Raw genomic sequence first — 288,358 nt, 5'->3', positions numbered from 1 at the left:
ATCTTGCCTCCAACCCAACAACTGGAGCCCTTTGCCCTGCTCCTGGCATGGCAGCAAATTCTCCCACACTGCCTCCCATCCTTCCAGTTCCACCATCTGCCCCCTCCCATTCCAAGTGCCTGACTCTTCTGGCATTTCTACTTACCACCCACATTACAGACAACTTGGGTCTTTCTACACTGTCCTCTGCTGCTGGGAGAAAGGCTAGCCTCTCCTTTCCGCTTCAGAAAGCACAGTCTCCATCTCCAGTCTCAAAGCCTTGTGAATGTCTGAGATGTGGAGCTCCACAGCACATGTAGCACTGCTCAGTTGAAAGCCTGTTGTCCCCACGCTCAGTATTCTGAGCAGCCAGAACATACGGAGCCTTGATGAGCTCCTGGAGTTGAAGAGCATTTGTCTCCTACTTTTCCCCTCCTCTGACCATTGGAAGATTCCCACAAAAATCTTCCCAGACTAATCATGGGTACTAATCTAGAGATTATCCTTGTAAAGCAGAGGTGAGACATCAACCCAGGAATCTCTGCCATCTTTTATCCAGCTATCTGAGGAAGCAGCTACTGGATCACACACTTCACCTGACGGTCTTCAGAACTCACTTGACCACTGCTTGATAATAAAAGCTGGCCAACATAGATGGGCACATTTGCACACTGCTGTACTGGCTCTCCAAAGGACTAAGGCAGTCTCCTTGCTGAAGAAAGGCTCCAGATCTCTTGCTTGAGAAGGGCATCAGGTCATGCCTCCTGTGAACTGCAAATCTGCCAGCTGCAAAGGGCTTCTCTGCATTCACCATGTAGAGGTTTGTACACAGAGCATCTTCACAAACCTTCAGAACAAAAGCCATCATCACCTGCCTAGTAAGCTTTGTGTGGTTATTCAGGAAATATCAGTTATTTCCAGCCAGAAGCTGAAGCCAACTATCACTGTCATGCTTTTTATCATACTCCTTCAGTTCAGAGACTGGAGTCATTACATATTCCTAACAACCTTCTTTTTGATGAGGTAAAAGAAAACTGATCCTTTTCTCCTTTCTCTCAGGCCCACAGGAAGCTGCGATCAGAGCAGGAGCAGCTTTTACTTCTTATGAGTAATGCAAGTTTGGACTCAGTTCTCAAAATACATGTCTCACCACCTATGAGCTGCTAGACTTCAGTTATTCTTAGCCCCCAAGTCACTGCAATAAGGATCTAAATTAGAGTGATTCCCAACAGAAAACTTATTGAAATGAAAATATTTACCATACTGCTTCTAGAAATAAGAAAAGGCTTTTCATTTTCAGGTCAAACACCATGCTGTTTCCATAAGAAACCAATTCAATCTGATGTTTAATTGTCTGGACTTTCTGAAATGAAAACAAGTGCAAAGTGTTTGTAAAGGACTCTGTCTCCATCCTCTCATCTGGGCTCTCATCTGCATATTTAATGGGGAATTCACAGATCAAGCAGAGCAGCTGCATAAGATACAAAGGCATAACAACACAGAGGAGCTATCGTGTACAACACTGCCCATGAACCTGTTGCCTGTACAGGAAGGGAATGGAAAGAAAAAGTCCTATGAATGAATCCCATGCTCAGTATGTCAGACAGGACAGATCTGCTGTTCTGACTTGCTGTCTTTTCTGGCAGAGCTGTTGATGTCAGTAGAAGCTGTGAGCTATCCATTCCCATTCATTTACAGTTCCATTCATGGATTTGGAAAACAGGACTCAGCACCCACGCAGCTCCCCAGCTTTTTTCTTACAAATCTGTCAGGTAATGCAAAGCTTAAGTTTTGGGGCTTGTCTATTTAAAAGCTGGTGACAGATTTGAAAACTAGTTTTCCTAAACCTTCCACAGATTTCTTAATAAATAAAAGAAAACTGAAGTGAGTATAACAAAAGATCTCTCTCCTTACATGTCTCACGCTGTTTAAATCCATAGAGCATCACAGATACCACAATACTTGGCTACATGAATGTTCAGGGAGTCCACAGGAGCTTTCAGCAGCACCAGCAGGATCTCATCGGATTTCCTACAGGGTGATCTTTGGGATTCAAGTCTTCCTGTGCCCTGGGAAGGGTTATGTATGGCTCTGCAGGCAAGAACAGCCAGCACTGCTGTGGTCTGTAGGATCTGCATTATGCAGCTGAGAGCTATGGCATGGACTGCTCAACCTAAAGATTTGGCAGCCTGAAATGAGCCATCTTTAGCATTTTTTCCAGAAAGCAGGCCCCGGTGCTGCCAGCCCACCTGCGACACTTCAGCAGGCATGATTCCTCTGAAACTGGTGTGAGACCAAAATGCAGAAAGGAGATGCCAGAAATGCTTTCCTTCTCCAACCAGCTTCTGCTGGCAGTGAGGCAAGGGACAAAGATTGCACAACCTCTGCAGCTACATTTCTTCCTATTGTTTGCAGAGAGAGGTCTGGAGGGTCAGACCCCCAGATCTTCATTGCATCTGTGCAGAGCTTCTCTGAACAAACAAGAGCCAGCACTGCTTTGTCTTTGCAGCTGTTGACAAAATCCTCCTGCACAGACTCATCCTTCATTCTGAGCCTGGCCTTGCAGGGAAAGGAACTGATTTGTCCAGCCTGAAAGAATTCACTGAACAACAGCAAGGACATGAACATGATTTTCACTCTTTATCAAAACATTCTGGTGAAGGGCAAGGCAATATAGTAAAAATGAAATAAGCACAAGGCAGTACAGACAGCTAATAGCAGGGAAATGAGAACTAGGCTGTGACATGAAGGCTTGTCATCAAATAAGGGAGGTAGGGTAAATCCTGCCCTACCCTAATGTGTTAATATAAACCTTGCAAGCTTTATGACTCAGAGGTTCACCATGAATCACCACTCCCTTTCTGGTTTCCTCCTGCAACCAAAAGAAGCATTCACTGCTGGCCCATTGCAATTTTAAATAGTAGCCTTTCTCATGCTAGCTCAGCCACCTGGTGCCAAAAATAAGGTGAAGACATAGCATTCCCCATGCAGCCCACCCAGCTGCAGGAGAGGATGTGTCAGTCTATACATGGCCAAGAACCTGGTCAGGTAGATCCCTTGAGATGGCTCCAGGGCTAAATATGCTGCTTTCTGAGAATAACACAGATGCCTGGAGCTCAGTGCAGCTGTTGCATGATTGGAAGAAGGAAAGGGGTTGTTATGAAAGCAGAAGCTTGCACCAGTGAGATGTGGAAAGCTGTCCATCCTTCTTACTCTGTCCTACCACTAATCTCAGCTTTGAGCTTCTGCCCCAGCTCCACTGTTTAGATCTTAATCAAATTCAACTCAAAACCAGTCTCTTCTTTAAGAATTTTCCTAATGAGTAACCAAGTCCTGACAGTGGCTGAGTCATAAGAAGAAAACCTTTGTGCAGCAAGAACTATGGAAATTCCCTATCATATCTGCTTTTTGACTGCCATCTTCAGATGTTTTCTAAAAGACAGCTCTTTTGTACCACAATTAGCTTAAAACCCATCAGTGACATGGACAAATGCTTTGAAAATGTTAGCAAATTATTAAATGGTACTTTAATTGCAAAGAACAGAAGCAGAATTGAACATGAGGAAGCAGACAAGTTTGCCTTATCCCGTGGTATGTAATCTCATGGGAACACAGGAGATCTGAGTGCTCTTGCAGACTGTGGCCATCTTCCTCTGTACCCTTGGAGAAGTCAGTTTCCAGGTCTATCACCAATCTGAAGGTGGGTTTTTATAAGAAGCTTAGCACCCAGTGTACTGAACTCTTTATGGCTCAGGGGTGAAAGGCTATGGGACCATGCATGCCTCATGTAAGGTACAGGACCAGGGCCTGACTTTGATAGGCATGCAAATCAAAATATTTTTCTAATCCATATGCACTTTATGGTTTTCAATCCACAGTTTGTATTGGATTTGTATGACTAATATCTTCAGTGGACTTTTTCCACTGAATTTCCCTAACCACTTTTTTAAGTCCTTTAATTCTTCAACATCTACAGTGGAACAGCTTAATGTCAGAATGGGTAAAGAAGTGCTTTCTTTTGGTTCTTTAAAAACTGTGTTACTAAAAAAAAAAAAAATCTGATTTGGGGAAGAAAAGAAAAAGTGAATAATGTTGTTCTCTATTAACTTTCTCTGTTGCACATTGCAGCCTCAACCACCAACCCCAACCCCTGCAATCATCCCTCTTCCTAGTCAGTAAAGTCTTCTTATGAAAAGTGGTCCTATTCCTTTCATCATTCCTGTTGTCTTTCTACATATCCCCCCTAACTTAGCTTTCTTTGGGTTTTTTTCCCCCAGCAAGGGAGTTAAGACCCTATGCACTGCTCTGAATGTGCAGGATGTCAGCTGTGAGTGCAAAACTTTTCTAGAAAAGCATCTTATTTTTTCTCTTCTGTGCCCTTTTCCTGTTTGAAGAGCACCTAACATCTGATTTGCCATTTTCTCTGTGCTGAGCACTGAGTTGACATTTTCATAGGGTTATATATGATGAGTCTAAGCTCTCTTTTCTGAAAGGCAATACCTAATTTTAGACCTCACCTCTGTGTTTGGTTAGGATTGCTTTGTTTTCCGGCAGCGTATGAATTGCATTGGCTGCTCTACTGTTCAGACAATAACCATTATGAGACCTTCCTTAATCTTTAGTGTCAGTTTCAATTTTTATTATGCACAGTAAACTCTGTATCATCAAGAACTGCTGTCCCTTCCTTAGTCCCTTCTCTTCCAGATCACTTACAAATATGCAGAAAAGCAACTCAAGACAAATCACTATAACAGTCTATTAGTCCATTTCTTCTCAGTTGTGAAAGCTTTCTGCTTAATGTTCTTTAACCAGTGATCAATCCATGGAAGCATCTTCCTTTTATATGTTGATTGATTGTTCCTTTTATATATACTACTTTGATCATTCCTGTTCTATTCTTTTCTACCAGTTTTCCAAGGACAGTTTGAAGTTTTGCATATAGTTTTCCTACACTTTTCTAGATCCTCATCCTAAGGATGAGGTGCCTCAAGTTGCACCAGGGGAGGTTTAGATTGGATATTAGGAAAACTTTCCTCATCAAATGGATCAGTGGGCACTGGAACAGGCTATCCAGAGAAGTGGCAGAGTCACCATCCCTGCTGGTGCTTAAAAGATGTTCAGGTGAGTAGCTTAGGTACACAGTATAAAAGTTGTGTACAGAGAGATGTTTGATTATGGTTGGACTCAATGATCTTAAGGTCTTTTCCAACCAGGAGATTTATGATTCCATGATTTTAAGGCACCTGGCTGTTGAGTTCTCCAGAAAATCTGCCCCTCTGTCTCCATGTGTCTTCAGAATATTTGAAGCTTGTAAATAGTAAATACAAAACCACCACCAACAAAAGGTCAATGTATAGGACTATCACTCAGAGTAAATGATAACAGTCAAGTGCATAGTAAAGTACTTAGAGGCAATGCCATGTACTGAGTCATAGATGTCATTGGCTCTTCTGCTGGAATAGATTTCTGCGTTTTTACCCTGAACACTGAAACACACACAAAAATTTTGATGTTATTAGAAAACTGTTTACATGTTGATAGGCCACGGGACCTTATGCCACAGGAAACAAGTTATTCGTACCAAGCTCTAACAACTGCCGCTACAAAAACTCTGCCTAGCATTAACCAATGAACTGAATGTGATGGCCAAGTAAAAATTGTTTCAACCAGTAAAACAACTGATGATTTTGTAAAAATGTCACTCCAGATAGTTTGTTCTCCAGTTACAATTACATTAAGAAAGGCTCAAACACATACTTTGTAAACACAGTGTCATAAGCCACTGATTTTCTAGATTTCCAGTACAGCAATTCAAATTTTCCTTGCATTATGAACATAACACAAAATTAACTGAGCAAATATATTACATTCCCTCAGAACTTTTCACATAACTTAGAAAACACATCACCTATCTGTGTAATATCACTGCTTTATGTACTTCAGAAAGTGTTACTATTCTATTGTCGGAGCATCTCAGACATCTAAGGACAAGCTCTATAAGTTGTATCTTCCTCCTTTTAGACATGATGAATGCAAGTGAAGAGGGTTAATCTATGCATTACCATAGCATGGTCCTCAAGTTATCTGTAAGGCCCAAGTTCTTGTCAGGCTACTTGTTTGTTGGGTGATGACTTCAGCTAATAAAAGGTCCTTAGGAGAAACAGAAGTTACAGGGATAAGAGAGAGAAGTAATGAACCACTTTAGCATCAATAAAGACTTTTTCTCTAAAATGGTGACAAAATGTTTTGTGTCTTTGTTATTGGGCTTGAAATTGAGACCCTTTGGTCTCAGTGGCAAGATGGGCTTAGCTTGGCCAGAGGAAGGCAGAGACACAAAATAAGCATTTCCTTGAAAGTAGAATGATAACGGGAAACAGGCCACTATATCCTCAGTGTGGATCCAACCATGGCTCTATTTATTTAAGGCCAAGCATGATGTATGCATGTACAACAGCCAAAATATCAAATATTCCAAGCTATTGTTGAGTACAGATTATGGGGTCAGCCTTTGTTCTGTTGCATGCACCAGCTTTGAAAGAAAGCCTTTGTATAGGAAAATGGCCTGCTGTTTGTACAAGTTCCCCTCCCCAAAATGAATTCTGCATTTCTCCCAAGCACACACACTAGGTCTAAGTCCCACTCTCACAAAAGGGCTCTGTCTGGCTTCCTTTGCTTCAAACACAGATTTTATTTATCAAAACCGTGTATGAAATTTGGTGCCATGACAATACTTAACATGCAAAGCATGCTGCTTCTTAGCAAGTTAGGACAGCAGAAATAGTGATCCTAAGAGAGAAGAAACCATGCCTTGACCTGTCATAGTTCCACCCTTCTATCAGCTCAGGCAACCTGGCAGAGTCAGTGCCAGCTTAGCATCAAGCTGTCTCTATAAATAAAAAATCCCCTGCCTTGCTCAAAACCATAGCAAAGACCTTTTAGGGAAGAAGTGAGACAGCCTCTTGAAGATATCATTTATTTTCAATCAGTCTTTTGCTAAGTCACTTAGCTAAGAATTTTGCAGACATTATTTCAAAGTATGGGTCGTGAACCAGGCTGTGCAGATGGTGAAGGGCTACCTCCACCTATGAGGAGCAGGATGAAAGAAAGCCCAAAAAAATAAGATTAACTTCACTGGGCCACACCAAAGCCTCCATCCAGCTAGCCCTACATTTAGTCTCTGTAGGCAGTCAAAGGAGATGCCTCACAGTTGCTAGTCCTGTATAAGTACAACACATAATGACATCCACCCGTAACACCTCCTCAGCCTCCAGCATTTTGCAGCTTAGAGACTTCCAGAGCCAGAAGTATTATCTTAATAGCCCTCCATCTATTTTCTTCCTTGAATTGATCTTTAATGATTTTAATGCCCACAACATCCTGCAGCAGGGAGTTTCACAACTTATATCATTTTGTGTGAGGAATTATCTCTTGTTATTTGCCTTGAACCTTTCTTCTACTATTTTTTTCCGAGGTTCTAATTTTTTTTTTCTGGATCCATCCACAGTACTCAACATCTTGTAGGGCTCAAGCAGTTGTAAAGGTCCTTTCCCAGGAATATACATTGATTTTGGCATATATGCACCCCCAGTATTCTGGGGAAGGTAAAGAGGTAGGATTTTTGTCAATAATGTACTAAACTGGTTATAACTAATCCCTGTAACACAGGTCTTAAGCTGGTTGGTCTTTCTTCCTGTGGCCATGGATTGGTCATCCAAATGTTGGTGATCAATTTCCATTACAGGAGACAGTCCAACCTACATAGCCCATGAACCTTCATTTTCTATCTCCAAGAGTATGAAACACAGTAGGCATACAGGAGGTGAGGAGAGAAAAGAAGGTAACAGCAAAGTACAATGAAGGCATAATATGACATCTGACCCTGACATTAGCATGTGAGGAACAAGGGGGGAACTAAAGGAAGGGTGGTCTCTCAGAAAGCAAGCCACACCACATTATAAGAGCTGCCGTTCATGATTACTACCCCATAACTGGAGGCAAAAACTGTATGCCAACCTTTCTTCATTCTTCAGGCTATATAAATATGTTAAAGAAGAACAGAATTCAGCCCTAAACCCCTTGCCATTTCAGGCAAACTCTTTTCAATCGCTTTTCATAAAGCAATGAAGCTCCCTTTTAACTCAGTCTAGAATTTTTGGCCTTTCATCTCCTGACAAAGATATCACTTTTCTGACCATTAAAAAATCTGTTCCCTTCTCCAGTGTAAATTTGTTAATTTCTCATTAACACTCATTTGTTCTTATGCCAGTGTAGTTTACATGCATGAATAGCTGGGGGTGTTTTGCTCCTGCATGGCACTGACACCTTTCCTGAAGTACTCAGAGATGATCTCATGCCCTCTCAGCCCTCATTTTGTTATCCCATACCAGCCAAAGTCTTTTAATCTCATGCTGTAAACCACCACTCGCATTCTCCTTCTCAGCATCACTTCCACTTTAAATTCCCCATTCAGGGAATTATCAAGAATTACACACAGCATTTCAAAGGATGCTTCTAGCTGAGTTATTAGCAGTGGGGACCTGAACTTCAGCAAGCTGGACATAAAAGCAGGCAGCTTCCTGCCATAGCTGAAAACATTTCCAAGCTCTGGCAGACCTAAAAACCATTATGCTGTAAGAGATACAGGTAGGGAGCCAAGCATCACCTATACCCCCAGTTTGGCTAACAGAGGTGTATTTCACCAGCGCACAGGATACCTGGACGAATACTGTCTCCTGAGTTTGTAACCCATTCTCATACCTATGGCAAGTGACAGCAAGTGCAGCTTTGCCATGTACCTGGAAAGATACCAGACAGAGCAAGGAGTAAGCGATTCATAGGAAAGCCAGAGTACTGAATCACTACAAAATTATGTCCTGTTAGTCCATACTTTGAGTGTGCCTAAATACATCAGCAACAGAACTATAGTGCTTTAAAAATCCATTACACAGGAAACATAGCCATTAATCCTAAACTGTGATTAGGTAGAAATCTGGGGGTAGAAGGAAAGAGACTTTAGCCTCTGGACATTTGTTCTGGAAGCTTTTAACCTCTCTGAAATAATATTTGAGGTGCAATTGCTGTTGCTGGGGAAATAAACATGATGGCAAATGAAGGAAAAATAAACCACTCTCAAGTAGGGACTAGGCAAAAGGAGCAGATGAGCCCTTATGAAACAAAATACTCACTCTCCAAGAGGCATCTCTAACAAAACAAAGTATGAAGTAGAGTGACTGAAAACATCTTTTAAAAATTGGCTGTGCTTAGCTACATTATATAATAGGATATCAGTGAGTCTTTATCTAAATTACACAGACTGAGGCATTTCACCCATTCTGTGTCTCTAGGCTTCATAAATTATTTGGTTTTTTTCTTCTCCCTCACATTACAACAGAAAATGTGTGTCAAAATCCTCATGTAAGTATGCACCATTATTGACTTACAGATACTAGATTGCTTCCCAGTGTTCTTACTTAATCTCCCATGGTTCAGGGAGCACTAAACCAGAAAGATTATTGTGCACTTGATATTACAGATAATATCTTTGTCTTTGAGGCTCTTAACTTGGGCCTCCTCCCTCAGGAAAATTCAACCACTTCCAACACTTTGCAACTCAAAACCAAAAAGCACTTTTCCTTTGTGTTCTGACATTTTCTGCAAGCATTGCAAAGGGCTGATGCAAAGAAACAAAAGATCAGGAATCCTTCTGTGCAGTAATTGCTCTAAACCTACACCACTGCTGGAAGTGAGTCCTGCTTTAATCCAAGCAGGGACACACACAAAAACCAGCTCTCATCATCAGACCTTGGGACAACAATTCCTGCAGCGGTGTGGTAATGACATTCTCAGCATGGCAGATCTCTATCTAAAAGTCAGCTAACCAGTAGGAAGAGGAATGTCTGCATAAACATTTGTGTCTCCCAGACAGTCCTGAGCTCTGCTGCAGCACTGTCTTTATGTTATAAGCCCCAAATAACTGTTTCAGTTCTCCCGAAGGACAGGAGGAAAATATGAGGAACCTGATATGGATCCCAGGAGAGCAAGAAAAAGAGATCAGAAGGAAGGAAAAAAAAAAAAAATACAAATATTTAGCATTCAAAATAATCATTGTAGGTCTTTTCCAAGTGAAATATTCTTTCTAGACTATTCTAATTAGTGTAGATACAGCAGTACAAGCTAAGAGTATTTTGGAAGTAGCCTGTTCAACTGAAAAAGTTGCTTTTTCATAGCTCTATCCAACCAGGGCATCTTCCAGCTGCAGTGATGGGGTTTTTCCATCCTTTTTGCTGTGGAACTGAGCAATCAAGGGCCAGCATGAGGGTGGAATTGAACAAATATAGATTATCTATCAGCTCTTTTGTCCAAAGCAAATAAGTGGCCAGCTGTTGATTAGAAGAGTGTAACCAAAGAATTTGGCCCATGCAGTGGACTTCTAGTTAGATTTTTCCAATGTGATTGGCAGTAATAGCACCAAACAGAAATGGCAATTGAGATAGACAAATCACTAGTACCTTCAGTGATCATACCCGCTTTAGACAGTTAAATGAAGAGCCCAGGAAGAGTTCAGCCAGCTTTTGAGGGTGAAAGGTTTCAAGGTGCAACGCACACTACAGATACAGTTCTGTGGGAGCAAATCTGCATCCCTGAGCTGCATCACGTGTTCATCCAGCTCTGGACACACATGCACAATGTAGCTTTATCCCAACAAAGGAGCATTTGTGTGTTCACGATTCACACCCACATTCATATTTGCTTCGGTCAAAAGGGAATTGGTGAAAACAAGGGGCATTTACGCATTATTTCATGTTTTTTCCTTGCCTTGTCTGCTGAGTTTTGCTCCTCACTATTACATAGTGAGCCTTTATAACCCAGCAGTTCCAATTTATCATCCATCAGCAATTTTTAGGGACGTGACTACTGTTCCACTCATGTCCAGGTCAGAAAGCATGACCAGCAAGTGTCAAGCATTATGAATGATGAGTAAACCAGCATTACACAGAAAAAGGGGAAGAGCTCCCTCACTGCCTTTTACCTGCCTCAAGGGCAAGGTCATGGTGAGCTGCATGTTGCCTGTGTGACACAGCTCCTCAGCCTCCCTGCTTCTCTGTGGCCCTACAGATATCACTGGTAAGTCGTTTAAAGTATCCACTGCCCCAGAAGACACACTTACCATGGGGGACAGAGGCCACAAACCTGATACTGAAAATGCCTGAAATGGGCTTATGCATGAGGCAGCATGAGAGGAAGCTCCACAGGTTCCACCACAGCCAGGAGCAAGGCATCCTGCCTGCCTTCCACATGGCCAAGCCCATTCTTGTGCCAGAGCTGTCCCAGGATAAAAAGGGAGCAGACAAGGGCAAAGGAGAAGAAGAATGGACTAGAGTAAGAAAGATCTGGTTTCCCTATTCCTCTTCACACACCAAAGCAGAAGAACAAATGCAGAAAAGGGGAAAAGGCTAAAGCTAAACTGCAGCAACAAAAGACAGGTTTGTACTCTCACAGAAGGATCCCAGGGCACACAAACATTTTTCTTGATGTGTAAATTTGTAAAACAAACTATATCCCCAAGCATTGCATAAGATAACAATTAGAAACATTTATTCTGAGTAAAAGAAAAACTGATGAGCCACACTGGTTAACTAACTGCTAACCCTGAGAGACATCATCTTCCATTTCTCTTCTCTTTCACTAAAAGCAGAGGAGTGTTTTATGAGCAAATGCTAAAAACTGAGGTCTCATTTTCCAATTTGAAGTCTCAGAGATTCTCCACACTGTGTTCTTACTCTGTAACTATTCTCCAGTCGACCATAATCACACTCAGTGGTCTAAGCTCGGCTCTCACCAGCTTGCAACAAGACTTTGCATAACACTTTATCATGATTTTTACGTCAGCTGTGCCTCTCTCCCTCACCCGTTGTTTTTCCTGACGGTTTTTTTCTCTATATGGCAAAGCCAAGGGGCTATGCCTGCAGCAGGAACCCCGTTTGGCCCGTAATACCTACAGGAGGCAGCATTCCTGACCCAAAGAGAAACCAGCTTTCCCACCAAACTCTCTCCACTCGATCGACATTTAGCTTAACTCCACTGCTTCACTGCTCGATTTAGAGCTGACACACATTACTACGTGTGAAGGAGTCCCTCCCGTCTTTTGACAGACGTTGAAAGTGAAGTGCTTAAATCGCAGAGACCAGGGCGCAGAGCTCCTGAAGGAGGACACAGCGTCCCTTAGGTCTTCAGCCACTTGGGAGACCCCAGCGTTCGAGATTCCTTGCTCCTCTCCCAGCCCCGGGAGCCCTCGTGGCTGGACAGAGGGACCCCACGCCGGGACGCTGAGCAGCCAGGCAGTTAGACGCGAGGCAGGGGGCAGCCCCAGCCTCCAGGATGCCCAAGGGTGACAGCAGGATCCCTCCCAGGGGAATGATCAGAATCCCGCTGCGGCGAAGGGGACGCTCCACCTTAGCTCCGGAGAGGCTCTGCCGCCGGCGTTCGTCCTCGATAGGACGCAGGGCCGGCTCGCAACGACCCTTCGCCGGGCGAGGAGAAACTTCCCCAGCACGGCCGGCTCAGACCCCCCACCCTACCGCCCCGCCCGCGCTCCGCCCCGGAACCGGGCGCGGCTCCCGCGGGCGGGCAGGCAGAGCCCGGCGGCTGCGGGCACCGGTGGAGGGTCGCTGGCCGCCGCGCCGCTCCTCGCCTCGCATCTCCCTGCCTGCGGGAGGCCCCCGTGGTAAGACCGGGCCCCTGTCGGGGTGATCGCGGGAACGGGGACCTCACGGTCGGGAGAAGTTGGAATTCTACCCCTCTCCCGAGAATGCAGCTCGGCTGGGCATCCTCCCCCAGGTTGTTCCCTGGTCCCAGCTGGTGACGCGGGGCTGGTGACCGGGGAGGAAGGACCCCGGCAGCTCCGCAGGCTTCTCGGAGTTGGTGCTGGGTGCTGCTGGCCGAGGGGCAGGGGAGATTGCAGGTGCGACGGTGGGGAAGCGTAAGTGGGACTTGAGCTGGGCTGCAGGTGTGACAGTCCAGCTCATTGCGGGGACATGGGCTCGGCTCCCGGCTTGACGGCGCTTCGGATGGGCAGGAGTCGGTCCGTATTGCAAGTGCAACAGTGCAATATACAGGCAGGACGAATCTAAACTGCTGGGGCAATGGTGGAACATACAGGTGGGAGCCGGGCCGGGTTCCAGCTAAGAAGATACTGTGTGTGCGGGCTGGATGTGCTTGGACTGCAGGTGCCACTGTGCAATGTGCCAGTGTGATGTGGTTCAGATCGCCAGTGCAACAGTATAACGTGTAGGTGCAACGTGGTCCCGATTGCAGGTATGATGAGATGTGCTGGCAGGATGTGGTCCTGCTGTGCCTGGGTGTGACAGTGCATGTACTGAAGGGCATAGAGTGTACAGTTGCTGTGTCTGTTTCTGCAGCTGGGCCAGTTTCAGGCTTTTATTTTGAAAGATTCTACTATCCAGTGGTTTTGGACAAGGTCTCCCAAGCCCTGCCAGGATTCACTCAAATACTTCTCTCATGCCTCATCCTCCCCTTTTGCTCAATAGCTCTGCAACGATGAAGTGGCTTCTTGCAACATCAGCACCCAAATTCCAGAGCTTGGGGGTGGGGAAGGTGAGCTCAGATATACAGGAGAAGTACCCCAAACCAGTGGTCATACTCCTCCCTCCCTGTACCAGATCAGCATTGTGAACCATATGTTATTTTTCTTGGATTCCTGAGACTGAGGAATTTCTCTGAGTAAACACAGTGGGCTGTGAAACACATCAGGCTCCCTCACTGACTGCAAGGAAACTTATGGCTAAAATCAATTAAAAAGAAAAGTTGGAGTCAACAGAGTTACAGTAAGATTGAAATCATCCTACTTGCTCAGAATTTAGGCTATCTGGCCATTAATACCATTTCTCTTCCATCCACTTAAGCTTGTTTGTCCACAACACAGAGGAGCAGTGGCAGCCAAAACTTGAGGGCAGGGAGGGATTGCAGGAACTTGTGAGGTTGGTTTTTTTTCAGTCCTGTTATAAGTTCATAATCCTATTCTAGGCTTTCATCCAAGAATTTTTGCTTTGAAAATGCAAGCAGTGTTCAAGACCCATTGTGTAAAAGATAATATAAATGTAGGCCAGGAAGGGACCCAGCAGGTCAGCAAATTTAAGCAACTGAATGATATTATGCCTTATTGCACAGCACTGTAATTCATTCATTCCCAGTATCCTAGGAGGGAAAACTTTCAGAACTTTACCAACCTAGCATTATAATTTTTTTTCCCCAATGTAAGGCTTTATCTTACTTTGTATTTGCACTGTGATTGCATAATTCTCTCAGTCTGAAGTTTTTCCCTCTTATCAGTATAGCAATAGGAGTGACATGCTTTTATCTCAGCTGTGCAATGCTAAACAAGCTAGAACTTGGCATCCGCTATCGTGAAGAGTGTTCTGGCTTCTGTTGATCCCTAGCAATCCTATGCTGGGCTTCTCACTCTCTGACTTCCTGGTGGATGAGCAGAGTAGCAGGGCTCAGACATCCATTCAGTGCCTCTCATGCTTGGACACCTCATCTAGAAACAAATATCTCACCTGGCAGGTACTGTAATTAACCTCCTCCTCAGTCTCCTCTCATCCTGCAATGAGGATGAGGAATTGGGATTTTCTGCTGTCAGCTCAAATCTTATTCCATTTCTCTTATTAATGTTACTTTCACTACATATTCCCACACTGTGCTGCTCCAGTATTCTTCCAGCTTTCTCCCATTAGCTCTGTCATAAAGGGAGATGTTAAGTAGAATAAAGTCTCCCTCACTTTCATTAGTTACCCTTCCATATTACTGGCTCCCTGAGCCCTTTAGATCCGGACCCTATGTTTTACAATTTTTCATCTTCTGTGTCTTAAGTCCTGGTTCCTTGAGCTGCACAGAAAGTGGCTCCACTTCAGATGTGTTGGAATCTGAACTCTACCCCTTTCTTGTGTGCCAGGTATGCTGGATAAGTTTCCCAGAGCAACTGTGTAGAAAATTGTTCTTATCCAAGCAATCTAAGTTGCATTTTGCCCTTCTTTTCCCCATTTACTTCCATGCTGCCTTTTTTTTTTCCCCCTGCAACAATCATTCTGTTGATGAGGGATTTTTAATCCCACCATTTTATCCTAACCAGCCATGAGTAGAAGATGGGTGTAATTTGTCAGTGGGTAGCAACACAATGCCTAGATTAGGGAGTAAACAAAATTCATAGAGCTAGAACAGTTGGAGGAACTTCAGGCAAACTCCTATCTGAGCTCAGATTCAACTCCTGTTTGAATATCCTTGTAATATTTGCAATAAGGTCTATCAATTTATTTCAGAGGAAATACCACCCACTGAATCAACAAACTCATAGGATCCCACAGTGACAGGAAACTCTGTTCAGTGTAAAATACTGCAGTTGCTAGCTGCAAACAAACATATCACAAGGAGTTATCCTTGTTCTATTTGTTAATGCTGTACATTGCTTTTTATCTAACTAGGTGAGAAATAGCTAAATATTTTGTAGAAGCTAGGTATAGCCCTGCAGCATGATAACCCAGTGCAGGAGGGAGGCTCAAGAATAACTACGTGCTTCTGACCTAATGTATTATAACCCCTTTGGTATTATGCACCAAACTCGAGTTTATTCCAGTGTTTCTCAGCATTGCATGTACAGCAGTTTATCATACAGTGCTCGTGAGTATTGTGCTGCAGAGCCTGCTTCATCTCTCTGTGGCCACAAAAAGCACTCTGTATTATAATTACACAGAGAGCTCTGAAGTCCTGTGCCTTCATCCAAGATGCTAAAACCAAACTGTGAGCAGGAAAGAAGTTATGTCAACTTTCAAGCCTTGGCTTTCTCCTCTTAACGGAGGGTGGAATGGTGCTGATAGGCCTGACATGGGCTTGTAACAGCGTTCCTGTTGCTCCAGTTCTGCAGGCATGCTCCATAAACTGGAGCAAAGCACAAGGCAGGAATGCGTCAAAAAAAGGGTTCAAGGCATTTTGTGTGATTTCCCAGTGCCACTCAGGATCCTTGGCAGGGCAAGTATCATCTGGCTCTTTTCTCCTAGGGAAAAATAAGTAGTGAACAACAGCCAAGCTTTATGATTGCTACCAGATGTCATCAGTGATAGACAAGGAGCTAACTCTAAATGTGGAAACAAATGGAAACGGGTGCGTAGAGCTCATGAGCCCCTGAGTCACAACCTAACATCTGCAAGAGTGGCTGCAGTTGAAAGTAAGGGGTTGTACGATGTGGCAGGTGAATGTTTGTTACTGTGTTGTCTGCATTGGCAGAAATCACCAGGAGAGGGTCTAAAAGCATGATGACTTTTCTATTTGATGTAATTAACAGGTACCATTCATAGATTCAGTTGTTTCTACTAGTTTGATACCTGAACTGACATTTTGAGGTGCTGGGAATGCTGAAGCCACAGTCCAATGTGTTTGCAAAACTCTGCAGCAATTGAAGGTGTATTTCAAAGTGCTGTGAGAAACTTACTGAGCTGACAATGGAGATTGGGCTAAGCCAGAAGGACTGAGAGCCAGTGGATAAAGTCCTCATCCCAGCATTGGAGTTACTCATCTGATTCCAAAATGTTTCAGTAAGCTAAAAATAACATTTCAGAAGGGACTTTACTTCCATACTCTGTCCAGTAAAAAAAAAAAAAAAAAAAGAAAGACAAATAGAGCTGCCAAGTCTAGTGGTTTGTAGGTCACGATGTTGAACTTGGCGTGGTTATAGTAAATGCCACCAGGTGGTGCTATTTTTCATTGACTTCCCGTTTGTTATTCTTGCCATGACCATCATTTTGCCTCAGCTGACGTATTAATTACGGCATTAATTTGGAAAGATGTTTAAAGGTAAAGGAAGGATTTGGTATTTGCATTGCTGCTCTTTTGTAGTCTGTTCAGATTTCCTCAATTAATCTTTTGTGCTGGGAGACCTTCACTAAAAAGGAAGTGGGAGAAACTCCCATTGATAGGTCACATCACAGCTCACAGAGTATCCACAGGTTCAGTAACATTGAATTCTCCCCAGATCCGATTTGCAAAACCTTGCGTTGCCTCTGCTTGTCCCATGCTGATGGTTGATGCTGAGGTATCACTGGTGGCAGCAGGCCACCTCAGGGTTGTGTGGGTCTCCACTTTTCCAGCTAGGAGAGTGGAGTCATGTTTTAACAAGTGAGGACAACAAAAGAATTCAGAGTTCACTCCAGGAAAGTGTGGGAAAAGAGACACTCTGCAACCATAAAACCTCTAAATTTAGTTGTAGTTCAAAAAGGAAAATGTTGGTGATTTTACCCTTGCAGAGGTCAGATGGATTCGGAGACCCACAAGTCTGCTCTGCTCCCATCTGCTCTGCAGCAAGCTTCTCCATGGGGAGTCAGGGCTGTCTGTCCTTCTCAATCCCTGGCAAGACCAGTGCCAAGCAGGGGAACACACCAGTCCCTTCCCCATCCATATCCCACGGGCTGCAGGGCTGTATAGTGAGCTCATCTTTTACTGGAGACACAGCCTTTCCAGTCTGCCTTGTCAGGTGGAAGTGATGAAGGGAGGAAAGCAGCAGCAGAGCCTCTTTCCTCTCTCCAGATCAATGAATGAAGATGGCATTGTTTTCATGTATTTATTTATAGCTTTGGTGAGCAGCTCTGTTTGTGTCAGCCTGGCTGAAGAATAACTTTGTTAACCTCCACATTGTCAGTTCAATTGCATTATCTTTAATGAGGCAGCTCGCTCTCTCTGTGTAGCTTCTATTGTGCTGGCTTCCCCTGTGTGGGAACTGTCTGCTCCTCGGCTCTTCCTGCTTTTCTGTTAAATCATTGTATGATATTCACTGAAAGCAGTGAGCTAAGCCTCAGCATGATCTTCTAACAGAGGCCCCAGGTGGAAACAGAAGTTCTCCATACTACGAGGTAGCAGCTTTGTAGGTGTTGGTTTTCTTCCTGCAGCCTGCCATGAAAGCAAGGGGTGGCAAATCATCTCTTTCCATCAGCTTTAGGATTTTGACCCCTTTGCTGCCCACAGCTGAGGACCGTGGGTGGCAGCCTCTGCTGCTGTGGTTGTGTGAGTAAGCCTCCTGCCTGCCCAGAAACAGCCACAATCTCCTCCTTTGTGTGTTTCTAGCTCGGAAAAGACTGATTCAGTCTCTGAAGCAGATTAATTACTTCTGCTATTAAGGGGAGAAAGAAAAAAAAAAAAAAAAAGGAAAGAAGAAATGCTTTAGAATTGGTTGGCATAACTTTCAGTTGTGTATGCAATGCAGTAAAGCAAATGTGCTTTGAGCCAGAGCAAAAAAAGTTTGTGTGGAAAAAGAAATCTGGCTGTGATATTACCTGGCACTTCAGCCGTGGGCTATGCAATTTAGGGATTTTTCATGAACATGTCTTGTTCTTGACTTCTATGACAAGCAGTGCAAATTTGAGCCCACCATGAAGGTGAAATGGGCAGCAAATATTTTTATTTCCCTGACACATTTTATGTGTTGTTTCCCTTCTGTTTTACATCATGCTGATGTGGAGCCCAGATCCCCAAGTAGCTTACATCTGAAGCCTGGCTGAATTGCTCCATTTCTTCTTCAGAAGGCTGCTTTCCAGCCTGCTGGGCTCTGCTCACTTGTTTATGCACTGATGGGCTGTAGTTCCACATTTCAGAACAAGCTGTCCAATATTCATGAGTTATTTAGTATTTACCCAGTCCTGAGGCATCTTTTATAAGCCTGGGGATAAATTCTGGGTTTTGTTATTTCCATTACTGGAAATTGACTGAACCTCCACAACCATTACCAAGCCTTAAGTATGCCTCTACTTAGCTAGATGAGAAGTCAGGGAAAGGTCTATCACAAAGCTAAACTGATTTACAAGTCTAATTCCCAAACCCCTGGTCTGATAATGCTTGTAAGCAAGTATTGGAGCAAGCCATATGTGTAGAGATTAATCACTTATAAAATTATATCCAAATATTAGTTGTATTTTTTTTTAGTTAAATATAGTGATTTTCCTCTCAAAGATCAATGGCAGCCACATGCTCAGTTGGCATAAAGCACTACAGCTCTTTGGACTGACTTTGCAAACCTGAGAATGTGGCTGAACAACTGATTTCTTTGCAAAGGAAAAAAACAATACCAACTATGTGTTTCTGAAGAGATTTAAATTCATATCAAAACATAAAAGAGATCAAAGTGTGGGTCTAAGATATCTTGCATGTGAGTTAGTCCTATGTATAGTAAGGTCATTTTGCCCAAGCATGAGAATTTTCCATCATAAACCTCCAGCTGGTTGAGTTATATTAAAATCCTTTCACATCAATTCCAAGACCAAGTTAGAAAGGGAAAGATAACCTAGGAGGACAACTTTAGGTCCTTATGAAACAACTGGACCACAAACTGTAGCAAAGTGAAGGAGTTAAGCCAGGCAATTTTCTAGGATTACTGCATTATAAAATAGGGACTTCAAACTTCTTCCAGTAGTAGAGAAAACAGTCTGAAAGCATGTTTGGAGTGGATTAGTTTTGAAATCATGCTAAGCCACCCTTCTGCAAGAATTTATTTTAAATGGCACAAATGCTTTACTTCTTGGATTAGCAACTGAGCATGTTTTACTGTTACTCTCATTAGTGTTCATATTCAGACAAGCTCACAGGAAAGCACCTGGCAGTATCTGGGTTTGCTCTCCTTGACAAGTGTGATATATGCCATTAAGAATCCTGGCTGTGGTCAGCCTTATCTGAACAAAAATGTTCAGGATGTTTACTCTCAGGCTGTTCACCAGGTGAGATACCAGTCACTGTGATTCAGCAGCAGCTCTTGGAAAGGTGACGGAGCAACTTATCCTTGGCACTGTCCATAGGCACATCAAGGACAAGAGGGTCATCAGGAGCAGTCAACGTGGCTTTACCAAAGGGAAGTCATGTTTGACCACATGATAGCTTTTTAGGAGATGATAAACAAGTGGATAGATGATGGTAAAGCAGTGGATGTGGTCTATCTTGATTTCAGTAAGGCATTTGACACCATCTCCCACAGCATCCTTGCAGCTAAACTGAGGCAGTGTGGTCTCAATGATTAGATAGTGAAGTGGATTGTGAACAGGTTGAAGGAAAGGACTCAAAGAGGTGTGGTCAATGGGATGGGGTCTAGTTGGAGGCCTGTGTCTAGTGGAGACCCTCAGGGGTAAATACTGGGACCAGTGCTGTTCAACATATTAATTGATGACCTGGATGAGGGCACAGAGTGTTTCCTGACAACACCAAGGTGGGTGAAGTGGCTGACACACCAGAAGGTTGTGCTGCCATTCAGCAAGACTTGGACAGGCTGGAGAGCTGGGCAGGGAGAAATCTGATGAAATTCAACAAGGGCAAGTGTAGAGTCTTGCACCCAGGAAGGAACAACTCCATCCACCAGTATAGGTTGGGGACAGACCTGCCGGACAGCAGTGAAGGCAAAAGGGAGCTGGGTGTCCTGGTGGGTGGAAGGATGACCATGAGCCAGCAATGGGCTCTTGTGGCTAGGAAGGCCAGTACCACTCTAGGATGTATTAGAAGGGGGTGTGACCAGTAGGTTGAGAGAGGGTCTTCTCCCTTTCTACTCTGCACTGGTGAGGCTACATCTAGAATAATATGTCCAGTTTTGAGCCCTTCAGTCCAAGAAAAACAGTGAGCTGCTTGAAAGAGTCCAGAACAGAGGCAGAGGATGATTAAGGGAGTGGAACATCTTCCATATCAGGAGAGACTGAGGGAGCTGAGGGCTCTTTAGCTTAGAGAAGAGAAGACTAAGAGGTGACCTCATTAACATTTATAAATGTGTAAAGGGTGAGTTCCAAGAGGATGGAGCCAGGCTCTTCTTGTTGGGGCCCAAAGACTGGACAAGGGGCAATGGGTGGAAGTTGAGGCATAGGAAGTTTCACACAAATATGAGGAAAAATTTTCTCACTGTGAGGGTGACAGAGCACTGGAACAGGCTGCCCAGGGAGGTCATGGAGTCTCCCTCTCTGGAGATACTCAAAACTCTCCTGGATGTGTTCTTATGTAACCTGGTGTAGGTGATCCTGCTCTGGCAGGGGGGTTGGGCTAGATGATCTTTTGAAGTCCCTTCCAGCCCCTGAAATTCTGGGATTCTGTGATTACAGGTCCTTTCCAACCCCTAACATCCTATGGTCCTAGAGCACAACCCTCCTTGGATGCCTGAAGGTTCACCTGCCAAGTAGTTTCATGTCCTACCCCAAGGGTCACAGAAACACAGAATTGTTTTGGTTTGAAGAGACCTCTAAGAGCATCAGGTCCAAGCCAGTACTGCCAGGTCCCCACTAAACCCTTATCCCTCAGCACCATATCCCCATGGCTTTTCAGTCCCTCCAGGGAAGGGCGACTCCACCACTGCTTTGGACTGCCCTATCCCAGGGTGCAGGGAAACAAGGAGAAGCAACAACAAAACCTGCTCCTCCACCACCACCCTGCTTCATCTTCCCAAAGCAGCTCCTGCTCCCTTTACACCATTCTCCCCCCTGCCTAAGCAGCTTCTGCTCCACCACCACCATTTTTGCACCCAACCCAGAGCCAGGAGCAAGACCCTCAACCAGCCAAGATACCACACAGAGGAGCTCAGCCCCAGCCAGCACCCGTGGATGATATTGGAGTAGTCATCAAATCTCTTCCTAGCTAGCCGGGGGGCCACCAGGCCCCCCGGCCTTTGTTGTCACCACCACCATCACCCAGTGCGCACCATGAGGACTCACCAGTGATGAGAGGAGGATCCCTCTGCCCAGATGGGCTCAGCTTAGGGCTTCTGCCCTTCCTGGCATGGATTAAAAAGGGGAGTGGGTGGGGAGGGCCAAGTGGCCACACCTGGGGTGGGAGGAGACTCCAACAGAGCCCAGGTGCTCTGGGATTTGAGGGGAAAAAGGGGGAAAATGGGGCAGGTGGGGTGGAAAAGGGGCAGATATGGTGGGAAAGGGAAGGTGGTAGTGAAAGAAGGGGATTTTAAATAACTTTATTTTCCATAAATCCTTCATAATGTACAACTGCAGTCCATGGTTTGCTTTGCCTCCATGCAAAAAGAACAAACCCAGCAATACTTCATAAAATAAAGCACAATGGTGGCTATTACAATGAACTCTTTCCATAATTATCATTTTGCTTGGTGGGAAAATCTGTGCTTTTCAGATCAAGATAACAAATTTTAACAACAACAACAAAGTTCTGCAAGAGTGAATTTTTTCCCTGGATACCAGTAGACAACACCAGGATGATTGAGGGACTGGAGTACATGCCCTATGTGGGGGGGCTGAGAGCCCTGGGGCTTTTTATTCTGAGAGGAGAAGACTGTGAGGGGATTTAATAAATGTTTATAAATAGCTGAGGGCTGGATGTCAAGAGGCAGGGGACAGGCTCTGCTCAATTGCACCCTGTGACAGGACAAAGGGCAATGGATATAAACTCCAGCATAGGGGGTTGCACCTCAACATGAGGAGGAACTTCTTCACTGTGAGGGTCACAGAATACTGGAGCAGGCTGCCTAGAGAGATTGTGGAGTCTCCTCCTCTGGAGGCTTTTAAGACCCATCTGGATGTGTTCCTGTGAAACCTGAGCTAGATTCTATGGCAGGGTTGTTGGACTTGATGATCTTCAAAGGTCCCTTCCAACCCCTAACATCCTATGATCCATCTGCCAGCTGAAATGATCCCTCACTGTTTCAAGCCTCCTGGACTCTCACCACAAGCCAGGACCAGCATGAGACAATGATCTCATCTGCAGCACTGCCCTGTCATTTCAGCCGAGATGCCCAGGGCACTTGGACTGCAACATCATCACTGGCAGGAAAGGTTTGAGATGTCCTTCACAGGACAGCATGGTGGCATAGGGATAGTGTGGTCCTGACACTGCCATCATGCTGAAATCCTCTAGGGCTTCTGCAGGTCCCACACCAGGCCCAGGGCAGGGGGTTTCTGTGTTTCCAGAAGGTTTAAGTATGTGTGCCCTTTCAAAGGCAGGGGTGTGCATCCAAACCTCTTCGTGAAGAGCTAAAGGCTTTGCTTGTGCATCCTTTTTAAGGAGAGCTCTTTTGAGAGGGCAAAGGGAACCTGGGGAGAAATAACGATTAGAGGCTGATCTGCTGGAAAGCAGCTTTCAAGAGAAAGATCTTGGAGTGCTGGTGGACATGTTCACCGTTAAGCAGCAATGTGTCCTAATGGGCAAAAAGGCCAACAGAATTGTGGGCTGCATTAAGAAAGGTGTGGCCAGCAGGCTGAAGGAGGTTCTCCTGCCCTGGTGAGGCTGCAACTGAGTTTGTGTACTGGGGTCTCCAGTTCAAGAGGGACAGGAGACTACTGGAGACACAACAGAAAGCCATGAGGACCATTAAAGGACTGGAGCATCTTATGAGGAAAAGCTGAGAGACCTAGGGCTCTTTAGCCTGGAAAGGAGAAGCATGAGAGGGGTGTGTGTCTTATAAATGCATATAAGTAAAGGGTGGAGGTCATGAGGATGGGCCTGGGCTCTTTTCAGTGGTGGCCAGTGATAAGACAGCAACAGGTACAAAGCAGAACACAGGAGGTATCACTTGAAATTAAGGAGAAACTACATTGAGGGTGGCAGAGCACTGGAACAGGCTGCCCAGAGAGACTGTTGAGCCTCCTTCTCTGGAGACTCAAAACCCACCTGGAAGTGTTCCTGTGCAACTTGAACTTGCATTTAGCAGGGGTAGACTAGATGATCTTCAGACATCCCTTACAACCCCTACCATTTATGCTTGATTGTATAAACATGCTCTCAGAGTGTTTCCTATAGCAGGATGTGGAACTGTGCAGTCATTTCCCTGCACATTGAATTGTTATGATGAAGCTGCCTTAAATAGAAAGCACGTGACCATATTGGTCTCTTAAAGGCTGGTTGAATTTGGACTGATGTGTATTTTTGACATTGGTAGAGCTGTGCTCACGTATGCAAGAGCTGAGTTTTCCCACTAGGGCTTCAACTTTTGATCTGGGTATTCAGTTCGGGGTAGAGGCCTCACAGAGTAAGAAAAAACAGTATTTGTAGCCTAACAGCTACCCTGAGCCAGGCAGAAGGTCTCTGCTAAAATGAGCCATCTTGAAATATTCACAGTTTAATAATAACTGGCTTCCAGTTAACACCTCCCAAGAGGCTGAATGGATGTCTTTTGCAGCTGTGGCTTACAAACTAATTTCCACTTGGAATCTTGACCAGAAAGGCACACAGACTTTTTCTCTTAAAAAGACTTTTTAAAGTCTCTGCTCTCCTAGTTGCCTATCCTGGGGTGGGAGGCATTAGGTAGGGCATCCTTGTTATTTTAAGCTGTTCTGGCTCTCCCAGCATTTCAAAGACTCTGAGATCTTGCAGAGTTTAAAGCCCCAGAGCCACAAAACCAGAAAATGCCATGCAGCTGACTGAAGGTGCAAGGGGCTGTCCTCACTGCTTGCCACCCCCACATTCTTCATCCCACCCACCCCAGCCTTCCTTCTTGCTCTTTTTTTTCTTTGTCTTTTTTTTTTTTTTTCTTCAAGTATGCTTCTGTGTTGCGGGTTTTTTGGTTTGGGTTTTGTCTTTCCTTTGCTGCATCATTTTCCTGCTTTCATAATTTCCCTGCTCTGAGTCACTCCATGCTGGGACTGCTGGTGGGTGGATGTGCAGTGCAAGCTTCCCCTGTCCCAGGCCATGGGGAAGTGTCAGCCTCCCAGCACAGAGTGAATGAAGGGGGTGACAAATGACATGCAAATGCTTTCCCTGGAGGCTACAGAAAAGTCACTTTTTTGCACCTCTCTGATGCGGACATCCTGTTGAACTTTCTTAGAGCTGTGATTTGTAGACACTCATTTGGGGATATAGACTTCATTGTCTGAAGGTTGCTTGTCAGAGGAGAAAATGAAGTGGTTGGGGAAGTGAAGGCTCACACAGCCAGCTGAGAAGGATCCTTCCGTGTGAGAGAGACAAGGGAATTATTTGGCTTCAGTTCCAAGGTAGGAATTCTTTCCTCTGCCTGTTTTCTCTGTCCTGTTGCCATCCCGTGGAGGTGTTTAAAAACAAAACAAAGTAGTAAAAGGTTTTTGGCTCTCGTAATATCTCTCTGTGTGACAGCTTCCCATTAAGCAGGAGCAAGGAGAATCTTATAAAGTTACCACCATGCTGTCCATGTTGCTGGGTAACAATTCCTGCTTTTCACGTCACCCCAAATCATAATAATAAATTACATCCCCAAATGCTGAATTGATGCTGGACTTGGTGCTAGATGTACGTGATGCCTTTGCACAAGCATGTGGGTACTGGAGCAGGGAGTGGAAGGGACCTCCAAATCCACATTATGCCTCATCAGGATTTTTGTAGGATCCAGACCTCAGTTCCTCTCCTTTCCAGTTAGGGTCAGGATGCCTCGTTGGCTTCTGTGGATCTGCTAAAAACTTGATAAGACAGGGATGAAATGTTTGCAGCCCTGTTCGTTGCAGCACAGCTGGGAGCCAGCACCCTCTTCATTGGGTGATTGCTGCTGCCACCTGGCATCCCTCCAACTCAAAACCTGCCATACCTCCAAAGGCCTGTGGTATCATGTAAGGATACTGGAGGGCTCATAGTCACCATGGAAGGCATTTTAAATTAGTTCAGCCAATTTGGTGCTCAAACAGATGGGGAAGGCTGGCACCCTGCTTCTGTTCAGGTCTCCCTGGTGGCAGTGGCCATTTCTGAAGCAAAGATCTGACAGCTGCACCAACCTCATTTAAACCTGTCTTACCAGGTTAAAGTAAATTGGTTATTGACTGTCTTCAGACAGATTACCATTGTAACAATCCATTTAAAGCTAAGTACTAGTGCAGTCTTTAAATATAAATAAGGCTTTAGATGCCACTAAAGATCCTAACATGAATATATCCGAGTGTCTCACTTAAGCTTGATTTGTATGTGGTAGCTGCAGCAGCTGGATGATTATTTACTTGTTTATTCACTCATGAGGAAGAAGGTGCTGGTGTAACCACACCACTACCAACACATATTGAATTGACACCATTTACATCTTGTCCAAGACCTCACATGATACCATTTGCTGGGCTGGCACTCAGCATCCTAATAGTGATGGATGGGACTGAATCAGATCAACATAGTTTTCCTTTCTTTGTGAAAGCATAAGCTATGCTGGCAAAATACATATGCATTTATACCAGTACAGCCACAGTCCTTTTTGTCTATGCACAGAAGTCCTTTTCCTGGGGGTTTGCTGCCAGAAGCAGCATGTGGGTGGCACAGTTCCTGCCTGCTGTCTGCAGCAGGCTGTGTGTTCCTGCTCCCTTCTTCGCTCAAGACAAAATGCTCCCCAAATGCAGTGCCTCGGAGGATACAGCCAACCTGTGCTGCTTTGTGACACCTACTATTTGCTTATGCCTGGGATGTGCCAAGGCAGCACAGTGTGCTGGAGGCTTCATGAACTTCTTCAGTAATGCAGAGCAAGATTGGGCACTCATTCCAATACTTAACATTTTAAACATAAATCAGTCATCTGGCCTCTGATACAGGTGAGGATCAGGAATACCTAGATCTGAATGTGACCAAGGCCTCTGGTTATGGTAGAAAAAGTATGGAGCAGCAGTTGGTTTGTGTGCTGAGGTAAAGTCTGTTGGGCAAACCATGCCATTTGTGTGCATGTTTCAACTTCCCACCATACCTTTATCAGCTCCCCTGGGTAAGACAGTGACTGTGCTGTTGGTTCCTAACAACATTAACAGGCCCACACCAAGGGGTGAGGTTATTTTCTGAAATAGAGACTTCTGCTCACACCCACCATATCCTTCAGCACACAGGAGGATGATTTCATTAGCTTGTATGCACACAAGCTGTTCATATGCTGCACAGGAAAACACAATAGTACAAATGAAAGCAAAAGGAGAGGAGGAACAAACCCATCATGCTCCTTGAAGTGGTTTTAGAAAGTACAAAGCTAGGATGTTGTTTCTTTATAGTGACTGAGAAGTCTGACATGTTTCGAATTACAAAGGCTCTGCATATTCCCACCAGCAGAGTGAAAACTGGAACTATCCAGAAGAAAAAACTATCATTAGCAGTCAGCCAGGCAGAAGGGTCTCCCGAGTGCCAGGAACAGGCAAAGAAGAAAGAAGGGTCTGAGCAACAAAAAAGAGCTTTCCTTAAGGGCCAGCAGTGTGTCCCAGCAGTGTTCCCTTGGGAAGGGAAGCCTTAGAGGGCTGTGAGGGAAGCATGTGGGGTCTGGATGCTCTCAGACTTCTTCAAAGTACCTCCTCATACCCTCTCAAACACCATCCTGCATCATGAGCAACAGGTCTGTGCCCCAAAAATTCTAATGGTTTTGACCTGTGATTTTTATCACTTTTTTTTTCATTCAATTATACTTAGCTGCCCTAACAAATCTCCTTTTACATGTCCTCCCAGGTCCTTGCTTTGATCCATGACATCCTGGAGGCATGCAATAATTTAGACTGAAAGCTGTGCTGTGCAGTTCTGTTCTCCACAGCTTGGGGAAGAGATTGACATGCCCTGATTTATCTCCCACAGATGCCATCTCCCTAGGAGCTGATATGAAGGACAGAGTGGTACAGAAAACAGAATCTGGGAAGCACCTGATTCAAAAAGAATGAAGAAGGAAATTTTATGAACTAGGTTGGATGGATACAGGGATCACAACCCTGAAAGCAAATGATACAAAAAGTTAGCACCCTGGATCACAATGTTACTGTGGCTGGTTGTAAGAGGACAAGCCTTCATGATGATGCCTTTATGCTTCCCAAAGGAATCTCTTCAAATTAAGCCTATTTTTGCATGGACACTTCTTTACTTGCCATTCCCCAGCAGGCCTAACAAACCTCTAAGGGGAAGAAGCTAGGTGAAGAGAGGGTTGCAGTTATCACAGTGATTGTTGTGGTCTGTGAATGTCCCAACAGCAGCAAGCACTGTCAGGATGGGCCCTAGAGAGCAGCAGCCAGCACTAATGCTGAGCATGTGGCTGGGGAGGGCAGACCATGGGTGCTGAAGGCATGACTGGACAGAGGCTGTGGACATTGCTTCCACCATCACATCCTCCTCTGTGGCCTGGACAGCAAAAAGGAAGGGTCTCCATGCCCTTCTACTGGCAAGCAGCAGAAGGTATTCAGCCTTTTAAACCTAGCACATGGTCTCTTTTTATCAGGAGACTTTCTTTCCCTCAGTCAGTGTAGTCTAAACGGCCTCTCTGAGACAGCCAGATAGATGCGTTCCATTTTAATCCCTAATCTGTCTTGCTCTGTTGAGATCATTTACCTGCTAATGAGCTCCTGTGGTCAGAAATAAAAGGTGATACTAGCAGCCCTTTAAGGATGTGTCTGAGGCTTTGCAACTGTGCTTCACGGAAAACATGGAAAAATGTTTCATAGGCAATCATAATATATCACTCATATCTGTGTTTGTAAACACATTTATCACACCATCTGCAGAATCATACTGCAGTCTCCTCCGTATTTGTTTCCTTTCCATTTATATGGTACAGATCTTATTTATTTTATTCCCTTTTTATGACTAAATACATTAGCCATCCTTTTTCCTTCTCTACAGAAAGAATGCATTCTCTATGAGAAAGAATATTTAATCAATCCAATTTCTTCAATTTAGTGCATAAAAACACAAGCCAGTACTGTTTGGAGAGGTACCTTGCTTGGCTTTGTTTCTCATCGCTTCACATCTGTGCAGAGCAGGTGGGGAGGAAAGGATAATTCAGAACAAATCCGCTGGTAAACAGGATGCTCTGTTGCTATTTCCTGACTCCTGTTGCACTCACTGAGCTTCATTTTCAGAAATGAGCTAAGCATAAGGTCAGTAATGCTATCACAATCTCTCTGACTTTCTGTAGCTGATACAATATATAAAGGAAGTATTTGTACAACTAGGAGCAAAAGGCAAGCCCACTTTGATGCTGGGTTTGATAAGACAGATTTTGTCCTGTGCAAATTAAAAACCAATTTGTTGCATATAAAAAGAAGTTAGACTGAGGAAGAGTGATCTTGTAGTCAGCAGCCACTCCTGCAGTCCCTTGCCTGAACAGCATGAGCTCCATTGCAGCTCAGAGCAGGGCAGAGCCTGGGCATGAGCCAGACCATCCTTCTTCAACAGCTACTCTTGCAGGCTTTGCACCAGGCAGGATGACAGGGCTGTCCCATGCACACACAGGGCTCAAAACTAGCTTCTCTGCTCAGTGCACACTTTCACTTTGGGGAGAGGAAGAATCTGGGTTACGGCAGAGCCAAGAGGAGGTAAAAGTCCCACCCAGTGAGCCAGGACTTGGCCCTGGCTGCCAGCACTTGGGCATGTACCCATCCCCTGTGCAGAAGTAAAAAATCCAGGATAGTCAATTCTGCCTTCCAGGCAGGAGGCCAAGGATCTTTGCAGAAGCCACTGAAGAATGAGGCTGAGCAGGATGAGTTGTGCTCCACCCTGCCCCGTGTTGAAGACCTGGCCTTGATCCCAGGCAATTGAAGAGGACTGCTGGGCTGCATGCACAGCACAGGGCAGGATTTGACCACAGTTCCTTAGGAGCTTCTCTCCAGCCCCTCTCACTGTGGTGAGAGGTGTAGGACGTTGTGACTCTGTGGTAGGACACTTTTGCTTCTCTCCCTCCAGAAAGAGTGTTGCATTTGAGCCAACCCAAGTTCCTGGGCTTGTGTACAGTGGAACTACTGGGGATGACTAACTCCAGGAAGAATTTTACCCAGATTGAGTAAGGGCTCTGGGCTGCAGACAGCGATGACAAATCTTAGAAACTCAAGTCTGTACTTTGGCACAAGGGTTTGTTGTTTGGGTTTTCAGGTTTTTTTATATGGTCCTTTTTATTACTTTTCAGCTGTACAGTGTGTTCTTAGATGGTATACTCACAATGTTGTGTTTTCAATCATGATTATAATTTTTCAGAACAGTGAACAACCAGGCACTTGGCCAGCTCTTTCCCCATTGAAACAAAGGGAAACTCTGCAAGAGGGTTTCTCTAGAGCTCTCTGAAAGGATTTTCCATGGATGTATTGCACTAACTCCACTGTCCCTCTGACCCATATTCCTAATATCAGGTTTTCCTAAGGGGATTGGTCAAGCTCTCTCAAATATCACATCCCATTCCACTTTGCATCTTTCCAAGACGCATGTTTAAACCTATGATATCAAATTTGTGAATAAACTTTTAGGCTATATATTTGCCATTTGTCAAAATGAGACTTTCAGGTAAACCAGAAGCCATGGGGCTCTGTTGCAGCAAAGCAGGCAGGAACCCTCCTCAACAGTGCAGTCCCCAAGGAAAATCACAAGACAGGCTTTACAATAACAGACATTTCCAGGCATTAGAAACTGTCCATCCTTTATCCTCTATATTAGCTTTGTGGCAAATAAAACCTCACTGAGATTTCTCAGTTTAGATTTTTCAAGCCTTTTTTCCTGCATGTTGCAGGTCTGGAAACCCTTGTGCTGGAGCTGGCAAGAGAAAGCAAGACTCTCCTATAATCCCTTCAGGCTCCCCAGGTGCCGGGTTTTGGGGATATCTGGCCCCCAGGTTATTTTGAGCCCCGTGCTGGCTCATCAGCTCAGGCTAATAGGTGTCCTGACGATGTGGCAGGGAGGTGAGGTAGTGTGAGTGGCTAGTTTTAGGTTGAGCAGTTTTAGAATACATAGAATACATAGAATAAACCAGGTTGGAAGAGACCTTTTGTCCCCTTTTGTGGGACAAACTATCCTCTCTGGGAGAAATTCAGTTATAAAATTATTGCATTCAGCTTTGAAAAGGACTTGCATTGTGTAACTTAATTGCTGTAAGTCTGAATAGTAATAGTCCTGCCTAAAACAAACAAACAAACAAACAAAAACAACATAAAATTTGCTACCAATAGTTAATTAGACTTTTCTCTATCTCTGTGCTGAACCACATCCTCACCCTCCTTGCTGCTAACAGCATGGCTGGAATAGGCCATGTCCTTCAGGCAGATGGTCCAGGAGGGGATGATCCATGTCTCAGAGAAGATGTGCTGCTGTTTTACTAGCCTCCTGTTGCCATCCCTTTGCTTGCAACCTGTTGGGGTCTCACATTATCACACACAAGTGCCACATTTTGCAAACCTTCTTGCTGTTACATCAAGCAGGAGGAGAAGAATTGAGTGCTGCTGTAAAACTAACCCCTGCAGCAGCCAAAAGAAACAAAGGCAAAAAACAACAGGGTTACAGGATGCTCTTGTGAGCACAATATGCCAAAATTATTTCTTCATCCTGTAACAAATGCTTAGAACTTCACATCTTTTCCAATACAGTGAGATTTTAAAGTGGTTTAATGGACATAAGGAGTTCAGAGCTGATGATACCACTTTCAACCTTATACTTTCACTGCATGAAAATAGGTAATGGCTATTGACTGGTGTAAATTGGCTACTTTTAAAGCCATATTTGCTGGCTTAGATGTGCTAAGAGTCTCTCTACAGAGTTTTCAGGGCCTGAATGTAATGTCTGTGATTAAGGAGGGAATAAATTGCGTTTCTTCAGCAGAGAACTGGTTCCATAGTGTGTCCTACATGTGGGAGAGTTGGGGACCTACTATGGTTGAACTTTACATCCTAGGCATTAGGAGAAAAAACAGGACTGCCAGTGGATTGTTAGCTGACCCAGAAAAGTTCTCATTTTGTCTTCTCTTTTTCTATCAGGACAAACTGTTCACCATGTCAATCAAAAAGGAAAGTGCCCACAAGAAATGGGCTGCCCTGAAGGAGAAGCTTGGACCCCAGGAGACTGATCAGTCAGAGGCCAACCTGGAAAACGCAGAGCCAGAGCTCTGCATCCGTCTCCTGCAAATGCCATCAGTGGTGAACTACTCCGGGCTGAAGAAGCGACTGGAGAACAGTGATGATGCCTGGATGGTCCAGTTCCTGGAGCTGTGTGGGCTGGACCTCCTCCTGGAGGCTCTGGACAGGCTCTCTGGTCGAGGAGTGGCCAGGATTTCTGATGCCTTGCTTCAACTCACCTGCATTAACTGTGTGCGGGCAGTCATGAACTCTCACAAAGGTATCGAATACATTGTGAGCAACGAGGGCTACGTAAGAAAACTCTTCCAAGGTGAGAAGACATGTTCCTGCCTCACCCATCACATGTGGCCTGCTGTTTATCCTCCTGCAGGCAGAGGGCTTCTTGAAAGTTGTTGATAGCAACTGATTAGTGAATGGTATAATTTTCTTCTTTAAAATAATATTGCTTGAAAATGGCATTGCCTTTGACACTTAGTGCTAATCAGATGGACTCTTTTCCACCCAAATGTCTTCAGAGTTTACTGAGAAGTCAGGGATGAAGCCAGGATGTGGGTATGAGAAGTCCTTCAGCTGTCAACAGGCATTTGCTGTTTAGTCTTTGCAAGCCCCAAGGACAGTAGAAGAGGAATTGAAAGGGTTTGGAGACTTGTAGCCTGTAAAAGAGGGGGGAAGGTGACTCAGTTTACACTTAAGAAAGCACATTCTTTGCACTGCTCTATTACATCTACAGGATGATAGGTTATACCACTTAACTTTCTCCCACTATTCACTTGGCTTGCTGTTAGGTATGAAACCTGTGGGGCATCTCCTAGGGTTTATTGTACAGCACTTGGTGATGCTGGGAAGATAAGTTCTCTGCTGCTTCACAGAGCTGAGCTCACAGTAATGCCCAGAAACTTTTATCAACAGCTCTTTAAAATGTCTTTCATGTGAAAGGTATCCTGCCCCCTTCTTCAGTTTTGAAGTCCTCTTCCTTCCTCTTCACCCTGTGTTTCGTAGCCAGCGTGAAATACAGAGCTGGTGGGTTTGTGCTATAAAAACATAGGTTCCATGAGCTTTTCAGAAGTCAAGCTTCTTTGCACATTAATAAAGAAAAAATAAGATGGTCTAATCCACTCTTCCCAAGTCCCAGGGCTCACAGAGAAAGAACAGTGGAAAAAAAGAGAATACATGAGGACTGATTAGAACAATTGGCCTGCTTGATATGCACATTGGATGTTTCTGTACTAAAAATAAGACACACTAATTGAGGAAAATGGTTCATCTGCTGTTCTAGAGAATACCCACATGTGAAAATGGGAAGTAAAATGTGTGATTGTAAGTGCTGAGGTCTTGGCTGCTGATGCATCGCACCACTAGTACGTGGAGGAAATTAACATCTACAAGCAACACCAAAATGCTGATAGGGTACCTGAACTAGTATTTACTGTTCCCACTAGAGGTTACTATCAAATATTGCTATTGGGATGGAATATCTCTAAATTGAGATATTTTTTCTTCCCATCTTCCACATATTGGCTCCACTCCTTCAGGTTTTTTTCTACCACTGATTGTAAGCCATGTAGCAGAAGACACTGAGATGCAAAGTATTAATGTAATTATAAATTCTTTTCTGTTTTGTTTTTCTTTAGCACTTGACACAACTAATGTCATGGTCAAAAAGCAAGTATTTGAGCTCCTGGCTGCACTGTGTATTTACTCATCAGATGGCCACTCCTTGGCTTTGGATGCCCTGGACCATTACAAGGCAAGTGCTGCAGCAGGAGGTGTGGCTTTGCTCTGATCCATGCAGGTAGATCAAGAGAAAGATCACTTTGGCAAGAGGGGCAGGAATTTACTAGATGAAAGCCATAGGAAATTTGCCCTAGTCCACAGTGCTCTGTGACTTGTCTGGACAAATGACTTCCAGCCAGAAGGTCTTTCCTTGTCAGGAAAAGCACTGCAAGATTAGCATAATACATAGTGCCACCTCCATGGGTTTCACTGGCCATAAGCCCAGGCAGGTACATCAATTACCAGTGTAAACAGATCCAAGAGGTGTTTCATTGACTTTCTTTTCTGACCAGACCTTGCTCCACAATGGAGGAGTGAGTGCTACCTGGGTCTTCCTGTCTTGCACACAGTGGGATAAACAGGTTTTAAGATGCTAATTCTGAGGGCCTGCACCAAAGCTGCAGATGCCTGTGTCTTCTGTGAACAGAAATATCACTTGTGTTATTAACAGAGTGTGAAGAACCAGCAGTACCGATTCAGCGTCATCATGAACGAGCTCTCCAACACAGATAATGTGCCATACATGGTGACATTGCTGAGTGCTATCAATGCCATCATACTCGGGAAAGAAGAGCTAAGAACAAGGACACAAATAAGAAACGAGTTCATAGGTAAGGATATTTGTTGCACCTAACTTTCTCAGAACTGGAGAAAACCAGTTGCCAAGCAGTTTTATTTTCAGATGCATCCATAAAGTGACTGAAGAGGACTAGGGAGCAAAACTGCAAATATTAAAGAAAAATAATCCTTTCTGGGTTTTGTTTTTTTGGTGAGTTTGTTTTGGTTGGCTGGTTGGTTGGATTTTTCTTTATTTGGTTAGGGTATTTTGGTGGTGTTGGTCTTTGTTCTGTTCAACAACCTATCTGTAATTTTTTTAAATTTTTTTTTTACATTGCTGCTGTCCCATAGGTTTGATCCTTTCTGGAATCACAGCAGATTCTTTAATACATTTCTGTAACCAACTGTCTTAGGTAGCCACTTTTCCATATGTTGCAGCTCTTTGTAAGAGTAGGTAAGGCTTCTTCACCCTGTGTCTACTCACACAGAAGCTGCCCTACGGAAGATTCACCTCACATAAATGCACACATCTGAGGTAGTGAGCATAGTCTCCATTTTCCTCTGTGAAGAGCAAGAGACACTTGACTGCCTTGTTCATCTGACTGATTTTAGATGTCTAATGTGGAACGAGCCATCTCGTGCCCCAGAAGTGCCTGTGTCCCTCAGTAACTCCAGTTCACACAGCTGCAGACCTGTACTGTGGGTCTCTTCATTTACCAGATGACCCTACCCACTTTGACAGATCCTTGTGAAGATGTTTCCACATGTAGTCTCTGCAGAAAGTGTTTGTGAGCATAACATTATATAAAAATCATAACAGATCAGTATCGAGTCGGTCATCATGACAATGTTTTATTTTGTTCTCCCAGGGCTTCAGCTGTTGGATATTTTAGACAAACTAAGGTAAGAATCGTTGTTTAAATTTTCTTTTATCAATGAGGTTCGCAATAATGTAGCTATGGAAACTTAATGCTGACCAGCCTTCAGCTGTGTGAAGCATACCTGGGTGAAGCAGACCATGCTTTTGTGTACCGGTTACATGGGAACTAGGCCCCTCTTAAGCTGTCCTTGTCAAGCACAGTGTCATGGGGACAGTTGTTGGTGCAGATGGCATTGACGGAGGCTCTGGGCACAGATGGAGCAAGGAATGAACCTGAAGTGATGCTGTGAGCTCACTGAGCAACTTGTATTCAAAACCCCTTCACTGCTGGTGTTGGTCCCAGAATCATTCAGCTAAAGCACTTCACTAATACATATCTGGGCATACCTGTCTTAATAGTTTCTTAATTTAAAAATGAAGGGCTGTCAGAAATACCCTTGATAAATTCTAGATTGTATTAGATGTGAGTTGCAGTTATCCACGTAACTGGATTTGCTCCACCAAACACCATAAAAATTAGAAAAGAGAAGCTCTTTCGGTAGTGCTAACTAGTAAGGATAGAGCTCCTGCACTGGATGGTCTCAAGAGTGCAGAAAACTTTGTTTTAGAGTGTTTGAAGAGTTTTTAATCTATTTTTGAGTTATAAAGAAGGAAAATTTTCTAAGAAATGTCACTGGAATAATTTTCACTTGTCTTGACATAAAGAAAAGAAACCCAAACATAAAAAGCAGATACTCTAGTTTCAAGAAGGTAGAAATGCCAGTCTTGTTCCAGCTCAAAGAAGTCCATATAAATCATGCACTGGGCCAGGTTATGCCAAGAACAGTCCCATTCATTGTATGTGTTGACTGTAGAAAGAGTTACATTCAGTTCAAGAAAGGATGGCATTTGATCCTTTATACAGAGTTGAGTACTTTCAACACTGATGGGCTAAGTCTGAGAGACAAAGACATAAAAGTCATTTTAAAAAAGGAATCACCTGAAAATCAGTGAAGGGCTCCCCCATGAAAATCGATGTTGTAATATTGTAGAGACATAGAGGAGGAGGATCTGATTATCCAGTGTGATACATTTGAGGAGTTCAAGACAGAAGATGATGAGGAATTGTTAAAGATATGTGATGGGATCAACATGAATGATCATCATGAGGTTTTTTCATCTCTCTTCAATAAAGTAAGTAGACTCTTATTCAGGTCATGAAGTTAACATACTTTGCTTGGAAGCATCCTTGTTCTGATGGAAAGATGCTCTGTCTTCCAGGTGAGCCGCTCTCCAGTCTCCATCCAGCTGCTGTCCATCCTCCAGAGCCTCTTGCACTTGGAACCATCTCATCACTCCAGCCTTCTGCTGTGGGAATCCTTGGATGCAGTAGTGAACAGAGCCCTTTTGCTTGCTAATGACAGTAAGAATGGCATATCCATCCAGCCTTGCACTCTCCTCCTCTTGTTTTTCCATCTACTGCCCACAGAAGTTGTTCCCAGATGTGCAGGAAATAATGTATGGAACTTGCTAAAGCTGAATGGGGACAAAGCTATGCCTCCTGTACAAGGTCAAGTCTTGATGCCAAGCCCTAGCCATGCAGATGCCAGTGAGAGCTGGCCACATTTAGCAGTGGGCTCAGGATTCATGGTTTTGTGTTGATGATTAAGACTTGAGCTTTGGGTCATGGGAGTAAGTGGGAATCAGTCTTTGATCCTGTGGCTGGTGCTGGTTAGTCTTGCTGGCAGGTACGCTCAAAACAATTTTTGTAAGCCAGGGTCATAGGAAGGGAATTGTTGGAAGCTAGAAGTGCAGTTATGTAAAAGGACACCAGGATGGGCTCTGTGGCTCCAGATCTGCTTGCTTAAGGTTGAATAGCGTGAACCAACTTCTGGCTCTCATCCCTTTTTCTGACCCCCAACTCATTTCTCTAGTCCAAGAGAACACAGTTGAAGAAGTCATCGAGAGGCTGCTATCTATCAAGAAACATCCAAACAAGCAAAAGCAAGCTGAAAATCAGCTGACTGAGAGTGCAAATGGAAGCATTCATACTGAGCTAGAACCATGTGCACGTGCAGCTCGGAGCCCCATGGGATCATCAAACCCCTCCAAGGCACCAACAGCTCCCTCAGGGGCACCCACTAATGAAAAGAAAATCACATCTTCTCATCTCACAGCCTGCTGTCCTTTGCCAGAGACATCTAACCCTCCACACAACACTGCTCCTGTCCCACAGCCTCCACCCCCACCACCCCCACCACCTCCACCCCCACCATCTGGCATGGCAGCTTTGACCCCCACATCCCCCATGATGAATGCACCCCCAGAGTCTCTACTCCCTGGCATCCCACCCCCTCCCCCCCCCACTACCTGGCATGGGCGGCATCCCACCCCCTCCACCCCCACTGCCTGGCATGGGGGGCATCCCACCCCCTCCACCCCCACTGCCTGGCATGGGTGGCATCCCACCCCCTCCACCCCCACTGCCTGGCATGGGAGGCATCCCACCCCCTCCACCCCCACTGCCTGGCATGGTGGGTATCCCCCCTCCTCCACCCCCATTGCCTGGCATGGGTGGCATACCCCCACCTCCACCCCCTTTGCCTGGCATGGGTGGCATACCCGCACCTCCACCCCTTCTGCCTGGCATGGCAGGAGATCATATAGAAACCATAGTGGCCTCCCAGTTCAGCTGCCCTCTTGGACTGGGGAGACCTCCCCACAAGCCAGTGAAGACACCAACATTAAGAATGAAGAAACTGAACTGGCAGAAGCTGCCCTCCAATGTGGTGAGAGGTGGGTACTTCTGTCATAAAGTCACTGCTGTTTTAGGGGTGACCCAGGGGAGAGAGCACTATCTTTGAGTTTGTCAAATGTGGTTGACTCCATTTAGATGCAGAACTCCCCTGCTTCGCATTACATGTGACTGGCAGAGCTCAAATAAATGCTACTAATACAATATAATATCCATGACAATTAAATCAGTAGTTTGGAATACTTTGTTTATAACTAAAATAATTTGAAATTAAAAGAAGTGGGATTAATGGGAAGATTTTCCTGATCCACCATGACATGCCTTGGGCTCAAGTTCTCAACAGGCTCTGATTTCAGTTCCCCAGAATTCTGTTCTACAGTTCATTTATACTTGCATCTGGGTATATTAAAGTCAAGAGTAAGAGTGCAGGTAAGGATCATGTCACACTTTGAGAAGGACATTGAAGGAATTGGAGAGCTGTGATATTGACTGATTTGTCTCTTGATTTTGGAGTTACATTTCCCTGTCCTAGTGGATCCAAAGAGAAGCATGAAATGTGAGAAGCCAGGACAGGCAATGTCAGCTTTGTCCTACACAAGCAAGACAGCCACTGCAAAGAAGTTGTCTTAGGTGAATTCTAAATAGGGAATATTTTCAATCACAGGAGCAGTTAATTGTTGGGATTATTTCAGTAGAGATGTCAAGAATGTTTGAGTGATTTTTAATTCTTTTTTTTCTAAAATGTTTAAGAAAATGCAGTGGGAATTAATTCAAGTAGTCCTATAGGCAGTATGACAAGAAGGGTCAATTATAAAATGGAGGAAGGCTGCAGCCAGAAAGTATACAGGTTGTGGCCAGTGTCTCAGCTAGCATGCAAGGAAGCAAAACTAGCATCAACTATGGGACTAGAAAACATATGACTTACGTGCTTCCCATGCTGATCTAGTTTTGCGTACCATGGAGGAGTGCACAGTTGTTGTATAGGGAGGGGTGGGGTTGTCTGGCCTCTGTGTGCCCAGTGCTGCATCCAGCACATCCTGGAGTAAAGCACCAGGTTTAATTACCCTTTAAGCCCTTTGGATCCTGCCTATGGGATTTAGTATCCTCAATAATTAACATTTTTCCAAGACTAATATGTCTCTTCTTAATTCGTTCATCTTCTGAGAAGTGTTCCTTCTAGCAACTCATATTGCCCAAGAAGCCAGAAGCTTTCAACTGTCCCTGTAGCCAGTCTAAAGTCCTTGGTTGGTTTTTTTTTTCAGAAAGCCATTCAATGTGGGCTTCAGTGAGCAGCAGCAGTGAGGAAACTATAGAGCCCAACTACACCAGCATAGAGCAGCTGTTCTGCTTTCCACAACCAACCCCTAAGGAGAAAACGGCAGCACCACTGAAGGCAGAACCAAAGGAGGTGAGGAGGTCCCCCTCATTCTTGCAAATAAAGATCACTGCAGACAGCTCATCTAATGTGAGATATCTTTTTTTTCTTTAATGAAGATCACATTTTTGGACTCCAAGAAAAGTCTCAATTTGAACATATTTTTGAAGCAATTTAAATGGTAAGATATGGCCATTTTTTGTGACAGTTGACAAAACTTTAAGCAGGTTTTGCAAAGTATCTGGAAGGTTGTCATGAAATCTGTTCTAGCCAGTGTGCTTTGGTGGTCTGTGTTACTGAAACATCTGAATATTTTCTGTTTGTCCTACACTGTCTTTAAAAAACCGAGTTTAGGAGTTTAATTATGTTTTTACATACGACATCTCTGTATGTCTGCAAAGCATTACATCTCCATGTTACAAGTAAAGTTACAGCACAGAATCTTACAGTTACTTATGCTGTGAGATACATCTAGAGGTCAAATTTCTCCTCAAAACAGGGCCAATGAAGAAGTTAAGAATTAAATTTTCTTTTGAGGTTGTCAGATGCCCAAAGACAAAGATCTGAGCTGCAGGATGGATCTCTGGCCTTGAGTCATTTGTCCAGGGCCAGAAACAAAATCTGGGGCAGATCCTGGTTTTCAGTTAATCACATGGACATATGTTTCCACTTGAGTTATCATGCCTCTCACTAGGGAAGGCATGGTGCACTTGCACAGATACATGTCTCAGTAGCACATGATTGTGGAAGAAGAGTCTTTGGATAACAGCTGCCTCTGTTCTTCCTCCCTGCAGCTCCAATGAAGAGGTGGCTGCCATGGTCCAGAATGGGGACCGAACGAAGTTTGATGTTGAAGTTCTGAAGCAGTTGCTGAAGCTGCTGCCTGAAAAGCATGAGGTCAGGAGGAAAAATGATACCCTTAGTTTGCAGTGCTGAGCTTGGGGTGCAGTCCTGCAGTCTTGATTCTTTATTTCTCATTAGATAGAAAACCTGAAGGCCTTCAAAGAAGAGAAATCAAAGCTAGCAAATGCAGATCAATTTTATCTTCTGCTTCTTCAGATTCCCAGGTAAGGGTATTAGTCATGAACTTCAGCCCAATTCTTTACTTAGTTTACCTCTGAGAAGTTTAAGCTTTTTTTTAGAGGCCTCACAGACAGACACTGATGCATATAACTTGTGGATTCTCCTTTCCACCTTGGAGCCCTTAGATGAATCACAGAATGTTAGGGGTTGGAAGGGACTTCTAGAGATCAATGGGTCCAACCCCCCACCTGCCAAAGCAGGATCACCTAGGACAGGCCACACAGGAATGTATCCAGGTGGGTTTTGAAAGTTTCCAGAGAAGGAGACCTCAGAACCTCTCTGGGCAGCCTGTTCCAGTGCTCTGTCACTGTTACTGTTCCAGCACCTTCCTTCCCTCTAGTAGCAGAAGCTGACCCAGGGTCAGATCTGCCCAAGGAAGCCTCATAATGTAAGGCTGAAAGGCAGTGCCAAATTCAGTGCCAGGAAGGGGAAATGCATTCCTCACTTAGTGGTCAGTTTTCTCTTTGCTGATCATAATGCATTGGGTGCCCCCCAAGGCAAGCAGCAGCCCCTTGCCAGCCTCCATAAGCCACAGACACATGTGGATGTGGTCAACAGCAATACTGTGGGGTTGACAGACTTAACAGTGATGTGGGAAGAGGACCACTGTGCTGGCCACAATCACAATGCCTTTAAGCTTTGAATCAGTCTCTGTCCTTAGCTACCAGCTGCGCATTGAGTGTATGCTGATCTGTGAAGAGACCACTGTTGTGCTGGACATGATTCAGCCAAAAGCTGAAGCCATCCGGAGAGCCTGTGAAGGTAAATGACCTGACCTTGTTTATGACATGGAGCTTTAAACCCTGCAAGGCTCCCCTGGAGCTATGCAGTAATACTACCCAAACCCCAGAGAATTCTCCTATGGTTCACTGCAGAATACAGAATGCAGCTTTAGGTATCTCTACCGGTGGTCAAAGCCCTTAATAGGACCAAAGATCATTTTCACTCCCTGTCAGCCCTCTTTTTATACAGCAGATGCATTCATCCATCCTTTCAACAGTGGAGTGCTGGAAGGTTGTCAGCTTTTTTTAAACAGTGGAGCTGGCCTCATTACAGCTAATTCATCCAGCATTGTTTGCCACATTAAGACCTTCACATAGCAATTTTTTCTGCTGCAAGAAAAACACACCCCAAACTTCCCCCAGAAAGTAACAATGCTTTAGTTTTTCCCTGCCTACAAATGGAACCAGAAGGAAAAGTTTATTATTTTAGGATGTGAATTGCTGATGCTCCTGTTTAGCGAATGATTTGAGCTCTCTTATTATGCAAGAGATTTTGCCTTCCTGTGGCAGAAACCTCAGGCCCCACTCCACTGAGAGGAGGATGCTTTTCTTGGTACTGTCAAATGCCTCCTGCTCTACAAAGCTGGTTCCCCCAACTCCTGCCAGGGGTTTCTCCAGCTGGCATTACAGCTTCCTACTGGGATAAATTGAAACTTTCAAAAAAAAAGTGTCTTTCCAGCAGCCCAGCTGTCGTTTTCGAGCTATTTCTGCTTCAAAGCTGAGTGCTTCAAAAAGCACAGTCCTGCAGTGCCCTGTCGTAAGAGCAAGGACAGGCACTGTGCTCTTCATGTTCTGATGATCGCCTCCACCCTGCAAGACCAAGAACAGAGCAAGCATGTTTGGTTGTAGCAGCTTGTGGATAATCACAGGGCTGGCAGAACTGGCTTCACTGCGCAGCTGAACAGAGTCTGAAAGATTAATATTGCAGCTCAGTTCTTCTTGTCCACACCAGGGTAAACTGGGGTACTTTTAAAGAAAGCAATGAGTTGATGGCTGTTGGTGAGGAGAGGCCAACCCCAGGTTATTTTCCAGTAGGAATAAGACACAAAGAAAGAAATGCAGGTAAACAAAAACTTTTGCAACCTACAACATTTGATCTATATAGAATCAGTTTCTCTGCAGGTTGGGCCACTGGGTTGCAAAGTTGAAACACCAGATTCGATCTGGTGAAATTCAGAACGCCAGTTTCAGTGCAGTTTAGGAAATGTGGTATAACAGATGCTTTTGTTTAAAACTGCTTTATGTTTTTCAGATCTTCTGAGCAGTCATCGCCTGCCACTCTTCTGTCAACTGATTCTCAAAGTTGGAAACTTTCTGAACTATGTAAGGACTTCTTTTGTCTTGTTCTTCGCCTGTTACAGTTTGTTGATAATCTTCTTTACTGATGATCTGGATGAGGAGATAGAGTCCACCATTAGTAAGTTTGCAGATGACACCAAGTTTGGGGCAGGTGTTGATCTGTTAGAGGGTAGGAGGGCTCTGCAGAGGGACCTGGACAGATGGGCAGAATACAACAGGATGGCATTTAACAAGTCCAAGCACTGGGTGCTGCACTTTGGCCACAACAACCCCATGCAGTGCTACAGGCTGGGGTCAGAGTGGCTGGAGAGCTGCCAGGCAGAAAGGGACCTGGGGGTAGTGGTTCACAGCCAGCTGAACATGAGCCAGCAGTGTACCCAGGTGGCCATGAAGGCAAATGGCATCCTGACCTGCATCAGAAATAGTGTGGCCAGCAGGAACAGGGAAGTCATTCTTCCCCTGTACTCAGCACTGTTTAGGCCATACCTTGAGTACTGTGTCCAGTTCTGGGCCCCTGAATTTCAGAAGGACATTGAGATACTTGAACGTGTCCAGAGAAGGTCAATGAGGCTGTTGAGAGGTCTCGAACACAAGGCCTGTGGAGAGAGGCTGAGGGAGGTGGGATTGTTTAGCCTGGAGAAGAGGAGATGCAGGGGAGAACTTATTGCTGTCTACAACTATCGGAAAGGAGGTTGTAGCCAGGCGGGGGCTGGTCTCCTCCCAGGCAGCCGGTGCCAGAACAAAAGGACACAGTCTCAAGCTGCACCAGGGGAGGTTTAGGCTGGAGGTGAGGAGAAAGTTCTTCACAGAAAGAGTGATTTGCCAGTGGAATGGGCTGCCTAGGGAGGTGGTGGAGTTACCATCCACCACCTTTTTTTGGAGGTGTTAAAAAAAAGATTGGATGTGGCACTTGGAGCCATGGTGTAGGTGGTGTTGGGTAATAGGTTGATGATCTCTGAGGTCTTTTACAGCCTGGTTGATTCTGTGATTCTTTGGGGGTGTAATTTGGTTGGACACAGGAGTTACACTTACTTGCTTTCTGTCTTGCAGGGAAGTCACACGGGTGATGCTGATGGGTTTAAAATCAGCACTTTACTCAAACTAACAGAAACCAAAGCAAACCAAACCCGCATTACACTACTTCACCATATTCTGGAGGTACCACTGCCAAGTCTTGGGAAATAAGGGGGGAGGACTTTTTTCCAGATGAAACATTTCTCCTACTTTGCCTTCAGTTAATGCCACATGCTCATATTCATATCCTTTTTCATATTTGTTCAATCTGTACCTCATCAGCTGTAAACCACAAATCACATGGCTACTAAAACAATCCTGGCTGGTCTGTACCTATTCAGCCTTTCTATCATTTCATGACTTCTCTCTTTTCCACTAGATGTGAAAAGCTCAAGCTTTTCATGCTCCTGTCCAAGCCGTGGTTTTTTCTATACCCTCTAATGTTTTTTTTCTTTTTTCTCCATGTTCTGCTCTGCCACCTTCATTCATCAAGGTCACACACTCCATTGTAGTTATATATGTTCAAGCTCCGCTTTAGCTGGCAGTACCTTCAGCAAGCACAGCCACAAAAATAAATTATGCAAATAGGATTCAAGCCCCACCCTCCTGGGACTGTAGGAAGTGTCAGACTGCATCAAACCACACTCCTGAGCCTCCCACAGCCAAATAGTAGGTGGTTCAGAAGAGGGTAGCAGAAGAGCTCAGCAGCAAGTTAGCTTTGCTTTGGACTTTGAATATCTCTCAAAATTCATCCCCATTGTACATGTTTTAATAGCCCTGGAGCAATGCCTTTCTGCTCTGAACATGCCATCCTGTTTTGAATGCCTCTGAGAGGCAAAGCAAACTGCAGAGATGGGGCAGCATGAGGATGTGGTGAAGCTGACCTTCCCCTCAGCTTCCTCTCTTGGCTCCTGCTACACAGTAAATAACACTTCTTTCTCTCTTCTGCTTCAGGAAGTAGAAAACAGCCACATGGACCTACTGGAACTGCCAAAGGATCTTGAATATGTTTCAAAAGCATCAGGGTAAATTGTGTGTCACTTTCTTCAAATTAGAAACAAAAATAAATCCCATACACAACAACAGTGTACCAGAAATTGGGACACATGCAGCTGGTATAGTACATTAACAAGATGGCATCTTATTTAGCTTTCACTGAAAGATTTGGTTGATGAATGGTGAAAGCCCGTTAATATGTAATAGTTCTACTACAGCTGGCAACACTTAGGGCTGAAATTTGCAGAGCATTCAGTTAATGCTGCTTCCCAGGCCCTTCCAAAATCTTCACTGCCTTTGTGGTAGTGGGAGCTTGAGAAGACCAGCTACCCAGGAGCATTTTCAAAGTGCCTTTAACCAGAGAAAGTGAGCAAATGCTGAACTCTGAGATTAGAGAACAACCCTTTGAATAGGTGGACTCTTTTTGGCATTCATACATACTCAGGTTGTAGGTGAACCTGGCAGCCTTTTCATAAGTATGTGGAAGGGGCCTGCTGTCCATGAGTTTGGACTGTACAGAGAATTCAGAGCTCAGGTTTCAGTTCAGTGAAGTGGTGAAAAGAAGAGGGACAGCCAAACCACCATCTCAGACTCCTTGGTCAGTGCAAGACGCTGGAGTGTCCACTAACTGTGGGGTGTTCTGTGTGATTTCAGAATTAACCTTGAGATCATACGCATGGAGTCCAGTACCAATTTAAAGAAGTTGCTGGAGCTTCAGCGAAAAGTTTTATCATCAAATGATGACGTGAAACAACAGTATGAGAAACCTATCCAGGTCAGTAATGGAGCTCCCTCACATCTTCCCCATTGCAGAAAGAGGCAGCGCACAGTACATGTGCAGCTGGGACAGCTCATGAGAGGGTGGAAAGTACTACGACAAGACATGCTGTCAGATTTGGAAAATAGCCTGCAGTGACACACAATCCATGGATGTTTATTTGCTAGGTCCAGCCCAAACATGAATATTTCTGGTAAGACCATTTTTTAAGGTCCTGGCCCCAGCTGTTCTCTCTGTTCTGTTGTGACTCTTCACTTTGAGTGAAAATGTTCTCTCCTTGTGTGGATCTGTCCCGTGGCTTAACCCCAGACACACTGTTGAACCCATTCACTCACTCTTCCTCTCTCCCAGTGGGGCACGAAGGAGAATTGGAAAAACAGTTTAAACTTGTGGGTTGAGAGAATAATAATAATATAAATAATAGTTAATAATAATAGTAATAGTAGTAATGAAAATCAACATAACAAAAAGAGAGATAAATAAACCCCAAGCCCTCTCCTCTACTGACTGACCAATGCCCAAGGAATGATCCTCCCTGCCCAGACAACTCCCTGCAGTTTATATACTGAGCATGACATTCTATAGTATGGAATATTCCTTTATCTGGTTTGGGTCAGTTGTCCTGGCTGCGCCTCCTCCCAGCTTCTTGTGCACCCATCCACTGGCAGATCATGGGAAAGTGAAAAATTCTTAGCTTAGGATAAGCACTACTCAACAACAACTGAAACATCAGAGTGATGTCAACATGGTTCTCACACTAAATCCAAAACACAGCACTGTACCTGCTACAAGGAAGAAAATTAACTCTATCCCAGCTAAAACCAGGACAGGATGACCATAGTAAAGCCCTTCTCTTGGGATTAAGTTTTGCATTGAGGTTTCCATGTCTTGCTCAAATCACCTCTGTAACCTGGCTCAGCACAGCCACCAGGAGCAAAGACTATCTGCAAGTCTTAATTTCTTCCCACCTTACAAACTGCTGCAATTACAAGACAGGATTCAGATGTCCTTGACATCTTTTTTGCCTTAAGTGCACTTCATTCATTGTCCTCTGGTGGATGTTTTACTGTGGGTATTAAACATGTTTCAGGATAGCATTGATGCCTCCAGGAAGCTGGAAGAAGAATTTGAAACAATTGAAAGGAAGAGAGAAGAACTTGCAAATTACCTCTGTGAAGACCCAAGCAAGTTATCCCTAGAGGACATATTTAGTACCATGAAGACTTTCAGAGATCTCTTCATCCGAGCCTTGAAGGTTGGTCTGCACACCATGATGCTGAGCAGTCCTAGTATAGATGCATGCTCTGTTTCAACAGATGAATGGGCACCTGAATCCACTGGGGGAAGATGGTGGTTACCTCCTCCTCCTTCAGCACTTGGCATAAGGTCACTTGGTGAAGAGGTGTCTTATCTCTGCTCTACTCCATCCTCATGCAGTGGTAATGATCCTGGCTTGGCGTAGAGCATGGTGATTTGTGATTTTGTTGCAACTTTAGCTAGAGAGTCACGAAGATGCTCCGGAGTTAAGTGTGTAAGTTTTAGAGGAAGTGGCTTATAAAACTTAGCCCCTTGCTCCAACCTGAGCAAATAGACTCAGAGAGGAGCAGATATAGTAAAAAAGCCACCATTTTTAAGGAAATCATGGCCTTAGTACTTTCCCATTTTGCCTCAACTAAATATCAGGCAGGCACAGGGTATGGCCAGAACTTTTCATCCTTCTTTACAAACATCTGCAGACCTTTCATTTCACTGGCTTTTCTAGCAGACATTTAGCCAAACTTCTCATGCCCCTGTTACCTCACTCCAGGAAAACAAGGACAGGAAGGAACAAGCTGCCAAAGCAGAGAAGAGGAAGAAACAGCTGGAAGAGGAAGAGGGGAAGAGACAGAAGGGAGAAAATGGAAAAGTCAGTGAGTATCTGAAAGGGCTCCGTAAAAGAGAGATGGAGCTGACAGGAGTTCTTTGCTGGTCCTGCTTTAATGGATCAGTAGTGGTAATTGATTTTGTGGGTTTCCAAGTGACAGATGACTTAAAACTTTTAGTTGCCTTAAAGCCTCAGCTAAGAGCTGATTTTTCACAGTTGCAGCTGGGCAGAGAAGTTAATTTTAGGTTCACTGACTAAACAGCAGAGGGAAAAAATAAAATGTAAACATTTCAGTTAACTTTTTTAATTTCTAAACATAACTTTTGAATCCCAGATGTAAGAAGAAACATTTGCCTTCTCCCTCCTCCAAAACCCCCAGAGACTTATATAGTCTTTCATTACCACAGACTGACTTCCCAAAAATCTTGCAGATAACTTAAATCTGCCTTTCTGTGGATGAAAACAAAAGGCACAATGGAAAAATATAGTTGGCAAAAATGAGAGAAAACCGCAGATTATTTGCCCTCTATCCCCACTCCCCCCAAAAAAGGCCCCCACTCACACGGATAGCAAACAGGAGGACAGGAGGTATTTCAAGGTCATGGTACAACCAGGCACAAGTCCAGGCAGAGACACTGACACTGGTGTAAACCTGTAGCACCCAGTCTTTGGGCTAAACCTTTTGACTTCAGCCAGGACACACTGCTGCAGGGGCACGGAGTATGGGCTACTCCCATGCCTGGCATCAGGGCCTTGGTTTTTCCCAGTGGTTGCTTGTACTGGGACAGCAATATCCTCTCCAAGCAACAACATCTCTTCAGAGTCTTCTACTGCCTCATCTCATGGCCAGATGTAACACCCATCTCTCTTTCTATCCCAGTTAAGAAGGGGATGGTGAAGCAGGAGGAGGTGTGCGTCATCGATGCGCTGCTAGCTGACATAAGGAAAGGGTTCACGCTGAGAAAGACAAAGAACAGATATGAGACGGATGCAGTTCCTAAAAGCTTGCCAGAGGAGAGCCCAGAGGAGAGCCATTCTGGTAAGGACAGAGACCCCACTGAACCTGCAGCTATTCATTCTCATCTGCCTCTGAGCCTGAGCCAAGCACACAAGAAGCTTTCGCATTTGCATTTGGGGCATTTTATTTAAGGAGGCTTTGCAGCCAGTGCTACAGAGAGCCCTGACCTGTTGCCAACCAGGTCTGTCCCTGAATTAGCAGCAATTTGGAGCAGTATGGCTTTGCACCCATGCCAATAAACCCTCTGAGAGGCACAGCTCACAGGTCAACCACAGAACCCTGCTGCTGGGGCCCACCAATAGTCCAGGGGCTTCTCTGTGCTGGAGCCTTGGTGTCCAACTGATATGACTACAAAGGGTATAAAGAGGGGAGGTATAGAATCATAGAATAGAATCATAGAATCAACAAGGTTGGAAAAGGCCTCAAAGATCATCAAGTCCAACCTGTCACCCAAGACCTTATGACTTCTAGACCATGGCACCATGTGCCACATCCAATCCCCTCTTGAACACCTCCAGGGACAGTGACTCCACCACCTCCCTGGGCAGCCCATTCCAATAGCTAACAGCTCTCTCTGTGAAGAACTTACTCCTCACCTCAAGCCTAAACTTCCCCTGGTGCAGCTTGAGACTGTGTCCTCTAGGGAAGAAGGTGCTACCTCTGCATACGTGCTTTAGGGTCAGTGCACCCTCCATAGGCAGCTGCTGGTTTGTAACTTCTCCCAGTGGCAGAATCACACTGGTTGATCCCTTGTGCAACTCTGTAGCAGTGGCTGATAGCATATTTTTTGTTTAAAGGGAAGAACATTAAGGATCCACAAGCAGCTGGAAAGCAGACTGAAGATAAAACCAAGCAAAACAATGATGGTCATCCATCAGAAAGAATTCATCAGTCAACCACTGCCCTGATGGAGATGGCTGGAGATGTTACAGATGCCTCAGCTTCAAACCAGGTGCTGTCTAAAGACAGTGCTCGAGAAAATTTGACACCAGGGTCCTGGACAGAAAGCTCCTCAGTAAGCTTGGCAGAAGTTGACAGGGCCAGCAGCTCCATTGCCTTCTCTGCTGCTAACATAGACACAGGGATAAAGTTTGTGAGCAGCGGTTTGGACTCTTCTCTAAGAGAACAATTCAATGGGGCCATTTCAGAAGGCCAGGACAAGTTGTGGCCAGAAAGTTACAGGCTGGCACAGGAGCCAGAATTGCGGCTGAGTGAGACAGGGATTGACTCTGGCAGAGATCAGTTTGCTGCCTGTGATGAGGCTCATCAGGCAGAGTCAAAAGAGATGACAAAGGAAAATGAAGACCCTGCTACAGACTCACTCTTGGACACCTCTCAAGAGAAGTCCTTCTCAGAGGAGCCAGCAACCGACTCCTCTTGTTCGGCAACTCTCTCCCCAGGACAAGCTCACGCTGACAGGGAAAAGCAGAGGCCATCTGGGAAACGGAGGAAGAAGAAGAGGCACAGCAAAAGCTGTTCAGGTAGCCTATTTCATACATAGTCCTCAGGAATGACTCAAACTGGGAAGGCTTCATATATATATGTTCCTCCCCACTTCAAGGTCCAGTATTGCCACGCTATTTCACAGGAGCAGTTATCTTTTTAAATCTGAAAGAGATTTAAAAAGAAAAGCATGAGCATAGTTCATTCCCTTGACATTTATAAGTAGTTTATGAAGGAGTCTGGATGAATCAATAATTACAAAGCCCATTACACATATGCAGTAAAGATGGCAATAAGCACATCTGTCAAGTGTGCTAAAGACAGCTACAAGGCACGGTTATGTGTAAACAAGAGTTCCATTAAACTCCACAGCAGTGATTAAGAGCAGTTAATACTGGGTACTTAATCAGTGATCACCCCCTCTCAACCACTTATAAACACATAAAGGCAGCAACATCAGCATTGCCAAAGGGTCATTTGGTTTTTCCTTTCCTAAGCCTTGTTGCAAAAGCAGTTTGCCTGCAGTGACGTGACAGCCTGTACCAAATGGATCCTAAATATCAGGCCTTCAAGACATCACTGCAGGGTGAGGGAAGAAAGGCAACAATTATGGTGCTTCTGCTAAAGATTGTATCTAGCCAGCCAAATTGGTCCCTCATGCTAGGCTGCCCCACTGCAGAAATCTTGGCCACTTGAGGCATGGAGCCACCCAGGTCTCTGCCTCACAGTGCATGCCCACAGTTGGCCCCAAACCTGGGAAGTGCATCCAAGTCCCTCAGACTCTACTGAGCTGAAGCCACCCTTGTATGGGTACTTTAATCCTAAATTAGAGGTGCCTCATAGGGAAGACATGTGGGTCTGTCAGCATTCAGAGACATGCAATAGACTGTCCAATGCCTGTTTTTTGCAAGAGTCTGGGGTCAAGACAGGAAAGGGCAAGGTCTCTTTTTATCAATGTTTAATTTTTTTGCATCCAAGGAAGAAGGGTTTGAAAACCCACTGCTGAAACAAATGATACAGGTTGAGCATCTACCACACAGGGACTTACCCTTATAATGCTAGCATGCTCTGGGACTACAGTCATTTATGTTTCTAAATGTGCCACTTTTGCCTAGTTATAAAATAAGCCACACACCAGAAGAGTTTTCCTGGAGCAGTGGTTGCCAAACTTGCCTTCTAGGAGGCAGCAGGAGGAGCGTGCAGCAACAGGAGCACTCCACACTTCAAACTGTGGTTGTGCTTTCCTGATACATGAAATTAATATTTCTGGCTTAAGGAACCGACTCTCCACAAAAGCCTCCCTAGGCACCCAGGGATGACATCTTAGGAACTTCTCTGCTACTAGACAATGTTTTCATCATAAAAAGTCCCCTGATGTTACATTTGCTTTGTCATGATCAGTTATATTTAGTGTCTCTCTTTTGTTTAAAAGCAGAGGTTGAGGCTGATACTGGAGATAATAAAACAAAAAAAGGTTGTGTGGTACAATGAGGTATGTAAACTCACGAAGGTGTTTCTATGTGAACTAACCCCAGCAATGGGACTCTACAGACCTAATCAGTATTCAGCATACCAGCTAAGCTTCTTGTCTTTATGTCTAATCACAAATATATGTAAAGTAAAATTTTTCCTCTGATTTTTGCTCTCCAGGTTGTTGATCTTGCGTTGAGTGGAGTCAGTGCTGATCTCCCCTCAACACAGGGTCACAGCCCACATGTCCGTCCTGTGTCAGCAGCAGCAAAACTTCCTTTCCCTGCAGATAATTAAAAGTCATTACTCTAACCAAGTGACTCCAGCTTCATGTGATAAACAAAGTCTTTGCTTTGATCCCATTATTTTCTTGAAAACTGTAAAAATGCAATTTCAGTACCTACCTCCTGTGAAGAACATTTTTTTCTTTGCTTGCAGGTAGCCACTTCCTATGGCACTATTTAAATATAACTGTCTGGAACAAGGAATAAAACAATGGGCCTCAGGAGAAGTACTAGCTAGGGCAAGATACCAGCTCCACCTCAAAGCCAAATTCAATTCCATACAAACTAGGCTGTTGGAGCAAACAGACCATGCATACTTCATACATGCATTCATGCAGCTTTTGGGGCAGAGGATGAGTGGTAGGTTATGTAGCTTTTGTCATCAATATAAATAATCCAGATAAACCAAATTTCTAGTGAAAGTCTGTACCAAGTTCCCTGAAGTCTTTGCTGGTGCTGGCAACATACCCCTCAAGAGAAAACTTATGGAGTTGCCCTTCAAGAGAAAACTTATGGAGTTTTAGGATGAGACTTTCACTTGCAAAACTTTGTCTGTTTTTATAGTAAGTAGAAAGAAAAGCAAGAAAAAGAAAGAATCAAAACACCCACTGTACTGAAATTGCATAGTTACACGTTGTCCTTTCCATGCTGATAGGCATCTCTTATGAGCTGAATCAATAATGTCAAATCTCTTTCCATCTCATTTCCTGAAAGGAATGTATTTATTCTCCAGCATCCCCAGTGCCCGAGGCTGGGAGCTCTGCTCCTGCACAGCCTGACAGCCCTGGCCCCTAGGGTTGCCGAATGGGGAAATCTCGGCAGGATTTCCACACATGGTTGCTTTGGTTCCTGCAAATGGACCATCATGAGAAAATGAGATATAAATTGGGTAGTTAGAGTCCTGACTACTTCTGCCCTTCTCCAGGCCCTTTCCATGCTGAACTGCTGAATTATATCAAGTGGAAAAGTGGAGTAGCTCAGTTGGTTTAAAATCCTAAGAAAAATTTGCAGCAAGAGCAGAAAATAGTAGCAGCAAGGCGGAGGTAAGAAGTAAGTCAGGACCAGTGCTTGTGTTGCACTGAGAGAGCATTGGAAACCATGAGTTAAGCGTAACTCGGGTTATGTATGTTTTAAGCACAGGGATTCCAGCCTGAAGGCTTAAACCAGGTATTTGGGATTAAAAAAACCCAGAGACAGACAATCTCTGTGGGAAAGCAACATAGAGAATGCATGGATGCATGAAGGCAAGTTAGGCAGCACAACCTTGAAATGCAGCACCTAGCACAGTCACATTGCATCAGCAGTACCCACCTGTGCTTTATGGATCCCATCTTTATGTACTTTAAAATGTTAGAGGAAACAAAAATCCATTTGCTCCACTTAGTTTCCTGACACAGTGTTCCTCACCCAAATGCAGCTCAAGTCCATCCCTCTTGATATGTCAGACTTAGCAAGCTCCCCATCAGTATTTGTTTCCTATAACATTCCATCTTTTGTTTTGTTCCAGTCCTAGAACCAGTTCTCTTTTGGTACAGGGTCTTTCTCTCTCTGACAGATTTGTTGGATGTGGAGGTCACTGCATCTCAGCGACACCACAGGAATCTTCTTCCTTCTTGTGCAGATTCAGCTGTAGGAATCAAGACTCAGTCCTTAGGAATCAAGACTCAGTCCTCTTGTCAGTTTTTAGAGCTTCTGAAACACCAGCAGACTCTGTAGTAGATTTCAGAGCAGTAAAAGACTGTTGTCGTCAGCTACTAAGATCTTGCCTCCCCTTGACTACATCACAGTATCACAGTATCACTAAGGTTGGAAGAGACCTCGAGGATCATCGAGTCCAACCTGTCTCCACAGACCTCATGATTAGACCATGGCACCAAGTGCCACGTCCAATCTCCTCTTGAACACCTCCAGGGACAGTGACTCCACCACCTCCCTGGGCAGCCCATTCCAATGACAAATGACTCGCTCAGTGAAGAACTTTCTCCTCACCTTGAGTCTAAACCTCCCCTGGTGCAGCTTGAGACTGTGTCCTCTTGTTCTGGTCCTCACCATAAAGAAGTGTCTCCTCACATTGAGGTGGAACATCCTGTGTTCTAGCTTGTACCCATTGTTCCTTTTCCGATCACTGTGCACTATTACCTGCATCTTGACACTCACCCCTCAGATATTTATAGACATTGATCCCCAACGTCTATAAATATCAGCTTAAGCGCAAAGTTGCACCAAGTCTTGAACATCACGATCAGTACTGAAAACATAAGGGTTTTATTAAGTACATAAAGATTTAACTCTTCCTATGTTTAGGTTACCTGAACCTGGTTTCCCTAGTAGCACCCCAACCGTTAGATACTCACACATGCAGAAACACATTGCTTTTGTTTTATAGTTGCAAATAATTTGCATTTCACCTTCCTCCTGCAGGTGTCATGGCAAGACAGAAGAAATAGCAGAGACTCACATGTCTCTGAAGTGCTGCCAGCTTCTCAGAAGTCGGGTTCTGCATCACCAAACCACCACCATGGACACCTCTGCCCAGCCAGGACACACTGCTTCTCCTCACACAACCTTTCAATCCCTTCCCCAAGGCCCAGAGAGCCTCCCCAGAGACTTCAGCCCCCTGTGCCTGGGCCTTATGCTGGGGCTGGTTCTGTGCATTGCAGTGTGAAAGGGTCAGCCCTCTTTTCTGCTATCCTGGAAGCCAAGTCTTTAAACCTGCTCTTAGGCCAAGTTCTTCTTAAAACAACACCTGAGTGTGGCCTAAGAAAGGACTGCAGTGTTTAATCCTCAGAGAATTTTTTTTCAATAGCAGTGCCTCAACCAAATTAAGGGTACAAATTAAGCAGTGGCTATACCATCACCGGTGGAAGCATATGAACTCCCTCTTCTCATCGCCCACTGACAATTTATATTGGACCATGTCCAAGACCCACATCAAACAAATGTATTTTTACTCTAAATCATTTAAAGCAAAGGAAATGAGTTACAGGGGGGGGAAATGTTGTGGTTTTTTTTTTAAAGTATGTATTTTAGTATGCATATGGCCATATAAATAGCATCTGGTTCCTACATGATCATCAGTAGTCTTGCAGTAGTCTTGTCATGTGCACAGATGCATCCATCAATTTTTGGAGGACCAGAGCCCCAGTCTCTCTTGTTAAACCAACAGAAAGAGCTTATCCAGAGTTCTCTATTGGACACATTTTCCACTCATCTTTTAGTGAATTTCTGGGTTGGAATGCCATTGTCTACTGCTTGCACTCAAAAGTCTTCATGTTCATGCTGCAGAATACGTAGATTCATGTTACTGTTGCTCTAAAACTGGGACTGTGCAGTATTGCATTTCCAAAATGCAAAGCTTTATTTCTCAAGTTTTGTAATAACATTGTACCATAATTTTATGTATAGCTGTCCATTTAAAGTGATCTGTGTTTATTGAATCTGTGGTATGGTACTGTGCTGAAACATGAATCAAGTGGAAGAGCTGAGTACATTTAAGAATTATGCCTTTATATGGTAACTCACTGTGGCTAGACTAACATTCAGGCTGAAGCTTATTTTGCTTTGCTTAATAGGACTTGTAATGTCCTTGCAATATTGAAAACTTCGCTGGGCTAAGTTAGAAGCTAAACCAAGAATTAAAGCCCTGGTTTATTTTAACCAAAGCGTTGCTATAAGCATATTGAGAATTGTTTAACAAAGCAAAGATCAGCTGAGAGCAGATGCATAGGCAGCTTCTGTTCAGGAGACCCTGCAAGAGCAGCCCCTTTTCAGGAAAAATCCAGTTCCTGGCTGGCAGAAGCAGGCAAAGCCTCACCGTTTCCTGCAGAGCCACATAACTCATGTCAGGCTTGCAGGACTGTCACTATCACATTTACATGTTTCCCCTTTATTTCCTCTTTTCCTGTCACAGAGTACATCACCCAAACATCAGTCTTTTTTCTCTTTAGTTCAGCTTAGACCACAGGCTAAAGAAAGCTGAGTGTCAAACATATTTTCCCAGCAGCTTTGCAACCTCCATGTTTCCAGCAAGAGCCTGCAGCCCAAGTTAGCAAGGAGCAGCCTGCTGTTTTAGCCATAGAAACATCATCATTTGGACACTCATGACTCACAAACAGGCTTTCTAAGTATTATCTGGGGAATCTTGCCTGCTGATGCCCTGCAGGTTCCTCTCTTCAGGTGCTGCAGCAAGAGTCCACTTTCCCACCAGTGTCTTTCATCTACCCCCATTTCCACCTAGAGTGAACAGCTCTTTTTGTATAGCCAGAAGTTTTATCGCTCTGCATTCTTACCATGACTTCAAAGAGAGGATGTTTGGCATTACCTTTCCACTGCCCTCAAGAATTTATGGAGAAATGGGTTATTTTGAGCTGCTGCCAGTTCTTTCTTCCATACTCATCTGTGAAAACTCTAGTAAATTACCTATTTAATCATATCCCAATAAACAGGCTAAAGCACAGCATTTATAATTTATTACTCCAGGGCAGCTCTGCTACCATTACAGCAATTGTTTAAGAACAGGGGCACACAATCAGAGCACATAAAGAAAGATGTTCAACAGTGATATGCAGGTATGCTCCATTTGTGACCTTGAAATAAAGTTCATGATCCTGAAGATTTTTCAGTGGTTGCAAGGCCTAATTAATTTCTGGTAGAAACAATGTCACATCAACAGGTTTGTGATCACTTATGCCAACAATGAATTTGGATCTCAAAAAATAATTCTTGTGGTATACACAGTGACTGGACATGGAGTTGAGCAGATAAACCGGGCTGTGAACACCACACAAGTTTCTAGCCACCAGATATGCCTTAGCTGCATATTCTGTAATTAAACACTGGTTATATGATAAAATGAAGCTATGGAAGAAATCAGCAGAAGTCACATTCCAAGTATTTCACATCAGAATTCAGATATGTTTAATGGGATGGATTTTCAGGATTAGGTTTTGGGTTTGTTTGGGTTTTGTGGGTTTTGTTTCTTTTTATTTTTAATACTAAAAATATTTCAAAGTTTAGAATAAAATAAGTATTTAACAAGTTCCCTTTCTTTTGTGGGAATGGGAAGGGCAGAATTTGTCCATCAAAGCCTTGTATTTTCCTTATAGTTTATAAAGCACATAAGTATATCATTGTTTTATATGCTTACTAATAATTACCCATTGTTTTCTCTCAAAGAAACAGAGATGTATAAATGGAGCCATATATACACGATGACCACCAGAGCATTGCAATGTACTGTCTGAAGTTATGCCACTATCTTTCAGTTTGAGAATACCATTTGGTCCTCTCCTACATTCAGTAGAGCAAAGCAAGCTAAGAAATAAAACAGGCACAAGCCTATATCAGCAATATTAACCAGTTTTCATTCTGCCTAAACAGAGAGCCTGAACCTACAGCTTCATATTTCTGGTTTTCTGTACACAGAGGTCAGGGAAGTAAAACATATATGTTGGCCAATACTAAAAGTTAGCACTGTACCTGCCCTAAATTAGTTTATCTATACGTTAATAGTGACAGCCATGAAATATGGGTGAACATGTTAGTCATAGGTTATGTTCACCTCATGTATCTGAAAGCAAATACAGTCATAAACCAACTCCCTCAAGAACCACGTTTTGTTTGGTCACCTCACAATCATGCTTCAGGCAGAACATGAAAAATATCTTTGTCACTTCTAGAAGCATGACCACAGAGGGTTAAAAATGGGGCATTGAAGTGATAGGACATGACAATTACTACACAGTGACAGTCTGGAGAAAACTGCATTGTTTGCATGATTGGCAATGTCAGTGCAGGTCCATAGTACAGAAAAAGATTTCCAACTCCTTAGTGTAGAGCAGGTACCAGACCTTAAATACCGGTGGAGAACTTGACCACCACAAGGTAATCAGCATATTCAGCACTGAGAGTGTAACTCCCTCACCTGAGCTGTGCTAGCACATTAGGCAGTCTCTCTACTGTGGCATGAACAAGCCTTGCAAGAGCTCTTTGACAATTTACACAGAGCAAGGTATCAGTAGGAATTAGCAGGAACCCTGCTCTTCCCAAATGGCAATTTTAAGCAGACTCAGCTTACATCAGTCAAAGTCAGAAAACAAGAATCACCCTGTGACAGTCAGATTCTATCAAGTCATTTTAGGTACATTCCCAGCCTGTCAAAGTAGGTTTTCCCTAGGATCAGCAGTCTTTGCTGATGACACCTGCATTATGGTTATGGTTGGTTTGCCCTGCTCTGGGCATGCAGAACCTGATGTGCTTGTTTAGTACTTATGCAGCTTCATACAACATAATCTTCAGTGAGTTTAGTCATGAATTTGTGACAATTAATTACCAAATCCATCAGTCAGAATAGATGGAGAAAGTCAGAGCTACCACAGAGAGAAAAGTTTTGCCCAAAGAAGAAAAGGTAGCACAGACAAAAACAGTAACAAGAGAGGTGATTGTCCCCCTCTTACTCTGCTCTCATGAGACCCCCACCTGGAGTACTGTGTCTCATTCTGGTGCCCCCAGCATAAGAAGAACATGGAACTGCTGGAGCAGGTCCGGAGGAGTGCCACAAAGATGATCAGAGGACTGGAGCACAGCCCTTATGGAGCCAGTCAGGGCTGTGCATCCTGGAGTAAAGAAGGCTCTTGGGAAACCTTATAGCAGACTTCCAGTACCTGAAGGGGGCCTATAAGAAATCTGAAAAGGGACTTTTTACAAGGGCTTGTAGTGATAAGAGAGAATGGATTGAAGCATGAGGAGGGTAGATTTAGACTAGATATTAGGAAGAAATTCTTTCTAGTGAGGGTGATGAGACACTGGTACAGGTTGCCCAGGGAGGTCATGGATCCTCCCCTCCCAGAGATGTTCAAGGCCAGGTTGGATGAGACCTTGAGCAACCTGGTCTAGGGGAAGGTATCCCTGCCCATGGCACAAGGGTTGGAACTACATGATCTTTAGGGTATCTTCCAACCTAAATCATTCTATGAATCTACAATGTCTGCTGCTGTAGTCCTTCAAACCCACAACTCCATTTTGTAATCTGAATGAAACTCCAATAGCACACAATTTCCAGGAGTGAAATTGTTGGCCTCCCTTTGAGACCAACACTTTGCCATGTTTTGTAATCTCTTTGTAATCTCTTTCTTTTTAAGGTTTTCACAGCTCAACTGCACAGAACCACGGCTGACCTCATCTATGCCGTGGTGATAGTCCTCTGAAGGGGAGCTTGGACAAGACCATTGCTGGGGTCTCTCCCAATGAACATTTCTATGATTCTCTGTTCATCAAGAACCAAATATAAGAGAAGCAGAGGAGTTCAGGAGAGATAGGATTGGCAGAAGTCCAGAGACCTTTTCAGGTCTATACATTTGTCCTCTTTGGTGAACCAGTGTCACACACAGAAAAATATTCCCTTAGAGTAGTGCTCACATGCACCACATCAGTCTACAAACCCGTGCTGTATCGCAGACAAACGGTTTGCTTTTGTAAAATACTTCCTCGGTTGGAAAGAACCCAGGGACAACAGGAGGAGAGAAGGGCTTTTTCTCCTTCCAGGTACTTTCAACTGCTGTAATCTGCTTGTAGAGGTCTAGAGGACAGAGGAGAGATTCTGAGCTCTACAGGGCATGTTCTGTGGCACATACACTGCTTGCAGAGGTCTGGGTGCAAACCAGAGCATAACTGCCTGCAGCTCAGATGGCAGCTAATATGGCAATCTCTTCCAAACCATGACCCATCTCTAACCTAGCAAAAATCCAGGGATTAAATCCATTATATCCTGCCACTAATCCCTTCATTTATAAAAGTCCATTTAAAGTAACTGCAGAAACTCCTTTTCATTTTGAAGTGTTCATCCCTACACTCAGTCCTATAACCAACATTCTCCTAGCCTCCTACTTTTCACATCTCATCCCCATACTCTACATATTCCTTTGCATCATTCCCTGATTGAACTGCCTCACTAATCTGCCATAGTGCACAAAGGAACACCAAAAGGGTCTTAGCAGCAGTCTTCCCCAATGTCTGCCACACACAGCTGCTGCAAATCCCTTCCCACCAGCTGCCAGAAAGTGCAGCCAGTTAGAGGACTTTTTTGGCTTTTCCATTAACTCCATCACCAGGACTGAGCCCACAGGCATTAAGCACATAAGTTTCGTAGCCATATTCCAGACAGCAGCAGAGGCAGTTGCAAGGTGAAAAGTGAGCACTTGGTTTCCACCTGCATCCAGCTTTTTGACAAGCGAAAATGAAGGCATAGCAGTAGCTGGGTCATAAAAAGGGAGAGACACATTGCAAAGGCTAAACAGGTTTTTGACAGTGGGAGCACTGGAATATAATACTGGTGATTTGGGCTACTGGGATCACTCATTTTCTGCTACTGGCTTTCTGAGTGGCATTTCTCTGTGTCTCAGTTTCCATCTGTAAAATGGGGGCAATGGTATCCTTTGAAAAACTGACAACTGTTGATGAAAAAATACCACAAAAGAAATACTGTTAGTAATAAGCAAAAATAAATAAAATCATTCCCTTTTTCCCCCATTCTCTGATATCATAACATATTTGTAGCCCTATTACAATCAAAACAAAGGGAAGAGAGCAGCTTAAAAAGAACTATTGTACCCCCAAAACCTCTGTGAACCTAGATTTCAGAAAAACCCTGGGAAACTCCTAGAAATCTATCTGAAAGGAAGAGGGTGACCCTTATAGCAACAAGATTGCTCGTGCAAGAAAGGATTATTTTCTCCTACTTCTTATGTTTATCCTTGCAAGGCACCATGAACCCCAAGAATAAATTACATCTGTTGAAATGTCAGTGTTGAAGACTGTCACACTGGCAAAAACAGAACTCGGAAACCAAATCATAGCAAGTATGAGTAGCTCATTGAGAGATAAACAATACCTTTGTACTAGTTAGGGACCATCTATCTGCATTGCCAGGTGACTAACCCTCCTCCTGGTTGAGTTGTATATACTATAGCTCAATTCTAGCCATTTGGTAAGCAGTACATTTTCTTACCCTCAAAAATATCTTTCACAGCAGACATTGACTCTTGTGCTTACACTTTTGATGATTACCTTGAAAGCATATGGGGGAATGGTTTTTAAACAATGTCTCCCTCCACAAAAAAAAACTTTAGGAATAGCATACACAGGAATATACCAGGTTTTCTGAAGCAGTCATTGAAATCCCCATTTCCAGCGTACTAATGACCAATAAACCTCCAGCTACAAAGTCAAGTTTTACATAATAACTTAAGCCCCATATCAGCCCATCAGCAACACTAGAAATGAAAAAATGAGAGTGCTTATGTAGCACAGAGGTAATATTTTTTTTATCTAACTTAAAAAACGAAACCTTATGCCACCAAAATACAACTTTCCTTTCTAGGTTAAGAAGCGTAGAAGTGCACCTATTTTTAGCATGTCAGTAAGCAGATGGAAAAGAAAGCCTGTATTGTGGCAGTCTGCAAACCTCAGCCACTTTCCCAATAAAACAAAAGGTAGTGAAGTAGTGAAATAACTTCACAGTGCATTGCAACTTAATTGATTTCAACTGGATCACCAGAGTTGGGCTGGTGTATTGAGTCAATCTCTGTTACCTGCCCTGCCTAAAAGTGTCAGCCAATTACCCAGCTTTTTGAGCTCACTGCAGTTTGCTTGTCCTTGTCTAGTTGCACTGAGATGTGTGTGTTTATATGTATATATTTATTTTTGCACTTTCTAAGGAGACATTTCATGTAGAGATTTTTTTTTTTAAATATACCCACAAGCTCATTTGAACAGTACCAGCAATGTAAGTTACAGCTGCCTTGAAGTTATACCAAAGCTTTAATCTTCCTAACAGCATGGATTTCTCCACACAGTCTCAAAAGTATAATCTTCAGAGGTACATTATTACAAGCTTATTTATCATCCTAAGCATATTAGCTGTTTCATGTGTAGTATTCCTTATTAGGATTTCCAAAAACAATACTTTCCTTTACATAAACCCTGTAGCTATTTAGATCAGCACTGATTAAAAAGAAATGAGCTTTCTAATTAATAGTCTTTTACTGATTCTTCCAATAGCTTAATTAAAATAAACAAGTAGCAGAATTTTAACATGATTATTTCTAATGAGATTTTTTTTTTTTTTAATCAGCTTGTTTTACTCCTAATGTTTCTAGCAGAAAGTGGCTTATTTCTCATTAGGGTCTTTCCTAGTGCTGAGTCCCTCACTTGTCCTGCTAGGGAAATTACAGACATCTGTACAAGTTTAGCTGTGAAGTCCTAAAGGGGATACATTAAGTTTTTTACATAAATTAAATATAAGCCCACTTTACCTTTGGGAAAATGTTAGTGCTTATGGGGGGGAAGTATTTATGAAAAACAGCGGCAAATCAATTCAAGTAAACAGCAAATACAGTTAATATTTTCTATTATAAGGCTCTGGCTTAGCCATTTAAACCATTTCCATTTCATATGTACATCAAATACTATTTTCTGGTTGAATTTAACATTTAATGGGTTTAATGTAAGTCATTCTTACTGAATTAAGAATTAAAAAAAAAAAACAACCACACAAATTAAAAGTTTTATTGCTTTCTTTTCCCTCAAGTCCACTGGTTCACACTTTTACTGGGCTATTTTAAGAGCTGGACACTATCATTAGTATGAACTGCTCAGTTTCTAAGACAAACTGCTCTCATCCTGCACTAAACACAAAAATGAAAGTACCCCTCTGGTTATATTCCATTAAAGCTGCTGATGTGTGTTTTGTTAAAGACTTGTGCAAGGGCTGAGATGGCAGAGGTCTTTTTTTCTGTCTGCATACTGTCCCTAAAGGCTACACCCACTGTGTCATTTCTGGAGCACTGTTTGCTCAGTTCTTCCCATTTAACCCGTGGTGGTTTTACTGTTGTTGATAGCCACTGCTATAGAAGTTAGCTAAAGAGAAAAATCAAAATGTAACTACAGGTAATGAGCTTCAATGTTCCAGGTAACTGTTAATTGTATTCAGAGATACAAGAGTTTGCAAAAGAAAGTTTCACTCAGTCGACAAACAAAAACCAACTCTTGAGCCTGCAAGTGCTCTATTAATTTTGGCAGGTCTACTCACATGTTTAAAACTAAGCATACACACAACATGACAAATTGAAGGGTAAAGTAAGACAAGTCTTCTTCATTTTAGTACCTACTAGTCACAGATCCCTAAGCAGCTGAGGCCGAGTCCTCCTCAGCTGTAACTTGCTTAATTTATGAGGCTATACTCTCAAAATCCCCACCCTTTGGCCCCCAAGGTAAGTTGTGTTAACACGGTTTCCCAGGAATAACTGGTTGCGACCCTGCTGTTTGAGAAGCCTCTTCTGTAGAGTGCCTGTGGCAACTTCTGTAGCAGGCAATCATTTGCTCCTTCAAGAGAAAAGTCCACCCGAATGACTGAGCAATGAGGTAGAGATTTACTATGCTAATAGTAAATCTCCTGTCTATGCCTCACGGCCAGAAGAATCAAAAGAAGCCAAAAGGAAGCCTCAGGCCAGTAGCATTGTTTTGCTCCTGACTCACGAAGCTGAAACCATCATGAAAGGTTACTTATAAAGCTGGTAGAAATACTTCTGCTGTTTACCTCAAGAGGATTTTTTTTTTATATATAATCCTCCCTGGGAGCTAGCAGTAGCCAGCAGTTGTGAGGAATGTTGTTAATTCATGCTCCTCCTCGTTGTCTTGTAGAGGAGGAAAGTGGTTCCAGGGCAATCCATTGAGAATGTGCCGTGTAGCATGAGGAGCCCAGCTCACCACGAAACAGTGTCCAGAAGATCTGTTCAAAAGCTGAGCAAAAGAGAATCCCAGTGCAGAGCTGAGCATTTCTCCAACAACTGACCTTTACAGGAAGCTGCAACAATCTTCAGGGAACATGTCACCTTCCCAGGAGGATGTATCCTCACCCTCTCAAGGACAGTCCGTCATGTGCACTCCACCGCAACTGATTCCAGCCCCTCCACCTTTACCCCCTAGGTGTCAGATCCCTCCACCCCTTCCCATGCCTGGTATAAATACCTTGTCACTCCCATCTCCCCAGCCATGCAGTAAGCCTGAGTGCAATTGTCTAACTTGTGGACAGGGGGAGCAGCCCCACCCTAAGAAAACACCAACGTTGAGGATGAAGATGTTTCACTGGCAGAAGCTCCCCTCTGATGTGGTGAGAGGTACGTGCTTGTTTGTAACACTAGGCTGTTTGGTTCATTTACTTTGTTTGCATCCAAATAAAAATTCTAATGGGGGGGGGGGAGGTGGTTAGGCCTTGACTCAATAAATCAGGTCACAGGTGGTCTCCTTGCTTGTTCTCAGTCCTACAAAAAAATAGTAATCACAAACAGACATGGAAAGCCAAGCCTTCACTGATAATGGAGAGAACAGTAGTTGAGGAAAAAGCACTGAACTGAGGCTCTGCGGCTGCTAAAATTATCTTAGCCTCTCAGTCTCTATTTTTCACTTGTTAAAGTGATGTTTTGAGTCTGCACTAATTAAGGTTTTCAAAATGCTCTGAGTGTGTTGAGTGGAAAGGTCTGCTGAACAGTTGTACTCTGTGGTTCCTCCTAAGGAGCTCCTTGTATGTTACTGTCAAGTGTCTCCTCAGCTGAAGTTTTGGGTTGGGTTTTTTTGTTGGTTTGGTTTAGTTTGGGTTTTTTTTATTGTATGACCGGAAGATGCATTAGCCAAGATCTGAGGCTGAAAATTCATGTCAATAGGGTTGGGCAACATGTACCTCCAGGGCTGGCAACTTAATTTCATACTGACCACAGTGGGTTTTTTCGTCACACACAAAATAACACTAAGGTGTGTGGCTAACACGTGGCCTGCCAAAGGGGCTTGCAAGGCCTGCTCAACCTTCAGGAATAAGACCATGAACATATTTTCATTTTTGCTGTCGCCTTTAATTCTCATTTCATCTAAAGCAGACCTTGTAGTTCTCCTTTTTGTTTATTGCCAAGGAGGAGGACATCAGGGAATAAGAACTTGCTGCTATGATAAAATACATAAACACATATGTAAAAACTCAGCCTGACCCACATCCTGCTTTCTTGGGCAGAGATACAAATTTGGTTTCACCTCCAGTATCTTCTGTGCCACCGTTGCAATCTGTCCTAAGGGTTAAAGAGGCAAGATTATTTGCTAGAAATTTCAGTGTTTGTGTTTTCAGAGTTTGTTTCGAAGGGCCATGTGCTGTTCAGATGGTGCCTGATGATTCTGGTAAAAATGCTAGGCATGATAGTCCGTATCTTTTGCAAGGAGAGATGTTTGCCTAATTGGTCACAACATCCCCTGTTTGGGTACCAAAATTCTGTGATGTTTAGCTGCTTTGCAGTAGCAAAAAAAAAAATTTGGAGCAGCCTATTAAGTTCATCTGCTGCTTTCAGCTCTGTCAGTCAAATGCATCATCAGTTTTACAGGTTTAATTTGCCTTAAAACCTTTGGGATGCTGCCTGTGGGAGCTGCCACTCTTAAACAATTAGCATTTGTCCAGGACTAATGAGCATTTTATTTCATCCACCCTTCAATGTGTTTTCCTTTCCACATATCATACTGCCTTGAAAGTGCTCCACTATCTCTGTGATCCATCTTTTCCCTTTCAGAAAGCCTCTCCATATGGACCATGGTGCCAAGCGGCAGTGAGGAGCTTGTAGAGCCTGACTACACAAGCCTGGAGCTGCTTTTCTCTGTTCCACCAACAGTACAAAAGGAGCAAAAAAGGCCAAAAATAAAGCAAGCAAGAGAGGTACTTGGACTGCTTGCTTTTTGTAGAGTCTGACAAAATTCTTGGAAGTGAAAAGCTCGTTCACTCTTTATCATTGTCAATCATTTAGAAAAACAAAGTTTGAAATATTTTTATATCCAGGACAGGAAAGGATTAGAATTATACTTTGCTGAGGGACAGCTCCTCATCTGAGACAGGGAGGATGTGGAATTTCAATAATTAAGTCTTATAAATTGGAATATTTTACATGTTTCAATTCTCTTTGGCATGCCTTTGATGCCTTTGCCTCTTTCTCTTTCTAAAATAGACCTAATGGTCTCTACCGTTATAAATTGCTCTGATATGATCGATGAAGATTGTTGATAATATTATTACCAAAAAACAGTGAACATCACCCAACAAACAAAGCTTTAAAACTTCTGTTAAAATCAAGGTAAATGTATTTCTAGCTGACTGTTTTTTCTCTTTTCGCAGATCACATTCATAGGTCTAAAGAAAAGCTTCCTTCTGAGTATATTTCTGAAGCAGTTTAAGTGGTAAGATTTCGATAGTACCATCTGAATGGTATGCTTTTTCTTTGGTAGCATTGACATAAATATCAACTGCTGGCAGGAATCACTAGTGGAGATTCTCAAATGGAAGCTTCAAGTTACTGAATAGATTTTTGAGAGACATCTCCAGGTAATCAGAGCTAAAATCATGCATTTTTTATTGCAGTTTTTCTATAAATGGGAAATAGTTTCTACACTTAAGAAAGTGAAAATTTACCAAGTCACAGTCCTTATGGGGTAATGAAATAAAATAAAACAAATCCAAAAGAAATGAATCTGTATTCACTTTTGGTAAAATAGCTTTACTCAAAGGCAATAAAACTACTGGAGGATGAAAATGGATGTTCTGCTCTCTCCCTGCCCTTTGCATGGCTTACATTAAGAAAGCTTCAAAAAGAAACTCAGCCTACAAATTCCTCTGTGTTAAGAATAAATCAGAAACAGTCAGAAAGATATTTTTAATGTGTGTGTATATATATATAAAAAATAATATTTTTTTTTAACCATTGCAAACTGCTTCAAATTGGGAAGATCTATGCATAGCCTAACCCAGTTGCTGTTTCCTTTCTCTGCGTGATTCCCTGGGCAGTGGTTGAGCTCTCCTGAGAGCAGCTACTGGCTGTGGGATCAGAGAATTGAGCTTGCACTGGTGAGGGACAAGGCTGCTCTGCAGCTGGGTGCTGCTTCTAATAGTGCTGATGGCTGCAAGGACCCAAGCTCTCCAGAGCCCAAAGCAGAACATTCTGGACTAATTTCAAAGACATGTCATTTGCCAAAGTTTCAGGGAAGGATTTTGGGTAAAACCTTCTGGGATTTTTATAAATCCTGCATCTCAGCAGGAGGAGAGAGTTGGTTCTCAGAGGTTTTAGCCTTGGCTTTGCTGCAAGCAGTGGAGAAATTCAAAGTAAATCTCAGTGATGCTGGACACCCACAGTAAAAGGAGAACCTTCAGGATTTGTTGCATAAAGATGAACAAAACCCAGAAAGCACATCATCTACATTATGAGGAATAGTGCTTTAGGCTTAAAAAATTCTTTGTTTTCATATCTCTGCTGTACTTCTGAGGATTAAGATCCAAAATGTAATGAGAGGCAAGTATAGTAAGAATTATGTCATGTGCTACTGCAGTGCTAGCTGAAAGATTGAGGTCCCTTTTGTTTGTTGTGTTACTCCTTATGCTGTTGCTTCACAGCACCTATCTCTTTCCTACAGCTCCAATGAAGAGATTGCTGTCATGATTCAGGAAGGGGATAGCTCCAAGCTGGATGCTGAGATATTGAAGCAGCTACTTAAACTACTGCCTGAAGACCATGAGGTATGTGTGAAGTGTGCTATACTGATGGACTTCAATGTGTTTTGTGCTTGAAACTCTTGCATTGCTAAAGTAAAAAGCTATAATCCTATCCCACATCATCCTGAACTATCTCAGTCAAGGACCTATTAAGTTAGAGTGGTGGGAAGTCTACCCCAGCAATGGTCTGGACTCTTCACACAGAGATTAGGCAACATCATGTTAGGAGGCTCAACAGAGTTGCAGACCAACTGTTGTTTTCTATTCCCATTGTATTCATCCTACAAGATGAATACAAATGCTGATGACCCTCCCATCTAAACAAAACCTAAATATTTGTCTTTGCAAACTAGTTCATGTATGGAATTTATTATTCATCTGCTTCATTCCCATTGCCTGTGCACACCACAAGTTCAGCAAGGCCAGGAACATGCTGTAGGAAGCAATGGGCACCAGAAATAAGTGTGTTTTATTCTCTATTAGATAAAGAGCCTGAAATCTTACAAACAAGACAAATCAGAACTAGCAAATGCAGACCAGTTTTATCTCCATCTCTTAGAAATTCCCAGGTAAGCAAAATTTTTCTTGTCTTCAACTTAAGAGTGGTTCTTGTAAGAATGATACATAAGAATTAGGGCCACTCTTTCCTGTGCTGAAGGGATGTTCCATATATTCAGTCTTCAGGATAAATCATCTGACTGTTACTTGTAGAGATGGTTTGAGAAACTTTTCCTTCTCAAAGGCCAAAGATCCTTTCAGACACCTTTGGCAAGCTACAGTTAATTTCACCTTGGTATTAATAAGTTAGTAAGAAAACTCTTAACTGTTGTTCACCACAGAGTGAGGTTGCAGACTGAATCCTGCCACCAGGCTGCTGATTCATTCCAACCTGGTTCATAGATTCCAGTTTACCAAAGAGCCAACAAACCCATGATTGAATCACAGCAGTGCTTTCGCCACCACCCTAATTTTTACTGCTTTCACCACCACCCTAATTTTTACTGCTTTCACCACCACCCTAATTTTTACCAAGTCAGATGCAGACACACAGAGAGAAATCTTTATGCTGTTCATAAAAATATGGTGATATGTCATAATTCATAGAAATAGTCCTTCAAAAATCTGATATGTTGCCTTGCCACAACCAAAGACACTTCTTTTTTAAACTGACCTAGGTGAAAATGTAGGTTTTCATTTTCTCACTCTTACAGCTAGTTTTAAAAGTACTTTAGAAAATATTTTCCTGGCTCTTCCACAACATTAATCCATGGTGAAGCATAAATATCATTAAAGAACATCTCTGGAAAAATCTTTTTAATTTCTCTTTCAGAAGTTAAATGGAAAAATTAAAACCCTGGCTAGTGCTGCCCAGGAATTGTCAAAAATTATGGCCTCATTATGCTAAGAAGCAACTGCCAGATGTCAGTGCAATGTTGCTTTGTGAAAGAGGAGACAATAATTGTTTCTAGGACATCTTTGGAAATATCTAAGTGATTTGTTTACAATCCTGTTCTTGTGTCAAAGCATTAAAGAGAACACAACAATGCTGGTACTGAGCTTTGACTAAAATGGGTGATTTGCTTGCTGAACACAGGACAGTTAATCAGGGCTGTGGGACTTGTTTTTGTGGTGTCTGGGGTTTTTCCACTGATGTCTTTTAGCTACCAGTTGCGGATTGAATGTATGCTGATTTGTGAAGAAACAAAAATTCTCCTGGAGTGTCTGGGGCCAAAAGTACAAGCCATCAGGACAGCCTGTGAAAGTAAGTCCACCAGTGCTGTGCCTCTGGCCAGGTTCCTTTAAAGGAAGCCTCTCTTCTACTTGAATAGCATCTGTGCTAGCATATGCCATAATCTAATAAAAAATAAAATATTTTTTTAAACCCACAAAAAACACAAACAAAAACTTTTAATTGCTGAGTATGTAACAACTGTCAAAATTATTCTGCAGATGGCTGCTTCTAGAATTCTTTCTGCAGTTTGCAGAATTGCAATTTGTGTTGTGCTGCTTGGAATTGGAGCCTCTGCTGACGTGGATAACACAAACCTCTCTCCTATCAGTAGTTCTGCAGGGGGGGAAAAAAAAAAAAAAAAAGAAAATTCCTTTATGTCAGTGCCAGATTCTGTTTGAATATAGGTTGAATTTTTGTTATTCCCATCTCCCCTCCATCCCCTTTCTGTTCTAGTTCTGCCCAAAACTTTATTCTTACCCCAGATTCTCCTGCTAAGATGCACACCTTCTGCTTATCACTCTTACTAAGGATGATAGTGAGGCAGAAAGCCCTTTGCTTTTCTTAACCTAGAATAGTATACTGGGGGGACTAGAGAAATTGGCAAGTTTATACACTTTCCTACATGCAATTCTTCCTCAGAAGCAGCTGCAGAAATGATACATCTGTACTCCAACCTTGATGGGAAAGCTAGTTTTGTATCTATTTGTAAAGAGACCGCAGAAGAAACTTTTCATTCTACTTTCAATCAGATTGTTTATTTTTGTACTGGTATATTTCCAAATCTGCAACAATAGCTTCATATAATCTTGGATGAGAATTTTGTTCCACTCACTGTCAAACATAAGTAAAATTCTTTTTCACCTGAATTTGTGTATTGAAAATGCTCTCCCTCTTTCTTCTTCAGCACTTCTCACCAGTCACCGACTGCCAGTTTTCTGCCTATTGATTCTTAAAGTTGGGAACTTTCTTAACTATGTAAGTAAACTGATTACTTTTATTGCTGTATTTCTAAAGAGAACAGAAAGTACAAATGAGAGACTTGGAAACTGAAGGCAGGAACTTTTTCCTCTGTCTTCTAGGGGCATCACAATGGAGATGCTGAAGGTTTTAAAATTAGCACCTTGCTCAGGCTAACAGACACAAAAGCAAACCAAAGCCACATTACTCTCCTTCACCATATTTTGGAGGTACAATAGAACTGTGGAATTATTTCTGCATGCATTATTCTCAGCAGGTATTGTTTTGTCAGAAACTAAGGGGCTTTGACCTCAATAGCATCCCACCATAGATATCTGGAGGGTAAGCCTCTGTGCCTGAAATAAGATGAAAACTTTCCCATTCCTCTCTGATGGGATCAGATCCATATGCAGTAATGTTTAGAGAGCTAACACTCTGTTTCTTTTCTCCACTTTGCTTAATATGTCTGCTGGCTGTTTTCTTCCTCTTCTCTAACTGCTCTCTTGTGATGATGTCTCTCAAATGCATCTGTCAAATGAAATTAATTTTCACGATATGAAGATAAAATCTAGGGTCAGCTTGCACGCTATGGCATCACATGGGATGCAAGCCTGAACAGTTAAAAGAGCTTTTGTTTTCTTTTTAACTCCCTGTGGGTGCCAACCTGAGGAAAAAAAATTGAATGAGACTAAATTTACCCCTATGTTTGTAAGAATGAACACTGAAGTGTTATTTTTTCACTCTTGCTGTGGTCCAAATGAAAGACATTCCTACTCTTTGACTGACTCTGCAAGGTAACTATTTTTCACTTCAATTTTAGGAGGTTGAAAAAACCCACACGGATCTGCTGCAGCTTCCCAGAGATCTTGACTTTGTCTCCAAGGCAGCAGGGTAGGACATTATTGCTTGTTTTCTGTCATGTATGAATTATCAAACTCTTTGAAGACAATGAGCTGAGTCATTTTATGGTAGTGTAATAAGGTCACAGGACTTCTATGTTGTGAAAGAGGTTCCTATCTAACACAAAACAGTGGTGAGATTTATAAATCAACCAGGTTAAGACTTTTTATGTGGAGCTCAGTGTGATTTTTTCGGTTTGGACAACCCAGCACTATCTTAGAAGTACAACTATGTAAATGGAGAGCTTCCTCATTTTCAAGGACTGAATTCTATACTGAAATAGAAATGTATCTTCCCTGAAGTTTCTCAGTCATACTCATGTGCAAGCCCATCAGGAGATACATGCAACAGGTTGGTCTAAGGAGAGAATGACTGAAGCAACTTACTGGCAATTAGGTGTCCTCAGGAGGACTGATACTCAGCTTGGGGACAAGTCTCTAATGCATGTGCATACAAAGATTTTGTATGCGAGTACTGCAGGCTTTCCTCCGTGTGTCTGAAAGCCATGTAAGTCTAATGACAGCTTGCTCCATTTAGCTGAGGACCACATCATGGAGATACAGTAAATTGCGCTAATTTGGAATCCACATTTACAGCCCCAAGATTAATGTTTTTCAATCCTGTTATGAACCTTGCAGTAGTGTGCATTTCCTTGTAACTAGAAACTTTTCAATCTCGAGATGGATTAACATTTGTTAAGTAGCTGCTAAATAATTTTGTAAAGCATTTCAATTTAGTAACACAACAGAAAATATTGTGGCTTTTGTGAATTATCTGTGCAGAATTTAAGTGGGATGATATTTTAAAACATTAATTTCTTTTTGGATTGTGTCATAATAGAAATACTTTTGTTGTCTGAACTCACTGGTGAATAATAAAAATGTGTTATTTTTTATGAAGTAATTGCCTTCCAGTTTAGTCAAACTCTTAAACTTACTAAACTGATTCACTAATCAACCTGTAAAGGACTGTTTACAATGCATATCCTGCAAGGAACTCTCTATGGCTGCTCACATCTGGATGCACCATGAAACACCAATTCAGGTTTTGCTGATTTAGTATTTCTTGTCTGGCACATGGAGTAAGTCAGAATAATAGAAGATGCATTGTAGCATGATTGGGGCTCCACATGAGCTAAACGAACTCTGAGAATAGATAGAATTTCGGACTATAAATAGATTAGAGACCAAAGACAAGGAGGAAAGAGAACCAGCTAAGTAAGGACAGTATTGGCACAAGGAACACGAGTGTACAATGCCTATGGATAAAAACAGGTTGGAAATTTTGAAGAAATTTTTTATGAAATTAGAATGTTGAGGTTCTTCCACAATCTGTCCAGGGAGGCAGTGATGGCAAAAGCACAGATTCTGTCTTAGATGAGGGTTTAAACACATAGAGAAGGATTTATATAGGGGAGAACTACCCACCAGGGTAGACTTGAGTTGGATGATTAATTCTACATTTGTTTGCATAGACAACACCATTTATAATAATCTTTTAACTTAATGAAAACAAAACACTCAGTCCTTCAATGTGTTGTCCCTTTTGTGGCCTTTTCAGAATCCACTTGGATGTCATGCAGGCTGAAGCAGATGCCAATTTGAAGAAACTGTTGGAAATAGAGAAGCGTTTATTTTTGTCAACAGACGATGTGAAAATACAGCATACAAAATCTGTTCAAGTAGGTGATGTGAGTGTGACACACTTCCCATCCTTCTTCCTAAACCTTTTATATCCCTTCTCAAAGGCACTGTTTCAGGCTGCCAATGGACATAGAGCTCCAGGGGGAAAAGGCATCATGGCTACACATCCCCTGGGCCCTATAGAAAGGAGAATCACAGATTTTCCTCCTCTTCTATAATGTGGTATCATGACAAGGAAGCAACTAAGAACCAGTCAGTTGTCAGCTTGTGTGCAAAGGAAAGGAAGGCTTTAAATACTATATGTAGGCTGCAACTATAAATATGTACAGTACAGAAATATGTTTGGTGTTGATGTTTTGGGGTAAGAAAAAAAAGAGAACAGATTTGCAATATGCTTTTTGCACCCCCCTTTTCTCGCTCTTCCCCCTCCCCCATATTTCCAAATAGCCTAGCTTTTCAAAACAGGGTCACTGAATTAAAGCTAAAAGACAGAAATCCTGATGCCCTGTTTCTTGACCAGTCATCCCAGATTGTGCTAAATTTCCATGTGGTTGTTGATGAAAGTGGCACCACTCAATGAGCTGCTTTAGGCCAGATGAAACCAGGGGAAATGCAGATGGTTCAATTAGAAAGAAAGTATCACACATTGGTTCACACATTGTGAACCAATCTTAATTGTCAGATTTTTACAAACTGACTGTTCTGTGTTAACTGGCTCGAGTCCCCTGGGCAGCTCAGAATATGCTACTTCTTAATATGCATAAATTCTGTTGCAAACTGTGTCTCAGGGTAGTCTTGATGCTTCAAAGGACCTGCAGAAGGAGTTTGCCACCATTGAAAAGAAGAAGAAAGAACTGGCTGATTACCTTTGTGAAGACCAAAAAACCTTTTCTTTGGAAGATATATTTAGCACAATGAAAACCTTCAGAGAGCTCTTCCTCAAGGCATTACAGGTGGTTTGGTTTGCTTTTGTGACTGTTTAGAAATAGATTGAGTTCTCCCTTTCTCCCTTTCTCCCTTTCTCCCTTTCTCCCTTTCTCCCTTTCTCCCTTTCTCCCTTTCTCCCTTTCTCCCTTTCTCCCTTTCTCCCTTTCTCCCTTTCTCCCTTTCTCCCTTTCTCCCTTTCTCCCTTTCTCCCTTTCTCCCTTTCTCCCTTTCCCCCTTTCTCCCTTTCTCCCTTTCTCCCTTTCTCCCTTTCTCCCTTTCTCCCTTTCTCCCTTTCTCCCTTTCTCCCTTTCTCCCTTTCTCCCTTTCTCCCTTTCTCCCTTTCTCCCTTTCTCCCTTTCTCCCTTTCTCCCTTTCTCCCTTTCTCCCTTTCTCCCTTTCTCCCTTTCTCCCTTTCTCCCTTTCTCCCTTTCTCCCTAGCAAGGATTTCTTCTTTCCTTCTCCAAGATGGGTTTCCTAAACCCTGGCTGCAAATGTAAATGAAAGCAATTATTGATTTGCTTTCAACCTGCAGCATGAAACAAATATGTGGGCAAATATAAAAACTGTTGGGGTTTTTTAATTTATTTATTTTGCCTATGGAGAATTAAGAAGTCTCCAAGCTGTTCTTCCCCCTGTAAAATTATTAATCAGGCCTCAATGAAATAGGAACTTTGTGGCATGGGAAAGAATGAGAAACCTGACATGCTTTATAGATTTGCCAACAGACAAAAGACAAATTTACCAATAGGCAAAGCCTAACTGGAAGGTTCGTTTACATGTGATGACAGGTTACCATAAAAGTTCTATAGAGAACTTTCCAATTAGTAGGCCTCCATTAAACCTGCATTTTCTTACTACATACTTCACACCTGAAGTAATGTACTTCCTCCAGTGTTTTCTTAATGCCAGGAGATAGTGGCTTCACATTTATATGCTTTAACAGCAGCAATAATCCACTCCTGTGCTTGACCCTAGGAGAGCCCCAGGTTGCATTTGCCTTCCATAGAGAGAATCATCCACATTATAAGTACTGCAAGAATACAACTATGCTGGGCAATGTTAAGGCAAGAGAGCCTCGAGGAGTGCTTTAGGGCAGATGATAGTTTCAGATGAAAACAAAGGAGCTTCTGAGGAAGTGCTGGAAGATAAAAGATAGCAACTATATCCTGTGGTGTTCCCACTACCTACTTCAGCGAGGCACTGGGCTTCAATTTTGCAAGCAATAGTTACCCAGGCTCCACTATAATACACCAGCATTACAGATAGTCTGGAAAACAAACCTGACAAACCGGATCCCTCAGCAATACACTAGATCCTTAGACTTCCTAAAACTAGGCATGAAATAAAGGCTTAAGAGAGCCAAAAACATAATGGCTCGGCATCCATGGAGAAATTGCTGTAAATCCAGCCACTGCAGTTATTTTAAGAAATGCTCCAAATAAAGATTATGTAGTGTCCTATAAGGTACAGCTGTAGATGACTAAAACTACTTTTTTTGGGTGCTGCTTGTTCACAGTCAGGTTGGAGCAACTAGAAAGAAGCTTCTTTTTTTATCTACCCAACATGTAAACTCTCTTTCACCCTTTTTTTGCCTCTCTCTCCTAGCAGCACCTCACCTCAAAGGTACCACAGCTGTTAGCCACATTGTATGCATCTCTGTTACCTCCACTGCAGATTTATAATGTATTCTCCTCTCCTTTCTTGCCTTGCTTTCTCCCTATCACTGTGGTAAAGTTCCTGTATGTTCTTGAAACAGCAATTTGCTGAAAAGTTAAAGGTTTTAATTTTTAAAACACATTTTTTTGCTCTGTGATTTAAATTTATTTTTTTTTAACATTATAATTTGCCATATGTGTTAACTTCTTTGCAGTACTATCTGACTTCAGCTTTAAGGCTAAGGTATAAATTTTGTTTTGAGATGAGCTTTCTGGGTAAGGCAGGTCTCAGCACTACCACAATGGCTAATGCTATCTTTCCATTCTCACATCAAATAAGAAAGGATATAATTTTGATAAATAATGATCCTCCAGAGCTCCTAGAGGGATTTTGGGGTTGTTACTTCTTTGGTTAAAAAAACATTGTTATCCATTCTGAGTTTTTTTTCTGGTATCTTATCCTTTAGGTAACAAAAACTGAGCTACACAAATTAAATTTCTATAATTAGAATCTGCCTTCATCTTCTCCAGATACTTTCAAAGGTGAAAAGAAAGCATTTCGACCACTTAAATGATCACTAAAACTGCCACAGTGAAAAGGAGCTGGTTTGTCACCCAGGACTGATAACTATTTCACCAGCTCTCAAAAATTAAGAGGAGCAGATGGCAGGAGGAAGGAGATGGGGAGAAAATAGCTTTCCAGTGCAAAGATTAAAAAAAAAACCAAACAAAAAAACCCACCCAAACAAAACCCAACACCCAGAACTGAGCTGTAAAATTGCAGGAAAAGAAACACTGCGTGATTATAGGGGGACCGAGAGAAACATTTGATTTTCCTTTTCCAGGTGTTCAAAGAAGAGAGCTCCCAAGAAAGAGGCTGTTTAATCTCAGGAAAAGGGGGGGGGGGGGCGGGAAATGGTAAAACAGAATCTGCTCTAGGAAGTATTCAGCTGATGACAGAGGTTATACAGACAGCTCTGCACAGGGATAGTTCCTCTGAGTCTTCCCCTAGGATAACTGAGCTGGAGCAGCTGTTCCTCAGTAGGGGGCATATGGTGTTGGAACACGATGTGCTTTAGATAGTGTGGGGATAAACAGTTGTCATGGAGTATCTTTTAATTCAGAGATCAAGCAAGTATCTAACATCCTACAAAGTGCAAAACCAAAGTGATGGCCCTCTTTCCTTTAATCTCAGTCATACAGCTGCCTTCCATAAAGCAGGAGATTGAGGAAAAGATTGTGACTATTTGGTTTTAGACCTTGGTTTTATACTTTACCTTGTTGAGCTTTCTTGTGTGGAAGAAACTCTGTTAATGGTGTTTGTGTTGAATTGTTATGCATATTTATTTTTTTTTCTCTGAACAAATCAGTGCAAGCTTGTTCAATCCATAAATTTATCTCTAATGTGGTTTGGCCTTTTTTCCCAATACCGTGTGTACGCTGCTTAAACAGCAAGACAATATATCCCTGAGGTCACCTCCTTTACTTCTTGTGGCATGTTATAAAAAAATGTTCTCCCAGGACCCACAGATCTTGCAAGCCTTTCAACAGCCATATCTCAAAGACATTATCCTAAGACACAGAAGGAATTTATTAGGCAAGCACGTAGGAGGCAGACAGGGATGAAAGGCTTTTAGCCTCTCCACAAGACTTCACCACTTGTACCTCACTCTTTCAGAAGCAAATTCAGAGCAAACACGTTCTTTCCTTTCTTTGCTGAGAGTACACTATTTTTCTCTCCTTTTCTAAGCGCTGAGTGATGGTCCGCATAATCTTCAGTCTATACTTTCTATTTGTGTTCTCAAGAGTTTTTTTTCATCTAGAAATGCCTTTGAACCAAAGAATCCTAGGTTTTTACTTTCTGTAAAGACCCTAAGAAACTAGTACATGTTTCCTAGGACTTCTTCAGCCTATCTTATATAAATAGTGGTAGATGATCCATAGCACTCAATAATATCTGTCACTATAATGGGAAAATGTCCTTGCTGCTGCCAAACTCTCTGCTAAGGAGACCAGAAGAATCCTATCTACACTAAATCAACATCTTCCTGGATATCATTACATTTGGTAATATGATGCAACAGCACGCTCATCTTAACATCAATATCATATATATGTTAGTCACATTGTCTCAGTATCAGCAGGTCTGTGGAAATCAGAGTCCTGACTGTCTCAGTAAATCCTAACAGGATTCATGCCATCCTGGCAGTTATATGACTGATGCCAACAGTCATCCAGGTTGGACTCTGCCACTGAACACCAGTGTAGAAATACAATTGGCAAATTTAATGGGTGCCTGAAGAGAAATTGTAAATTGCTCTTTAACACTGTTGAAAAGTTTCTGAAATTCCTGGTATAAAACCCTGAATGCAAACAATGTAAAATCAAGGTTGCTATGTGATAAATGTCTAGAATGCTAATGAAGTTAAACCAATGTTCGGTTTTGTGGACAAAAGGACCAATTAAGAATGCATTTCAATCCATAGTTTAGCACTGCAGCTAAAGCTAATGAAATAGTTTGTTGGCAACCTCATCATACAGAGAAGGTCAGAAAGACCGACTAGAAAGCTCTGTTCTACTATTTACCCTCAAATCTCAGCAGCTGAGTGTGCATGGGGCATATTTACAATTGCTATTCATTGCAAATTGTGAGTTTCTTAAACAGCTTTCCCTTAAGTAACTCATTTTTAAAATTTGTCATTCTGTCTGAATGCAGGAAAATAAAGAAAGGAAGAAGCAAGCTGCAAAATCTGAGAAAAGGAAGAAACAGCTTAAAGGACAATATGTGAAGAGGCTAAAGGGAGAGTGTGGAAAAAGTATTGCATTCAACTAAAACTAGTTCTGGTTTTATTAGCCAGTCTTTTGATAATTAGGGGTAATTATCTGTTCAGTTATGGCTTATCTAATACAAAGAAATTGATTTAGCCATGGATGATAGAGGCGTCAAGCAGATAGCACATTAACATGATTTTTTTTTTAGTGCATGTGAACTCTTGGAAGAAGTCACTATGTGAATGTTAGAAAAAATACTACCCCCAATGAGCAAGTTGCTGTGGAGAAGTGGATGATATCCTGATATTGTTCTGTTGGAGTTTTGTTAGGAGACTTTTGGGGCTATAGAAAGTTATATATACTTGAACTTCAAGCTGCACTTTGTCATTGTGGTAGATGAGTTGTGTCGCATGCTACTGTTGCCACAACGTTGGCTGTTTTCTCATTAGAGGTCTGATTCCCTAAAGCAGCTATGTGTGTGCTTAAAGGGGTGTCTGTGCTTTGCTGAAGAAGGGATGAGTGACATAAATGCAAAAAAAGGGCCAACCTGGATGTTAAGCATTCCTAGTGTTAAGCTTGGCACACATACATTTTGAAGTTTTATTTTGGCAAATATTTGACATCCACTTTTCTTAAAGATTTCTATCAATAACATTTGATTATGATCCCTGCTTATTCAGAGATCACTGCAAATATGCATTAGTGAATCTGTGTGGAGTTCATGTCAATACACACTAGAAGCTCACTCCTTGGAAGGCCCCATTTTTCCTTGCATTTCCTGCCTGAATAAATGGCCTTTTTTTAGCTCCTCTTTCACAGTTACTTATCTCTAAAATTACATAAAATTCATTGAAAGCTTATCAAAACAAAGTTTTCAATATTGTCTTAACAAGCTACACAGCAAATATGTTTTACATACTTTCTAGTCATAACATGCATAATCCAAAACTGGAGATTAAAATTAACCTGTTTGCTGTAAATACAGAAAAGTAACAGGATATGGTAAAGTAAAATAATAAATTGATATTCAGCAGCTCTAAGGATTAAATGTGTGCTTCAACCCTGTGAAAAGAAGGAGCAGCAGATCAGAAGAACCTTCTGTGCTTCTGACACACAGTTTAGATAAAACTGTTGTTATTTTTGGTCCTTTGTGAGAAGGTGGATTTAATTCTTGGTGTATAAACTTAATTTAGAGTGTAAATGCTCTCTCGTGTTTATTTTTTTAGTACATATTTTAGGAAACTCTGTATAGCACTGGTGACAATGAGAATCAGGCATGTAATCTCCATCAGAATATAGTGACAAATTGCAGAGGATATTAGATCTGACATAGCAGGATGTTTGAGCTCCTTTTTTTTTTTTTTTTTTAATCATATACTTAGTAAGTGAAGTAATTATTTTCTATAATTATTGTCTGAAGGGGCAAATGAAAAGACAGTAAATCTGGAGAAACCCTATTAGCATGTGCTTATAGGATTATCAAGGCCTGGTTCCACACAGAATTAAGTACACCTTTAACTTAGCAGGTATCTCACTTGAAGCCAGTGATACACAGCACACAGGGTAATCCTGTGCATAAATCTGTAAGGCCTCAATCCTACAGTCATTGAATCTCTGACCTTAACTGCAGTCACATGCTCTGTCAGTGTCAATATCTGGTTTATCCAGTTGTCTCAGAATCATTTCTCTGCAGTTGACAGGTCTGCCATGGACAGCATACAGCAGCAAGGTCTCTTAGGGCTGGCAATAATCTTGTTCTCCTGAGTTCAAAGAGAAAATGTGAAGGCAGAAGCAGCCATTGCTGATATGTTATTAACAGATTTCAAGGGACGGCTTTTAACTACTGAAAATTGCTGACAACCAAACGGAGTCATTAATTATTACCAAAATACAACTATATGGCACAATTAAGAGAACAAAGCAATATCCTACTTAATTTCATGTATTAAAACCAGCTTTTCTTTGAATAAAATGTAAGGTACAATTTCTTAGAAAAAAGTTTGTCAACAGGCTTCTGCTGAATCCAGATGTTTAGACACACAGGGTTTTAACTTATTTGAACACTTTTACATGTGCATTTACATTAAGATTTATTTTCCATGCTTGATAATGCATTAAGCATCTACTCTGCTTTTATTTTCTTAAGCTTGTTCTACATCAGCATCCATTACAGAACATTTAAATTTTTCAGGGGAGTTGTATCAGATACTTGCAAAGACCAATTCTGTATGTTACTTTGAGGGATATATATGTGTGTGTATATCTGTGTGTGTGTATATAGGTGTGTGTTATTTCAAGAGAAGTAATAGGTAGATGTTTCTTTAGCTAACCAAGTAGAAAAATTACCTGCTTCTAATGCAGTTTTGGGGAACACTACTGTTGACCAGAGTAAGAAACAGAACAAAACCACTTAAGACCGAAAAGTGAAAACAGGCAGTTAAATACATGATGCGAATTTGTGTATATAGTTCTAATACTGTAACTGCAGCAGAAAATTAAATGCTGTTAAAAGATGAAGAGCAAATAAACTTTCAGGAACAGTACAGTAGTCCTAAAGCTTAACTACCATCACTACATATAGAAACCATCTGCAAAAGTAGAGTCCCTAGCTCAGTTTTTATCTTAATATATTCAGTGTCAAATACAGCTTTTTCTCTGGCAAAATCCTTATTATCTTTACTTACACATGACTTATGCTATTGTAAGTAACTTACTGGTATATGATAAAATGTCATCAGCATAAATTGATCTTGCAATAGTAAAATATCAGGTCTTCAAGAGTTGGGGAAATAAGCAAGTGTTCTACTGCTAAAAGCTTACTGTTACTGTTGTTTTTCTTAGATTTACTTTTTTGAAGCATGTAATAGTGATTTAAAAACTGTATTATGTGCAAGTCCAACTTTAAATGCAGAGTTTACTTATGACTTCATTGTACTCCAGTAGGTATTTGTAAACAAGGATATATTTCACTCTTGTATATGTTTATTTAGTAAACAGAGTTTAACAAATATACCTGAATATGTGAGGCTTATTAGCAAATAAGATCCTGAGCAACTGCTGTGCTCTTTGCAAATACTGTCATGGTATTTTAATTTTATTTATTTATAAGTACAACCACAAGGATAGACTATCTGGATCTTAATCTCCTAAATAATATGGGGAATAGGTGAGAAAAAGTTTTTTAATTGCATCTGGCACTATAAAACTGTTAAGCAGTTAAACTAATTCCACATAAATTCTAGAAACCTTGCAAAAATGCTTTATTTCAAAAAGCCTGACCCTGCACCCTGGAGTTCAATGCTTTGCCACAGATCTTTTACTGGGAACTTGGCAGGATTCAGGACATATTCTCACAGGCATAAAGGAGCATAACCATACTGTAGTGCTCCTTTAATATATATATTTCCCCCACCTCATCCCACACCCCCCAGTATAAATCACCTTGCAGAATCTCTACTGCATATTGGCTGGAGAAGTGACTCGTATTGAGCTAATTTCATTAAAATGTGTTTTTAAATCTTCCCATAAATTTTATGCAACCTTATTTCTGTGAATATTAGTTACTCAACCAGCTGAAATAATGTGAAGAAGCCTGCAGTTTTGGTTATCAGCTTGATTATTTGTTAGGTAGAGAAGGATGCTACAGAATTCAGCTACTAGACAGCTCACCCTAGAATGCCAGAGGTTAAGGTTCCTGTTCATGTCTCTAGTTAGAGAAGAACACAGACTCAAACCAGGCAGTGTCAGCTGTATCACAGCTGAGACCCTTAACTCTTCAACCAGTCTGTGGTGATTGTCCAAACACAAATTGCAGGGGGCAGCATTTGCTCTGGTTTATACATTTGCTGTTTGCAAGGGAGGGACCTGGTAGCAAAGAATACAGGATGTGAGGCCCCTCTCATAAGTTGACACAACAAGCTGAACTGTGGGATAAATTGGCTGTGCCCACCTACAAACCTGTAGATGATTAGAACTTGGCAGCTTTTTAATTGTTGCTTAAATTTTTGACCTGAGCATCTAAACCAATGAATATGTACTTTTGAGGATTTGTGCCAAAGTCTTTAGAAAAAGACCTACAGGAGTGAGACTTAGACAGTTAGTAAAGTTGGTCTAACTCAAAGCAGTTAATGCTGAATCATTTTTCCTAATCTCAAAAAATGCCAAAGGACAAAGGAATTCAGCAGCCTGGACAAGCTGCTGCTGTGGTAAGATGGTGTTAAAATGACACTCTGCTAAAATGTCATCCTTAGGAGCAGTGTTGGAACAAAGCTGGTCTTCACAGCTTCTGTTTCAAGCTTAATAAAGCTTTATATGCCCTTGGTTTTGTCCATGTTTATCAGATCAGTTGCTTTAGCTTAATAAATATGCAAGATTTTCATTTTCATGCTACTCACCACAGAAAAGACATAACAGATACCACTCTGCTAAATTTGATGCAGACTTTTACGTATTTGGAGGCTGTTATTTTTGCCTCTGGTCTTTTTCTTCTTAGACTAAACAACCGCAGCGCTTTCAGGTTTTCATTCTGGGGCTTGTCTAGTGTTTTCATCCTAGGGTTTTCCAAATGTCTGTTCATGTACTTGGGGCACTATTCTAGGTTTTCTTTAACTGGATCTCACCTTCCTTGCAGCACAGTGCTGGATCTCCAGCTGGGTGGTTCAACAGGGCTGAGGATAGCAAAAGGACATCTTCCTGCATTTTACAGGTTGTTCTTCCATCTCAGCATGATGTTTGACTTCTTTTACAACCATGCAACATTTTGACTCCTATTCAGAAAAAAACATCCTGGTTTGGAGGTGTTTCTCATTGCTTTCAGCATCCTGCCATCTTCATATTCAATAAATGCACTCTATTGCATGCTCCAAGTCTCTCATGGACACAAAAAATTCTGAACCACAGACAGAGCCTTAATAATTCAATGTACACTTTGTCCATATAAATCGTTTACTACCATCTAAGCATAGGTCTTCATGTCCTTTTGTACTGGTTTACTATTTTTATCAGAGTTGTGAACAAAGAAGCGTGTGGCAAAATGTAGTTCTTAGAAGAAACAGTGTAGTTTGGATTAATTTATTCTGCAGTAAATCTAAAGTGCACTGCTTTAATCATGTGGACAAAGTAAAAAGCACTGCAATTTTTTTTTTCATCTTAGAAGTCAAATGCTTGAAAGTTTTTCTGTGAAATTGCAAATGTCAAGCATTGTCAGGGCTTAATGGAAGAGCTCCATGGAATGGAGAGCTCCTCTGAGATGCTGATATTAATAATTGAGCTAATGGTTCATTCCTTTCTTTTACACTACCCAGCACCCAGTCACTCGAAGGGAAAGGGGCCATGGCACACCTTCAGTCCCTAGAGCTGCATGTCATTCTGCATGACCTCACTGTTCATTACTGTTAATTTCATGTGTTTTAATTTAAAAGTCAAATATTTGCTTTTAAGTGAGCCAAACCTATCTTGTTTGATTTTATTTTCCTTCTTACTGTCCTTGTTTGAGTTAGAACAGAGCTAACCCAGTTCAGTGATTTTACTTTTCAGCTCAGCCTTTTCTAAATGACCACACTTTCTGAAATGAACAGCATGTTTTTGCAGACAGTGTCTGCTTCTAGCAGTGATAACACTCAAAGTTTCTAGTCAGCACCAAGAACTGGTATGCAGAACAAGGTCACTCAAATCTTGCGTGCCACATTGGCAGTGCAGAATAAAAGGTCGCACCTGCAGGGGGAGCAGACAGTTCAGGTGACTCTAAACTGACCAAGGTAGTATTCTATTACACATACCTCATATTCATTATAAAGCTGAGGAGTCAAGAGGGTCAAGCTCTCTTTCTTCATTGGCCAGCATCTGAGGAGTACTCTGTCCATTCACGATCCTGATCCAAATCCATGAGTTCCTGAATCCAGTTCCAGAACCCAGCTCCTGAATGAGTTCCTATGTGACCTGGTATAGGTGATCCTGCTTTGGCAGGGGGGGTGGACTGGATGATCTCTTGAGGTCCCTTCCAGCCTCATACATTCTGTAATCCAGTTTCCACTGAATCCAGAAGTCTAGAATCTGGGACTTCTGCCACAGCATCAGTGGTGACAGTAGTTAACTGACACCAGGCAAGCTGGGCTTGTGTATATTCCATTTTATTGTTGTTTTCATTAAAGTAGTTTTAGTTTTCTTTTTCAATTCTTAACTCTCTCTCTCTCTTATTCCCTTCTTCCCCTTTGGGAAGGGAGTGGGGTTAACAGAGAGTGTCTTTCACTTGTTTAGTGGCCAGCCTAGTTCTAACACTTGATAATCACACACTAAAATGGATTTAAATCCATTGATTTCACCAGCTTTGAGTTTGTTCTTAAACCGCTGTTAGAAGATTAATAAATCACTTTAGGTAATTAACTGCTTCATATTATTTCTGCACTGTGTTACAGTGTTTAAACTTTTATGATGAGATGTGTTCCCTTGGCAACTTAATTTGCTTGAAAAGTGTTCAGTGATTTTTTTCATGTAAAACAATTTCCAGGAATGGAAGACTTGACATTGTTTGCACTGGAAAGAAAATGCAACTGGAGTTTCTGACCATCTCAGAATGACAATGAATCTGGTTACAGAAATGCTGAATTAAAAAAAAAAAAAAAAAGGTAGTTTGCTACATCTGAAATAGTATAAAAAGAAAACTCCAGAATACTTCAGAATACTTTCTGGATATTTAGAGGAGAGAAACTGCATCTTTCTTTGCACACACAAAAAGTGCAGAAACATCCACCAAGCCAGTCATTTTGAAGCTGTATGAAAGACTTTGTCCTTAAGCAGGGCAATTTACATATGGTCATGCTAGGATGATTTGTTTTTAAAAAAAACAGAGGGAACATAACTGAAATCCAACCAACCAAAGAAAAGAACAATAACATTATCCTGGCAAAAGATTTTAGTTCCTACAGGTGTAAAGTATTGTTAAGAGTGTCAGAAAGAAAAAAAAAAAAAAAGTAATAATGGCAATGCTAAATGACATGAAAATTATAATAAACATAACTCTGGGATCCTCTCTTTGAAATGTAGGTGTATACCACTTCTCCTGCAGAGGAACAGCACCAGGAATATGCATTTCTTGTGGCAAAATGGTTTTATACTCTAGATGTGTGGAGCTGACTTGTAAGCTATCATATTTTTCTCCTGCGCATGTCTCTGTGTGTGTGCGTGCAGGTGCATACATGTATACATACTAACACAAGCGCCTCAGAGTGGTCTGTTAGCTCACCCTGTTCAAGTTCCCCCTTTTAAGGACATGATGCCCCACATGTCTGGAGCAAGAGCTTATGTGTTATTCAAGTCAAGCCTAGTGCACAGCTCATGCATGGGGATGGGGTCATGGTGCCAGGCACTGTCTGTCTACCTGTCACACCAAAGAAGTGGGCATGTAAATGTTCCTGTGACACAATTTCATGTGCCTCACTTGTTTATTTCTCTCACAGTGACAGTCCTCTGGTTTTTCAGGTCAGTGTGTGTGTATGTGTGGGTGTGCATGTGTGCCTCCACAGAATGTCTCGGGTGTCTTAGGCCACCAGGACAGGGTATGTATGTGCCTATCAACAGGATTTGTACCAGTTCAGTAATAAGTCCCATGTATTTTAGGCTAGCACATGTGTCTGTCAAACTTCAAGCGTGCCTGCCTGTGTTCCTCTGACCAGAGGGTGGATGTTTGTGTCTTGTGACCTGTCTTGGACAGCCTGTGTGCCTGCCCTTCTCTGTCTGTTACATATCATAGGGTATTCTGAGTGTCCCTGTGCACATCAAACTACTCCATGTGTGCAGTATCTGTGTGTCTGATGGTATCAGTCCTAAAGGCCTCAGAACAATGCCTGTACTTTGCGTCTCAGTGTTGTGAAGCTCAGCCTCGAAATGCTTCAGGACTCTCTGCCTGAGTGATGCAGGCACTGTGCCCATCACCACCAGTGCATGGGTCTGCCTCAATGTGTCACTGTCACACACACCTCAGCACTGCTCGTGTCTCACAGTGAGAGTCATGTACCTCACGACTGCAAGTGTAGATCCCCGACACAGCCCCACGGGCCTCAGACCACCTTGATAATCACACACCTTGGGCCTGTGTGTTGTGTGTCCCCATCCCACAGCTGTGCACCTCAGACCCGTGTCAGCAGCATAGCCACACGCCTCAGACCCATGCCAGTGACACCACTACACGCTTCAGATCCTTGTGTGTGTGACCCAGCCCCGCGTGACCCAGCCCAACATGTCTGTTCGTCTGTGCCACAGACTTGGCTGCCTCAGACAAGCGTGTAACACAGGCCCAAGTGCCTCCGAAGTACCCAACAGTGCCAGACCACCAATGCCGCGCAGGCAGCTGTATGGGTAGGGCGGAAGCTGTCTATGCGAGCACGACCAGGCGGGGCGCCCGAAGCCGGCGGGGCAGCCGGGTCCGCACGTCAGCGCGCCGCGCGGGGCGGGCGGTGGCGGCGGCGCCGTTAAAGGCCAGCGGCGGCGCGGGCAGCGCTAAACGGCCTGGGCTCGGCGTCGGAGGGGGAGTGAGGCACAGCGAGGCAGCAGCGACGGCTCCAGTCATCCACTTTCCCAGTCACCATGTCGGGCACCCGGGCGTCTAACGACCGCAGCAGCCATCCTGGCGGCGGGCTCAAGCGGGCGCGCAGCGAGCCGGGCGGTAACAAAGTGACGGTGGTGCTGGGGGCACAGTGGGGCGACGAGGGCAAGGGCAAGGTGGTCGACCTGCTGGCCACCGAGTCGGACATTGTGTGCCGGTGCCAGGTGGGTGCCGGGTCGAGCCGGCTCTGGCTGCCGCTCTCCCTTGGCCCTTCCCCGCCCTGTTTCGCGCTCCTCTCGGGCCCTGCTTCACCCCCTGCTGCCCTCAGCCCGGTGCCCGCCGCTTCAATCTCCTCTCCCCTCAATCCAGCGCCGCTTTCCCCTACGGATCTCTTCTCTGCCGTGCTGCTCTGCCAAGCCCCGTTTCCTTCCGCCTGCCTTTATCTTTTCGCGCTCTTTGCTCCTTGTTCCTCCTCCCCGTTCTCTCGCAGAGCGCGAGTGTACCCCGTTGGGCAGCCATGTGCTTCCCACACGCCTCCCCCCAGCCCTCCCCGCCTGCGCCTCGAAATGCCACTCGGAAAGAAAAAGCCTTGTGCTATAAATATAAATAGCTGACCCTTCACAATAAGTGACACAAGATCCCGAGGTGCTGGCTGGCGGGGGGGCTGCTGCCTTGGGCGGGGCGGGCGACGCTGGCGGGGCCGTTGCCTGGGGAGGGTGACCCGGCCGGCCGAGGCCATGCTCCGGGCGTTTCCCGGCGCTGGGTTGTCATGGAAAGCGAAGCCCCATCGCCTGGGGTGGGGTCAGTTGCTTGCAAGGCTATAACGCTGCCTGTCAGGGGCTTGTTGCTTTTCCGGGGGGGAAAAAAAAAAACCGACTTTAAGAAGACCTGCTGCTGATAAACATCCAGAGTTTTCCAAAGTTTTACTGCAGGGTTTGGCTTTGATAGATAGGTTGTGCTCCATGTAAAACGCCTGGAAGTGTATCTTAACTTGCTTTTTCCACGTTACTCATGTACCTTTGAAAAATATTTTATGTGGAAGTACATGATTTAAGCAGTTTGGAAAACCCTTTGCTTTTATATATATCTTAAAGTGATATATTTGCCTAGTATAAAAGAACTGTTCAAACATTAATTGTGAACATATTCGACTAATATACAACTAATTATCCTTTTATTTGTCCCTGTAAACTGACCACGCTGATTAGTAGTCAGCTTGTTGATAGTCAGCTCAGTTGGTACATACCATGGAATATAGACTATAAAAGCATGACAGCTACTGAAAAGCTACAGAACTCTTTGAGGTGATAAATCCAAGAACAGTATGTAATTAAGTATATTATGTAAATAAATGTCATGCAAGCTAAATATTTAGAATGTAGAGGAAGTGTTTTCAATTGGGATGTTAAACTCCCAGGATCTTTATTCACCTTGGGAAGAAGTTTCCCTGCAAAAGTTAGCTAATGAATATGTATTATCAGGATTGTGGCTGCTTTTCCATCTTTACTTCCCCTATCCCTTCAGTAATTTGTTACTAGGAATTTAAACAACTCTTATAATTGCTTTGAGAAAACCTAAGAGTTTTAGCTGAGGAGTGGTATTTCATATAGGCCCCAGTCAAATCATGCTCCTCATGGGTTTACTGTTATTATTCCAAGAAGTCAGATTGATTCATTTTAGACCAGATTTGAGAGATGCCCTAAGGCTGCTTTCCAGAGGGATTTGCCGTCCATCCAGAGAACTAATTTGCAAGCATGACCCCCAGGTGCAGCCTCAGAATACCCTTTGACGGATACAGGACTCTGCATGCATGAGCATGCCAGAAGGGTTAGTGTGCTAACAACAGGCTAGGCAGCTTAGATGGTTTATTATGCTGCTGGGCACATCTAGATCATCTTTCTGTAGCCTGATGATGAGATTGGGATGGATGGAAGGCAGGTGGACCTGGGAGAGTTCTGGACTAATGTCAGAATAGTGTTCTCCGATAGACATGCACATACATCCTATGTATGAGGCTACAATACACTGACTTAATGGAATTGTCTTCAGGATTAGAGTTTAGGGAAGAATATAAAACATTGGAAAGAAAAATTAGAGTAATTATTTTTTAGTAGCAAAAATTATCCAACTTTAGTGAGAAGTGAAGGGTTTTTAATACTCTTAAGCAGGGGGTTGTGTATTTGGTGATTTTGAGAATGCTTTCTGAAAATGTCACTGTAATGTCATTTCATACTTCCAGTGACAATCATGCAAGAAGACAACAGTGCATGATTTTTGCCTCGGTTAGAATTCAGATGAGTCTGTTAAGGGTTAGTAAACATATGCACATATCTAAGCATGTGAACAGTATCGATGGGGTCTCTCAGTGTGATAATGGTAGGCCACTAACTTACGGGTGTAATAATTTTGAGAGAGACTTCATTAATTCTGTGTACTGTCATGGAAAAGTCAGCATTTGGACCAGAATGTTGTTGGTTTTTGCGTTCCTTCTGGAAACTAAGAAAATATTTCTTAGCACAACAGCAGTTGTGTCCTATAAGATTGCTTAAACAAGAAATGCTCAAGGTCTCCCTAATTGGAGACTTTAGAGAAAGTCCCATCAGGAATTTTATGTTTTGGAATGTGATTGACAAGGTTATTTCTGGTCCACTCCATTTTCTGAGACATTGATAGAAATGATGTTTTAACAGCTTGTTTTAATTCTCAATGAAATGAAAACTAGGAAAGGAATGTCTGAAAGGGAGATGTTTATATCTTTTAAAAAAATGTCTCAGATTAATTCTTCATCAAAGTAGGGTATTCTTTAAGATAACTTCTTTTTTTTAAAGTATTTTTTCCTCTCCTGAATGAGAATTTAAATTCAGGGCCAAATTTGTGTTGAAGAGCTTTCTCAAAATAGTAGTTCTCTAATATTTCTGTGAAAGGAAATTATTTGCATTGAACACTTCTCAAGTATTTTTAGTGTGTGGATTTAATGAGATGCCTGTGACAGCATAATTGCTACAGAGGAAATAAAATGCTGTTTCCCTGAATATGGAACAAAAGTCAAGAAGGCAGATGGGAACAAGAAATTCTTCACAGGCACAAATCCTTCGTACCTCTTTTGAAGCTTCAAATAGGTTAAATAAAATTCTGCATTAATACCCCAGCCTCTTTAATTTTCCTGAGCCTTCAGAATTTAATTTCACATGAACTGAAGAGTTTCAATTTGTTGGTCATGTTTTTGCAGTCTTTCTCAATACTTACCACTATACTCTATAATTAATTTTTCATGTTAGTTGCACTCTCATATTTAAATTATGTCACATATTTCATCTTGGTGCACCTGAGGTAGTTGATTTCATTTCACCTATGTACTTGACACATTCTTTGTGAAAGAGGATGTTTCAATAAGGGTGAAAAATCTCTGGATATTATCATAGATTATGCTGACCAAAACTTGGCACAGGCTGCTTTCATTAAAATACCAGATACACAGGCACACATACTCATGTAAACAAGCAGAAAAAGTATTTCTAAATAAATGAGTAACAACAGGTAGTTTAGGGCTGTTAAAGGACTGAGTAGGTTTGTCTGAGCTTGGGTTGTTAATAGATAACATCAAGAATGTTTTTCCTCTAAATTACTCTTTCAGCAGGCAAAGGTATGCATAGGCAGAACAAAAAAGGCTAATATTTCTTGTGGCCTTCTGAGGCATAGAACCATCCCATTATACTGTTCAACACATTCAATCCTTGGTGTATTTTCAGGGTGGGGTACTATCAGAGATCAGCTGCCAGCATTTAATTTTGTTGCTTCAGGTTTTGTGTGTTTGTTTAAAGCTTTTAATTGGTAGAGTATCAGGCATAAACAGGGAACTTTGTTTTTTGCCTAGCTGCTTAGCATGTTGTCATAGAACAGGAAGTCTTAATGTAATCTCAAGTAATTTGGACAGGTGTAACATACCAGTGTTGACATTGTTCAAAACACAGCTGAAGATCACGATTTTTTCAGTGCCATCTCTTGTTCCAGTTGTATGTTTCTTGCATCACCTCATATGTTGTGTGACTACCTTCAAAACTAAAGCTTGTGGATAGTTTATCTGGGGTTTAATTAGAAAATTTCTCATATCTGGTTTGGAGCATGATCAAACAAATAGTGAGCTGTCACAATTGCTGAGGTGATGTGCTTCCAGAGGCAGCATTTCAAGTTGATCTGTTCCTGAAAAGTCATGTATAGAGCTACTGTAGTAAGTTTGCAGTTAGCCGAGAACAGCTGGTGGTCATACAGTTCTAGCTGTTTCCTTAAGTGAAGACTATGTAAGATACACTTGTAATAATAAATATTCACTGAACATACTTACTGTGCAGGTCTGAGTGTGAATGGAAAAGGAAATAGTGTGAGTTGTCATATGTTCAGTAGACTAGTCATGAGGCACTTTCTCTTTTCTAAATTAGGTGTGTACCAAGAATGTCTAGGAATTCCTGTTGTAATGGGGGGTAAACAATTTTTTCCTTTCCTGATGAAGTTTTCTTGTGCAATAAATATTTTTGCAATAAAGTAACCAAAAGCACTGTAGGAAATTGCCCCAGAGACAAATCAGTAAAAAAATTGAAGGGTAGAAAAGAGGAAAAAATTTTCTAAAACCACAGTGTGAAAGATGGAAAAAATTCAACTAGTAAATTAGCAGAGCCCCTGTGATAATAATCATTGCCTGCAGTGGGGTTGATCTTGATTACTGGCACAAATGCATTCTGAAACCAATGACAATGATTCAGCAGCAGGGGCTATTCCAAGACAGTTTAAGATTTTTCAAGCCTTCATTTGGCACTGCTGTTCCAGTGCTGCCAATGCTGGATGTGTCAGATCTGTGACACTTGTAGCGTCTGGAAGTCTGGAAAGAATCTGCCTGATGTTATCAGCATTCCCTTAAGAACTGGCATTGAAGAAACAACACCAAATTGTAGGAGTGTTACTGCAAAAAGAAGAGCTGTTACTAGATTTGTTAAGCTTCTCATATTAATGTGCTTTTATTTTTCACTGAATATGTGATTACTTCTTAAAACACTTTCTCTGTCCAAGTCAGTATGCTTTCAAGTTAACAATTGCTTTCATTTTAGAAAGAGATCGTCATCTGATCTCTTTAGATAGATGCAAAAATACTATAGTTAATACTGAAGAAAAGCCAAAGAGGTTGAAAAGGTAACAGGAAAAAAAACTTGCTGCTAAAGGTCTTTTCTGGTTGGGTAATTTGCAGTTATTTGCCCAAAGAGATTTAATCAAGTCATACACCAAGGACGTTGCATGGCCAGTTTTCTAGATGTAGTGAGTGTTAATAAATGCAATTGAGAGGGGATGACCAATAAGAAAAGACAGCCAGATTTTTGGTTTGAGATACCATTACAACATTAGAGAAGGGGTAAGGGGACATCGCAAACATGATACGAATCACTGTTGTGTATTACTGCCAGTTTCCTTTTTTCTTGTTCTAGTGTTTTAATGAATGCAAAGTAAATTACATACATACTAGAAGTGGTACTGTGAGGAATGCCATGTACTGTGGGCACTGATGTAATAATGAAAACCAAATATGGCAGAAATGCCAGACAAGAAGTTTTTCTCAGTGGTTTCGTGCAAGACTGGATGACTTCTTTGTGCCTCTGTTGAAACTGACATGGCAGGGATAAGCAGCCACCCATTGTTGTGACAGTCCCTCCTGCTCATGGGTTGCTGGAACTGTTTGCAATAGGGATTAAATTAGTGCAGCTTTATGTGATGATTACGTGGAGCTACAGGGGCTTGTTGGCTGGTGTTTTTCTGTCTGTATCATATGTTGGTATCTTTCAGGGAGATACTACCCAGATAGTATAATTTCTGCCTATAGTATGTGAAGACTTTAATCTCCTTCTGGAGACTGACCTTGGCATCATGAGTGTGCAATGACTGTAGGACTGTAATTTTTTTATTTCTCTAATATTTGAGAATGAATCCCATTTCCATGTAAATTCATAAAAGCTTTTTTCCCTGAGTAATTTTTTTTTCAAGATTTCCTCCAGAAAAAGCAGGTAGGCTTTATTTCACTATTTGGCACAAGAGAATGTTCATTAAGTACAAGTTGTTTCTTTAGTTAGAATAAAGTTCACCTGTTCAAAACTGAAAGTTTTTTTTGTAGCAACTTACCACTTGAAAAATGATTTGGATAAAATATTTTATATTTTGCTTATACATGCTACACAATCGTTTTAGGCTTTAGAACAACATAGTGACATTGCTATTTTAAACTAGCCTCTCCTTTGGGCATCAGTGAGATCATCTCAGGACCACCAGGATTATAAATACTGTGTGAGAAGGTCAGGTTTAAAGTTTCCAAATCTCTGTAAGAAAGCAAGCTTAATTTTCAATCCCCCTTATAAAGCCTGATGAATGTATTATCCTCTACAAGTATCAAAAGAAAGCAGCTGGAAATTAAATTGAAATGACATCTGCTCCATTTCATGCCTGTTGTAACTTGCTAGCTGTTGTTGTTTACAGATATAAGAAAAGTTATGTTCATATCCTGGGATCCTATTACTTCCAATAGGAGTATACCTACACGTCTTCATCTTTAATCCTCTTTTCTGAGCAGACATGTCTCAGTTTCTAGATTTGATTTCCTTTTATTTAGTATTCTGCTAACATTAGTCAGTATTGCATTTGCTACTATATCATTTTCTACCAACATACCTTGGATTTTTTTTTCCATAGTCTTCTGGAGTCAAGTCTGTTTTGTTGTAGTGATCTGTCATAGCAGATTGGTTCTGCATGGTTTGACAAGACTTTAAACTCAGTTTGTTAGAATTACTAGAGTTTGATTGTTTAAGACCTGAGCTGAATTAGGTCTTTTCCAGGTACATTTTTCAGATACTTGTGAAGAAGCATAACAGCAGTACAGAGAGTATTCATATAAGTTAGTCACCTTTCATTTAAGTAAAGGAAAAATACCACAGTATTTGTGCAAAATGATGTAAGCATCAGGGGTTTTATTATCATGTTAACTATTTGAGGTGGTGGAGTCACCGTCCCTGGGGGTGTTCAAGAGGGGACATGGCACTTCGTGCCATGGTTTAGTAGTCATGAGGTCTTGGGTGACAGATCGGACTTGATGATCCTTGAGGTCTCTTCCAACCTTATTGATTCTATGATTTCTTGGCTTTCATGGGAATTCAGGATTTTAAGAGATCACTATTTTAATTAGGAAGTTTGGATCCTGTGGATTTAGTTCTATGAGAATGTGAGAAGGGACACAGCAGGAACACTCTAGAACAGATGCAGGAAATGGACATAGCAGTTCTGTGCAGCTTTTCTGAAACTTGCTGCAAACATTCTTTGGGAAGAACAACAAGGCAAACTACATTTGGCTGATAATGATTGGTATCAGAAAACAAATACTTGAAATTCACTCCAGCTCTTTTTCACCACCATAGCTTTAAAAATTATTGCCTCCTCAGTTGTTCTGGTCTAAGTATGTTTCTGATTATTTCCTAATCCATCCCTCTCCATTGACTGGGATTAAAAAAAGTGTGATCCATTTCTTGGAACTGAGTTGTGGTGAGTTCAGTGCAATTGGGCAGTAATTTTACTAAAATTATCAAGACAAAACTTCCAGTAAAGGAAATTATTACAGGTAGTTATGGCAGAAGTCTCCCAGCTGGTGTGTACAGCAGTTCCAGTCCTCTGACTAAAGCTTTCACACACAGGTGATTCTGTGACATTGTGTCTAAGGGTCTGAGTGTTCAAAGCACTTAATGTCCTGCCATAATTTGTGTGTTGGATTAATTTTTTTAAAAACAATCCAGCAATGTTCTAAACTTATTTGCATAGTGTAAATCAAGGCAAATATCAGGAAAGGCAATGGATTTGTGTTTGTTATTGTAAAGTACATGTCAAAGGCTGTCGTGCTGGTAACACATTTATTTAATACCTTTATTCAAGTTAGCTTGTGGCAGTACTAATGTAAGTTAGAAATGGCCACCATTAGTTAAATTGTAGAGACAATTTCTCTAACAGTGTTCTTTCTTGTTTGCTCAGAGTCACTTAAATGCTATAAAGGAAAGAAAATCTTTCAGTCTAGATAAGAAAACTGAAGTATTTTGTAGTGTCTTTTTCATAATACAATGAAAGGCTTGCAGATGGAGTTGAATTTCACAAAATGTTTTATTGATGGAATTAGTAGAGCAGGGACACCTGGAATGAAAAGAGATAGTCGGGGATCATAGCATTTGTTTTCAGATGCAGAGTTCCTAAACTGCTGGTTTGTATTGGTGTCCCAATTCATAGGTTATAAATTCATAAATCAATGTCAGAGGGATTCGTCTTGTAATCTTGTCTGAGTACCAAGGACACAGTATTCTAGTAGCAGTAAGGCCACTGCCAAAAGAAGAGGTAATACAATCTCTCTACTCCTACTTCATATTCCTGTTTATACACGTGAGGTTCCTTAGGCCTATCGGCCAGTACAGATACCATGTTCAGACACCTCTGCACGTTTCCTTGCATAAATGTTTTCTATCTAAATTCTGGCCTACCTTTTTTATTCTAATTCATTGTTTCTAAACCTAGTCATGGTATTTTGTACATTTACTGCATATACCAGTTGGCAGAGGAGCTCCGAGTGCCATGCGCTGATGGTAGACCACTCAATGCTTGTGTTTGCTGCAGATCTTCAGTAACTAGTATCTCCTTTTTTCCCCATTGTATTGATTAACATTGTTAACAGGAAAGGAGTGAGAAGTGATCAGAAACATACCTGTTTCATGTTCAAGGTGGAGTTTGAAACTATCATTGGATTTTAAGGCATTTTATACGTTGTGGGAAACATTGAGAAAATGAGATGCCCTTAGCAGTGGAAATCAGCAGAGCATCTGGAAATGCTCCTCTCTCATGTACAGAATGCAGCCTGCTGTATACTACTCAGCTGACAAGACCAGGCAGAAGCATACCTGAACATCAGGACACATTTCGTTCCCATTCAAATACCTATCACAGGCTTAGCTGAGAGGACAGAGTCCATGCTGTAGGTACTGAACACAGGATGGTCCTGTGCAGGAATGCATCCAGATGGGTCTTAAAAATCTCCAGAGAAGGAGGCTCCAGAACCTCTCTAGCGAGCCTCACTGCTGCCTTGAATAGAAATTCTGTTTCTATCTTGGGATGTTTTAACTGCATTGTTTAAAAACAATGTGGAACAAAACACCAGCCTTTAAATGGCTGAGCATTTTGGAAGGTGATTTTTTTTTTTTTCTTTTTCATAAGTTCTACCAAAAATATAGCAGCTATATGTTCTCTGCCAGCCACTCATTAACTCCCTGAAAGACAGTGTTTAGATCAGTCTACAGTTGTTAATGCAGGCAAGATGTAATAGCTTCTCAGTTTACTGTATTGATGCAGTTCTTGTTTTCTTGTAATCAAATTATGTTACCTCAGTGCAAGAATCCAATATCACAAATAAATCACATAAAAAGGCTGGAAATGCATTTTCTTTTTAAATTAACTTAGTGTACTGACAAAATACTATGGTTTATGAAGTAGCTTAATTCCTCTAACTCTTTCCAGTACTGGGACAATATGTAACTTTAGAATAGAATTAACCAGGTTGGAAAAGACCTTTGAGATCAAGTCCAACCGATCATCCAACACTACCTAATCAACTCAACCATGGCACCAAGCGCCCCATCCAGTCTCTTCCTAAACACCCCCAGTAATGGTGACTCCACCACCTCCCTGGGCAACCCATTCCAATGGCTAATCACTCTGAAGAACTTCCTAAACCTCCCCTGGCACAGCTTGAGACTGTGTCCTCTTGTTCTGTCACAGGTTGCCTGGGAGAAGAGACAAACCCCCACCTGGCTACAACCTCCCTTCAGGTATTTGTAGACATCAATAGGTCTCCCTTGAGTCTCCTCTTCTCCAGGCTAAGCAACCCCAGCTCCCTCAGCCTTAAAATCTTCCAGTTTTTATCTGAGTCCAACGGAAACATGCTTTCAAAATAAATTGCAAATAAACCAAAACCCAACAAAACCAAACCTCAGCACGTAGGATTACTGTGCTCTGACAGGCTTCTTAGATTGTTGAATATAAACTGTGTTGCTGGTGGTCTGTCGGCTTCTAGAAGAAAGGAGGCATAGCTTGCAGCACCACACGGTAATAGAGCTTTTCTTAAGTATGCATAATTTCAATGTATTTTGCCTAATGCTGTTAATAGAGCTTTTCAAAGTTGATAACTGATTTTTAAATTTTATTTGGCACTGCAGATCCTTCCAAAAGGCTGAATACTTATTTTCCACTGCAGGCTATGAGTGATTTCAGTGAAAATTATTTTTCCTCAGCTGCCTGATTTAAGTGGAAAGAACTTCAGCACCTAGCAAATTTTGTTAGAAATAGGCATTTATCTGCTCTGAAACTTTAATATAGTTGATACGAAGGACCACAGTGGTGCACAGCAGATTTTGTGAAATGGGTCTGAATATTAAATGGAAGCTCAGTATGCAGAGCTGCATTTGAAGTGAGGGCCCAACAGACACCAAAGGCCTCTTGGTCCAAGTGGAAGAATCCTGAGGGTCCAGAGAATGCTGTCACCAGCTGTGTTAGTGTTGACACCATTTTAATGGAATAATATTTGATGAAAAGAGGGGAACTTCCATGGTTGCAGTGTACCATGGTAGTTGACTGCATTTTCAGCCATGTATTCTTCAGATTAAGTCCATGCAACCTTTTAGGTTCCCCTCATACTTCATTAGCCAAAGAAATGGCTCATACAGATCCTTTCAGAATTCAAAATTAGAAAAGAAACAGATATCTTTAATATCTGATTAGGCTACCAATGTGCTGCTAGCTCATCTGTGAAACTGTACATGAGAAATTACTGAGATGACCAGACAGTAAACAAAGTATCTCATCAGACCAGTGATGTGTTTTGCAAACTTGGCCATGTCTATTGGGCAATTCTTACTTGTAAAAATTGAAATAATTGAGCTGTAAAAATATACTTGGAAGACACTTCTTTAGGAAACGCAGACCCAACGTGAGCAGTGCACAAAACCAGTTCCAGAGTTGTCAGTGCTACCTTTAAATTGAGAAATGCTCTCTTTTAAGGTGTGTCACTGAATTCTTGAACTATATTACCATCAAGAGTGGATTCAGTGATTTTTTTTTATCCTATGTTTCTGTGCATCAGCATTTTTTTATGCCAGCTTTCACAGCTAATTGATTAGTGTTTCTTTTTAAGCATTTGCTAAAGAAAGAGACAGCATTTGGGTTTCCAAAAGCATAAATCATATTTCATAAATATTCTGGTACTGCTGTATCCCACCTCCTAAGATTTTAGGGTGCAAGAAACCATTTTTGATTGTAATTTAGTAGTGCCATTATCTCAGATTGTGGTTTAATTAGTTCATGTTGATTAAGAAGAGCAGATCATAACTACAGTATTAGTTACAATAAATACTTTTGAAGGAGCCTGGTTCCCCATTTTGTCAGGAAATGTGAAAGCTGTTGTTTGTAGTAGAGATTAAGTCAATGTTAAATTACTGAGTTAATTCTTAGTTTCCATTGTGTTCTTGCCTGTAGGCAAGTGGAAATGGAAAGTTGATTGTCTCAGAAGTTACTAGCTTCTTTCTCAAGAGTGATATCACTGTAACAACTAGTGGTTCAACCAGTTCTATCCATCCAGTCTCAGACCTCTGCTAGGTAGTTCAGTAACTTCAACTAGATTCAGGTTGCTACAACTGGCTTCTTAAATCTGGGAGGCAAGCTAAATACCCAAGATGGTTCTGCTTTCTTTGGGATTCTCCAGGCAAGTTATAACTCTCCATTAACAAGGCACTCAGTAGCCCTCAGCCCAAGTATGAGCAGCTACCCATCAGTTTGCTGAATCAAGTGAAATTTGTGTGTACCAGTTTTCCATTACAGCTTCTCCTGAGCTTTCCCTCAGTGGGTTATCTTTTTAAACTTCATTACTGAGGTCACGTCTTCCAAAACATGAGAATTAGTCATGTTACATTTAAAGACATAATTCTTATGTTTTCCTCCATCCCCCTCCTTAAAAAAAACTTGATTTTTTTTTTAATAACCAGTAGCTTTTATTTTCCTAATGTTGTGTATCATGTTTTTAAAAGGAATGTCAGTTTCCATTTCCCTGTATATTAAATGCAAACAGATGGGCAAATGAGTAAATGAAGAGTAAGTAAGGAAGAGTAAGAAAGGAAACTCTGGAAGAGCATGTCTTATGTTACTGATTTTTATCAGTGGCTATCCTTTCTCAGAGTTTTCATATACCAGCTCCACTGATTCAACCAGTACTCTTCATTATTTGCAAATTGCCAGTGACAGTCCCAGCTCCTCCTAGGAGACACTCTCATTCCAGACACTTCTACATCATTCAGACCATGTATCAATTCCACAAAGTCGTGATCCTCCCCTGACTCAGTGACATCATTCTGCTTCATAATTCTACACCGTCCTGATGATACCCTTCAGCACCCTAATTGTCAGGGCTGTTTTTACAATTCTACAGCATCTCAAACTGTAAGGTGGAAGAGAGCAATTACCTAAAACTTTAATGCATAAATAAAAAAAGTGCTCTTAGCAAATCCTCTGCTGAAAGTTTCAAGTGTTCAAATAAGATCATCAATCTTCATGTGTTTCTTTCTGTTGCAGGGTGGGAATAACGCAGGCCACACTGTCGTTGTTGATGGGAAAGAATATGATTTTCACCTATTTCCTAGTGGCATCATCAATCCAAAGGCAATTTCTTTTATTGGTAAGACAGTTTTGGAACTTAATAAAATAACATTACAGTGGTGGGTAGCTGCAGCCATATTTTGTAGTAGCAAGTGAAGAAAAACATATCGGTGACTGGCAGTCAGATTTGCTTTATTGTCAGTTTAGTTTCTGCTACTAGAAAATTGAAAATAGGAACCTTCTCTTTCTATCTTACTGCTCTTTCTTGCACTTCCTAGTAAAAGTTTGAATCCCACCCTCTACTTGCACACTCCTTTTATACTTTCAGAAATATATATGCTACTTTGAGGACACAACCTAGCACTTCAGCTAAATAAATAATAGAATTTAGTCTCGCATCTCTTTACTAGCTTTCAGAAAGAGGTTCCAAGATACGGGGCTCTGCTTGGAAAGCTATCATCCAGTGATAACCTTCACATTGACAGCTGTCTAAGGTGATGTAAAGATAGTTGATGAAGGTGACATCATAAAGTTTGCATTGCTTACTTGACATTAATCTTGGAAGTGATGGGTAAATTCAAGCCTTTTACTTGTGCAAAATCATGATTCTTTCTGACAGGAAACAATTTATATAGCATGTGCAAGAAATGAGTGTAAGTTCTAGTGAATCATGAAGTTTCAACTGTATTCCAATGGATGATTGAGATGTATGAAACATTTTGCTGCTAAATATGGGGCATTGCTTTCCAATGTAATCCTTTGCTAGTAAATACTATAAATTAAGTTATCCTAAATTTAGTCTGGGGTGTACTCTTAAATGTATTTCTACTATTCCCAAGGAACAAACAAGCAAATATTGAAGAAAATTCAAATATTGTCACGCAGGCTTGTCAGTGTTTTAAGGACACGAACTTCTTTAAGCATTTACCCGTGACCAATTGCAGCTGAAGTTATGGTGCAAAGTCCACCACCACACAGGCGAGAATCAGCTTACCTCAGCTGAGCAGGCCCAGCATTCACATCTAAGACAAGCAAGCTCTGTTTTTTCTGATTTTATTTTTTTTTTTGCAGGCTTGTAGCTGCTTACCCCAAATGAGAATTTATCAAAAGGTTCTCAAGATCACTTTGTTGGAAGTGCAAGAAACATAGCCTTATTTTTTAAATAAAATTTGAGACACCAAGTGGTTACATACATACTGGCTATTTTATTTCTTGCTTTAAAACAAATAATTTTATTTTCCCAAAGGTAATGGAGTGGTTGTACATTTACCAGGCCTGTTTGAAGAAGCTGAAAAGAATGAAAAGGAAGGTTTGTATCAAGCAATTTCTAACTTTTCTTTTTATCAGCAGCCACATTGAGGGTGTTTTTGAGCCTTTGTTTTTGATCCTAAATAGTCAGTGCAATAACATTCTGGATTTTAAACAATGAGAAAACCAGTATTTAAAATGCTGGATTGTGCTGTGGTCTTCAGACATTTTCAAAAGCAACCTTTTCATGGGTTTTCAGGGAGTTTTATGGCATTTGATACCACATTAGAAAAAGTATAATCCTTAAGAGCATGTTAAAGCTTCTGCTGACTCAAACTGAGATGGTTTAACCCAGAGTTTGTGTTCCTGTTTCTGTGCCCAAGTAATAAACCTTGTTGGTTGTGCTTTGAGCAAGGCTTTGAACCAGACGACCTTTTAAGGTTGGTTTATGATTCTCTCTAAGTTCTCTATTTTCCAAGGCACAACTGGTGTTTAAGTGATTTATCTTTCCTTAAATTAAGAATTGCATGTAAGCCACAACATTCTGCTGCTGTGAAGTGTGTCTGTCCATACTGACATGGAAAAAAATGAAAAAGTTAAAGAAAAACTGTTTCTTTTTTTTTTTTTTTTTCATTTTGTCCACAGTTTTCTTAATAAGAAACTACATAAATTAAAAGAAAGATAGGAAAACTAAAAGCAGATCTCAGAGTTTGGCCAGTGCAGCTGAAAACATGCTTTTCTCTGTATTTTCTGACAGGTTTAAAAGATTGGGAGAAAAGACTGATTATATCAGACAGAGCACATATAGGTACGTGATGATTGAAGGGGGGAAAGACCTCACAATGATTGCTTAGCTCCTGGTATTCAACTATATCATTGTTCCACAGAGCAGTTCTGTATTTAATTTAATACAGCTTCTTTATGTTGTGTATCTGAAGCATAATAAGGGAATTTGTATCTGCTAAAAAGTGATGTTTTACGTGTTTTCACAGTGTTTAGGGAATACCCATTATTTTCCCAAGGGGAGGCCTGTGCACTGTCAGTGATAACAAAGGCACCTTGTCAGGCAATTACAGATGTAAGAATGCTTTTCTCCTTTGGTCTTCCACTACATCCATGTGTTTTTCATTGCAGTGTTTGACTTTCATCAGGCAGTAGATGGGCTCCAGGAAGTGCAACGTCAAGCACAAGAAGGAAAAAAGTAAATCTTTTCAGTACCTTCTTTTCATTAATATTTAAGAAAATTTGAGAAATTGAAGTAAGCTTGAGGGGGTGAGAGGGGAAAGCAGTGTATCTGTAAAGAGCCTTGCTGATGTTATAAATTCTGAAACTATTCTGCTCCTGCTTGTGTTAGTGAAAAAACCCTGAGGTATTACTGAAAAGATGGGGTATAAGTTCTTACATAATTCCATTTTCTAGTTCTCTGCAGCAGAGACATTTTAAAATTCCTACCAAATCTGCAAAACCCATTTCCATTAAAATGATGCTTCCAATACAGTTTGATATCAGAATAGTGATGCTCTTTTGAATCAGGTCTCAAGTGTTAGCATGATTAGGCTCCACACTCATAATCCTTTATTGTGTATTCACTTACGCTTCATGGTGATACTAGTTTCCATTTTAATCTTAACTGAAGCACAGTATGTAACTATTCATAATTCATTACTCTGATTTCTGAAAGTTTTAGGTGAACACATTGTATTTTTCTCTCTTAGTCTACTAGTTTGTGATCCCATTGGACTATTTCAACCAACATACAAATAGAAATCCAAAATTACTGTATTTCTAAAATGCATATGTAACTAGGCACATAGAGGTAAGGAAAGAATTTCATTATTACCCTTGCCAAGGTAAAAGCTGTAACAGTTCATAGGGATAGAGGTGGTATGAATAATGCCACAGGAAACCAGTTTGATCAGTCACAGAACTGGTGGTTGTTTACAACTATAGGCAGTGCTGCAACTGTGAAAATGATGTTGGTTTCAATGGTAACAATGGTACCACAGGGCAGTGTAGTAAATATTATTAGTGTACAGTATATGTGTATACACACATAGTTTCAACAAAGCTTTTGTCAGCCAGACTCGAGATTTAATTATTTACTGCATACCATGAGGATTTACAATATGTATGAATATGCACAAGCATGGAAGTTGCTATATATTTATTATAATAGAGCTTCAGTAACTTTTTTGTTTCAGACCTCTTGCCCAGTATATGGTATGTTGAAGTGCTTTAACAAAATCATGTAGTATGAAGTATGTATTTTCATATGGGGGATTATTTTTTTATTAGTATTGGCACAACGAAGAAGGGGATTGGACCAACATACTCTTCCAAAGCTGCACGAACAGGTCTTCGTATTTGTGACCTCCTTTCTGACTTTGATGAATTTTCTTCAAGGTACAGCTATTTTAATTCCTAAACGTTAAGAGTGATACATTTTACCTGACAGATTTGCTTTTAAGGAGAGGTTTTAAAGTATGCTTGAATTTTGTATGTAAGTTGTTTAGAAGGAGAATGAAAGTGCAATGAATGTGTGTATTTCCTATACGTCAGAGTTTCTTGTAATTTAAAATGTAATTTTGTACCTTGGGCAATGCACTGGTTGAGGTATAGAAGTTCTGGAGATTTTCTCCCTATAGCTCTCAGTATATACTGTGTATATTATAAACTGAATTATTGCTGAAGTTACTGTGAACAGTAATCATGTTCTTCATAGATGTGATTTCAATATTTTACAGATTCAAAAATCTGGCACAACAATACAAGTCAATGTTTCCCACACTGGAAATAGACACAGAAGGGCAACTCAAAAAGTTGAAGGTAAGGATTTAACACTTGTTACATTGTTTTTCTTTCAGAGAAAGTGTAGAAGAAAACGGTAATGCTAATTAAAAGATAAAAATTGAGTGTGCCAGTACTACTTACTAAACTAATTGATATCTTCATTATTATAAAACATTTTAATAAGCAGTAGCTGAGCTTTGTTAAAAAACCCAAACACCAAACCACCTCTCTTATTGCAGACATGAAAATAAATTTTGAGGCTGATTTAGTTTTCCTATAGTATTTTATTCTTTTGACATAAAATAGCTGTTGCATTAAAGCAGCCAAGAGAATGCAGGGAAACACTTTCAGTTAACAGCCTCCAGCCATAAGTGGCCTGGTCTGAGAGACTTCCATACTTATTGAAGAGCCATTTGTGGAAGCTGTTTCAAGATTTTGGTATTGCAAGGAAAATGCTGGCTTGCAAACAAGCTCAGAAGAGTCACTGGTAAAACAGCTTCTTTTTTGTCTTTTTTTGTCGTTTTGTCTGGTACTTACTCAGAGCTGGCTCCCTGCCTTTAAAGATATTTTTTTTTTCATATTCATGAGTAGTGATTTGATTTTATTTTAATTCTTTTGGAGCTTGCATTGTCTCTAAGTCTCATTCTCAGTATGCATAAACTATAGGCATGTTTATATAGAGACTGTATCCAAAAAAATGAGGTAGCATACAACATCTCTGTGAATAGAAATAATTCACACTCTAGTGCCGTAACAGGTCATATTTTCTTATGCAAGTGGTTCATAGAATTGTTTTCAGCAGAATATATAAGGTAATGGTTGTGTTTTTCCAGTAAGAGAGTTACTGAAGGTGGTCTGTTAGGGTTTTCTAGACATTTGTTTCAAAAGAAGTGTTCTCTGCTTCCAGCTGTTGTCTGACGACACTGATGTTTCTACTCAAATTTTCAGGGATATGCTGAAAAAATAAGACCCATGGTTCGAGACGGTGTGTATTTTATGTATGAAGCACTTCATGGCTCCCCAAAGAAGATCCTTGTTGAAGGAGCCAATGCAGCATTACTTGATATTGACTTTGGTAAGTTACATCCTAATTGATGTCTTTTATTTTGATTTGTGTTTATATCAGCTTTGCAAACAGCAGGGAAGCAGGGAAATAGAGAAACATAATAGTCTTTAATAGGAACACATCTCCCAAAAGTCAAGTGCAGTAAGACAGATTGTCATTAACAGGATTAAGTGCTTAGGGTTTAAATACTGATTTTTATTTATTTATTTTTTAACTGAAGTTTATAACAGTGGAGTTGAAATTTCAATCCAGATATCCTGGTCTTTTTTTTTTTTTTTTTAAACTTTTAAATGTATGTGCACATTGCCACACATCCCAGGCACCCACTGTAGTGCTGCTGAAATTATTCCTCTGCGGCAGAAGGAGGTTTAAACTGGTGCAGATAACCTGTAAGTCTAGTTTCCTCACTTGATCTCTGCTCTCTTATTGAAAGTAATTGAACCGTTTCAGTCTCCAATGAACATGAAATGAAGAACTGGCGAGATCCTCCAATCCAGACTCGCAGTGTACAGATCATGAATAACCTCTTGAGAATTAGAAAAAATTACTGCAGGTATTAAGAGGCTCTTGTGTAGAGCACTGGGAATGTCAGACTGTGACCTTTACAGCAGGCTGTCTGTGGCTGTAGTGGAAGTACTTTCTGTGATATCCAGGACAGTGAAAAAAGCTTTACACAGCAGCAGCATCCTATAGTAGATCAAGTACCTAATGGAAGTACCGTGAAGATGCTTTTAAATTTCTCCCTTGTGGGCAATCCTCAGTGAAAGCTTCTAAGGATGAATGCAGAAAGGCTTACACATTGGAACAGAGCACAGACTGGATACCTCCTGAAGTATAAAAAAGCAGGAGATCTTCTTATTTGTGTGAACTTCTTGCTCGCTAATATGCTTATACAAATTGCCAGGATGAGTCAGCTATTGGAATGGAAAGCCCTTCATTTTGAGGGGTTTCTCTGGATCTTTAGAAGTCTTAAGTACATATTACTCACTACAGGAGGAAGCAGTGGGGAAGAACATCCTAATTAGTTCTCTTAAAAGCAAAATGGGCATATAAGAAGAATTTGCTCTGCTCTTTGCCTGCCGTTTCACTTTAAAGCCAAACACACAATTGGAAAAAACCCTCCTTTCAGCTCATAGAGGGAAGTTAGTCTTTGTTCCTTATCACTGCTTGAAACAGGGTCATGCTGTTGTTTTTCCGACAGGCACATATCCTTTCGTGACTTCATCGAACTGCACAGTAGGTGGTGTGTGCACTGGACTCGGTGTTCCTCCCCAGCACGTTGGTGATGTGTACGGTGTGGTGAAGGCATATACAACTCGAGTGGGAATTGGAGCCTTCCCCACTGAGCAGATTAATGTAGGTTTAATGTTACAAAATACAATACATACCATTTCCATAAAACAAGGTCAGTGGAAGAGGGTAGGGTTATGCCAACAATGAATATGCACCATAATAATAATGCCAAATAATTGCACTCACAAGGAGAGAAGAATTATATTATAAATGTCATGTCTTCAGAGGAAAGAAACACACATGTGGTGATGGTATCTGTTGTAATGAACAATGTGAGAACACATTTCATTGTCCTATGTAATACTGTTGGATGCATTTCAGTGATGAGAGTTTGTTGTAGACCAGAACTGTCATTGCATCACAGGTAAGCTTAAATTACAAGATTTAACTTGGGTGCTTAACATCCTGTGTTCTACACCCTGATTTATAGGCTAAAAGTGGTGTGTGCGTCAGCCAGTCATGCACAAATTGATCAATAAAAAGAAGGGAAGAGATTTTTATTCTTTTAAACAGTCTATTGTATTTTCCTTATCAAACTAGAAGACTCAAGGTATTGATTATGAGCTATGCGTGCATCAGTCTCCAAGTCAGTGAACTGAATCTAATTTAAGGATTTGGTCAGTAAAATCCTATCTCTAATGGCTCAAATGAGTTGGTGATATCCTTTACTTCTCTAAATCATGAGTGTAAAGTTTTTCTCCTTCATTTGTAACACATAATAAACACTGCCAGCCCAAAAAGAACAGTTGATAGTCTCATACTGTGGTAGAACCAAGGAGTATGTTGACCTAGACATTGTATAAGCATTGATCTTGTCTCAAGATTTACAGTCTTGCCTCAAAAAAACAATAGATGCCAAAAGACCCGATGAAGAAAGCAAATGCAAACAAAATTAATACCAGGCTGGGTTGTCAATGGAATTTGCCAGTCAGATGAGGGAGGAAAGTGAGTGTCTCCTTGGAACATGACATAGTCATGCTAAAGAAATATTTCAGAAATGCTAGTGACTTGAAATGCAAAGATCCTCTGCACAAGGGGCTTTTTTCTCTGCCTTTGTCCCCTTCTAATAAAACTTATTGGTTTGGTTTTTTTCTCCCTAGAGAATCCTTTGAATTGAACAACTCTGTTTTTCTTGCTCTTTGTCTGTATTTGTTTGTATTTGTTTTCCTGCTGTTTTTCAGTGAAATACCTTCAACATTCTTTGTCTTCTTTTAGGAAATTGGAGATCTTTTACAGTCCCGTGGCCATGAGTGGGGAGTCACTACAGGCAGAAAGAGACGCTGTGGCTGGTTAGATCTTGTCACTTTGAAATATGCTCATATGATCAACGGATTCACTGCGTAAGCATCACAGATTTTGCGCTACATTTGGAAGTGATAATTTTATGCTTCGCAGAATAAATATGTAGGTAACATTAATATAAGTCCAGTAAAGTGTTACATTTTAAGCAATAAAATAACTCACAGTGGACAACTGAGAATTGTCTTAATACTAACAATAATCTCATTCCTTTTGACTTCTTTCAGTCCAAGTGATTTTACAACATTGTAACAGTGCTTTTTTTCAATATGTTTGCACTTTGTTTGCATCAGATGGCCACTGTGGATTGGATAAATATTATCAGTTTTCTAACAGTTTGCTCTGTTCTTGATCCAGTGCTTTCATACCGACTTATGTCATATTCTAAACCCCACCGCTTTTGAACTTGGTTTGACTGGTGTGGTTGTAGGACCAATTCTGCATCACTTAGAACCACTACCTCTAAGTGAAGTAGAATGACACAATGTACAGCAGCTGGCACAGCTTTCATTCTAGTCCTGACAGGTTCATTTATTTACAAAGATGTAGTCTAATATTTTATTATAAATTCTGCTTTTAATAGTCTGAGACTTATTTTCTTGGGGTCTGGGCTACTTACTTCATCAATAAATTTTATAATTCAAAAAATATATACATGAAATTGACATTGTAAAGGAAAAGAGGCTATTTAAAGAATTGTTCAATACGTTAATGCTATCAAACTAGCTTATTCTAATGCTGGAATATTAGCACCTACCACAAGCAATTTCTGTATTTTCAGAAAAAGTTGCAAAAGCTTAATTACAGTTTTGTTGATACAAAGTGTAGGCTTAGCTGTGCATTTAGGCAAACTTGTTCATACGCAAATACTGACTCAGTCATTGTTAATCTGTTCAACTGAGGTTTAACAATATTTTTTTTTTATGCCACTAATATTCTAAGGAACAATGAAATTTGTTCATTAATGTAACAAGAGTTTTAAACATTTTCCAGCTTCTAATTTGCTTTCACCTACACAATTCTAATTTATGTGGAAATAGTATTGGGAAAACATGATGCTTCCTTCCATTTCAGATCTATACAATTACTGCGCTTCTATCAACAAAACTGTCTTTTCTGGTGACTGTGACAGTTACAAAACATGGGGAGATAAAAACTTCCAAAATGATCAAGAACAGATTCTGTGCTGCTTCTTTCTCAAAAGATCTTTTCATTTAAGCATTGCATTCATCATATACTTGGCACATACACCATGGATTGTTGTGTACAATGCATGTCTAAATGCTGAACTGCTTTTATTTCTACCAAGCAGGTCTGGCATACTGTTCCCAGAGAATTTGACTAGTTTTAAAATGCTGGGTGTTTTCTGGTCATTGAATACTATGATGCCACCTTGGTATTCCATTTTTGTGTTCCATTGTATTCATTCACAACATGAAAAGGTTTACTTAATCTCACTGCCCTGATAGCACAGCACAGGCACTGAAATTCAGCCTGGGGTCCTTCCTACTGAATTCTATATGTGATTTTAGTGGTCAGATTATGCTTTTGAAGTCTGTTTTTAAGAGTTTTATTTAGTAGGAGTAGCAGCAACAAAAACACAGTAAGTGCCACTTTCCATAGCTTCCATTTTCATGCATTGAGCAAACACTGCACCTCTGAGCAGCCAAGCATTTGGAAATATGTTTAAGTAACTCAGTTGCATATTCATCACAGAAGCATGAATTCACTCAACAGTGTTCAGAGTTTAATATATTTGTGTATTTTCACTTGCTGGGTAGCCTGAGCTGGATTCATGAATTTAGAACTAGGAAGGAAAATTGTAAAAGGAGGTAGAAAGTATTAAAGAGGAGATTCATCAAGTGGGTAACTGATGTTTTTCTGTACAGCTTGGCGTTAACAAAACTGGATATTCTCGATGTCCTTGATGAAATTAAAATTGGCGTTGCTTACAAACTGGGTGGAAAAAGAATTCCCTATTTTCCAGGTATGTTCTTAAATATCTATGTTCATTTTTCTCTTTCCTGCCTATTAAATAATACCTGTTGGGAAAGACTGCTAGCTCTTTAAAGTCAGGCATAAGACATGCCAAAATGAGCAACAGCATTGTTTTGACATTTAAAATATGCCATAATATATATATTTCCTCTCTGTACAATTCATATGATCCATATGATTTTAAGAGGTATAATGCTGTTTTCAAGATACTTGTAACAGTCGATGCCAGGATCAGTTCTGTTGAGATGGGGGATTCTAGAGGCAGCAGGGATATTGGCAGCAGCCAGCTTTCTCACCACTGATGACTTGTTCCTGCCTATGGGCACTGAGAATTCCAGTGGGGAAAAGCTTTCAGATGTCTGTTTTCAGTTAGTCTACAACTACCTGAAGGGAGGTTGTAGCCAGGTGGGGGTTGGTCTCTTCTCCCAGGCAACCTGTGAACAGAACAAGAGGACACAGTCTCAAGCTGCACCAGGGGAGGTTTAGGCTGGATGTTAGGAAGAAGTTCTTCACAGAGTGACTGGCCATTGGAATGGGCTGCCCAGGGAGGTGGTGGAGTCATCGTTGCTGGAGGTGTTTAGGAAAAGACTGGATTGGGTGCTTGGTGCCATAGTTCAGTTGATTAGACGGTGTTGGATGATCGGTTGGACTTGTGTCAAGGTCTTTTCCAACCTGGTTAATTCTATTCTATTCCATAAAGAAGAAAAGTTTGAGACAGTAGTACCTTGTCTGCAAGGGGGCTTCTACTTTATTATGTGCAAATCTGAACCAAAAAGTGTAACTACTGTGACCTTCAAATCATTTGTTTCCTCTGAGATAAAATTGCAGTCATCTAACAGAGTGTGCATCCCACGCTTTCTAAAAGAGGAAACATGTTTTCTGGATCCTCTTGAAACAGAGTTTATCTTCCTAAGTAACAGGAATTAATTAAAGTTAAGAATGAAGTAATGTACCAACCAGGAAAAATTCTGATTTTTCATATATTGGATTTTAAATGTAGAAAGATTTTGTTGGCCAACAAGCATAAGTGTGTTCTTTTAAAGTGGAGCAGCTGGAATTAACTGCAACAAAAATTGTTCTCTCACAGCCAATCAAGAGATACTACAGAAAGTAGAAGTAGAGTATGAAACAATGCCTGGGTGGAAGTCTGACACAACTGGTGCACGAAAATGGGAGGATCTTCCCCCTAAAGCCCAGAATTACATCCGCTGTGTGGAAAACCATGTTGGAGTACCAGGTAAATCTTTCTGTAGATGTACATATGAGGACCCCACAGCGGACAGGAACAGTGAACAGCTATTTAGAAGTGCTCAGATTTAGTCAAGAACTGTTTTGATTTGGGCAGGTAGCAATGGACCTGTATTTGGGCTGCTGCTGGTGGTAAATAACAGCTTGTCAGAGAGCAGGAAAAGGTAGTGTTATGTAGGCAGATCTGCAGTGTTGCAGAGAGCCCCAAGCTGCTGTTTACAAGGATTTAACCTCGGGAAAGATAAAAACGTATTCTTGGCAAACTGTTGCCTTCTGTCAGTAAAAAGATGGCAATCTGCACCATGTGTCCATGCATAGTCCTTTCAACTTACTTCCTGCACTGCATCCCTGTCTGAACATAAACTTCTCCTGGGTTTGTGTTTGTGGGGATTTTTTGGTGGTGGTGGTGTTTGTTTTTTGTTTTTCTTCCTTTCTTCAATACTTAACCATATATGGTGATGCATTACATAATGGCTACAAGATTGTTTACCCTAATTATTCCACTTAATTAGAATCTTAACATGATCCAACTCCTGAGGCTAATCCATCCAGTTTTCCTCAAATGTAGCTGCTAGAGCTCTGAAGGTGCAAAGAGCTTGGTATGGTATGAGCAGTGGCATTTGGAAGGGAATTTCCGTAGTACCAAACCTGCCATGTGTGCATTTGTTTTCCACAAAGCACCTTAAAGGTCATATCTGAGGGCTGTTGGCTAGTTGCAGCTGTGTCTATTCCAGTATTGTTCCTGGATTAGTAAGCATCTGATAGCAGAGCCTGAAACTTGGTGGATGGCTTATATGTGGCCAATGGATACAGATGCAGGTGATGGGGTGTGTGAATAAAGCTCCCTTCACTTGATGTGTCTGGCTCTCAGTGTGAAGGCAGGCTGCCTTGGTGAGCTTGATGGTTAAAGGACACCTACCAAGAATCAATTTTACAGTATTCATGGACCATAAAAACTGTGGCAGAACAATTAGAGTGGTATTTGGGGTGGCTGCTCACAATGAATAACGTTTTTGCCTGGAACCTTGCATTTAGCAGTATAACAGCATGTGTGTATCACTATCTCCTGGTCCACATCAGGAAAACTTTAGTCTAGAAAAGCTTTTACTTCCTTTCTTTTAGCCTGGCATCCTGTCACTCAAGAAAAGGACAGTTAAACATGCTTGATCTTGTATTAGGCCTTCTGTCTGTAGTGCTTTGTGTTTATGGTGTAATTAATTCATGCTTTCCAGCTTTAGTATCCTGCACTTCTAGTCTGGTAAGACAGCAGGAGTGAAGTCATTTTTGACTGTGAAACTTACTGGTGTTGTGTTTCAGCACAAAGTTGGCCAGTTTGTAGTGAAGCATGATGATAGTTGAAAATTGATTATAACATTTACTCTCAGTAATTGTTCTAACAGATGTGTTTTCCTCCCTAGTGAAATGGGTCGGAGTTGGAAAGTCAAGAGAGTCAATGATCCAGCTGTTTTAAAGGAATGAAGAACTTCAGTGAGAAGCACAATTTAGCATTCACCTGTTCTTTACTGCTTCCTCTTTAAATTGAGATGCTATTTAAAGCCAACATGTTCTTCTTGGAATTGGATAGAAACAAAATATATATTCTATGTTGCAACATTTTATTTAAGTTCTCAGTAAATCCAGTGTAAAATCTCCTTGGTGTGCCATCATAAAGACAAATATCTTTAACTAAATAAGTAGTTTATTTTAATTTGAGCCATGTTACTATTTGAAAGTATTTTCATCCATATTAGAGTTACTTCTTGCTGAAACCAGTATTAAGCCTGTTCAGTAGTTATTGGGTAACTTTAGAATTGTAAAGCTTGGATTTGTTCTTCAACTTCAAATGTTAAAATGTTTATGTATCTGGGTTGGCAGTAATAAGAGAGGAACTGTGCTTAGATTTGTTGGATTATACAGATTTCTGGTTTATACAATACAGTGATGTTAGGTAGGTGGTTTTGACTGCGCGAAGCAAACAAAAATATCTATGAATGGTGAGCGGATAAAACGCTTTTATCACAGAGGCTATCCTAACAACTCAGATAACATCTGTAGAGGGGCCAAACTGGGCAAAGTAGACCTGTCTAATCGTTCTTACAAATGTCTTGTGTACTAACAAACTATCTCCCTGGAGACCATCAGATGTGCAGCTTTTGTGAGTACGGAAGGCATGAGCGAAGGTGGAACAGAGAGTCGCCTCAGGGGTATGAAACACACAGGGAGAGCAGAGACAAGATAGCACGCTATGTTTTCTCAGTGAACCCAAAATGTTTCTTCCTGCTAGTGCAGAGATTGTAATTTCCAAAGTTTCACTGCAGTTCTCTGAGGAACTTGGGACCTGTGGCTGTAAGGCATACTCCTTTCCACAGCTCCTAAGTTTCCAAGAATAAATCAATGCATGACTTCATGATGACTGCTGCAGTATTTACACGCCTCACACTTTATGACCTTCCTCAGCAAAAATGTAATATCTATTTATAGAAGGGCATGACATGTGACAGCCAGGGTTGAGCCATGTAGAAGCCAGGGAAGGGTCCCAGAGTCTTCAAGAGTACACTTGGTTTTCTTTGTGGATCTTCTAATTCATAATGGCTATACTTCAAGAGCTCTCAAGAAAAATACCTACCTCTTGTAGAGGAAGAAAATAGACACCAGAAATGGAGTTATTTCCTAACTGCAGCATTTTCTGAGTAAGTGTTCCTTTTCTATATGTCTGAGAGCTATAACAATATTTTTGTATCATTCCCAGGGGCTGTGGAAATGGCATCACACCCTCAGTAACACCACTGTGTAGTGTGGAAAATACCCCTTTTCTGAGATAACTTCCAAGGATGCAAAGCAAAGACATTTTTGCATCGGAGATGGGGAAAAGGAAAAACCTGTCTGGAGTACCTCATGTCATACTCATTCCCTTTGTCTTTTCTCACTCCATATTAAATAACAGTTAATGTTAAACCCATTTGTGTCAAGAAGCAATTACAAAAGTACCAGTGCAAGCATATAGCGAACACTAAATTGAACTGCTCACAGATGTGTTGCTGCTTTTGTAGCAGAATTCTTGCACCCTCTGGCTGCAGTGCAGTCTCTTCATACACCAGGTATCAGACTGGCTTTATGCCTCTAGCAAATACTCACTCTGTCTGAAAAAAATAGCCCAAAGTGAGTCCTTAATTCAGCTACAACTCCTTTGTCAATCTCTTACAATTGTTTCCTCTCCTTGCTGCTGTTTTTGCAGTCTGTACAATGGCAATTAGGATTTCATTCTCACCTCTTTTACACTGCTTCTTGGATGTCTGGGAGTCAAGCCCTTCAGTCCTTCCTCTGTCATTGAGGAGAAAGCTCTCCCCCTCATATTTATGGATATTATAATGAAAGAGCAATGAGATTTCTGACCTTATTTAATGTTTGCAAAGCACTTCTGAAAGGTGCTTGGTAAGTGCTAATTATTACAAGCACTGTGAAATGTGCCTCATTTATATGAGATAATTTAAGCACAAGGATGCTTGGAGGTACAGTAATTTAAGTTTTGTTTTCACATGGCTTAACCTTCTGACATTTGCCTACTGGATGATCAAGATCTCTTCCTGTTCTTGGCCCCATTTTCATCAATGCATTTGTACTAGGAGTTTGCAGCTATATTTAAGCTTTAGTTGATTTGCAGGTGAAGTCCTGCATGAGCAAGCCACTCAGTGTGCTGAATAACTGGATTAAATGATCAGCTCTAAATGAAGTTAGGTTTTATAGCTTAATTTTCACAGGATTACTTTCTCTTGTTCACCTAATCTTTTTATTTTCCATTAAGTAATTTTTCCATTAGAGTCACATTGCCGGTCTCTGCATTCAAAGATTCATCAAAAACTCAGTGATGATGTCAGTTGGCATGATGTAATAGGTGATTATCCCATGACTTATTCTGCTACCATAAAAATCCCATGCATTTCATTTCATAGTGTGGATTCTTAAATGAAGCTTCTACTCCAATTGAATTTTGTGTGTGTTGTCACCGAGTTAAATGTGAGTAAGTTCAGGCTTTAATCAAAAGGCTCTTTAATCTACTGGGTAATACAATGCTTAAGAACATTTTGATGTACATTTGCTTTCATTTTGGCTCTTTCCATTATTTTGTATTGTTTGGGGTTTCATTTTCATAACAATCACTGTGATGAATTTAATTTCTTCTTTCTCCCCAGGCAAATGCAGTAATAATGAATAAAACTGTTTGATGCATCATCCTGTTAGATATCTGGATGGAAGAATAAGGATAAACATCTACCAAAATGGCAGAATTTGTGGCAAAGGTTATAGGTTTTTAAAAGTAGCAGTTACTAATTCACTTGTGCACATTAATGTGTTTGACGTTTTCTCACATTCACCCTTACGATGTGGCCTTCATAGTCAGGTGTATGCTTCCTAATACAGGCAGTGTAGGATTTTGAAGCTTTTGTAACCTTTTTTTGGCTATGTATGGTCTTACAGTTCTGGCATAATGCATTTTATAAAAGGAAAGGGAATGAAGCATTTCCATAGTAACATGCAAACTATACTTATGCCTTATGCAGATTTTTTTCAGATGAATTTTGGATCCACACCTGTTTATTTTGTCCTGAAAGACACATTAAAACCAATTTAAAGGAACAGTTCTTGGTCTCTATTTCTCTCTTCTATTTTTAGTTTTTTAACACCGTATATTTCATACAAAAACCTGGTTCAACATTTCATGGATAAACAACTAGCAGAGTTACTGAATGGCTGTTTTCTTTCAATCCACAGATTCCCAGAGTTGAGCCTTTTTTCTTTTTGACATCTTTCTATAAACTTTGTCACATTTTCCCATTTACAAACTAAGCAGTTTGCTAACCTTTACCTCTGATGGTTCATGGTTAGACATCTTTAGTTAGATCACTTAACTGAACAACGGATTTATTAATTGAAAAACATTTTCCAATTGATACAAAAATGTCCTTGCCATAGGAGCTGGCTTAGAACAACAGATGTGAATTCCATAGAGCTCTGTCAACAGCACTCTGCTATAAAGGAGAATAGATACTGCCTGAGATACATAATTATGACCTCTAAAATGTGAGTGGGCTTCAGATGGGTACTGTTAGGGCTTTAAGATGCCTCTGTAGAAATCACTTTTAGAAGGAATCTGGAAGAGCAGGTGGGTGATGTATGCAATAAGTAACTTCAGTTTAATATACAGTTCAGGGTAATGTCTGAAAGGTAAGTGATAACTGCTCTGATAATTAAGTAGTGTTTCTTCATTTCCTTTCCAGCAATTCTGTATATATATGCATATATTAGACAGACGGATGTTGGTCTCTTCTCCCAGGTGGCCAGTACCAGGACAAGAGGACACAGTCTCAGACTGCGCCAGGGGAGGATGTTAGGAAAAAGTTCTATACAGAGAGTGATTGCACATTGGAATGGGCTGCCTGGGGAGGTGGTGGAGTCGCCATCACTGGAGGTTTTCAGGAGAAGACTTGATGGGGTGCTTGGTGCCGTGGGTTAGATGTTTGGGTGGTGTTGGATTGGTTGATGGGTTGGATGCGGTGATCTTGAAGGTCTCTTCCAACCTGGTTTATTCTATGTATATACAAACCTCTGTATACACACACACCACACACACACATGTAGAATGGCCCTTGGTAGTTGAAATACCTGAAGCAGTTTCATCTAACTCCACATGATGCTGGCAGTGTCCAAGGTAGAAAAAAGGAAAGAGCCTTTTTTTTTTTTGCCCCTAAAACTGCCCAATGGGAGAACTGGTTTATTACTGGCCTGCCTGTCACCTGGAGAGCTGTCTTGTGTTTGGCAGGGAGGAAAGAAGATAGCCTGGTAAAAATGGAAGCAATGTGACCAGCTTGCCTCTGGAGAGTTGCAATTAATAGATTACTTCCGTGCCCCTACCCACTTCTAGTAATGTTTTATATGGGATCAAGCTCTAGCCAATTCTGTATTCCTCATGGAAGTGGCCCAGCTTCCTTTATAGTAACATTTCATATCCATCAGAGAACAGGTTTCAAGTGTTGGATGCTTATGAAAAGGATGAGCTGCCCTCACCCTTTCAACTTGGCATCAGACGAGAAAAGTTCATCTCCAACCATTTTATCTGTGGAAGAGGTTCAGGTTTGTGGTATAGACACTCTTATCAGGGAATAGCCTGTGGATTTGTTGGCTAATGATTTAAGCTTGTTAGTGACGGTTTTGTCTCTATCAGATCCATGTTGCCAATGAAAAAGCTGTCTGAGGCATGAAGCCTGCTTATCCGTCACAGTGCAACATGGTATTCGAGCTGTGAGAGAAGTGATAAGGTACAGAGCACTTCAGGAAGGTAGGAGTATGCGTTCTTCTTGAATCACAGGTCTATCACAAAGGAGCTTTTACTCTCAGATGGGGCTGGCTGAACCCCTACTTATTTCTCAAATTAAAAAATTACCCATCTAGATCTCGGCCACAGAGTGAGACATTGCAGTACAACCTAAACAAAGAATTTCAGATTTTTGCCTTTTAATCTCTTATATACTCTCAGGAAATCAGTTGTTCTAAAATATATTCATCTGTTATCAGTATCTTGTGAGTAGAGACTGTGCATTAAATATTTGCCCATCAGCCCTATAAGACTGTAAAAAATGGGGGGGGGGGGGAGAAGAAAACAGGGAGAAAGAAAAATAAAAACAAGAAACCAAACCCAAGAAAAAAAATAAACAGACCAGGAAAGAAAGTTTTCCATACATGTAGCACACTTCATACGTTCTTTCAACACAGAAAATTTTGGGTACCAACTGCATTTTTCAGTGGTTGGAAGCAGTACAAATTGTAATGCTATCTATGAAAATGTCCAGGATAAAAATTGCACTCATGTATTTGAACATTCTCACAGTCTTGAGGTGATGTTCCTTTCCTTTGACAGGCATTATCAAACACTGGAATAACCTTCCCAGGGTGGTGGTTTAATCCCCATCCCTGGAGGCATTTAAAAGATGCATAGATGAGATGCTGAGGGATGTGATTTAGTGCCAGACCTTGGTAGTTAGATAATGGTTAGACACAATGATCTGAAAGGTCTTTTTCAACCAAAATGATTCTATGACTCTGTGATTAGAGCTTTTGAAAGTTGAGTACATACACCAGAGTTGACATTACAGGCTATTAAATAGGGCCTCAGACAACAGTGTTAAGTTTCAGGAGATAACTTTTCAGCACTTGATAAGTTGCTGAGTTCTTCAGACAGCTTAGGTGGCTGCTCAAATCTTTAAAATACCTTGGGCAGAAGCACTGGAGGCATATTTTCTTAAGGACTGCAGAATAGTCACCTGTGCTTGTCCTTACAGCAGAGGTGACAGTATCTCTCTCCTCCTATATGACATAAAACTTTTGGTGCTAATTTGGCCTAATTCTTCAAATGTGTGGAAATGGTATTTGCTTGTGAGGTCTATGGAAGCCTGGCTGGCCTGTAAACAGAGGTGATCCTGTGCAACCACTAGGGAGTGACAAAATGACAAACTTGGCAGATAGAATGTATTGCCAGTCACTGCCGTGAAAAGGTGTTTCATGGTGCTCTTCACTTCTGAAGATGAAGCTTCCAGTTATAAAACTATTGCATTTAGAGTTGTGTTTCCAGTGAGATCCTTAAAATAGAGCATCTCTCTCTGCCATGAATGGAAACCTGTCATTTGAGTTCTGGAGCAGCTGACAACAGACATAAAAGGCTTTGATAAGTTTGAAGTTTGGGCAACAAAAAGCTTGTGAAGCTCAGGAAGATGCATGCTCCCTGTGTCTTAGTACAGACTGGGAAGCACTGGGATGAAAAGCAGCTCTGCTGAAAAGGACCTGAGATATCCACAGCAGATGTCAGGGTGAATATGAGACCAGGAGGATAACAGCCAGGAGATGGAGGGAAGGTATTTCCTCATGTTGGTGAGTAGTACTACTGATTCTTGCTAACTGTCCACTGGCATCCATTGTAATGGCATGCCTTGTGCCTTTAGTAAGCAGAGAAAAAGGAGGAAAGAACTGGTGAGATGTGGTTACTGTTTCAAGAATGTCTTGCTGTAGGTCAGAGTAACTGCAGGCCTGGTGCATGTGTAGGTCAGTGTTAAGGTTAGTGCAGCTTAGTTAGCATCCTGCAGCATCAAAAATGGGCAACGTAGTTCAAACTTAACTTTGTATTTTGTACTCCAGTTTTCTTCTGCTTCAGCTGTTCCAGCCGTTGAGCTGTGTCCTTTTGGATGCTTCATCTTGCTCTACAGTGAGTGTTAATCACTGTTCCATGCTTCGGTCTGTGTTACAAAGTAGCAGACTCAGCATGCAAACTGGATTCTTTTGGGATGAAATTGAACAAGAGATTCTCTCCAGCAGCGACCCTGCTGTGCTTGAGATGTTAATCAGATTTCAGTCTATGGGACCAGACAAGAGCTGCTTGGAAGCAACCCCCCACCTACAGTGTGGACATTGGGTCCTGAGCACCAACTCAGTCAGTCTAGACTATTAACCCTGTAGTTGCCGGCATGATTTTTTTTCTCTGCCTCCTTTTAAAGTACTTCATTTTTGGTTCTCAGATAATGCAATATCACTCTCAACTTGAAAGCTTATTTGAAGCATTTCTTCCTGCCCTGCAATTACATAGAGCCATTCTTTCAGAATTCAGGAATGTAGTTTTGATGTGTACCAGTGGGGCTGTAATCACATCTATGTGAGATAAAATACAGTTTGAAGACATTTACTGAGTAAGTTCACAGAAGGTTTGCTTTGCCATTCTGAAACAGCATTAAGTTTCTATCTATAGCTTCTAAAGAAGATTATTGGAAATTATTGATTCTCTCCTTTCCTTCCATTTCCTGAGGATTTGGCCTACTGATTTTAAGTATATACATTCTGCAGGAAAGGTAAGTATATACCTTCAGTGATCTCTACTTGCTTATATTGAGTACTGAATAAATTGGAGACTGGACAAAGAAGCCCTTCCAACTTTGCTAGAACTGAAGCTGGCATAAAACAGCAGTAAGGTTATGTGCTGGGCACTGAACCTGGCCAAATGGACAACTAGTGTCTGACTAGAAAGAACTAGGAGGAATGTCAGGCTGCTCTCAATTACTCAGACAGTTATTCAATGCCAATATTTTATATTTGCACCAGTTTAATTGGTGATGTATGCTGATGGTTTGTCCTAGAGTTTAGGTAGTGATAGAGAAGCACTATTAGAAACAGAGGCAATGCCTTTGCCATCGATCTGGAGATCTTCCAGACCTTGAGACAGAGAAGATAACAATAGAAGAAAATTAAATACAGCTCTGTCATATTAATAGTTTCTCTGAAATTCTCATGCAGAACAGAAGAATGCATATACATGGCAGGAATGTACTGAGCAGAAATACATAGAATAAGTTACAATAAATATACAGAATAAGTTATAATGGATTTTAATATGCATGAAAAAGGTGAGAGGAAGAAATGAAAGATGGTAGCTAGTTAAGGCATTACAAATGGGGTAAGGCGTTTTGTCTATCAGAGATCCATTTGTACCAAACTATATAATAATTAAAATACTAGACTGGTACTGATGAAAGTCTGAGCCCTGTGCAAGATGTATTGGTGATTTCCATCCAGGGGAAACATGCGAGCAGCACAAAGTCTCATTCTATTAACTGGCACCCTGGATGGCCAGCGTAGGACTGAACGTTGCTATTGTAGCTTGTGTCACACCACTGCTGTGAACTGCACAGCAGAGAGCCAGGAGAATGAGTGCCTTCAAGACTTCCCTGTGTAAACAGCTTTCAACCAAAAAGGCTGTACTAAGAAAATTTCCACATTAGCCTTAGTGATGGTCCCTGTAGCTGCAGAATGTTCTCTTGGCAGTGTTCAGGGACTTGTGTTGACTCTACACAGCTTCTGTTTTGTGGACATTCTCTACCCAGGATTGGTTATACAGCCACATATATTTAAAAATAAATACACTTTGTGGGCTGCTGCTGAGGAATCACTCCTCATTAGACATGGTGCGTGCAGAGAGCCAGATTCTTTGCCAGCATGCACTGACATAGTCCTTTTGAGGCAAGGATTCATTTCCCTAACAAAATAACAAGACTAAGACTGGATGCAGCTACAATGTGGAGGGAGAAAAGTTTTGTCTAGCCCTTCCCATGCTGTGTGTGGGAGGGGATGCTTTATGTGTGGAGATAGTGAAAGGGCAGAGGTGCCTGTAGCCTCTCCTAGGCAAATTCACATTAAATAATAGCATACTACCATCTGGACACAGATTTAAAGAATTGCTAGGACGGCTACCTCGTATTGAATGAAAATCATTGTTGCCTGCAGAGAAAGAAACCAGAACACCAAGGCACCACATCAGGAGTGGCAGTTACCACTGTTAGAGTTCAAATCCCTTTTTTCTTGATATTATGATAAAAATCTGGGAAGAGGCAAAGTAAAAGGAGACTGTGTGCAGTAGAGGTGAAGGTGCACAGCTGGAAGGGCCAGGAACAACAACCATGAAGGAAAACCTGAAGAATGCAGCCCTTTTGTAAACCCTGCATGTTGCTGTCAGCAGAACAATGACATCTTTGCAACAGCTTAAAAACAATTTATAGTCTTGAGAGTGCCCTCTAGTGTAAGTGGGACCTCCGAGTGTTTTGATGTACTTGAGTGGAACTGGTGTCTCAGCTATGAAATTCAACCACACCATGCTAATTTAAGAGTAATTACCAGCTGCCCTGCCAAAATGGCAGAACCTTGGCTTAACAGCAGCATACTTTAAAGGCCAGCCCTTAATCCTGCGCATCACTGGCTTATCAGATGTTTTGTCTGTGCATGTGAACCTATTCATCAAGATGAGGGTAGCAACTCGGCTGCTAATGAGTCCCAGTAAAATGACATGCACTTGTGAGCAGATAACATCTGATCCGTGTGCATCCCTTTGATCCAAGTTGTAAACATGTTTGTCTCTTAAGGCTGACATGCTACAGTACTATGTGAAAAAGGGTACAGAAGAAAGGAAATGGCTTCAAGCCACGCTGGCAAGAGCAGGTTTAATCTAGGAGATGGGTGTTTATCTCCAGATCCATACTGCAGAGCAAAGAAAGAAGAGTATGATGGAACTGAGACCATGGGGCACAGGGTGTTACTGTCATCCTACAGTGAGTATGTGTGTGCATCCTGATACCACAGCCGACTTAACAGAGGCTGCATGCTGGCACTTGGCTGACTACACCAGTTACTAAAACATATACTCCACTTAAAAGGATTTCCAGAATGTTCCTTTCACTGTTTTAGAATGAAAACTTTAGAAAAGAGCCCATGAGCTGGCCAAAATTCACTCTTTTTATATCAATAAGAATTGAGAGGAACCACTAAGGAAACACCTTAAAGCGATGTAAGAGACGGAGTCCCATCTCAAGGAATTCTGTTTCAATTTCTTTCAACATAGCCTAATTATGGAATGACAGAATATATTTGGTTGAAAGAGACCTTCAAGAGTCTAACCTTTGACCCAGCACTGATGCTGCAACACTAAACTATGTCCTTAGGGCCAGGTCCATAAGCTGCTTGAATGTCTTCAGGGATGGTGACTCCTCCACTGCCCTGAGCAGCCCATTCCAATGTTTGATAACCCTTTCAGTGAAAAAGTATTTCCTAATATCCAGCTTAAACTTGTAGCCATTTCTCTAGTCCTGTCACTTGCCATAAAGGAGAAGAGGCTGGTCCCCTCCTTGCTCCAACATCCCTTCAGGTAGTTATAGAGAGTGATAAGGCGTCCCCTCAACCTCCTCTTCAGGCTGAACAGCCACAGCTCCCTCAGGCACTCCTTGTAGGACATACCCTGCAGGCCCTTCAGGAGCCCCCGTCCTTCTCTGGACACACTCCACCACCTCAATGTCCTTCCTGTAGCGAGGAGCCCCAAACTGCACACAGTACTCAAGGTGTGACCTCACCAGTGCTGAGTACAGGGGGATGATCACCTCCCTGATCCTGCTGACCACTGTGTTTCTAGTACAGGCTAGGATGCCATTGGCTTTCTTGGCCACCTGGGTACACTGCTGACTCACATTCCGTTGGCTGTCAACCAATACCACCAGGTCCCTCTCCAAGTTTCTACATCTCCAAGTCTGTAACTTACCATGGGGCTGTGATCTAAGTTCAGGACCTCACACTGGGCCTTGTTGAACTTCATGGAGTTAGCCTTGGCCCGCGGGTCTAATCCATCCAGATCCCACTGAAAAGACTTTTCGACCCTCTAGCAGATTGACACGGATACCCAGCTTGGTGTCATCTGCAAACATATTGAGAGTGCACTCAATCCTCTCATCCAGGTCATTGAGAAAGATATTAAAGAGAACAGACACCAGTATTGAACCTTGGGGGACACCACTAGTAACTGGGCACCAGCCAGATTTAACTCCTTTTACCACCATTCTTTGGGCCCAGCCATCCAGATAGGGTTTTTTATTCCAACAGAGAGTGCACTTATTCAAGCCTTGTGCTGTGAGTTTCTGAAGGAGAATGCTGTGGGAGACCGTGTCAAAGGCTTTACTAATGTCCAGGTAGACAAAGTCCACAGCTCTTCCCTCGTCCACTAGGCAGGTCACCTTATTGTAGAAGGAGATCAGATTAGTCAGCCAGGACCTGCCTTTCATCAAGCCATGCCAAATGGGCCTGATCACTTGGTTGTCTCGTATGTGCCGTGTGATGGCATGCAGCCTGAACTGCTCCATAACCTTTCCTGGCACCCAGGTAAGACTGACAGGCCTGTAGAATAGAATAAAGGGGGAGATTTTACTTAGAGCACATGGATGGGAGGAGTCTGTGTGAGTGAAGCTGGAGATAAACTACATTTAAGGTCCTTCTAATGCTTATAGGAACCTACTAATGGGCATTTGGAAGAGTTAAAAAGTTAATATAGTCTCCTGTATTGCTCTTTATCTACCACCTGTTCCTAGAATGGAACTCTTTAACTCACCCTGGTAAATGGATAAAAGTTGCTTGCAAAACAAGGCATAGAGGGGAAGAAGTAAGTCTGGAGAATATTTCTATTGACAGAGCTGAATCAGCCATCATGGATATTTTGTCTGCTTAAAATGGAAGACAGAATTTTCCTCAGTTTGCTCTTTTCCAAGTTTGTAAATTCCATTCATTTTTAGAAAACATCCAGTCTCAATTTAAAATGTTTGGGATTTACACTATGACTTTTCCAGTCTATCTGTTTATTTCTAGTTGCATTTTGGAGTAGTTAGAAGCACTGGCTGACAGGCACATATTTATTATGATTGCCTTGCAGATGGGTCACAAACAAAACTCTAAACATCTGCAACTGCTTACTGGAGTATTTAAAAATCCAAATCTACACATTTTGTAGGCTGTCCATTGCAGTTCAGATCTGAATGTGAGAAACTCAATTAAATTGCTCTGAATGTGATATATTTAATTGTTCTCAGTGCCAAAGGGAAGCAACAACAGGTCTTGTAAAAAGATTGTTACCCTGAGCACTGTGTATTGGTAAACCTGAATCTGGCAATTCAGTGTATTTATAAGTACTTTGAGGTGCTTTTAAGGTGCTCACAATATGAAACAAGTGATAAATTAACAGTGTCAGTAAGCACACAGTAACACAGGGGAAAAACAGCTTTGGCTGTACTCAGAGTGATGGGCTCTGAATGAAGTGGTTGGCACACAGGAGAGTGATACTGTGAACCATTTATGAATAGTTCCCTGAAACAGGGAACTCAGTGTGGTATTTGAGTAGTAATCAAAATGACAAATCAGATGTTAGGACTTATTAGGGAAGGGACCAAGAAGAAAACCCCTTTAGATCTGTAATGTTTAGATGGATAGCATGCCTGCAGCTGGTGCACTGGCCCAGCTTCAGGAAGGACTTAAGAGGCAGGTACAGAAAAGGAAAGCTGAGGGTGCCCATACCCTGCAGGTTAGGTACGCTGCCACCTAGTCCCCCACTGCCCAGAGGTTCCCCCCCTTCTCTTCCCATGCACACCAGTTGCTCTCCAGACAATGGTGCGCATTGAGTTCCAGTGCCGTGTGCTGGGATGTGGCACAGGTGATGCGGATAGGGACAGTGCAAAGGAGTACTTCAGCGTGGTAAAATATTTTTGGCTTCAATAAAAGGTGGTAGGGGTTATCCTTATATTCATGTGTTTTGTGGAGAGTCAACAGGGAATGGTTATTCATTATTTTTTATACAACCAGATGGGACACACAAAAGAAAAATACCAGGCAGCAAACTGACAACAAACCTGATGAAGCTTGGGGTTTTTTTTAAGTACTCTATTGGTAAGTTCAAAACCTTGCTAGGCAAAATAAGAGAGTAAACATTGCCAGTTTTGAGAAGGGGCCTGGGCAAATTTATGAAGAATGCACCAACTATTAAACATTAAGATCCAGATGGAAATTGTGGCTCAGAAAATTCTGGAAATGTGAGCTGCTGGAAGTGGTGAAGGTGAGCTATGGCCAGAGTCCTCCTGTGTCTGCCCCGACTTTCTCGGAGCGTTGGTAGGAATAAAATACGAGGAAAGGCAGGCTTAGTGAACACAGTCCATTTTGTTGTTTACATTTGCTTACTGGAAATGGGAACTATGGAGAAAAAATGAAATACAGTTTTCCTTTGTTCTGTAAGTGACAAAGCTATCAGCCAGGCAATTGGTCTGTAGTATTCACACAGGCACAGGGGAAGCAAAGTAGCAAGAAAATTACTGTCACTTTTACTCTCTGCTTTTCTGGACAAACACATTTTCAAGGACAAAATCATCATATTTCATAATTGCTATTAGTGGATTAGGATTTGTTTGGGTTGCTTTTTCACATCCAGTGCTGTGTAACGCAACACACAACCTCATACCCTAACCTGGGAAATCATCAGCATTAATTCTTATGAATGTTCAATGCCAGCAAGCTTTGCCAGATCAGACCTCAGCTTTTCTTCTGTTTTCAAATCACTAGAGGATCTTCCTCGAGGATTACTGCTATGAAACTAATAAAATACTCAGAATCATTCTATTGGGTAACAAGTCAACAGACTGGCAGATGAACCAGCTCCCTCCCTGTGGGCTGCTACAGTGGGATGTAAACCAGACATAATTATTTTGCCTTCGTAGCTTACAAGTAAGAAATAGCTGATCAGTAGCAGATAGTATTAAGGTACAGGCTCACAAAGCTGACTCAGATAGCTACAGCAGTGGATTTTTGCTTCTACCCTGCAGTGGGTTGGTGGCGCATCAAGTGTAAGCAGCCCTCAGGGAACATGCCCTTAAATTTACCCTTCAGTGACAACACCAGTAGCTCTGCTGCAACACATACTGCTCACTTTCAAATCTATTTCATATTCCAAGATCAGCTTTTCAGAACACTCCTTCCTTACAGGCAGAACAGTGCTTTTAACTTTTTCCTTTGTATTTCATCCCGTTCTCAGTCAGTCGAGCCCCATTCGCACCCTATGCCATATGTAACAAAACGTGTGATCTGCTGCCCTCTATCCTGACAGGATTGCTTCTGGCTTACATTCTGATTCACCCCTATTCCTGAGAGGGCTTCAGGGACATCAGAGTGTATATTTAATGAATACTTAAGAAGACATTTCCTTACAGATAAAGGCAAGATGAGTTTTCAACGTGCAGTGGGAAACTGGTGAAAATCTTTAGGTATGTATTTGTAAGTACATGCAGAAAAAGCCAAAGTAAACATCTTCACAGGTAAAGAAAGCATGACAGAAGTCAGTCTTTGGGATTTCTGTGAATTACTGTGCATTGCAACCATAGCTCCTATTCCACAGACCACAGGGCTGGGCTGATCAGCTCTACAGAAAGAAAAGGAAAACAAAAATCACATTAACCTCTATGAAATCAATGTGGGGTTACCTACAACCTAGTAGCAGTTTGGTAGCTAGTGGAAGCATGGTTTTGGTGCTGCTTGATGGAAAAGTCACTCCCATGCTAGATTGGGATTTTGTCCAGCACCCTGGCATATATACAGGTGAAAGTTTGAATTCAGAAACATCTCTAGAGCAAATACAACTGTTGTAATCCATTGCGTTCTTCAGATGGCCGAAAGTACTGCGCCCGGAACAGCAACACCAGCGTTGAAGATCTTGTTTGCCCCGAGGAAAACAATGTATTTTCAGAATACACATAGTAACCAAACAGACTGCTGCTCGGGGATTGAACCAGAGGCTTTTAATCCATGAAAGGATACCTAGACCGTTGTAGACAGTTTACCTATACATAGCAACTGAGTTTTAGTAATTCCGTGTCACACAGTGACAGCAGAAAGTCCCAGCAGAAAGTGAGCATCAGACCCTGAAGCCTCACTGAGCACCACAAGTGGTGCCAGAGGTTCTCCAGCCTTTTTATTAAGGAAAGAAAAACACACAACAACAAAACAAACAAAACTACAGCAACAACAACAACAACAAGCGGGGGCGGGAAGTGCCTGTGAACATTTCGCTTGGTTCTACAGCACCGAGACAGCTAGAGCTTTGGCAGGCGGCATAAGCTTTAGGAAGAACGAGGTGATCCCAAACACAAATGTGGCTTGCAGAAAGGAGCAGAATCACGTAGAAAGGTTTGGGTTGGGAGGGACCTTTAGAAGTCATTTAGCCCAGCTGCCCTGGAGCGAGCACGGGCATTTTCAATTAGATCAGGAAGATGAGTCCAGACGGGGCTTTCACCAGCGGGAAAGAGGGCTTACTGACAAACCCAAGTTCGGTTTGCCTTGCCCCGCCGGCACACACGGAGGAGGTAACTTCCAGCCGCCGAGAGGCCCGAGCAGTGGCGGGGCCTGCCGGGGCAACGCAGACAGCCGCGGCGGGCAGCAGCGAGCAGTCGCAAGGCGGCATTGTCCCGGAGACAGACGGGCCGGTTTCCTGCTGGAGAAACCGAACGGCTTAGGCTTCGGAATACCCGGAGGAGGCCGAGGGAGGGCTTCTTGGATCAGGCCCGGGGCGACACCGCAAGGCGCCTGCCCCGCCAATCGCCGGCGCTTGCCGGTGCCGCCCCGCCGTTGGCCAGGCGCGGCGGGGAACGGCGGCCCGCCATGCCGAAGCGCTCCTGCCCCTTCGGGGAGGCGGCCCCGCTCCAGCTGAAAACACGCGTGGGGCTGCGGGAACTCAGCCGCGGCGTGCGAGGCGAGGAGTACCGGCGGGAAATCTTCGGTAAGGCGAGGGGAAAAGAGCAGGAACAGTCGCCCCAGCCCCGGGCACGGCCTGCACCCGCAGGCCTCCGCCTACCAGCTGCCGCTCCCCGCGGGCCTGGTGGCGGGCGGTGAGGGGGTTAAGCCGCTCGTAACTCTCCTCTCCTCCCTCCGGCAGAGAGAACCCGGCGGTTGCTCTTCAGGGGCGCCCAGGCGTGCATGGAGGGCGCTTGGCCCGCCAGCCCCGCCGCCACTTGCGCGGTCACCCGCTCACCGGAGCCGGCTGGGGAGGCCCAGGACGGCAGCGCGGGGTGTCGCTGGAGCGGGCAGCTGCTCATAGGCCACGACGGGAAGCTGCTGAGGCGCCCGGCTGCCATGGAGAAAGGTGAGGGGCCCGCCGTGGGCTGCGCACCGGCGCTGTTGCGTGAGCCGGGCTGTGGGCGCTGCTCGCCGCCCGCCGGCCTGCGCCGCAGACATTGTAGGAGCGTGCGTGTGTTCCTCCGCAGGTCTTTACTGCCTTCTTTTGCTTTTAAAATGAAGTGTTAAATTAGATTTGCGTTTCACTTGCGGACTTAAAATCTGCTGCACGTGTGGGCTCCTTAAGAATCTCTTAGCGGTCTCACCACTGAGTAGAAAAAGAACCAACAAAGTTATAAGCAGTGAGCCCGGTGCCGGTGCCTGCACGCGTGTTGTTCTGCGAAGTGCTGCCACCTGTAGCTGTAGTGCTGAGTAGCCTTAGGACTTTGTTTTGCTGCAAGTTCATGCCTTCTAATCGCATCTTTTCCAAGCAGTTCCACCTGTAGGAGTCTCCAAAGCCTGTTCGTCTTGTGTAAGAATCGCTGATGTCAAGGAAGCATGTACACAGTGCGACCGGTTTGTTTGCCAGGACTGCAGCAGGCTCTGCAGCTGCTGTAACACAATTACCTGTTCCTTGTGCTCCACTGTTGAGTAAGTACCTTGTTTTTAGTTCAATTTCCCTGAAAATTTGTTACAGCATATGAACACCTAACAGGTATCTAGCTCATCTATGTAAAGGAGTTGAGGTTGTGTTGCTTTAGCAGCAGTAGAACTATCTGAAACATGGAAAATGAAATGTCTGTGTTGTGTAACCAATCTCGGTGTAAGTCAAGTTTAGCTGCTTATGTAAATGCTTTAGAAGGTAAAAATTCCTCTTGCCTTCCTACCAGCAACACAGCATACTGGCCATGATGAATGCATTCCCAAGGAACGATACTAAGTTTTTGAGATCGTTGCCAACAGTTCCATGATATAAAGAAATACTGAGTGTGCTGTGTGGGAGTCCTGTCCAGCTGATAATGGAATAGGATGGCATTCTTTGTTGTGGTCCAGACACAATACACACACTGACATTGTCTCTTTTGGTTTTCTTTTTCTTCTTTCCCTAGTTATGGTGATGTGGGAGAGCAAGTTCTCTGCAACGGCTGCTCAGTGTTTCAAGTCTGAAACTTGATAATAGCCTTTATGGCTAAGATGTCTGTACATTTCATGAAGTCTTCTCCTTTGAGCATGTGAATTAAATATGTACTTTCTACATTTTATATCTTTATATTGTACTTTTTAATATTGTAGCTAAATAAACTTTTATATTTTGAGGCTTTCTAGATTATTTCCAATCAACCTTCTCTTTTTCCTTAGTCGTGATATACCTGTCCGGAAGGGGCCACTTTTTGCTTTTACATGGTGTTCCTTATGTGATGCAGAATTTAGAACGTTTATCCAGGGTCTCTTCATATGTTGCACCTGTTAGCACACACTTCAGTGTGACGAGAAATCAGTTGCTCATTGTGGTACTAGTAGGTGAGTGTAAATTGTTGTGGACACACAGCAGTTTTTGTGAGCTGACTAGAAAAATCAGCCAGGCTTGAGTGCTCTTTCAAGCAGAGAAGTTGCTGATTTCTGGTTAATTTTTTTTTTTAACTGCTACAAACAACTTGTGGTTATGAAAAACTGACTGTGAGCCAGCAATGTGTGCTCACAGCCCAGGAGGACAATCACATCCTGGGCTGCATCGGCGGCCTGAAGGAGGCAATTCTTCCCCTCTGCTCTGGTCCATCTCTGGAGTACCCAGCACGATAAAGACATGGATCTGTTGGAATGCATCCAGAGAAGGGCCTTGAAGATGAGCAGGAGGCTGGAGCACCTCCCATATGAGGACAGGCTGAGACAGCTGGGCTTGTTCAGCCTAGAGAAGCTTCTGGGAGGACCTTATGGCAGCTTTCCAGTATTTAAAGGGGGTCTACAGGAAGGGTAAGGAGGGACACTGTTTCAGGGAGCATAGTGATAAGGATGAGGGGTAACAGTTTCAAATGTAAAGAGAGTGGATTTAGATCACATCAGGAAGAAACTATGCTGTGAGGGCAGTGAGGCACTGGGATGGATTGTTCAGAGAAGCTGTGGATTCCCCATCCCTGCAGGTGTTCAAAGCTAGGCTGCATGGGGTTTTGAGCAACCTGGTCCTAGTGAAAGGTATCCCTGCCCTGCAGTGAGCTTGGAACCAGATCTTTAAGATCTGTTCCAACCCAGCCCATTCTGTGATTGCTGACAGCTTGAATGGTTTTAATTGTTACTTTCCATGGTAACTCATAGAAAGGACACTTGGAGTTTAAAAAAACCTTTTTCTCAATCATTAAGTGTCAGAGACTAATTTTCCTGCAGTCTTTCATGGAAAGTGGCTTGTTTGTATAAATGAATCTTCTACACCATAAACTTCATATTGTACTGAATTACCAAAAATAGCTTGTCAGATGGTCTAAAGAAATGGTCAGCATTCAAGTGTACATCTCATAAACTAGCTCATTCCTCATTTTCCTTTCATGTCATGGCAGAGACCAGTGTCCTTAGTATTGTTTAACTTAGGAGTTAAACTATCATTAAGCAGTACTGGAAAGCTCCTGAAACAAATTTTCTTGTACTATTTTTGCTATGTTTTTAAAAATAAACCCACCAAACCTGTGATCTTGCAAGCCAATCACATTGGTCTTTACCTAAGGAAACTGATCACTTCAGTGGCTGATTTCAGACTGTAGGGAAAAAGGAGCAGATTTGAGAGAGAAAAGAAATTCTCACGGCACGCATAGCTAAGGCTCTGTTTCCCAGATTATTTGCCCTGAATTCCCAAAGCAAGTCTGCCATGCCTGCTTCCCAGTCTCCTCAACTGTGATTAGTATGTTTAACATGGATTAACGTTTTTTACCTCTTCCCTTCCACTCCAGACATTTCTATTTGAAGAAACGGACAGGCTCTTGCAATGCAAGTTGAGAGAATTCTCTCTTGTGGGGACATCTTTCCTTGACATGCTCACTGGGTGTTTTAATGTTTCAGAATACTGCAGCTAACCAAACAGAAGAATGAATGCTTTCACAAAAGAGTGAACTGATAGTGATTGTACCTCTTCATAGCTGCACCCCTTGTGGGGGATCAGTTTGCTGCTAGGTCAATCATCTGTGTATTAGCCTAGTCTAGCTGATGGATTTGGTTTGTTCCCCTCTTCTGTACGCTTTTTAGCCAGTTAAAATGGGAGACTTTATAGTTCTTACTCCAGTCTTGATTTTGAGCACCTGTAAAATGTATTTTGTCCCCACTTCAAAGTAAACAGTTGAAGTCAGTCAGGTGAGCTCACAGTGAAAGTATTATTCAGTGTACAATAATTCCACTGTATTATCTACCTTTCCAAAACTGTAATAGATTGTTAGGATGATGGCAGATCTCTGGTGCAGCTCCCAGCTGTCGAGTATCACAGGGTGGGTAAAGATGTTCCTGTGGTAATCATCTTGAAGCTCAAAACTGAGTTTATGTATGGGAAGGATCTGTCAGTTACTGCATTTAAATGCTAGTTTGGGGAAAGAATTTTAAGACTTTGCTTTGTTTCATTTGAAGCTATAGGCAGTGAACAACAGTGCTTTTCAGTCAAGAATATTTTTCAGACTGAAACCTTTAAATATGTGTCTGCTTTTTCTCATTCTCTCCTAAGGGTGAAACACTGTTTTGCTTCTAGGCTCCTGGAGAGATGAGACATGTTGTTTACAAATTATTTGGGTTTCAAAGGATATGGTTTTATTGCTCATTTAGTCACTGCTGTATTTCTTAGGAAGCTGTCCTCTGTAAATAATGGCATGTTATTTCATGGCTTAAAGTTCTCATTTGTTATCCTGTGGTCTGCCTATTGAAAGATAGTTGTTCATTAGGATAGATACCCAATGTGGAGTGAAGAGTTGGGAGAAGAGAAAAAGCAGAAGGGCTGGAAGAGAAATATTACAGGATGTGAGGGGTAGGAGAGGAGGAGCACAGAAGTGTGGTCAGTTTTCACATAGGGGATGGTGCATCATACATTTACTACATGATGCAACTATGAGCTATTTGTGCTACCTCTAATTTCAATCTGGATTCCACTAATGCTGACTACCTAGGCATGAAGTCCTCAGTGCTTGGGGAAACTCTAGTTAGCATAGAGCGTGGCAGTGTACCTCCACTCTGTGCAATGTCAAGCTTGTCCCCTGTTCTATGCAGCAGTTTACCACTGATTGTCAGATTGTAAGCTTAGATCCCAAGCTATTGTAGAATCATGTAAGGCTTTTCAAGCAGAAGGAAGAAAACCTCTAGTCACACAACATAAGCACTCTGCCAGTGGGCAGAACAAAGTTGCTGCAGCAGCACAATGAATGTATAGCCAAACTTTGTAGCATAACACTGAGTATTACAGCTTTGCAAATGTGAAATGAGAGGCTTGGTGGGAAGCTCTTCGGAGAGTGTCCTTCCAGCAGGTGTTTGCTTGAGGACAGATAAGGCTAAGAAAGATCATGTGTACCCTGATGCCGAGTTTCCTTGTGCTGTTTCTTCCACTTTATTTAGGGGTTTTGGTTACTGAATACTGCAGGAGAAAGCAACAAACCTTTAATATTGTGGGGTTTGTTCATAGTGAAGCAAATTGATTAACCTGTTAAAAGCAGCCAAGAGGCTTCAGAAAGAGACTGCCACTATTTATTTTTTTTTCTTTTGTGTTGATACTTTAAAGATGCTGAAATACTGTACTTTTTATAGCTGATTGTGTTTTGAACCTTTATCATTGCAATACCACTGAATTTTAATGATATTTGCTGGTGGTATGCATTCTGGGCTTTTGGCATTTTGGTTTTACCTTTAGGAAAAGCCTCAGCTGGAATCACTTGTAATAGAAGGTTTTAGTTCTCATGTTGTGATTTCCATTCAAACCTAGTTACAAAACAAGTAACCTATGTTACTTTTCTTGAAGAGGTTTTTATCAACAACAACCTCTCAAAGAGGTTATAATATTAACATTTTGTGGTTGTAGGATTTACTTGAACTTTAGGATTTATCTAATTGTATTTTCTAACATAATTTTACTCAGATGCAATAGTTGAAATCATCACCCCTTTCTCATTTGTTCAACATGCTGTCACTTTGTAAGATACGGATGATTGTCCCTTCTTACCTCGACAAAGACAGTTGTAGGTGGTGGGGCCAGTGTCCACTTGGTAACCTGCATAGCAATGTCAATATCCACACAGTATCACCAGGCACTATCATTATCTGTTCTGCATAAATGCATGCTCTTAAACTTGCGCTGAAGTTCTGAAAAGTGAGGGTGGTTCTTTGTGCAGAAGGTCCCTTTTAATCTGACTGGAGACGCAAGAGAAAACAATCCTTCGCCCTACCTTCTCAGTAGCAGTTTCACGTTATAGCCACAGGGTGGCACCACTGTGTTAGTTTTGTGGGGATTGTTAGCCAAGGTCTTCGTTTTTTCCCTCAAGTCTTCACAGCTTGGTTGATCCTGCTATAATTGGATTGCTAGTTTGAGAAAGGAGGAGCTTATTTTAAAACATCCCCTTCATAAATACGTAGGCCCAGAACAAATGTTTCCAAAACTAAACTTTTTTTTTTTTTTTTTTAAATTCAAAATACTTTGCACCATTCATGAATTATAGCCTGGATTCAAAATGGACAATTTAGGGTGTCTACAAAGACAAAAGCAAAATGTAAGGCCTATGTGTAAATACAAATCAATCCTGTTATTTTTTCTCTTGGAGGTTTAAGGTTCCAGTGTCATAAACAAGGGTCTATGCCACATGATATCTAAGTTACATTGCTCTTTTCTTAAAGCAACCCCAGTGAAACAAAAAAACCTTCAAGCACCTGCATTTCACATTTTGCTGCAATAAATTAGCATATCACAAACAGGTAGCTTCTCATAACGATGTGAAAGAACACGGTGGTCACTATGCTACAGTAGGACTGTAAAGCTGGGCTTTGTAATGAACAGAACTGTGCTGAGCGAGCAGGCTAATATCATTGTAAGGCCACTGTCTCTCATCACTGAACGGCAATGGCCACTGGGTGATCATCCTGATGGCTGAAAAAAGGTGAGGGTTTTGCCATGCTTTGAAGAGAACAATTTGAGGAATTACAAGCTAGTCTGTCTAATCTCAAATCTAAGGAAGATGACAATCTGAATCCTCATAAATGCTGTGTCCAGCACTACATCCAGGCATGTGAAGAGCAAGAACATAATCTGGAACAGTCAACAAAGATCTATCAAGGGCAAATCATGTCTCACCAAACTAACTACCTTTTCTGATGAGATAAGCAGCACCAGATAAGAGCGAAATGGATGTCATTCACCTTCATGTTAGCAAGGTGTAAGGTGGGTAGAAGCTTTGCTGGGCTGTGACAGGCAGGGCAAACCCAAGCAGCAGCATTGCTCTTTGGCTATTACATGGATGCCTTTGCTAATGACTTGGACCATGGGACAAAGGACAGAACCCTTAGGTGGTCCCCAGATGATACTGGTTTGGGGGCAAACTCAACACCGAAACAACTTAGGAGCCTCAGCAAGCCATGGAAGTGAACTGACAGAGGGACTCCTACATTTGGTGAGGGTCAATGCAGAGCCCTGTCCTAGAGACACAGTCATGCCATTCATAGCAGATGGCATAGCTCCAGATTAAAACCATCACCCCTTGTCCTATGCTGGGTGGTGACTGACTAGAAAACAGCTTTGCAGAAGAGGCACTGGGTGTCCTGCAGGGCAGACTGCACCCGAGTCAGTGTGTCCTTGCCCTGGTAAACTCTGTTGGGCTGCATTAGCTAGAGCAGAGGCAGCACAGTTCCCTTATGTGTGAGGTCCATAGGTGGTAGTGTCACACATGGAGGCCTAGCTGTCCTGAAGACCCTACAGCATAGAGGAAAAACTATGGGAGCAGAAGTCTGGCAACTTCCAGTTTGCAGATGAGGAATGGTTGTGGCCTATAGAGTTCATCAAAAGCACAAGTGTTTAGTGATTTCTGTTGGGATTGCAAGGTTTGCAGCTCTTCATGTGTGGTGCTTTAGAACACACTTAGGAATTCACAGTACTGTTGGTACTCTTCAGCACTCTTAGTCCTGCTTCATTCTTCAGTTCTCCTAAGCACTGATTGCTGGTAGCTGTCAGAATTGAGGAACTGGTAAAAGGAGATGTGGTCTGAATATGTCCACTCTTACATCCTGTTTACTCTGCTAGAACTACTGATATGATGAAACTTACTCATATCCTTAAGTGTTTCAGCGAGCTGGTCTAGAATTCAGCACTTCACAGAATATAAGATTCCTGAGCCTAAAGAAATAATCCCATTTTCAGCCAAACAGCTTAAACCCAAAAGCTAATGTACTTTTATGTACCTCAGTCCCAGCAAGTTTCAGTTTAGGAGCTTGACTCTCCCCCTCTTTCTTGCACTGAGTAATACCTCACTAAATGAGTAATCTGATTGTTCTGATTTCTCTTTCTGTGATAGCAAGATTATTTACTGCCCCAAATGAAATGTTAAAGTGTTTTTAAACTCAGTAAAAACAAGCTTAGAGACATGAGACTGTAGTCAGTTAGGGTACACAGTATAAGGAATGAAAGTACAGTAAAATGCAAGTCTGGAAATACATAATCAGAGTGCAGAATTCACAGTCTCCTCAGAAAACTATTTTAAAAAAGAAAGCCAGCTCCAAGTATTTAATTTGTAGCTTGTTTCATCTTCTGCAGAGTGCTTTAACTCCAGGTTGTTCTGGAAGTCCTCGCCTCTCTGAAAAATAGAGAGCTTGTTCTCTGCTGTAGTCACATCTGTTGCTACTTCCTAGCGGCTATCTTTGTAAGTCAGATACCTGGTGTAAGATGCCTGTGTGTTCAGGTCAGATTTTCACATGAATGCAAGAACTTTTTTACTCAGCTATCACAGGGAGTGAGGAAATTCTAAGGAAAATGGCTTCACTCGTGTGAGTTTGTGTGGGCACTGCTGAACACAAACATCTGTAAATCCTGAAATAGCTTTTGTTCCTCACCTATCCAATCCTGCAGTACCGTCTTAGTGAGACCAAGAACTAGAAATTACTGTAAAACAAGCTAGAGGGAGTTTCCCTCTTTGCTGGTACAAGTCTTCTTCTCCGTTTGCTCTGTGCACATTCATATAGCTACGTATTTTGTGGTTAGGATTGTTGCTGTAACCTTTTTTCTTATGTCTCACACTAACTTTGTCTCTTCTGTGCTGCTGCTACTGATAAAGAGCTTGTGCCCATCTGTTCACCTTAACACTAATAAGCTTTCCATTTGTGTACTGCTGTCCTTGCATTGCTGAAGGGATCCTGAGAGTTCATGACACTGTCCCTTCCTTGCTGCTGGCACTTGTAACCCACTGCAAAATGACATAATTTGAGATCTTTTATTTTTTCCTTAGTGCCAGGTCTTTGGTTGTGTTTTACACTCAAGTGTAGGTTTGAGCTGTTCCTGAAAGATCTGTAACGCTAATTCACGTGTGGTCTCTTCTACCCAAGTGAAGTGAAAACTTTCATACTAATGAGTGCTTCAGAAGCACTGTCAGAAATGAGACTGCCCTTTACAGGTTAGTGGCGTATTTCACCAGGACATCAAAACTAGTTCAAACCTCAACACTTGTTCTCTGCATTTTCTCAAGAATTTAAATCCTTGTGAGGCTTTTAACTTTAGTCCTCCACTCAGAATATTTTCTTAGTTTGCTTAACTCGTGCTACCATCTGTTGTTCAGTAACTTCTCAGAGCCAAGGCGGCTGATGGAGATCTGAGTTCCCTTAGATCAGCACTTGGCACTGTGAGCTTTCTCACAACCCAACAAGCAGTTCCAACAGTTGCATGCATGAATCACTTAAGTTATAGTACCCTGCAGCACCCTGTAAGAATGGAGTTTGACAATCTGGTCAGATGCCACACAAGGAAAAGTGCTATGAACTGAGCTCCTTGAAAGGTCTGACATAAATTTAAGATCATTATTATGATACCTCTTTTAATATAATGTGCTCTGAAGTTTCATTTGGGAATACCTAGGCTGTACTTAAGCATTTATCATTAAGCACCAAAGAAATTCAGTAGGCTGGAGGGTGGGTGTGCATTTGTTAGAGCAAACCATTCTGACATGTTCCCTATGGCATTTAATGTTACTGAGAGACAGTTTGCCCCAGCAGCAGAACTGCTCTTCACATGCTTTTGAGTCAGTCTATATTTAAACCTGTCTCCAGCAGTATTTTATTTCAGTTGTTTTAGTATGGTTTGCTTAGCTGTGGATACATTCTTGCTTATGCTGTATGTTTGCTGAAAGATTTGCTATCATAGAATTGCTTAGGCTGGAAAAGACCTTTAAGATCAAGTCCAGCCATTAACCTAACACTCCTAAGTCCGCTGCTCCACTATGTGCCTCAGCACCACACCTACACATCTTTTAAATTCTTCCAGGGATGGTGACTCTACCATTTCTCTGGGCAGCCTGTTCTGATATTCATTTACTGTTATGAAAACACTACAAAACAGCATTTGATTCAGAGGGACTTGAAGGTTTGCAAGAGGATAGTGTGGATTCCTTGCTGATTTCATAGCAGACAGCTGATTGTACCAAAACCAAGCCCAAAAGACTCTAGTGTAAAGCAGCCTAGGACCCCTGAGCAAACTGAGCTACACAGCTCAGGATAGCATCCTGCATCTAATCTGTGTTATGGGCTAGTGTTGTCATTATTTGTTTAATGACAAGCATTGCTTTGGCCGAGCACTAAACACAAGGCCATTCACAAGAGAATTTATGGAATCCATACATTTGTATTTCACTTAGCTGCCTAAAGGTGGGGAGGGAGCAATGTGGAAGTTACGTTGTCTTGATTTTTCTTACAAAGCTGCAGCGCAGACTAGCTGGAGCCAAGCAGGGTAACTATAGGATGGGACAGTGTCATCCAGGAGCAGGGTGTTGAAACTTCTTGGGCAACTTCCACAGAGCTGCCTGGCAGGACTTCCCCGAGTTCTTCTAAGAAAATTGGATCAGTAGGTATCCAGGGGATAATGAGGAATGGGTGCCAGAGATGGAAAAGTCTCAGTTGTTCTGCAGAAATAGGATGGGAAAGGACATGATTAAATCTTGTGTTCCAAGAGTTTCACCTGTTTTGTTGAGTTGGCTTGCAAGCCTTTCACACCACTAGAAAAGTGGATTAAACAGGTCTCAGGATGTACAGGCTGCAGGCTGAGGCGGTGACCTTGAGGATGCTGAAGAAGGTTGGTGTTAGTTTCCCACACTGTAAAGAGTTCTTAAGAGCTTGTAAGAGTTATAAAGAGAATATGTAAATATCTTCCATCAGCAATTTCCAGTTACTGTCTTATCAGGGATTTAACTCTTTTTATAGAGAACTCTGGATAGATTAAACTTGATAGCTCAAACCACAATGAAAAGATACACTAAAGGGCAGAGAAATAGTCTGCTTTGTTTCCCCCAGGTTTCTTACATTTATCATATGGAAACCCACGCGAATGTAGGGATGCCCTGGAACAGAAATGGATGCCAGGCAGTGAGGGATGACTAGATCTATTTTTTTCTTTAAGGCAACCAACTCCCTTCTAACTCTGCTAAAGAAAGGAGTATGTTGCAAAAGGTGCTGGGCAGTTCCCTCCTCTTATCCCAGTGATTTCTAGCTATGCTTCCGGAGCAAAACTGGTATTAAAAAAATACTTGGAACTCAAAGGAAGACACACTTTCTCCTTTGGTGAGGCCAGTATTCATGCCAAAATACATCAGTCAAGATTTGTCAGGAAATTTGAAGGTGTAGTTTTATATCATGTAGTACTACGGGTTTGGGTCAGGTGACAATGCTTAACTTGCCCAGCTTTGCTACACTGAAGAACTGCAGTTGCCAAAATAAGATTTCATAAAGAATAACAGTTGATAAAACATTATTTGATGGAGTACAGCTAATACATCCATTTCTAAAGTCACATACTTGGTAATTTTCACTATTTTATATCTTCTAGAAAAGGCACCACACCCAGACCAGCAGCATAGTCCTGGCCCACACTGGAGGCTATGACCAGGACTTTCTCTTAGTTCATGTGCTACAGCAGACAGTGTTCATAGAAGGAAGACTACACTATAGCTTTAACTACCCTTCCTCCTGCTCATTAAATCTTCACTTGTCTGAGACAAGGAAAGAGGGTCTTGCAGCTTCCTTTTACCATTTAAGAGGAAGCTTAACAGTATTTGGTGTCTGAAGTCTCCACAGCGACCCAAGAGCATCCAGCATCAAGACACTACCCAAGAGAAAACAAATATTTAAAGTAAGAGGTATTCTAACAGCTCATAACACACCCTCCAGGAGGGACTGCAGGAGATTAGAAACAGGCTAAGGCAAGTTAAAGAAGAATGAAAGAAGGCAGGATGAGGAAGGAATCTATTGTTTCTCGTCTGCTGGGAAGAGATGGGGGAAGGAAAATGGTGTCATAAAGAAAAAAAGCAAAAGGCAAAGAACAGGAATTCAGACAAAACTGACTGAAAAAAAGACAGGACAGGATAGAGCAGCCTGGTCTCTACAGGTAACACCCAGCAATCTGTATCCAACCGCCATACAGCAGGGAAGTGAAAGGCCACCTCCCTGTGCCAGCTTTTTTTCTGCTCCCAGGAGAGGAGATATGCTCTGCAGCAGAGACAGATGGCACTGCCATTGCCTGTGCTCCTGTGGGGGATTTTTCCAGATGGGGAGTTGGAAGCTTCTTTGTGCTGCTACAGCTTTCTTCTCCAGCAGCCCTCAAGTGCTCAGGGCCTCCACCAGTCTGCATACCCGCGTCATCTGCTGCTCAGGCGTGTGCACATGCATCTCAGTACTGTGAGCATGGTACAGCTGAACCTGTTAGAGAAATAGGTGTATTTATATCTAGGGGTTTCTTCATGTTGAAAAGTATCCTTGTTGCCTTTTCCATTCTTGCAACATGTGCCAGTGTTTTTTTCATTATTAAGAGATTGCTAATTAAAACTGAGCTACCAACAGCAAGCTGAAAAGAAAGATGACACAGCTCTTGCAGAGAGAAACACCAGACAACACTGAATCACTTCATCAGTCTCAGTGCTTCCCAATGTTGTTAGGATACCTCTCCTGCCTCTGTCAAAGCACAGGTGTGACAAGGTTCTCAGTTACCTGGAAAATCCCAGGAAGCATCACTCAATGAGCTATTTACTAGAATTTTTTTAAAGCTCCATTTCAAATAACAAGCAGCCACCTCCCATCTCCACTTCCTTAACAGCTGAACAAATCAGCACAGAAAGTAAAACTCTGGAAAGGTAACATGATTTCAAGTTTGACAAAAAGTAGAGGGTGATGCCAAGTTTAATCCCATTATCTTACAAATCACATTTATGACCGCCTCATCTACGTAACAAGTACATTTTGTTCTGCTCTCTTATACTTCCCTTCCTCTGCAACTTTGCAGTCTGCAGTTGCACCAAATGACCTTGTTCTTTCCACTTAGTTTTTACTATTTCATTTTATACTCCTTCCTGGACTCCTGCCTTCCCTTTTAGTTTCATTTTCCCCTAATAATACCACAATAAGGAACAATTACAGAAGCTGAACCATATGGAAAGCTTCATCTATGCTGCAACACTCTTAAGACTAGTATTACTCCACTTTCCCATTGTTAAAGTTCTCTAAAGGGCTTACATTTATATCTTTCTGCACGCCCATAAAGCCTTTAAAAATCATTGCAGCAATTTGTCAAATACATCAGAAAAGTTCATCAGCTATTTCAGGTCACTCAAATGCTGCATCATCTCCAGGCTTTTGCATGAGATAAAGGTGCTGCAATTCTTCTCCAAACTCAGGTTCCACACTTCACTGAATTAAAAGCATAAAAAGCCAGTTTCAGGGTGGGAAGCCTCTACAGCTCAGACCTTGCCCTCAAGCCATACTGCAGCTCCTGACTGAGGCACTGCTGGATTCAATGCCATCAGGAGATCCACATCAAACTGGCATTTTCAACGGCAGTCAGCAAACTGGGAGTCAGCAAATCCACAGGGCACAGCTGTGCGGTTCCAGGTAAAAGCCACCTAAGGGAGCTGACAGATCCAGTCTGTACTATAAACAACTTCAGAGTGACTTGTGTCATACAGGTGAAAGGAACGTTAAAGGACTCTAATTTGGGCATGACACTGTGGGAAGGAAAAAGTGCAACCACCAAAACCAAGGAGAGATGAAAGTGCCCGGTGGTGGTGCTGTTAATGCAGCCTTCCAGAAACAACCAAAGGATTCTGTTGGAGTGGAAATCCTCCCATCCTTCACCTGAAACAATAAATACAACTTATGGTTTTCACTCCTAGTCCTGCCAACAGGATGCCTAGAGCATCTAGCCTCCCTGCACCTATGTCAAGCAATCCAAGGGCAGATGCTGGTGATCCTGCTGGAGGAATGCACCAACAATCTCCAGTTCAGTAAGCGACAATATACTAAAATGTGCTCTGTAGCCTCAAGGGCATCTCTTACTAACTGCAGTAAAACTTGTACAGGTCAACAAAGATACTTACTGTTTTAAGCAAAGTATGTGCAGTGACTTGAAATGACCAGGGCCAATGACAAAAAATTAAAGAATGCAGGATTTGTGTTACTGGGAGCACCTCAAAGCAAGGCTGCTTGTCTCAGTCTGGAAGTATGAATACATACCAGAGATGACAGAAAGAAAAAAAGAAAAAATACATGGAGAACCCTGTCCACTGAAGCACAGGCTCACAAATCCAGGACCCAAACAATGAAACACATTCACAGACAAGGTTTGCAGGGACTTCCAGATGTTGTCTAGTCCAGTGCTCCTGCTCCACATATGGTCAGAAAGACTTCCCCAAAGGAGTCCCTTTGTTCCAATTGCTGTACTTGAATTAGAAGAAGGAAGAGCAGCAGTACCAATTCTTCTTTGTTCCAAAATAATGTTTAAGCACATATTTTATGATTATTTTAATCCAGTTCTGATGAATTCCCAGGCACTGCTGAAGATCACAATCAATATTTTTTGTTCCGATACTGTTTTCTCAACACAACAGTTTTTCTTACTAACAGCATCAGTACTGTAAGAACACAACAGAACAAGGAAATCGATATGGTAGAGTATACAAATAACCAAAAATCACAACAGTTGGGGTAGGGGTTGCATCTCCTCTGTGATTTCACTCTTGTACTCAAAATAGTTATTGTATCTTCTGTGGCGTGAAAGTTATGTGTTCCTTAAAAATGTGAAGCATTCAAGAGACCATCAGAATTCAAAAATACAGCAACTGGCTGGCTGCAATGCCATTGTTCTCTTGAAACTAACTCAAAGAGCTGATGGAGATGCAAAATACAAGCAATCATGATAATATATGAAGAAAGTGTGAAGAAGTTTATAAAAATGGCATTTTAGCATAGATGGGGGCTACACTTAACACAGGAGGAAGTTCGTAAGGTCTGTCTCTAAAGGAACAGGTAATGAGCAGTAACAGGCAGACAACCACATGAAGCTTCAGCAAAGGGGAAACTTGAGAACTGAGCTACAAGCACATTAAAAAAAACATGCAGTGTTTTCACATACTAAAGTCCTTGACTAGGTCCTCAAGAAAGAACTGACCAAGCTCACAAGAGCAGGATGGTGACCAGCAGTTAGAAAAATTAAAGTGAAAAAAAGTGGCATGCAGGAACTACTGTAACAAAATGGTTTGGTTTAAAATGATTTCAGACACAGAGCAACTAGTCATCACCTGATTAGAATGCAACATATGTTCCATTAGGCAGAGCTACCAAACGTCTGTACACTCAGCTGCACTGGGGATAATAAGCTCCCATTTGCTATAGGCACTGTGTGTTCTTTTCGTTTTACTTCTAGTGGCAATTAACCTCCCTGTTATTAAGAAAATTGAGCTAAAAGTGGAAGACAAACACACTCATTTGCAACACTGAAGAAACAAGATTCTTTTACATTCACCCATTTCTTCAAACATGTCTTTACCTCTGAAGCTCTTTTAGATACAATGAAATAAATCAAACCTTCCTCCTAAATTATTATTTCCCAAACTTCCCAGGCAGAAAACCCCCACAACTCCCACAGCTGCTTTTACGTGTGTGGGCTTCCTTTCTGCCACTCTGTCTCCTTGGAGTTTGCATTCCCACTGTAAGCTGTGGCCTCTGATTTGTGACCGCTCCCCTAAATCTTGCTACTGGAGATAACAAAAAATTAAAATAAGTATCTGCCTTAGCATATGATCTCTAAAAAGCAAAGGTATTTCCTCTAACAAAGATTTTTTAACTCTCTCTCACATACACCTAGAAGCAGAGAGAACATAGCATTGTTGCACCGAACATTTAAATGCACCTCAGCAATGCAAAGTAGCAGACAAGGCAACTCACCCCCTGTTAAAGCAAAGATCATCCAGTTCAAACAATCAAGGAAAGTTTTTACCCTCCAACCTTGAAAAAAAATCTATCATAATTTCTTTCTCAGTTGGGAGATGGAACAAAAAGCAGCCGAGATACTTGAGACTGCATGAGAGCAGTGCAGCAGCTGCAGAGCACATAGTGGTTACCTGCCAGAGGGGGTGACAGTGTAGAAAGAAAAATGAAGAACGAGCAGTTTATTTTACAGTAGAGGGTGAGAGGTCACAGGGTGTGCAGAGCCAGGAATGCTATAAACCCCTGTGATCTTTGCCCAATGTAAAGGCAAAACAACCTGCCATATCCTACTGGGATTGTGCTGGACGTTCTAGTTACAGGAGAGAACACAACATGGAATTTGCACAACCACCTGGCTTTTGACAATGTCCCTTGACCACAAAGAGCACAAGCAGCAGCGTGTGTTTTGACCAGCGCTCAGCTGACCTCATCTTCTGACTGCAATCGCCGGCACACAGAACTGCACATTACTTAATTTGCTCTTGCACAGGTGTTCTTTTCCCCTCTATTTTTCTTCTAACCTGAGTCTACAGCGGAGTTCCTGGGCTGTGACATACCAGTGTTCTGCACTCTGGATGCATCATCTTTGCTGTCAGGTACAACACCGGAGCAAGATGACATTTGTCAGTGCCATAAGGAAGAATGAGGTGACTTTGGCTGTACAGACAGAAAAGTTTGAGGTTTTCGAATGAAAGAGCTAGAAGTACATGCATGATTCAAGCAGTCTCTGCATACACGATACAAAAGCAAACTGAGGTGAACACCACTCAGGTCACAGACTTCTGTGATAGGATTTTCTGAGCTAAGCAAAAATCTAAAGAATCCATTTTATGGTTGCTGGTAGACAGCTGTAGCACTGGCAATCATTCAATTAGAGACAATGGACAAGGCCTTTTGAATAATCACAGGTGAAACATCCAGAAGACCCTGCACAGGTGTGGCCCCCACAGCTCGCAATACTAAGATTCCCAGACATTTTTGGCAGCTTTTTAAAAGTTCCATTTTATGTAAGGGAATTAAAACAAAAATCCATTAGTAACAACTGGCAGAAAAATACTGTTCAGAGACATAACCGGCCTCCACTGAACAACCCAATCCATGTCTGTTCCTGCATCTGAAACAGCAGATTTTCCTGGGGCAGATTATGGTAACCTTTGCTCATTTGTGTTGCCTATATTTGGATGCATGAAGCGTGTTAGTTCAGAACTTGTCAGGGCTTGTAGACTTGCAGAAGAGTTCTTTGGACTTCGTCCCTGGGCTGGCTGGGAACTCGGATGAAAGGCTTGGAAGCAAAAGAAGGAAAGCAGTTAGGAGATCCGACTTGCAGAATGGGACAGGCTGTCCAGCATCAGTCTCTACAGAGACACAAATCCCATATTTTTTTCACCTTTTCTCCTTTCACAGAATGTGTAGTAAATTGTACTGCAAATTACAGTTTATTCTTTGAACCAAAAAATGCTTTGGATGTTTAATGGCTCACTATAGTTGCAACTTCTGTGCTTTGTTTGAAGCATAATGCATTTTTCTTGGATGTTCTATTTTTCTCTGCATCCTTGTTTGTAAGGGGACATTCCAGCCTTGTGTAACTACCTCCTAGAAGCAAATATTAGTCCTCAGAAAGTAAACACAGATTATACATTGTACACTGGCCCAAGTGACTGGAATAGAAATACCTTTTAAGATTAAGGCCTGAGTAATAGAGTCTCATTGGCATCAGCAGGACAGCAACATGAGGCCTGTCCTCATTCACCTCGAGACAACTATTTCTGGCACAGGGTCCTCCTGTTCTCTTCACAAAAAACACTTTAGTAAAACATCTTTGAATAATTTTCAGCACAGAGATGAAACAACTGAGGAGGAGCAGAAAAGTCCAAGGCCCTCCATGACAAGCACATCAAACTTGAGAAACTGGAGCTGTTGCAACTCTACAAACTCAGAAGGCTCCTACCGCAAGAAAGAAGAACCTAACTTGTTAAAGCAATTTTTATTTAAGTATTGGGAGGGAAACTTCCATATCATGAGTAAAAAGACTATAGAGCTGAATGCCATTAAAAAAAGTCAGGAAGATGGGCTCTCTGTGCAAAGACAGCAGTTTCTGATGGAAAGGGGAAGCAAGGGGTTTCATAACATACTCCCTTTCAAATAAAAAAATGAAAGGCTAGTTAACTGCAGCAGATGTCGGAATCTCTAATACAGTCAAAAGAACACACACGCAAAAAAGGCGAACTAAGAGAACGCAACCTACAATGGAATAAATTCATTCACAGCAGAGACAGAATAAGACTGCTTTTATGAAAATTACAAAGAAACATGATACAACAAAAATAGGGTGTGGGGAATTTTCCACTAAGATTAAAAATGAAGAATAACAACAACAAAAAAAAAATTCACTTTTTGAACACCAATATTATTCAAACACATCCGAAGTTTCAACCTAGGTTTTTTCTCTTATACATGGGAAACACTGCTAAAGTGAATCTTCAAGAGTGAGAAGGCACCATGAACTGTTGGCTGATGCCTTTAATGCACACTCAAGAATAAAGAAATGGTCTGGTATGATCCAAAAAATCATTAAGTGTTTATATATATTCATATATCTTTTCATAAAAAAACCCAAAAGAAAACAAGAAAAAAACAAAGGCGGCAACAAGTCATTACTTCAGTGCCAAAAATGTACTTTTGTCTGGCTGACTCACTCATTAAGATAATTTCTCACTTAGATCTGTATGGTATTTTTTTATACAGTGGTGAAAGTGGGTGATTTTGTGTCACTGCATTCCATATTAGATTGGTAAACCAAGCATTTTCTAGGTTCTGAGAAGCCAATCCTATGAAGTATTCCTAAAACCTATGCAAATGGAACAATTAAATGCGCTGTCTAGAATGGAATACTCATCTGTATAGTGTGGCAATTCCACTGGATTCGGTTTGATATGTAATGTCTTGTAGCAGATGTTATAAGAAAAATAACTTTTGCTTTTTGAATTACCTCACTGAGGCCATTAATGCTGTTCTAGAGTTGGTTTTCTGGAGATGGATGACACTTCACTGCTGTCCAAAATGAGTTTGAACCTTAACCCTCCAGAGTTTGTTCACTTTGTTGTTTATATTATTGCACTAGCTGCTAAAGTCTTATATCTTCCTATATAAATCTAATTGTTCAGAGTGCAGATTCTATATTTAGATAATGAACTGTATGAAATAAATAAAATAAGGGGATTTCCTGTCAGAGTTGCTGATATGTTGAACATCTTAATTATTTCTAAAGTAAACAGTTTTGGTGTGTATTCTTAAAAACCTATGGTCATTCAGCATAAAAGCCTTGACATAATACTTTAAGAATGGATCCGTTTTCCTTCTCAAAAATGCATTGAAGAATTGGTTTAAATACAGAATCTGTGAGGCTTCCTACAAATTCATCTAAATCGTAATACAAACACAGTTTGTAATTCAGATAATATAGAAAGTTCTCTAGTGTCCATTGAAGTAAGGTCCCCAAAATGCAGTCTGTTTTGTTTCTGAATGGGAAAACATTGCAAAACATTAAGCGGTTCCACTGGCAGAATAGGAGAACTGAGGAAAATGAGGTCTTCTCTCGTTATCTACACAATCCATGCTGTCGTCTGGGAAGGAAAAAAAAGGGTCAAAAAATGAGCAGGCAACACTTGCTAACTTTTTGGGTTTAAGTAAACAAACAGTTAAGATGATGCATGGTAGAATTATTAAAGAAAATTTCACTGTCACTTTTTTCTGCAACTCAAAAAGACAATGGAATAGGAAGTCTTAAATCATACCCCATTCAACAGGCATCACAGAAGCCCCTGACTGTTGTATGGAGATAGTTGTTCAGATGTCCATTTAAAACTGCTAAGAGTTGTACTGTGTAAATCCATATTCAGTGCTCTGAATTTCTGGAAATCGCTATTGCAGAGCATCAAACACGGAAATAAAAGGAATTCTGATTGAATACAGACCTGAGCCCCCACTCAGTCGACTGCTTGCATATGCACAGTGTGCGTATGTTTGTATTTATGTACAGACGTACACCAGCAAAGCTCAGGGACAGAATTATTTTCTAGTCAGAATCTGGGGATTTGGGAAACACAACAGTACAAATAATTTCAGTGTCTTCTAAACCAGGTTTTTCATTTCCCAAACTAGAACGATACGTGGAAAGTTTCACATCAACTTACCAACTTCTTCATCAAATGCATATATGGAAACCCAGCAAGTTTAAACTGGTGGGTGTTTTTCACATGGCCTACAGAGACCAGGTAATGCTACAGCAAATTAGTTCTGGTAGTCTGAGAACAGAATGGGAAATGTTAGGGAAAACTTTACCTTGGTCAGGAGGAGTGATTGTTATCATCTGTGCTGTAAATTCTTCATCAAAATACCTTGTATCTGTTTCAGATGTAACTTGTGGCTTAAACAGAGGTACAAGCTATGGAAAACAAACAAAAGAAAATACTGTCTGTTTACAGGGTCTTGAAGTACTGTTTGAAATGGGTAGAATTTGAAATAGTTTTAAGCTACAGTGCCTTTTCCTACATTCCCAATACAAGTTTAAAAATAATTTCATAAAGAAGGAACCATGAAGTACTTATTTAGGTGGTGTGCATTTGTCTTAAGGCAAATTGTACAACGAAAAAACTGGAATCCTAACATTTCTTCAAGTAACATGCTTACAAATGTTTAAAAATAATAGGATATCCAGGTTCCCCACCTCATTATGGAAATTGTCAACTGCACCTAATCAGATTTCATGCTTGAGGAGGATGAAAGTGAGTAAGAAAGATACTTAGTAAAACCAAACCGATCAGCTAGACGATATATCACCACAAGGGCTGTAATGCTCACCAAAAATATTCAGCTACAGAGCTCCTGTGCCCATGCAGTGCTGACTGAAATTTGCTGTAGGTATAACCAACTTGGGAAAATTTAGGATAAGGCAGCAGCTTTTACACTCCTAGTCCCCCAAAAGCAGTTCAGTGTCCACTCTGAACATAGAAAATCTGGAGTGCTTGGAAAAAAACCAACAAGCACACCTTGAGTTACATCATGAGTTGCACTATCTGGGTTTTATTCTTGACACTCGCTTGGGCAGGCAGGCTAGAAATTATCCATGTGTACCTAGGCAAGCTCTGGCAAAAGGAACTCCAGATGGAGCAGAGCTGCTTGACTGGGGCTGGAGGAAGAGTACGTCTGGGAAGTGGGGTGGCAGAGCTGGCTGCATACAGATGCACAGAGTTGGAAGACATACAATTTTGGAGGGCAGCAGAGCTGGGATTCAGGCCTCGCTCACCTCCCTGCTGCAGGATGCAGCGGCAAACAGAATGCAAACACTGTTCTTCAGCCTCCCACAGAGGACATGTAATAGCTCTCAGCACAGGGCTTCAGCTCGCCCACCACTGGGGTTAAGCATGGTCATCTTTTAATAGCACAGAGCCACATCAGGCAACAACTTGGGAGCGTGATTGAGAAAGTATATGGCTTCCAATCTCAAACTGCAGGGAGAGGTTTATCAAGGCAAATGGTAAATCGCTCCAACTGGAATTAAGCAGTGACCTCGAGACTGGCACTTTCGCTCTTACAGAAATAACACCACCACCACAGCCTTTTGGATCTGTTTTGCACACCTAACAGAATGTGGTCCTGTCTTAAAAACAGCAATCCAATGAAACTCCATTTTTAATGTAAAGACTTTTAAGAAATGTACTCTACACATATGGCACTATTTCCAAACACAAAGGAACATTTACTGTTTAAAATCAATCTTAATTTTTAAAGGGACATAAAAATTATGTTAATTATAAGAGAGCACAATTACAGTATAGATTCATCAATTTTAATTACTAATGATCCCTTGTGCCCAAGGCTGACTTAAAGAAGCCTGGCAAATGTTCTTGTCAAAATAATTAGGTCTTTAGAAGTGGTCTTTATGTCCTGAATTTAAGAAGGAAAAGGAAACAGGATATCCCAAAGTTGAGTCACTCTAAGACTCACAGCCCTCCTGGAGCTACTGAAGAACAAATGCTTCACATTGTAATGTTAATAACTCTATTCCAAATCAAGTCACAGCAGTACATTGTATGTAAAAAATCTGTGGAGGAGGAGCATTCCTTCTTCCCCATTTTGTATCTGTTCTCTTTCTTCTTATAGCAAGTTTCTGCATACTGCTTAAAGCAAACCTCTGTTTTAGACAAGCTGTGCAAGCTTGTATGTATCTGTTCTTTTAAACTAATGGTGGTTTTGGCACCCATAATGCTCCCAGTTGCTCTGGCTTGCAGTGCGCAGCACAGGGTGATTTAGAACTTGGGCACTGCAGCAGACACCTGAACTATGCACATCTGAACAACTCGGAGCAGCAATCCCGAGTCAGAACACATGTATAATGGGCTCGCCTTGCACTGCCTGTATCGTTTTCCCTTTTATTTTAGTAACTGTTAAAAGCAACTTGAGACACGTTATGATGCACCCACAAGACTTCTTTTTTTCCCCCAGCTGTCAAATTCAGAACATTATGCTGGAAACAGAGGGGAAGCCACAGAAAGCTTTAATGTTGGCTTTACCAAGCAAGTATGTTGTTTTACTGAAAAGCTGTCACTGCAGTATCTCTGCAGTTCGACTAGCAGAGAGGTGCCACTTGTATCCTCCCACTGTTGCAGACCACCATGGTACCTGCAAGCTTACAGTGGCTTAAGAGACAAAAGAAAAAGACCAGAAAAAGCATGTGATTAAAGTCTCATTGCATATGGTTTGCTTGTGGGTGGACGAAATACTTCACCACAGACAAGTAACTCATCCAGTAGAGTCTAATGAATATTTAAAATATTTGGGACAACCCCAGTTACCCAAAACTTAAAATTCACAGCCAAGCCATTGTTCCAAAAAGCTTAATTACAAAGTAAGTGTTCTCGATTACCCCAAGCCTATACCCATAAACATTCACCATTATCTGTAGATAGCAAGTAACCAAGCTGAGCACATGAACTCCTCTAGGCAGCTGACAAAATTCAGCTTTTGTCTGCTAGGCTACATTTCAGGTAAATGCTGCGAGATCCCATTTGGACCACCCAGAATGCAAGCAGCAATTATTCACAGGCTTTCTGAAATCTCTCCATTTGCACAGCGTGGCTATTTCAGACACACGCACTAAAAGGACAGGAGCAAAACCAGAACAGCCTCCTTGGCTATGCTGAGGTCAGAAACAGCCTCTATTTGCACACTGTTTTCTCCAAAATATCTAATGCTTGGAATTCCCTGGTTGTTTCCGCAACAATGTGAGTCAGTACTCCCATCAGACAATTTACGAAGGCTTTCTCACTTCTACTTTTAAATAAATTCCCTTCAGCTTGTGACTCCTCCTCCATTCAAGGAACCGGGACTACCATTGAATAACAAGTAACTAAAGAACATTTGAACCCCACTACCAACTTTTTATCTTAAGTTGCAAAAAAAATAGCAAACCCCCAAATATTCAGCAGCTTGTCAGCTGGGTGAAAATGGGGATAACCTGCTGTTTGGAACGGTAATTCAGATACAATTTCCCATTATACCAGATGACAAAATTCAGTATGACTGCCTCTTGCCCTCATGACCACATACGGCTCTCTCTCGAGGGATGCTTTGAAAGGACAGAGGTCTAAAAGCACAAAAACTTGGTTTATGATTTTTCAGTTCCCTTTAGCCACACAAATCTGTGAGGAAGCAAAAGAAGAGAAAGAAACAGAATACCCTGTCCAATGCCTGGGTACAACTACAAAATCTTCACACTGCAAAGTGGAAATCAGAGGCGCTAGGCTCCATTTTTCTAAGGATACAACCAGTGCTAACAGATCACAGTTTTACCAAAATAATCCAAATAATTACAACTCAGACTCTGCTAAATTTCTTACCTAGTACCAACAACTGGAGAAAGAACTAAAAGTGTATTTAGAGATCAAATGAGATTTGATATTGCACAGGCTGCCGGGAGGAGGAAAAATTGGGAAAAGCTGGGATTGAGTGAGTTCATGTGGCACCAGCACATGGGAGCCTTGCAACAGACTCACATTATGCTTAGCTGCATTTCACATGAGCCTTATGGAAAATGTGACTGGTGAGAATCAAGGGGGAAAGGGCAACAACAGATTGCCCTGAGAACACAAAGCAGAGCATCCTGGAGGAGTGAAGTTACATGAACGAAGGGGCAGTGAGGCATAGACAGATGATGAAACACTCATACCAAAAGGGCTGGGCTCTTTGACTCCAGAGGCTCTCACTGGAAAGCCTAAAAACTCATTGGGTCTCAAGGAAAACCAGTGACAAATGCCATGAAGTGCAGAGACTTCACATCAGCCCTCTGTCACTAAAACAAAAAAATACTAAGATTTGGATTGACATAAAAGCCTGCACTTCTCTGCACTTGCCTATTCAGTCTAATTTAATCATGTGAGACAAGAAAAATGCAAAGGGAAAAAGCAGCCCAACCACCACTACTGCTTCTAGGAATAGTTGCTTCAGATGCTCAGGAATCAACAGCAACTCCTGGGCTCACAGGAGGTATGTCAGTTAATAGCAAGGAATGGGAACAACAATTACAGGAAAATGAAAAGCTTACATACTGTCTAAATATGGAAGCAACTTTGGTTACTTCTTATTTATGCAGTCACAGAAACAGGTATCTCATTGAGAGATACTTCTCTCATTGTGAAAAAAACCTTTGGTTCTGAATCAATCCTATTACAGTATTTTAAGAAACATGAAGCAATTTAGCCTTGTGAAAAAAAACAACAAAACAATTGCAAACCTCTTCTGTGAAGGACTTCTATGTACCTTACAGATGGCAACACAATTTGAAACAATCCGTATATCCACAGCTACAATTCACCTTGGGACAATTGTTGTATATACAAAAGTACCTTTTTCTCGTAGACGTCTTGCCAAACAATGCCAGCAAAGAATTTGTGCTGCATAATCTCCTTGGCATCATCAGGACCACCACCTAACCTGTGTGGGGCAAGAGAAGCAATCAAATGTTTGAGCACAGTTATTTAGCTCACACAACTTTTATTAAATGCTAATCAAGAAATTGTGAGTTTATATGAGAGATTTGGGAGAAGTTCTAGTATTTGCTTCATATTTGTGCAAGGGCCACAGGGTGGTCTCTTTTAGGTTTCTACACAGTTCCACGAGAAGACTTGAAACATGCTAACAAACAAAATTAGGATAGAACTCTCTTAAACAAGCCAACAAACAATCACAATTCAAAAGACCTGCCCTTCAGTAAAGATGCTGATCGAGACACCACAGCAATTCCTGCAAGTAAAAACCTCTGAGCCACACATCCTTTCTCTTGCTACATTAGCAAGTGACTACCCCTCACAATTTTTTAGAGCAATGATGCCAGCAGTAAAACTGAATTTGATTCTGAAGCACAAGAGAGGCAAGGATTTTTAAGACAAACTGATTTATGCAACCTGATTTAAATTTCCATTAAAGAAAAGAGTTGACATCTGCAGTGATAATATCACGTTGTATGCAAATCCTTCCCCCTCCTTGGCTTCACAAAAGCACAAAGGGTGGTTTATTGACTTAAGGTCTATCAAGATAAAGCACTTTTATTCCAAAATAAAACCGTCCACGCAGCTTATAGATGCAATCAGTTTGGTTGCAGTCTTGAGCTAACAGATGCTTAAATTTTGCTGTGGAGGCTAAAATGCTCCTGAAGAAGGCTGCACCACATCTGCAAGCAAAGGCATGCACAGAGAAAACATAAAATGTACCAAGTAATAAGCGGGAGATGTACTTTCAGGTAACAAGGTTAAGACGATGTTCAGGATTTTAACTACAAGAGGTGGCACCATGTTCATCCAGGTTGACCTCTAGAATCTGCCTGTTCTCTGATTCTTGATGCCACAGGCAAGTGAAGCATTATCCTGATTTTGAGAGCCTGGAACCATGGCTCTACCTGACCAAGGCCAGAGTTATACTGCTACAGAAAAAAAGGCCAAGGACTGTTCTTTGAACCTGAAGCTAAGGCTCTCGGTCAGGCCTCATCTGTGCTGCACAACAGCTGGCCCTAAATCGCCTTTGGGCCCCAAGGTAACCCTGCAGCCCTAGTGGCATGATTACTTGGGGATATAGGGGAAGTATAATGCAAAGGCTGTGCAAAAGCCCATCAAAATGGGGTTTTCACAGGTTGACACTAAACTGGGATGTAACTTGAAGGCACTGGACAGCACTGGATGGTCATTTAGCACAGAGGGGTCAAGTACAGTGACCAGCTGCCCATACTACCCAAGCACTGTCTTCAGAGAATGCAAACTGGCAGAGGCCACAGTTGTACCAGAGGGATCAAGCAGCAGAGATGCCTGGCAGTTCAGAGTCCATGCTTGCTTCCTGGCCCTCTTCTGTTTAGTGGCACAGCAACCTAAGGGGTTTGTTCCTTTATATTCCTTCAGGAAATGTGCAGTGGAACAGGTGCCCAGTCTCCAGTAGCAAAGTACTGGGGTGATGCTCTCCTTCCCCAGGTTAAGTTCTAAGACAGATGAACACAGGTTCATCCTAGAGTCCCAGAGGCCCAACGAAGACAGACATGGCTTTTCCAGGTGCCTGGCAGCACATTACACAGCTGCAGAGCCACCTGGAACAGAGACAAACTCCAGGGCAGCCTGGGAACAGAGACAAACTCTGTGAGTAGTCATCTCTCAGCTACCTCCCCACAGGTCTAGAGGATTTGCCAAATCTCTACCAAGCTCCTTGTTGCTTCCCCAGCACACATTATAATGGTTAGTGAAGAAGAGGGTGGAGTGAATCCTCTTTATTCACAGATGTCAACAGACTGCACAAGAAGTTCAGGAGTGACTCTGCGCTAAGAAGAACCTGAATCGTGTTGCAGAAGCATACAGGAAGGCTGCTGGCTGCAGCCATGTACAAGTGCCTTGGAGAATATGTTATCTAATAGGAGCCTTTGTTCCATGAAGGGCTGACACACAATCAGGAAGACGCCAAGAAAAACCCCAGATGTGTAACTTACCTTTTAAAAATACTATTAGACTAATCCATTCAAAGAGAGTGGGAAAATGATAGAAACCTGGTATTTTGGATATGAATTTCTTCCAAAATACATTCCTGCTTTTCAGAATTGTTATGAAAGGACCCTCTCAAGGAGAGCAAAATTGAATCAGCACCTAATGCAAAACTCATGGTTAAGTACCATTGAGAAATGAAAGAGCACCAGATTGGTCTTCCGCAACAAGTAAGAAACCGCATCAAAAATCTGTCTAAATCCATCTCCTTAAAAAATACCTGCCAAACAATTCTGGTTATTCATTTAACTACCAGAGCCTTTTGTTTCTACATTTCAGCTAAATCCCAAGAAGAAAATTATTACTGAAGTGCTACATCAATATTAAAACTGAAACCATTTCCACATTTTTAATTTTTATGAAACCATGTATTGCTTGGGAGTTCCTTCAATCCCACCTAGTTGGGACTACCTCCAGACCCTGCAGTCACCATGACTGTCACTTCTACCTCTTCCAACTCCAGCAGCTACGTAGGCAGCAGACCTAGATGTGTCTGAGAGCAAATCTGCCTAAGGCATCTACCCTTCCCATAGCAGACCACCACAGACATGCACCTTAACTACAAATCATCTCCTTTCACAAGGAAAAGAAAACAAGGATCTTGGTTTTCATGCAGGTAAAGGTTTGATTGACCCTGATATTCTATGAACAGCTGGATGTAGAAAGAAACACCATCAGTTCATTCTCTCTATACCCTGGTTGGTTGCAAGGACTGAGCACCAGTTCAGTGTTCCAAAGCCACAGCTACAACTCTGTGAAGTCATTAAATTTTTTAATAGCTGTGAAATGCTGCATTTTCTTCCTCTCATTCCTCCCGAATGGCAAGGTCCAATAGCACTGCAGACACAAGTAGATGAAGCAGCTTATGACAAACCCCCATCTGAAAGAGGGTGAACAACCCTGACCACAGGCCACTAAAACATACAGTGAAAACGTGTGATCAGAACTCAGATGAAACCACCCTGAAGTTCTCTCAAGCTTAACACCTGACAAGATTCAGAGCCTGCGAGGCACTGAATTTCAGGTCATATTAAAAGGAAATATTTACAGTATAGATTTTTCCCTTTCCCAAAATTTACAACTCACATTACAAAATTAATAAACTTATATCAATCCCAAAAGAAACTCCAAAATCCCTTTTCTCTTACAAAAAATGGATTTTACATAACCAAATTTAGAAACCAGCCATGATTAAAAGCAGAATGCAATTTATTTTTCTTCTCATTTCCCCTGGGGAGTTTGAACTGGTATTACCAAACACAGGGCATTAAGACTGCTTCTATGTATCCAGCTCAGGTACAAAAAGTAATTTTGAAGGTTTAATTCACTGATTTAGGTCTCAGTTCCCTAGCTCCTTGATATTTAACTTAAATTATCCTCATCACTGAGCTTCATTGTATCAGCCTTTTTTGTTGTTGGGTTTTTTTGAGGATTTTACAGGAAGGGTCAATTCCTCCTAGTTTCATTTTGCTTGTGTTTTTGGCTGTCTCCTCCATCCCACTCTAAAGTTCATCAGAAGTTACTAAATACTGCCAAATCTGATGTTTTCTTCCACAGACAATGTTTCAGTGACGCCAACTTCTGTTCACCACTGAGCTTTGTGAAAGAGGGGATTTCTGTTGAATTCCACAGTGGCTTCCCAAAGCATCGTCAACAGGCTAATGTCAAACAGACTAGTGCACATTATTTAACTTTTGACTGAATGTATTTTCGTAGCTACTCAATTGTTTCCCTTCAATATGGCTCCATGAACTCTGAGTCAACCACCAAGTATGCCAGGTGCCCACTTCAGGACACAGACCACGAAGTCCAAAAGACATAAAACTTCAAGGACAAGACTCAGGAATTCTACCCTTAGTGCTCCCAGCTCAGTTCTCTGTACTGCCTGAAACACCACAAAGTGCAGGGGATCTACGAACATTCACAACTTCAGTTAAAAGGTTGGGTGAATGACTGGTGAGAAACCAGTATTTAAGAATGGTCCATGATCCAAAAATCTGGGGAAGCACCAATGAGTGTAATTAGCAAGCTGCAGGCATGTGTGTGGGCTTGTCTGGTCTACAGTTAATTCTATCAGCAGCACGAAAATCATCTGTCCAACAGATTAGAGCATCACTGGTTCCAAGCCTGCAGAAGATACATGTGAAGAAGTGGCTATTTGTATAAAATGAGCATATTGTGGAGTAATTATTGGCATTGGGAAAGCCTTGTAATTAGAAACAAGTGGGCGTTTGTTGTTTGTAAACAAATTGCATTTTGGTTCACCAGAGATGCTCCTTTAAGAACAAATTACAGCAGATGCTGCTTGTGTTTCCAGTGATTGAAAGGCCCCACCTGAATAAGCTACAGAAGGGTCACAATTGTATTTAACCCAGCACTTTGGTGGACAGGAATCCTGTTGGCAGGGGCTACAACAACGCTTGCACAGCACAGTGCCTGGGGGGGGCTTAATCAATTACACAACCTTCTCTTGGAGGTCCCCTTGCAGGCGCCGGGTTCAGGAGGGGTGCGCAGCTGTTGCCACCTAGTATAGAGCTGGCCATGTTCCTGACTACAACTGTTCCCAGTACCCCATGTCACTGCTAAGTTGAATCCTCTGGCAGTACAAACTGTGGATTTGCATTACAAGACCTCTCAGCAGTATTTTCCATTTTAAAAAATGATGGAAATAACCTACAGCAGTGACAAAAGCCCTTGCTACAAGTATCCATATACCGGTAAAACCCATTTTCCTGCTATGTGCACACACACACACAGACTAAACAAACATCAGAAAACAAGTCCAAATACTCTGCTTGCACCTCACATGAAAGATTTCCTATATGGGGCCCATTTACAGTGGAAAGTTCAGGACAGGAGACCAGGAGCATATTCACAATATTATTATTGTGTCTGGGTTGACACAATGGTAGGTTTTTAAAGTGATGTTTATCTTTGCATGAAGGTCAACATCCGTTTTGGATCTTGTTCTATTTTCTGTTTGTCAACCACTGAGGACTTGGGATTTTTTGTTTGTGTTTTTTTTTTTCCCCCTCTTTTTTTCTGTTTTTAAAACAAGGGTTACTTTCAAAACAATACAGCATAGCAAAACAAAAGGAGGAAACAGGAAAAGTAGATGAGGCATGGCATAAACTCTGCCACAAACACAGTATGAACACCACCACCTACTGCCCAAAGCAGGATGCTAAATCACTGGTACAGATTTAAACAGTAATTCTGAAAACTGACAGGAGCCTGACACTGGGATAGAAGGTGAAAGCATTTGGCATAGAGCAGCGTGTAACCCAGAGCAGCCATGGGACTCATTATGCCCAGTGGCATGGCTAACTCACTCTGTCCCAGGCTGCCGTTGTGCGCCAACAGCACCTATCGCTTTCTGAAGTGCAGCCTTCTGATCCCCAAAGCTGCTTCCTGTCACTATCTGTTGTGTCAGCTCATGTCAAAAGTTAAACCAAAAATCAGTAGGTCCACTTGCTGCATTCTTGATGGATGATTATTTTGAATGGATTACAAACAAAACTATGATTTTACCTAAAATCCTGTCCTCAACTTTAAATGAACGCCTGGCATTCGTGCATGCCAGAGCCCTTCATGCAGTACTATTTCCAACTGTTTTTCAGTGGTGGCAATATTGGCATTTCATATGGCAGCAGAGAAATGGTCACTTTCAAGCCACTGGTCTTCAAGACAGTTCCCTTTCATAGACATGCCTCTACATAGCACTTACTCTTTGTGAAGCCCTTAACAGAAAATGTTTTTCCTGCCTTTCTTTCTTCTTTTCAGTTTTTTTAAGAGCCTGACTGCCTGAAAGTGCAACTATTCATCAACAGTCTCACCTTTGCTTAGGATCTTTCTTCAGCAAACCTGACAAGAGAGATTTTGCTTCAGGTGACAGTGTACGTGGAAATCTAATTTCCTCCATAAGGATAAGTTCAAAGAGCTTTTCGTGGTCCTGATTGTAGAAAGGGAGACGGCCACACATCATTTCATACATCACAACTCCTAAACCCCACCAGTCCACCGCACGACCATAATCATTATCTTCCAGCACCTGCAGAAATATAAGGAAAAGACTTTAGGAGACATTCCCAAACCAGGCATGAACACAGAACTTGAGAGGCAAAATTTACCCCCCATTTCACACACCACAGCCAAATCAACCAATGACATATTTGCAGAAGATCCATTTAAAAGGAACTGGCATCCACATCGCAGCACTAAGCGTGAAGACAGGACAAAAGGAGACATTGGGTAGATTACAGCAGCTTCCTTCTCCCATCCTCCCTCACATGTTAGGGTCATGGTAAGTACAACCTTCAACAGTCCAAAGGCCAAGAACTCTTCTCACACTCTTCTCACAGCTGTTAAAGTCTCACTTATTCATTACAGACTGTTCCAAATAGGATACAGTTTTTTAGAAAAAACCCAAATCAACAAGGAATCAGTATGGGGAGAAAATATCAATCTGTACTTCACAGGTGACAAGCTGAACTTCCATATCATCTTTGCATCAACCTGCACCCTCCAAAGGGTGGGTATGACCACTCACAAGTACTAAATGCCTGATCTACATTAAAAGCTGAGAACTAGAATGCAGCTTCTAACATTTGACCATCTGTAAAGCCGTAAAATGACAGCCACATTGTCTGGAAATGTTCCCCCTCCTCCTCTTTGCTCCTCTCTAAAGGCACTTGCTTGCTAGCTCTAACACTCCTGCCCCTGCTTAGAGGGCTGCAAACTCAGGAACTGTCATTGGGGTGGACTTGTGCCAGGTTTCACAGATGAAGGAACCCAGTACAGTTCATTCTTTTCTTCCCCTGGGCACTTCTACCAAACAAAGCCCTGGCTGATGCAGGGGACTTGGGACCCCAGTAGTGGCCTCCACCTCTCCTGATTGCTCTAGAGAAGCTCTGTCTTAGTGCATTTCTGATCTTCTGCACAGAAGGTTGCTGAGGGGAGTCAGGAGTGTCTTGTGGCTTGTGAAGTGGATGTTACAAGAACGTCTCTAGACTTAGTGTCTCCTACACAGTTGTCTGTAGCTGATGCCAACAGTCTCACGTTCCAGATTCTGTCCTCAAGTTTTGGTTGTCATCTTCACTCTATTCACAGGTCTGCACTGAACTGCTTATTCTTTTTAAGAGACAAACCACAACAGTACCACCATTGTGTTTTCTTGTTGCATGGCATCTGTGTGAGCTTTACATTGCTACAGTTCAGAATACTTCACAGTCAAAATTAAAAGGGTGAAAGGGCCAAATGCAGTTGGTCAAGCGTAACAAAAGCAGGATCTCAACCTCTTGCAAATCTTGATAAAGTTTTGCACGCAAAAAAGAAGCATCAAGACACTGTACACAACTGTTTGTATTCTGTTGTCCTTTGTGCACTAATTATTCCCCTTAATTATCTGAATGAGGGAAAGGGCCTGCAGTAAAAGCAAAAGGGTGCCAGGTATTAGATTACCTCACTTTGGTCTATTTACAGCATCCCCTGCTGTATGATTCACACCAAACGACAGCTGGCTGTGCAGCTGCCCCGTACATGTATATGGTCGACACAGCTGCCGGCCGGACAGGATTCCAGGAGCCGGCCTCATCCTTCCCGAGGCATCATGGCCCTTCAGCTCTCAGGAGATATTGTGTGACAATGCAGTTAACACTCTCTGAGTCACCTCGTTCAATAAGCTCTTCCTGTTCACACTCCCCTACACTTGGGTTACCTAAAATAAAACAGTCATGGGGCCTCCAATTTTATTTTTATTTCTTAAACTGCTGCAAGAGATGCACTGGGAGAGATTGAAAGAAAAAGGAAACCACAAAGGCCTTTGTTGTGTATGGAGCAAATGAGATGGGTGCTTTCGAAATGCAGCAAATATTTCAAATGTGACTTTAGTCAGCATATTAAGATCCTGGATGATAAACTGGACTACTAACTACAATTCTTCACCTTCATTAATTCTAAAGAGAATATAAAATGCTTATCTCTTCCAAGTTCTTTGTCACAAAGACCATACACTTCTATTAGTGACTGCACAAAACACAGCCATGGTCTTAGCATCAAAAATACACCGTAACAAAAAAGGTATTGCACTCATTTGTTGCAACACACAGGATAGCTAGGGAGCAGTAAAGTAACAAGGTCATTTCACTTCAGTAAGGGATCATTTCCTAATGAGCAGCTCTGGACTGCTGCAAGACAGAATTTGAAATAGAAGGCAGAACAGCTGTAAACATCACAGCCATCGAAGTTGACATGGTTCAGTCACTGTCATCCATGCACCAGATTCCAGTATGAACCTAAAACCAACAATGCAACAACTGTACAAACACACTGCTGTGCCAGATGCAAGTCACAAATGCAGACAGGATTGAGACCCTGCTTTTAAGGATGTCTGACCTTAAAGGTATGGAGTATCGCTTGTGCGCAACTTCCACATTTTTTGCATGCTATCAACCAGATGACAAAAGCCTCCAGAATTTAACACTTCAACCCACAGACAGGATTTGCAAGTAAAAGGGAGAGCTGGGTTAATCAAAATGATTTCAGGGTTTTGGATGAGCTAACTCATCATAAATATTAAAAAGAAAAATAATAGCAGATAATATAACAGAAACAACGTAACACCTGCACAGGGAATCCCCACATTCCAAGTAAGGAAAAAACAAAACCAAAACAATGAGTATTTTCAGTCTCCTCATAAAATCCTTGATGAGAAACTGAAGCTCAGCAAGTGATTTTAAGAGGGAAGCTAAAATAAAAACTCTGTTTATGAATAAAAGACACTCTGGCATGCTGCTAGTTACTCCCTGCATCAGTAAATCTCAAATTGTGGTGCATGGACCCTAGTTCAGATTCACTGAATATTTCTGGGGATCCATGGAGAGCTGGCAGCTATCCTGTGACTGGCTCCACCTCCTTGCTGCAAGCTACTTCAACAGATGCCCACATTCATTATTATGAAGAGACTTGGAGGCTCTTGAAAGCAGCAGAGAGTTAAAAAAATACAAACAAAAGCCAAGAGCTTGCTGCCACCACTATGCAAACAGAGAGTGCAAAAGTGCTGGGCAGCAAAGAAATCAGCTCTCAGTAGAAATATTCCTCCTCCGCTCTGGTTTTCTGTACTTTCCACTTCTGCACAGTTCAACTTAAGAAAGGTTTGCAATGCCCAAGTCTCCCATTTTGGAGAAAGGATACATCCTGGCTGTGCCAATCATAGAATTGTTTCAGTTGGAAAAGACCTCTAAGATCATCACACCCAACCATTGCCCTACCACCACTTTTGCCATTAAACCATGTCCTGAAGTGCCACGTCCACACATTTTTTAAAATGTTTTTTTTGCACCTCCATGGACAGTGACTCCACTACCTCCCTAGGAAGCCTGTACCAGTGCCTGACAACTCTTTCAGTAAAGAAATTTTCCTAATGTCAAATCTAAACCTCCTCTGGTGCAATTCGAGGCCATTTCCTCTTGTTCTGTTACTTGATACTAGGGAGAAGAGACCAACACCCACCTCACTACAAACTCCTCTCAGGTAGTTAGCTGTGAGAGCAATAATGTCTCCCCTCAGCCTCCTCATCTCCAGACTAAACAACCCCAGTTCCCTCTGCTGTGCCAACCATCTATAATTTGCTGTCAGGCCAAGGCTTGCTTCTGCCTGTGCTCCAAGCTAGATGAAGTCTTAACGCCACAGGTAGCAAAGCACCCACCACAAGGCAGCCAGCCCTTCTGTGAGGCACACCACGTTAGCTCAGGCTTGGTGCCCTACTAATACAGGCAGTCTGCTTCCAGACAGCTCCAAGCGTGGGTAGCGAGAACTAGCGTCTGCCTGCTAAATACCATGTACACATCTATCCTCTATCACACCATTTTGCTTTTGATCTGCATGTAACTAACACAGCTGTAACACCACCTGTGTTGCATAACTCTCAGAAGCAACATTTCCAAGATGAAAGTTGAAAGCACACATTTGCATTTTACACTTAAAAAAATTAGTTAAAAAAAAAAAAAATCCCCAAAACACAGAGTTTGGGGACCAAGATCCCCTGCCTGGATTTAGTTCTTTAAAACTGAAGAATTCAAATTAGTATTAGTCATGAAACAGTGGGCACTTGTAACGCGCACCTTGCTGAATACTGCAGGAAAAGCTTGGTCTACCATGCTTCTGAAAACGCAGCCCCTTTATACTGTCTTCAAAAAGTAAAGGGACTGGAGAATGTTTTTACTTTGTCAACAAAGCCCTGTTGATAACTTTGAAACAGGCAAACATACAGGAAACAAACTGCAAAACAGTCACCAACCCATCATGGAGCATTTGAAGTGGCTTTAGAGGTTTATCTGTAAATTAGATTTCTGACACAAGAAGGAAGTACTGTTCCAGTAAAATGCAAATATTCCCTGAAGAGGAAGGAAGACACTACTCTGCCCGAAAATTATCACATATCATTATGCTAAAGTTATGTCCCAGAGCATGATGAATAAAAGATTCTCAGTATGTGTTGTTACATAATAGCAGTTACTGTATGAACACATTATGGCACAGGAACTGTACTCCCCATCACTACAGCTATCATGGATGTCATTTCAGAAGATAATGTAGTACAACAGCTAACAAAAACATACCTCTGGTGCAAGATACTCTGGAGTGCCACAAAAAGTCTTCATTGTTGCTCCATCCTTGATGCCTTCTTTACATAGTCCAAAGTCTGTAATTTTTATGTGTCCATCTTTATCCAGCATAAGATTTTCCAACTGAGAAGAAAATCCAAATGAAAGACATCACATATGGCACACTGCTTCTAAGCAAGGCAAGGAGAAACATGAATTTCTGCAGATCAGTTTTCAACCTCCTTCTCACTTGGGGTCAGAATCACAGTAGCTGCCAAAGCACATGATGTAAATATATGTTTACATCCCTGTCTTTAGGGAACATCAGGTATGTACACATTGTATTTATGCTTCTAGAATATTAGTACAAACAGAACACTAGTTCTTTTAAAAATATATTAAGTATCCCCTCTCACACAACTTCCTACCTGCTTTTACTATAAATGATTTAAAGAAATAACTGTAGAGACAGTAGAGAAGCAGTAGAGCAACTGAAACAAAAATCAAATGCAAGGCTAAAGAACCACTTCCAAAGAGGCCATTTACATCAGAGTTATTTTACAGATTTACTCAGCACATGGTATTCATCCTAGCCTGCACCACTGACTTTTGAGAAAGCCATCCAGATTTCAGGATACTATGTACAAAATACAGCACACTTTCAAAGGAGTCATGGAGATACGGGAGACACAATCCCAGTAGAAATCCCAAAACTACTCTGAGGTAGCCTGAAAACATTATGCAGCATGCTTCATTTTAGACTGCTCCTAAATGAACTACCTGTGTCCCCCCATCCTTTCCCAAAACACTTCCTAGGACAGGGGGAAAAGGAAAAAAAAAAAAGTGCTGTTGCATTTTCCTCAGGAATTTCCCACTTTCGTTTGCCCTGAGGTTTCTTGTCATATTGTTGGGGTTTTTTTCCCCTTCTGTGCTCACCAAAAAAAAAAAAAAAAAAAAAAAAAAAAAGGCAACTTGAGGCTTACCCAATTTTCAAACTGCAAGGAGGTGCTAAGGAGATAGTGCTGCACAGCACACTGCAAGGAAGAGCAACTTCCACACAGCATGAATTTACATGACTCTAGTAAGACCCGAGTTGAAGAACTCAGGATTATGTTTCACCACACAGAAAAGACAGCAAAATTTCTCTTAGAACATAAGCAGACAAGTGAAAATGCAACCCAAGTAGCTCAGCACCCCTTAATATTCTCCAAAATGCTGCCAGGATTCTGCTAAATGAATTATACAACCTCTTAAGACTATAGAGCTGTTCAGACGTTCTGTTAAGTCAAGTCCAAGAGCTGCAATAACTGCTATGTTAAAGTTAATTCAGGAAATAATTTCTTAGAATTAAGATTCATTTGTTTTTGTGACTACACACAAAAAGCCTCAACCCAAAAAGCCTATGGCATTATTTTTCTTCATACCTTCAAATCTCTATAAACCACATTCTTCTCTGAATGTAGGTAATCCAGTGCCGAAACAATCTCAGCTCCATAAAACCGAGCCCGGTCTTCAGAAAAGACACGCTCTCTTGACAGATGGAAAAACAACTGCAAGAACAGTAATTTTTTACCTTTAGATTGCCCATGTTTGAGTTGCAGCTCACACTTTTGAAGCATTCCTGCTTGGAGTGTGAGATTACCTAAGAGAAAACTCCTTCCCATCCTCACTCAGCTGTGTCCCCAAATGTGTTTTAAAGCATCATAAATTAAACAATTAGATGACAACTGTACCTCATAGTCACAGATGCACACTGATAACCAGTTTGTGTGCTGCACATTCTTCTACATATGGAAAATTATGAAAACTCATTTTGATTGAGCTACAATTACGTATAGAAACTACAGCTTAAAGCGTATTTTAAAGACACGTTAATATTCCAGCTTTCCCTTCTTGACTATAACAGCAGTTTGCTGTTTCTAGTTCTCCCTCCAAAGTAACATGTGCTCACAACACACATTAAAAAGCATTAAAAGTTTTCCACAGAGCAACTAGAAAGCAACCTTGCCTTCTTGGATTACTACATGTCAAATTACAGTATGCTGCTGTCATGTAAAATATGACCCTACACCCAAGACATCTATTCTCTAAAATTAGAGTTAAGTGTCTTAATTCTTAATATTAGTTAACCGTGCAAACAGCTCTGTTTAACTGAGACAACCTGGATTAATTAGAATTGCAAACGTGGACCTTAGCTAAATAACGCCAAGCAGTATTAGCAGGAAAATCCTGAAGTATTGAACATTGTTACATTTTCCTTACCTCCCCTCCATTAGCATACTCCATAACAAAACACAAGCGATCATGTGTCTGAAAGGAATACTTTAAAGCCTGAAACAGATTTAAAGCAGAAGTCAGAAGACAGATCACACTGATTTTCAGATCTGTAGACAGAAATGAAATTTTCTATTTTAGTGGACTTTTTGTTGTTTGATCTTATATACTTATACATCCTATCTTACATAAACTCCCATTGCAGATGAGGGCTAAGATACCACCAACTTATGTCCTTAAAATAATTTAATAAAACACTTTTTAAATCCCTTGTAGAAGCTATCAGGAACACTTACAATACTGTGAAACAAAATCCTGGCCCATTGATACAAAATGTACTGATAGCACCTCTGAAGTTTCCTCCCCAGGCCACAAGCTCTCACAGTCTCATCTCTTAGACAAGAGGCCACAACCAAACCCCAGAGCACAAGGTTTAATCACTTACTACAAGCCCTCCTATAAAAAACACACATATATTTACAAACACCATCTTCCTGGTGTCTGCCTTGCTGCCTGCAACTTCTCCCTGCCAACAGGCTGCCAGAGGATTGAGCAATGCTGTCAATTTGTGAGCAATCCACAAAAACAGACTGGACAGAGGGTGTAACGGAGCATCACAATGTGCCTTTGCACCGTCCTGTCACATGTATTTCTGTGGCAAAAGTAACATCAAGTAGTCTGCCACAATTTTAAGTTTTTTTTGGTCATAACCCAGTCTCATAGCTGCCTTCTCAAGACAGCTCTTGTTTTGGATATTTAAGTTTAGGAAAGCATTAAAAAGAAAATACCACATATGATATCATCATCTTCACTGCTGGGGTGGCATTTCTAAACCAGTTGTATTTTTGCAGAGTGATGGAGGATCAGGTTTTAGATGCAGCAACAAACATTTACTGATTAGAACCAATACAGCCAGTATTTATTTTCAGAGGCTATGCTTAAAAGGGCTAAATTTCAGCAAAGCACTTATGTACTTGGACAATGGAAACAACTGGGATCTCACATGTCTCTTACAGAGCTTATGTGGTTGGAAATAATTCAGAGACAACTTGTAATAAATACTAGAAACAAAATCATGAAGTACAACTTTGGTATCTAAACTCAGCTCAAAGAAATTGCTGGCACCAGAGGTCTGAACTGAGAATACAGTTTGATTTTACAGCTAAGCCAGTTCAAAAGGAAAGTAGTGGATAAGGCAAAGTCCTCCTCTTCCCTGTTCCATCCCACATCCTCTCACCACTATCTTTTGGCTGGCATAACCAGCACTGATTCCACAGTGACCTGCATCTGGGAACTTCAAAAAACAACAAAGACAATCAAAATTAAAGGGGTTTCCCTGCACTGTATCTTCCCAAACTTGTTTGTCACAAGATTAGGGTCACCCTGATCTCTACCATGAAGAGAAGACCAAGCATTTGGAGATAGCAAGTCATTAAGTCAGTGAGCCATGAAGTCAAACCACACCCTGAAACACTGTCTTTAAGAGGTTCTGAATACATGCTCTGCAAGAATCAGATGAATTTTAAAAGCAGTTTAATTTGTGCTTCCCAAAAATGGCAGTAGTACTGAAATACACAGCCACACTGAGGCACAAATCTCAGAGGCATTACATAAATAACAAAAAACAAAACAAAACAAAACAAAAACAAACCAAAAAAACCACCACCAAAAAAAAAAAAAAGGAAAGTCTTGGTTGTCACAATGTCAAGCTACACCCAGCAGAAAGAAATGCTTACTGTTAGGAATGGATGCCGTGAGTTCTGTAAAACACGGTTTTCTGTCAGCGTGTGCGCTACTTCATCCTGAAACACAAGCAGAAGGGAGTCAGCAAAGGGATTCCCCAGCTGAGGAGTCCATTTAAAACGCTAATAATTTACAAGTACTCAGAGAATCTTTGGTATGACCTTTCCTGAAGGCTGTACCAAGGGTGAACTACATTCCCAAGTTTCTCATCTACTCACCTTTGCTACAATCACTTCCTTCTTCAGAATTTTCATAGCATAATACCGTCCAGTTGCTTTTTCTTTGACTAAAATGACCTTTCCAAAAGTGCCTTTTCCCAGTAGTTTAAGGTATTCAAACTCATTCATTGTCTGTTAACAATACAGATAAACAAGAACTTAATTACATGAACTAAGTAGTATATTACTTCCAGACTAGAATTTCTCATTCTCATGAGAGCATGTTGCACCTGTGGTGTTCCTTTTAACCCTTTTGCTTAGTAGAATTCAGCACTAGACACGATTCTTCCACAGAAATTAATACTTGTGCACTCCCTAAGATAATCCATCAAGCTATTCAGGGAAAAAAGTAAGCTTTCAATTACCAGAATACTCTTTCAGATGACTCAACACTCAACTGTGCAAATACCACTCAACATATTATTATTAATCCATAGGCATTTTGAGCACTTTGTCATTGCAGACACTCTATAGAAGGCACGTGTTGTCCTGATATCAGGGATTAAACCCACACTTTTTTCCTGATGTTGCCCACCTCCTTAAGAGACCATCATTCTTGTACTTCATGGAACAGAACCAAAACCCAGAGGCAAAAAGACTGCCTCACAGATTAGCGATTCATCTTTGTCATTAGGAAAAAACTTGGAAAATCAGAATCTGTTGTAAGTTAAGGATAGTCTCTGTACTGTCATGTCAATGACCACTGCCAACATGGCAAAAGCAAGATTTATACAGCCAGAGGCTACTGTAGCCTTGACTGGGGAGAAATATTAAGATGCTCTCAACAGCAAACTTTCTTCATATTCTTCCCTAGAGCTGGACGAGAAAAATTTCTGCTAATTTTTCAACACAGTTGATGCCAGGATCCCAAAATCACTGTTTCAGAAGAATGTGTTTATTTGACCAACAAGGTGGTTCTTGCATTTCTATGAAGATAAAGATACGCTCTTGCTGAGCATTCAATCAAGACCACAGAAGCCTAATGGCAGCCTAATTCAGAGTGACATGTAAGTAGCCACCTACATCAGTCTAAAACCATTGCCATGACACAAGGCTGGCACATACTTTGTAGTGACACTAGTGGAAGGCTTTGTGCTTTAAAAACTCAGTTAGTTTTCCCCAAACTGACACATGGTCAGATAAAGACACAAAGAAACGCCTTCATACAATCCATGGGGCCCATGTCATGTTGCCATTCACATGGGAGAAGGTTCTATCATTATTTTTTTTTTTTACAAGACCAGGTGGGAACACTTTGGAAAATGGAAATCTAAACAGAAGACCATGAGGGCGTAAGAGATAAATGAAGCAAGGTTAAAGACACATACCTAACAGGGAGCCACAGAACAGAGACCACTTCTGGCAGATACTTCTTTCATGGAAGGCCATTGTTGAATTGGCCCTATGCCTTCAGACAATGCTGTGCCTGATGCCCAGGCTATAGGAACACTACGGACAGGCACCACAGCTGTCTGAGAATTACCTTAAACTCTAAATCCAGAGCAGTTAAATCCACTGGACCCATCCTAAATCCTGCTAATCTACTGGAATATCTTTGCACCAGGCTGCAAAGAGTTGACACAGTCACATGGTCCATCAGGAGCTATGATTTTAACCTCTGTACAACAGGAAAATAGGCAAATCAAATCTAGATCTGAGCTGGCCTGGAAAGCCATTCAATAGAGGCATCTGAACTCAGAATCTCAGCAGACCTAGACAAGCTTTGTCTGCTCAGTTCAGACAATTGTTTCCTCCAGAAGCTACATCTACAATCAACTGTGTAATTGTGAGGGGAACAGATGTGTCTTGATGGCTATTTCTTGTCTACATTTGCAAACACCTAAAAAATGTTGTTATTCCTGCTATGCTCACTTACCACTTTGTGTTTTGGCTTTGTCATAGAAACCTCCATTTCTTCAGCACCGGAATTATCACTGGGAGAGCCAGATCTAAAATCCATCATCTCTTCCTCTTGTTTCTTGAGGCTGTCTGCTACTGTTTGGATGGCTTTTGTCCATTCTTCCCTGGCAAAATACAAGCAAAGACATTCATTACTTGTGACTTGATTACCACCTGCCACAGCAAGGGTTGACAAGGAATACAGAGCAACTAATGCTCTCTGATGAATCAGTGCAACATACAAAGAATTCTGTGCATTTTCAAGCATTGCAAAATGCATTTTTAAAGAGCAATTCAGAAGTGTATCTTTATTAATCATACTAGAAACAAGAGACAACTGAAGTCCTCCCAGTCTGAATACAGTGTAAGGGTTTTCAGACAACAGAATTTGTAACAGGCATTCAGTCAACAGCTCAAGATACGACCTGGTGATACAGAGATTTACATAACAAAACCAAAAAGCAAAAGGCTCCATGCAGCACAAAGCAGTTAAACACAGCTTCTCCATTCCTGTGGTGCACTGAAACACATATCCAACTGCTGGGGGCACTATGCCACCTCTTCACACACAGATCCTGAATCTTAATGGCAAGGGTATTCTAGGCAAGCTCAGGATACTTAGGTTATTCCTCCGCTGTAAAGATGAAGACAGAACCACAGTAATTTCTGTGTGAATTTTAGTATAAAGTCAGGAAAAGCAGCAACATCTTATCCTAGGCACAGGTCTTGGTTATGAAAAAGTTTTCACAGCTGTTTCAGCAATGGGTGCTCTAATAGTGAACCCTCAGGCTCCTATGGAGACTACTTCCACTCCAGTGTCCTGTGGGAAATTTCACACCTTTGGAAACTACTGATGTGGAAGTTCTTGGCCTTCATTTCACCGCAAATTTATTGAACATAAAGCATACAACTCGTAAGGGTCACAAAGTTTTGGGATAGCCTTTTACGGCACAGATGGACTGATGACATGTTTGGTGGACTGTGTGAATTTACCATGTTTCACCATCTTTTGTGATCTGCAGAGAACGGGACATAGTGGTTTAGTGGATGTTTTCTGTGTGCTGGCTAATCTCTTCTCCCAGGGATACCCCCCAGGTAAAATACTTTGCTACTGTGGCAGGAACAGAAATAGCTAATGCTAAAAGCTATGCACAATCTGCAGTGAAGTCATGCCATCCCAATCAATGTCAAAATTCTCACTGGTTCTATGAAATTATTAATAGTTTTAAAATGGTATCTGAGCATAACGTATTTCACTTTATGGAAAAGAGGCAGGTCATTCTCCAGATGAAGAAAAGTCTACAGGGAAAAAGTACCCAACACGAGATTCTAGTAAAAACTTCACAAATTGCACATAAGGTCTTTCCTGCCCTGTGCATGTTTTGGCTTGGGTTTGGTCTCAATGTGCACTATCCAACCCTGTCTAGTGCAACAAGGTAATGAATGCTAAACATTCCAAATATCCTCCCTATACTCTCAACACAGACTAAGTCATTCACTATCACAAACACATTCCTTCATTTACTAGTCATTTTTCATATTCAGAATGACAACAAAAAGAAGTTTCTCTTCTGTATTTTTCTCTCTCCACCTCTCTTAAAAAAACCTGCTGGTTTAAAAAGGCACAGAGAAAGATAAAGGCGTATCTACCTTCATATCTCTTTCAAGATTTGCTATTGACTTAACTGGGATCTTGGCCTTCATGAAGTGAGTATCTTTGATTTCTGGGAGACCAGAATTTCACCCTCAGCTCTTACATCTCAAGTGTACACAACAGAGGTGACTAACACTCCAAACCCTGAAGTGTCACAAAGCTGAGTTAATTGGCTAGGAGGGAACAAAATGAGACTGAAATACAATCTTCCCCCAAGTGGGAACTGTTATTCCCTCCCTTTAGGGTCACTGACCACAAAACTACTAAAAGAAACAAGGATCAGTTCCTTTTTCTTTCTTTTAATTTCATTTTACCTTCTTCTGATCACTGTAATAGAATCAAAATCTACAAACAAAAACTTTGTCTACAACAGTACATGCAAAGGCTATGGAAGGAAAAAAGCAAGGACTAATAGGCAGAATTTGCTGATTAAAAAAAAAACCCACCAACATGCCAGTATCACATCTACGGAGGACAAGGGTTTTAAAATACCCCTTCCCCCAGGGCAACAGTACCAGAATAATTTAAGTTCAGTTCCTGAAGATCAAGTAAATATTTAAATACTCAGTAGTTGTAGAATAGCTGTGCTCAAAAACTGTTCTCTCAGGAGGTAAGAGATCAATTCTCCAATGACAAGAGCACAGGATGCATGTTCTTAGCTTTGCTTCCTAACAGCTGAAACAGAATCTGCACCTGCAGCAGATAACGATCACTTTCATTATCTCATTTGCATAAAACATTAGCAATCAGCAATGATACAACTAACTTTTTTCTTTAAAAACAAGGTGTCTAAAAAGATTTAAAAGGTCAGCATTTTGACACAACTCAACTTTGCCTGATTCTCTATTCTACTTTTGTACATCTTTCCAGAAACTCCCAGATAGAAACTTTTCATTTCATGTGCCACAACATTTCCAGTGAGAAATGAACCTCAAGTTTCCAGAAATAGCTACCTGAGTGCTGGTACATACCTGCACCTGTCCATTTTGGATATCCAACCTAGCAATGCTTCATTTACAAATACTACCCAGAATCCACTCTCTTGAAATTCCCCTTTAAGGTACCTTTTATACTGCAATATGCACTAAAACTGAGGCACTCAAAAATTATCTGTTGCTTCTCAGTCTCGACGTACATCATCTGACAAATAAGAGCTTCAGCAAAGGACTTGCTATTAAGGCTAAACACTTGCATCTGCTTTTGCAAGTAGTTTATGTATTAAATATGAATGAAACATACCGCTCCTCTGGAGTCTCCACATGAAATGTTCTTTCAATGACTGTGGTCCACTGGAGGCATCTAATGATAAATGTGTTTGGTTTAGGTCGTTCTGTCTTCATCAGCTGGCACTCTACCACAATCAAGGAAGAAAGAGTCATGGTACATAAGCAGGTTTAAATAATCATTTGTCTTTATTTTTATCTAGCAAACTGTTGCAATTAATCAGCTATAGAAATCTCTGTAAGTACTTCTTTAGGAGACTTGAGACAATTTACTGTGTTGATGAAACCAATAAATAGTCAGAGAGAGCCATCTAAGCAGCACTGAAATCAAATTCTGCTTTGAAAGGCTCCGTGTTTTGTTGGCCCATAGAGGTAAGTAGAAATGTGATGTGATGACACAGAAGCTGTTCAAGACTCAGATCCCACACTCCAAAGGTCATCCAGAGCAGAGCACAGGGATGAAGTCAGCTGATAATGCAGCAATTAAATCCACTGAAACTCCTGACATAAAACCCTGTCCTTGGCTTTCAAGTTGTTGCTAGGGCTTGTGTTTGGTCATTTGGCAGTGACCTGATGAAAATTAGACTCAGCATTTCCAGGTCTCAAACACTAGAGGGAACATCACACTCCCAGAAAAGACCCCATCCAAAATGCCTTCAGGACAGTCACAGTCAGACACTGTACAGACATGCTAAGAGCTTCCACCTTTGCCAGTATCGAAGCACAACCTAAAACACTAAAGAAATACAGCTACATCCAAACGCACCACTTCCTTCACAAAAATGCTCTTGAAAGCTAAGCCTTAATTTCTTTTTTTTAATCACACCTATTATTGTAAGCTTCATAGGATGTTTTGAGTGTTTATCCTTCAAATATGGGCCTGTAAATGCACCTAATAAAAGTACATTAGCTACACTAGTATACTGAAAAATCAAAGAAAATCAATGAAATTACCACCAAAATGCCACATTTTTCAGATCTACATGAACAGAAAATCTAATGCTAATTAAGAAGCTCCTATATTAAAGGAAAGTCAAATTATGACATGAAGTAAGCAGAGGTTAAAAAAAAAAAAAGATAATTGGGGATTTTTTTTTTTTTTATTACATTAGACTCTGTTCCTTGCAGTAAATGAAACCACAAGCTTGCTATTATTTGGCCTTCAAGTTCTTAACCAACTTCCAAGTAAATAAAAAGGAACTACGAAGACAACAAGAAATTTCTGCTTATTGCTAGAGCTATGAATATCCTTCACGATCAGCACTGTGTAAGCTGAAGGTAGAATCTGACCAGAGCAACAGCGCACATTACTTCAGCTGCACTGGCACCACCAGGTTGATTTTATTATTGTGAAAATTTAGAAAGCTCCGTTTTAAATTCAAGCTCTTAATTAGCACCAAGATAAAATATTCAGCACCAGTGTTTTTGGGTGGTGTATATTTTTGGCAATATATTTCATGCCTCATTTGCTACTGGAATTATAAGCTTTTCATAGAGTAGCTTTGCATTTTTCACAAGAAAATCTAACTTTTCTTTAATAGCATGCTGAGGTTATACTGCATCCTACTAAAGCACTGCAGTAAGATAAGAGAAACTTTATTAATGAGTCATGAAAAGGTTTTAGTGTGATAAACAGAACTCCTTCATTCACCAAGATTAAAGAACTTCCACACTGTGCTGCCCATGTGCTTGCAGAGCGCCAGATTTAGCCTCCCAAATACCTCCATCCTCTTTCACAGAATGGCAATGAAGGCCAAACACAACTGCACGAGTTGGCTCAGCCCATTAAGTTTGGTTCTGATAAATTCAGTTCAAAAGATCTTATTCCTGTTTCCAGATTGCCCACCTTAGCCTAGCTGCTCAGCTTTGTTGTTGGTTTGCCTTCTCTCATTTTTGTCTGCTTAATGGGATTAGATTATGGCTGGGGTTGTCCTCTGAGCCTGCATAATGCAGCCCTATCAGATACTGATTTGGGCTGCGCCGGGGGAGGTTTAGGCTGGAGATTAGGAGGAAGTTTTACACAGAGAGAGTGATTGCCCATTGGAATGGGCTGCCCAAGGAGGTGGTGGGGTCACCGTCGCTGGGGGTGTTCAGGGCGAGGCTTGACAGGATGCTTGGTTGCATGGTTTAGTTGATTAGGTGGTGTTGGATGATGGGTTGGACACGATCTTGAAGGTCTCTTCCAACCTGGTCTATTCTATTCTATTCTATTCTATTCTATACTTATCCAGAAGTGCAGCATTACAAAGAAATAAATAGAGGTTTTGCTTACTTTTTAAAACAGATTTTAGATTCATATTTAGTGTCTCAGATTAAGTACTCTGAAGTAGCAGCATAGATACTTAAACCAGCCACAAAGTCTAAACTTAAACCATTGAATTTCAGTGTAATAAACTACACAAGGCATTAATTTTCTGTCATAGAAGGGGACTGACTAAACTTTTCCCCTAAACCAGCACTGTCCATTGATATTTGTTAAAGCTTTGCTGATCCAGCAATCTTTAAGCCATACAGCAAGATGAATAATAGAGATTTGTCAGTTAATAACCACTATAATTCAAGTATGTCACATAGAAGCGTTTTGTTTAGAGAACAATATGCTGTCTAATTACCCTGCTCAATCATAACAGCACATATCAAGAAATACAGAAGGCTGTATTTTTAAATTGCTTTACCAAAGTGCTATACCACATAGGTTTCAGAAAGTTTGAAGCCACCACATAGCTCTCCCCTTATATGACAATCACATGGATTTTATCAACAAAAGGATGATGCTGAAGGTATTTCTTACTTTTAAAACCAATTCTGTACTCTTTACCGTAGTTGGCAAGCTAAAGAAGCACCAAACTTGTCTTCTATAATCACGTACCACAACATGCACCACAACAGCAGAGCACAGATGCAGATGCTGTATAACATTAGGTCTGATTTGTGGCATGTTTGGGGGTTCTGCTATGAAAGCATTCACATTTCAAATACAGACTGAGGGTCACTTACCCACTTCCAAGACAGTTTTGCCTGTCAAACAGGCCAACCTAAGTATTTCCCATTTTCAACAAAGTACTATAAACAGCAGCTTGTTAAAAATGATTTAAATTGCTCTAAAGAACCTCTTGATTCTTTCCTGGCCTTTGGTCTTTTAAAGTAAGTAGGACAGAGAAATTGTTCCTAACAGGAATAGACACCAAGGCATTGAAATGTAAATTACCATTTTGTATTTGAAAGACACTTAGTATTATCCCAATGACTTTCTAAAATGTCACAATATTTGCTTCCACAGCACTTAAGCTAAAAGGCAGATTACTTGCTGCGAAAGTGTCAAACTCTGCTCCCTATATAATGACATCACACCTAAAACAGTAATGTCATGGAAGAATCCTTCCCATTCCTCCTTTGGTTTCTTTAAGGAAAGCAGTGGGGGGGGGGAGGGGAAGGAAAGAGAAAATGTGTATTAGGCAAAAAGAATGACAAATAAATAAAATTTTATAAAAGCAAGCAGGAATATTATGCTGAGGTGCTCCTTGTTCGCTATTACCAGCAGATAAATTTGTCCCCCAACATCTCAGCATGGCAGGAGTTACAGACCTGTAACAGCAGAGAAAAAAACCCCACCCACTAACCTGGCCATCCCATGCCCTCTGATAAATGCTTGACTGCAGACATGCAGTCCTGTCCCAAAGGGAGCACTCACATTGTTAACAGTTACATTTTCAGCTGTACAACAAAACCACCACAGTCCACCCTCCTTTTTGATAGTGGGAGAAATAATCCCTTCCAACAGGAACAGCCTCTCTCTCCATGTGGTTTTTCACAATATACTGCTCTTCTCAGCTATATGGTTTTAAAGGCTTATAACCTAATAGACAGACATACATGATAATCCGAGATTACAATCGGTATGAGGGCTACTTATCTCTCGGATTTACAACACAGGCTTTATTGGTTATTTATCTGAAGGGTCTCTGGAGCGGAACTATTTAGAAGGAATAAAAAAAGCCTGTACCTATCTTACTAGCGGTAAAGAACACAGATATGACTCAAAAATCACAATTAAATGCTCAGACACCATCATTTGCACATTTTGCTGCCTTGTTTTTTTCTGTTTTCTTTTAAAATCAGTCAGCAATCAGTAACTTTCAGGGAAAATAAACTTAGTAACCATATAATTAAATCACAAATATAGATATCTGACTATTTTAAACGGAACATGAGGTTAAATTAAGTTGTGGGGGTTTTTTAAGTGAACCTTTCTACCCACGGAGGACCACAGAAACAAGTTCTCAAAGATGGATGATCAGAACCCTCAAACTGAAAGAAAACAACTAATTTAGAGAAAGATGAGACTGTCAAGCATGTGGAAAGCATTCCATTTATTGGTAATATTTTCTTCATACCTGTTAAGAGAAAAGATAGTGCACTAAGTATTTCCTACCTCTCACAGGTTGACAAAAATCACTTAATATGAATTTTACACCAACAATAAGAAGAGTCCCTTCCCCTAATCATGAAACAAAAATTTAAAATCTACTTGCAAAGATAAAATAAGCCTACATTATTTTACAGCAGAAGAGAGTAAAGATTTTAATCAGAAACATGGGACCACTTCCAAAGAACAGACTGACAGAGACAGCCTGCCATCTTGTTAAAAAAAAAGCAGAAAAAAAAAATCTAGTTCACTAATTAACAAAAAAGTCAAGGCTATCATTGCCTCCTGAAGAAAAAAAAAAAAAGATTATATTTTACAAAACATTTAAGCAAAATTCTCCCCATCTTTCACTGGCAGGAGGCATCCACAGGCTATCTCTGCAGCACATGACTGCATTCAGGCCTGAGCCTCCTCCACAGGCAGCTCAAGTTCATTCATGCTAACTTGACAAGTTATCCCAAATGAAAGCATCAAGCAAGCAAGTTCAAAGGGAAAACCTGTGGTGCAAAACACATCCAAAAGATACAAATGTGGAAGGTACCTAGAAGAGAACCGCACATCAGGTGCTGGCAGCAATGCATGTCAGTGCCTATATAACAAATTAAATCCTGGTGGGGCAACAGCTGCTTCTATAAGCCCAAAACCCCATAATGACTTCTGGCAAAGAAGCCCTCCCCTAATCATCACGGCTTTCCCAATCTGCCACTGGTTCACCAGGGAAAAGCCACTGCTAGGAACATCTTTCCACCCACCACCATCACTGCAACCCCTCTTACAGGGGCTAATCCTTACTCTGTAGGCATGTGTTGCATGTTTTTTGACAACGTTCTGATGCCATGGTAACAATTTATCTATAGATGCCAAGATGGGCTCAAAATGCCAAAAAAACCCCACACCATATTGCTGTTGTGAAAACTCATTTAAGTCAACCTATTTTGAAGGCAGCTTGGACAAAGAGAAGGCAATGTGCACATCTTTTTTTTTACTCCTTAGCACTGAGCTGCAGTAAATAATTATCTTAAGTAGTGCAGTTAGCAGCAACAAGATAGAACTGTCCTGCAAAAAGTGCATTTGTTAAAAGCCTGTGGCTACGGACCAAGTACTGAACTAATTTATAAATTAATGGCTTGCTGCTGCTGCTTTTCTTTACCTTCTTGATCCATAAGGAGATACCAGTCTAAAGAGTAAAGTACTGTGTCATTACTGAAATGAAAACACTACCACAATTCTCTCTAAAAGAAGACAAAAACCCCCAAAGCACTCTTGGCATCCTGCACAGAGACACCAGGCAACAGCATGTCCATTACTTAATCCCATCATCAGTCAGGTATATGTTGCTACCAGCAGGAGGGAAAAAAAAAAGAACATTTGCATTAATCCCTAGTGCTGCCCAGCCCTCTTCTGGGCCCTGGGTGTTGCAAAATAAATCTGTTGGCTTAAAGGTCAACTTCAAAGATGAACCTCACATATTTCAAGCTACTCTGTAATGAAGAGGGAAAGCCCCTATCCTTCTCTCTGTAGAACTTCACTTCCACTAGTGACCAGGAACACAGAACAGATCGTTGTTAATAACAGGTGCCACAATGATCTATTTTAAATGGTGGAACAAGACACAGGCAGATCATGAGACAGGAAAGATTAAGAATAGGAGAATATAAAAGCTGGAAGTATACAGTGAAAGGTTAAAAACATGAGCAAGGAAAGGAAATTATCTTCAGAGTCTTCTATCACATCCTGTGCTGCAGGCACCTGAGCAAAGTCGGAAATGTTTGCATAGGACAGAGTGCAGAGGTTAGGAGATGTTATTATTTCCAAAAACCTTTTGTTGGCTCCAATAGAAGAAAAAAGGGTTTGTGTTCAAGATTAAGAAAAACTGAGTGTGTTTCATTAAAACCAGTGCTCACCCTGCATTCTCTCATGCTAACAATCAAGTAACTTTGACCTATGTCAATACCACTTGAATCCAGACCAGATAGCAGAACAGAGGCTGAAACACTTCAGCTGTGCCTACTTGCTAAGTACCAATACATACACCCAGGTTGATTTTCACTTTAAAACATGCTGAATAACAGACATACAAAACATTAACAAATAAACTTGTTTTATCCCCTAACCAGAAACAGTAAAATTAATAGAAAACAGCAAAAAAATGCAGAACATCAAACCTACACATGGCAGTCATTCCTGAGAAACATACAATTGGGGTTTACCATCTCACATTGAGTGTTTAGATCCATGGCTCTGGGCAGATTCGCGTTACTGATGCAGCTTAATGGCACCATGACCACAAAGAGACATCAACCCTGAAACTGGACAAGGGAGCAGGTAAAAACACTTACGAGCTACTGAGAAGTTATTTAAAGGTGATTCCCGCTGGTCAACATCTTGTGGTCGTTCCTTGTAGCCAATGAATGTGCCATCGTTCTTTAAAAGGAAATACCGCGGCCTCCATGTTTTTATGTATTCTCCTGCAAAGAAAGGATGGGCAAAGGAAGAGAACATAAGAAAACACCTCGAAATATTGACTCATTGTAATTTTTTTAATTATTGAAACTATATGTCATCCTGGCATAGCAGCAGTTTTAAGAGCATTCAAATCATTCCCATACAAAGAGTGGAAAAATGTAGGCACTGAGTCAGACACTGCTAGTGATGTTAAGCATAAAAATGTGACTTCACAAAAGGTAAACAGCAATGTTTTGTTCTTGTATCCACTCAAATTTCCATTCAAATTCTGCAACATCTGCCTTAAATGCATTTAAATTAAAAAAAAATAAAAATCAGAGCAGATGTCCTATGTATTATTTTTGCTATTGTCATTTTTCATACTGACAAGTGAAGAAATTTTTTTCATTTACATTTTGCAATGCAAGTATTTTAAACAATGGGCAATTTACTAATTAGTCAACTGCTTTATCAAACCAACAGTCACTTTTAGAACATAAAAAGATAATTCTCTGGTTAAGTTACATAACATCACTCACTTCTCTCACAACATTTCAAGCATGAAACACAAGATGATATATAACAATATGAAGGGAAAAACACTAGATGATGTATAGCTACAACAAAGAACAAAACAAACATCTATTCCTTTGTCAGCAAAAAAATCCCTAGCTCACAATTGCTCATCTGAGTAACCTGCACAGGTGACAACTCATGTGACTGTTACAGCCATGTTCAAAATGTCCACCAGTGAAAAAAACAGAAGTTGGTTAGAACCTCAGTTATTTAGGGGATTTACTCAGCTGGGCTTCAGGGAAAGAAGACAGGGGTTCCACTTGCAGCTCTTCTGAGTGCCTTTGTGAATCTGCCTCAGTTTCCCCATTTGCTCATTGTTCACATTGTCATTTTCTCAAGACAATCTCTTCAGAAGCTCAAAGAGCCTTATGTGGTGCCGAGGTGGCCCTCTAGGTGCTAAAATATACTGTAGTAATGTCTCTGTTCAGTTGAGTAACACCTCACTCTAGGTGCTATTTGAGTCAGGCTATCAGCCACACTTTCCCAAATCTGCACACCCCAAGAATAACCGACTTCAAAAAAAAGAAAAAGGAAGTGGTCACTACAAAGCACCCCACAGCTGGGCAGCAGCTATACTCTCTTCCAGTATGGTTTCTCATTTGTTTGTTCAGCATCAGGGAGAGGACAAGAGTGCCAAACTTCTCTCTGATCTCCTGGAGCAAGAGAACAGCTGCATACCCCATGATGCTGTTCTTGCAGTGACTGTATACTCAGTGCGCACGGTCTATATAGGCTGGTGAGCTCTTCAAAGAACCACAGAGAGCAGTAAGAAAAGATTCCCCAGATATGTATCTGCTACTCTCCTGTTCTCCCAGGTTCCACTCACACCCTCCTTTCCTGTTGCTCGGCCCTCCTCTGCTGGCAATTTCTCTCCCAGCACCGTGCACCCTGCCTCAGGAACTCCCCTGCAGCTGCTTTGCCTCCTTCCTCTTCCCACAGACCTCCTCTCCTTCTGTGGTGCTGTTTCAACCTACTTCAGGCCCCAGCTGTGTCATTTCTTCTCTGTTCAAATTCATAATTTTCTCTGCTGCATGGAAGCACAAGGAATTCCAATAGTTCACATCAAACAGCCATGGGCCTGTGCACCCCAGCCACTGCTTTCACCTGTTTAGTCCTTCTTAGGTTTTAATTTTCTAATCTACAGCAAAAAAACCTAAGAGGTAGTGAAGTGAATAGAGTCACACAGCTACCTTTCCCACAGTAGCCATGTCTGCAGAAAACACCCATTTGCACTCATGAAACAGGGCATGGGGCAAGAAAGAGAAGAGGAAAAGGAACGAGCACAAACCTTCTCAATCTTATAGAGACAGCTGGTATGGTTGTGTTATCCTAACCTATTAGGGGTTTACAAAAATGTCATTGCTGCATTAGAATTTCAGAACTTGCCTATAGCTGTCATGGCTTAACATTTATAAGCAAGGCAGTAAATGTAGAAGGTTTTGTTGTCATCAGCTTTTTAATTCTGACCTTAATTAAAAGCTGAAAACTTTCTTGGATGAGTAGAGATTATGAAGCCTTTCACATTTAAATTATCAATCTAACTCAGCCCAGATCAGTGAGATTACTCCAGTCTCATTAGTATTACACCACAGATGTGACTACAGGGACGAGAAGACACATGGCATGCTCAACCTACCTCCTGACTAGAAGTTTGCCAGGTAAGTGGGTCAGGGAGGCAGCTAGCCAGACTATCACAATTTTCAAATGCACTGCTACATACCCAACTCATAGATTTTTCTTCTCTTGCATGAAGTAGTCCCAGGATACCAAGGAATGATCACATACCCCTTATCATACCTGCATTCAGGATTTAATTCATATTGGATGAGGCTAAAGAGAGGGCAAGACAGTTTCCATTTCTGTTACAGTCACCATCACTGGAGTTGTTTAAGAAAAAGACTGGATGAGGTGCTTGGTGCCATGGTTTAGTTGATTAGTGTTGGATGATAGGTTGGACTCCATGATCTCAAAGGTCTCTTCCAACCCAGTTAATTCTATTCTATTCTATTCTACTCTACTCTATGCTACTCTACTCTAAATCTATAGAATAGAATAGAACAGGCCAGGTTGGAAGAGACCTTCAAGATCATCGCGTCCAACCTATCAACTAATCCAACCCACCTAATCAACTAAACCATGCAACCAAGCACCCTATCAAGTCTCCTCCTGAACACCTCCAATGATGGTGACTCCACCACCTCCCTGGGCAGACCATTCCAGTGGGCAATCACTCTCTGTGTAGAACTTCTTCCTAACATCCAGCCTAAACCTCTCCTGGCACAGCATGCGACTGTGTCCTCTTGTTCTGGTGCTGGCTGCCTGGGAGAAGAGACCAACATCCGCCTGTCTACAACCTCCCTTAAGGTAGTTATAGAGAGCAATAATGTCACCCCTGAGTCTCCTCCTCTCCAGGCTAAGCAACCCCAATGCTACATGTCTTCTCCATTGATACTTATAGAATCATAGAATTTCTATTTTTTGCAGATTCTGAAATTATTATCTGGGGTTTTTTTCAATGAAGTATACATTTTTTACACAAAATTGCATTGTACTGTCACAATAGACTCTTCCTCTTATGTTTGGCTTTCATACTTCCTGACAGCTTTATACCACCAGTCTGTTTCTCTGTCCAAAACACATCATCCAACAGGATTAATCACAGTCTTTTAAATGGTGCATTCCACATACATATAGTATGCACCTCCACACTCACTCACCATTCACTCTTTCTGTGTGAAAAATCAAGGATTTTATTAGTGACACACATCCTACTTGGACCTTCCCTTATCTGTTGCTTTACTTGATCCTAGTTCCTGAACCATCTTTTTATATTTGCAAATAACTTGATTTTCAACTTTTTTTTTTCCTTTTCCACATCTGGACTTAATAAAGCTTGTAATATGACAAGCATAGACATTATTGATTATTGCTCTTGCCAAGAATAGTGTGAGGCACACTGCAGCATCTGTGGTATAAATTTTATTATGTAACATACTTTCACATCTTGCAGCAAAGCGGCAAGACACTGCCTGGTCTGTTGACTTCCCAATCAGATAATCTGTAAGTACAATTTTACATTCAAGCCTGAGCAGACTATCATTCTTCTGCAGAGCTTCTGAAGCACAGACTCATCAATGGAGTCATCAAGAAAACAGGCCAAGTGTTTACTGTTCAGAAACAGGTTTGTATTTTTGTGATTATCTAAACCACTATACACTTTCTACAACCTGTAAAGAGGACTACATAATGGCAAATCTGAGTATTTTGGGCAAAAAAGGAGTTTGCAATAAGGACAAAAAATAATGATGTGGAGCCTCTGGGACAAAGCTGAGAAACATTAACACCTTTTCCATCCTCCAATATTCTCAGTAAGCTGTCATGCCTGAAGAGCAAACTGAGCTGTGTTTCATTTTTTGCCCTGTGCTTTTTGTTTCTGTTGCGGTTTTGTTTTTAAGAATCATAAGCAGAAAGTTACTTGAAGTTATCAATATTAGTAGTTACACAGTCACACTAGAAAGAACTGTACCAAGTACAGTAAATGCAAGCATGTGTGGCAAATTCTATCAGACAACACTAAAAAAAAAGAAAAGAAAAGAAAATCCACCATGGAAAAGTGAACAATTTACAAAGCAAAACATTTTTTCCTCTGTGATTCATTGCTTGTGTAATGCCCTGGCACAGCCTTCTTTGTTTTCAGTAACAGAATGCTAACACTGCAGAGACAGGAAAGCAGAAGCATGGGTTATAAATCCTACACATAAAATCCTGGAACCAAATAGACTCCTCTGTAGCTTGCTAGCCTTATTATTTAAAATCTTTATGTACCATTCTGTTTACTCCAAACAATTTCCAAATTGCAAAGATTCCCAAACTGTACATATCTGGAAATACACATGAAGATTGTTAAAGACCAATTTTCCTTTATTGCCTTGCATCAGCCCCCACACACTGCACTTTAAAATACTTAACACACACTTAGAATGTAAATCCATCTCAGGCCAGAAAAGCTTTACGCACAGTAACACATACTGCAAAGTACACTTACGCCTGACTATTTCAGAAAAAAGTTAAACACAAAACTCTTCTGGTTCATGAAAAGTTAATTCTGCTGAGGATTTACAATAATGCAGGGCTAGGTTATTTTCCTCTCCTCTCCACAACAGTATCTCACCGAATCTGGAGCTGTCTACCACTGATAGAGTGTCTAACATCAGAAACAGCTGCCACTCCCTGGGAAGCTCACGGGGTAAGTGGAGAATAATGAGCAGCAAGCACCAGCAGAACAAAAGAAAATCCATCTTTATTTACCAACTGCTGCATGCTTGTTGCTGCATCGAGCTCATTCAAAGCCAACACCACACCCTTTAATTCAGAACAGCCTATATTTAAGAAGCCTCTGCCTTTTTTTTTCTTTGTTTGTTTTAATCAACTCATACATACCAATGGTTTGAAGAAGAAAAATCATTAGGTTAACCAAGTCAGCATCCAATGATACTCTTGATATTTAGAAAGGCACTGGACTGACCATTAACTCTCTTATGCCTCAAATTAACCAGCACAAGCCCAGGACCACCAACTCAATTATATGAAATGCACTCAAGTAGCGACCACAAATCTATAGCTAAATAATGCATTAAACTTTCTACTCTGAGCATCAGAAGTAGCAACATTAATAAAGGTTAGAACTCAAAATATTAAAGCTTTTGAGTTATGAAAGTATTCTCTACGTTCCCACACCCTCAGAAGATGTATGACATTCCTTAATTGTACAGCCCTGAACCGTCTGAGGGAAACACGAAAGTTATGCCAATCACAGTGTTAATGTGCCACTGGTCAAAGGCGGAATGACTCATTTCTGAGACTTCAATGGCCGTGAGAAGTGGTCTGCATCCTGTCAGACTAATAAGGTTTCGGTGAAACAGATGCCAGCTTCCTCAAAGACGTGAAGCTTTCAGGAGCTGCCATCTCGTGCGTGCTGAAGAGCAGGACAGGGATTTACAGTTAGTTTTTGCTGCTTGAGTAAATAGGCTAAGTGTTCACTTGCTTCAAGACCGGCTGAAATCAAAACATATTCGGAAGAAGAAAGCAGGGCTTGAAAACTGACCTTTGCATTTCTAAAGCACTCAGAAGCAAGCCCCTTGAAATGCAGCAAGCTAATTCTGGACCTTAATGACTTGACACCAAACAATTAAGTCTAGAGTGACCCAAATGAAAACTCTGCAGTTCAAATATGTTGGGGCTTTCTTAAAAATAGTTGCACAGACACCCACCAGGCTGGTGCAGTACTCTTCCCTTCCCTCCACAAACTGTCAAAACAAGATATTTAAACACAGTGCCAGGTTTTTGGTAGCTTGGGGAAAGGAGAAAGAAAGAAAAGAGAAGGGGGGAGGAAAAAAAAAGGAGGTTATGCTAATGTCTTTCTCAACACTTGCAGAGAGAGGAGGACCTCTGGTTTGTCTGCCTATTCAGAGGCGCAGCAAAGGGGGCTGGTTCTTTGATTATTTTTTTTTGGCCCCTCTCCGGACGCCTCCGCGCCCGCCTCCAGCGTACAGCTGCGGAGGCGACGCCCGTGCCCTGAATCTTAATGAGGCGGCTGGGCCTGCCGCCGGGGCTGCTCCCCAGTGGGGAGGTCAACCCTCGGCCCTGGGCCTGCTTTCGCCAGGCCAACGCTCCTCCAACTCCCAGCCCGGCTCCTCTGCGCCTGTCACCACCCCAAGGCGGGCTCCCACGGTCGCAGAGGGCCAATTCAGGGCACGGCAAATCCGCTCCTCGCTTTATGCTCCCTGGGGCAGCTGGACGGTCGTGCGGTGCACCGGCTGCCCGCATGGCCGTGACTGACGTGACTGCCAACAGGTTAAGAAGAAATGCCTCCTCCTCCTCCTCCCTCCTGCTCGGCTCCAGCTTTTCTAAACCTGCTGCCTTTTCTCACGCTCACAGAAAGCTACAACAGAGGGCACCTGCTTCATTACCATATCTTGGGGGAATTTGAGAAGGGAGGGAATGAAGAGGGGAGCTGGAGGTGGGGCGAAATGGGACAGCTGAGCAGTCTGGCCTTCCAGCGACAAAGGGAGCCTGCGAGGACTGCTCCCAGTCACCTGACACCCGACATCTGTAAATCAACTTCAGAGAGCAACAAACAGCCTTGGCTTAGCGCCTTCTACAAAGCTCTGTGGGCGCGCTCTGCAGAAAAAGAAGTGTATTGGAAGCTACCTCAGTCTTTAGTTACACAACAGCGCAGATGGGAAACACCTAACGAAGGCAAGGAATGGGTGCTCTGATTTGTAAAGCTAGGCCATGGGAGAGATCAGAAGTCAGATTATGGAGAAAGAAAAACAGATTCTCACCCAATACTTTATCCATGCAAGGAATGGACAGCTACCACGTACATCTACTTCCATCTCTGTCAAAGGGTTTGAGATCATCAGGCAACACCACCACCACAGAAGAGCTCACTTCTGTATCTTTTATCACTGTATTTCAGCTGTATGGTTATGTAAAACTGAAACACAGAGGTCTATCTTTTTTTTCCCCTCATTTTTTTTTACTGCTGAATTTCAGTTTAGAAGGTCAAAAATGTTGCCATACTGCTTACAGCAATCAATTTAAGCAATACCAGATATTCCCAAAGGAGTGAAAGAGAATTAATCAGCATGTAAAAAACTCCTTACTCCTACCTTTGGCACAGCTTAGTCAGGCTAGTCCTAACCTACAGCTGTCTCCAGTGGGAGAAGATGTAAATGAAGTTTCATTAAAAGCAGCAGTTTTAAGGATAGCCACATAAATTACAGGAACAAATAAAGCAATTTCTTAAGTTACTCTGAAAAAAACCACCAAATCTCAGAGTGAATTGCATCTCCACTACCTTACAGTGGGAGCAAAAGGACTCAAAACTGCTATGAAGCGTCCAATACTGTGAGAGAAACCTTTTCTGTAATATGCTTGCAAGCAGCTACAGCATTTTAACAAATACAAACGTTCCTGTAACAGAAAGAACTGTCACAGATTCCTTTCCTTTTGAGAGGTGCCCAACTCTCTCATTTTTATAAAAAAGGAAGTGTCAGATCCACTGAACTGAATTAAGCATGCTTGGAATAATTATTTCTCCCCAAGTAATTTTTACATGGACATTATGATAGAAAATAGCACAAGCAGGTAAACAAGACACTTAGACTAATAAAGCCTCAGCAACTTTTTCAGTATCTTCCTTTAAATAAGTGACATAAAAACCAACTATTTCTTGAGCTCAATCTGAAGTTAATACAATCACTATTTCTGCTAAATCAGGCTTTTAAATGCACAGCATGCATTTATATAAAGGGTGTGACTTAATCCTCCAAAGATTTTATGATCCCTACTAAAAATACAAAGAAAAATAAAACCAAAGAAAAAACACCAAACACCACACCCTCACGTATTTGAGCAAGGAAGGGCTTTTCCAGACATCATCTGAAAGCTGATTTTATTATTTTACCTCTTAGCATAAGCATCCTTAGCTATGATTCTTGCACTTATTTGAACACATGCCTTATTTGAATATGACATACCCAGTGGTGTTGTTCAGTAAATCCTGCCTAGAGACTGACAGTGTAAGAGGGAACGATGCAAAGAAAAGCACAAACGCCAAAGGTCTTATAGAGATCACAAAAAAAAAGTCTGAATTTACAGTTCCTAGGGCTGCCTACACATAGAGGATGTTCAGGCAAAGCATCGTTAATTGATTGAAAATTGATTTTAGGTCCTTTCCCTGACTCTGTCCCATTAAAAAAAAAGATTAGGAAAGCCAAAGACTTAGGCAAGAAGGATTTTTATGATCCACTTATTTGCTTTGTGAACATTAAACCTAACAAGTACTCAGCAGAGGCTCCCCATTAAAATCCCAAAGTTGGCAAAGCTGTGAGGTGAGCGGGTAACTGGAGGGAGGTGGGAGTACACAGGAGAGGAAGGACACAGCCACAGAGAAAACATCCGCACTGAGAACCCACGAGTCCCTGGCTTGCTCTTCTAGGCGAGATCATTGTGTCATTCACAAAGCCAACCAAAACCTCAGGGAATTGTTAAGAAATGGTGAAAAAAAGGCTAAAGGACATTAGGGGAAACTTATGGAAACAGCAGCTTTTCTGAAACAGATGATATGGACCAACTTCAGAGGCATTTTGAAACAGGAAAAAAGGCTCTATTTGTGAAAACTAAGCTGCCGAACATGGACTTTTTATAAATAAGCAATTTATAGAGGATAAGAAATTAACACATTGTATTGTTATCCTTTAGCTTCTTGGTTTGAGTCCTAATTTTCAACATAAATACACAGAGTTGTTTTAGGCTACTTACAATAAAAGACCTACCAGTATTTTGTGATCATGCTGCGCATCAGGAAATTTCTTAAAAGTGCCAAAGGAAGGGGGGGAAAAAACCCAACATATCAATGCATAATTTTAAATATGTTTATACAAGCAGTTACTGGGTAAATATTTCATAGAAAGATGTATAACAGCCAAGTTAAGCAAATATTTCAAAGGCAAAAATAAGAAGCAACACAAAAAGGGGTGTACTGTTTATATGGCTGAGGCTAATTTGGATTTCCTTCTTCTCTTTGTCACTATCAAGTCTGCAAAACCATGGAGGAACACACAGAGACCATGTTAGTTCTAATAAAAATGGCTTTATCTTGAGCCATATAATGTCCATCAATGGAAAAACTACAAGTACTTCCCAGAAGGCAAGTTCCAATATTTGTTATCATGGCAACCTCCTGGTTACGCCTCCAAATTTAGTATTCCACAGATAACTTTTACTGAGTCACTACCCTAAACTCAGGAATGGAAGTCTCCTCCAGATAACTAGAGTGCCTGTCTCAATTCAGAAGAATTTTGCAAAATAACTTCATTGCATACTGAGAATTTATTAAAAAACCTTCAGCACTGGGTAACTTGAGAGCAAACAGCCACTGTAGCTCTGATGCTAAGCTAGCACAGTAACACAGGCAGAAGAAACTTTGCCAAGGATTTTTGTGACTTGGACTGAGGTGTGTTGCCACCATAAAGATGAACACAATCAATGCTGCTGTCTCTCAGTGTTCCAGGCTCAGCTAGACACATTTCTGTCAATTTAAGCACTATTAAAATTAATTTGTTTTTACAATACACAGTACAAAGACTGAGTCTCAATATAATCAGACAGCAAAATTCCTTCTGGATTTCAGTACAACCACAATTTATCTGTGTAATACTGAAATATATGTATGTACTACTAAAAACACATACATATAAATGTGACTCAATTTTTGAAATCCAAAGTCAGCTCATCATACCTCTCCCTAAGAGCTCCAGCTCCAGGAGAGACGTATTCCAGGCAGTCAGACAAAACTCTTTCTTAGACAAGGAGGAATGAAATAAAGACCCATCTACCTTGACATTATTACCATGAGTTAATTTTCACATTGCAACAGCATCTTGGTATGCTAAAGCTGTTTCTGTTTGTTTTTAAATAAAGCTTGAAAAATGAAAGGTATACACCACACAAACTTAAAAGCAGATGCACACAGAAAGACAGGAGCTTGAATTGCACTTCTCAGCCTGTGGTGCCCTATGCTGTTGTTTTGGGAAGACATGGCCAAAATTCCAATCTACTCTTCTAAAACTGCTCCACTTCCCAGGGGAAAAGACAAACAATATACCCTACCCCCACAACCAGCCCTAAACTCACACCAGTTTCCACAGACATCAAAACTGGCACTTGTCCTATCAGATTTTCAGAGGTCAGGGACTGCTGCATCAGTCTCACCTTTCCTTTGCACCTTCTTTTCCAAGCACAGCACACCACGACTGCTCCTCACCACACATATTTCCCTCTACCACCTGAATCCTGAAGGCCCCATCCCACAACTGAACACAATCTGCTCTCTGTAGTTCACCTTCCCACTGTTACTAGCATGTTCCCAAAGAACAGAAGCAAAAGAAACACCAAAAGACATCCTTTGCCTAGCCCAGTTACAGCTACCTTTCAGGTATGTACGAGAACTTACAACTTCAGCAGCTGTTCAGGAAAGTTTGATACCCCCACTTAAAACATGAGAACACCAGAAAGCTATAAATTAAGCTTTAAACTCACAGGAGATTTTTGTCTTGTTTATAAAATTTATTTTTTTTTTAAAGATAAAAACCCTAGAGGTCACCTGGAGTAATGTTATTGAAGAAGGTCATCTGGGGCCAGTTCTTGCATTAGGGACTTCTGCAAGGGAAGGTACAAGAAAACCCTGCATGCAAACCCCACTTTGTCATTTGATGCTTAGCACACAACTCTGGTTACAGCATTTTCTTCCACTGGTCCCTGATCTGATGCTATCAGCTCAGACAGCAGCTGCTAGGGGCTCCTCTGCTGCCCCAGGGGTCAAACCAAGCAATGCCACCCTGAAAAACCTGTTGCTGCTGCCAACAAGGCAGTCAGGGAGCAGGAAGAGAAAACGGGGAGGACAGAGGCACCTTGTGCCAAGGAAGAAGACTGTGGTACACGCAAGCCAAGATATGGCTACCACAGTTCTTTTTGAAGAATGCTGCATCAGAGAGAAGGATGCTCTCAAAGGGACAAACTGAGGCATCCTCAGTGCTGGGGCTTGCTGGGCAGGGAAGGTCCTGGGCAGCTGAGATCACAGGCAGTGCAGGCAGAGGTGGCAGCCTGACACTCATCCCAGGTCACACTAGCTGTGCCTGTGCCAATTGCCAGTCCTGGTACTGATTCTGTCCCAGCAGCAACAGGGGCAGCTGGAAGGGCAGGTTGTGCCCAGCCCATGGGCAGAGTATTGCTCCCCATTCAGGGCCTCATTCTTGAAACATGGCCAAGTCCAAGCAAGTTTAAATAGCAAAGCTACATCATTTAAGTACATGGGCACACGTACGTACACTAGAGCTAACAGAGCCTGGCCATGAGTACACAACACTGCTGAGCTGACCCGGCTCATTTGCAGGCAGAGTCACTGCTCACAGTGAAATCTTCCAAAGTCGGGCTGGCCACAAAGAATCAGCCCATCCTCTGGTCTGAGGAAGCTATAAAGTTTAGATTATTCACAAATTAATGATTATATGCCTCGATTCTCCCCTCCTCCTCCATACTGTTGAAAAAAAACCATCTTAACATCAGGATTACAGTTTCAGTATCAAGTCAACAGACATAAAATAAAAAGTTTCTAAAAGCAGTCACCAGACACTTTAGTGGCTAATTTACAATTATCTTTTATCCACAGCACACCACATGAATCTTTGTAATGGGCAGGCCAGGCCTTCTTGCAAATTATAGTTTTCTAAATGAAGTCATATTTGGGTACAGGAATTGGAAGGTACAGGCAAGACCCTCTAAACAAAGTTTTAAAAAGCAAAGAAAGAGAACAAAGGACCCCTGTAAGAATTGCTGTCTTGGTACTGCATTTTGTGATAAAATTGCAGTTCAGTGTCAAAATTAACTAAGCACACTTCTACAACAGGGTCACCATTATCAGTCTGAGAAGCTGTTTTTCTGCATACTTTTCTTCTCACTAGAGAGACCAAATTTCCTTCTTTAATCATCTTCCCTTTTCCAAAACTGTCTCCGTTATTATAAATCCTCCCATTGAACCTTAAATCAACAAGTTTCTAGTTCTAGTTCTAAAATTTGATTTTAACTGATGCTGCTTTGCAAAAGTACTGTTCTGAATTGCTATTCTCATAAAGAAATATGTCCAATATTGACAAGAGTTCTATGAAGAATTCTTGAGGGCCTGCAGAGACTCTTGTAGTTAACTCAAAGGTTAAGTTTACAGTAATTCATCACACAAAAATCAACTGCTCTGCAGATTAGGGCTCCTGCTCCATGCTGCAAGTTGGAATTTCTACCAAACTGTGGGGGTGGCAATGAAATAGCTTCATTTGCAGTCCTCAGTTCTTTGCACCTAATTCATGATGGCACATAGGATGGAGAGAAAGGTAGTTATGGCACTCTACATAGCCTGCATTTCATCAGGTATGCTTCTCTGTTTTAATCTTTAAAAAGGAAACTGTAAACAGTAAGCTGCAAAAACACTGATGATGAAAGAGCAAAAGACATACAGGGTGGGGAGGGAAACAAAAGGAATTTTTTTAAATGAGGTTTAGCATTACAAACATCGCTGCCTTTTAAAAAGGCAAGATCCAGCAGTATTTACACCTTCCTTTGTACTGAAGTTTAATAAACATTTTCTCCAAGTTACCAATTTTGAGAAAATTGCTGGATAAACACTTGTGTTAACCCAGTTACATGGCTCAGTGCCAAATGTAATGCCAAACTTCCCAGTTGCAAAACGAGCTGTTTTTACACACCAAAGTAACCACACAGCAGGCCTGCCGAGCCTGAAGACAGCTGACAGAGATGACTGTTGCTGTCCCCCCATTGCACCGACATCCATCCAAATACCAACATCTGCTGTGCTACAATTTACTTTTTACACAACATTTAGCAAAACAGTGCCTCTGACTGCAACATCATTAAGGAAGTAACAACAAATAAATCGCAAAGTCCCATCAGACAGTTGTAAAATTAAAGCATAGTTTGTCTTGCATACACTGAGCTTTAGTTCAGATGTATCAGACTTCAGAAATAATAAGCATTAGAATCTGTTTTCTTTTATTAAACACACAAGACAAAATTCTGTAAACCGTGGCAAGTGTAATCCATCATTAAAGTGAAAATTACCATTTTGAGGATATTGACTTGACTCAATAGGCAGAGAAGCAGATGCCTGGGAGGCAGCCTGGCCTGCCTGGTACCATTGCAGCAACTCACACTACTAACAGGATTACACTATGCTTGGAATCATAAAAGTGCACTCCCAACTTGGGGCACTGAGAGGGTGTATTTGTGCTTGGCAGGTAAGGAATTAACATTCCTAAAAACCAAAGCACCTTTTGCTTTAAAAACAGGAGAAAGCACGGGAGTCAAGGCAACAGGATGCCACTTCATAGAACCCAGGTGGCAAGGGAGGTGGCAAGGCAGGCTCCAGTAGCAAGTCCTGTTACAAATTCATAGCCTGGGGGTTCAAACTGGGATTTAAGCTTCTAAGTGAAAGCCAAGTTTGGTTAGCAGTTCCACAGCACCGCCCAACACACTTCACATCGCAGAAGTCCCTATATGATCTTGTGTCCTCCAATTAGTTGTCCTTCACACCAGCATCACCCCGGATGCTACAAGTCGAAGTGGGGCAGCACTGTCATCCTAACACTGCCACAGAGCTTGGGCTTTCATTGGCACACATCAGAAGAGGAGGAAAAAAGGTGAATTTTAGTCTTTAAGATTATGAGCAGTTTTCAAAAACAATTCTTTCTTCCTCCTATCCTGCAGTACATGAATGCAAAAATAAAATTTTAAAAAACCACCAACTCTCTTTTGGAAGGCAGATAATGCAAGAAAAATTTCATCAAGAGACAATTTAAATTCTGTTAAGCATCAATTAAATGGTCTTCCTTCAATATTTCTGTTCCTCATCACTTTTAACACAAAAATCACTGAAGTTTCAAAAAGCAACCTTTTTTTGGTGGGAACAAACACTCCCTCCACATCTCCAGGCAATATGTCTGTCAGGAACAACATATTCAACACTCAGCTCAAGATACAAGAACTTGGCAGGCTGTATTTCAAAGCAGTTTCACCAAAACAATACAGGTTCCCTCAAATCCCTATCAGTGTAATAGTGGAAGACAATAATATTTCAGATAACACAGGCAGCAAACATTTTGGTAAGTTCAGTTGATATGCTTTATCCAATATGCAGATAAAAACAACCACATCCACCACTAGATTAACGTGTCTCTAAATAATTCAGGCTAAAGTCAAGGGGTTGGGCATAAGAAATACTTCTTGGAGTTTTGGCCAGTTGATTTTAGTCAGATTTTATGACTAACCATATGATGCACATCATGGAACACAGGAAAATGTCTATGTGTACAACCCTTCCCAAGCAGGGATTTAGAGGACAGTCTCCTCTGTGCTGGCTACTACGTGTTTGCACAACAGGAGTCAAGGTCCATTGGAAACTTATCTAAAGAGCTGCTCCTGTGCAAATTTAAGTTCAACCCCCAAGTTCAGAACTGAAACTCTCTTTGTTTGTCCATTTATCCCCTGGCATGGTTGGCTTTTTGTCAGCGTCTATGCCACATTGCAAGTCATTTCCCAACCTCTCTGCTCCACCTCCGTCCACACACTCTACACACACTCTAACCCCTCAGCAAATGTTGCAAGAGAGGAGGAAGTGTTTCTGACAGTTTGCATACTCTTCACAACAATTTTATTGCGGGGTATAAATGTTTTCTCCTGCCCCTCAACCCTACTTGTAAGGAAACAAAGCAATACAAACAAAAAAATCCACCACTTCCCAAACAACTGAATGCCCTAAACCCAGCAGCAGGAAAGGGGAGGGAAGGGATGGAAAAACAAACAACTAAGAGGTTGGATTACACTGAAGTTATTTTTGTCTTGTTTAAGTGGATGGGCAGAAACAACTAAATATGGAATTTATCAAAGCAGGTGAACAAGGAAGATGACATGAGCCACATGTTTCAAGGAGTAAGAAATAAATGAAGTACACTCCTACCTCCCATCCTGGCCCCAAAAGCTTCCTCAAAACACATTTCAATTTGCATGAGCAAGATTTGATTGAACAAATAGTCAACTCACCACAGCCTTCCCTTTGGACATGTGACAATGTAAATGTTAAAGCAGATAGGTTTCCTGTCTCTTACCTGCTTGTACTATATATAAACAAGTGCTATGAAGTCCCCGTTAAAACGGAGAAAGGTTTGCACTCTTCTGTGGCATCTGGACAGAAATACTTCCGAAGAAAGCATGTTTGTATGTACAGCTGGGTAATTAAGTACCACTTGACATCAAACATTAAGGAATGTTATGGTGTCAGTGGCAACACAAAGGATGTGGTTTCTACAAAATTTAACCAGTTATGTCAAGGACAGTTGCTTACTTCTGGTCACGCTGCAGTCCACAGCTTGCTCAGAGTAACTGCTACAGTCATTTGAATTTCGCAAGTGAAAATCCATTCATATGTATTTTAACTCCTTCCAGGATCTGAGTGAGTCTGTGAAATGCACTAAGCAACTGCTGCCAGAAGAACATACTCCATTCAGTCACTGTGAGCAGCCAACGCTGGCAAACACAAGTAGCAAGTCTCACCCACGCTCTTGGGCTCTCAGAGCCTGCAGCCAAGGATGCAAATAACAGCATTTAGCAAGGACATTAAGTGCTTTGTTGGTATGCCCGCAGTAGTGAGCAAGGAAACATTCAGAAAAAAGACATGGCAGCAGTCAAGCCATGAAATCAGTAGAAGCCACACTCACATCACTGGTGTAACCTACCACTGGGCTTAAAGAACAGAAAGCTTTTATGCAGAACATTTCCCTTCTTCCATCTGTGCTCCCAGTTACCACGGTATCCAAGAGCCCCACAGCCTGAGCTGCATTTGTCCTCACAACATTCCTGAGAAGTAGGGAAGTGCTGTTATCACCATTTTACAGATAGGGAACTGGTGCACAGCAAGATAAAAATAACCTTATCTAAGATGATCATATAGGAGGAAGTTTTTGTCAGAGCAGGGGAGGACTGGCTTCAATTGTCAGTTCCAGGATGGTACTCTAATAGACCAGCCACCTCTTCACCTTCTAGATGCTCTGCTGTCAGTTTGACCAATCAACCTATCTACCGTGGTCAAGTATTGGAACAGGCTACCCAAGGAAGTGGTGGAGTCACCATCCCTGGAGGTGTTCAAAAACCATGTAAAGCATGGCACTTCAAGACATGGTTTAGTGGACACAGTGGTATAGGGTTGACAGTTGGACTCATCTTAAAAGACTTTCAACCAAAACAATTCCATGATTCTTTTATTAATAGCATCTCCAGCCCAGCAAAAATGGAAGAGGGTATTGGATGCTGGCATTGTTTGCATTCAGAAGTCCAAATCTGAACAATGAAAATCTCTGAAATAGTCATGACTATCCTGGTATTGTGAGGAAAGGAAGGAAGACATATGTAGTTTTCAAAGTAACAAAATAATTAACAAAAACAAACAAATAAACAAAAAAAATCAACAAAAAACCCCAACCAACAAAAAAAATTCCACAGCAGGTCAGAAGTATAATTTTCAAATAATTATTGAAAGTTTTAAGAGCAAGTTGCTATTAGACATGCATCCTTCAAGAACCAACCTGTTCTGGAGATTATAGGCTATAAAAAAACCAAGAATTTTTTTTAAAATCCCTCTAGAACTATCTCATTTCAGACATGGATCTAAGCACAGTTCCAATGTAGAGAGACCTTGTCTCCAGACTTCACACAACAATCTTGCCTCAGATAAAACAAATTCCAGAGGTTGGAGACAGCTCAAGGTTTCTCATTTCTGGCTGAGCAAAACTTCAACCCTGCCCTCAAAGGCTCTCTTTTCTATGTGAAATGTCACATGAGGTCCAAAACTTATTCTGTCCTTTGGGACTCCAGTTGCAACCATTCTCCAGTTACAGCCATCTAAAGTACTAGTTGTGAAATAAGTTTCTACAATTTAAGGGCATTCACAAAGGAGCTGTGAATGTCAACTGTTCAACAGTGGAGATCCATCACCCTTTGGATCACCTGGGTTATCAAGTCTGACTCCAAAAAGTGGCTGCTCATCATAACAGCCAAAGGATGACAGACCACTGTTAAACTATCCTGAACAGGCTTGATGACAACATTGTCACTGTTGCTGTTGGAACAAAGGAAGAAATTTGTGAGTTGGTGCTATCTGAAGGTACCAGATAAGCCATGCTTAGCTTCCAGTTTGCCTCTACTATCAATAGACTATTGTGCCAGTCACTGCTGATACGCTGAACTTCATGGCCCAGGCCTCTACTTTTATAATGGCCTGTCGCTGCAAACTTCAGCCACTAGCAACACAATGTAAATCTAAAGTACACTGCCTTCGTCATGGTCAGTGTTGAGGAGCTACAGCCAACCAGCTACTGCTGAAGGTGACCATCAAGGCACCTAATTCAACACCCACTGGTGGCAAAATAACTGCAGCCTTCCTTGGAGAAGGAATCCTGCTACCACTCTTTCTCCTTCTTATACACCAGGACTACAAAAGGATGAAAGAGAAAGGCTGGGATGAGGTTAGAAGCATTTCTACTTTTTACAGCAAGCCTTGCAGCAACAAAAGCCAAACAGACAAATGAAAGCAAAACCTCCCAGCAGCTTCACGGCTACACAGCAAGTTGCTAAACCAAAAGTTCTAAAAATTAATGCAAAAACCAACTTTCAATTCCAAAGCACAGACCCAGAACACTAACAACAAATAGTAAATTAGTGACACTTGTTTGTGTTTTGAACTTTTTCCTTGAAAAAATCCCTACTTCTGTACTTGAAGAGATAAACCAACAGTGAAAAACAAAAAAGGCTTGTTGATAAGCAAGGAACTGTTATTTATTTTCTGTCTGACAGCCATCACAAGGAATATCAAAACTAAAACCAAACACCTCTACAAACAGGGCTGTTATGCCGCTTCAAAACCAAGCTGGGTTTTCCATGAGGTTTCCAGTATCCAGTTGGTCAAAAATCACAGAACACCTTATGCTGAAAGGAGCCATTAGAGGTGACCTGGTCTAATTTTCCACTCAAAGCAGGACAATCCAAAATGCTACAAAGAAATCCTAATGCTAATAGTGTATGTAGGTAATTCTGGAGAATTAATATAGGAAAAAAAAGATCAGAGAAACACAAAACAACTTTATCAAACTGCAACTTTCAAATAAAATTCTAGGAAGAAAACCTCATGTCTGCTTGACCATGTGCCCTCATTTTAATTTCCTTACCTGCAGTAACTGCTTTGAGGATTTGAAGAATCAGCAAAAAGACAAATGTCAATAAACACTCTGTGCATGTACCGGGCATAAAAAGGAGAAATTAATTCTGTGATCCTCCATGTTTTATTTCACCACATGAATGATGAAAAAATAAATAGCACAGGATTGTACTTGGTCAAAAACGTATGTAAGGCCTCTGAAGCATGAGCATCTATCTGAAACCACACATCCTGTTGTGTGTCATTACACTTCTAAAATGGTGCCTGAATGAGAAAAGTCTCCAGAAACATGAGGGTTTGCCATAAGCAAACCCAGTCTGGTTGTGGGAGTAAACAAACCTCTCCAAGACACCAACAAAAGGTGTTGTAAAATAGCCCGCTCTTAGATGCCTGGAGCAGCTCCTGAGAAGAAAGGATTTCTTAAAATGGGAAGAAAACTTCATATATACTGATTTTTGCACATTTCTGCCAGTAACCTGTGAGAGGATGAACGCAAAACCAAAAATGCAACAACAAACACAAACCCCACATCAAATCCAACTCTCAAAAATGCATAAAAATTCTCACAGTAAATCTGACCTTCTTCCCCCTCCCCATTTTTAGATGCAGCTTTCTACAGCATAAATGATCTGTATTACTGCAATACACTGCAACTTCAGATACACATCTGGGGGTGGATCACCTGCTGTATAAATAAACAAATGAGACAGTTCCTGTTCTACAGTTCGCTGTCACAGGACAGGGACAATGGAAGGTCAGACACACAAAACAGGGTGACCAATACTGGGCATCGCAGTGAACAGCAGTCTCAGTACTGCAAGTTCATCAAAGCCTTTTATAAGCAACACAAGGAGCAAGAGCTTTCAAAGAGGATAATAAAGCAGTACTGCAGCTGTTTACAGGGGCCATTTCCCAAGTGTGAAAGGATAGCACAAGAAAAAGCACAGAAGTGTTTGCTTGTCTTCATGTTGTTGTCACTGTATAGAGACATACTAGGCTAAGTGGAGGCAGAAGTTAACATCTTAATAGCAAATTAGAGATGGTAAAAGTAGGTATGAAAAGCAAAAGCAGCTGGGTTTGCAGCTCAATGCAAGAGGAACTAGTAGACAGTAACAAAGCAGCAGCCCAAAGAACGAGCTCTGCTCTGTTCAGAGCAGCACTCTGAATGGGACAAGGTTACATGCTAAGCATACAAAGATGCAAGATGATGCAAACCGTAGAAAAGTATATTCCCCTCCTCCGTGTTTTGCTTTTGTTTTCCATTTTCAGCAACAACAGTATACTCCAACAACTGCAGGAACTTTGAAAACATAACTTCTTTGTAGATCAAACAATACAGTCTCTGCAGACGCTCTGGTTGCTGTAGAGCCGAGGCAAGTCATTATTTTAGAAAGAAATTTGACCACCTGCTGCTCTAAGTAGAGAGGGCAGTGTATGTGTAAAATCACACTTTGCTCCAAAATTACAACTGGTATTACCCAGGAAACACAGACTAGACTGGGAAAAATGCATTAACTCCAAATGGCACAGTTACGGTGAACTGAATTGTACATGGCTGGCTAGAAGTCTTCACTTAGCTGTCACAGGCTTGCTCATCTTAAAATCATTTTATATTACTCCCAATGAAAATATATTACAGCCACTTTAGACCTCTGGCTTCCTTTCAAGTCAGAGGTAAATATCAGTAAGGCTGGGACACCTCAAAAACTCGGGTATTAGAAAAAAAAATTATACCAGTTTTTATGTAAAGATGAAACATACACAGTACAAAAGGTTCCTGCTGCAGCAAGAACAGCACATTCTAACTCAGTAAAAGCAATCAAGTCTAGGACTAGAGCTCACTCTGGATCAGATCAGTCTATGACAAGGTGTAACTTTTAAGCAACTGAGCCACCACAGCTGAAGAGAAGCTGCTCCACTGCATGTCTTTGACAGGGATGTCCACTATTTCAACATGTGAGGCCAGATTTAGCTGCTGTATCTTTGCAGCCCCACTGTATAAAGGGGAAGAATGACACCAGCTTGTAAAGGCATCAGCTCAAAGGAAAATGCCTTGTTTTACCTGAACGTGCTGAATCTGGCATAAGGTGACAGTCAGTGAACACACAGAACCTTTTAGAAATACACATCATTTATTACACTAGGACAGCACTTTGCATTGCACAATCTAAGCTTTTGTTTCAAGCAAGAAAATGTTTTCTAAATATTTTGTCACCATGACAGTCTAGCCTTGGACTTGAATTCTGCCCTTGGTTACTCCAAAAAGTCAACTGTATTGTATGGCTCATTACTGTGTCCCACGCAGTGCCAGAAAGGGGGCAGTGCAGCTACCAGCATCCTTTCAGCCCTCTGTGCTCTGCAGGACCCTCTCATCCCAAGATATTTTGCCTACCCACAAACTACAAGATTCAACGTAAGATCCATGTGACAAAACAACATTGAAATGAAGAGAAAGATGATCTTGCAACTACAAAATACTAAACAGCTTCCTGACAGGTCCAGCTTTATTTGAGGAATACAGACAAAACAAAAACCATTCCCAAGAGAGCAGAATGAAATATTTTTAAACACACAGAAAAAAAGATACATAGAAAAACATCCCAGCTTTGATGGCCTTGTTCCAAGTAAAAGTGTTTTTTTCAGGGACATTAATTTGGCAAACTAAATCTGAGTAGATACAGCCTAAGTCCACAGCACAGCCCTGAAAAGAGCAGTGGAGAATTTCTGTATGACTCAGGAAGCTCAATGAAGGAAGAGTTCTGCAGAACAAGATCAACAGGGTGTTTATATACAGCCAGCAGCATCATGTGAGCGGGTGGTTTAGTTTGTGAAATGAATGTTTGCATTGTCATTTTTAAAAAAAAAACAACAAAAAACCAACAAACAAACACAACAGCAACCCAACAACCAAAAGCCAGCCTCTATTCTGCACTTTTAAAGTTTCCAACATTAAAAACAGAGCAGGGGAAGGAAGTACTCCAGCAGCCAAAATTTACAAATTCTTACCATAACTTTGGCACAGTAAACTTCTTCATTGTCACAAAGGCCTATTCTTCAGGGGGCTTGGTTGCGTTTTTGTTGGTTTGGGTTTTTTTTCAGAAGGACTAATCCACATGTGAAGGTTATTAAAGAACATACAGAATGCCAGCAGAAGCATAAACATGCACACTTTGTGTGTGCTTTCAAAGTTTTATCTGTCTTTCCTTAAATATAAAGATACCTAGAAACAGCCTGGAGGCAGGTATTTCTGCTTTCTCTCTTTCACTCGTGAAGTTCAGTAAGCTTCTTCCTTTTCTTCAAGAAATGGCAGCAAGGTTTTATTTGAATTTATTCAAGCTGGTGACAAGAGAGTCATCCTCTTAAGTTGCATTCAGCAGCCAGGTTCAAAGAATTTAACAAAGAATGAAGATTTGAATATGGAGAGGGGGAGTTGTCTGTTCGTTTTACTAGAAATTAATTCCTAATGGCAATATTTTAATTCTTTGAGAGCTACCTTACTAGAACCTCAAAGAAAATGCTAATACTCTGCACTTCTGCACTGCAAAAACAAATTCAAGATCTGGAAGTCAGCACTTTTCCCTCTTACTATCTGAAGCTCTATAGAAACCCTACCACATATTTGAAAGAAATACAGCAGAAAATCCTGCCTGATCTAAATACACAGAGCTAAATTTATCTTTCAGTTTTTGAAACACTTAGAGATTGAACATTTAGAGTTCTATTCACGGGACAGAAAAAAGCCAAACGGAACGTTTTTAAAAACTGACTTTGAAGTATTGTTATGAGAACAGGGACAAGCTATGTAAACCCTAAAAATTCGGTGGGTCTTTGTATTTATGGTTATTGTCACAAACTAAAAGCTCATATTCCCTACTAAGCAAACATTTACAATTAAATCCATTCTGCACAAGGCATTTGCATTTTGAGATAGAACAGTCAGTTGTTCAGCTGCTGTGATTTAGATGGATTGGTTCATTATTGCTGCAGTTCGTTTTCAGCTACACTGTATAACAAAGGGGTGCCAATGTAGTCTTGAATGGCTTTAAAGCTAAGTATGCTGGTATGTTTCCATGATGATGTAATTTAACTATCTCACTATCTCTCAGATCAAGATATCTTGACTTTACAAGATGAACTTCTGTGAAAATGACAGAAACAAGCTGTCACAATAGTGTTCAATAGGCAAGATCTCTGCAAGTCAGCTGAAGGCTGTTGCTGGCAAGTTTGCAGTGATTCTCCATGTATGAAAAAGTCATTTCCCCCTAATTCTTATTTAGAATAAATGCTTTCTCTATCATGCAAGTAATAAGGCAGTCTCATCTTCCACACCAGGAGATGAATCCGTTATATATCTTCAAATGTTCATGCTGTAGTAAAAATGTATCTGCATCACGAAAGATAACCTAAACATGTAGAAAACCTAAAAATCATAGAAGATCTCTAATGCAAAGAAAACTTCCAAGCTGAAAAAGCCACCTGACATCTTCACTGCCTGAAGCATATCACCAAATGCAGTATTAATGCAGCAAAACATTTTTTCTATGAACAACCACATAAAGAAGCAACACTTCCTTTTTTAAAATATTATTTAAGTGAAAGCTGTGATAATGAGCACCATTTAACCTTCCAATCTAAAGAATGGTCTTCTCAAGACAGTGCCAGAGCAGCACAAACCACAGAGAATGATAGTGGCAAAAGATTCTTACCCTAAGTCCAGAAATCAATTTTCACCTATAAAACCACTTCCATGCCCCACAGCCAGCACTGTCACAACAGACTATTACAACTAGAATGGAATAACAAACATACAGTATAGCTAAACCTGTGCAACTAAACATTTAAGTCAAGTGTTTTAAGAAACATATGCCTTTTATTCTCTAGGTGTTCCCAAAATTTTGTTTCTATTTAATGAGCATAGGAGAGAGAGAACAACTTAAAGTTAAAAATTAGTAAAACAAACCTCCCAAAATCCGCATTATAGAGAACACACTTTCATTTAGCAATGGAATCCTGTTTGTAAAAGGTTTACAGACCACAAATGGGTGCAGGGGTATGCACAAAACACACACAAAAAAGAAAAAGGTCCGGACAATACATGTCTGGAAGTCCCTGAAGAGCAAATAGGCACATGAAATGCTGTATTCCCACTCTGCAACTATGAAGCAGCCTGACAATGTATTTTGAACTGTTTAACAGTTTTGTTCAGCTGACACCCGAGCTGTGATGCTCCAACTTAGGCATAACAAGAAGAAAACAAACTGGTGCATACTCTTGTATTTCAGGTCATAAACCCTACTTAGTGCAAATATTTTTCTGGCATTACATTGGCAGTTGTAATATAGCCTGAACAAAGGCTCATATGAAAGCACACCACAAAAATCCTAAATAGCATTTTTCCTCTTAAATCCTGAGATCTAGTTTTACTGAAGTTTGATGGAGAGAAAAAAAGCAGTTCACATACAGTTTTACTTGTGCATTTCAATTAGGCCTGTCAAGCCTCTTGCAGAAAATGCAAAAGTGATTCTTTTATACCACTTATTTCTAAAGTGTTACCAGGATGCATTTCTTGATCTCCTCCAATCCTTGCAGAAACAGCAGGGTATACTGCTAAGGCTGAGAGTTCTGAAAATAAAGCCACATCTCTAATATTTGAGATTTTTCATTTAAAGTAATTAAATAGGCCTTTTTCTTCACAGTTTAGACACAGAAGGCACTTGGGTTATACTTTTTAGTTTTTCCTCTACATTGTGAGGACTAGTAAGCTCCTCCACTTCAAAAATAAGGGGCAAAACTTCAAACCTTTGTGCTTTTTACAGTTGGGAACCATTTATAAAGCCACCACAAATAGAAGGGCTGCACTTAAAACATGAGAATTAGCAATGATTGCTATAAAGAGCCTTGACCTCCAGCAGCACCTGAAGTCCACTCAAGTAACACTGGTGTTCACCTCATGAGTTAGACTTTCATATCAGCATAATTAGCTCCTCTTGAAGACATCTCCTACAAAGAAAGGCTGAGAAAGTCAGGCTTGTTCAACTGGGAGAAGGCACCAGAGAGATCTTACCGTGGTCTTTTAATACAGGAGGGAGGGGTTGTAAGAGAGACTGAGAGGTCAAGGCCTATAATAACAGCACAAGGCATAATGGTTTTACACTACAGGAAAGTAAATGTAAGCTACATATATTTAAGAAAAACATTCTTTACTTTGAAGGTGATGAAACACTGGAACATGCTACCCAGAGCAGCTGTGGATGACCCCATCATTGGAAGTGATCAAAGTGAGGTTGGATGGGGCTTTGAGCAACCTGATCTAGTGAAAGATGTCCCTGCTCAGTGAAAAAAGGATTGACTAGATGATCTTTAAATGTGTTTTCCAACCCAAACCATTCTAAGACTGGAGCTCCCTCCGAAACAGGTATCTCCTATGAAGGCTGTGGTTCACAACCAACAGAAAACTCACCTTTTCATGGCCCTCATTAAAGTACATTAGTAAAACACAAGCAAAGGAGACTGATTTCATAGCCTCTGATTCAGATACTGCACTCATTCTCAATTTGGCATGAAGCACCACTGTAGTCAGGGACAGAGTGACTGACTCCAACATGTATTTCTACATGCAGTTCACCAAAGGCCTGGGTTTGGACAGCACTTCAAAACATGCTCTCCCAACTTACCCAAGAGACTCAGGAAAACAGTAACTGACTTGTCTGCAGAGTGTGATGATTGTTTACTTCAGCTGTCCTCAAATATGACCATGCACTTTTGAATAAATTGACAAATTTCACAATATTGTTTGACCAGCTATCGTTTTTACATTTTTGGCTCAACTTGGGAGAGGTAGAAGAACAATCCCAGAGGTCTGTAACTTGTTTTCCAATTGCACTCAGTCAGTTTTAGTTATTCCCCCCATTCAGCTGCAGTATTTCTCACAGAAGCATACTACTTCACACCTAATATGGTGCTATTCTTTCTCCATTCTTTTTCTTCCTCTTTCCTCACATAGTTTCCTTGGTTTTGTTCCCCCTTTAAGAGGCACATTGTACCTGCAACATAATGCATCTGAAAATAATCATCCCTCCTCTATCTTCCCCCGATGAAAGATGACTATTTAAATAAAATTAACTTATTTTTTTAGTAAATCAGTTACTTCAATATTTAAAAGGGGAAAGAAAACATAAGGCTGACAGTTATTTGCATGTTTTCCACAATGCTCTTCTGCAATGCATTCAAATTATATGTTCAAATGTTATGCAAATCCCCCTTTCCAACACATACTACTTTTTCTGAATGAGTCTGACACCAACCACCACTCCAATTTTTAAAATAATTACTAGAAACATAAAAAATGGGTAAAAGAAGATCAAATCAATAAGGTTGCAAAAGACCTCAGAGATCATCAAGTCCAACCTATCACTCAACAGCTCGTGACTTACTAAACCATGCCTTCAAGTCAAATCCCCTCTTGAACACTTCCAAGGATAGTGACTCCACCACCTCCCTGTGCAGCACATTCCAATGGCCAACAACTCCTTCTGTGAAGAACTTTCTCCTCACCACAACCCTAAACTTCCCCTGGTGCAGCTTGAGACTGTGTCCTCTTGCTCTGGTGCTGGTTGCCTGGGAGAAGAGACCAACCCTCACCTGTCTACAACCTCCCTTCAGGTAGTTGTAGACAGCAATGAGGTCTCCCCTGAGCCTCCTCTTCTCCAGGCTAAGCAACCCCAGCTCCCTCAGCCTCTCCTCATAGGGCTTGAGCTCAAGGCCTCTCACCAGCCTTGTTGCCCTTCTCTGGACACGTTCAAGTGTCTCAATGTCCTTCTTAAATAGAAGGGCCCAGAACTGGACAAGATACACACTCTACATGTGACCATACACCGTTCTAAGAGCATCAGTCCTCAGCAGCCTTTTCAGATGGTAAAGTTCAGGGCTAAGAGTGGTAATGCAGAGCACGTTTAGGCAAGGGAAGCTGCAGGCACTGGCAAGGAGGGCAACTGATGGTGCTTAGGCAGGGTAAGCACCAGCAGTGAATGCTGCAAGGGAAGGAACCTTCTGGCACCCACCCAGGAGCTGCAGGGGAAGACATTTTCAAGTGAGGACAAGGCGCCAAATTTAAAATGCATAGCACTGCACCTTGCCTAAAACCACTCCTGCAAAACAGTGGGCAAGATTTACTCTCTTGCTCTCTATCTCAAAATAGCATACTCAGTACTTCTTTCTTCCTTCCTAAAACCAAATCTGATGACTTGCCAATATGCCTACTGAGAGAAAGAAAGAACAGAAAACTACATGTGGACAACTTTTTTTTCACATGGGCTTAGCTTTTTCTTCTCAAAAATGAAGGAACCATGAAAAGAGGATCAAAGCCAAAGCAGGCAGTTTCTGCATGATCCACTGCATCAAGCATTCCCAGGCTCACTCTAACAGGACTTGCAATGTCCCAGATCCCTCATTCTCAAATCTTTTTTTAATGACAAGTAACAGTAATTTATGATGCTATCCCACTTTTAGAGATAAAATTGAGACCTAGTTTGTTTCACTTCTGATGTACAATAAAACAGAATATGAAAGTAAACTTCCAGGATTGACATAATGTGGGCATCAACACCTGAGCTCTTCCTCTCTGCCACTCAAAGTAAGAGTGTGCTTAGTGTCACTTGCATACAAGTTCCAGAGAGGCAGTTTAAAAAATCAGAGGAAAACATCTGACCTAGCACGACTTCTCTAAAGAACTGAAAGTATTTTGCAAAAAAGGTGGGAGAAAGCATTGGAATAAAGATTTTTCTGGGAGCAATTTTTACTGAAAACAAAGAAACATTTGGATTTCACCTTTTAAAAAAAGTGAAACTGTCTTAAAGGGTTTCCTACATGAAAAAATGTTCTGCAATACTTTTCTAAAACAACACTGGCGATGAACAAAGATGGTCAAAGACTTAAGTAGTTTGCTTAGTGGGAGGAAGATGAGCAACTGCTATGCTATACTACCTCTTGCAAAGACACAGTACAGTGCAGTTACACTGTACTAAGTAATTTTCAGCATCTGACTTTCTTGTCATCCAAAGTAGACTTTTTTACAGTACTGGATCCAGCCTGTTTGCTATGATCTCTCCACAAATAATTCCATCAGATGAGACTTACCCTCCAAAAGTCTAGCTGACTAGCCATTATCAGCTCATATTTCTCCAGATGTTTTGTGATCTCATCCTTTCTTAATGTCTCTAGCATCTTGCCTACAACCAAGGTCAGATTTATTGGTTGACAATTTCCTGGTTCTGCCTCAGTCCCTTTTTCCCAGAACAGAACAAGCAAAATGAAAGCAACTGAGAGTTGCAAAACTATTGCCCCTTGTGTTGAAAGAGACACAGGCAAAACCACAAATGGACACTGCTTATCTTTTGTTTCCAATAAGGAGAGAACAGATTTTAGCTTTCAGCTCTGGAAACAGCATCGGTTTCCTCCCCTCTGTTAAAATGTCCTCTCTCCTTTCCTTGTTCAGTCCCAATCTTGTGTCTTACTTTTCCACTTCCTCCTGGTTTTCCCTCAGAAGCAGCTGTGCCCTCTATAGCTGGCATCTTCAGAGTTTAGATGTATCTTAGGATCCTTTGTATCCAGTCCCACAGCCACTCCTTTGAAATACCAAGAAAGCCAGACAATCCTTGAACTTATCTGAACCTTGAAGGTTTTAGCTACACGAATCACCAAGAAAGTGCTGTGCTATATCGCACAGACAGAAGTCAAGGTAGAAAGTAAGAAACATCCTAAAGTAAAACACATACACAGAGAAAGCGCAGGGAACATAGAACAGGAAAGAGAGAAGAAAGAAGAGGTAAAGAAAAACAGCAACAAAAGAGACTCACTGGCTTAAAAAAAGGGGAAAAAATGTAGTTTACTTCTGGTCATATCTCTTAAGATCCTGGTTTGATTAATATTAACAGAATACTGGAAGTATGGACCTCCACTCATTTTCATACATAAGCTAAAGTTCACAGGCTGTGCTAGAAAAATTTAAAAGAGAAATGATCAGCTTTTAACTGCTGGCTTGTCATTTACATATGGATCCTGCAGTCATTTCATGCAATGAAGCTACAGGAAGACAAATCACAATGAACAACTGGTTATTAGGACACTCCGTTTCGTTGAAGAAATAATTATTTAACATAAGTGGAATAATTCTTTTGTATAATTTCTCATTTAAAGATCTCTAATAATTTTGATAAGCTCAGAAGCCAGAGTTCCAACCAGTCAAATAGTTTTATCTGCCTGAAGTCCACACAAATTGACATCTGGAGGACACGTTCTGGGTTTCATAGCTAAAATTACTCTGTGGTGTTTATATACTATTTAAAAACAAAAGCAAAAAGTAGCTCTATTGCTGCTAAATATTAATGGAGAGAGGTCTCTCCTGCTGCCTAAAATTGCTTCAGAGTTCTCCTTTTCAAAATGCCAGTGTACATTTCTCCCTCCCCCTCTTTTTCTGCCTCCAAAAGACTCCTTTTTCCATAAGAGTTTATGCCCTAATAAGAAAACCGGACATACTAGGGAGGACAAAGATGACAGAGTATCAAAATGCACAATCCCCCTCTTTGTTAGCCTTGCAGAAAGATTTATAAAAAAAAAAAAAAAAAAGAGGATGAAGACTGAAGACAATAGAAGGACCTTTATAAACAGAGACAAGAGAAGAAAAATGCCAAGAAATCTAATGAGATCTTTGAAATGGATCACTAAAGTAAATAAAATATGCTCAGGCATGTACCTCTTTTATCCAAAAAGTTCCACAAGACACAACCAAAATTAAGGATACTCATGACACACATTCAAAAAGCCTGTAATCTCAGAACTGAACAAGCAGCAATTTGGGAAGATAATTTTCTCTTTTCTCCTCCATGTTCAGCCACAATTATAGCACCTTTGCATCAACCCATTTCCCTCATCCTTTGTCAGCAAACAAACCTTTAATGTAACGCAACTGGGGACTACATATTCTGGAAGTACACATAAAACACACCAACCCTAAGTCTGAGTTTCTTTGTGTTTTCTACGTGTGTGTTGAACACTTCAGCCACACAGCTATGCTAAGACACGTTAGTATTTTAACTACTGATTTGGTCTTCACACAAGAGTCTATCACCTCTCTGCGACTGGAGTAACACCACCAAGCCCTGCCAAAGGGAAAAAGGGGAAGAAAGGAAAAAAAACCAAAACAAAACAACCACCACCAAAAAAACAACTTCATTCATGAATTCTTCTGTTTCTGCCTGGTTGAGGTTAGACATGTCATGGAGATGACTCTGGCCCCTGCACAAAAACAGTTGCACTACTGGAAGTAGAACTTCCTGTAAGCAACTGACTGACAGAACTGCCAAGAGCTCTCAGCCAGGCAGCAATGTTTAATTTCATTTCTCCATTTGTATTTTTAATCTTGGAAACAAAAACAGAAATGTAAAGCATGCTGACAGAAGAAAACAACCCCTCAATTCTAGAAAACCCTGCTATTTCCCTGCCAGGCCAGAACACCTGCTCCTGCTAATGATGGCTTTATGCTTATGTACACCTGCCATCCAGAAAGGCTCCAGAGCACTCTGCAGCCTGATTTATACATACACAAATCATTAAAATCACCAAAATTAAGCTACTGCTGGGGTGAGATGTAGCAACTGTTTAATTTCACACAGCCATGCTATTCAAGTGTTTAGGACATGAAGTAAGAAACACAATATCCAATCAAAGCTATGGAGGAACGTTAGGTAGCGAGAACATCATTGCCCAGTCTGGCTTTTGGCCAGTCACTATTTAAAACATTTGCATGTGGAAAGCCCTAGGATCTTTAAAGAACACCTTTGGTTTTATAAATTATCCAGAAGACAAATAATGTGCACTTCCTATATCTAAAATCCTTCTTTAGCAGTCCCTCCCTGCAGTAATTACTGTTTATGCCTTAACTTCAGAAGCTCACAGTATCAGACATCAGTTTTAGAAACATCCTGTGGTTGAAGCACTCCATTTCGCAAAGCCAGCAAACTGATAGTGTCTGGCAATAATTGTAGATGATAATTAAAAAAAAATAAAATTCATCACAAAATACAAGCACACACAAGTGGATCAATTCCCTGCATACACACCCCCACCCAAAAGAAACCATGAGAGTAATGGAGCTGACATGCTCGGCTCACAGGCAAGCTGGGAAGGAGAGATAGCACTGATTTCTAAAACCCTCCTCATATGGACAACACCAGATTAACAATTGCAGAGTCAATGAAGTGGAACGAAGGTGGTCACCACACATACCAAGAAGGCAAAGCAGCATTGGGGAACAGGTTAAAAAGTAGGAAACCTGGCATTCAAAAAATGCCAAAACACATTTAACATTTTGGGCACAAATTTGCAGTCTCAAATACGCAGAACATGCAGAGGAACATTTTATAAATGGAAATATGTTCATCAGATAATCTCATAATAGTATTACCTCAAAACAACCACAGATAATAATCTGTTTCTCTAAGGTAATTTTAAAAGGGAAAAGGACAAAAAAAAAAAAAAAAAAAAAAAAAAGACCAGGAGATCAGGGCATCTCTTACTAAGGACTCCTCCAGAGGTCTCCTTACTTGAAAGTGGATTTACTATAATCCTAGAAATAACAAAAAATTCAGTTCTCAAGAGGAAACACAGACAAGCTTGAAATACAACATGACTGGTTTAAAGTTTCAGACACATCCACCTCTGAATTATCCTGACAATATAATTCCATTTTTGTATATTTTAAAATAAACCTTTCTCTTCCAGATGTTGTACAGTGCTCCTCAAAATAAGTCTTTATTTCTTATGCACTTAGGTAAGTGCAAAATTAACTGTAACAATAAATTGTTAAAAGCAATCCTTAGACTAAAACATAATTTAAAACTAAAAAGATAACTTTTGAAGAGTTTCTAGATTGATAAATGGAAATGCGAAGCATAATTCTGAGTTTCTTTCTCCTGTATAATTCTCAAATATTTTAACAGAACATGGTAGCCTGGGCACACCAGGATTACTAAATTAGTTACTGAAGAAAATTATTGGAAAGGTGTTTCTGAAGTAAATCAGTGGGGAAAAAAAGCGCAAAACTCTGTATCAAAACATTTTTGTATCAAGCATCAGACACTGTGCTCAACTAAGCTGGGTATCCAGCTGTTAGAAATATATTTTTCCACCCTTTTAAAACATGGATTATGAGTGTGTTTTCTAAATTCCTATATATGTCATATTGTTGCAGAAGAACCATCAGCCTTTATCAAGGTTATGATAATGTATTTCTATTGCACAAATGATTATGCTACAGCTTTGCACCTTCAGGCAAGTTGTTGCAAACCCTCTAGAAAAATCCTGAGTCTGCAGAACCACATGAGCTTACCTACTGCTGGGCACACAGAGGCTGGTTTTGCTCCAAAAAAATGATGGTATTATGGAAAGCACCTAACACTGCTCTCTCCTTTCCAAGAAAGGATAGAATACAAGGAAACAAGTAAGTCAAAGGTCCATATAGAAGCAATGCTGTGGCATTTGAAAACAAACATTCCCTACCCGAAAAAATAGAACAAAAGTACTGTTTTAGGAATAAAACATTTAAGAATGCAAAAAGCATGGTGCACGTGACTGTTATTTCAGTTTTGCCACCCAGTCAAGAATAAAGACATTTTACAATAACCAAATGTCATTAGTAGTACAAAAGAAATGCAGAGTGCACAAACTCAAGGCCATTCTTCCTGTCTAGGACACTGGTACCAAAAGCAAACAAAACACAAGTAGGACGCTGGTACAAGACGTGAACAAAATAGCACATTCTCTAGCAAGTCTCTGCAAGAGCACAGCATTGCTTGCAAAATGCAGGCGTATTTTTCATTGCTCACATGAAGATTCACCTCAAGACAATTCTAACCCAAAAAGCTACAGATGTCCAAATAAATCAAAATAATTTGCTACATTTTAAACTTTAACATTCCAGTTAGGACATCCTTCAGTTGCTATCTCCTTCAGTTGCTGATGCAGTTCTCAGTGAACACCCCCCCCCCCAAAGACACCTATGTGTTTTCTCAAACTTGAGACACACATCTTACAAGCTGTGTCTCATCACAGTGAACAGGAAAGTAACAGACTATTTGAAGATATGCTGATAAAGGGCAGATCACCATGCCAGAGAAAATCAACCCACTGTTCTGGAGGGAAAAGACACTTACCTCGTTTGTGAAGCCACCCTTCCTTCACTATTGCTACTTCATTCATAATGGCTGGAATGTCTCTTGAAAAAACAGTTTATGCCAAAAGACCACTCTTGAAATTCCTGAACTCCTCCAGAAGGCTCCACAAAAGGGACGTTTGGGTTTGTTTCTGGTTTTCTCCTTCTCGGCTATTTCTGAAAGGATCAAGAGAAGTGCACCGTCAATTTGAAGTACATTGTATATGTACAGTAAGGGATGCAACAGGGAGTAGCTTCCATTGCTATGTTGTTGCTTTGGGACTTTCTTTATTATTATTACTACAAATTCTAAACCAGGGCTTAGCTCTTTCCAAGGATTTTTATATCTTCACAGGTGGAGGTGCCAAAACACTTGTTTGTTAAGTCCTGCTTCTTCACTCAGCAGGTTGACTGTGGGCAGACTTGCATCACCAGATGCTCTTGGGATTAGAAGGGAAAGCAAGACCTTGCCCAGTAGACATCCATCCCTCCACAACAAAGCCCCTTCCCTGGCTGTGTATGCTCCCCTCCCTGGAGGCATTCAATAGCAAGCTGGATGAGGCCTTGAGCAACCTGCTCTAGTGGAAGGTGTCCTTGCCCATGGCTGGGGAGTTGGAACTAGATGATCTTTATGGTCCCTTCCAACCTAAACCATTCTATGAATCTACAAACAATAAAAACTCTAAGATTTCACAAAGTCCAGTTTTAAATATTTCCTGGTATGATGATTTCCAGAATCATTACTTGAAGGCTTCATTACAGCCTGATGTATAGGAGCAACTATCACACAGTGCATCTTACAAAATAAACTTGCAACAGTAAAAAAAATTCCCAGTACTTGGCTTCTGATTTTGTTGTCTTCAGTATCATGCTATTAATTCCTTCCAGATCTCCTCAACACCCCAAAACGTGTTGTCTCCACCTTGGATATTTGTAACTCCTACCTCCCCTAGAGGTATACAGGAAATCTCAGATAAACTCGCAGGTCTTTTTATTATTCTAAATCAACACTTAGAGCATCCTAACCATTGTTCATCCCTCATCACACCATAGTTTGATGCCTTCTCACAATGAAATACACCTAAGTACAACTCAAAATAGCCCTGTCTTATTGAAAATATGTCTAGCTCATGGCAGACCACCACAGAAACATTCTTTGTGTTTCTCTCCGTCACTGAAAGTAATCAGTTCCCAAGAGTATTAGCGTTTATTATTTTCTAAATTGAATCTGATTATTTTCCTGCTTGTGGTAGACATGTTCTCTATTTTTCTTTAATGAGTTATGTGCTCTCTGTAGTGTCCATACTGCCATTCAATTTGGTATTACTTTTGATGATCAAAAAAATGTAATTCACAACAGATTCCCAGCAGTAACCAAGAAGTTTAACAAAACAAAATGCAGCAGTATCTGTAACCCACCACCAATGACCTCACTTTTACTGGACAACCACAGAGACATCACATTCCGCCTAACAAAAATATCTCTGCATGCATTAGGCACATGTGCATTAATTATCTCTGAGCATGCAGGTAATAGCCATCCATCAGAAATGAGATTAAAAAGCAACTAATTCCCTGTAACTCACTGAGATACAACCCAGAATGGAAGAAACAGGTGGTTAAAATTAATCCAACCTAGAACTGAAACCCCAGCAGTGACAAAGAGCTCTGTACCATTCATCCCAAGTGCTCTGAAATGGGTAGTCTTCAAAGCAAGGAGGTCGAACATGAGCAAGTTCAATGACCATCAGCAGAAATGGACTGGGAAAAAGGAGATCCCTCCCCTAATACTTTGTCTAGGAATCTTCACTGTGTATCACATCTTTTTCCAGTAACAATTTTCTCAATTTTCTGCAGAAACAAGGTGGAGTGCTTTTTTCCAAATTACAAATCTGACATATCTCACTGGTTATAATTATCAACTCCAAGAAACATACAAGATGTTTACCTGAGGTAGGGAAAACACACAAAAAAAATACTTTGTAACAAGAGATGTGCAAGAATTCCTTAATTTCATAAATAATGTGAGAACACTATATGCTGCAGAATAGACCAGTAACCCACAACTGCCAGTTACCTTGGAACAAACTCCTTTAGCTCCAGAGCAACTAGGATAGAACCTGATGAGAATGGCAGGCTTTTACTCTCCTTCCAAAATTTAACGCACAATAATCCTGCAAGCTAGACTTACTTGGTGAAGTCAAAAGGAAACTTAGAGGCTTCATTTAAACATTGAGCAATTTGCGAAGTGTTGAACAAAACCCCTAAGATTATCACAGTTTATGTCTGGAAATACAACACCCAGGTGTGAAAGTTAACAATTCTAATGCTGTGCTGTAACAGAACATGGGGCCTGTGCAACCAACCTCTGCATTCTGAATTCAGCAATTCAGCTGCATTGAACAATAAATACACTTTTTAATAATCATATGTAAAAAAGGAAGTCACAAGCCAAACTAGTTTGTAGAAAAGATAATCCTATTATTAAAATTGGAAAAAAAGCACAAACACCCCAAATTCTGCAATCCGCAGCTAAGTTAGTCCCTGTTTTCTGGGTTAATGCTTGTCAAGGTTATCACTTGGCAGCCTCCCCCTCGTCACTGGCTAAGCTGTCATCTCACAGTATGAATTTCAATGTCAATACAGCCCAGAAGATCTACAAAGAAATCCAACTACTTCTCCTACACTCTGTGGTATCAAAAAAGTTCAGACTGCCTTTTCTCTACAATTTCCACCTAAGAAACACTTCCTGCTTGCTACTGTAGCCCTGCTATCAGAGATGTGTCTTTACCTGCCCATCTTCTTCAAGGGGTGAGCAGTGGTGGAGGGGTAAGAGGGTATTATAAAGGAGCTCTGCATGAAAGTTCAAGTATCACTGCACAATTACGTGGGCAAACACTGGATGTTCCCTGACACCAACTTGCAAGCATGGACTCCACATTGTTCTTCACACTATGAAGAGCTGGGGATCCCTTCTCACTGTCTGACAAGATGTCCATAGACACAGTTCCAGCCACAGCAAACCCTCTCTATCTGGTATCTTTCAAAACACATGTTCAAGCTGGGTCTGATATATGTTTTAGTAAAAGACACTATTCAAGAGAGCGGCAGCAAGTCAAGAGCAATGTCCCAGAATAGAAGAGCAAGTTAACTGCAGGTCAACATACTACTGAAGAAGCGTAAAACAGAGAAAGTTCCTCTTCCATAAAATCCTTACCAGGGAGGATAAATAAAAAAGTATTAGAATTCTCATTCATGGCCATCTAGGAATGGTTCCCAGTGAGCAGAGGGCATCTGAGGTAAGTACGACCTGTGTCTGCACATGACTGAACACTGTCAAAAGCTAAACAACTCTGTATTTCTCTTAGCCTTCTGTTTGCTGGTTTTACAATATGCATTTCTGTAATATTTTTTCAGCACCAAATTATTCCTCACATGGCTGAAGTGCATTAAATTATTAATGGCATGACATCAGCATTGTATCACAATGACACTGGTTTTACACATATATTATTGTCTTCATAAATAATGAGATAACTCACTTCCCTAAGCACTGCAGCAGTGAAACCTGCTTTAAGGAGTCAGTCTAGCCAACCTTCCAACAGGAGATGGAGCAGAACTCTTATCCATATTTGGGAGAGTCATCTTAGAGCTCCTTCTCTCATTCTCTTCTATTTATTACATTTACTTTCTTTTGTCTCTACAACATCAAGAGACAAATCTTTGTCCTCTTTGTCCTCTCCCCAAGATGAAATTTTATATTCATTTCGAACCCATGCTCTAAAGCAGAGTAAGAAGAAAAGGAATTCTTCCATTAGCACTGACGCTGAAACCTAAGCTTATAGGATGCAGGATAATCTTACTTTCAAGTGAGAGAATAATCATGAGACTGAAGGAGCTCAGACCAACCAACCTCAGTCCCACCATTGCTTTCACATGGCACATTAGACTGTGCCCAGGCTGTACTAGTTACCCCAGACCAGATAGCAGGTTCCAGCAAAGCATGCTCCTGAACTAGCACCAGTTACTGATGCCCACTGCCCCAGTGTGGCAGAGTCCAGATGATCCCACCATGAGCCCTAACATGCTACATGTCTTTACATATTCTTATACTGCACAGCAGCAGGACCAGGCAAAAAGGATTCATATACTCATGTTAGCCTACCTTAGCCACAACACTGTCACGAGAGCAGATGAAGCACAGGAACTGGAGCAGGGCAGAGGGGTGTGTATTTGGGCCCATTACAGGCAATATACACAACCTAAGCCCTCTTCCCATTAGGTAAGTCCTACCTAACGTAAAAGCTCACAGATGACAACCAATCGCACCTGAACAGCAACAGACACAACAAAGTTGGGCTCCAGCCAGCATGTCAAGTGGAGCGTAGATAGGTACCAGGCTTTGACCAGTGAAGTACATCTCCTGCATTACGCAAATCCTGCATTGAGTGTTTTGTGGGAGCAGCAGTAGCAGTTCCAATGCGCTCAAGGCCCTCTAGGCCCGCAGTAGTTTCACACCATGACCCAGTTACCAAATCTGGGCAGACAGCTTTCAAGAAAGCTTAGAAGGCCCATGTTGTACCAGCATCTTAGCTTACTTTACAAAAATGCATTGTGGGCCATGACTTAGGTGTGGGCACTACATTTACTACTTTAAGCTCTGTGTTGAATGGCACCACATCTAAAATTGAATTTTATGGTAGCAAGTGCAGTTTATCAGAAGGTTCTGAAAGGCTTCTCTGACACTAAGCTATACGGAAAATGCTTAGTGGAGAACAACAATCCCTAAAGCCACATCCACTTTTCTTTCAACCTCTTAGCTTAATCTAGGTTTACAAAACTGGTTTAAAATACTTGCGCTCACATGTCTTTGCTGACCAACAGACAGGACATTACTATTGTTCAGGTGAGGGGCCAGAATTACAACATCCAGCTGTCCAAGCTGCAACCACAACTATAGTTTGATAGGGCAAACTAAGCTATTTCTAAACTGAGTGATGTCAGAAGAGACTTCTTCATACCCTCTCTGTTGAAGACACAGCCCAGACAAAATCCTCTTTATGTTCCCAAACAAGAAAAAGTCTTTTCAGTTTATGCTCATATAAGAACTGTTCTGCTCTTCTGTACCAACTTGCGATGCATTTAATCTAAATCCATTTTAAAGTATTTGTAACAGAAGTTTTGTTCTGTTCCAAAACAAATCAAGTCAATTGTGAAACTATTTAATTCTTAATATAATCATTTACAGGACATTTTTATAAGTCAACAAGAGAATACTGGAGATAAAAGCTACTTGTGGATGCTGGATCAATTCTTACATTTGATTTACCACCACTGCACACTAGTTCTATAAACATCACACACAACAAAACCCCTCCTATTAAAAAAAACAAAGGTATTTCCATGATGTCTTTAAACCTGTTAACTCAGAAAATGTTGTAGCTGTCATCAGGAAATTAAGTACTACATAGAAGTAATTACTAGTCACACACTATGTCAAATTTATTTACCTGTAAACAAATACTCTTCTGAATTAAGTGTTAGTAACTCCCCTTTATAACTGTATTTTGACATGTACATCCCACCTGTGGTATAAATAAAACAAACGAGCAAATCGGGGATTTGCCTCTTATATGTTGGAGGCAATAGGAAAACAAAACAAAAACACTTAAATACTTTCACCGGGGGGAGAATACCGATAAGGTACAAACTGCTTTAGCATCTGTAAAGTACTATCAGTAAAACATATAGAATGTCTCTGCATGTTCATACACTTGATTATAATTACGTTTGGTAAAGAAACAAAAGTCACAGTAGTCTCCAAGAACATTTCGGCAACTGCAGAATTTCACCTGGGGAGGCGGGTGGGTATCTGCAGACAGCTGCCTACAGCTCTGCAAAATATGACTGCAAGAAAAAAAAAAAATCCAGTCCAAACGCTGCACAGCCACCTACACATGCCAAATGCCCACGGAGATAATCGCACACTCGTCGGCACATACTCAGTGGTCCGCAAAGCGGAGCGGAGCCGCACAACGCGGCTACAGAAGACAAGGGGGGAAAATGGGGGCGAGTAAAGTGCGAGAAGGGAGGCACAGCTGGCAACTTTATTTGCCAGTTTTATAAATATACGTGTACACACACCCCGCTTTCCTGGGGGATGCTCGGGCAGGTCCCGGGCAGCCCCAGCTCCCGCGGGCCCTGGAGGGCCGCGGCTCGGGCAGGCCCGAGGGCCCCCGAGGGCCGCCGGGGGAGCGTCCCCCCCGCCGCCGCTTTCTCATCCACCGCACCCCGGGGGAGCCAACAGCTTCCTGTCCGCCCTAGGCCCGCCGGTAGGACGCCGTCCGGGGGCCTCTCGCAGCCTGCCCCCCCCATCCCCACCCCCCCACACTCGGCCCGGACGGCCCGGGGCTGCCACAGCTCAGCCGTGCCCGGTGAGGGCGGCGGGACAGCAGCCCCAGCCACCGCCGCGGCCTAGGCGGGTCAGTAGCCGCCGCCCGGGAAAGGCGGAGGGCGGCCGTCCCCCTTCCCTTTCCCGGCCGGCCCCGCACAATGCGGCGGGCACGGCGCGGCCGAGCGGAGAGCAGGCCCCAGCCCCGTCGCTTCCTTCCCCCAGCCCTTCCCAGCCGGGGGAGCGGGTCACTTACATGGCTGGAGCTCGGGGAGGAGGTGATGGGAGGGTGGCGGCGGCACGGGAAGGGAGCCGGGGAAGGAGACAAGGGAAGAGGAGGGAAAGGGCGAGCGAGCGGGGGAAGGGGAAGGCTGGCGAGGCGGGCTCTCCGGCGGGTGCCGAGCGAAGGCCTCACTGGGCTCCCGGCAGCCGCCGCCTCCTCACCATCCCCGGGCGGCGGGCGGCGGGGCGGCTCCTCCTCCCCCTCTCGCAGGCGCTCGGCCCATGGGGCTCACACGCCCGCTCTGGCTGCCGGCTTTGCCTTCCCCGCCGCTCCGCCTCGCCCCCGCCGCCGCCCTGCCTACGGCCGGGAGGGGGAGGCCGCCCCTCGCCTCTCTCAGCAGCCCCCCTGCAGCCGCCGCCTCCTCCCCTCGCGCCACCAGGCCAAGCTCCCGCAGCAGGGGCCGGGCTCGTCCCACACGCGTCTCCGCAGCGCTCGCTCACATCCTCTGGGGTGCGGCCGCCGGGTCCTACCGCCGCCGCGCCGCTTCCCGCCCGCCCCGCCGAGCTGAGGGGCCGCCCCACTCCGCTCCGCGCCGTTCCCCACGGTGCAGGGGAAGTGTGGGGGAGTTCGCCTCCTGTGCCTCGCCGCCCGGCCCCGCCTCGCCGGCCTTGGAGCTCCCCTCAGAGCACCGGGACAACGCTCGCCGATCTGGCCCGCCTGCCGCCCCCTCCGCCCTACCCGCCAGGCTGGCCCTTGGCCCCGAGGGCGGTGTTTCCGCGCCCCCGGCGCGGCCTGACCCCAGGCCGTTCGTCGGCGGGGTCGCTTCCCCGGCACCGTCCCGGACCTTGACCAGGGCGTTTGGGACGCTCTACTCCGCCAGGTGATGTGGCCTCTCCTAACTCGGCCCTGGGGGAAGCCACCAGCTTTAGGAGCCTGGTGCCCGGATCACCGTCAATTTACCCCCCAAAACAGGGGCCTGACCCCGCCGTAGTGGATAGGATCGGGCGGCCCCCAGCATTTCAACTTCTGGGAAGGGCCAGGCTCCTGTAAACCTCATGGAGTGCCACCAGCAAGCTTTCCTAAAAGCGGGGGATGCCGGTCCTCTTACCCTGCGCTCAGAGCTTTCCCTTGTTCTCGTGAAAAAAACACGATTGATTAAATAATTCAGTCTCTCAGTAGCTTGGGGCATATCTTAATACCCTTTCTGCAGCAGGAGGACTGTGTGGCATGGAAAGGTGATGTGATCGCCCAGGGACTGGCGGTGGTGGAGGGCCGAGGTGGTGGTGCTGCTCTTCCCTCTGTTCTGTGTGCTGGAGGTCATCCTGCTCTTGCAGCAGGAGCGGCTCAAAACATCACGAATTACTTAAATACAGCTTACAGCCTGGCAATATTTTGTAAGATTTGTAAGAGCCATTCTGCTATGAAAAGTGATGTTGTGGAAGTGCTTTGACAGATTGATTATTTCTCTCTGCTTCCAGTATCAAAATTTGCTCCTTTCGGTCATTAAGGGATTTTCTTTATTTTTTAATAGGCAGTGCCATAAACACAGGGCTGTAAGAACTGGTTGGATTTCTTCAGAAACATGCAATCATTGAGGATGTCATTTCTGCAATTGTAAGTTATTTGTAACTTAGAGAACAGCACACCTTTCCACAGGTAAAGGTGCATAAAATGCATTTACAGCAGTAAGGCTGGGGAATACAACTCTGCCTTTACATTGGTAGCAAACATTTGATCCAGGAAGAAGCTTTTCTGCCGCATCATTTGAATGATTGTACATGTTCTGTGAAATCCACTTTTTTCTTCCACTTTGATGAGCTAGGTCTGTTTAATCATATCTGATGCAAGGGTTTCTTAAGTGTCAAATGGACCACTGGGTTTTGGGTACACTAGTGTGCTTAGAGGAGCCAGCAATAAGAGAGAAGAGGAAAGGCTGCATTTTTCTTCATGGTCAAGGGAGAAAGAGCAAGACCTCCTTTTCCACCAAGGAACAAACCAGTTTCTCCTGGCAGAGCTGCTACACCAGCATGGTATCTGTTTGGCTCTATTTTAGGTTTACTGCGGCAGTTTTCAGTGCATTTTGGAAAATGTACCATTTAGGCAACTTAGCACAGTAGCTGACCCTGTGGTACAGGCCCAGTTACCTAGTTTAGGGTCAGATCCTCATCTGCTGCAGCTGGTGGAAATATTTCTTTTGATACGAAGACAGAATGGAATTGCTGTGGGAACTCTCTAAGATGTTAAGATAATGGAAAGGAAAAATATGGGGGTGTGATTACATTTTGACCGACCATGAATTATGTACAGGGTATTTAGATTAAAATCTAGGTAGGCATAAAAGATATATTTCAAATTAAATTAACCATCAGCTCCCAAGCTGTGTGGTGAGTAAGGTCATTAGGATTTCCCCCTGTAAATGAAGCAGTAGTTTAAAGTACAAAGTCATACAGTAAACATTTTTCTGTCCTGAAGAGAAGAAAATAAACCTCTGCTGTTTGCTAGAAAGGAAGTACAATTAAAAAAAAACAACCCAAATTTCAAGATGAACTGATTGTTTGGATTTGCTGCCTGTTGATTTACCATGATGAAAGACAAGCCCCAACTAGAAAGCTTGGATCCTGATCTGTATCTGACATTCCCCAAATTTGAGAGGGAAGTGTGATTCAGAGATTGGAGTAAGAGCTTATCTCTCAAACCCAGCAAAGTACTGTGGATAAAAATACTCAGGTAAAGTAGGAAGTGCCTGGTCTGCAACAAGGGTGACTTTGTATCAACAATGAACAAAAGCAGCTTTTTATTTTTTTTCTTTGAGAACAATGAAATCACTCAAGAATTGTTATAAACACAAACAATGTGGGGTTTATCACTCGGTTATCATCAATGGGATAATAGTCTATAAACCCCTAATTTTCAGGGAAGTCCCTAGGTTTCCCTGAGTGCTTCCTCAAATTTCACATCTGCTGACTCTCATTTATTAAGTACTTCAGGGTAAGGTGCATCTTCAGTATTGTGTTACCTGAAAATACCAAATCTAGTGGGCAGATAATAGCTGATCATATCAATGCCACACCAGAAGAGCAGACACTCCTTTTATCATCCATTTTAAACACACATATAGGTAATATATAGTTCAATGTAACTTTTGAAGTTATTTTAAAATGTTGAAACTATGCAACTATGAATAAAATAGGTTTTTATCTAGTCAGTCATAAGAAGACACACTAGCACAGGAAGATGAAGTGGAATTATTAAGCTAACCCCCAGTGGAACAAGTTCTGTTGCACGATTGCAAGTAATGACAGCACCTTTATGGGACAACAGTGAATTTGTTCCTCCTCTTTTTAAAAGGTGGGCTCTACTCAAAGAGCTATATGACATCAATTAGAATTACAGAGCTAGTCTGTCAGTCTAGGCAGTAACAGCTTTTAAACAGCTTTCATTTCAGACAAAAAATGTAGCTCAATAAAAATACAAATTGCATGTGTATTTCATGGTGCCAAATATAATAAACATAGTTATTCTTTTAAAATTGAATTAATCCAATGTTTCAAGATGTATTTCACAATAGCATCCTACCTGGAAAAAATAATAAATATAGTCATACTGAAACATTGTAGTTTTGCTCTTTAGAAGTTAATTTTGTGAATAAGTAAGTGAATGGGTTGGTTTGTACTTCTCTAACGAATTTCCTATAAGACTAAATATCAGCTCAACTGGTCATGGCAAGGGCAGTGACCTTGAATGATGCCTGCCTGCTGACATATTTTTGGGAGCTCTTCCCAATGGCTCGCTAAAGAGCTCTGGGAGAGGTCAGACAGGAGACCTAGGTTTGGTTTCCAACTTCTGTACATGGTCATCAGGGTACAAAATCTGGACAGCCCAGGGATCACAGTGTGCTTTACCCAATCTTCACAGTCTGGCTGGGTCACAAATGCTGTTGATAAACTCCAAAAGGAGAGCAATACAGCCCTCTTCACTGGGAATGATGATGGTCGTGTCAAGGGGCAGCAAACACACAGTGGGGAATTTGGTATATAAAAAGGAACCAAACTGTTTTGCACAAAAAATGGTGCTAGTTAAATATAGAACATACAAAAATAGTGAATCTATCAGTTCTGTCCCATACACCACTGCAGTTTCTTTTGTTGGAGTAATAGCCACAAGTCCCAGTCTGGACCAGGCACCATGAGGCACTATACAGGCACACTAGAAGATATGGTCTTTGATCTGAAGGGACTGATGTCTGCTTCAAACCACTTCTTTTTCCCCTTGCTTATAAATAAACATGTCATGAGTTCTTAGTTCTGGGAAGATGCCTGAAAATGATGAAAATTCAAGGATCTTGTGGAAGTCACTAGTGGTGTGCCCCAGGGATCAGTACTGGGCCCCATGCTCTTTAACATCTTTATTGATGATCTGGACGAGGACATTGAGTCCATCATCAGTAAATTTGCTGATGACACCAAGCTGGGGGCAGGAGTTGATCTGCTGGAGGGTAGAGAGGCTCTGCAGAGGGACCTCGACAGGCTGGGCAGATGGGCAGAGTCCAACGGCATGAGATTTAATACATCCAAGTGCCGGGTTCTGCACATTGGCCACAACAACCCCATGCAGAGCTACAGGCTGCGGTCAGAGTGGCTGGAGAGCAGTCAGGCTGAGAGAGACCTGGGGGTGCTGGTTGACGGTAGACTGAACATGAGCCTGCAGTGTGCCCAGGCAGCTAAGAGGGCCAATGGCATCCTGGCCTGCATCAGGAACAGTGTGGCCAGCAGGAGCAGGGAGGTCATTCTGCCCCTGTACACTGCACTGGTTAGGCCGCACCTCGAGTCCTGTGTCCAGTTCTGGGCCCCTCAGTTTAGGAAGGAGGTTGACTTGCTGGAACGAGTCCAGAGAAGAGCAACAAAGTTGGTGAGGGGTTTGGAACATAAGCCCTACGAGGAGAGGCTGAGGGAGCTGGGGTTGCTTAGCCTGGAGAAGAGGAGACTCAGGGGTGACCTTATTACTCTCTACAACTACCTGAAGGGAGGTTGTAGACAGACGGATGTTGGTCTCTTCTCCCAGGCGGCCAGTACCAGAACAAGAGGACACAGTCTCAGGCTGCACCAGGGGAGGTTCAGGCTGGATGTTAGGAAAAAGTTCTATACAGAAAGAGTGATTGCCCATTGGAATGGGCTGCCTGGGGAGGTGGTGGAGTCGCCATCACTGGAGGTTTTCAGGAGAAGACTTGATGGGGTGCTTGGTGCCGTGGGTTAGATGTTTGGGTGGTGTCGGATTGGTTGATGGGTTGGACGCGATGATCTTGAAGGTCTCTTCCAACCTGGTTTATTCTATGTATTCTATGTATTCTATGTAAAACACCATGATCTTAACTGTAGCCTGAAAGGCAAATCCTGTGAGACCAAAATACTGAGGTTTTTAACATATATTAAATTAAAACCTGAGAGTTTTCTGTTGCATTGCCAGCTCTCACACTCCAAATGATGATTATGCTTTTCACCTAAAATTGCGAAGTACAATGTGGACACAACAACTTCGGTACAATTTCAGTGGTTGATTACCCCTGTAGATCCCCACATGGAAATGTGGATGAAGCAGCAGCTGTGCTGTTGGATGTTGGCACTGGCACAGAAATGGACTCTTGGAGCAGTGGTTCTGATTGCATTGAGCTCCTGGTGAAAGCTACTGCTGAGCAAACCCATGAGGTGTGCAGTTTCCTAGAGATGCAGGGCTGTAATGCTTGGGTGTAGGCATCATGGTGTCAGGCTTCCTAGGTCCTTTAAAATGTGTATACATATAACATTTATCCAGTGGAGTGGCAGGGGGGATTATTATTTGTATATTAATGCCAAAAGAGAAGGGATTGCTTTTAATTTCCTTGGTGCATTTTAATGGCATCTGCACACATGTAAAGATCTTCTACCCTTTGAATCAAAATTGTATCATTTTAAGGGCTGAAGTGACCATTTCAGTATCATTCTGGTCTGACCTTCTGGTTACTGCAGCCATAAAATTGCACTTAGTGATGTCTTCATCTGTATTCATACCTCATAGGTAAAAGATGACACTGCTATGAATTAAAGCAGGAAAGGAAAGAACAGATAATTTTTTATCTTTGGTGTTCTCTTTCCTTCAGAGCCTGCTGCATCCTTGGTGATGCAGTTATGGCGACCAGACACCAACAAGAAAGAGGAGCTTCTGCTTTATTTACAATACAAGAAGCTGTCTTAGGAAAGAAGAACGCTGCTAATAATTTTTATATTGGAGAAATATTTTTTTTTTCTGTTGCAGCATCTCTCTCCTGTAGTTCTTTGACACCTAATCAGGTTTGAGCTCATTCTGATGCCTGACTTGTTATTGTCACAAAACCTGCAAGTGTTTTTTTGCTAGCCTTTGGCCACATCTACACCGGTTTTGTTATCTATGCCTACAGATAGGCCTGTGGCCAGAGTAAGTTATGTCCATCTTGCTTTGAAGGGCAGGGCTTCTCTCCAAGATCAAATCCTCTCCCTCTCCCTGGGCTTGAAGTTTACTGTGGGGAACAAGTGGCAATGCCTTTGGTCTGTGTGAGTAGTAGTGGCCCTCAAGGAGTGGTTTTCTGGAGTGAGTCAGTTGGTGTTGAGGAGCCTCTCTCAACATCAGTGAGGTAGAAGTGCTTCCGGCTAGTTGTAACAGGATCCCATGGACTGCGTGCCCAGTGTTGGCCAGACTTCATGTAAACTGGTCTACTAGGTTTGCTGAAAGGAAGCCCAATTCATGCACTCCCAGTCTGGTCTATGATGCAAACCAAAGCATGGTAAATCAGTGTGATCAGGATATATGATTCAAAAGCACTTTGCTGATTCAAACATTCTAATGTAAACACAGGCATTGAAAACCTTGCTGCCACATGAGCTGATGGTATCCAGAAGTTACCAAAAAAAAAGTGTAAGAAGATAATAGACATGAGAGTCAAGCACATGCACAAACACTACAAAATCCAGGCTAAAAAAACCTGCAGGTGTGCTGGCATAGCAGGATAGCAAGTACCTATTTGGATGCTTACTCTTCACCATACTCAACACATGGCTTTGGTTTTCTCGGACCTTAAGTCAACAAACATTGACTGTCTGCTAAACTTCCCATCCCAGCCTTGAACAGAATGGCTCACACATTAAGCTGGATCCACTAAAAGCATGTGAAAAACAGGACCATCCTTTCAGGGCTGTGTGGGACAGGACCTGGCTCTCAGCACGCCTGTGTCCGATGGTGAGCACAGTCTCTGCAGGACCTTCTCGGTGGTTACATGCTAAATATTAAAATATTAAAGGCAATTGTGAAAGGAATCAACCTGTTGACCTGCCTTGTGGTCTTTGCTGACCTCAGCCTTGTCATCTGCATTCATCTGGAGAACTGGCTGCTCCTCAGCCAGATGCTCTTGCCAGCCTGGAAGGAATCAGGCCCACTGTATTTTTCTGCCGCATCCAGCCTGGCTCTCACACACTGTTCCCACTGCAGCCCCTGAGCCTGCCAGGACTGGCTGGAAGTTGCAGAAAATGATGTCACTGAGTGGGCAGGGTTTCTTTGCCACTGATAACATCTCAGCAGATGTCCTCCAAACCTGCTCATAGTTCTTCCCATTATAGTGTCTTTATTTCACATTTGTCTTTCACTGTCCCACCTCTTAAGTTAGCAAAGAGTTTGCTCTTTGATAAATTCTGTTTGTGAAAAAAATGGATGGGAGCTCTGCTGCAGTTGTTTTAAGTGGGTTTTCTTTATAAGTGGGTTTGCTTTATTCTTGAGTGGGAAAACTTTGCAATTCAGTAAGACACCAGTACTCAGATACTTAAAAGCATATAGATACCATATTCACACTGGAAAAGTTTTATGATTTTCCCTTGTTCATTTACCCTTTTCCAAAATAAAACAACCGAACAGCAAAGTTGCTCTACTGCATACCTTGTGCAGGCTCGAGGTGAGGAGAAAGTTCTTCACAGAGAGAGTCATTCATCATTGGAATGGGCTGCCCAGGGAGGTGGTGGAGTCACCATCCCAGGAGGTGTTCAAGAGGGCATTAGATGTGGCACTTGGTGCCATGGTCTAGTCATGAGGTCTGTGGTGACAGGTTGGACTCAATGATCTTTGAGGTCTCTTCCAACCTTTGTGATACTGTGATACAGGCACCCCTGTAATCCCGTTATCTATAATCTGTATCCTGTAAATCCTGTAGGCTTTGCTTCTGCCTGCTGCATCTCATCCCTATTTAGAAAACCAGGTCTACTCCAGGGTATCATTCTGGACATGTAGAGTTCCACTGAAATCAGCAGGGATCTGTTTAAGGACATGCCTGCAGAGAGTATCTGTTACCCTATATTTACACAGTACCCAGCATAATAGGACACGAAACCTGATTAAAGCTTCCAAACGCTACTGCCATGGAAATCAGTCTTTTTATTGACTGATGACTCAACATGTCTGAATTTAGATGGAAGAGGTCTACTTTCAATTCCCAATTCTTTTATAGACCCCCTGCATAACCTAGCCAAGTCATTTAATCTCCATACCTCAGACACTCTTGTATTTAACACAGAGAAAGTCAATCATTGATTAATTCCCTTTCCCCAACCCCTTCTGTGGATTTTGATTATAGGTTCCCTGGGGCAGATGTTGTCTCTTGTGAGGTGCCAGGACATCACGCAGCACCAGGGAGCTCTGTCAGTCCTATAAATGATAAAATAACAATCATGTTCAGTAGCACAGAAGCAGCTGTGATTGCCCTAATATTTGTCCTCATAGAGTCATTTTTACATTGAAAGCACACCTGGGACAATTCAGTTCCAGAAGAGGCTCAACCTGATCCTGGAATGATGGCAACTCCAGAGTAACCTGAGCTATAGGATTGCCTTTAGCAAAGTAACAAAAAGTAAAATGAAGAGAGTGGTGGATTTTTTACAAAATGTAAAGCAACAGAGATGGATTCAAACCTTAAGGAAAATATCAGCAGCCACACAGCTTTCCTTCTTCGTGAGAACAGATGTGGAAAGCTATTATTATAATTTGCAAATAATGTTACAGTAGGCACAGTCCCCCTCCCCGTGTGTGTGCCGTTGGAGCTGTTTTATGACATGGTTTCCACTAGACAGTTTCTCGCATAACACTGTTACTGTGATTTTATGTCAGATGTAGCTGACAGAGGATGCTTTTCCATTTATAGGTTCTATTATTAAAAAAGCCTAGTTAGCTCTCAAAAGATTAGTATTTTGAAATGGGGAAGATTTTTCCTAGGTTAGAATATCTGCCAAAATTTAAGCTCAGGAGCAAGCACAGATCCTTGCAGGTGTGCCATACAGTTCACACCGACACCCATTATTAATACAAATCAGTTAAAACTAACACAAGCTAGTTAATAGTATGTTGATTGATAAATAAGACCTCACTCATTTTATCCAGGCATTTGTTAATTACTTGCCTGAGGTTGCGGCTGACCAGTGAGGACACACTTCTGTTCTAGGAGCAGTGTGGGGTTTGGGTGCATTCTAGTTTGCTGGTGATTTGCTGTACCTTGAAAAGAGCAGTATTTTTGAGCCATGGTCATAAAGTTTTGTGTCTACCTGCATCACAGCTGGGATACAGTATGCATCAATTCATGCATGGTAAGGTAAATATAACCTCCCATGTAAAATCTCACATTATTTGCTGAGTATATATTTTTTTCGTTCTTCCCTTATTTCCTTCCCTCCCCCGCCCCCCCCATGTGACAGCCTCCGTAGCGCTCTGTAATAGTGACCACACTGCGACACTGTTGCAGGGGTTCCCTACAGCAGAGCCTGCCCAGTGCCATTGATCAAGCCACAAGCACTAGTTAAGTAATGCAAGGTTGCTCTAATTCCCTGACTCATCTTCTCTTCCCCCTGTAAATCCTGAACGTGGTGCTGGAAACCAAACTGCAGTCCTCGACTGCAGCAGGATGAAGTAACTTTGATTGCTGAGTCACCACGTTGACCCACACAGCTCAAATTTCTGTTTATAGTTAGCAATAGTCAAAAAAGCTCATTGTAATCTTAGCATGGTTGAAGTACTAGCTGCACATTCCCTGGAAATGCATTCCCCCTGGCTTTTGGCTCGGGGCTCAGATTCCCCAAATCGCTACTTGCATAATGTTTACAAAAACATACTTCATTTTAAGTAGCCTTGAATTATTATATTCTTGGGGTCCCTCTTTTTATGCGTATGTCATCTTAGAGCTAATCAGCATTCTGCCCTTGCATTTGCAGCTGCTGAGAAAGCCAGATCTTAAAAAGCCATAACTCCCAGACAATTTCTGCCCATCAATAGCTCATACAAGCTGTTTGGGAGTAGTAAGTAGTGTGGAGGAAAACTGAAGATCAAATTATTCTCAGGTATGAATTAAATCTATTGCTTTGTAGCTGATGACATGTCTCCTTGCTCTGCATGATGAAATTCTCCTTGTTATGTACTGCATGCTTTCACAAATGCTGCTATCCTTCTGAGCATGATCTGTGTTTCACTGATAGAAGTCTGTGTTTTGCTACAGTGGCATCATTAAACGCTTCTGATAATGTTAGCTGTGAGTCCCACTGTTTTAGATGCAAATCTTTTGTTCTGGTCTACAACATGTCATGGAATGTATTTGGTGTTTGCCTGATTACAGAGACAAAAAGAAGAGTAGAAGCACTTGTGTGCCACAGTTTGTTTCTAGAAATTATCAGTCAGCATAAAATGCATTGTGCCAATGTGATTGCCATAATGCTCTTTCATTAGGCAAAACTGTTCCACTCAGACACAGGGCAAACAGGACTTGAGTGGGGATGCCTCTTCTGCCCCTTAATCCAGCTAGTAGAGAAAAGTCAGCTTGCAATTGAAAGAAAAATATGAAAACAGATCAGTGTAAATACAGGATCAGTGTAAATACAGGAAAAGGAGACTCACATCAGAGAAGATACAAATGAAAAGGCATGTGATCAGTTTAAAATACGAATGAGCTTCTGTTAAAAGGATGCTTTTCAGTGACCTTTCCTGCCATGTGACCAAATTCTGCAATCAGGCACTGTAAAGGAATGCTAAAATTCTCTTTATTTTCGTTTCAGATCTGGCCACAATAGTGTATACTTGCTGTATTCATTCATTGCCCAAATAATCTGACTTTCTGCTGAAGTCAAAGGGAGTTTTTCTTGTAACCCCACTCCTGGCTCTGCTCTAGGCTGCAGTGGTGCCTGCAACATTTTAAAATCCTGAGGGCCTAGGGCCAGCCAGCTCCCTGCCCAGGCCAATCTGGGAAGGGAGCAAGTATTTTTGAAGCCAGCAAGTGGCTATGGAAGAAAGCAGTTTGTGCAAGGTCTTGGGCTGAAGGGCAAATCTCTCTGAAAACAGCCAGCTCTGGAGAAAACAGAGGGACCCTTCTTTGGAGTTAATATTTAACTAAGACAAATGTCCTAAAACATGCGTGGAGAGGTAGCAAGATGGGTATCTGCATCTATGCAGCCTCTCTAATTTGTCAAAATACCTGCTGAATCACAGACCCAGACCTGGAGGGAGCAACACTCAGTTGCACTTGGTGCCAAACGCAATATGGTAACTCCTTCTTCTCCACTCACTCTCCCTACTTAGACTTCCAAGGACTGCAGAAGAATTTCTGACGTGCTTCAACACTGAACAAAGCAGTCTCTGATCTTAAGGGGAGAAAAAAGTTCAGTTTAATACAGGCAACTGGCAAAAATTCAAATTGCATCTTATTTTAGCCAAAGCAGTTCACCAATCCTGAGGAGAAGTGAATTTTCAGCTCCAGTCAGATGCCTAATTATTCATTTCTCTTTATCTTGCTTTTAAAATCTTGCCAAAGCTGCACCCATCCCTGTATCTCTAGGCATTTGAATACCACTTAAGAGGCATCTGAACTCTCTGACAGTAGGCCTGCTTTCAAGTCACCATGTAACCTCTCAGAAACCCCCGTGGATAATATGCTGACAAAGCACACCTTGCACTAGAACAATGCTTCCTCTTACCTGTAGAGGTACCACTCCATCCACCATACTAGACAGGATCTCTGAGACTGTCAGCCTGGTCTCTCCAGACAGGGGCATGCCCTTTTCTAGGGGATGTTTAAGCTGAGCTACTCTGTGTGACAAATAATACCATCTTTTTGCTCTAGGCAGAGCCCAATCTGTTACTGACTACACAGCAGGGGCTTCTTCAAATTGCAGAGTCAAAATTGAAACTGAAGCAGAAAGAGGGTAGAACATGCAGGTTGTGCAGCATAAAATTAGACTTCAAAAATTTCACTTTTGTTTTCCTCCCAGATTTCTTCTCCACCCAACTTCCTCATCTTCCATTCTCTCCCCACCCACGTTTTCTGCAAAGTTCCCTTTTGGAGGTGCACCATACCCTTGTTTACTCAGCTTCATTTCAGTCTCACTGAAGTCTCTGTCAGCCCTGAAGAAGGACATGAGAGGATCACAGCTGAGCCCCAGAGAAAGGACACTTTGGCTTCTGGCAGGGAGTCAATTATAAAGCCAGAACAGCTCCTTTTTTTATTTGCCATTTGCAATTAGAGAAGCAACCTGAGTGACAGGCTTTCTGCAGGCTTTCCACAGGAGCCAGTTTCACCCAGGTAAGGGTTAGTCCCACTAGGGGAGATTGATGGCATCATGTATGGCTACAAAGAAGGGCTATATAAGCCACAGGATTAGTTTCTTAGCATATAATGTAAGAGGATGCTATGGTTTCCTTTTTCACCTCTCACTCTTAGATCTGTGTATATTGTATCACTTGTAAAAGTGATTATGGTTCATTACTTTTGGCTTCAGAAACGTCCACTTGCCACTTTAGAGTACAGGACATGTTAAGAGTGAAATTTATTTCAGTTTTCTTTTTGGCAGCTTTGTGCATGGGCTTCAGGTTTGAGTGAGAAAAGTTTAAGCAGAATTCAGACTGACTAATGTCAAACAAAAGGGTCTTTTTTTAACCTTACAGACCTTCCTAAAATGCAGCATTTTGTGTGATCCCTGGAGAGCATGTGACACCAAACCTGCTCCCTGAAAAGCCTGGGTATGTTTCTCTTACACTTTGGACAAAGCAGGCACCAGTGACATTGATACATAATTTAGTCACCACCTTCAGGATATGTTAAATTAGCAAATTCTTTAATTTGCTAGGAATTCACATAGATGAATTGATGATTAAATAGGTGATTGAACTGAAGAACCCAAATGGAGCAGTTTGTTGCTAATTTAAATGCCATCTATGTCTAGACCACTCTCCTTGTTACATTCTAATTGACCTAATTATTTCCAAAAACATTCCTTTTGTTGCTTATTTTGCATTTAGCTCATTCTGTACGGGGGCTGGGTGTGGGAGAAGGCCTGTTCTGGTGTATTCCAACAGAAGAGAGTATTTTAAGCAGCAACTTTGGGTAGCAGCAACAGTGACTGTTGATGAAGCTGGAGTTTCATGGGAGAAGATTGTGGACTACATGTTTGAACTTCACCACTGTACAACCACATCCACTTTTATGATACCTTCAGAATGAACACATCTCCAAAGAGGTCTTCTCACTTTCTGTGGTTTCAATATTAGTGCTTAGACATTCAGTTGAGTTACTGCCATTTATAAGCTAACACTTATCAGTCCAGCTGAGCTGGGCAACTCTTCTGCATGCATGCTGCTTCTCTTGTAAATGCAGTAGGATGACACTTCTTGGTTGTGGGAAAAGCAAAACTGAAATAGTGCACAGCTGCTGTGGGGAGCTCTTGTTGCTTGTAGGAGCAAGTACTCACAGAGTTACCACATCTCAGCTGACATGAGGTAGCTTGTTGACTTGCAGTAACTGGATTATACTATGTGAGCCTTGCAGAGACCTGGGTTAATTTACAGTAGTGAGGACATAGCTGTTGGATGAAGGAAAGGTAAATGTTAAAACACATTTCTGTTCCTCCAAACCCTCTATCTTTAATATCAGAAAAACAGCCATACCACCTGTAGATATTCCGTGGGGAGAATCCACAATGATCACCAGTAAGCTGTTGCATCATCTGTCCCAAAAACATGATCTTGACATTCACACTGAAACAAAAATGTTTCACCTTCTAGCTTCTGGTCCTGTTTTACCTTTGGCCATTGGATGATCACCAAAATTTACATACAATCATCAGTGGAGTGAGAATGGATGTAATTATGCTTCACTCTTCTAGGCTGCACTGGTGGATATCAAAATACATGACAAAAACATTCTCTTGATGAGGTGAGAGGGAAAAAGAGCCACTTGCCCAGTGTCATACACAAAATTGGTGATGGTGCAAATAGGGAAACCTGGATGGCCTGGTTCAGGGAGTGTCTCATCCAGCAGGATCTTTAGCCTGTCCTTCACTGACTTTATCTGAATTAACCCTGGCTCAGATCTGATGTCTGAGAGAAGAGAATGAGGCTTAAGATGCATAAAAATGCATTTTGTTATCCCTGGTGACTGCTTTGATTTTTCTCAGTTTTCTGTAGCTGCAGACATGTCAGTCAGATGCCATGCCAGATGTTTCTCACAAACTGTCACATAAATGAAATAGCTGTATTGAGGTAGGAATGTACCCAATTGCCAACCAGCTGCCAGCACCCTCTGACTGCATTGGGCCAACCACAGCTCTGTTCTCATTCCAGTCAAACTCAGAAGGCCAGCACATCCAAGAGACCCAGACCAGGTGGTGATAGCCACAATGACTGGGAGAAGAAAACTTAAGTGGTCACCCTAGACCAGGCTGCCCCTTTCCCTCACTTCCAAATGTCCGGGACCCTTTGGCAGGGATTGGTTCATGTGGGAGTTATATAGTGGCAGTACTGAAGACCTGGGCAGAACTGCAGTTGCACAGCTGTGGACAAGAAATAGCCCAAAGCTTTTTGGTGTGAATGGTCCTGCTCCAAAAAAATCTTCCCTAATAAAGTTTATTTTCCAAATCCAGAGTGCCAGGCAGGTGTTTCCTTCAGACAAGACTATGCCTGCATCTGGGGATTTCTACAAGGTTTTCAGCTTACAGAGCACTGGATGTTTTCTGTTGCATCAAGCTATCAGAAATTTCTGTCATGTACTCATTTCTCAAATTAAGTGCATAAAAAGATGGTGCAGGCAGCCAAGTCTAATGCAGACCCAGCCATGTACTGCCAAAACTACAATTGCCACTGACCAATGCAACTGTCAGCCAAAAGTGCTTTGTTAAATCTGACAACCTCCTCTGGACCTGGTGCATGATGTGCAGATGCAGAAGGTCCCTCCCCTGCATACCACCAGCCAGAGGCTTCACAGCCTGGTCCCCAGTTTCCTGATCCCGTCATGCTACACCAATAGCAAGGAAATGGGTCTTTTCCTTTCCTTGAGACTATCTCTCTCTTCCTGCCCTTCAATCCCTCATTTCTTGTGGACTTCATCCAAAAAAGAAACCCTTTTTGAGGGTATTTAGAGATAAAAATTCATGTGACAACAGCTCTGTCCTTCCAGTGCTTTGTGCATTATTATTTGCCACACCTTTGGCTGTATTTTAGGAAGTCTGTGATTTACAAAATCAGCTGTAACCTGAAACAATATACTACATAAACCCTCTAATTGCATCAGTGTTCTTTCCTCTGCCCAGACTCCCTTCCTTCTTCTGGTACTTCAGGGAGTTCTTCAGCCTTTTCCAGGTTTTCTATATTAATCCTTTGCTCATTTGCCAAGATCAAATTGCAGATAGATTCATGAGACATTTGCAGATAACTTCAGTTTTTTTACTTTCAGCATGATTTTTCACTTCTGATTCTCCCCAAACCTGGAAATTGAAATTCTTTCTATGTGTGCATAATATTTTTCTCTAAATACTATTTCTGCCTGCAATTTAAAAGCTCTGATTCTGTATATTTTATAAATCAAGCCTCTGGACTTACATTTAGATTAAAATGATTTCTTGAGCATGAAGTATCTTTCCAGTCTCTGTTTATGAAGTGCACAATACAATAGTAACAATAGGGCCAATGTCATCCTGTTACTTTCCGATTGTACAGAGCTATTATCAGCTGTATCTGGATATACTCCTTTCATTAGTGGTATGTGAAAAAAAGCTTCCATGGAAATTTCTTACTGAAAAAAAAAATAAATTAGTTTTCCAACAAAGAGAAATATTCCTGGAAAATTTCTGTTTTATTTGTCTTGTCATTGTTTTAACTGGAAAACCAGGCCCCCTAAATCCCTCATAAAAAGGTCTGTTCAAACAAAACTCAGAAGTTTGGCATGTTCAGGTAATAAACATAATTTTTAGTTTCAGTCCAAACTACCAACAACAGGATATTTTAAATTACAAATAAAAAATTCCTCTTGCTATTCTTTTGGGGTATTTTTTTCAGCAAAAAAACCTGCCAGGTAGCATCTTCTTGCCAGCTCTAGTGCAAATAGCCTCTCTTCTGGTTTTGACAACTTCCTTGGGATTATATTACTCTATTTCAAGTATTCCTTGTTTTCTTTCCTCTACCTTAATGCAAGCATTGGCACCAAATCTTCCCTTAATGATGACATGTGTTCCTCACTCATTCAGAATATGATCTAACTCTTTACATAGAGCATCTGTTTATTTGTCTGTGGGACATGTGGCTAGAACATAAACTTGAATGAGCTGTGGGAAAGGCCAATTTTAAATATGAAAAAATTGGTGTACTTACAGATACTCACAGCTCCCTAATTTGATTACTAGTCACAGAAATCCATAGACATTCTCACGACAATCAGTATAAACATTATTCTTTCCACTTGAAAAAAAAAATCATCATCATAGCTGGGCAAATAAACTGACCCACAACTTGAAAATGAATGTCATTTCAAAATTGCCTTTGAAGGCATAATTCAGTAGTAGTGCTTAATATTCTCAGCTGTCATCGACCATGCAGTAATTAGTTTCAGTTCTAATGAATATTTATTTATATGAACAAGGTATAAGCATTGCAAATATCATATGTATTTGACCACAGTTTATGATGATGATATTGTATGACTGCATGTATGTATTCATTATTATTCAATGAATATTTCATAGATCAGTGTAAAATGTAATTACACTTTAGTATGTTTGCTTAATGTCAGTGTCAACAGTTTGCTTGAGATTAGCATAAAACCAAGTCATTTCCTCAGTACAGATCCAAGTTTCTCATCTCTGGTATCAAGATGAAGATTTTGGGTATCAAAAATCATAGTAAGGTGCTCAGACTAGTTGACATTTTCCACAGCTTGAATTGCTGCATAGAAAACTCTTCTTCAGCTCAAAGGCAAACATAGGAAAGGAGAAAAATCATGTTTAGTTTTCTTGAATGTTTCATCCTAGAAGAATCAGAGAGAGAGTATTTAGTTACTAAGTGTGATGCAAAGATCTCCTGGCTGTTTAAAGACATTTGTCCATTGGTCTTGATAGTTTCAAGAAGAATCCTAAATACAAGAAATCTTTGTATCCTGCTGTCAGGAAGAATAAGATATTGTTTCATTGCATGCTAACAGCTAAATTCTCTACTACAGCAGTAGTTAAAAAATTTCCCATTTGCCTGAAAGATCTCCATAATCACGAATATCCCCTAAAAATGAAAGATCAGAGAGAAAATAAAGCACTGCTTTCTATTTTTGTCAGTGTTTACTTTGTTCCATTGTTCACATGTCATACACCAAGCCATTTCAGTTTCCTCCATCGAGGCAGTTTCTCTTGCAGTTTCAGTGTCTTTCTCACACAGCAAGACAGCAGAGAAAACATGTTTCAAAAATAGGAAAATGTGATTGTGAAACCACAAACTTTGTGTTTAGTACAGAGGGGAGGTGAAGATGGTCAGAGAGAGCAACTGCACAGAAATCCCTTTATGTTTTGAACTGGCAAAGCCTTACTAAAGATGAAACTCCTATACTCATACCAGCCTTGGTATAAGAACCTGCGTACATTTGTGTGTGGGAGATGATTTCTCAATATTATTCACTACATAATTTCCCTCTTTCCTTGTGATTCCCCATTTTCAGCACCTTTCATTTACTAGTGCTGCTACTCCAAATTGTCAATCATTTCTGAAATGCTTCTGCCAAGATCCCAAATCATGAAGATTTCATTTGATTAATTTGGCAGTGTTGAAATGCCAAGACAGTATTATGGGACTCAGCTGAGGTCCAGACCTGGCTTTGTCCATTTTGATGCTCTCAGGATTAAAAGGCCACCACCCACCAAAGCCTTGAAGGATGATTGGCAGAGAGGTGACAAGAGCCACAAGCTTTCTGTGCACTGCTGATTTTGGGGTTGTGTAGCATGCCCTGTTTCCTCTCACCTGGGCTGTTTTTCTTGGTGTAACAAGTTGATTTCAGCACTTTGCTACCTTGCTTCTGTCAGACGCTTCAATAACCATTGAGTAGCCAGCACCGTTGTACCTTCAGCTGCTAAGTCTTTGGCTCTTTTTGATTTTAACCTTCCTATCCTTTTCCTTGTTGCCAATCACAAAGATCTGTATTTGCAAAGAATGGTCGTTTTCTCATTGTGCTACTGCCTGCTCTGCAGCTGACTCTTCCCCTTATGCTTCCCTGGTGCTTTGCACCTAAGGCACAACACAAAGACATGCAATGCAATGTGCTCCCTCCTTATCATTATAGATTGATGTTGAAAGGAGTGCTGCATGTAAGATTTTAATCAAGAAACTGCAGCAAGTTTATGAGCAATATATTTTCCTCTTAATGTGGCCAGCAATGAAAATCTGGTTGGCAAGGGGGAAAAAAGAGAACTTCTTCTCTCTCACCAATGTACTTTCCAACATGAAGAAAAAAAAAAAAAAAGATTTTGAATAAAGTGGCAATATGGATGCATTTGAAACTGCTAAATGTGATTCTTAATTGCTCATGATTGTCTCTCCAACAACTGGTAGGTTAACCATGGAAGGCTGACAGCCTGTACTAACTGACAATCAATATTGTTGAAGCGCAGAACCTTTGCCTGCGAGACACAAAAACATTTCATTTTCAAACACTACAGGACATCTGCTTCTGGAGAGAAAAAGTTGCTTCTTCTCAGCAATATGCACTGACTTGTAACTTGTTTTTTCTCCTTGCTCGGAAGAAACAAAAGTCTTCTTTATACCATATCCTTTCCACTAATCTGGCAGCTATCCAGTGTGGGTTTAAACAGATGTTCTGGAAAAAAAAATATGGCATATACAAATGAGATGGAATCCAGCAATTCAGTCATGGATTATTACAGATATAAAATGCAAAGGGATGAATTCTTCCCAGATACACATTCTCACTAATATTTGGCACTAGATGCAAGAACAGCACACAAACAAATCATTAATGCTCTCATAATAATTATTGTATATTTAGCACAAAGACCTCAGGCTGGCTCAAACTCTTCGCATTAAATTCTGTACAGATGCACGTTCAGGCTGAGGAGTTTATTCAAATGGCTGTATGCACCAAAGGCTTAGATATGTAAGTAACTTCACTTGTGCGAGTTTACAGGATTAAGCCCCATGTGATTATGTTATTGGCAACAATGGGCATTTCTTACTTTTCATGCTGAAGCCTTTGAATAAATCACACAATAATGAACAATTTGATGTTAAAAACAGAAGAATTTGAGTTTTGCTGTGTGTAAGTCTACTAAGCCTTATGGCGGCCACAGGGTTAGAAACTCAGTGGTAGAACTCATATAGACACACACTTCATAAATACATATTACACACAAGGTAATGAAACAGATAAAATTACCTTTTTTAATGCTGAAATGCATCTTACATTCCCCTGCCGTGAAGAGCAACCACCTAAGCCCTGAGTTATGGTAACATACATACATAGAATAAACCAGGTTGGAAGAGACCTTCAAGATCATCGCGTCCAACCCGACAACCAATCCGACACCACCCAAACATCTAACCCACGGCACCAAGCACCCCATCAAGTCTCCTCCTGAAAACCTCCAGTGATGGCAACTCCACCACCTCCCCAGGCATCCCATTCCAATGGGCAATCACTCTTTCTGTATAGAACTTTTTCCTAACATCTAGCCTGAACCTCCCCTGGCGCAGCCTGAGACTGTGTCCTCTTGTTCTGGTACTGGCCACCTGGGAGAAGAGACCAACATCCGTCTGTCTACAACCTCCCTTCAGGTAGTTGTAGAGAGTATTAAGGTCAGCCCTGAGTCTCCTCTTCTCCAGGCTAAGCAACCCCAGCTCCCTCAGCCTCTCCTCGTAGGGCTTATGCTCCAAACCCCTCACCAACTTTGTTGCTCTTCTCTGGACTCGTTCCAGCAAGTCAACATCCTTCCTAAACTGAGGGGCCCAGAACTGGACACAGTACTCGAGGTGCGGCCTAACCAGTGCAGTGTACATGGGCAGAATGACCTCCCTGCTCCTGCTGGCCACACTGTTCCTGATGCAGGCCAGGATGCCATTGGCCCTCTTAGCTGCCTGGGCACACTGCAGGCTCATGTTCAGTCTACCGTCAACCAGCACCCCCAGGTCCTCTCTGCCTGACTGCTCTCCAGCCACTCTGACCCCAGCTTGTAGCTCTGCATCCTGCAAAAGCAGCTGGGAAGGAGAACTTGTACCACGTGGTGGACCAGCCACAAGGTGGGAGTGAGGGCTGCTGGCAGCTTTGGGAAATGCCCAAAGAGCCTGCTTGCAGCTTTTACTTGATATCATAGAGACAGTATGATCCGATGGACAGAATAATATTCAAGAGCAAGCGTACCTGCAAGGTCCATGGAAGCCATGGTCATCCTATGCTTCTGGGTGAACCCTTGTCTCCTGACTTCAGCCTGAGCTCCTGGTAGCTGTAAGTGTTCCCACCATAACCTGCTTTCCTCCAAAGCTCTTATTTTGTAACTTTTCCCATTTTTCCCTCCTCCCTCATCTTACTTAATCTGAAATTAAAATTAATTTGCTTCATCCAGCTCTGATATCCTTTCAAATAAATGTGTCCTCCAAAAACCCCAAATCCCCTTTAGAGTAGCCCATAGAATGTATAGCGATGAAGCCAAACACTTACAAACTAAAAACTTTAAAAAAAAATAAAAAATTAACTTTTTAGAGCATTCACAAAGGATATTTGATTACTTGATAAATTTGATTACTTGATAAATTACTCCGTTTCCTATTGTTATTGCTGAACAACGTAAAATGAAAGATGGTGGGGAAATGCCAGGGTGAGGGGTGGGAGGGATTCACTTGCTCCCATTTTCCCTACTGCTGTTCTTTTCAGTCTCTAACTTCTCCTAATTTCATCAGCTTCTGAAAGGTTACAGGGAAATGCAAGCACAGGAAACTCTAGATTTTTTTACCCCTGTATTTTTTGCAATGAGAGCTCACTTGATGGGTTGCAATGGAGGGATAATGAGAAAATATAAATGGAGAAGACAAAGAATGGGGCAATTTTCTTTTTTTCTCTGGAGTCAAGGGGAAACACTAAACACCAGAAATCTGTGCAATCCAAGGATGCCAAATAATCACCATCCCAAACACAACTGGAAAAGCTGTTGCGTTTGAGAAGCTGTGAATGAAAAACAACCTGCACTGTTCTTGCCAGGAATGTGACAAGTCTGTTTGTCCCTTGTCCCACTGCTGCCTGTTGCTGCTACATGTGGTTTTTTTTCCTGGCCACTGCATAGGGCTGGGCTCACCCCAAAAACAATGCTGCTCACTGATGGTGCCCTCTGCCAGGGGCAGATGTTCTGGTGCTGAGAAAGCCAAGCTTCTAGCACTGCCTGTGCCACCCTACATCGCTTGTGTGTACCCTCCCTGTTACATACAACCACACATACCCATGCAGCACTCACGGGTACTTTACGCTCCACAGAACTGCTTTGAGCAGCCACATGGAGATGGTTTCCTTACATACTCTTGAGCAACTTTAACAATTTTAACTAAAGAAGAAGCTAAATGGAACATGCAGGCTGACTGCTGCAGTCTACCTGGTTCTTCTTTCAGGCTCAAGAAACCAAATGAGATAAAGCACAAAGCTTAGTGTATCCTCCCTAAGCTAGTAAGCAAGGCAGGCTTAATGGGTTATTTGATGATATCTGACTCTCTCTCTCTCTGAATAACATCTGCAAATACACTGAGTCTCTCTGGAATTGTTTTTGATTTATAAGAATTTGTTATTTAGAGCATTTCAAGCAGTCATTCCCTGGCTTGCTGTGTTGGCTGGTCACAGTGTCACGTTTGAGCTTTCTCATCCCCTGCCTCAAGAAATATCATTCTCATAATAATCAGGTGTTTGTTCTAGAAGCCTCCAAAGACAACAGGAGAGAGCCCGGATACTCTAAGCCTACTGCTGGGGGTTAGAAATGAGGATGATTCTAAAGCAGGGAAAGAAGACAAAATTAAACAAAAAAAGAGATCCAATTTCCAAAACTCCATTACATTTAGATTTCTCAGCAGCAGCCAGCTCAGCATTAGGCTCATTCACACATGCGTCCTGCCTCATGGTGTATCCACCTGGCTGCTGTGGCAAGGACAGTGACACCAGAAGCTTTACACCCCCCAGCCATCCCAGGGGCTCCTCCTGAACAACATCTGGCCTTTCTAGGAAAGGGCTCAGGCAGAACTGTTTGCCTGTTCCACAGCAGTCAAAGCACGGGAAGGAATCGGGAGGACGATGATGGAAAATGCAGTGGACACCACACCTACACCTTTGTCATCTCCACCGTACCTCTAGAGGGCTTCTGCCACAAGTAGCAGAGCGAATGCAAGCTTTCTTCCCTGTACCGAGACAGTAACACAAAAAGAGCTATCCTGGGGCAGACCAAAGGTACACCCAGTGTAGTGTTTTTGCTCCAACAAAGAACAGCAGAGGTATGGAGGGATGAATGTAAGAACAGGGTAAGCAATCAGTGATGCTTCCTCAGAATATTCTCCACACTGTTGATAGTGTGGCTTTCTAAGCCAAAACCAGTGCATTGTGTTTAACAATTTTTGGTGAATTTATGGACCATGAAAATTTGTCACAGTCCTTCAAATCCATGCAGTCTTAGCCCCCTAAAGGTACTGTGCCAAGAAAATCCACACCCTAACTACAATTCCATAAGGAATCAATTCCATTAATTCATCCTGAACCTACCATCTTGCCAAGCTGATCCACTGTTCCTGGTTCTTATCTTGGAAGAAAGAGGGAAGGACTGATTCCCTGTACTGATCCAATTCTGCTGGCTCCTGCCATCTCTCCCTGTGTTGCTCCACTGCAGTTGCAAGAGCTATCCCTTTGCAACCACACTGAGGTATGTGAGTTGACATCCCACCATCCCAGGAAGGCCAATGGCATCCTGGCCTGCATCGGGAACAGTGTGGCCAGCAGAAGCAGGGAGGTCATTGTGCCCCTGTACACTGCACTGGTTAGGCTGCACCTCGAGTGCTGTGTCCAGTTCTGGGCCCCTCAGTTTAGGAAGGATGTTGACTTGCTGGAGCGTGTCCAGAGAAGGGCAACAAGGTTGGTGAGGGGCTTGGAGCATAAGCCCTATGAGGAGAGACTGAGGCAGCTGGGGTTGCTTAGCCTGGAGAAGAAGAGACTCAGGGGTGACCTTATTGCTCTCTACAACTACCTGAAGGGAGGTTGTAGTGAGGCAGAGGTTGGTCTCTTCTCCCAGGCAACCAGTACCAGAACAAGAGGACACAGTCTCAGGCTGTGTCAGGGGAGGTTTAGGCTGGAGGTTAGGAGGAAGTTTTACACAGAGAGAGTGATTGCCCACTGGAATGGGCTGCCTGGGGAGGTGGTGGAGTCGCCATCACTGGGGGTGTTCAGGGCGAGGCTTGACAGGATGCTTGGTTGCATGGTTTAGTTGATTAGGTGGTGTTGGATGATAGGTTGGACATGATGATCTTGAAGGTCTCTTCCAACCTGGTTTGTTCTATTCTGTTCTATCCTGAACAGCAAGTTTGAGATTGGGAATGGTCTTGGACACATGCTCCAGTCTAGTAAGATCTTAACCCTCACCCAGGCACCATGGCTTAATTCATCAGTGCCCATAAAGAGTGTACAAGTACAAGGCATCACAAGAGTGGCAGCAGACGGAGCAGCCTGTACCCCAGTCTCTGCATGCATTTAGACAGAGAGTATGCAATCATCATTTTTCCAAGATTTGCTCAACCTTACCTACTCATTCCTTCAGACTTTAAAGTAAGTAACCTCTAAAAAAGTGGGCAGAGGCTAAAGAAGAAAGTCCCAGAAAAGACATCTGGGCAGGGACAGGAGGAAGGCACATGCCCCTATGCACTGTCACCAGCCTGCCTGAAAAGAGAACTAATATAATTTGTGTGGGATTTTCCTCCCCCTCCCGCAGATCAAAAGGACAGCAGCAATGCAATCTGCTGTTTGTGTAGGAAATGTGTCAGAAGAGGGAAGGAGGGGATACACATGGGAACATCTGCTCTAAGAAGCCACTTGAAATTTAACCATTTAGGTCCTGATCCAGGAGCACCTGCCTAGTGTTAAGCCTCAATGACACCAGGGCTGTGAACATACACAGCACCTTCTGCAAAGTTCTGAAGGAGGATGAGGGTGATGAGCAATTCTTCCTCTGGTTTCCTCAGTCTGGCCTTGTGTAGGAAAGTGAAACACTTCCTGGTGCTGCTGGGAACAAGGGTCACTCTGACAGCTCCATTGAAGATGTGCGAAGAATCATGCATGGCCAGAGTCACTCATCCCCATCCAGAAACACCTGGACAACTGCAAGATTTGCAACCTGGGTTCCTAAGTCATTGGTGCCAAGAGCAGGACACAGGGCAGATGGGACTTTTTTTCTCATTTTTCTGTCTAGGCTTTAAGTACCCAAAACCTCCCAATTCCTGCTTTTCTTGTTGCTCTCTCCCTCCTCCTGCATCAGCTGGGCCTGGCAGCCTGAAGGTAAAGAACCCATTGCAAAAATTTAAGGGAGGAGGGCAGCACATCCTGGGTTTTCTCTTCTGACTGTGACTATTACAGGTGCCCTGGTCACCCCTTGTGCCCTTTGCACAAAATACTTGTCTCTGAAATAAAGTATTTGCTGACCTGGCTTTGTAAAGCCATCACGTGTAGAGATAAGTACAGTGGGGAAAAATAAAATAAAAAAAAAGAAGAAGAAAGGTTGCATTCTTTCCACCTCCTGCATATAAAACTAAAAAGTCTCACATTGACCCAGTGCAACAGAGTCGAGCAGAAAAGGGAAAAAACAGCCCCATGTTGTTCTAGGCCAGGCGCCAAAACAACTTGTGAGAGTTTGTGCTGGCAGCGGTGTTCCCCAGCAGAGGGTCCATGCTCAGCTGCAGCAGTCATAACCACTGACTCTGCCTCCCAGGTCACCAATTCACCTTCCTGTTAGCCCTCTGCCACCCTAAACCTCCCACACGCTTAGGCAAAGGGGTTTCTTTTTTATTTGTTGGGTGCATCCAGTAAATTGTGTCCCATGATGGTCATTTACTACCCGCAGCAGCACATGAGAGACTGCCATCTCTGTGAAAACATCAACCTTAACTCAGTTTTGGACATGGTCCAACAAATCCTTTGCCCACAGAAATACTTTTACACAAGTATTTAAGTCAAGAGGATTCCTTGCATAAGTAAGGGATTGTGGGATTTAGCCTTTACCCATCTTATTTTTGCAGTAAATAAAATGTATTTTTTTCCAGCCTTTCTAGAGAACGTCACCATTTTTATCCTTTTCCTGCACTTCAGGTTTTGTCTGTTTCCCCAGAGTTCCCTAAAACTTCAAACACTGTTTAACTTGTAATTTCTTTCCAATCTCTTATTTGTAAAAATCTTTCATTTGCCCACCTTACCTGCAGACGTGACTTAAATCAGCAATCTGATCTCCTAGTTAGGAAAGACATATGTTGTTTGGATTTCAGTTTCTGCATGAGAGCCAGTCTTCTCAGTATTGATTCTGCAGCACTAGAAGAGCTGGGAAAGTTCAGGTGTAACTCCCAATAACAAAACAAAAGCACAAAATTCCAGGGTTCTTCTATATTTACTAATCTTAAAAAGAAAGCAGAGATACCTTCTTACAAGCCTGGTCTAAATCACAAATTACCCTCCCCCTGCTCCCCCCCTGCGATGCAGCAGAGCCTGAGAGTATTCAGATTACAAAGGTGTAGTTTGAACGTTGCTCTGGACTCAAGCTGGAGGCTATCTGCTTCACTTGGCTGAAAATAAGTACTTAGCCTTTTGGACTATGGAATTAAAGGCAGACATGAGCAGCAGCACATCACTTTGTGTACAATGCTTGCTACACAAACTAAGGTCCTACAGTCACTCCAGCCAAATGAACCATCTAGGCACATCCTCAAACCTGGGTCTTGCAGGTTGGCCAAACTAAGGGAAATGTAAAAGCCACAGTGTTTTTGCCCACTGCTACTTCTGCAACTCTTCTAGTCTGTTTAGTTTTACTTTAGTCCATTTTTTGTTTTATGCAAAGGAACATTTCACTGTTGTGCCACCTTCTGTGAAACCCCTTTGTGTACCAAATGGAAAATTCTGTCACCAACCCCATTTCCATGACAGTGATCCATTCATCTCTTCCTGCTTTGACTGGGTGACATCCTACCACTGATGCCTGCAGGTCCTGGGCAGGTGATTACCATTCCAGGTTGTTTCCTTTCACTTATTAATTGTTTCAGACTGACCTCCAGCTAAGCACTGTGCTGAGTGCCTTTTGGAAGCCTTTTTTCCAAATGCTTTTTAAGAAGTGTCACCAGGTTCAGCAGGCAAGACTGACCCGTTGCAAAAACATCAGGAGCACATCTTCATGAGCTGGTGTTTGGTTTTTTTTCTCGCAAGGTTCTGCACATTTTCTGACATTTCCACCATCCTGATTTGTTTCTAAGAGCAAACTACTAAAAACTTTCTCCTCCAGGGTGCAGGTGGAGCTCAGGCTCTTTGCTGGGGTGCAGGAGGAACTCAGTAATGTAACAGATTTGATCTCAAACTTCAGCCTGAACCCCTGGTGCTGTGAAGTCTGTAATTTCATTGCATAGTGAAGACATGACACATGAGCAAAGTCTTTAGTACACAAGCACGGGCTCTGAAATCAAAACTCTTCCACAGGCAGAGGGGTCCACCTGCAGCCAAGTTCAAACCTACTCAGGTTTCAGAGAGTCCCTTTCCCCTCACTGCAGCTTCACCTGGGTCCTAAACAATCATCTCCCCATAAGTCTAGCTGCACAGTTTCACATACCCAACTCTGCAGCCATATTCTGAGGCTTAATGCTAATCACATATTTCAGTGATTCATTAGAAGGGGACTTACACTGAAAGTGTAAGACCAAAGTTCCACGTTCATTTCCAGAGCACTAAAAGGCAAGTTATGTAAATTCACAGCAAGTACTTCTTCTTTTACTAGAAGAGCAAGATAAAAGTATAAACCCCATCCATAGGCAAAACAGTAAAGGAAGGGAGCAAAGGTTTTGGCAGACAGTGTGTAATAGAAGGGAGGCTACAAAGATATTTTTATTTGCATTTCTTACATGACATTCTCTGGACTTCCCCTCCACCCGGATTACATCAGAGGGAAGCGGAGAGACCAGTGTGATGGCTACTATAAAGCCCTGAGACAACAGTAGCTTTTTTTTTACTAGAAAAATGGTCCATCTTGCTCTTCCCATCCCCAATCTCCTATTTCTTTTTCCATCCTGGAAGCTGGACTACTCTGAGACATGGGTTTTGCATCCAGGCTCCCAAAGCAGTCAAGCAAAGGGTGGGAGCGTGCCAAGTTCAGCTTCTCTCTGCAGAGAGCTCCCAAACTCACTCCAAAATCCTTTCTATCCAACACAGCTTCTCCCAAAATCCTCATCTCAGCTTCTCTAACTAGACTGAGAATAACACCAAAGAAAGCCTGAGGCATAGCAAAGAGCAAGACAGATGCCCATGCTGAAGGGGTCTAACATGACAGCACAAAAAGCATATAGGGGTGAGGGAAGAAGCAAGCATCCAGGAAGGGAATGGAATGGAAACAGAGTATGATGTCAAAATAGAGAGTCTTGGAGGTGGAAGCAAGGAGCTTGGTTTTGATTCACTCCTTCATGAAAGGGTAAAGAAATAGTAGAGGTGATTGCTGCAGCTATCTGGATAGATTTGGAAGGACAGAAGTGGTCATCAATAAGGCCAACAAGAAGACTGTTGAAATGACTGTATAAACTGTGTGACACATGAAGGTTTTACTGTGAGGAATGGAGAAAAGTGAGATGCTTGGGATTTTACTATTTTAACTGGCACCTAGATGCATATTTGCTCAGGCTAGGTTGATTTGAAAACCCCACGGAAGAGCAAAAATCAGCAGAAGACCAAGACTGTATGCCACACCTGTGTAAGTATTTTACACCCCAAGATCGCACATTTATCTCATGAGGATCACACCACTTGTTCTAAGAATATATTCAGCCAATCCCACAAGTCCCAAGACCTTAAAAGACCTTGTACAGACAGTGGGATAGGTACACCAACTCTCTGCTTTACAAAGCTCAGGGTAATAGTTGGAGGTAAAATTGATTTATCCTGGGACTAAATATTTTCTGAGGACCTGCCGCTAAGTTGGCATCAGAATGTTGCTAGTATGAAGCCCTTTATTCTAGGTTATATTTTTGCTTAGCAAGTGGTTTCATTGTGAGATTTCCCAGTCCTAATCTAGCAAAACATTTCTGCAGTATTTAGCTCTCTCTTCTTCTGGGAGTTACTAAAATAAAGTGCATTGTTAACACAGTGTATTATTTGCTTACAAATAGAGCAACACCAATGGAGAACACCTCACTTAATAAGAAATCAGCAATTTACACTGGACCTTACTAGGGCTGCATATCTGGGAATACATGAACATCTGATTTAAAGACTTTTGTCTGGCCTGATAAATCTTTTGCCTGGTCCCAAAGCAGACACCAATTTTGTCTCTTACTGGTCATTTGTATTTATGTCCTTTCACTGTCATTCTTTATATATCCTGCTACAAATGTCTATCCATCTGATCATTTATAAAGTGGCTTCTCAATTTTTCTTCCTAGAGACGCATAAATTAATGAAACAAATATTAAAAAGGAAATGACACGCTTGATTGGACTGCATTTTTAAAAGTAAATGTATATTATATTCTGAACATGCCAAAGAAAACCCCAAGCAACATTAAAATATGGCTGCCAGAGTGAATAGCATGGGTGAAAAGGGGAAAAAACCCTCTCAGAGAGGAGAGCGTACCTTACCAATGCCATGTAAATTTCCTTCACTACTACAGACCAAGAAGTGTGCTCCCTTTAAAGACAAAGGGGGGCAAAAAAGGATTTTCAAAGGCTCCAGAAGTACCTTCATTTACCGTTTCTACAAGTCCAGAACACAGTAGATTGTAACAAAAAAAAACAGAAGTTGAGGGTTACCCAAGCTCAGTGAAACTAGGGAAGATGAATAACTGAGAGGAAGCTGTGTCCCCGCTGCTGAGAAGGGAGCTGCAGTACAGGTGTGATATTAAATGCCTGGCTGGTTTGGATAGGGATGTTGCAGGCTTTTGCTATGGAGCAGAACGTGACCTGTGCCAGCAGTACCTCTGCAAAGTCCTTTGCGCTCTTAATGCATATCACTAGATCGGTGTATCCCCATTGATAGCCATGTTACAGCAAATACAAGTTAATGTGTAATTTATATATGCGGCTTAGTGCTATCAGCCTATCCATTTGGTAGGATGACTTGACAAGGGCCCTAGCTGCTACAATATCTACTCCCAAATACTCCATCGCACACAGGGTCTCATTATCAGGGAGAAATCAGCAGGACAGCCATAAAACAAATACGACTCACATAAGCACACTGCTGAGAAGACTGTCTGCAATACATGCTCTGATTAATGTCTGGAATAGCAATAGTGCAAGTTAATGCTTTCTTGAGTCTTAGATGACGTGCTCAAAAAGATCTTTGGGAAGGTCATGCCCACTTTTATGACTTGACTGCAAACTGAGCAACCCCTCAAATGCTGACCTTGGATTTGATTGCAGCGTAGGTGCTGCAGTAGATTGCTAATTGGGGAAGGTCTGTGGATGCCAATGGCAGCTCCTTCTCTCACCACCACAGGACTCTTCATCCTTTGAGGTTAAATGCCTCCCTGTTTCAGAGCAGGGAGCAAAGTATTTGGTCCTTCTAATGTCTGCTGCTATCTGTGTGGGATAAATCAGCCTCTGGAAAAGTCTGGAAGAACTTCTGTAAATAGACCTCACTATGATAAATTCACTTAAAATAGCATCAATCCTGCGAGTATCTGACAATCTCAGACCCTGACTCCCCCTCTGAAATGTGACTTGGACTACCACAAAGAAGATGCCTTACAAAACCAAACAAACACTAAACAAACATGAAACAAACAAACAAAAAAACCAAGCAAAAAAAAAATCAACATAAAAGCACTAAAATCATATAGAAACAAACACAAGGAGGCTTCTGCCCAATGCAATGAGAGAGAAAACAAATTGCATGAAAAACCTGTTACTACCACTTCTGCATTTGGCCAACAATGAGGCCTAGAGAGGCCCCACTCAGTAAATATATACTCTTGCTGGATCAAAGGAGTAAGAATGGAAGCAAGTCCTCAGGCTTTATGGACCTCATCCAGTTGGTTTTTCTACTAATTTCTGTGGGCTTTGGCTGGCATCCAGGCAGCATAAACAACCAGGAGTAGGGCTAGCCTTGTTTGGCAAATGAAAACCGTACTAGCACCACTGATTGATACTCTCTCTGCCCTAAACCTGGGCTTTCTGCTCAACTCCAGAAGCCTCTATAAGCAGGAACAGGCTCGCTGGCAGCCAGGAGGGTTTTAGCCATACACAGGAATGCATGCAGCTGTACAGGGATGCCTCACATGGTGTTTCCTGACATCCCTGTTCATATTCAACCATCCTCATGTCCAGCAGCATGATGGTCATGGTCTCCCCAGAGCATGGACGCTGATCAGAGAGTTCCATATCAGCCAAGCAACTGCTGCTTGGCTCTGTTCCCTCAAGGGAGGGCTGAAAACAGAGCCTCTTCTGGACTTTATGGTAAGGGAGCTGCAAAAAGCTCAGAGGCCAGGGAGATGAAAGCAGATGGTTTGCTTACCATGTTATGCTTTCACATGGGCCTTCAGAAACTCAGGAGCTCTTGGAATAAAGTTCTGGGGCACTTCTTCCTGTTGCCTTGGCTTCAGTAACGACTTCAGGCTTGTTTACATTAGTGAGTTGTGCTACCAGTATTTTACACAACTGTAGTTAAATCAGTACAACACATGTACTGCATCTATTGTTGCCCTGGTGTGAAGGCGAGTATAGTGTTTCTGAATCCTGGACAAGTAAGCCAACAACATGGCACAAAATGGATACCTGCTTTCAGGCTTTCTCCCATTTCAGACTCGGTAATGACCACGGACTTACTGTGAAATTGTAATTGGCTTACTAAAAATAAGACACTGCTAGATACTATTCCTAGCTTACAGCACCCAAAGAGGAATGAAAATCCTCATTCTCTTTTTATATTTTCTCCCCTTATTATTAAAGGGAAGAGGGAAAATGGAACAAATAATTACACAAAACAAGGTATTTCTACCAGGCAGTGTAATTCATTGGAACACACGAGACAGAGACAGCAAAACTCTACAAGTCAATAAATCCACAGAGCAACTCAAGGGACATTGCACTTGCACTTTGGGAAAGAAATTGCTCCACTTTTGTTAAAGCCTGTACTTTCAGGCTGTGAATGCTGGACAACACTTGCTTTAAAAGGACAGGGAACTCCTGACTGTGTCTGTCACAGTGGACAAATAGATAAAGCTCTCAGCTTTACTGAACAATGACCAATTTAACCTCAGGACTCTTTCACTGGTGCTGGGGATGTCCACATTCCAGGCTGGACTTTCCCAATTTGAATAGCATGGATGATAGTATTACCAAACACCTGAGGAGAGCTTTGAGAGGATGGAGTCATTAATGCTCAAAAGACATTTAAAATAATTGTGGTCTGTAAGAGAAGCACAGTGCTGGCAATACAGACTGCAACTTCTGTGGCAGAGCCTAAAGATGAAATATCAAAGAATGGAATTAAATTAGTAACAAATCATCAGTAAACCTCATGTTTTAAAGTGCTAATCATGCACTAGAAAAGACATTTAAAAGCACTTGCTGTCCTGCAGGTATTGTGATCTAGACAAGACAATCCACAGAAAGGGGGAGAAGGCAGTTTCCCAGCTTTACTTGGTGGAGGGTCAAGCACAGCTCAAGACTCTGGCTGGCAGCTCGAAGTGACCACAGTGCTCCGCTGCCCCAAAGCTTCACAGCACTTTCAAACTCATCCATTTTTCTTCTCAAGGGCAGCAAACCCCTGAAACATCAACCGCAACCCGCCGACATAATCCATCTCTTCGTGTCCGCGGCCACCTCTGCCTCCCCCCCAGCGCTGCTGCAGCCCGCAGCCTCGCGGGACACCCTACGGCAGAGACGTGCACCCCCACACACACCCCGGAGCTAGGGAGGCAGCCTGGGCTCCGGCAGCCGGATTTCGGCGGCGGCCGAGTCTGACCCCGGGCGCTGCGGTAGGAACCGCGATGGGAACCGCGGCTGGTCTCCGCCCCACCCGCCAGCCCCGCTCTTCTCCACTCCCTCCCTCTGAAGGCGCTCACTTTTGATGGGATTACAGCTAATTAAAATTTAAAATTCAAATCAACTATCGAAAAGGTCATCTTGAAAAATCCGTCGGCATCTGGTATTTATCAGCTGACGCGCAACTAAAGATAAATCCGGGGCAGCACTTCACTGCTTGCCCCATCCCTGACGCGGGGCAGGAGCCGCGCAACTCCCGCTGCCGCGCTCCCGGCCCTCCGCGGATGCGGCCACTGTTCTCTGCCGGGCAGCTCGCCCCGCCGCACGTCGGGCTGCAGCGGGTGGACGCGCCCTCTCCGCGGCGGCGCAGCGGAGTTAGGAGCGGGACGGCCGCGCTGCCAATGCAGCGGCCCAGAGAGGAGGAGGAGAAAAAGGAGGAAGAAGGGGAGAAGGAGGAGGAGAGAGGGGGAGGGTGCAGCCGGCAGCACACACCGGCCGCCGCCGGCGGGGCTGGCCGGGGCGGTGGGGACTATTGTGTGCACCAGACGGAGACACACACACACACAGAGTCTCTCTCTCTCTCACTCACTCACTCACACACACACACACACACACCCGCGGCTCGGAGAGAAAGTATCGCGAGAGCGGCCGGCTAACAACCTGCTCCACAACACCACCGCGCCGCCGGCCGCACACCGCACCCGCGGAGCGCCGCGCACATGCGGACGCTGAGCCCCGCCACCGCCCGCCGGTAAGTACGCGGTGAGCCACTCGGGAGGGCAACTCCCCCGCCTTCCCCACCCCCTCCACCCCACATAACCCCCGGCGGAGGAAAGTCCTCCCTGCAAAGTTGGGGAGTGCAGCTGCAAAGGGGGGAGGCTCCGAAAAGCGGCTCCTTGGTGCACCCTTCCCCACCCCCCCCCCCCCCCCTCCACCCTGCCGCGCTCTCCACTCCGCGGTGCCTGGAGCCGGGCGCCGGCGAAGGTCACCGCGGCGGGCTGCGGGGAGCAACTTTGCGGTAGGAGGTGGGGTTCGGGAGGGGGGGGGTGGGGTGGTGGTGTAGAGTAGGGAGGGGGGGCGGGCTCGGGGCAAGTTTGTGGGATTTAATCGCGGGCTATAAATGGGGCTGCTGGAACTTTAAAAGGCAGCAAGCTGTGGTTGGCTGGTAGCGAGATTTGGAGTAACATATGGCATTAAAAGGCGCACAGCTGGAGGTAGCATTTCCATCGCAGTGAAGTCAGAGCAGCTGACTCTCCAGCTTGCGGTGTAATTAGCAAACCGAGCACTCCTCCTTCCCTCCCTCCCTCCCTCCCTCCCTCCCGCCGCGCCTCGCTCGCACTCGCGGCCGCGCTCCCTCCTGCCCGCCCGGCTCCGCGCCCGCGGCCGGCTCCGCCGCGCCCCGCGGGAAGGTAAGCGCCCGGCCGCGGCAGGTAGCCGGCTGCAGGAGCAGCCATGCCCTTTGCTGTCCTTACGCCTCTTGTTTCCCTCTTTGGCTTTTAACAACTTAATGGGAAACTTTTTCTCTTTATCCTTCCTCCCGCACCCCCTTAATGCCTGTGGGGGCCGGGGCCGCTGCTGCCCCCGCTGCTCCCTCCCCGCAAAAACGCCGCTTCCTCCGCGCCCGCCGCCAACGTTTTGTTGTGATTCGGTGCATAACGACTGAGGAGAAAGTTTCAGTGTGCGTGTGTGTGTGTGCGACGCGGGCGATAAGCTTTATTAAAAGATGCCCCGAGTTAGTGTTGCTGGGAATACAGACTGGGAGTTCATGCCTTTTATATATATGTGTGTGTGTGCGTGCATGCATCTTACTTTTAGTAAAGTGCTTAGTGGGAGAAACAAAGGTTGGAGGGGCTGCTGCTTTACTAGCTTTTGTTTACTTGCGATCAAGTTTTTCCTGTTCAGAGCAGGTGTGAAAGGATGAGACGCATGTTGTGTTGGGTTTTTTGCTCCTCTTTACCTTCCCTCCCTCCCCCACCTCCCCCTTTAATAAAACTATTACAGTCAATTAACAGTAAACGTTATCTCCAAGGCTGTTTCTTTGGCTTGTGTTACCAAAAAGCCGATCTGTTTGTTACAGCTGCTAGGAGGCTTTAGTTTACAGTAGCATTCAAGTTTTTCCTGTTTTGAACAGGTTATGAAGGAAGAATGGAGTTTCCAGACCATAGCCGCCAGTTGCTGCAGTGTCTGAGTCAGCAGCGTCACCAGGGCTTCCTGTGTGACTGTACTGTTTTAGTTGGAGAAGCTCAATTCAGAGCTCACAGAGCCGTTCTTGCCTCTTGCAGTATGTACTTCCATCTTTTCTACAGGGACCAGTTAGACAAAAGGGATATTGTGCATCTGAACAGTGACATTGTCACAGCCCCTGCCTTCAGCCTGCTGCTCGAATTCATGTACGAGGGAAAGCTGGAATTCAACAGTCTCCCCGTTGAAGATGTGCTGGCAGCAGCTAGCTACCTTCACATGTATGACATTGTGAAAGTCTGCAAGGGCAAGTTGAAAGATAAAGAATTATGTGCGGAAGAGAAGATTAATGATGAGGCGACTAGTTTGGAGAAAGCAGAGCATTTTCTAGATGCTGGAGTGCCCCTGGTACACGAGTTTGACCCAGGAAACAAACAAAAATTCAGCGTTGCAGAATACGAGAGAGCAGCAGGCAAAGAAAAGGTCAGCAGTCACCCCGCCTGGTCCTCTGATCATATAAGTGTCAGCTCTGTGCCGACAGAGGCAGAACCGTGCGCCACAGCAGCTGGAAAAACAAAGGCTAATGTCAATAGTTCCACAGGACCTTTGTCCCAAAGGTCTGTTAACCATCCCCTGGCCTCGAGTGATGTGGACTGTGCACTGGATTTGTCTTTCAAACCCGTGCCGGGGAGAGATTCCTTACACCCCTCCTATGTCTTTGGACAGCTGGCTTCCGACAGCCAGCAGCAGGGTACCGAGCCACTTGTTAAAGATGAACAAGACTTGCTGTCAGATCAGGAGGACAGCGAAGCCAGGAGTCCAGAGAGTCAGCATTTTGGGAATTCAGCCAAAAGCCTAGTGACAGGGTTAGGACACATGTTTGCGGGGAATGGCAGCTCTCATGCCCGAGAGGAGGATATAGATCAAGAGCGAGATGAGAGTGAGGACGACATGGATTCCTCAGACATCTCCTCGGGTGTCCTCGTGCCTCCTGGGCATATCTGCATTTGTCCCCTCTGTAGCAAGGTGTTCCCAAGTCCGCACATCCTTCAGCTGCACCTGAGCTCTCACTTCCGTGACAAGGACGGCTCCCGGACCCGCCTGTCCCCTGATGGGTCAGTCCCCACTTGTACCCTCTGTGGAAAGACTTTTTCTTGCATGTACACATTAAAGAGGCATGAGAGGACTCACTCGGGAGAGAAGCCCTACACCTGTGGCCAGTGTGGAAAGAGCTTCCAGTATTCCCACAACCTGAGCCGCCACGCGGTTGTGCACACCAGGGAGAAGCCCCATGGGTGCAAGTGGTGCGAGAGACGATTCACACAGTCTGGGGATTTGTACAGACATATCCGCAAATTTCATTGTGGCCTTGTAAAGTCCTTGGTTGTTTGAGATGTGATTTATTTTCTTTTTTCTCCCCTTTTAAAACAAAACAGGAAAAAAGGCAGCATCTGAATTGTAATTTCTGCCCCTCCTCCCCCCATTTATTTTGGTGATATTCCCTTCAGGTATATGGTCTTTAAAAGATGCAGAGGTATACACTCCAGAGGCCTTGTGATGAAACCCTTCCACCTTTCCATCTTCCCCCACCATTCTCCCTTCCCAGCACTGTCCTTTAGGTCTTCTCTTGTGCACCCATGTTACATTATTAATGTGAAATGATCTGAGTAATTCTGCAATGATTTAGCATCTGTTTTCATGCTGGAAGTACTTGCTTCATGGTCAGGGTGGGTGTTTTTTGTTGTTGTTTGGGGGTTTTTTTGTTTGTTGTGGGGTTTTTGTTTGTTTTGTTTCTCTTTAGTTTGAAAAAAAATTATCACCAAATTCCAGAGAAAAATTTGGATTCTATTAAGCTCCCCTAATGCTCTCTGCATGTTGCATAGAAACATCTGAAGAGGTGTACTATGATTTAAATACATTTCAGTGTAGAGAAACTTGTTTGCATATCACAGCATAAGCGGCTGTATTCTTATTTTATAGAGCTAGACAGGACCTTAAATTGGCCCAAATTATGAAAGGGGTTGAGGTTTCCTGGCTGCGTGTTTGGTACTGGTCATTTTTTATTCTCTTTGTTATATTAGAATAATTCTACAGTCAGTCCTAAATTCTGAATGAGAAGCATTTGCCTTGGGACTTGACTTAAATGCTACCCACCCAGCCTCCTCCCTGGACTGACCCTACTGAAAAGCTGCTTTTGAGCATAAAATATGGATGGAAAAACTCTTTCTGTCTGCAGCAGGTTTACTCCTGAAACATTGAAGGATGTGTGCTAGGACATAGAATAAAAAATCATAGGATACGTGAATATTTGCATTCCTGTATCATCACCCAGGGGCTGATCCTGTCCCCAGTGAGGGGATGGACAGCACCGCTGTAGTGATAATCCCTCGATATTGGTCTTTTGGGTTCACGGTAACTCACACCACATGTGTTAGGAGATACCCTGCTACCCTGTCTGAAGAGTTTGCTGCTAAAAATCAGCAGCTCAGAATTTTATTTGATTTTTTAATGAAGCTGGTGATTCCCTCTGGGGTAAATTCTGTGCAATTGCTGGTGTTCTGAAGGGGCACTGTGTAGATGAACTGCTGGAGGGGAAAAATGGCCCAACCTTTTTCCCCATGTCCCACCTTTTCAGGGACATTTTTTGAGGAATTTCTAGTTACTCCCCCACGCTTCTTCTTTTCCCCCCCCATTTTGTTTTCTCTCCCCCCCCCCCCCTTTATATTTGTTTGTAAACAGGCTGCCTGTAACTATAACCAGTATACTCCAAATAACTCAATTACTTGCCTAATAGAGCATCCTTTGGTCTGTGCATGGCAGTAAATATCAGATTATTCCCTTCCAGCCAAATTTCCTGTTCAAGGTACACATGTACATGGGACTGAAATATAATAATAATACCTGAGGGTTTTGAATGTTTTTCTGCTGCATTAGCATTGCTTCACCAGCTTTCCTGACACTCCTGGAGTTGTTTTGTGAAACTTAAGTGTTAATTTTGAAATTAATTTGAAGCGCTGAGTTTTGCTTAAAATACTGTATTTCATCTTATGAAGAAAGAATTTTCCAATGCCATTGCCCTCTGGTCTAAAAACTGAGCACTACCTACATAAATAATATGGAACTGATAGTTCTTTCTATTTTTTGTTTTTAAAGTACTTCCTTGTTTAAAGGAAATCAGGATATACTTGTTACAGCCTCCTCTTGTTATTCATCTCTTAAACTATGAATGTACATGTAATGTGAAATTTTGCTTCTATTTATAGATTTGGGGTTTGTTGCTTTCAGTCCGATTTCTTGACTGTAAAATATTTTTGCTGAACCTGTTACATATGAAAGTTGTGGGAGAGTACTGTATCTTGAGCATAAGTGGCTTCGGTACTGTGGTCTTATTCTACTTAATCTTTTTTTTCTTTTTTTCCTTTTTGCTGTGATTGGAAATAGCACTGAACAAAAATCTACTAAAATTAAGTTATTTTTCTTTCTACTAAAATTAAGTTATTTTTTTTTCTCCTGAAGATACTTGATATAGTATTTATTAGATTTTTTTTTTTGTAAGTGGAATTATTACTGTTAATCTATTTCAAAGCTAGTTAATTTACACCACTTTAAATTTTATAACAATGGGCTTTGCATGTTGAACAACATGTAGAGTTTAATGTAGAGTCAGCAGTACTGAAGCTGATAACCTTAATTTTGCATTGTTGTGACACTTTTTTTTGCATTTCAGTCTTCAATTGCTGTTGTTGGTTTGTTTGGTTGGTTTTGTGTTTTGTTTGTTTGTGTTTTGGTTTTTGTTTTTTTTATTAGAAGATCATAAGATAGGATGTGCCATAAGAACATCATTAGTGTATGGAGCAGGGAAAGTTGAAACCAGTTTGTGTCTGATCTTAGTATAGAAATAATTAAACTGATGCTATAAGCATGCTCTGTACTGCAGTGAATATGGGGCAAAAGTTTTTAAAACAAAAATGACAACAACAAAAACTTTCTCATTCTTGCCTCCATCATGAACATGCTGTTCTCATAGTCTGGTATTTGTGTTCCCACTCCTCATAGCTTGAATTTCTAAAGTTTAAAAAAAAAAAAAAAGTTTGCACTTATTTTTGTTCTTAAGGTGACTTTTTTTGGCTATCTCTGTGTGTCTCACTTACTTTTAAGTTGCAATAGCTTGGAGCATGTTTTCAAAGAGGTTCATGGCTCTACAAAGAAGTACTAAAACCATGACACACTTAATGCTTGTCTCTTCATAAACTGTTTCACTGTGGGGTGGTTGCTGTCTCTGTGGGGAGCAGTCCTGCTCTGCATTTTAAACACTGGATTTGTCTTTTACAAATACTGTGAAGTTAATGTAAAAAAAAAAAAAAAATCATTGATATTTTTAATTGTTTTTAATCTTGGTGCAGTTCAGATTAAATATGTATATTTAAAGACACTAATTTTTTGTGGGAGAGTTTTATAGTATACAGTATGTAGAAAAGCTATTGGAATGGAATATATTTTATAAAAACGTTCTATCACTGTTTTATAGTGAACTATTTTTTCCTTCAGTGTTAGTGTAATACTGTTAGTCTAGATACGACAATCGCAGGAAGAGTGATTCAAGCTACTGTTAGTGCTTAGCTGTGTGGAGTTCTGTTTGCAACTGTATTGGTATGTGCTGTACAATGTGACAATCGTGTCTAGGATTGTTGTCTTTATAAATTTACATGAAATAAAATGTGCTAGAGTTGTAAGCTTGAGCTGCTTCCTCTTCCCCACTTTAGTAGAAGGGATGTGGGTGTTTGGGTATTTATTAATAATATGTATTTGCTTTTATTATTTATTACTAATTCTTTGCAGGTGTGTTTGCTGCTTAGCAAAAAACAAAGTTATCGTATACTCTAGTAATAGAATCTTTTCCAGGGCCACATGGAATTTTAGGCATGTGAGGAGCTGCTGTGTATCAGTCAGTCTGACCAAGCATGTCCTTAGTCACTGGCCTGGACTAAAACCAGAACCACTTCTGCATTTTAAACAGACTACTAGGGAGGTTTGAATGAGCTCTCCCTCTGATGCCTTGAGTGAGCTTTGGATCACCCCCGCCCTGAGGGATACTGCTTTACAGCAGCAGGCTGGGGACCAGATGACAGGCCTGTGGATAGCCTGGCAAAGGTGCCAGGCATCCCAACACCGTTGGGCTGACTGAATCTGTGTTGGCTATCTTATGTGAAGGTGTTCTCTTTAAGTGTCAAATCTCTCCCAGGCTTGGGAGAGTTGAGATCTGGCTAGCTAACATCTGCCTTAAAACTTGAGTTAACTTCAAGAGGAACTGGAATTGGAAGAGGAACAGCCAGCTGCTGCTCGGGAGAGGAAAATAAACTGGAGGGTCCACCTGTACTGTGTGCACTGTCTTCTGCTTCTGAATTATTGGGAGGCAAAAGATCCTGGAAGAAGCAGACAGCCTTGAAATGGTGGTGGTTGAGGGATAGGCAAATTACAGTTAATGCTGTTGTGGAGGCACAGTTCTGTCTTCCCACCAGCTATCATGTGGTTGCTTCTCTGCAATCCTCTCAAAATAGGCAGGTATTTCTTGGGTTCAAGCATGTGTCCTGCCTCATGGAGCTTGTGCTTTCATCCCTGTCTACGGGAAGGGCAGAGTGCTGCTGGAGATGCCCAGTGATCCTGCATCCTCTGCCTACAGTGTGGTGAAGTGTTAGAAACGATAAATATTTTTTCAAACCCTTTCCTTGGGGTGTGGGTGTCCCTGCAGCTGCTTATTTGTGACACTCTTCACTCTTTTCTACTGTTGTGACTGTATGGAAGAAGATTCAAAGGTGGTTTATGCCTCCTGCCCCCCAAAATTAACTGAATGTGTCCAAATCTGGGTGTTGTGCCAGGGAAGGGGGAGGGGAAAAAGGCTTTTATTTGAGGAAGGAGAGTGCTCAGAAGTGAGTTTGAAGCTAAACCTAGGAGGTGGATGGCTTGCAAACAGGCTATAAATAACTGAGAGTAGATTGAGGAGAGCAGCCCACATCTACTCTGGCATGGGCATGCTGTGCCCATTTTCTTTGTTGATAGCAATTGCTAATGTGAATTCTGGCACTCCAAATCCTGATGCCTGTTGTTCTGATAACATAATTAAATCTTAGGAATGTGAAATATAAAAAGCTTTGAGAAGAAACCAAGCCACTAAGCGGATACTGGAAAGGGAGGGTGTGGGGTGCATATGTACCAATTAAGCAATGGGATCCCTCTAGGCAGGGTTCCCTGCCTGCCAGCTTATATGTGTGCTGTGAATGATCCTGCTTCTCTCTGTGGGAAAGGGGGTGACCCCCAAGGGCATCTGCTGTCCTAAACTTGTGCCGCAGGGGTTGTCATCTTCCAGGATTGCAGTACATTACAGGCTCCTTAGCTTGGCAAGGGTCAGCCCTGCCAATGCCAACAGCTTAGGTTCCTGCTGCCCTTGCAAAGTTTGGTTCTCCTTGGGGTGAGTGTTGTGAAATGTATCTATTTATTTATAGCTTTTGTTTTGAAGTGTGAAGTGCAAGGTGGTCTGGCCTAGGTACATACAGGGATGGCTGTGTATGTCTTGGTGGCTGTATGTCACCAAATGCCACCATGCATCTTCAGACTGCAGAGGAATGGCTTTTTCTTAGCTTAGGTGGTGGGATGAGTTTGGACCAAATACCTTCAAGCCACTGGGGATAGTTCATGCTGACCCATGGAGATGTCACCAGGTGAGGTTTCTGCTGTTTGATCTTGGCTGTGAGAAGCACTGTGTGGATGGACCATATTTATTGCTTAGTTTATTACAAGTGAAACAAGCCTCCAAGCATGCTAATGAGGGAGGTCCCACATGAGAAGTAATAGGGGTGGAGGAATAGAGGGATCTTTGTATTGCCCAGCTTGTTAGTAGTATGTCACCATCCAGCTTTTTCTGGTGCTCGAGGTCAGATTGTGCTGCCCTGAGTTTTGCTTGTCCATGAGCAACTTTCTGTGCCATTTTGCTGAGGAAGATGCACAGCAGAACACAAAATAGCAGCTGTTATCTGAGGAAATCAATAGCAGGTGTGACCCAGCAGAAACAGCCTATGTAGGACAAAGCTAGGCTCAAGTAAAATGGAGTTGAGCCTATGGTGTAGTTGGCATGTGAAAACTCCTTGTCCTGGGAGGAGGAAGAATTGCGAATGGGGCTGCAAGTGACTGCATAGAGAACATTTTGTCTCAAATGACTTGATGTTTTGCACCAGGGAGGACCTGGCTGGAATTGCTGCAGATTGAGCAACTGTGCAGTGAGGTGTCTTTCATAACAACTGGACCAAGGGGTCCTGGCTTCCTACTTCTGAGACGTGGGGATGAGCTGCTGCAGATGGATGCCAAGTGCTTTCCAAATACGCACCCTCTGTGTATGGGCCATAGCCCTCTGCATTCCTCTTGACCAGCTCTTCTCATCCCAGCTGAAAAAAAAACCCACCACACCAACAAAACAACCCCCCCAAAAAAACACCCCACAAACCACCCAAAAAAACCCTGACAACCAAAAAACCACCACCCAAAAAGAGAGAGAAAAGAACAAAAAAACTGCTAATGCTGTTTAACAAGAGAAGAGTGAGCAAACACACTGGTTATTGTTACCTGTTTCCTGTTTGTTGTTCTCTCTTGTACAGCTGCGTGCTTCTGTACACAGCTGGCTTCTTTGCCCTTTCAAAATGATCTGTTGCAGAAACGCAAAGTAGTTGACAACCTGGTTTTAAAAACAAATGAAATGCCCCTCCACCCCTCAGGGCCCCTGCTATAATGCTCTTGGGCCTTGTGTGTACATCAAACCTTGTGTGTGCCCTGCTCCAGCAAGATGACTTTGGTGCAGGCAGGGATGATGGCTAGTGCTGCTGCCAGGCAAAGCAACCTGTGCTGCACGGTGCTGTCAGCATTTTCCAGCGGCAGAGGGTGGGTTCTAGCATCTAAAGGGGTTTTGAAGCTCTATAGGCTGTAGACTCAGGACAAAATTACCAGAAAAGGGATGTTATCAGTCCTAATAACATGGGAATTTCGGGAAACAAAAATTCAGATGACAACCTTATCCACAGGTTACTTCTCATTGGGGATAACTCGGCCCACACACTAGGTACTGTCTGTTCCCCAACCTTCCTTATCTCTCTCTCTCTCTCTCTCTCTCTCTTTTTTTTTATTTTTTTTTTTTCTATGCTATCCAGGTGGTGTTACGAACCATCTGCTGCAGTGATTCAGCAGAATCCATTTAGCACTTTCCCAGAGAGGCCAGCATCTGCCAGGCAAGGGGGAGACCATGGGGAAGCCCAGCACATCTGCCGCTGTGTCTGCAAGCGAGGTCTGGGGTCAGCTCCTAACCTTCTCCCAGTCACCCCTTGGGGCACAGATTATGCAGGGGAGCGCAGCAATCTTCACCATCATTGTCATGGTTTGTCTGGCTCGATCAGGGTGGTTAATTATCAAATGGCTCTTTTGGCTTTGGCTGTGGAAGGAAAGAACCTTCCATGCACTTCGTGATGTTCTGCGGTGTTTGCCGGGCGCTTGGCATGCACTGGGCTTTCTGGCTGGCACAAGATGGGAATGAGTCTGTGTCATCTTTGTTTGCAAGGTCATACTGAGAGAGCTTGGGCTTGAAAGCAGAAGTGTGAAAATACAGTGTTCCCAAAGGGCAGGGGGGAAATAAGGCAGCTCCAATCCAGCAGGATTTTGCAGAACAGATGTAGGGCTGGGCTGGGTGCAAGAGGGAAGGCAGAAAGAGTGATGGCAAATCAGCTTTGGTTATCACAAATCCCACTTATTTACCTTGGTAGTAGCCGAGTGTGAGGATTACTTTAATTTTGCTCCAGGATAGAGGGAAAGATGATCTTTCTGATAATATGAAGCAATTCATTAGCAGCACTGACTTCCCAACTTATTGGTAAGACTTGAGCTAATGCTTGGCAGTGACTGCTGGCAAATGTTGAGTAAGTATAAAAAGTAAGTACCTGGCAAGGTGTTTTGAAAGCCTGTGCATATTTGAGCCTCTGGCAGGAAACATAATAGATCTTGTGTTCAAAAATCCATCACATCTGTGCAATGGGTTATGGCAACAAGCACTGAACAAGGACCAGAAATGGATTGCGATATTTCTCATGTAGTAGAAGCTGTCTTTATTTTATAGAGGGACAGTTATGTTGGAAGGAGCAGATGCTTCTATCTCCCTTACTTTGTAAATGAAATAGAAATACTAGTTTTGGTAGACATGAGTAGTCACAATGACTGGGATTTCAACCCTTCTGATGTTAGTTGTCAGAAGAAGAGAAGTTTTCTTTTAATCATTTCCTTAGAGATGCTCTTGCAGGTTTGTTTCAGAAAATAGGTTGTAAACAAACACTTTCACCCTGCCGCTGTCAAAGAATGTACACAAAATCCTCAGAAGACAATGGGTGGGTAGATGCCTTGTCTGGGCATGTGGTCTGCCCTGCTTCTGAGCAGGGTGAACTCAGCATTTGTTTTACCTGACAAATATGTGCCTAACCTACTTGTGGGAACCTTCTCAGGCAATCTGTCATGGTGCCTACCTGCCCCTTAGCTTGGAAAGCTTTTTTTTTTTCCTTCTTTCTCTCCCTGTAATGTCATGCCAGGTCATACGCTCTGATGCTTTTTTCTTTCCTCATGGATAAGGAGGGGAGGCTTTACTGGCAGCTGTAAAAATGGGCTTATGGGGTGAACTGACCCAGCTTATAAACCAGACTTGGATGCAGAGTCTTGGGCAATGCACCCAAACCACAGGACAAGATTATTCTAAAGTCCTCTGGGTGTTTTATTTCATGGCCAGTAAAGATACAGGAGGCTCCAGGGCATAAGTGTCTCTCTGTAGGTGGGCAGCATGAGAAAAGGGCTGTTGAGTCAACATAGGCAGAGGTAACTTCTGTAAAACGTGCCACCCAAGACCTCAGTGGTATGTTTGTTCTTCGGGAAGCTTCTAGGGACCTACATCTGCTTGTCCAAAAATAGGCTATGTTCTCCTTTATCTTGTCTTAGGCTTTTGCTTATGGTAGAATTTTGATTTCTTTTAAATTAATATCACTGACATTTTTAGGGGTGGGGGGAAACAACGCAGAGTGGTTGACTTATCTTTCTTGTAGCCTTCAAAATGAATGCATCTGGATGCATTCCTATATGATTTGGTATAGGTTATGCTGCTCTGTCAGGGAGGTTGGACTAGGTGATTTTTTGAGGTCACTTCCAGCCCCTAATATTCTGTGATCCTGTGAACTTCCAATTCTGACATCAGAAATAACCCAATTAGCCACTTTAGTAATGAAACATTTTCTTTTCTCCCCATTAAATTGAAAGGTGAGTGCTCAGATACATCATGCTAGGAAGAGGGGACTAGGCTACACCAAAGTTTGTGAGATGTGTAGCCTGTGGTGGTGGTGTTCAGTGAGTATGATAGTCCTTCCTGCATTCTGCCCTGTAAAGTCTGAGCACTTCAGCTGATGTATGTTGGGAATATGGTGGAGACACTCACTGCCGGAGGGAAAAGGGTCTGATGCTGCTGAAGGACTGCAGGGAAACCTATTCTGTGAGATCTGATGCTTCAGGTACCTAGATCTCTGCTCTGGGCTGATGGAAGGGTGATGTAGGATTAATGCCTGCTCATTGTCATCCCCTGGTCTGGGCAGTGCTTTTTCTACACCTAAGAGACAAATTTTCAGTTCTATGTTTCTGAGGGAGCTTGGAAAGTTTGTTTAAGCTCAAGTTTGCCCAAGGGAAAGCAGGTCTGAAGGAGCTCTGCTCAACTGTCACCAAGTCCTAGTTTCAATGCCATGTAACTGGAGCACTGAAAGCTGTTCAGCTTCACATTCAGAGATGGAACCATCAAGCACCTGATGTCGTCTCATTAGGACCTTTGCAAAAATGGGGAAGGAGAGGAGCTGGAGTTACTAATGCCATGTGGTGCAGCAACCCAGAGGTGGCAGTGCTTGCTCTGAGGGATGCAGTTAGAGCTTCAGGCCTTCCATGGCCTTTTGAGAACTTGAATGTGCTGTTCTCAACCTTGACTAAGTGCCTCATTGCCTTGGGTGCAGCCAACAGTGTCTGCAGGCAGTTCTGCATCTCTTCCTGCAAGGGAAAGTCTTATCTGAAGAGACAGTGAAGATGAGAACCAGGCTCTGCACCCAGCAGATGGAGACAGCTTTGGTGAGGGACAGTTCTGGGGTTACCAAATCAAATGCAAAAGGGGTGATTGTTATTTGAAGCAAAGTACAAGGCTCTGGGTGTGCCCTCAACTCAAAATGATAGTAAGAGCACTCCTGGTTCTTGTTGCTAGTGCTAATGAGCCCAAGGTTTCCTGGTTCCTGGTAGCACCAAGTTCTAACAGGTGAGAGAAACTGTGATACTTCTAAAGCACTGTGTTTAGCTCCTTGGCATCAGCAGAATCAGAAACTCTTGTTACTTCTAAAATTAGGCTAAAAAGTCACCCGAGACTTGTGGCAACAAAAGCCACCTGTTTTACTGGGCTTGAGGTTTTCAGGCCTTGCCACTTGTAAAACTAGAATTTAAAAGATCAGACAACACTTTGTTCTGCAGTATTTGCAAACATGAAAAGATGCTGAACACTGCTCTGAAGTAAGCTATGAGCACAGTGACTTCCTTGCGGTGTTTCGCTGTGCTGCCAGCTGCATACTGGCAAGTTCTCACAATGCTTTATTATCCACCTTCAAAACAGAACTTCTGGCTTTTGGTTTCATTTATTTCAAGCCCCACAGAAAATGTCAACTGCTTTCAGAATAAGGAAATGTAGGAGATTTTTTTCTTGGAAAATGTTTTTTCCAAATGTGCCTTTTTGTGTGTGTTTTCTGTTTACTGAGTCTTCAGGATATGTGGTGTGGCTCTGTGCGGTTGGTGGAGCACAAGGGAGTGCAGGGAGGTATTGGGAATGTAAGTACAAAACACGAATTTGTCCCACAAGGTGATCTCTCAAGCACAGTCGTGGTATCTGGATCTCATAATTCTCCTCTCAAGTTGACATATCTCAAAGTCTCGTTGCTAAAATGTCAGTGCTGGGGGTTTCCCTGGGAGAGCCTCTCTCCACATCATGACCTGGCACAAACCTCCCTGAGCTTTTAGAACTTTGTGGCGTTAAAGGTTTCTGTGGAAGAAAAATAGATGTAGTGAGAGCTCTTACTGCATCCCTGGGTTCTGGCACTGCAGCCAGAGCTGGCTGACTTGGTGGGGTTTCTTTTTTTTTTTTTTTTTATCTGCTAAGGAAAGCATTAGATCTGCAGCCTTTCAGGTAGAAGACTTGCTGTCCCCATTGATTTTCACACAGGGAGGTACTGATTTGAGGAAAATACAACACACTTCCTATAGAAAGTGTCTGGTTTGCTGGCTGCAGCCTGCAAAGCTCTGTCCTGGTGGGGCAAACTCCAGTTCTATGGTGCAGACTTTTGCCTATATACCGGCTGTTGAACAGGCTCTGATGTTGCACAATGCACAAGCGGGCCCAACAGTGTAGCCTACCTGCAAGCCTCTCCCTCTTCCTTGTGTACTTTGAAACCCCAAGGGAGGGAGAACAGAGAATGAGTAAGACATTGGGAACAGATGTTGCCCAGTAGCAGCGAAACAAATATTTTGTGTTTATGGTACTTCTATTCAAGGGTAATGTTAACACCAATGTGTCTGTGTTAACTTGCCCTTTTCTCAGCATAATCACTCTGCAGAGGCATTGGAGCTGGTTGCTAATAAATGTCTGCTTGGAGTGGGGTGAGTGCTGATCTCCTGAATGTGTGTAATTTGGTTGTTAATTCTGCAAAGCGTATTGGTTATTCCCTTGCCTGTGTGTCATTTCTTCCCCTGGCTGACCTGTTTGCTATCCCCCAGCTGCAAGTGACAATTTGCTTTGCATAAGGGGGAAAGACACTACCCAAAAAGACTCAATTGTTTGGTTTACAGGTTTGTGTTGTGTGGTTGTTTTTGTGGGTTTTGTTTGTTTGGGGGTTTTGTTTGTTTGTTTTTCCTTGCTGCTTTGTTTTATTTTCCCAAAGACACCTGTCTATTCCTCTCTCTGGGCTTCTCTTACAAACATGATGGGCTTGGGGTGCACAGCTGCCTCTTCATCCCCTTGTCCTCAGCTGAGAGGCACCCAATTCCCTGGCCCTGGAGAATATTATCCCCGTGGCAGCATCTGGCTCTTGGCAAGCTCTGCGGGCAACCGTGCTGGCAGGGTTTGGAGTTCTTTTAGCTTCGTCGTGTGGTAATCTGTCAGTTGGCTCTTTGGGCTCCCTTGTTCTCCTTCATGCTTCTTCTTCTCAACAAACCTCTTAATTTGGAGTTGGTCAATGAGACCTTTGAGAACGCTCCCTAGAATTCCTCTCCATCAGGCATTTCTTTCCCTTTGCTCCAAAGAAGGACTTTCATCAAATCTTTATTTTATTGCAATTGTAGCAAGTGGGGGAGAAAATCTGATCAGTTTCCTAGTAGCTCAGTGGAGTCTGTTAGTGTCAGCAGACAGGATAATTTACTTAACCGATTGTTCTGGCTCTGATTATTTACAGCAATCCTAGAAGCACTGCCTCCCTCCCCGGGAAGGAAGCACTGGTGGCTTTAAACAGCAAGAAAAGACTTTAAACAAACCAAGAGCAGAATGTGAAACAACATATCTGCTGCGTCTCTTGAAGAGTGTGTTTGGGGGACAGATCCTCAGCTGAAGTAAATCCTGCCTGTCCCCATGTCACTGCGCATTGCTTCAAAACTGTCCCCCAAGGATATTACTATTCTTTTCTCCGTGTATGAATAAGCCACTTACAATGCATAGCTGCTATATTACAATTTCCTAAGAGGTGCTGGCATCTGAAGAGATTACATTCCACTGGCCCCTGGGATGGAAAGAATGAGTTCAAGAACAAAGAATGAAATCCTCACTTCCATACTCAGAAATCCAATATTCGCCAAAGGGTAGGGGCAAACTGGTAGCTGGACCTTAACTTTGCCCATACTTGGTGCAACCTTCCTGTTTTCTTCCAAAAATTGGGCTGCACTGAGCCATAGCCATCCACAAAAATAAACTTAATACCACTTGGTGGGTGGGAGAGAAAAAAACCACCCACCTCACTAGTGAACTTTGCGACACTGAAATGTGTAGGATTAACAGCCCTGCAATCCGGTGTCTATTTGCAGGACTGGCACGGTTCACGCCGTGGTCTTGGCAGCCGTCACGCAGCCCCGGCACCTTGCTCTGCAGAGACACCTTTCTGGGTGAGAGGAGGATGCTGAAGGCCTGGCTGCCTGCCAGCTAGCGTTGAACCGCCACGCAAATTGCAGTGTAGCTGCAAAAAATTGAGATCGCCCACTCCTAGCAGTCTGTGCCATCGGCTGTCTGGCAGGATTGATGGTTGTCACTACCGAACACTGCTGAGCTGGAGCCAAAATCAAATGAGTGGATGTCCTCGTGAGCCTGCTTTGGGGGAAGGAAAAAAAAAAGGAAGAAAAACCCCACAACTTAAAAAACCTGAGAACTTCTTTTCAGTTTGAAAACTAAACTAAAGAGGCATGTTCCACTTTATAATTGCTTTGCTGGGAAGAAGGACTGGGAAACATTCCTGATGCATGCAAAATCAGAAGGTCACAGATTTTCAGCTGTCTTTCCTTGGCACTGTTTTGGGAAGGAGGAGACTCTGGCAGGAAGGAGGAAGCATCTCTTCTTGTATTAAACTGTCCCTGGGACCCGGAGGGATGCTTTAAGCATGCTCTTAACAGCTGTAGTGTAATGCTGGTTGTGGCAACAGGGGACAGTCGATGTCCTTTAACGTTTTTGTCTCTTCCCACATGGGCAACCAGGCCAGGGTATGCTCTAGATTGCAATTGTAGTGGTGGCTGATGTGGGTTAGCAATGAAACAACTGGTTATAACCTCTTTGGTAAATCATAGAGTAATTTGGATTGGAAGAGACAATTAAAAGTCAGGTAGTCCAACCCTTCTGCAATGAGCAGCAGCATCTTCAGCTAGATCAAGTTACTCAGAGCCCTGTCCAACTGACCTTGTTTCCAGGACAAAAAGTGGGGCCTGGGTTTCCTGAATCTAAGCAAGGGATCTAAACAAAGGATTTTTACAAATCCTGGTAGGAACACAATGTTAAGAGCCTAATTTGGCTGCAATGGCTGAATTGCAAAGTAGAGATCAGGTCCTAAAATCCTGGAGCCCTATCATAGGGTTTGCTCACCTTTCTTTCTCCAAATTATTTGCAAAGCAGACAAGGAGTTTCTAGACCAAAAGATCCTGACAGGTAAGAACAATCTGCATTGATCTCTGCTTCATCACCTCTTGAAAGGGGAACAAAAGGAAGATAACAAGCCAGAAAGGACGGAAACATGCTTCCTTTTCTCCTCTGTGTGGAAAAAAAAAGGTTATTCTTCTGCCTGCTTTCTCTTCTCCTGGGATTAGGGGTGTTGTGGAGCTGCTGCTCCCTGGGTTGGGGAGGGCTGGGTCTGGTCCTGCCTCTTCCATTATTCCCACTGGTACTGGTAGTTTATTTTTGGTGTGCAGATCTGAACCAGCAATGTGATGCCAGAAGGTGTCTTTGAGCCTGCTGGAGCTGGGGAATGTGGCTTCTTCAGAATGTGTCCTGTTTTCATCTAGCATGACTTGAGGTGGCTGATCCCAATAGTGAAAGTGGGTACTGCTGTGGGGGCATCCTAGTGCCTGTGATGGGCAGCAGTGAGAGGACAGCAGCATGCTTCTTTCTGTGGCACTAACAACACCTACCTTGCTCATTCCTGGGAGGTGCCAAGTTGTAGAGCTAAAATACATGGTATTTACTGGTTTGGCAGAGAGCAAGATTGTAGCTACACATGCTGAAGAAATTTGTGTATTTGTGATCTTGCTAAGATGCTGAGCACCAGCTGTGTAGTCCCACCTGGAACAAAACAAGTGGAGAATCAGCCAGAAGGATGCAATGGCAGCAGCAAGGCAGGGACTGCATCCCCTGCCATGCAGCCAGCACTTCTTCAGGGTTGTATCCTCTGAGAGTTGAATCTCTCCCTGGTGGCCCAGGCAGGGACAGGTATCCAAAAATGGCTTGGGTGGGAAGTGTCCATAAAGATCATTTAGTTCCAACCCCGGTGCTACGTGTGGGGACCCCTTTCACTAGATCAGGCTCTTCAAAACCCCATCCAACCTCGGAAGGAGCATCCACAGCTTCTGTGGCTTACTTGTTAGTGTCTCACCACCCTCCCATTGGAGAATTTCTTACTAATATTTAATCTATATCTACCCTCTTTCATTTTGAAACAGCTACCTCTCATCCTGTTGCCACACTACCTGATAAAGTGTCCCTCCCTAGCTTTCCTGTGGGCTGCCTTTAAGTACTGGAAGGGAGCTCCTTTCTTGCTTGGCCAGCAAACTTCACTTTTCAGATTGGCTACAAATGTTTAAAGGAGGAAGCATAGGATGACTGTGCTGGGCCAGCATCACCAGGACTTACAAATTTAAATTACCTATGTTGAGTTCTCAATTTGGAGGCTACCTAAACAGCATGTTTGAAACAAATGCTTCCAACCTTCCTAAGCAGGCATTTCCTCTCTGTGTTGGCTTCAGGAAGGATGCTTGCCCTGCGCTACCTTCTTCCTGATTGTGGTCCCAGATCCAGGCTGGTTTTGCAACTCCACATTCACCTTCAACCTGAGGAATCCTTCCATTGCTTCTCTGCTTTAATGAAAACCAGGTCTAAATGTTGTGCCTACACCCAGGAAGGCATGCAGGTTGTTGATAACACTTGGTGCAGTTCCTCTCCCTCCCTTCTCCCCTTTAGGTTAGATGGTGTCTTTATTTTAAGTGGCACAAGAGAAGAAGGAAAATTTAAACTCATTTAACCTTGAACATAGCCATTAGTTAAGCAATTAAAATTAAAGGGTGAGTTAATGGGCAGTGTCAAACATTCAGAGAAACATCTGTTGTAATAGAACTCTGCCTTTTAGCTGATGAATAATTGATCCACCACTCATCAGTACCTAAGCCCAGCCATCGTAGCAATGCTGGCACTGCCAGAGCATCTTCAGTACCCCTCTCCAGCCATGAGCTCCAGAAGAGCAGAAGGAACTGGCCAGCAATACTTGAAAATACATTAGGAATACCATCTACAGCACACCCCCTTGGCTAAGGTGATCCCAGCTGAGTCTTTTGTTTTCCTGGGATTACACATGTTATTTCAAATATAGAGGAACTGATTACCTATTTTTAAGTCTTTACTATGGCATATGTGGATGAATATAGTGTCTGCCTGGACACCAATACCCATAGATGTAAATAACTCAAACTGCTTTGAATTGTATTGCCAAATTAAATGGCCTTTTTGACAAGTGGTGTATGTGAGTGAACATCTTAACTAATGCATTCAGGGCCATACAGTAAATATCAGCCAGAGTATGAGGGGTAAGTAGCAGAAAGCATTTATGTCTTTGCTGTGGTAGAACCAATAATAATGAAGTCACTTCTGCAATACTGTCATACATACATAGAATACATACATAGAATAATCATCACCCACAGAAAGCCCTCTCTCCCTAGAGTAACAAGCAGCAAAAGATATTTGGGTGAAATTGCATCTCCTGTGCACTGTAGGAGAACTGCTGTTCCCAGCAGTAGGATGGTTGCTGCCCTGGGCGCCTGGACCTGCAGACCTGCCAGGGAAGTACTTCCACACTGTGCAGAACGTGGCAACAGCAAGGTGAGAGAGTGTGGATGTGATCCCTGCACAAGCTGAGTTTCAGGAAAACTGGGCTCTGCATGAGGCTGAGTGTGACTGAACAGGGTAGGGTGATAGAGCAGGGTCTAGTTCCCATTCCTAGTTCTTCCATGTACCTTGCTGCTGAGGCTGGGAGAAGTGCCAGAGTAACCTAGAAATTGAATTAAGGGCATGAAACATTTGTAGTGTGGGATGTGGGAGAATGAAACCTGGGTCACAAAGGATTCTTGACATGCTGTTTTCCATACTACCACTTAATCCATTGAAAACATCAAACTAGACCTGTTGTGGGATTCCTTAGACCTTGTGTGTGCAAAACTGTGCAACCAGCTGAAATAAGCCAAACTCATCTTCTCATTCCAGCACAGAACGGGGACACTTGGTTATTAGCAAGCCCAGATGAGTCCCTGTGCCCTGGTTTTGGAATGCCATGCACTCAGGTCTCTTTACAGAAGGCAGTTGGGAAAAAGCGGAAGGAAAATGAATTTGAAGGTATCTTAGAAATGTATGTTAACAGTATGTGGATTGTCCCTCAGCCTCAAGCTAAGTCTGATCAATTTTTTTACCCTTTGAGGTATGAGACAAAAGTATCCATTTGTCTCTTTATTAGAGAGAAAGATAACGAAATCACCTCCACACTCCAAAGGAAAGTTCTATTAATATTTGGATTTCATATACTGATCTCTTCTTTTATTGTTTTTGTTTGTTTTTTTTTTTTTCTCCTCAAGACTATCTGTAGCACTTGAATTTATGCAGCAAGTCAGGCTTTGTTTGAAATTATATTAATCTATACTTGCATCATAAGCATTAAGAAAGGGAAATAAACTGGGACGGAAGAATTATCTGCATGTCTTCAGCTGGTTTTAGCTGACAACAAGCAGAACTTGTAGCTCAGTTTCTTCCCTCATCTCCCACTCTGCATGCAGAGGCTGCCTTAGCATCTGCCCGCACTTCTGCTCCTGCTTCAACTTCTTTCTCTGCCTTTCTAGACTAGAGCAGCTCTTTTCTCAATATAAAATTGTCCCTGGATTATTGTCAGTTATTATTTAATGCCTTGCCCCACTTTTACCTTTCATTAACTCATCAATATTGTCTCTAATGACATGTGAATGCAAACAGACCTTGCTGTGAAGCTTGTGTACAGCAGGCAACCGATCTGGCTTGTTCTAGAGCTCTTTGAGGCAAGTTGTTTAAACAGAATTTTAACTGTTGAGGTTATGAGGTTATGGGGTTGCTTAGCCTGGAGAAGAGGAGACTCAGGGGTGACCTTATTGCTCTCTACAACTACCTTAAGAGAGGGTGTAGACAGGCAGAGGTTGGTCTCTTCTCCCAGGCAACCAGCACCAGAACAAGAGGACACAGTCTCAGGCTGTGTCAGGGGAGGTTTAGGCTGGAGGTTAGGAGGAAGTTTTACACAGAGAGTGATTGCCCATTGGAATGGGCTGCCTGAGGAGGTGGTGGAGTCACCATCACTGGAGGTGTTCAGGAGGAGACTTGACTTGGTTGCATGGTTTAGTTGATTAGGTGGTGTTGAATGATGGGTTGGACACGATGATCTTGAAGGTCTCTTCCAACCTGGTCTGGTCTATACTATACTATTCTATTCTATTCTAGTCTAGTCTATGAATGGGCATAACTGCCCATCTGAATGCGTGTGGGACATGTATAGGAAAGATGTTCATGTTGAGCTTGGCATGGAAACTTTTTTTAAGCAATAATAATTGTGAGGATGGATGAAGTAGAGATTTTATTTTTTTTATCCTAGAGGAGTTTCATTTGAGGAAATGAGACCAATTAAATAAGGAGATTGTATTTAAAACTAACTCATCCAGTCCAGCTCCACCCTGCTGGGGAGAAAAGAGAGGAAAAAATAAAAAAGAGAGAGAGAGAGAGGGAGAAAAGAAAGTAGTTTTCAAACTTCAGTAGAAAAAAAAAATCCCTCTCAGAAATGAGAGGAAAAAAAGAAAAAATTATCTATCTCAGAACCCTGTTTTTTGAAATTAATTCTGTGTTTGGCTGCATTGTAGAGCCAAAAGTGTATCTCTTTACTTTAGTCCAAAAATGCATATTAATAGCTACATCTAACCTAAAACTTCACCATTGTCCCTGTGGTGGTAAGAGTGATACTGTTTCCATGATAATAACCCAGTTACATTTTCTTAGTCATAAATCTGCAAAAACTATGATCATACTTTCTTTCACCCAAAGATTTTGAATGAAGGATCTGTGGAGAAATCTCTGCTAAGTAGTTCAGCAGCAGTTCCTGTTTATTGACTTAAATGGAAGCAGATTTGAGCTTCAGGAAAGCTGCTGCTCTTCAGACAACTTCCCCCAAACTCACCTTTTCACATGTAGTAGCCTGATATATATATATATATATATATATATATATATATATATATACACATATATATATATATATATATATACACATATATATATATTTAAGCTAAATGCTTTTTAGCACTTCTGTTTACATCATGGATAATTACAGGGGATTTATCCCATACCTTTCTTGCCTCTGATGAGCATTTGTCCCCCACATGCCATGTTTTCTCAAGGAAGGGAGCAAATCAGTGCTGATGTATCTGAGGATGTGGGTTACAGGAACAGCTATTTCAGAGAAGTGGAGTTTATGCACATGAGTATAGGATGGCTGAGAGCTGCCAACTAATCTGCTGTAAGCTTACATTGTTACAGCAAAGGATTTGGGTGGTAATACCTGATTTTAAATTTCATTTTTACTAGGATTATCAGCTAGTTATTTCATCCCTGTCAGTAGTGACTGGAATGGGAGGAAGATGAACACAGCTGTGTGCACGAGGGCATCCTCTGCCTTACCTGGTCTGAACAAACACTGCGGTGCTCTTCCAGTGCTTCACAACCTGCCTGCTGCCTGTTCTGCCTAGCACGACTGGGTCTGTGCTCAGGAGAGGTCGTGGCATGGGCACAACCAGAGGTGTGTGGCTTGCTGCGGGGAAGAAGCAGATGGAGCCAGGAATGATGGCTTCATTGACTGATGGCCACTGTTAGCCACACTGATGAGCTGGGGAAACTGCACTGGTTTGACTTACTGGCCTTTCGGTGAGTTTGCCTCTTTTAAATTTATCCTCTTTCAAAAATGGGAGTAGAATGGTGTTTAGAAGCCTGATAAGGGGATGCCTGGCATAGCTAGGGCTTTCCTTTCTTGAAATGGCTGGGTTTGGGTGCATGTCCTCTTTTGCAAGGCTGCTTTTGGATTTCTTAAAGGAAAGACTGATGTGCTCCACCCTGCTGAATCCCTGAGGACCATCTCTGGCGCAGGCTGAGCATTGACTACCTATAAGGAGGTGGCAATAGGAAAGCTGGCTTGAGTCTCTACCTACCTTGCTACGGCATAGCCACATCCAGGACCCTCCACTCCTTGGTTGATGTGGGCTGCATGGTTTGAAGGAATCTATTGTCTTGTCATCCCAGCTTTACATCCATGAGAGATGGGCTTGAAGCTGTTCAGTCCAGACTGGGCTGGTGGGCTTGAAACAATTTCTGTTCAGAGTTGCTGCTGCTCTGTAGCAAGACCAAAAAAAGGGCACTGCCAGCTTTTCCCTTGGTCCAGCTTTTCCCAACGTGCCTTCAGAGCCACCAGCCACTGAGAACACTTGGAAGAACAAAGTGAAGTTAGGGAAAGAGGAGGAAATCTCTTCACCTTTCAAAGATGTCCTGGAGATACTGCAGGGTAAAGTCAGAATAACTACTGTCTTCATTTCAAACTGAAAGAAGATTGATTTGGCATTTTCTTTCTAAAAGCTGTTTGCAATGTTAGCAACTGCCCAGGCAAAATAAAGGAGAGCGATGCAACTTCCCAGGCCTTGGGTGTTCTCCTCCTAACAGTGACTGACAGCTTCACTTTGCCTGTCATCTGCAAATAAGCCACATTGCTCACTGTAAGAACAGTTGGAAGAACCTGGTTTTATATCCTAGAAACAGGGGTTGACCTTGGCCTTTTTTTTGGTAATGTTTGGAATTTGCTGTTGGTGATGGTGATCAACAATTGTGTAAAGCTGCTGGCAGCCTGCTGGTCTTCATGCAATAGCTTGGTGGTCTTGGGCTCTTTCCAGCTCTGTGCATTGAACATTGCTTTCCCGTGATGCAAGGAAAAGGGTGCAGTCAATGCTACAAGGCAGAAAATTTAAACCTGATGAAAGGAAATGCTTTTCCACACAATTAGCCTTTGGGATTTGTTACCACATGGAGCTGCTTAGGCCAAACATTTTGCACGTCTTTGAGGGAGGAAAGGATATCTTGGGATTTATATGGAAAACAGATTTTCTGAGGAAAAAGGTTCAAATTCAAATGAAGGGTCTGAAGTTCAGAGCAAGAGTTTCAGCTTCAGTGTGAGTGGTTAAGATGCTCTCTGGACTGCATAAAGGTCTCAAAATGTAACCTGCAGTCCCTGGTGAGTGTCAGGACTACTGGTTACACTGTTAATCTGCTTTTATAACTGGTTTTCCTAGTACTGGTTCACCCAACAGCATGAATTTCCCCAGTGGAGGAGTTTTAGCAGTTGCACAGTTTACCTTTACCTTCCTCCTTGGAACCATACCAACACTACTATGGATTTGGCTTGATGTTTTTTTGTGGGGGTAGCAAAGGCATTGGTATCTTCCGCAGTCACTCCAGCTGATGAGTGACATTATGCAGTGGGAAGGGTCAAAATCTGCCTTTCCTTCAAACAGGACCAAAGTACAGCAAGTTCTGTGCATAATATAAGCTCTCCTGGATGAACTGTCAAGGCTGGAGCAAGTCTCACTCCTGGGAAAAGTTTCTCCTGGCTGCAACCTTGCAAGTTTGGTTCCTGACAAGCAACCTGAGCTGAAGTTTTAGGGTGCTCAAAGTGGACATGGCATCCCCTGGTCACCTCATGTTGAAAGGAATGGGGCTTTTTACCATAGATTTTTATTTCTCTTTTGTTTTGAGAATGTGAGGAATACTTAAACAAACAAAAACACACCAAAAAACAACCAACCAAAAGAAAACAAAACCAAAACAACAACAACAACAACAACCCACCAACAAAACAACCACCAGAAACATCGCCCCTGCCCCCATCCTGGGTTTTCTAGCACCTCCTGAAACTGCAATCAGTTTGTTTAAATTTCCTTTTTTATTACTGGCTTGAGTCTCACCTGAGAGTCTGAATTTGTATCCAGGTGTTCTGTTACACTGGATTTGTTCCAGTGCACCACAATGGGATTCATCTGGCAAAATGAGGCATTTTGCTAAAACCAGGGCTTTCAGAGAAAGCCTTCCAAAGCAGAAAATAAAAGTATGGAGACGTTATTGCCATTATGAACAAGAGTTTAGTGTAAACACAAATCTCTGCAGAAGTTCCCTTGTTACCAGTAGGAGGGAAAGACCTGCTGCATGTCTGGATTATACATCTTGTCTTGGATCAGTGGGAGCAGTTGGGTGCTTAAGGGTGTCCTTGAACTATCTGCTGGCCTATGTTCTCCAAACTGTTGAGTCAGAGTGTCTTGGACCTAGAAATGCCCCAAGAGTTGCATGAAGCAGCCTGAGTGTGGAGAACCTCTGAGGCTAGAAGCTCCAGCCTGGTGGGAGAACGCTGCTGTAGTGGGGTGGGTACCACCACAAATTTTCTCCTTTCCTTTATTGTTGTGTATGATAATAATTGCAGCACATGGGGATTTAGAAATGTCCTTTATCTGATATTCGCCCTGTATTCTCTGTTAAAGGTCCCATGTAACAAATAATTAATAGGTGATTTTTAAAAACAAAAAGAAATTATTTAGCTTGCCTAAGTCCCTCTCTGCCTGTGTGAGTAGTTTAATATCTCTCAAGTGGTAATAGCGTTGCAAAAGCAGGGGGGGGAGCAGCTTTTTTCAGTGCTTTGCCATTTGCATTATGCTTTTGTCCCTAAGCGAACGTTTTCTTCTTATCTTTTCTAAGCCTTGCAACACTGGCTAAGCTTTGGCTAAACCTCCAAACACTTTCTGAGCCTCGAAACGTCTTGAGGTGCTTGGAGATTGAGAGTACAAAGTAGCAGCTTGTCCCTCACCGATGACCCAAGAGCATCCTCTAGTGTATATTTAAGGTAATACTCACATGTCCCCTGCCTCACCGGAAAAAAAAAAAAAGAGATCGTCAGGGAGAAGGAGCAATGCGTCAAGTTTGTAGTAAAAGGCAGCACAAGATGCTACCGAAGGAAGTAGATGCAAACCCCAGAAGCAAGGACTTGCTCCCATTGAAGGCTGGCTTCAGGTGGAGTCAACAGCAGGGGGAAACCTCATGGGGCTGAGCGTTTTTATAGGGCAGTTGGGTAGCTCTCAAGTTCTGAGCTAAACTGAGAGCAAGCCATTTCATAATGTTAAATGAATTAACATAGCCAGGTATATTAAAAATAGAAGAAGTGCTGCAGAGCTACACCTTAAAATGACTCAAAATGCATATTATGTGCTTATGGATTGCAGTGATGTATGTACGGGATGTGTTTTGCCCATAAATACATCTTGCTAATTAGAAAAAGTAAGTGAAACATCTTTGAAGTCATAGGATTTTTATTAATTTTTTTTTGCTGTAAAAACCTATTTTATATTTTTGGTAAGAGTAAGCAATTTTGCCGCATTGGGACATTTTGATTTTCACTGCACTCTGAAAAGTGGTGCATACTGAAGAGTTCAGTTAAAGATTTTAAAATAGCCATTACATGGTTATTATGTGTATTTATGCTATTAAGGTATTATATGACACAAATCTAATTCCCCTGTGACTTTTTTTCCACTTTAAAGCAGAAAAAAAAATAAGGTAGTTTCCCTGCCTCAGAAGGAAATAAACTTATTATCCTGAGTGCTCAGCTAAAAGATGCTAGGGAGCTGTATAAATATTACAGGTGGGTGGACATGTGGCCAGTGACAACATAGTACCTTCCACTGCCTGGAAAGGAGAAATGACACCGTACTTTCCTTCCCTGCCTCACTGTACCTTGGCTTTCCTCAGCCAGCAAACTACCCCTTTCCAATAAAGACACTGCACCAACTCAGTTTCTTCTTGCCATCTCCTTTTGCAGAAAATCTGCTGCAAGTCCTACTCTGCATACACGTATGCATGTTCACAGTACAGATCACAGAATGGTCTGGACTGAAAGAGACCTTGAGGACCATCTAGTTTCAACCCTCCTGGAGCAACACCTTTTGCTATACCAGGTTGCTCTAAGCCATGTTCAACCTGGCCTTGGACACTTCTGGGGAGACAACATCCTCAGCTTCTCTGGGCAACCTGTTCTAGTGTTTCAACAGCCTCACTATAAAGAATTTCTCCCTAATATTTAATATGCATTCTTTCAGTTTAAAACTAATGCCCCTTGTCCTGTCATTACACTGTCTGATGAAGAGTCCCTACCCATCCTTCCTCTTGGTTTCCTTTAAGTACTGAAGCCATCATGTTATCAGGGTGTTTGGTTTTGGTGTTTTTTTGGTTGTTTCAGGTTTCTGCTAAAAACCTGTGGCAAAACACTGCTGAAAACTTCTGCTAGAAAGGAAGGCAGCCACATATGCTCTGATGTGTAGAACTGGAGATGTTAGGACAAGTAATACACTCTGTGTATGTGCAAACTTGAAATGAGGAGAGAGGAAAGGTGAGCTCAGGTCAGCCACAGGTTAGATTAATGTCACCTCAGTAGGATGAATGGCTTTGAAAGAAGCTTTGAAAGGATGAGTACTTACCAACATGGAAGCAAATAGAAAATGAGATAACATCCAACAAAGCTTACTCAGAGTCAACCATGCCAGCCTAACCTGTTATCTTGTTATCATTTATCAGAGAAAGCTAAGATCTACTACATCCATGCATTATTCACATTGTCTCTCAGGCCAGTGGATAAAATGCTACTTGGGAAATCATTCATCAAGATGGGAATTGATAGGAACTGATCAGGGCAATGTGAGTAGCAGGGAAGGGCTTAAGGGAAGGTGCTGGAACAGTTCCTCAAGGAGACTGGGAAACCATTGGCAGTACAGGAAAGATGCTATGTCCCAGTGGGGCACAGATGGAAAGAGAAGAAGAGGATGAAATTTAGTTGATGTGAGTGTGAACTCATGGTGTAAAAACAGAGTTTCTACCATGAAACAGGTGTTTGACTCTTGGGAATGACTGAGCAGGAGAACACTTCTGTGACTCCTCTGAGAGCAGAAGGCCTGAGATCCACTATCATGCCATGACCTTGACGGTGATCTGCTCACTCCTTGGTTGTATGATGTGGGGATATATTTCCAGTGGATAAAAGGCAGGATAAATACCATGGTATAGAGGTTGGTGGGACTTCATCTAGGATACTTGTTCAGTGTGATCCTCTGTGTGCAAGGAAGATGGAGTAGGAGGAATTAGTGACAGAGGAGCACTTGAAGATGGTGTGGCAAATGAAGGCCTTGCAAATAAATGAAGGTCTTGGGGTAGGAAGTTGTAGCCATGGTGAGGAAGAGGAAGGACCACTATTTTCAGGATGTCGCTGCACTGCACAGCATGGAACATGCACATCACCTCTCAAAGATATTGGAGATGGCAAGTGGGGCCCAGTCAAGAAAACTGGAGTTGAAGGAGCCACAGCTACATCTCTGGCTGCACTGCTGTGCTGCAGTGTGGTCCAGGGAGCATGCACTGGGGAGGGTAAAGGGACTGGCTTCAATGCTGGCACCAGGATCCATGTTGTTCCATGAGTAGTTTTAGCTGTCAATGAAGCAGCTTTTACCTCTTGAAGTTGGAAGAGTGCCTTTATGGGGAAGAGTGTTGGAATGAGAAGCCCAGAGTGATTTTTCAAGTTAGAGCCTAATCTGTTTATTTGTGGGGTGTTGTGAAAGAGTTGTCTGAGACTAACAGAGGACCAGGCACAATCTGGGAGGTAGATAAACTTCATAATACGCTTAAGGAAGTCTATGCTAAAAAAGGTAAGTGAGGAACGGAAAAAGACCTGAATCACAGAATGTCAGGGGTTGGAAGGGACCTCAAAATATCACCTAGTCCAGTCCCTCTGCCAGAGCAGGATCACCTAGAGTAGGTCACAGGGGAATGTATCCAGGCAAGTTTTGCTCTTATTTCACATCTATATCACATCCTAGAAGCAATCACTTGGGTGCAGAAGCAATTTCCATTCTTGTTTCTACCTCTACCTATACTGATAGCTATGTGAGAAACAATTCCTTATTTATCTCCTTCTTTCATGCAGGCACAGTTTTCAGTATAAAAGGGATTGTGGCAATTTATTTTATTTTTTTATCTTTGGAAGGGAAGATGGCTAGGCAGGTGTAACCCAGCCTTGCACTGGTGGGCTGCATTACAGTAAGTTTTTTTAGCACCCAAAAATAGAGTTCACATTCTCAAAGTTTTTATAAGGTTGGGATTTTCTTTTGACTAAGCACAGTGTAGTGTATACAAATATTTATATATTTGTATTTAAAGCCAGTCATTGTAGTATTCAGGCAGGAACTTACAAAGCCCATTATGCACAAAGGGAATTTTAAAATCCATTATTTCACCTAGACACTCTTCAAATGGTTTTCTAAATATGAATGTCTCTTGATGGGATCAAATATGTGAATGAATAATTTCACAGTCTATTAGAGATCTTGGAGAGGACTGAAACCACAAAAAGTTGATCTTACTTGACATAATAAGTTTTACAGGTGAGGTTGACAGTACTATTTGTAACTTCCTCTCATAAACCCGTTTTCACATAGTTATATTTGGTTTAAGGCTTAGTCACTTGGGTTCAAACCCCTCCATCCTCTCTTTGCCTCAGGCCCAGAACTGAAGCCAAGTTTCTTTTTAGTTATGTCTAAGAAAGACTAGAAGGCAATAGAAATGCTGGCACCACACTTTCTTTGGAAACTCTAGCAATGAACTCTGTTTCAACAAGATGGTAAGATCTGGCAGGGACTTGGTCTTCACACCTACCTCTCTTCCACACCTGACCCATCTTCCTCACTCAGACACACTAACATGATCAAATGGAGATGGCCAAGGTACCACCTATGCTCCTTCACCTACCATTTCCCATTGCTTAAAACTTCAGAATAGCCTCAGCGATCTTAAGGGTCTTTTCCAATCAAAATGATTCTGTGATTCAATGATTATGAAGGAGCAGAACATCACCTGGAAGAACCCAGAGCATCTGACTGTGGCCCAGTCACCTCAGGCTTCCTGTCCCTGACTACTTTTTATGGCATTTCAAGCTATGACAAAGCAGGATTTCCAGAAAGCCATCTTCACTGGCATGTGTAAGTAAATTCAGTCTGAGGCATGCACTTAGCATGTGGTATTTTGAAACAAATGCTTCTTGTGATAAAACTGCAAGTAACTGGGTAAAGCCCTATCTGAGCTTTATCAACTGATAACTCCCATCTGCAGCTGAATTGGTTCTGTGCTGAGAGTGAGTGTGTGCCTATCTGGACTTGCAGGGCTGATTGCTCACCTCCTGCCCTGATCCTGTACACTCTAGGTAGCTAACTGCAATCCTACCCTGGGAGCACACAGGCAGCATTCAGTTTATATTAGCAGTAGTTTCAGCAGGACATTATGGAAAACAGCAGCATTGCAACAAATATGTATCATGAATAGCTAGAGGTGGGGCCAAATTATGTGTCATTTGGTCAATAGAAAGCCTCTTAATAATACTTGCTCTAGATTGTAGAGCTGCTGCATAACAGTGGTGAGGGGAAGTGTTGCCAGAGTTATTTATCCAACCTTATAGAAAATCTTGCAACCTCCTGCTACAACCCATCATGCCCCACTGAAAAGAGAAGCAGCTTAGCTGCTGACTGAAATGAGTGTTGGATCAGGTTCTGGTGAGTGCCATATTTCCTTTGACTCTCTGTTTTAACTGGTAATGCCACCTGTAGCACTGACTGCCAGTTTTCTCTTTAGGTATTGAGTGATGCTGTTTCTGCTGCCTTCTTGATATCTCTCTTCCTTCTGTCTTTCTAATCCAGTTTATACCCATCCACCAAGCCTATGATATTTTCCCCACGTCTGCTGCAGGAGGGTGGGTTCTGGAGTCAATTCTGTGTTGCTCTTTGGCTCCTTGGCTTCTGTCATTTTTGTGGAAATTGATCCTACCTTCCCAATAGCCATCCCTGGCCTCCAAATCCAGCCTTCTAGCCATGCCATCTTGCTTCAAGTCTTAGACATTTGCAAGCTGATTTTCTCTAGCAAAGGAGCTAAGCTTCATTTATTAAATCTATGGTTGTGATCAGTGCAAGTGGCTGCTGAACTTCTTTTAAGCCTCTCCTTTTCCCTAGAAGGCTTAGCAGTTGCAAGGTCCTTGGTATTCATCTTGTGGACTTGCTGAGCACAGCAATTGCAATGGGAAGCCTTCCAGAACCACATCATCTTGTGCATGACTCAACTCAGGTGAATCACTAGTGCTCAGTGCCAAGAAATCACAGTAATTGCAAAAGGGCCTGAAGGGAAAAAAATCAGTGCAAGCTGATCTATAAGAACCTTCAAATGCAGTGAGCCCTTTGAATCCCAGTGTTCTAAATCCCCACCACTGCTGGGAAGCCCACTGTACCTGACATAGGAGGACAAAATGTGACCCATGCTCCTTGCAGCACTTTGGTGCAATATTATACTGTGAATTATGAAAGTTATTATGAGTTCAAGGAGAAGCTGATCAGACTTGGAAAAGGCTGTTTAGCAGAGGGAAACCACACCAACCTCAGGCTGTGAGCAGCTGGCAGCCAGGCAATACTCAGAACACTTATGTATTTTTGCTTTTTGTCTCCGGGAATTCACTTTGGCTGTGGCCAGAGAGCCACTGATGCTTATGTGGCCCATTGCCTGATTGGATATGATAGTTCCTGAGAAAGCCATCACTTAGCAGAGCATATGTAAGCTCTTGTGTCTCTTGTTCTTCCTGGGCTGGCTGTACCTCCCCTGCCTGTGCATGGATGTCCATGGTAGCAGCAGCTCCCCAGGGCATTTGGAACCTTTGTAGACTGGACCTTCCTGACTCACATCAAGAGCAAAGCAAAAGTTGGTGTGCTGCCTAGAGTGTAGCTGGCAGTGCTAATTTTAAGTCAAGAGCTTTATGTTTCCTTTCAAATAGCAAAGGCTGCCATTCAAACCTTTCCCTGAGCATGGGACAATGTATGTCCCTGACATACAAGGACACAGCATGTAAAAACTTCCCTTGCTGAAATCAGCCGGAGTTTACCCCTTCACTTGACTGAAGGACTTCTCTGGTCATCCCCTACCTTTCCATTGTGAAAGAGTAGAAAGGTGCAGTCCCATGCAGCAGTCTCTACGTGGTAAATCCTCCTGGCAGGAGCAGCAAATTTATGAATTTTCATGGTACCTGTTAGTAGTAAGCAGAAGTCGCCTTGAGACAGACTTTTTGTTAATTAGCCTTCTGAACACACAGACACACACATACACACACACTTGTTTCCAAATGATTAATGGATTTGGTGTTCAAAGTCTTTCCTACATGCTCCTGATTTATTTATTTTTTTTCTTTTTCTCTTCCAGGTTAATGGCTTTGTAATCCTTCACGGATAGTAAAATAATTACCAGGAGTCAAGAGCAGTAATTGCAGAGTGGAATAAATGTACGTGGTTGGACCCTCTGCTAATGTAAATAGATTCTGAGGAATCTGTTCCTACTAGATGAGAGTGTTCAAAGCTTCTGCTGCCCTACTTTCTCCCCTAGAGGAGGAATTTGGAGCATAAGTTCCCAGAGATGTGAAATCTTGCTGTGAAAGGATGTGAACATCTCCATGTCTGCTTCTTGGCTTTTTAATACTGTCTTGCAAAAGCAGTCAGAGCACAGGTGAAGTGCTGACCTGTGCTAAATTCTCCCAGCACAATTGCTTTGGTGGCCAAAAACTGGAGTCCCAAACACAGAGCCTCTCATGCTCCAGTGGGTCTTCAAAGCTGCACCACAGCACGCAGGGCTGGGAGGATGCCAGGTGCAATGCATGAGAGGGCATAGCACATCTCCAGCCAGCAGGCTTATCTCCTGATCTGATAGGGTTATGGAGTGGTATCTAGGAGGTCTGTACAGGTGCTGAAGCAGAGTGGTTCAGAACGACTTGCTTCTGCATCTGATCAGCTCTTGTCTCTTCTGCCATAGCAAGAAAGAGGCCCCAGGGCTGAGTACCTGCCCAGTACATGCTCTGGGTTTTGTATACTCAGAGGAACTGATGCAGCTTAGTTATTTGCTGACTTCTGTACCACTATTACATTACTTTGTCCAGAATTGCTAAGCTGTCTGACATAGAACTACTTATATGCTCTAGTGATACACAAAATGCCGCACTTCTCCCGTCCTATGAAACATCTACAGTCATCCAAGTTTAACTGGGAACAGGTCAGAGATCCCTTGAACCAATTAATTTCAGTTGAAGGGTGACAGTTGTCTGGACATGTTAAGGTAATAATGTTTATCTCTAGTAATGCTGTTTAATGGCTTCCTTGGTTACTAATGGGATGGAAAGTTCATTGTCCTCATGACATCAGTGAGTGATTCTTGTTTTCAAATTTGGAACTAAAATATTTATTGAACACTTCAGTCCTTTTCACATCTTCACCAACAATTTTCCCATTTCCACCTAGTGATGCAAGAGCTTCAGAAGTGAGCACCATCTTAAATGCAAACTAGAGCCAAATGCCAGCTTATTGCTCTGTTCCATTTAATGTACTTGTACAATTTAGGACTTAGCTGTTCAAGACTACAGTAATATGAAAATCCTAAAGGAACTTCAAGGTTGAACTTGGCCTTCCAGGATGTTGGCATAGAGTCATAAAAAGGTTGGGCTTGCAAGAGATCTTAAAAGCTCATAGCGTTCCAAACCCCTGCCATGGTTAGGGACACCTTTCACTCGATTGGGTTGCTCAAAGCCCCATTCAACCCAGCCTCAAGTGCTTCCAAGCAGGGGGCATGCACAACTGCTCTAGTATCTTTGCTATTGCCTACCAAAATGACTTCAAAGATTGAAATGGGCAATGACTGACACAGCATACGGTCTTACTGAGTTTGTTAAAGCTAAAAATGGCTGCAATTCAAGTTTTAAATGAGTCTGAAAGGCAGCACAGTACTTTTCTTAAGCCAATGGCTTTCTTAAATTTATTTTACAACAGCAGGCGTCTTTCATACAATGTTTTTAAAAGCTGGTGTCTATGCACCATCCACTCTAAATGCTTCTAAATTAACCAGCTGTAGCTCAGAGAGAGAAGAAAATGGCTTAACTCTGAGAGCACAATGAAGAAATGGCACAGAGTTACAGAACTGCACTGTGAGGAAATGCCTGATGGCCAATGACATCACCGCTGCTGCTGTTAACATCTACAGCCTATGACCTGATCTTGCAGCTAGGTACTTACACCCTTTCATGTGGTTTATGTTACATCAGATAGATTTCCTTCTTCCTGGACATTCTTCAGCTCAAGCTTTGTGCTGCTGTGAGTGGGGCAGCAGGAAGTGAGCTGCGTCCCGATGCTCAGAGGTCCTGCAGTGAGAGCGCTAAAGCCCCACCAGTGCAGTGCCCCTCCTCCTATTCACTGTGCTTAGGGCTCTGCAGCACACTAGGAATGATACAGCTGCTCTCACCCTCCAATTCTACCCCCCATTTCTTTAAGGGATAAATAAAAAGCATATTTTAAGAGACAGCTATTTGGGGTCAAGGGGATTTTTTTTTTTTTTTTTTCTTTAAAGCAGGAAGTGTTACCTCTTTGAAAGCTATTGTGACTATCTCTGTTTGCAAAGGCAGATCTGTGGGGGAGAGAAAGCCTCAGTCATACTTCTGCATGACTTTTTGTCCTGCAGAGCGGAACAAAGAAACCTGGCAAATAATTGGCCAATGCACTCACTAGTCAGAGTTAAAAATGCTTTCAAGTATTACTGGAACTTTCAAAAGTCCTTTTGTGCTACCAGGACAGTATTATATTGCTTTTTTTCCTCCCTCCAACTACTTGGAAAAGTAATTTGCATAAAGGTTGCTGAATTCACTATGAAAGGGCATAACGAGCTCTCTGCAGAGCATGGTTAACCTCAGCTCCACTCCTTGTCCAGACTTGTCCCAAGCAAACAGCTTATGGCTGAAAAACAGATCATAGGACCAGATGAACTACTGGAGAACTTCATGTTCATCTGCTCATTATGTTAGTAAAATGGCTTGTTATAAATGTGATCATTTGAGTAAAAGAGGTTGCTCAGTTTCTTTATTTCCTGCTCAGGTATTACCAGTGCATCAAATAAATTATAGACCATGTCACCAACCTTAACTATACCACCCTGTCTCTCCCCTCCTTACTTTATTGTCTTCATAGTTAAATTCTAATAAGAATTCCTAGGGTCTCAAAAGGATCTGCCTTTCAGCCTTGCCAGGCATACATTTGTTTCTGTTGAATTACTATCTGTATTGTAGAAGTGCTGAGAAGCTCAGTGTGGAATATGAAGTGTAAGAGACAGTCCCTGACTCAAAATTATTGCAGTCTAGTTGGGAACCAAATGACAGGGGACAAAATACCTGCAGAGTGGGACAACTCTCATGCCCACCTGTACTCAGTATTGTACATCACCTAGGTATACAGTCTCCAGCCTTTTTCTTGCTCTCCTTGCATTTTCTTTCATGTTTGCTTTTCCTGACCATCCAGTTTCAGAGCACACCACTTGGAATACCTATTCATGGCATCTTTCTGATGTGTTGGGTCCTCCATTCTCCACTATGTGTTTGAGCTAATGCATAATGAAAGCCCAGGTAATGAGGAATGCATGATGCAGAGTGGGGAAAATAACCCTTGAGAATGAAGGAGAAATTAAGATAAAATATAGTGCTAATGAATATCTCTATAGTTAAATTATACTCTCAGCGAATGGGTAGAAAGCTCTAGGATGTTTCTTCAAGTTCTCAAGAGAAGAAATTTGACCTGTAGCAGCTAGTGACAAAGACAAACTGAAGCTAGGCATGATTGAGTTGGTGATGCCTCTACATGTCCTGGTGCATAAAAGGACGGCTACAGCCCTGTAGTGAGATTTAGTAGCATAATCTATTCTCATCCCTAGGTACTTGGTTGTGTCAGGTATAATCAGCAGTGATTGGTGTTACTGGTTTATTTTCCTGAAGGTACTATTTGCTGGTGTTATTTACCTCCTTTTCTCTCTGAAACTGGTGCCATGGAGGAGGTAAAGTCAGCATAAAAGAAAATATCACACAAAGAAACCTATACAGATGTGCTGTGCCCCTGGGAAAGAAGAGGCATCTGCCAAAGGTGATGATGATCCTCCTCTGAAGGCTCCTGTGCCTTCTGATATTAGATCTGTCCGGAGAGCTTCAACATGGTTCTTCTGCCTGCAGTGGCCAGATGTGATCAGTTCAGAGTTGTTTCTGGTAAAGCTTTTCCTGCAGAAAATGTAATTCATCCCTAAATACCGAAGCTGACTTTAGCAAAGGCAGTCGGCTGGTGCTATTATCTCCCAGTAGGCATCCATCTTGCAAGTACAGGTATTGAAGGGGCCCAGAATTTTATTAACCTTAAAAAGATGCTACAAGGTAGTGGAACTCAGTGGGAGTGAGAGGTGTTTGAGTCTCTTCTGGACAATTTAAACAAAGCAGCCTGTGTGCATTGGAAATACAGAGTTGTTTTGTGCTCAGCAGATAACCAACACTAGGCTACCTCCTGTTCTTCAGATGTTACTTCATGTTCCTCAAACTCATCTACCCACAAATCATTTTCAGGAGTTAATTTCATGAGCATGGAAATTCCCTGGAACTTGAGACTTGCCAGGAATGTTGAAATGATACAATGATCTGTGCTCAGCTTACCTGAGAGCTTCTGCCAGTAAGGAATTGCTGTTTACCTGAAACAGATGGAGCCTCTACTTATAAAATCTGTGGTGAGGGCAGCCCCAAGCACATGTGTACAGTTAGATAACATGCTTACTTTTCAGGGGTTTAAGATGATTTAATGCATGTGGAACACATGGGAAATCATGCACCTGCCAACTAAAGCTGGTTATCCCAAAGAATCTTGAACCAGAATGTAATGAATCTACTACTACACCATCTCCAAAATACTGCTCTCCTGGTCTCCTTCCAGTGGCTTTTATTCTCCCAAAGTGCTTCTAATCCCCAAAGAAATATATATTTTTCTGATGAGTTCTTGTAAGATACCTGGCAAGGATATAAAGGTCCCACTCATGGCTTGTGTGCTGTACATTACTAAAGCTGCCCCTACAGTTGACCCATTGAAGCAAGCTGGCTTGTCCTGACACTGCTGGTTTTCTCATCCTTATTCATAACATTCTTCTCCACCATTCTCAAGTGAAGCAAGAGTATCACTGAAGAGCAACACATTGGAATATGGTTTTAACTTCACAGGGCATAAAAGAAGCGAATTTCCAAGTGATTTATAAAATTAAAGACAGTTTCAAGCACAACTGGCATTTTTGCCTAAACTGGAATAGTATGCTCTAGTATTGGTCAGCTGAGCAAATACCTGGCTACACACACAACAGTAATGATTTCTCTAGAGATTCAACTATCTACTGTAACCTAAAATCTCCTTTCTTTATTTGCTTAACTTGTAAGACCAGCAAAGAAATTTCATCAGACTTGGGTTTCCAGTAAAGAACATCAATTTGATCAAAACATACAAGAAAGGCTTCTTTTTCAAGAATTTTAGTTTACCCATTACTGAATCCCTAAGTCAAGTCTTAGTAAATCTCTTGGGCAAGGAGGAGCTTTGTGCAGTTCATAAATCAGTGAGCTGCAGCTGAATGACAGTCTTTGTTTTCTTTAGTATAAACTGATGTTGAAATTTGAACCAGGATTTTCATCCTCTCTGTGAATATCAATCAAATGGCCCCACTGAATCAAGAGGATTTTCTTAGGACTGAAATTGATCCAAAGGGATAAGTTCTATAAAGCCTCTTCTGCACAAGCAGACCCTTGGGACAGGGCAGCAAAGGATCAGCTTGCAGAGAACTGAGTCTGCAGTGAATGTACTACTAAAATCAGCCTTGGGCTGGGCCTGAAAAGGCACAAGTGCATGAGTAGAATACTAGGGGAAAGGAAGGAAAAGAAAACTAGCTGGTTACTGGAGCAAAACTGCTTAAGGAAATCTTGCATCTCTGGTATTCAACTAAACATTCTTGCCTTAGCATTATAATGACAAACATAGAGGAACAGGAGAAGTAATTTGTTCATGGTTTGGAGGGCAAAATACAGCCCTTTGGCTATGCATGTTACATTGTATTCTCCAGGCCAAGTGAAATAATTTTCTGTTTAAGCAGGCTTGCAACCTCTCTCATAAGAAATACTCACATACATGAAAATTAATTGAACGAATAAAAGGGAAAAAAATGAAATAGAGATATCTCAAGCTGCCCTTTGTTCTCATTCTCCCACACAGGAGTCCTCAAAACCCTGCTGCTTCTCTTACAAAACCAATCAACCTTCCCTGAGAGGCTATTTCTTTAAACGTGATATTGAAATATCTCTGACTTGCCATAAGATGATTCCTATTTAAGATGCCACACCATACAACCATGTATCATCTGACCTAATCTCATCAGACAGCATGACAACATCATTGCTGAGCTTTTATTCCAAAAATGAGATCAGTTAAGTGTGTTTTTAATTCTTTTAGCAAAGTTTTATACCACTCAAATCCTAGATGAGACATTCTGACAATGTTCATACTACACCAGCTCCATTCCTTTATTGCACTGATATTTCTTCCTGCCCCCTCCAGAATTATGAGGGTAATAAATTAAAAATAGTGTTATGATTTCAGCTGCATAATAAAAAGAAAATAATTCTTTGGCATAGCAGGGGAGCAAAAGAGGATGTCTGGAGAAGGCCATAGCGCACATTC

The 288,358-nt window shown here is 42.1% G+C and overlaps 6 protein-coding genes across 8 annotated transcripts; 5 read left to right on the top strand and 1 right to left on the bottom strand.

The window, feature by feature from the left end:
* The first annotated feature begins 12,602 nt into the window (after positions 1-12,602).
* LOC104304055 (inverted formin 2) lies at positions 12,603-34,986 on the top strand. The gene is made up of 5 exons (XM_054161773.1): positions 12,603-12,703; positions 31,650-32,058; positions 33,380-33,495; positions 33,973-34,132; positions 34,949-34,986. The coding sequence occupies exons 2-5, from the start codon at positions 31,665-31,667 to the stop codon at positions 34,984-34,986; spliced, it is 708 nt and encodes a 235-aa protein (XP_054017748.1). The 5' UTR covers positions 12,603-12,703; positions 31,650-31,664.
* A 5,598-nt stretch (positions 34,987-40,584) lies between these two features.
* LOC128897242 (inverted formin-2-like) lies at positions 40,585-54,089 on the top strand. The gene is made up of 11 exons (XM_054161772.1): positions 40,585-40,913; positions 42,186-42,256; positions 43,283-43,390; positions 44,201-44,271; positions 44,897-45,017; positions 46,111-46,275; positions 46,828-46,930; positions 47,765-47,923; positions 48,700-49,383; positions 50,778-50,837; positions 53,521-54,089. Exons 1-10 carry the CDS (start codon positions 40,778-40,780, stop codon positions 50,834-50,836), a joined length of 1,677 nt encoding a protein of 558 aa, XP_054017747.1. The 5' UTR covers positions 40,585-40,777; the 3' UTR covers position 50,837; positions 53,521-54,089.
* Positions 54,090-85,676: 31,587 nt separating this feature from the next.
* Positions 85,677-114,059, top strand: ADSS1 (adenylosuccinate synthase 1). The gene is made up of 13 exons (XM_054161771.1): positions 85,677-86,013; positions 98,462-98,564; positions 99,732-99,794; positions 100,491-100,541; positions 100,868-100,934; positions 102,029-102,136; positions 102,478-102,559; positions 103,472-103,598; positions 104,791-104,945; positions 106,098-106,222; positions 108,071-108,168; positions 109,267-109,416; positions 110,846-114,059. The coding sequence occupies exons 1-13, from the start codon at positions 85,831-85,833 to the stop codon at positions 110,896-110,898; spliced, it is 1,365 nt and encodes a 454-aa protein (XP_054017746.1). The 5' UTR covers positions 85,677-85,830; the 3' UTR covers positions 110,899-114,059.
* A 12,244-nt stretch (positions 114,060-126,303) lies between these two features.
* On the top strand, positions 126,304-128,173 carry SIVA1 (SIVA1 apoptosis inducing factor). Its single transcript, XM_054162206.1, has 4 exons — positions 126,304-126,579; positions 126,736-126,942; positions 127,349-127,505; positions 127,964-128,173. Exons 1-4 carry the CDS (start codon positions 126,462-126,464, stop codon positions 128,019-128,021), a joined length of 540 nt encoding a protein of 179 aa, XP_054018181.1. The 5' UTR covers positions 126,304-126,461; the 3' UTR covers positions 128,022-128,173.
* A 16,396-nt stretch (positions 128,174-144,569) lies between these two features.
* On the bottom strand, positions 144,570-217,718 carry AKT1 (AKT serine/threonine kinase 1). 3 transcript variants are annotated; one of them, XM_054161769.1, is made up of 14 exons: positions 217,591-217,718; positions 210,478-210,653; positions 177,750-177,878; positions 171,001-171,112; positions 168,085-168,232; positions 166,209-166,340; positions 165,984-166,049; positions 164,236-164,304; positions 163,398-163,523; positions 161,989-162,117; positions 157,207-157,421; positions 151,202-151,289; positions 146,640-146,742; positions 144,570-145,921 (listed from the first exon to the last, which is right to left on the bottom strand). In XM_054161769.1, the coding sequence occupies exons 2-14, from the start codon at positions 210,521-210,523 to the stop codon at positions 145,842-145,844; spliced, it is 1,443 nt and encodes a 480-aa protein (XP_054017744.1). In that variant the 5' UTR covers positions 210,524-210,653; positions 217,591-217,718; the 3' UTR covers positions 144,570-145,841. The 3 variants fall into 3 exon arrangements, with proteins under 3 accessions (XP_054017744.1, XP_054017743.1, XP_054017745.1); XM_054161768.1 differs by lacking the exon at positions 217,591-217,718 and adding an exon at positions 217,124-217,451; XM_054161770.1 differs by lacking the exon at positions 217,591-217,718 and adding an exon at positions 215,987-216,037.
* A 33,199-nt stretch (positions 217,719-250,917) lies between these two features.
* Positions 250,918-253,536, top strand: ZBTB42 (zinc finger and BTB domain containing 42). The gene is made up of 2 exons (XM_054161767.1): positions 250,918-251,010; positions 251,733-253,536. The coding sequence occupies exon 2, from the start codon at positions 251,747-251,749 to the stop codon at positions 253,172-253,174; it is 1,428 nt and encodes a 475-aa protein (XP_054017742.1). The 5' UTR covers positions 250,918-251,010; positions 251,733-251,746; the 3' UTR covers positions 253,175-253,536.
* The last annotated feature ends 34,822 nt before the right edge of the window (positions 253,537-288,358 follow it).

Source organism: Dryobates pubescens, chromosome 5 (genome assembly GCF_014839835.1).
Source record: "Dryobates pubescens isolate bDryPub1 chromosome 5, bDryPub1.pri, whole genome shotgun sequence".
NCBI classification, from domain to species: Eukaryota; Metazoa; Chordata; class Aves; order Piciformes; family Picidae; genus Dryobates; species Dryobates pubescens.
This window is presented reverse-complemented; position numbering and strand designations above follow the sequence as displayed.

What these genes read in the sequence shown, in the direction of transcription:
- LOC104304055 (XM_054161773.1), top strand. Translation starts at nt 31,665, where the DNA reads ATGTCAATCAAAAAGGAAAGTGCCCACAAGAAATGGGCTGCCCTGAAG. An exon ending in CGTAAGAAAACTCTTCCAAG is followed by an intron (nt 32,059 to 33,379) that starts GTGAGAAGACAT and finishes GTTTTTCTTTAG; the next exon opens with CACTTGACACAACTAATGTC. An exon ending in ATGCCCTGGACCATTACAAG is followed by an intron (nt 33,496 to 33,972) that starts GCAAGTGCTGCA and finishes TGTTATTAACAG; the next exon opens with AGTGTGAAGAACCAGCAGTA.
- LOC128897242 (XM_054161772.1), top strand. Translation starts at nt 40,778, where the DNA reads ATGCCTTTAAGCTTTGAATCAGTCTCTGTCCTTAGCTACCAGCTGCGC. An exon ending in AGTATGAGAAACCTATCCAG is followed by an intron (nt 45,018 to 46,110) that starts GTCAGTAATGGA and finishes AACATGTTTCAG; the next exon opens with GATAGCATTGATGCCTCCAG. An exon ending in GGGAGAAAATGGAAAAGTCA is followed by an intron (nt 46,931 to 47,764) that starts GTGAGTATCTGA and finishes TTTCTATCCCAG; the next exon opens with TTAAGAAGGGGATGGTGAAG.
- ADSS1 (XM_054161771.1), top strand. Translation starts at nt 85,831, where the DNA reads ATGTCGGGCACCCGGGCGTCTAACGACCGCAGCAGCCATCCTGGCGGC. An exon ending in AAAGGCAATTTCTTTTATTG is followed by an intron (nt 98,565 to 99,731) that starts GTAAGACAGTTT and finishes ATTTTCCCAAAG; the next exon opens with GTAATGGAGTGGTTGTACAT. An exon ending in GGCAACTCAAAAAGTTGAAG is followed by an intron (nt 102,560 to 103,471) that starts GTAAGGATTTAA and finishes TCAAATTTTCAG; the next exon opens with GGATATGCTGAAAAAATAAG.
- SIVA1 (XM_054162206.1), top strand. Translation starts at nt 126,462, where the DNA reads ATGCCGAAGCGCTCCTGCCCCTTCGGGGAGGCGGCCCCGCTCCAGCTG. An exon ending in GTACCGGCGGGAAATCTTCG is followed by an intron (nt 126,580 to 126,735) that starts GTAAGGCGAGGG and finishes TCCCTCCGGCAG; the next exon opens with AGAGAACCCGGCGGTTGCTC. An exon ending in CCCGGCTGCCATGGAGAAAG is followed by an intron (nt 126,943 to 127,348) that starts GTGAGGGGCCCG and finishes TTTTCCAAGCAG; the next exon opens with TTCCACCTGTAGGAGTCTCC.
- AKT1 (XM_054161769.1), bottom strand. Translation starts at nt 210,523, where the DNA reads ATGAATGAAGTAGCAATAGTGAAGGAAGGGTGGCTTCACAAACGAG. An exon ending in CACGGCATCCATTCCTAACA is followed by an intron (nt 164,305 to 165,983) that starts GTAAGCATTTCT and finishes AATCTGTTTCAG; the next exon opens with GCTTTAAAGTATTCCTTTCA. An exon ending in CAGAGTATCTTGCACCAGAG is followed by an intron (nt 157,422 to 161,988) that starts GTATGTTTTTGT and finishes ATATTTCTGCAG; the next exon opens with GTGCTGGAAGATAATGATTA.
- ZBTB42 (XM_054161767.1), top strand. Translation starts at nt 251,747, where the DNA reads ATGGAGTTTCCAGACCATAGCCGCCAGTTGCTGCAGTGTCTGAGTCAG.